Genomic DNA, 248814 nt, shown 5'->3' with positions numbered 1-248814 from the left:
GCCAAATTACTGCAAAAGGGATATTTCTGTTGCTCAGATATTGAACTGGTAGTTGTGGGAATCACTCCCTTGTATTTGCAGAGGGAATTCGCCGTTGTTGTTGCTGTTTGAATCAAATTTGAATCGACATACTTTTTGGATTCCTCCATCAGCTGAGCCACACGCCATCCAAATGACTGTGCCTGTGATGAATGCCTATGGATAACTAACCCATCCACTACAACTCTTACTGTACATGCAGCTGGATGCCTTCTCTAACATCTGTTTCAGCTCTGCTAGCACAAGAACATATCTTTACCCGCTCATTCCACAATACATGCATTCATTTTAGATTTACAGTGTATATACACACAGTCTACCTATGCAAACACTGGTGAAAGACAGGGTCATTCTAAAGAGCTCACTGATTTTGGGAAACAAGCCACGTTTGTGAAATTTCTTCCCTCTTAGTTCCACAAATCAACTGCAAATGGCATTATTGCAAAGTGGAAGCGTTTACATCACCTCATGTAAAATTACAGAGTGGGGTACTGAGGCACATAAATGGCTGTATTTTGGAAATAGGAACACTTTAAACATTCATTACTGCAAGTAAAAGTTGATGAATCTCAGCTAACGTCAGACCTCCAAGCCTCCTCTGACATTAACATCAGCACAACAGTTATTCTCCAGGAGCTTCACATTGTGGCTCAGCAGCTCCCGCAGGCTGCCCAGTACTTTGTCCATAGAGTTCAACTCCCTTATTTGTTAGTTTTTAATTCAGTGATTTTTTTCACTTCATTTATTCTCTCTTTTTTCTATTTATTGAGCTTCTTCTTCAATGCAGTTTTCACCTTTCTGAGCTGTATCTTCTGTAATTTTGCATCGACTTTATCGAGCCAAGTGTGTCTCATGTTTTGCTGCTATAACAGTAATTTCTCAGAGTACGTCTTCTTCTTCTAACTAAACAGCGAGCCAAAGCCAAACTAAACAGGGGGCAAAACAAAGCACAAATGTCTCACACAGTATACACACTGCAGGCTCCCGGCTGACAAACCTGTGATTAACACCACGTCTCCTGTCTCCTGTCTCCTGACTGCTTTCCTGAATTTTCTTGCTCTTAAACAAGGCTGTGAACTCTCATCGATGATCTCATTTTATTCTATATTAATAGATATATCATTTTAGATTTGAAATTATTATAAAATTGATGTGTCTGGTACATCAGTGGCAGTGGAGATGGGTCTCTTTGTCTGGCAAAACATCTCAATTTTACACCCCTGTTAAACTGTGAATGCAGAATTCCTTGCTGCATGTTGTGGATGTCTTTCCATTGATGCCTAATCATCCTTTAACTATTATAGAGGGTCCCCCAGGGTCCCGACAGCTGAGAGCAGCCACTTTCCCATGCGGTCAGGGATTAAAGGTCACTGTGCAGCTACCGCCACAGTTGCTGCAAGTTCTCGCACACGAGGCCCATCCTGTGTGTGTGTCTGTACGCACTACTGGTCTAAGATGGCTTAAAGGGAAGAAGATGGCCCACATCTCCATGTGTGAACCTAATGCAACCTGCTCAAGTGGATGTTTCAGTTTGAAAGTTTGTCTTATATGTGTGTGTGACTGGCAGCCACGGTAACCATGAACATGGCCTTGTGAAGATCCAAGAGGCACCCTGTTTCTTTAAACTGAATGGCTACATGTATACATATGGATGTGTGTGTGTGCATATATGCTCCTAACCACCAGTGCAGCTCTTTGAACTGTTGGCATTCGGAATTCAAAGCTTCCTCCTTTTCTTCCAGACAAAAATACCCCGACCTTCATTTGTTTTTCTTACCAGCCTTGTTTAGGTGCCCCATCTCCACTCCTGGGGCGGAAAAAAAAAATCATTTCAGACCTCAAAGTTCAAAAACACACGTCAAGCTCAGCCTTGACACGAACCACTTGAAGTCTTTTGACTTTTCCTTCCGTTCGTTTGGGGTGGATTTTTTGAAACATTGAGGTTGGGTAATAAGCACAGGTGCAGGTGATCTTTCGTTATTGGCTCTGTGCTTCCTGCCAGGTGGACGGCCGTATGCTAGCATTGTCTAAGATGAGCTTTAAGCTCAAGTGTATTTTCTTAAGCCTGTTTGGCACCCAGGAAAGCAGTGTGTGTGAAGCTTTTGATGTTGCTACTCCACCCAAAGGGCAAATCATCGAGCCTCTGCAGCACGCATCTCAGATCCATTGTAGCTGCATGTAGGATCTTGAAAGAGGTGGAAATTGTTTTCCTTGGAACTGTCAATTTGTTGAAACTCAAGTCAATGTTCTGATATAAATGTATGTAATGCCCCAGGCCGCTTTAGGGTCATTAAATGAAACTTGCTTCATTGCTCTCCGCCAGGGCGCTCTTTGATACAGTATGAAATAAAAAAAAGTTTTGGGCGTGCATGGTTAAATGGATGCTTTGTTACATTATCAAAAGCTGAAAGACAGATGGCTTTTGGCAGGTCACCTCACATCAAACGGGTGTGAAAAGGCACGATTGTTAAAGTGTTGGAAGGTAGACTCAGAGAGGCATTCAGTCTCTGCGTCAGTGTTAAACGGAGCTGTAATCCCACACAGTTTAACCCTGATCCAGATAGATTTAGTTAGCTAAAGCTGAGCAGTGGCGCAGGTGCCGACTGATAAGACCTGGGATTGATGGGACTGACTAGGAGTAGGAGTGACTCGAGAGAAAGTTGCATTATGTTATATCACTTTTGGCACTATTATGCTTGCTATTAATTTCCACCTTTTCAAGGCCAAAGTAAATTATGATTTCTCCACAGCGCCACATAATTTCTTTTTCCAGGATTCTTTTCTTGTTTTTTACATTTCAGACAGTTTCCTATTACCTGGTAACACACACATATACACAAAAACTCTTTGATAAGTGTAAACATGTGCATTTAATCATTTCCTAACTAATTTTGTAAACATGAAGGTGCATAAACACTTACTAAACAGCTTATAAATCTTGTATGCTCTCCATTATAATTAAATCATCATACAAATACTTACAGGTAGGTACACTAGAATAAAGGATAACAAGTCAGGCTTTTACCGTAAACATCCATCCTTTTCCGATAATCCAATTCAGGGCTGTGGAGGTGCAGAGCTATCCCAGCTGTCATGGGGTGAGATGCAGGGTACACCAGGTCGACAGAAAACAAAGAAATAATTATACTGTAAGTAATTTTAAGTACTTTATAATTTCCCGGTAATTTAGTGGAAATATATTTCCTCATTTCTTAGATGGTAAATGCGTTGTGCCTAAGTGAAACAGAACCCCAATGAAACTGAACAATAATGAATATTAAATAACAATATAAATATAGAGATGTAAAAATGCAAGCTTAAGTCACTCCATAATACAGCCTGACTCCTGAAAAGTACAGCGAACAGATGATGTAAGATGGGAAAACATAGATTTTCTGCAAAGTTACCAGATAATTACACACTACTTAAAATTACATACAGTATAATTTGTGTCTCCTTTTCCGTAAATACCCAGAAGTTAGACGAGGTTAAGCCGCTTCACTCCATCTACGAGTTAATGATATTTTAGTCACCTAAGAGTTGCTTTGGAAAGTTACTCGTGCACTAAGTAAGTCTTAATGTTGCCTCTTCACTTCATTAAAAACACTCTAAGTGTAATTCCTACTATAATATTTACTTTAATTAAAATCCAACCAGCCAAAGTGATTTGTAAACTACTTGTTCAGCAAATTATTCCATAATCAAGCACATTTCCTTTTCCCATATCAGCCCCGTTAATCACTTTTATCAAAACTAAATGTCCTGACAGAAACCTGAAGCAGGGTCTCTCTCGGATAGATTTAGTTCCTGCAGCGTGATCAACAACTTTGACATAATTCTAAGACATTAAATTTCCAGGGCTGTGTTATTAAATCACTGTGAAAAGTGATAGTGTGCTTTAAAGGGATAAAGTGGAATTAAAACCAGTCTTTTTTTGGGGGGGATTAAGAATTCATAAATAAAACAAGATTAAAGAACAAAATCTGAAAGACGCCAGATGATTTGGGCGATCTTATATTTAGGGATAAAACCCAACTGTGTGTCTATTAAGAAACTGAATACAACTCAGAAAACTGCAGAAGAAAGGAGAGGATAAAGGAGGAAGGAAAAGAGCAAAAAACTGAACAAAATTTGCAATTTGAGAACAATTGAAAGACAGAAGAGAGAAAAAAAAGCCTCCCGGGCATCTTTCCCATCCTTTTGAGAAAGTGTATTGTAGACAGTAATCCCATATTATGACAGTGACATAGTCCATCCCTCCCTCCTTCCCACAGGTTGGAGGGATGAGTCAGACAGTGAGGAAAAACAAAGCAGCAGGCAGGAACCTGCAAGGATTACGCACTCATCATGTGGAAACTAGACACTGCGACCAGAGCTACTGCAGCCTGCTCGCTGCCAACATCCACCGAACTACTGCCTGAGTGTGTGTGAAGACACACAGTCTGATTGGCAATCATGTGCATTTCGTCTCCCTTCTTAAATTTAAGTAACCAAACCTTTGTGTTAACAGGAACTTTGAGCACCTGTTCAGCACTCACACATGTTCCTGTTTGGGGAAAGGTTTGCTTTTAAAAGAAAACCTTTATCCCTTTACACGTCGATCTACTTGTTCAGGTTCACTTTTTGATCACCAGCTCAAAAGTCTGGTTCTCGATCGCATTGCAAGACTCCTCCCAGTGCGACTCATCATCAGACCCAAACCAACCAATCACATTTGTTGTGAAATGATGCAGAAAATACCAGCCAAGACTTTGAGTGCTGTTTTTGAATAAAGTCTAGGAAAAACAAACAAGCAAACAAAAAAAACACCCACTTTTTTTCCTCCTCCTCCTCTTTTGAGGTTTTTTCATGTGCGAGAATGTGGAAAAAATCACGTTTGTTGTTTTTCTAAGGCAGATTTTTACTTTTTTTTAAAAATCTGTTCACCATCCAGTGCATTCAAATTATGTTTTTTAAACATTATTTTATGTTAAACATGATTTGTGCACACTTCATCAAAGTCCAAGTGTTGGATTTGGGATTTTGGATCCCAGCAACACAGCGGAGAACAATACCAAAAACACCAACCTCCAATTTTCCTGCACCTCCCTGTGAGAGAACAAACCACCACACAAATCATCTCAGGTTTCCTTCTTTCTTAAATGCTGGAATATCTTCTGCTACTCGAAATAACTGAATAAACTATGAGACAGCAGCTCTGCAGGGTTTGTAGACCCACATGGCTTTTAAGGAGCGGGGCTTTCCGAGGTGGTTTGCAGAGTGGACACGCACACACACACACACGTTCCTCGCGGTGCTTTAGGGTCACGCTTGTCTTATGTAAAACACAGCTACCCACAGAGAGCGTCATGGCCTGAGGCCAAGTTGCTCTGATGGTCACATGTGCAGCGGTGGAGCGTACTGTTTTAGTGTGTGTGTGTGTGTTTTCAGAAGCTTTTCTAACAGCTGTGGTTGTGTGTTGTTTTGTGAGTCAGTGCATGTGCGTGTTTTGTTTTGGTGTAACGAGCTTGGCCAAGGAAAGAACCGTGGCGACAGTAATTAGACGGCGATGGTTTATCGAGGTTTCCACATCACCTCGGTCCCAAACTCTCCTGGTGTCTTCCTGGACTCCTCCACAGTTTGAGCTGTCTTTGCGGTCTGTGTGTGTCTGTGTGTGTGTTGGAGAGAGAGAGTACTCCTCTGTCCCCCTGTCTCCTCCTCTCAGCCAGTGAGTCTGGGACCCGAAGGAAAAGGCCAATTATAAAAAACCCCTCTCTCCATCTTTGTTCTGTGGGCATAAACCACTTCTTTGCTTTTTTGTTTTCATTCTTTCCCCTTCTTTGGCTTTCTGACATTCCTCATCCATTCCCACCGTCCCCGAAACCCCCACTCACGCTCACGCACACATGCAACCTCACTCTTTTGGCTCAGGCCAGCTTTTTTTTTTCTCTTTCTCTTTTTACTTTGCAAGCGACAGTTCCCAAAGTCTTAAAATAGCCTCCATGCTTCCTGGTCCTTCATCAGCACCATATCTTATCATATTTGAAAGAAAAGCTGGGTGGGACTGCTTGTCAGGCTGACTGTTGTTATGGTAACAGCTTTATCCCTGGGTTAATTTGATGCTGCCTTGATGTTGTTTCTGTTTGAAAACGCAGTATTGCTCCCATTTTTATCCACCCGCTCCTGCAAAGCTCACAGGGCAGTAAAAGTTATTTTTTTGTCACTTTATAAATTAAACTTGAAAAAATGACTCTTAATACGATACATTTATTTATGGCACGTGTTAGTTTTCAATGGAATAATAAAAACTATCAAAATATTTATCGATTTCTCAAAACCGTCTCCTTGTGCAGCTTTGGATCAGTTGGAGTGCTGTTTCTATTTTCAGATCAGACTGGAAGCACTTGTGAGTTTGCAGTTTCACCAAAAACCTCAAACTAGTCCAGACATCAACTCCTGTGTTAAACTCAAATGCCTTACATGTTAGGGATCATCACTGGTTCTGAGAGGTGTCCAAGCCCAAGGGAGGCAAAAGTATTTTTTTATTTTGGTGTTAGATGGTGGTACTTGCTATAAATTAGTCCCCCACATTAAGACTGTTGATGTGGATTTTTTATGGCCACACTAAAAAACAACCCTTGGTCTTTTGGCCTCTTCTTCCTTTTACCAGAAATTAAATTTGAGTTTGATGGTTGGATGTTTTGGTGCAATGGATCCAGTGTGCATAACAAACACACTAATCAAAGTGATCAGAGTAGGACTTTAGTTAAAATTGAGTTGAGTTTGAGTTTGAGTTTGAATTGAGTTTGAGTTAAAATAAGCACTAATAAGTACCGTCTGAGAGGAATGTCTAAGGCTTCAGTCAAAGATGATAAGAGTCCAGTTAGTGATGCTCTGGAAACCACCGATTGTTAGAGAAAAGCTTGCATTTTGCAACTGGTGGATGAGCAGTTGCATGAAAATTGCCAGCAACAAATATCTGTATTGAAAACTTGCATGGCATTGCTTTGGTTGCGAGCAGTTTGGTTGATCACCAGTAGTTTGCACAGAAGTTGCCAACTTGTCTGCAAACACCTGCTAACTACTTTCCGAGCTGTAGTGCGCCTGTGAGACGTGTGACGCAAACCGGAGACAAAGTTGCACTTTTTCCAGATCTGTTGGTTGCAGCTGCAAGGCTCAAGTAAAAGGCAAGAACTTTTACTTTGAGGTGAACATTCTCTGTTTCCAGTCTGCTCTGCACTTCACTGCAAACTTCACTACAGCTCAGAGAGTAAATGGTGAGTGTTAACAGAAAAGCTGTTGTCATCCATTCAAACTGTGGGTGGCCGTGACAGTCTGTGGCGACCAAATCAATCTCAAGCAAGTTTCTGATTCGGCATCCTCCGATTTCACCTAACAACAGTCAGCAACCTCCTGCAAACACTTGCCATCCGGTTGGGGAATACACACTTGTAACTGGTGGTTTTGAGGGACTTGCCTTTAAACACATTTAAATTGTGTAAGTTGTTATATTTTTATGAGGAAGTTCATGTTGGTGTGATTCCTCACCTCGTATGTGGACTTAAGACAGATATTTCTCCAGTGAACTAAATTAAATTGAGTTTAATGTTTACAATCTTTAACATGTAAAGTGTCGACAGTCGAGTGATCCTAATAGAGTTAAATGTGAGGCAAAAAAAGCAAATGCTCTTAGCGGTCTATTATGTGTCCCAACACACAATAAGTCTCTGGAAATACATGTTTTAAAAAGGGGGCAGCTGAGCTGAGACCCCAAAGAGAAAAGTAGTGAACTACTCTGATGTTGTCCTTCCAACTGCTCTCTCACCTTCTCAGACAGGCTTTCACATGCACACACACACACACACACACTCTTCTTACTGCGTGTCATGTGCGAGGACACACTTTCTCTCTCCCACACTCAGACTCACTGCTTGTGTCTCACTCTCACATAAACACACACACAGAAAGCTCAAATCGCTGCTCAGTGTCCAGCTCTGGGCGGTGTTCCCATCCCCATGGCCTTTCCCAGCACAGACAATGCTTTGTGTCCCACAAAGGAAGCTATCATCCAGGCTCTGGGGCCCTGCTTGGCCCTCAGCAACCCCCCCCCCCCCCCTCCAGACCCCAGAAAGGCCCCCGGAGCCGCCACACCACAACCTGCTGAGGTGCCAAGAGGAACATCTGTGTGACTCGGGTGAAGAGACCTTGCCGAAGTTCTCACACTGAGAGCGAGAGAGCTGCTTATATTCCAGTGTGTGCGAGTGTCTGTCTCAGTGTGCGTGTTTGCGTCAGCGTTCATGTGAGCACAAGTTCCTGGGTCCTGGGAGTATCCCAGTACAGATAATAAATGGTGTGAGAGAAAAGACAGAGTGTGTTGCCAGACCAGGCCAGTTCCAGTCAATGAACCACGTGTCCCAGCAGCCGGGCTGCCAACCATAGACTCCTTAATGGGGTCACACTAACAAGAACAGTTAGATGAAAGGGGAAGTGGAGGGAACATACATGAGAAGAGCAGGGAGATGGAGGAATGAATAGATGGATTCACAGGGGACGGTTTGTAAACGTGAAACTATGGATGAAGATGTGATTACAAAGAGAGGAAAATTGAAATGAACTTGCAAGTGTTCATCCGTCCATTCTCTTCCACTTAACCAATTCAGGGTTGAAGGAGGACTGGAACCTGTCCCAGCTACCATAGCGCAAGAGGTGGGATAAACCCTGGACAGGTCACCAGCCTGCTGTGTTGCAGGGCTGACACAGAGTGAAGACAACTATTCACTCTCACATTCAAACCAAGGGTCAATCAGAATCTCCAGTTATCCTAACCCCACTTAACTGCATGTCTTTGGAGGAAGCCCAAGTACCTGGACACGGGGAGATCATGCAAACTCCACGCAGCCTGTGTTCATAATTTTGAATTTTAACTTAAAGTAATCATATCACGTTTATTCTGCTGTTGTAAAAGTAATGCATCACATTTTCTACGATGAAGAAAATGCGAACTATGGCCTTCACTAACTAAACAATGTGTCATAAAGCAGAAAAAAATGAAAAACAGATTGGTTTACAGCGCTAATTCATCTCTATAGAAACTCGTGTGGCTCTTGGCCCATAGTCCTGCTCTTTGGTAATGATTTCTTTTTTGTCATCAGTCACTTTCAGATATTTACCAGGACTGGGTGGATGCTTCAGCTCCGTGTAACATTTCAAATTATTTTCCAATGCGGCTGACATACTGACTTGTTTTGTCACGCCTAGTGGGTACAATCTGCATTAAAATGTGGGGTGTTTTCCATCAGGCTCTACACTGATTTGCTCGTTAAACTTCGTCAAGTGGTCATGCAGACTGGGTTCAGCGGGGCTGCGTTGTCAGAACACAAACCCGTGCAGACAAGCACGCGCAGTGCACTGCATTCACGGCTCCTAGTCAAGGTTCACAGAGTTCAAACAATGTTCGAGTTTTATATGCAAACTCTATTTGTTTAGTATCCCATTTAATGAAAAGATCAAAGTTCAGATTAGACCTCTGTGATGAAAAGAGGGTGAGTTCATCTGCAACCATTATTATTTGTTGGCAAAGCTTTGTTTTGGAGAGGCCAGAAACAAACCAAGCAGACATCGGTGACAACAGACATGACCCCGATTAAGTAAACATGAACATGAACATGAAAGGCGGAAGTGTGGTGGAGACTTTGCAAAGATGAGGATCAACTGTGTTGTCAGCTAACCCAGAAGCTGAGCTAACCAGGCGGCTGCAACTCTGTAGGTAGAGCAGGTCTCCTAATAATTGGACATTTTGGTGGTTTAAACCCTCGTCTGCCTCCCCTGAGTTGAAGTATCCTTCAGGAAAATCCTGAACTCAAAGTTTTCCTCGATGGATCCATCAGTGTGAGTGATAGTTAAGGCACAAAGGAGTTTTTTGGATGCGAATTTGTCGTGTAAGGTAAATACTCACTGAAAGAGTCGGAAAAATCATCCTCAAAAAATGTACTGTGAAAAAAATCAAATTGACATCAAGCGATGATGAGCTGGTCCTGAAGAGAGAGCTTCATGGTTTGAGTCAAAACTGGATCACCACCACTTTCGTAAATATTTCAGGATGTCAGTGGGACAGTTTGAGCTCTTGCTGGCAGAGTTGGGGCTACATCTGAGAAGCCAGAGGAATAACTACAGCAAACTGATTGACCCGGAGCAGCGTCTATCAGTGTGTCTGAGTTAGAATAGTATTATTTTACTATTTCCATATCATTGTGTATTCGATACCAGTGAGCATTTTGAGCTACAAGCATGGTTGTTGCCAGGTGCAGTGATCTGATTGGTCAGATCTGTTTATTCACATCTGAAAAATCTGAAAAATCAAGCTTGATCTGAAATGACAAAGGCCACAAATGTATCCTTCTAAATTACGTGAGTGGTGTGAACATCTGCATTCAGAATAGATCAGTCTGGAAAAAACTTTAAATGCATAAAATATTTTCATCTTTAAAAGGCCTTTAAAGGTGCTTAAAGGGACAAAATAAAGCTGTGTGGGAATGAATGAAGTAGTAAATAGTGCTTTGTTTGCTCAGTTAGAGCACAGCAGGATTATATGAGCACCAGTCCATTTACTAAAGCTCAAAAACCTTCCATTACATATATGAGTTTAGAAATGCTGCGACACAAGTATGTGGTTACATTTATTTCCTAAGTCTGAAGAAACAGTTTCAGCTTATAAGAAATTTACCTGATTTCACTCCAAGTCCTGTAATCATATCTGCCCTTTGTTCTGTCATTAAAATCAATTTGGGACAGACGGACAGTCGAGTACAGCTGGGTCTCAGTATGGTCCACACCCTCGAACACCCAAACACATACGCTATCCAGCACAGGAAGTGACATCATGTACCACTGGCCAAAATACAGGAAGCATGACGAAAGCTTTTGAAGGACATGAGGGATACATCAGCTCTGTATAATCCACCAGCTGCTGCTGCAGATCCCACACCCATTAACACACACACACACACACACACACACACACACACACACACACACACACACACACACACACACACACACACACAGAGGAGTTACTGTCAAATCAGTGTGAGAACCCAGATGTGCTTTAAAAACAGTCCACTTTGTTAAAATAACATATTTTCTAAATTGAACATAATTTCTTTAGCAATGGTGATTCACGGCCAAATGTCTGTATGAGAACAAGATTTAGATCTGCAGTGTGGATGAGCGTGTGTGTGAGTGTGAGTGAGAGAGAACATGGTGCATATTCCATTATTCTTTTCATCTTCACTTTATTTATTGACAAATATGACAAATAATGAATTAAAGAGTAAACAAAACTTGTTTTGGTCTGAACCCATGAGTCCTGTCAGGGTCTTTCATTTGTAGATCTAAAGCTTCAAAATATTCAATATTTATCAGGTTTGGATGATTCATTTGTTCTTTGCACTTATTTCCCTTACTTTCTTTTTTTTATTGCCACATGGACCAAAATAAACAAGTTTGGTAATAATTTATTACTCAATCATACATGATTATGTAAGTATTATATGCATTTTGCAGGCCTACAGTTTAACTGAGGCATCGATTGTACAAAAGACCAATATGGCCAGCTTGACCTAAACCATTGGCTTGTGGACTAAAGTTTGAAAATTTTGAGATAAAAAGAAATTATTAATCCTTAGATTGTTGTTCATGCTTTGATTTCATCTTGCCTGGATTATTGTAAATCACTCTTTACCTGCCTCAGTAAAACCTACTCGGATCATGTGCAGCTTGTACAGAATGCTGCTGCTAGGCTCCTAACCAGATCCTCCAGATGCTCTCATGTCCCACCTCTGCTGATCTCACTGAACTGGTTTCCTATTCAATTCAGAATTCTGCTTTTCACCTCTAGGACTTTGCATGGCGAAGCACCTACCTACATCAGTGAACTTTCCCAGTGTCGTGGCTGCACAGAATACAAGACTTTGACTTAAGTGACTGGGATTTTTAGTTTAAGCGGCAAAAGCTCTTCGGTTTGCGTGTTGACAAAGACCATAATCATCCCCCGACCTTGGCCAAGTACTGCCACGGCCATGAGAAGGCATAATATTACTTTGGTTGTCAACAAAATCTCCAAAATCAAATTAAAAAGCGAAGCCGGTGACTATTTCACGTAAGCGTGATTGCTAATTCTCCAAAATTCTGCTTACCTGATGTTGCAAATTTGCTGCATGTAAACAGGGACAGGGTTGATTACGTGCAACTGCAAGTGATAATCAGGAATAACAATAGATGTATACACAGTACGAACATACGCATATTACTTGCACTACGGAACAGTTTGGGTTAAGTTCGGGTTAAGACCATGATTGTACTCAGGGTTTCCTGTTGTTATGCTTATGGCTCCATGCGGCCCACGTTTAACCCACGTTCCCACTGGATCAGGTTGCCACTGTATCACACACGCACACACACACATGCATGCACATTTACACTTTTCTTGCTTTTATCCCCGTTTGCACAACTCTTTTTTTTACGACTCCCCTCCCCTCATAAAGCCACACATGCTTTCGATATGTTTTGGCGTGAGTGCCTCTCTCTCTATCATCCTCTGACCCCTTTTAATTTTACTCCGAGTATGTCTTGCTTCCTTTTTTTTCCCTCTGTGTCTTTGTCTCTCCTCTCTGTCTCGCTCCCACACTCTCGACACACACAACAAACACACCACCACCCTTTTAACTTCTGGCCGCCTCATAATGTCGTGCCTCATAAGAAGCATGCATCAATAACCACAACAGTGCTCACGCACACCACACACACGCAAACAGACACAGAGCGGATCCCTCTGTCGCCCAAACAGCATGCTCGCAAATATTCATGAGAATCGCTAAAAAGCTACAAAGCAAATATGTGTGGTGAATGCCAGGCTTTGAATCTGGGGTCTGCAGTCATTTGCAGGGATGTCACAACTTTGATTTTCCTCATCCTGTCAAGTCATTTGAATTTGTTTTTTTCTGTCTTTTTCATTGTCTTTGTTTCTAACAGTAGTCTCTAATTAAAACCCACCAAATGCATACAATACCTCCTCAGCTGAAGCCGACCACCATCAAGGACTCGGGCTACAGTGTATCAGTGGAGATTTCCAGAGGCTAACGCCTGCAGTGACAAGCGCTGAGGGCTCTGGTTGCCAACAAAGCCTTTCCTGTGCCTGTGAACCTCCAGCTTCTGTCTATTTCCATCAGCAGGGATAACAAACACAGCGTCAAGCGCCTGATAAAAACATAAACACGGGGAATATTCCTGAGTCCGCCGTGTGTTTTCGCAGGGCATGTCCGAAATGCCATCAAGCCCTCGATAAATAACTAAAATAGCACAGTTCCTTCAATCTAAACATTTCGAGACTAAAAACCTACACTCTCGCACAGGAAGTGTTCATTTACTTAACAAATCTGTGTTTTTTGGGACAACACGCATCTGCGAACCAAAACACACTCAAGAAAACATACTGTTTGACACATTTTCGTATCCGCTGAGGAGAAGATTTGTACAAGTGACATATGTTTTCCAAAAATGCACCTTTCACCTTTAGGCTCTGGAGAGGTTTAGGTTCTCCAAAGTGGCTGCCCATTGCTTCCTGTTGAGACTATGGTCCTCCTTCCTGTTAACTATGAACAATTTCCTGGTGACAGAGCGGAGAGCCCACTGACTCTGTGCTGGCAATCACCGGACAGCTATCGATGTATTATTTTATTAGGAAACGTGGAGGTGACTCAACTGTTTTCTGTCCTCATTTGACTCAACTGACAGAGGCTGTCCAGAAAATGTGAACAGAAGGCAAAAACACTGCTTGGCGCCTTAATCTGGTCAAAGGACTGTTTTGCTTCCCTGGAGCTTGAGCCATAGCTTTTAATTTGTTAAGCTACTTACCGCTGACCTATGAATCATTCGAGAATAAAAAAGGCTCCTAACTCGAGGGATGAACCAGTGTTTTGTCTACACATAACAGAATTTGTTAGCATGTCACAAATACACATCATGTGTTTCAGTTTCTTTGGTTGAATCAACAAAAAATGTCAACTTAACTTGACACGCCTAAAAAGTTATTTCTGTACCAGGAAATTAAGTGTCACGGTTCTGGGTCATTCTGAACCAGCGTCTTCAGTTCTTTATATTTTGGTATGTTTCTATAGTGTTGATTATTATTCTAGATTAAGTGCAGCGTCTTCTGCCTCCTCGTAAGTTGTTTCTGGTTTCCTGTTTTACTTTAGAGGTTCATGTCTGGTGTCAGTGTGTGCGGTTTACTGTTCCCCTGTCTCGTCAGCTGCGATTTCTCCCAGGTGTGTTCCCCTCCTGTGCCTCATCCCTTGATTACTGCCGTGTGTATATTAGCCCTGTGTTACCTTTGTTCTCTGTCGCATCGTTAATGTCTACTCACCTTCATTCTGTACTCTGTTTTCCGCCTGTGTGTATCTGCCTGTTAGTTTGTATTTTCCCAGTTTAGTTGGTCCACTGTTTACCGACAACCTGCTAATAAAGCGGTTACTTTGAGTTCTACTTCGCCTCACGCTGAAACCTGCATTTTGGGTCCTTCTCTCCTTGCCTGCCGGTACGCGAACATAACAATATGATTCTGAAAGAGCCATTAGCTAAAAGCTCGGTGTATCTAGACACAACGTGCACGGTGTCCTCAAGAAATTGAGGCCATGTATGATGAGTATATTTGGGCAGATCTCCAGGTACTTGTTCCCCAATGCTAATCCCAGGCTCAATGGATGGTAGCAGCAGAACCACGGGGTGCTCCTCAAAGAAAAAACAGAATCGATGGTCAGAACTGAGCAAGGATGAATGCAGTGAAGACATAGAAAGCATTGAAGGAAATCTGCTCTGGAGTTCAGCAATCAGAGGCTGAAGATCCAAAGCGTTCAGCCAGGACAAGCCAAAGCCTGGACTCAAACTCCAGAGTGCCATCAAGGGCCAGTCTGATGGAGCTTGAGTGGATCTGGCAGGAAGGATGGGATAAACCTCCAAATCCAAGTGTGCAAAACTCATACTCAAGAAGACTCAAAGCTGTAATGGCTGCCAAAGGTTCCGCCTCACCGTCCTGAATATGGATCCGACAAGTTTCCTGAGAAAATTTGTGAACATTTTGCGAAGCATATTTTTACTTTGTCAATCAGGGTTATTGAGTCTAGTGAAAAACACAGTTTAAAATTAAATCTGGAGGTCTGGGGGCTTTCCAAATCCGCTGCGTGCGCATGTTCCATGTGGGTCTGTTGGTGTGCAAGTGTGTGATTGTGTGTGTAATCCCCTCCAGCCGTTTCCCCTACTTTCCTTTCGCTCAGTCACAGGCCTGGGAAGCAGTCGTGGGGGGGATCTCTCACAGCCGCTCAGTGTGCGCGCGTTTGTGTGGTGTGTGTGAGTGCGTTTAGCGGACAGCTGTGTGGACGGCCGGGAGCAGCCGTTACAGCAAGGACCCACACACACACACAGCCGTCTCATCACGACATCCAACTCTATCCCACCCTCTCCTCCCCTAATACTCTAATCACTGCTTCTTCTCTGTAAAGGGAGATGTCAGCTGGACCAAGGAGATCACTGTGTGTGTACATGTGTGCGTTTGTGTACACGTAACCAGGTCATTTGTTAGGTCGGGTAAAGAGGAAAAAAATGGTTCTCCTGTATGTAGAATGGTGCTGCAGACTTCAAGGGTTATTGTACGAGCGTGTGTGTGTGTGTGGTGGGGGTATGACCACCAGACGGCAAAGCGGTGACCTCTTTCCAAGTGTATGTGTGGGTGTGTTGGCTGAGACAGGGTCACATTACATGGTTGACTAAGTGTTCATGTACCATTTACCATCTTGTACATGTCAGCATGTGTGTGTGTGTGTTTGTGTGTGTGTGTACATTTATCTTGCATCTGTGTCGGCAGGGGTTCAACCATGAAACACCATGAGCTACGATGATAAAAAGCTAGCATACAGATACAGGGTCCAGTCAGCAAAGTTTAGACAACAATTTTAAAAAGTCACATTTATTCTCTTTCTCGATTCTTGTTTTGCATTTCTTCGGTCTGATTGTTTCTGAGTTGTAAGTCTTTTTTGGGCAGCACCAGTAGACAGTCAAACAGGTGGTGATAATACACTCAGGAGGAAGTAAAGTCAAACCTTTTACTTTAAACTTTAATTAAACAATTAAACTTTATTAAAACCAAAAGCTCAAAGCTGAAGAAAGAAGAGGCCTCTTGAAATTTCACAGACTTTTTTGTCACTGCCAGTGCCGCTGGCTGCTTACAGGTATAGTTGAGTTGTTAGGGGACTTCAGTCAAAATCAAATTAACACGTTCCCATTTTTAAAATAACTTTGGCAATAAACAGGATTCGGGACAGGAAAGCTTGGAGAAAAACATACAGTAAATGGCCTTTGGGCAGGACTCACCTGCTCACCTGTACAATCCAGTGAGTTAAACATAAAAGGAGGATTTTTCCACATTTGCTATGAAAATATCTCGAGTACCATCAACAGCTTGTCAGTGGAACAGGTGGCGATACAACCATGAGTGTATAGAAATATTGGCCAATCAAAAGCCCACATACAACAACACAGCACACTCTCTGACGTCAAAGAAGGAGATAAAGGTGCAGACGTTTGATGTTGCAACACAAACCCTCCGTTTTCCTCGTCCACACCTAAATACAGAATTTGAATTTTTCTCAATTTCTTCAATTTCTCCTCTTGAATCTTTGGACTTTTCCGAATGATCTGTTTTCAGTGATACAAAAACTGTTTATGTGTGGACAACAGGCCAAAACTCAGGAAAAAAACAACGCAGACAAAACAATAGCTGTGTACATGTGGACGGGCCCTCAAAGTGGCCTGGACAGCTTATGATTTTATAGCTACCCATCAATCCATCTTCGTAAACGTGTATTAAATTCAAGGAGCCCAGTGGGTTGCCTGTCCATCACAGGGCCAAAACAGAGAGACAGACAAACACACTCACACCCACATCCACAGCCACAGAGACGCAGGGAACACGCACACTCCACACACACAAAAAGAAAGCCTACAAAAACTAATAGATAATTTTACTTGTCACATTAACAGTTGATCCATTTTATTGGTAAATCTTAAGTAAACTGTTTTAGTTCTATAATAATATACAGTTCTTTCATAAATGCATAATTCTCAATATCCTGCTGCTATAATACTGATAGGCTAATTTGTACTTAACAGGCTTTATATCCCTCATTAAGATATCCTAGGATTAGAGAAGATATGCCTCATTTATGACAACGTTGTGTAATTATTTTCTCATGGCAAATGAAAAAAAAAGGAAGTTAAGCAGGACAAACACCCTGCTAAGGCTTGACTAAGTAGATCTTTTAAGGCTCGGGCAAGTTTTGCAGCCCCATACAGATTTTGGGGGTCAATTATTGCCTAAAAATGGTTGTGTTCATAGTAGTTGCAGAGCAGCTTTTATCTCCCTTTGACACCACATCTGTCTCAGCATTGCTACCCCGACTCTACATTTTGCACATTTCTTGTTGCAGTAATGTCCATTAACTGCTTGCTATTTCGCAGCACAGACGGGAAGCTTGGTGTGGGAGTCTTCGGGGTGGGGGACAGAGGGAAGAGCGCGACCCCAGTGTTAGTGTTGGTGCTGCCACAGGGACCCAATAAAAACAGAGCTGTCAGGAGTGCTCCTGACTGCTAGGCTCTGTGTCAACCCACAGACCAAATAAACAGCAATCAGCGTTGCGCTAACTGCTCTGTGACAAACACACACACGCACGCACACGCACACACTGCAAGCCGTACAGCTCGGTGAGCGAAGCCATGCTCAAACACAGCAACCACACGCATTGCACAGAAGGGCATGCTTATGTGCACACACACAAATCCACACGAGCACAAGCATGCACACGAATGCATACACACATCACTCACAAGGCCAAAAGCAAACAAGCCGGGGAAGTCTGTCTAATTAATGTTTTGAATCTGGCCTCTGAGTGATGTAATGACAACACGTAAGTCATGCAGTCATAGGCTCTCAGCACAGTGAGCGTGTGACTTCCCACAGAGCTGGATTTGACTTCCAGTGGGTACAACACACCCACAACATCTCACCTGCGACATTCATGATAATCTGCAGGTGGTTAAAGAAACATTAAAATTATGGTTTTAAGATTTTTGGTTTATATAATCCAGATTTTCTGTCAAGAAGAGACACTTATCTTTCATGTGGGTTGCACTACCTTACTGTCTGTGTGTGACTCTAGAGGTCAGTGAGAAATACTGCAATGCACTTTAGTATCACTGCTTTTGCCATTTTACATTAAGTAACTTCAGGTGCACAATGTGAAAATATAAAGAAATTATAGAAATACAATACAAACCTGTATGTCGGCACAGTGCACCCGTGCATAATACAGGTTATTTTTACTTTATAGGAAGACAAACAACCAGTGTTGGTTAAGTTACTTGAAAATAGTAAATAGTTACTAATTTCTGATTACTTCTCCAAGAAAGTAATCCTGTTAGTTTACAGATTACTTATTTTCAAAACTAACTAGTTACTTTATTACTTAGTTACTTTTTAAAAACATGATTTACAACCTGAATAAGTAATAAAGCAATAGACCAACAGGAGTGAGGCCGGTGGAGATTCGCTCGGTGCCGCAGCAGTCATGTCAGTGGGGGGATCCGTGGGTTTCTCTGTGAATTTCACATTCCTGTGGCAGCGTGCTCGGTGCTTGCTCAGATTTAAAGCGTAATTTTTCGCTGTAGAAAGACGTTTTCTTCCCACGCAGCGTGTACATCAGATGCTAATGTTCAGTCACTTTTTACGAATCAAACTCAAAGTAACGTTAGTACGTCCAAGCCTTAAACGCTGCACAGTCGTACTGCCACGTCATTGTAATGAGACACTCTCACAAACAAAATCAAGGTTTAGTAACGCAGAGTAACAGTAATCTAATTACTTTTTTCAATAGTAATCCCTTACTTTACTCATTACTTTAAAAAGTAATCGGATTACTTTAGTTAGTGCCCATCTCTGGTGTTAACACAGTGCTATAGTAGTCCCAGAAGTGGACATCCTGCCTCCAGATGATGAATGGATAGTAGCATGGTGGAAAAGGCGACAACAGTTTTGATTGTAAACGACTGTCTGATCAAAAGAGATGAAACACCACACCATCTCAAACAATTACCAGTTATACTCACCTTTCCTCACCTGGTTGAGGTCATCAAAGAACGAAAACAGTCCCTGAGTGAGTGGATCGATTTTTCTATTTATGATATGCATCATATTAGGCTCAGTGCAAGAAATGGCAATCTAATGTACTGTTTAAGTAATGTTAGGACTTACTGCAAAATAAGTCCTCTGTGGAGCCGGAGGGCGCTACTGCACTGGGCCCCGGTCTGATGGGCCTGGGCCCCCCTTCCCTGGCGGGTCGCGGAGGGTGGGAGTGCCTACTGGGGTCAGCGGGGGAGCTGGCCCCAGGGAGGGGTTACCTGCCCCTCCCTTCCTTCCCTCCCCATCTCCAGCTGCCTCCCTCTTCCCGCTCCTCCACAACCACCCACACATGCAGGGCCTTGGAGTGGGGGTATGTCACCAGGGTGCAGAGGAGGCTACCCCCCCCCCCCCCCCCCCTCTGTCCCCTTCTGGCTGCCTCTGCCTCAATTTTATCCCACAACTTAGACATTCACATTATTCACACTCTCATTACACATACATATAGGATCTTGGGGGTGGGCACAATCACGGAGTCCAAATTACCATCAGGGTGTATACCTCACCCCTGACGTCGTTGCCCACCTCTCAATTTTAAATACACTTAGTCATTGAGGGCTAGCAGGAGGGACTATGCGCTTACCTGCTGCTCCTTGGCAGGTAGCTCCATGCCCTCCTGGGTTTTAATTGCACCTTAGAACACATATGCATCAACACTACAATGAGCGGGTGGAGGGAGGTTTGGAGTCTTCTCCCACCCCCATTCTCTGCGGCCTGCTGGAGCGGGAGGGCTAGTAGGAGGAGTTGGCCGTCCGACTGCGGTCTGGGGTGTGGGGCCTCCCTGCTGCTGCGGAGTCGGGGTGGTCTGCCTCTCCCCACCGCAGGGAAAAGGGTAACACCACCTGGGTCTGGGTGCAATTCCCCCCTCCAGGGGCAAGGGTACCTAGACCCGGTTTGTAGAGTACGCTTGGGGAGTGTGATTGTGTGTACAGCGTCTCTTTATGTCTGTCTCCACGTTGGTTGAGTGTGGAGTGAGTGCATATGAGAGCATGAGGGTGGGAATGGATGTTTGTGTCTGTGTGTGCCTGTATGTCTGTGTCTATATGTCAGGTTGGGTATCAGACGCCACCTCTCTGGGGACACCTCAGGCCCTCCAAGGTTTGGAGGCCTATCTCCACCCACCACCACTTCCCCTGCCGGTGGCGGACTCCCTCAGGTGTCGGTGTGTTGGTGGTTCTTTGTGTCTGGGGGTGGGCGTCCGGGTACACACCGGCTCACTCCTTGGCGGCCGCTTGTCGGGGCCTGGGGCCTGGGGCTCGCTCGGGCCCCTTTGGAGGTGGGGTGCCCCCGGCCTCTCGGCCTGGGGCTCGGTCACTCAGGCACAGCTGGGGGCCGGCGGAGCTCACGGGCGCGTCACTGCAACTCCCCCTGACTTCTGCTCCGCGGCTGCTGGGCGAGCCCTCATCTGGGACTCTCCTCAGCTCTTACTGGGACAGTGGCGCGGCTGCCCCTCTGTTGGTCTTCCATGGTCTCTTGTGTTCTGGGGGCCTCTGGATGTCTGGAGTTTTGATCTCCTCCATACCCGCTTCACACCCTGGAGGACGGGGCTGTGGCCCCCCCACACTCCCTAGCAGATCATTACATGGAGAAACCTTTGGAATGCAAGCATGCTGATCCACACAGGTATGCACACATGGGTATTCACAGACGCGGACTAAAGCTTTCTTGGCTGCTACCTCAAAGCACACTGTGCGCTGTCTATCTTGCGTGCTGCACAATATCGTTTATTATTTAGTAAATATTGATATCTATGACTAGCTAGTTTATTGTGATGGTGCTTTGTTTTCTCTATTATTATGTTGCTCTTTGTTGTTTGCTGTCTCCTCTGTTTATTTTTTTTTGTTTGTTTGTTTTTTTTTTTCTCTCTCCATACAGGTGACCCAGGAGTTCTTTTTTTTTTCTCTCTCTCTCTTCCCCCCCCTTCTCACCGTCTCTTCTCCCCTTTGGTTTTCTTTCTTTCTCTCCCCCTCTTTCTCTCATTCATTCCCCCTGTCCTATTTATTAAAAAAAAAAAAAAAAAAAAATGACAAAGGATGAACTGAAGCTCTGCCATCACGTAATGTCGCATACTGCTGTTTCTGATGTCATTTAAAAAAAAAAAAAAAAAAAAAAAAAAGGACTTACTGCAAAATGTGCAAAAATAATAAGAAGCCAGTGAAAAGTGAGACACGGTTTGTTTAAATTGACTTCCTTTGTGTGTTTCCAGCTTTCCAATCTGAACAGATTCTGGCTCCAAATAAGCGCTCGGCCTCGTCGCATACCTCTCTGCCTCTTTGATTAATTTAAGAGCAACGTGAAGATCTGTTCGCTTGATATGAAACCCCGTAACCATCCTTCACAATCAGTTCTGTGAGACATTCATAGCACGTCTTCAAAGGTACGTTGTATTGTATTGTATTGTATTGTATCTTTATTTGTTTCAGACATATAAAACAAAAAACAATATATACACACTACATATATTTTCATTTACAGATACGAATATATATGTAGATATACACACACACACACGTATGTGTTCAGATAAACAAAAATATATAATGAAATAAAACAAAATCGTCTGACATAATGTAACAATGTTTGGTCTGAAAAGGAGTAGGAAGAAGTATGAACATACTTATTAATTCCTACCCCTGCTCAACATCTTATTGATCCCACATAATTCACCTAATTCCCATCATCACATACTCCACACGATACACGAGGAGAACCTATATAAACTTGGCTACCGTGACTGATATAATTTGGATATAATTTGATATTTTTATACATACAATGGGTGATCATCTTTATCGGTATCATATTCTTCCAAAATCAGTTTTCGAAGTATTTTCATGAACTTACTAATTCCTGAGCATTGCTGTAGATCTATAGTAAAACTATTCCACAGTTTTACCCCATAAATAGTGACACAAAAGGTTTTAACCTTTGACCGTGCTTTAAGAATCCTTAGATTCAATTTCCCCCTCAATTCATAGTCTCCTTCTCTGTCATAGAACATCCTCTGTATATTTCCTGGTAACATATTGTATCTGGCCTTGTACATAATTTTTGCAGTTTTATATTTTATAAGATCCATAAACTTCAGTATTTTTAATTTCAAAAACATGATGTTAGTATGGTCTCTAAATCCTGCTTTATTAATCATCCTGATTGCTTTTTTTTGAATTTTACATATTGGTTGAAGTGCAGTTTTATATGTGTTTCCCCAAATTTCCACACAGTATTCCAAATATGGCAATATAAGTGAACAATAAAGTACCCGGAGTGATTTGGAAGGCAAAAAATATTTAACTTTACTTAGTACGGAGATGCTTCTTGACAGTTTGGCTTGTATATGCTTTATGTGAGGTTTCCAGCAGATTTTGTTATCTATTATCACACCCAGAAATTTTGTATCCGAAACTTGCTCTATTTCAACATTGTTTACTAATAATTTTGCTCCTGCATCTTTTTTACAATTGCCGAATAACATAAATGTAGTTTTTTCCAAATTTAATGATAACTTATTTCTATCAAACCATGTTTTCAGTTTAATCATTTCTTGTGTGACAATTTCCAAAAGCTGCTGTAAGTTCTCTCCAGCACAAAAAATATTTGTATCATCTGCAAATAGAATAAACTGTAGTATATCTGATGCTCTGCATATATCATTGATATAGAGGATAAACAGCTTTGGTCCCAATACTGACCCCTGCGGAACTCCACAAACAATGTCCATACACTCTGACTGATATTCCCCAATTTTCACAAATTGCTGCCTGTCTCTCAAATAACTCTTTACCCATTCTAACACCACTCCTCTAATGCCGTAGTACTCCAGTTTATCAAGTAATATGTCATGATTAATTGTGTTGTGACCGGATTCTCAAAAAAATGCTTCTCCGTTTAAAGCAGACCTCAAGGAATTTCTGAATGGGGTGTGCCACATTTTAATGCAGCCCCCATGTACAGCAAAGGGATCAGACATCACAAGTCCCAACTAATAGATGTGATTGTTTCAAAATGTCTGCACAAAGCCTCTGAGAGTGGGCAGACAGACAAAAGAGCTCCCGAGATCCCTCTGTGATTGAATAAGCACAAGAAGGGATTGGTTTTGTAGCTGCCATAACAAGCCTGCAGATATGACTGAAGTGGTCGCATCTGAATAGGCCGAGCAGACAGACAGCGGAGGTTTGGCCTGAGAGAGAGCGCTATAAGAAGAATAGCAGATGCTGAAGATGAAAGAACCGCCAGGCCTTCACTGGAGGGGGTCTGTCTGAGACATATACACACTCGCACTCTGCATGAGTTTTGCTTTCTTCAGTGCAAACCCTTCTCCCTTGAAATGTGTTTAAAGTCTGTTTAAATTGAACGAGACGATGCGCTAGCATACATAAAAGCACGCGTAACGGATCTGCGCACCCACTCGAGTGCGGCAACAAATACGCCGATTCTCTGCATCATTAAATGCAGAAATACCATTTGATAAAACAATCTCACCACATAGCCCGTTTGTAGCTTTCAATCATAAAACTTTAAAGCAGTTTCAGAGAACCCGGTCAGAATTTCCACAGTTTTCCTTGCTCACATGTAACACACAGCAGGAACGAAACCTCACTGCCGGATAACTCTGTGAGGTTTAGCTGATGGGAGCTTGAGAGAACACGCAGGAGGCGGCACACATGGCAGCCACTTGCTAACGGTGAAAGTACTGGACCGTTATCATGCATGACTCTCACGTCTTACAGATGTGGGGAGCTGGGAGCTTAATGCCCAATGCTGTTTTCTTACATGCCCGTCTTTTATGTGATGTCTAGAAAAAAAGGTAAAAATCTGCAAGCTAATTTCTTTCCATGATGGTGTGAACAAATTTAAATTGCTTGAAAACATGTAAGTCCTTCTCATTCTCATCTCTTTTGGCTTACAAATGTGAGAATGAAAAATGAATGCTGCAAGCCTTCATTTAAAGTGTTACTTAAACATTTACCAACAATCAGCTCGTACCTACATAGCACCTTCCCTCTCAGGTGAGTAGGGATGGGTACCGGTGTCTGACATAAACGGTAGTAACCAGACCGAAAAGCAGCGCACATTTCGGTGCTTTATTTCGGTGCTTTTTTTTCCTGAGCTGTGATACACTTCTAGCCAATCATTTTACGTTTCCGAGGATAGTAGGCCAGGTACGTACGTTCTGTTAGAGCAGAGCTACAGATTAAAAATGCCCAAGGCGAAGCGGTCAAAAGTCTGGCTGTACTTCACAGCAAAATATGCAAACTCAGCAGCCTGCAACAAGTGCTTTAAGCTGATACTGTGATACTGTCAAAGGAGGTAACACCAAGAATCCGATTAAACAGCTGGCGACGCAAGGGGTATACGGAGTCATTCACAGGCCAGCCGAGCGATAAAATCACTCCAGCAAGTCCTGGGTGTGCCCCAGGGCCTCCTCCTGGTAGGTCTTGTTTCGGGCATGTCCCAGTCAGATGCCCGGAGCACCTCAACTAGCTCGTTTTAATGTAGAGTAGCAGTGACTCTACTCAGAGTCCCTCTTGAATGACTGAGCTCTTCATCGGTGGAGAGCCAGATTCTCCTGGGCTTGGAGCTGAAGTGAAATAAGATTTAATCACACCTACACCATCAAGTGTAATAGAAATGTGCCGATAATGCTAAACGCATGACAGGGCATACTTTACACATTCACCTAGCAAAAGATCCCTGGTTTAGGGATCTTTGGGGATGCGTCAGGAAAGGTGTCCGGCATAAAAAAGCATAAGGAGCCCCTTCATATATTTCTCTTTATTGCCAGTGATGGGTTGAGTCATCTCAGCTGAGTCTTTTCCCTACGCTCTCCCCTGCTGATGCTGAAAGGCAGGCAGGCAGCACTCCTTGGTCGCAGCACAACCGCCCAACCGCTGGGATCTACCATTTCCGTTGGCGTGCCTCCTGTCGCAGTCGCTCCCCTCCTACACACATAACACACAACCACAACACAAATAACTACACACCGCCGGCCCCCTCTGGAGAGATCAATTTCACAGGATCGCACAGCGAGCTCCGGTTCCCAGGCGCTGCTCACGCGGTCTGCAGACCCAGACGGTTTCTTCACACAGCCTGACTGCTGACCCTCCATCATTACGGGGGGTCAGAGGACCAGCAACCCCTCGCTGCAGCAGGAGAAGGCGGGGGGGCTCTGCTCCATTGCTCCATCCAAACACTGCCAACATACAGGAGGGGGCCCATTTAGTTCTCTCGCTTTCTCATCCCGGGGTCAAATGTCAAACGTTAAAACATGTTTCGACTGTTCGAGCTTGTTATCGAATTAGCGAGTAGAAATGAGTGATTAGAAGTCTGTGTGCATTAGGAGTGTGTGCGAGTGTGTGTGTGAAATGTGTGAAAGCCAGTGTTGTTCACCGCCTCACATTTCAACATACCTTCATGTCAGCCACATCAGGGGATGAGATCTTAGTCATATCCAGCCACAAACAATCAACTTCTCAGGCTACTCCCGACTTCTGTCACATGCTAGCAGCCTGTCCTTTCTCTGATCTCAGCTGTCATTCTTGTACGTATTCCTATAATATATATAGCTACCACAGTGTATGAAATGTCAAAACAGGTCAAGATTAACTGTCTGCCAAGGGCACAGGGCCCGTTTGAAAGTGTGACCGGGTCAAACTCAAAGCGAATAATCACCTCAGGCCGAGATGAAAGTTAAATAACTGCCTTTGTTCTCTTCGACTTTCTTTCTCACTGTCTCCTCTCACAGTGACCACCCACCAGGAGTTTCACTGATTCCAGACATGAGTCACACCCAACCCACTTCCCCCCCCCCAAGAAAAAAAACCCAGCCACTCCACTTCCCATTTTGTCTCCAGATTAAAGTCACACAGCGCCGATTGTGACCAGCAGGTACTTTTTGATTTGACTTGACAGGATGCAACAAATGGGAGTCAAATATACGGAGTTCTTCATCCCACCCACCTGTTGAATTTAGATATCAAATGTTCCAGACTGAGGATTAGAGCACCAGCTAGAACATCAGAGAGCTGCAGATGAAGGGGTGTGTTCAGGTTGTCTGTGTTTCCTGAGCAAAAAAACTTGATCCTTGTAACATATGTCCACTAGCTCCCGATCTGAGGCAGGTGCCTTCACATTCAAGCTCTCCGGGAACTCTTTCTAAAACAGAACAAACTCACTACTCGAGTCAAGTGAATATCCTACATGTTTTCTATTTCTTAGAAGAATTGTTGCTGTATTTGTACTTTTCCAACAATTGCACTAACAATAAGACCAATCCTCCTATCATGACTGTGGAGAAAGTTTCAACTTGGAATTTCGTGCTTCCATTTCCTCTTGTACATTTCCAGCTATTCCTTCTTCCGCCTTCATTTTTCAGATTCACTGGAAGAGAGGAACACCACCAGCAACTCGTTCTTGCTGTAAAAATGAGAGCAACACCACATACAAGTTTAAAAGCGTAGAGTACATAGACTTAATGCACAAATATCAATCACTTACTAGGAGGATAAGGAAACAAAAATACATGTTTAGAATCATCGGTGAAATCTCACTTTTACACTTTGTACTCCGCTTGCAGACATCAGTATATAATACCTGAACTTCGGCCTGTCTTGAATTCTTTGTTTGGCTGTAATAGGAACGATGATGGGCTGCGTGGGAAGTGTGGTGGGTTAGTGGATATGTGTATGTCACTGACTCTCCGGCTGCGTTGTCACTGCTATGCTCTTCATGTGAGTCCACCCCATGCTAATGTCTATGTATGTAAATGTTGGTGCATATTCACTAACATCAAGTATGTATTTTTTTACAGCTGAAAAAAGCCCCCAACCACTGCACTTAAGTGAGTATGAGTAGAAAGTTTTCCGGAAACAAACGCACCACAATATTTTAATATATTGTTGTTGTTGTTTTCTTAAAATACTTGGATAAAAATCACGGACTGCTTAAAGTCTAGAACCCATGAACAACATCAAATGCTGTGTTTCCCCCTTTGAGATGCTCTGCTAGACTTTTACTGAAGCCACCTTCAGCTTGTTTGGCTTCAGTTTTGTCCTCAGTAAATCTACTGGACTGAGATCAGGTGGCTGACATGACTTTTTGCAGACTTTGGCTGAATCTGAGCACAGAGTACAGTTCTGTACTCTTCAGAGTTCCTCCAGCAACTTCTATATCCAATACCATAACACTGCCTCCACCATGTTTGACAGATGATGTGGTTTGCTTCGCTTCCTGAGCTGCTTCTCCCCTTCGACATATTTTTCTCTTCCATCATTCTGGTACAAGTTCATCTTGGTTTCATCTGTCCAAATGTTTTCTTCATGCTCTTTTGGATGTTTGTAGACTTTGACAATGATACATCTACCTCCTTGAGTGTGTGCTTGACTTGGTGAGACGTTGCGAAGCTGTTTTCTCTCAAACATGGAAAAAGATTCTGTCATCTTCCACTTTAGTTGTCTTCTGTGGTCTTCGAGGCCTCTCGGTGTTGCTTAGCTGGCCTGTTCATTCATTCTTTTGAGGAATGAACCAGAATGTTAAGTTGGCCACTCCTAAAGCTTTTGCTATCATGCTGCTATTTTCAGCCTAATGATAGCCTCCCTCACTTGCATCGACATGACTTTGGACCTCAAACTGAGTATTCAGGGAAACAAAAAAACCAGATAAAAAAGTCAACTACCCAGCTGCTTTTGTTCAGTCAACCTGAACCCCATAATAATCATGTGATTTAAAATCTACTGAATCAAAGCTACAAAAAATTATATTTTAATGTCCAAAAACTCCTGGAACTAAGCGCATAAATAAGGTAATAATATAAATAAATGATGCTGCACAGCAATGCTCAATATGTTGCTCTACGAGTGGTGCTCTACATCTGAAACAAGTGTTTATTCAGATTGAGAGAAAATCAATCTTATGGACCTCAAGAACAATTTTTAAGAATTAGGAAATTTTCTGTTTTTCTCTCCTTCTGTGTGTTTCGGTTTCTGTGTGTGTGACAGAGAGAGTGTGGGAGGCCCTCCAACGCTTCCCATGGGGAAGCAAGACAGTGATGAGTGTCAGTGGGTCAACTTTGACACATCCTTCACTTCCTCAATCCGCACACACGCTGACTGATGTGTTGTGCGTTGCGGAAAGGGGAGAAGAATACGAGTCAAGAGGGGTGAACGAGAGGGCCCGTCAACAAAACTCACAGGGCAACTAACAATGATTGACACGCACAAACAATGCGACCACGTTCAAACCCCCACCCTCCTGAAAGACAATGCCAGGGTTTCACACACACTCACACAGCCCTCACCCCTGCCTTACAAACAGCCCACCCTCTTAAAGACACTCACATTCATTAACAATGTCTCTCTCGCTCTCACCCCCTGTCTCGCTAAGGGACAATAGTCGGGTGTCATACATGTCTGGAGCAGAATTAGCCGTTGCTTCCTCTCCCTGTCAGGAGAAACAAAGTTAGCCTTCCTCAGAGCTCCGCACAGCTCTATTTATAAACAATAACAAGGCTCACCCTCTGCAGGGCTTCACCAGAGAGCAGCTCCACGCATTGTTTCGAGCGGATGAACATCTGTCTGTGGCTAATGTGCAGACGCCGCAGATCCTCAGCTCTGAGTCAGTGAGGGGCACACCTTCAGAAACTTTATCACTTAGTTTTACCTAGAAGTCCTGCAGGTTAACGCGTTTAGAGCTCCACTTTTTTGGATGCTTGAGCTCCATTTAGAATTATGAACGTATAAAGTTTGCAGCTGTCATGTGTTGAGGGTTTCTCTGGCACACATAAAGTTTGGGTTTAAGGCTCCTGTAAGCCTTTCTTGTAGACAGCACAGACACCGAGGTGTTCTCATACTGCTCTCCAGGCTGCTTTGAGGATGTGTCACACGTCTACAGAAAGGCTTATTCTTCTTTTCCCAAAGTCCGGCCAAGTTCCATTCCTGATTTATTTCAATTTAATTTCCTTTATATAATTTTAAAGATAAATTATAGAGATGTGGGTAGCGACTGACTTTTCCCCCCCACAGTCTCAGATTCAGCATCCAATCTTGCTGTGCAGCACATGTGCAGCTGTGACACAACCTTACACCCCGCGGACCACAGCAGACCCTCGTGTACTTGCGAATGAGGAAAGAATAACACTGGCATTTAATTTGTAAGCAGGATTTTGTGACATCACAAATGGAAGTCAGTCATAGTCGACTACGCAGCTTACACAAACTTCTGATTCAGAACAGCACCGTGCATCCAGCAGTTTAACTTGTAAAGGAAATATTGTTTCTAAAATGAATTTGCTTTCAAAAATGTTTGTACGATGCAAAAAAATGATGTTTTTCAGACATTTTCTGAAATAATAAATCTTTTGCATTTTTGTTTTACTTTTTGTGTCTAATTTCATTTTTTGTCCAGCTCCATTCCTGACATTAGACTAGAATTATTTCATTCCCATTTTGAACAAAGGCCTCAGTCACATCGGTCTTTAGACATTTCAACAACCGTCTGGCAACCCTTTGCCACTGGGTAGAAAATATGTATTCACTGACAGTTTGGGAGATTGATTTTCAGAGCCCCAGTCAGGCAGACCTCAAGCCCAGCCAGTGAAATTGTGTATTTCACAAATGGGTTATAAGCGGTTGCTGGAAGTTGCTGGCAGTGATCTTGTGTGAAACTGGTATACGGTGCCACACCTAAAGCTTTGAGATTGATTTAGTTGCTAGCAGGTTGCTGGAGCAATCTGATAGCAACCAAAGCAATCACTGAGAGGCTTTTGGTGACGCACCTTCTGTGTGACTAATTTCACTGAGCCACAGCCAGTTCCCGTCCATAACTTGGTTAGGTAATGGCAGGAGGTCTCTAGGAGGAGCACGTTTAAAAAATAAACAGTGAAGTTCATTAGGTAGCAACAGTTTTATACAGAAATTCATTCTGATGACTCGAGCTGACTCCAAGGACGCAGCCTTAGTTGAGGGATTGCTTCCTCTCAGTAAAGTTACATTGTATGTGTATCTTTTAACATTTTTATTTATTTCATTTTAAGGCTTTAAATATGTTTACAGCACTTCCAGTGAATCAAGTCAAGACAACCAGTAATCCTGCGAGAACAATCGCTCCTCTGTTTCTTCTCAGGACCTTCCCACTTATGAAGCTTATTTTAGGGCTTTATAAACGCAGGGATGGGATGAGATAGAGAAGACGTAAAGATTAAATTATTAGCCACCAGCTGAGTGAGTCAGGATTTTATTTTTATTCTTTTTCCCAAAAGGAGAAGATGATGAGCAGCTTGAAATTAAATTAAGAAGTGATGATTTGTTGCGGCTTTATGATTTAAAGGAGATTCTTATTTTATATTTTCGTAAATTCCTCAAAACCTCATGAGATTTCTTTGTAATCTCAGTTTGTCCCTTTTCGAATAGCGCGACTGTTTCATACTCAACCTTGTTAATTAATTGTGTTTATGACTTTTGTGCGCATTAATATAATTGGTGGGAAACAGACCTCACCTTCACCGTTGCATCTGCTGGCAAAGTTCGAGCAGAACATCGGGAAGACTTTAGCACATTAACAGTTTTTCGTGACTTTGTTTTGTTAAGGAGTAACCGAGAGTTCCTGAATGCGAGTTCAGCATCGTTCATCAAAGTCAGTCTGTCAGCGCTGCAGTCCTGCTTGATTTACGCTCCCAGCCACATAAGCTCTGTTCAGGAAGTCACATCTAAATAAACCAATACAACTAAAAACCCGATGACATGTGGACCATTGTATAAATATCTACAGCCAAAGTAGCGTAATGCAGAAAATACAGGCGGCATGCAGCACCGAGCTGAATTTGTTGGTGAAATCTCCCTTTAAAACAACTTCAAAGCCCGAATGTGCACAAATACTTCAAACATTTCCTTCTGGTAAGACAGTCTAGACTCAATTTATGTCTGCACTGATTATATGTAATTGCAGCCCAAAAAAAGAGGGAAAAAAACCCTTGTGGCTTACTAATAAACTGGAATTCAAAACCCTTTATGATTGTACAGTAGAAGACAGCAGAGGACATGGAATCAAGAAGTTAATTTCTAAATCAGTGCTTTAACGTTTCACATTTTGAACTGAGCTCACACCACGTGCATCAATATTCGCCGTTTGAGAGGATTTGGCAGCTCTGCAGCATTTGCAGAGACCAAATGACTGTCTGAGGGAGAGGACATGCAAAGCGGGGCTATCATTGGAGAAAAGGAGACGGAGGAAAATATGTGAAAACAGGAAATTAGACATGAAATGAGAAAAGAAGCGAATACGAGACAGAAAGGGCATCGGAGGTGAGCCGTCACCGAGTCCTGGGCCTGAGTATAATTCGATTTGGTGGCCTGATCCGCGGCGGGAGAAGAGGAGGGCGGCTGTGGGGAAGGGGAGGGGAGGGGTGGATTTGATGATGTGGTGTTACGGGCCCTCACCTTCAAAGGGCGGCCTCTGAAAGGCCCTACTAATCACAACATGTGATGAGACCGGTAGAACAAAGACAGCCGGGCAGAAAATAACAGCGTGGGAACTCTGGGTGAACTTGAAATACAACAAGAGGGCTCACACCCCCCGCCTCCACCTCCTCCTCCCTCCACGCTCAATACACAAACACACACACACAGAGTCAGAAACTAATGTGGACGCACACCTGTGTTTATTGTGACAAAAGCTTCAGGTTGCATGCACTCGGAACGTGTGTGAACGCAACTCGCTCGCCCACTCCCAACACACACACTCACACAGGCACCAGCTCACCGCTGATCAGCTCAGCAAAAGGTTGTACCTTGTCTGTGTGTGTGTGTGTGTGTGTGTGCTGATATAAGCGTAGCCTTGTACAACAACAATAAGATGAAAACAGCCCTAAGTGCTTCCTCTCATTCATATAAACCAAACAAGGCAGGCCTTCTCTCTGAGATGACTATTACGCCTCGGGTTGCCTTCGGCTCCCACTGATAAGGATCTCCATATTACCCTGAGTGCGTGTGTGTGTGTGTCTGTGCGTGTGTGTGTGTGTCTGTGCAGGCATGCTCCTAATGACTGATTTTTCTGTTGCTCTTTATTAGCGTAAGATTAAAACGACAATCCCACAGCCCCTCGGAGAATGAGTGGAGGTGCACTACGATCTTATATATCACAATAAATGTTTAAAAAGTCTGATGAACTGAGGTTTTATGTTTCCTCATTACATCCTCACAGAGCACATTTCCTCGCTTTATTCATAGCCCTTCATTGTTGCTGCCTGGTGCAGATATTTTGCAGGATGCATTAAATGAAACTGCCTTCAGTGACAATTTTGGCTTCTCTTTTTTTTAACGCGAGCCGGGATAAAAATGTCAGTTTGCCACCAGTTTGTTCCCATAATTCCAGCTGTACCTCTGCAGTGACATCACACACAGGAGTCTTTGAGGATTATCTTATAAATGCAGTGAAACATAAACATTACATCATCGTGTTTAAAGTGAGCAAACTGGGCAGTGGGAGTGTGCTTTTTCATAATTTAGTATTATTATTCTTTTATTCTTTATTATTTAATTTTACGTCAGGTTGTTCTTTGTTTACTCTGTTAATTATAGGTGAGCTTTTATTAAATGTAATACAGCTTACTCAGAAATGATCAAAGGCACTGCAACTTTTTTTTTTAAACAAATAGCTCTTTTGTGATTCGCCTGTTTTGGTCGACAGATTTATTTTAAGTTTTTTGCTGAATGCAAAATAAACTTAGTTCTTTTCTGTTTCTCTGCTGTAACTCTTATATCACCAGACTTCGATGTCATAGCAGACTCATTTTGTAAAATACTGAGAAAAAATACTCATTAAATAAATTGAGCCCCATCTTTGATAACCATTATATTACTGGATCATTATCAGGCCTCAGAAACATTAATAGCTGAGGAGTTTAACACTATACCAGGCAGGTTAGACCTAATGTAAACTGAGGTGGTGTCATTTTATTAATGCCCTTTACAGACTATTAGAAAGAGGTGTTAAATGTGAACAACAATAAAACCGTGGAGTAAAATTTGGCTTTAATATGTTCCTCAAATGAAATGAAATAGAAGTGAAAAGCCACTGCAGCCTATGAGAGAGATGATTACTTATATACTGTTAATGATTCAGGCGTTTTTCATGTCTATCACTGTGCACTATTCTTTAAAACACCGCACTGTTGTTTAAATATGCCGCAGACCGGTCCCTGCAGGAGACCGTCGCCTGAGGGGCTCCAGCTCCATATGCATTACATGAGTGCTGCACGCATATACAAACACACAGCAGCAGCTCTTGTCAAATTATTTGGGGAGTGTGACCATTATAGGAGCCATCAGTCGTGCGCTGGTGATGATATGGAAACTCCAGGGAGAGCGGACAAACCGCTTTGATTGCATTACGGGCCTCTCGCTGACTGCTCTCACAAGCCCTTGAAGTGCCCACGGAGTCTTTACCGTGCATGAGGTCTCTCTGTGGGGTAAGATTAGACTTGGTGGCTTCCTCTGGTTGCGGCAGCGCTCCCTGTCTCTCCTCCCGGGCTGAGTTAGTATTGGATTACAGGTTCACACGCTCGCTCGCAGACCGCCCGTCGCCCCGACCAATTGCTCCATTCATTCCAGCGCTGGAGCCGGCCGTCGGCCTCTGATTGGTTATCAGCGCCGGTTAGGGAACTTTCCCACGGCCAGCGCGTGCTGACAGCCGGCCAGCCACTCCTCATCACCACCGGGGACACACACGGGGGAGGAGGGGGCGGACTCGCGGGAGCAGGGTGGTTGGGGGCGGGGGGTGGACAGTCATGGACCGAAAGTCCATTGGACCGATGTCAAAGTTTCTCCAAAGATCCTCCGTGTTTGGCAAGATCAGTCACTCTGAAATTGAGGGGGGGAAAAAATCCCAAATCACGTCGTGAAACCTGTTTTTCTTTAAAAACTCAGCTGTGATTTCAGAAAAAAGACGCCGAATGAAAAGAAAAAAGCATGAAAGTATTTAAGAAGGGGAACATAAAGTGGTAACAAAGGCTGTCTGTGGTCTTAAAGAAAAATATTATTAAATCGATTCAACAGGAACAACGTGTGTTAATGGACATCAGTGTAACAAACATATTAAATGTAAAGATTATAACTAAACTGCTGATTTCCATCTGTAGTCCCAGGGCAGGTCGGCCCAAATCTTCAATATTTAGCAGACTGAACTGTTCTGCGATATAAAATATATCCCAAACATGCACTATGAAAAACATCTGAATCTTTTTATGTTGTCAGTCACGTCTGTTTAATTTATAGCCTATATAGCACACTTAAATTTCTCGCCTTGCTTCTAGTGTGTTGTTCTAATGTTCTAATGTGTCTGGTTGTTTTGCGTTGTCCTGTGCTGTCAATGTTTTCCATCACTGTGTTTGATGGTTCAGCTTTACAGCTTTACTCTGCTATAGCTCTGTGCTATAGTTTATTCTTATTAGTGGTTTTTACCTGTGAACATAATCTCACACTTATATGACTCTGACGTTATAGTCTTAATTATTTTATTATTTTATTGTTGCGTTGCCTATGTCCTCTATCACTGTGTATGATGGTACAGTTCTCTTTGCTACAGCTGTGTGCTATTGACTGTTCCTATTAGTGGTTTTTACCTGTGAACATAATCCCACACCTATATGATTCTGATGTTTTAGTGTAAATCATTTTATTGTTTTATTGGTTCATGTAAAGCACTTTGGCATGCCCCGGGCTTTTAATGTGCTCTATAAATAAAGATTGTTGTTGTTGTTGTTAAACAACAGACGTTCACAGGCACATTTACATCACTAAACTTCAAAAATTAATTAAATAGATAAAATTTTTAAAATACATAAAAGGTTTAAAGTTTTGTTTATTGTGAAAAGTAAAAGTCGCAGTCATGGTCATTAAAATCTACTCATAATTTGCAAACGCTCATAAGTCATGACCCACCGCTCTTTTTTACATAAGCTTCCGTTACAGGTGAAAAGTATTGAAGGTTTTTCAGGGCATCGAAACAGCCTCAGAGTGGGAGATCTTAACTCTCCCCCAGCCCTCAAAGCGCACGAAGACGTGCTTGGGCTAACTGCTGTCTTTCAAACCCGAGACAGCTTTGTGATTGGCTGATTTGGCGCGGGTCACCGCCCCCGTTGCCCGACAGCACCGTTGAAATGACACCGTGGGAAAGCTGAGCGCTTCAAACAGAGGCGCTCCGGGCAAACCTGGGCAGAAGCGAGTTTGGCTCACAAAGCTGACGCACTGAAGGAACTACTGCGCACGAATCAAAATGAAGAGGAATCACGATTTTAGCTCCTCGGACAGCGAGCTGGATGAAACTATTGAAGTGGAGAAGGAGAGCGCAGATGAGAATGGGTAAGTCATTTGGCCCTGAAGTGTTTCCTTCCTCTGAAGTGGTTCAAGTTTGTGAATATCTCTGTAAAACTTTACTGTGCGGATATTGACCAAACCTCCCCGTTCCACCTTCTTTCAGGAATATGAGCTCCCCTCTCGGCTCCATGTCTCCCTCAACATCCACTCAGGTGCAGGCGAGGAAAAGGCGTCGAGGAGTAAGTGAATTTATCTTTCTTGACCTTGTTTGTCACCAAATGTCACATTTAGCAGGTCTCATCTCTAATCTTTAATGATCTTTTCTCAGATTATTGAGAAGCGACGCCGTGACAGAATCAATAACAGCCTCAGCGAGCTCCGCAGGCTGGTTCCCAGCGCCTACGAGAAACAAGTACGCGAAGTCTCCCAGCCTAATGAGCAGTTAACACTCAGGAAAGCTCACTGTTTACCTAAAATCTGTTGGATTGTTAAAATCTTATCTTTTCCATTTTCTTTCCTCCCTGAAGGGTTCAGCCAAGCTGGAGAAAGCAGAGATTTTGCAGATGACTGTTGATCATCTGAAGATGCTTCATGCTGCTGGAGGCAAAGGTACACTTATTAATTTTAAATATGTTTAAATGAGACACACATAGCTGGTCTGACCAGATCAGCAGTGGAAGTAGTCTCTTTTTGTGTGACTGATATGTCATTATCCCAAAAGCAAGGGCTCAATGGTTCATAACGGTTTCTTTTTTAAAGTTCAGAGGAGTTGGCGGTTATAGAATCTAATTTACTGTCTTCTTCAGGTTACTTTGACGCCCACGCCCTCGCGATGGACTACCGTGGTTTGGGTTTCAGGGAGTGCCTGGCTGAGACGGCTCGTTATCTGAGCATAATCGAAGGCTTGGACAGCGCAGACCCTCTGCGGATCCGTCTAGTCTCTCACCTCAACAACTACGCCAGTCAGCGTGAGGCTCACTCCGGCCTGAGTCACCTGGCGTGGGGTTCTGCTTTCGGATCCCCCGCTGCCCACCTCGCACACCCCCTCCTCCTCCAGCACCAACAGGGTGCACCGCTGGCGCCTCTACCCCGCAGCACCACCAGCAGCCCACAAACTCCTCTGTCATCCACCTCCAATTCATCGCCGTCCTCCTCCTCGCCGTCATCCTCCGCGCTGGTTGCAGAGACTCACATCCCGGGCAGGCGCAGCGGCAGCGTCACCCCACACTCCGATCAAGGTCCGATCAGGATTCCCTCCACCACTGCCGCTCCCACCACCGTCCTGCATCCTGCTCTGGTCCCCTCGTCGGCCTCCAAGCTCTCCCCTCCACTCCTCTCCTCTCTCTCGGCGTTCCCCTTCACCTTCAGCACCTTCCCCCTCATCTCACCCACTACTGCCATCAGCCCCCCGACCCAGAACTCCGGCGTGGCCAAACCCTACAGACCCTGGGGTATGGAGATAGGAGCTTTCTGACTAAAATGAAAACTCAATCTGCGTACAGACTCGACTCACTTCCCAGCTGAGCTGGACTCAAGGACTCAAATTCTTTATTTTCCTGCTAAGAAAGTGCTATTTTTTTCTATGATGGTGATGATGATGATGATGACATCCCACAGAGGATATACCTAGTTATAGTTCTTTTTTTTTTAATCATCTGTAATGGGTTTTTTTTGTTGTTGTTGTTCTTTGTATAGAAGAGAAGAAAAAATCAGTGACGAGGGAGACCGTGACTAAAAGGCAACAAGTGTGATTTACTATGTTGATTGATCTCTGTTCCTGCCCACCCCTTTTAGAAGTTTCACCCACTGTAGTCAGTCTATCAGGAATGGCTTTTCCAGATGGTCAAGCAGCCTGTCGAGTTCCTGGGTGAAAGGGGGGGGACACTTTCACCCTGGAACTCGGGTGTTGGTACCACAGTTACAGGGGATTGAGAGTCACCCCCTATTTACAACATTTTATGGGGTGGAATAACCAAAACCAGGTGCTCGTCTGACTGATAGTGGGAGCAGACGTCAGCTACCAGCTTGGTTAAAACAAAGCTAAATGTGATTTACCCACAGCCTCCAGTGTTCATGTAAAGCGTTGTTATTTAAACTCGCTTCCCTCAACTTAAACTTCCTCTCTACAGTAAATCCTGTCCTTAACAATCAACTGATTAACAGCTTTTTAACAGCTATAGCAAAGTTCCTGCTTCTTCCTAATGTAAAAGATGTTAGGCTGTTTTTTTTCTTCTTATCACCTAGTCTCAAAAGTTTTTTTGCATCAGCGTTTAGAGTCAGAAGTTACCAACAGGAAGCTCATCTCCGTCTGTAAGAACAGTTGTAGTAAATAAAAAGTAAATAACATCATTACATTTCCAAAGCCTGTAGACAGATTTCTAAATGCAATTGCTTTATTTCCAGGTGATGTTTTGGTGTCTCCTAACAAACCTCACTGTGACTGTGTGCATTTCATGGTTGTACAAAACACAAGCAAGCGCTGACAAATCAGATTTGCCTGCTTTTCAAAGGTCTTGCTGGTGGTAACGACAAGTTCCTTGCAATAAAAAAAGAGTTCTGATAAATCACCTGCGTATTTGTTCAAGTGTGCTGGGATTTTATTCATTGCGGTGTGAATGTGCTTTGGTGTGGTATGGTACGTGTGTTTGCTTGTTGATGCCTCCAGTTGTTTGTGTGTGTGTGTGTGTGCAGTACATGGCGACGCCTGGTATCAGATGAGGCTGCTTGTTTCTCTCAGCAGTCCTCTGTGTGTGCACAGGAAACCATTAACAAGGAGGGGATATCCTGGACAATAGCAGCCTGCCTGGCCCCATGTGCTCCGTGGGAACTAGAGGAGGGAAAAAGGAGGGAGGAAAGGTTGGAAGAGGATGAAGGAGGAAAGTAAGGAGGGATGGAGTATTGGGTAGCAGATGAAGAGAAAAGGGCGAAGAAAGCAATGGGAGGGGTGGCAGAGTCAAAGGAGAGAGGGAGCAGGAACCTGTGAGAAAGGAAGTGTGCATCAAAGGTTTTTGTCTCTTTGCCATCATTTCAGCTTGCACCAGCTGCACCTTCTGTTCTCAGCACAGTGGCCCAAATAGTCGGCCCGGTCGCCTGCGTAACTCTGACTCTTTTATTTCTTTGCTGTCGCCTCTCTCCGCTTCTGTCTAGTCATCCTCCTTTCATTTCCTGATGATGATGCAGAGCCAGGTAGTGATGTAAGCCTCTCTGTGCAGCCGAAAGGCAAGATCAGTGAAGTGGAGCGAAGACAGCTTGTCTTTTGTCGCCCTCAACTGGTCATAAGTGGTGCTTCAAGTCGTCGCGGGCAAAGGATGTTTTGTTAATCACAGCAAAATGGGAATATTTCACAAGGAAAAGGACTGAAAGAAGTTAAGGAAACCTATTATGCGTAATGAAATCTTATATTTTTTAGGTTAAAGCAATACAGCAAAAATGCACATTATTCTAATAGCATTAGAATGTTTTCTTGTTATATTAATCCACTGAAAAAGTACATTTTCAAAGTTTATTTTAAAAATGTTTTAGAGCAGATAATAGTACAAACAGATAAGAGTATAAACACTCTCTATAGATGTAATGGAAATGCACAGGCATTTATGCTGTACTTCTATGTCTCCATATAATCTTGATGAACGTTTTAAAAAGCTGGTCATGTATAATAAACAAGTTGGAACCATACAACTCAAATTAAAGCCTCGTAAACTGCCCTTCTACTTGTCATAGCAGGAAAAGCTAATGTGCAAATACGGCCTTCATTATTCTCACTTTCCTTTTATAACTGGGGCTGATGTCAGATTTTCACTTTATGCTTTTTTGTGATCAAATAACAACGTTAACTCAAAATCTGCAGACAGTTATTAAAAAAACAAAAGGCGCTCAATCAAATTCATCATTAGAGGCTGTGATTTTTTCTTTCTTCATGATTTTATGTGTAGTTAGGTACCATCTAATCTGTAATGTTTTATCTATGTTTATGACTTTGTGTCTCTTTTTCTTTGGTGTTTGTGTAAAACAGCTGACTGCAGCACTATGCCCATAACAAATGCCAGAGAAGTTACTTTAGTAGCCTTAAACTGGTTCAGGTATTGATCTCTCACCCCAACCAGTCGGGCAGATGGCCGCCCCTCCCTGAGTCTGGATCTGCCCAAGGTTTCTTCCTGTTAAAAGGGAGTTTTTCCTTCCCACTGTCGCCAAAGTGCTTGCTCATAGGGGTCATTTGATTGTTGGGTTTTTCTCTGTATGTATTATTGTAGGGTCTACCTTACAATATAAAGCTGTTCTCTGATTCGCTCACACTAATGCTAAGTTTTGCAGAACAAATAAATACATGATAAATGTTAAAATAATACATAGGTAGAGTCAGTAAAAATCAGTATTTTTTGTTACTTATTTATATCTAAATATTTAAAATAAAATCAACAATAATTTTAAAAAGTATATAAAACAAAACACAGCATTTTGATAACCTCATGGCATTTATTTCCTGCACAGCTGTATTCATTTTTCACTGATATCTTGTATTCACGATGAGAGAGTCAGACGACTTCTCCAGTCTCAGTGGGGTTAATGGTCTGCCTCGTGCTCCATGTACCACTCTTTCACAGTCTGAGCCCGATGAATCCTGACGCTGTCACCTTGCAATATCCTCACTGCATGAAGGAAGAAAAACTACACTGATGGAAGAATCTGGAGTGGACTAACTGAAGCAACCCAAGCTTATAAGCCTGCCCCACAGGCTTGTACTGGGGGCACTAAGCACGATGGGTGCACCACCTTATCCACCTCTCTTTTTACCCTCATACACTCATCAGGAACAGAATTCATCTGAGAACACGACCTTTTTCCTTCAACATCCAGTCCAATCTTCATTCTCCCTACCAAATTAAAGCATGTTTTTTTCCCAGCTTTCCTCAATGATAAGTGGTTTTCTTAAATCTAAAAGCTGTTTAATCCCAATCCCCTGAGTTCCCTTTGCACTTAGCATGTGGGTATCCGCTAACACACTTCTGTCCTTCCACATTTTCATAATGCATTGTACAGTTCTTTAGCAGTTTCAGCAGTCTCCTTAGTAGTTTTCTTTGCTTGATGCCGGTTAATATTTAGCACCTTCTGGTTTAAGAAATGAGAAACTAATTACTGCATCGGTTAGGGTTAAATAACCTGTTGGCAGCCGAAACAGGTTAATCATTGCAGTAATTATCCAGTGGAAGGCTCATACCTGTTTGCTTAGTTAAATCCAGGTGGTGATTGTTGTACAGTCCAAAGAGTTATTGAAGCTGAATAATTCACCTACAGACGTGTTTATCCACGCATTGTTCTGACCTGACATTTTGTTTCAGTTACATAAAGAAAATAGTCCACTGGAAACACAAGCGTGCAGGAAAGAAGTCAGTCTGAGAGCCGGTTTCATTCACTGAACCCCAAATCTTTATTAACCACTGCTTGCTCACAAAGATATATGTGGAGAGGGGGAAACACACAAATGGATAGAGGAGACAAAGAGAGAGAGTGAGAGAGGCAGGTAGGAGAGTCGCTGTCTGTGCTGAACTTCTGACTGTAATGGTGTTTATTTATATTTAACCGGATCAATATCATATGGCACAAGGGTTGGTTTATCTACCCGCCGTTTCTGAAATACACACACACTTGCACACACACACACTCACACACATTTATGGGTCAACTGTGCGTGCGTGACCAACAGGGTTCAACCTCAGGCTTCAACACCCTGGTAACAAACCATTCGGATACTTTATCACACTCATATACACCTTTACAGATGGAAATACTGTGAATTGCTGCTGCAGTGATACCTGTCTTTATGGCTTAGAAGTCTTTCTTGTGCTGACCTTACAGTGGCATTTAAAGTGTCTCGGAGTGAAGTGCGATGGTTCCCAGTAGGTGATGGCGATGTCGCGGACTACTCTAGCCTTTGTGAAATGGAGAAAACTGGGATTTATTTTGTTTTTTTCTCCAAATTAAGCTTCACAGTAGCAGGTTTTATTATTATTATTTTGTTTTTGCACTTCAGCATTCTCAGGATGCACTTTGTCCCCAGTGGTGTCGTACGTTACAGTAACATGTGATTTAAATGTGACTGGAAGCCTGTTTTCAGAGGAATATAAGAGGCCCGCCATTTGTCAGGGATGAGCTTTCCGGTGCCAGATGGACAGAAATTAGCACGCTCTGCCTGAGCTCTGTGGTTGCCTGTGTGGAGAGCATGTGAGTGAGTGCTTTTACAGTAGATATATATATATGTTGTATGTGGAGAGATGAAGAGTTTGCAGACGGAAGGAAGAAGGATGAGGATGGGCTCATTAAATGCTAAAGTGGCCTCCTGTGGTACAGTCACTACCCTACCTCACAGGAGTGGATGTGCAACGACAGCTTGCGGTCCTCACATGAACGCAAAACTGTCCCCCTTTGCCCTCTGTCAGCTTTCCTGCACTTGCTCCTCACTGATTGAATACTGGCATAAACCGGATGGATCTAATTTTGCCTCGCAGATCTGCTGGGTCAGATGAGTAAGCGGCCACTTGCAGGGGCGAAGGGAACTGAGCCAGGATGCGGGCCGTGTGAGGACGCAAGCAGTCACCGCCAACCATCAGCTAGCTGGCAAACTCACAACAAACACCTAAGCCTGTAATCACACAAGAGAAATCTAAAAGAGAAAACATTCTCAGGCTGAAATGAACAAAAAAAAGTAAACATGAAAATGAACAAATTATTACATCCATATATGCAAGGAGAAGAAACTTATATATAAAAATGGCACACTGCAATCAATACTTTTGCTGCTTGTATCGTACTGTATATAACAAAAAAAGGAAGTATTTACAAAAACCACTGTCACTTGTCAATTTGATTTTTTTTTTCTTTTCCTCTCATTTGAAACGGAGCGAAAACATTCTTTTTTTTGGGAAGAGTGGACAGGATACATTGATCTTTCTTTTGTTTTTAATCATTTTTGCATTTTTCCCACCCCCAACTCCATTTGAAGCTCCCGCTGTGTCGGGGTGGCACCTCAGGCTGTGGTGGTTTGTACTAGTGTAGGGGGGAGTATGGTGGTGGGGGTGGAGAGGTGGGGAAATGTGGGATACGGGTGGGGAAAGGAGCGGGGTGGGGCGTTCCTCAGGGCTGGGGAAGGCGGTGGAGGGTGTGGAGGTGGGACATGGAACCAGTTGGGGTTTCTCACGCTGTCAGTGCTTCTCTCAATTCCTTGTTCCTGCGCACCTCCTGTGCATGCTTCTCCTAGAAAAAACATAAACACACACATTGAGGATGTCACGTTTTTCTCTGCTGCCAGCCGTTTCCTGACATTTTTCCCCCTTGTTCACAGCAACAGTTTCCCTATGCTGACCCTTGGACTTCATTTCCCCTCTTGCTATATTTACCAGCCGTGACAGCACGGCTTGTATTGTTTTCCTCTTTCGAGTCCATGTATGTGTGTGCGAATGTGTGTTTGTGCAGTAAAATCTATTTCCAGACCTACTACCCAAAGGCAATTTTGAGTTTAAATGTCATTCTGTCTTTTGCTAATGATAACTTGATAAATGTGCAAGACTTTTCAAAATGATGGTGGAGAACACGAGTACTGAATAAGCAACTAACTCCCAACTGGTGGTGACTGTCCTTAGCTTGCTAAATAATATGGTTCCTATTTATTCTTGTCTTTATGAACATGAGAATATTATCCAGTACTTCAGCTCTAAAACACATTTGTCTTTACTGGTTTGTTTCATTGTCAGATTCATAACTGTAATAAAACATTGATGGTAATTATGTCACTGTGTGTAACGGCAGAGTCACTTTCAGTTTGTTCAGCTGTTTGTTTTGGACTCTTATAGCAAAGACAAATGTTATTAAGTTTTCATAGTGCGAATCAGAAAATAGCAGATACTACTTTGACTTAGTGATAGATTTATGAATACAAGCACAACACAAGGTAGCTTTTCTTTAAGATTTCTCAGCTTTTCTGAGGTCACACCGTCAATATTTTGTCTGGGGATTTTGTAGTTGGAGCAACACAACGAGAATGACCGTTTCTTATTCACACTGACATCAGTATGTATTATACACAATATGAAGTAACAACTAAAATATTTATTTGCCTGTTTGCAAAGTCTCACAGTGACATAATTTTTATTATTAGCCGGATAATAAGAAGAATAATTTTCAGATGGGACTCTCTCCGCTCCTCACCTTCTCCTGCAGGCGCTCCATCATGGCGGCCAGGTAAGCCATCCGGTTCTCCTCGATTTGCTCCATCTTCATCTGGAGCTTCTCTTCAGCCATGCGGCTGAAGTTGCTGTTTTCCTCCATGGCCTTCATCAGCACGTCGCGCTCGTGCTCTCGCTTCTCAGCCAAGGTCTGAAGCACATGCGCCTCCTGGCACTGGAGGAGGAAGAGGAGAAGGAGAAAGAAGAGAGAAGATGTCTTTCTAAATTTGTTCTTAAATGTGATTTACTGAAATCTGACCACTCATTGATTTATGTCTCTGAGAGTGAGTCAGAGATGGTGCAACAGATGCAGATGTTTAAACGATCTAGGAAAAGGTCTTTCCTCACCGGCTTAATTTTTTTAAAAACTATAATGAATTATTTACTATGTATTATAATTTATATTTCCTGACAGTATTGGGTAGTCGGAGTTAAAAAAAAATCAGTGATATTGATTGGTTGATTGATTTGGTGCTGGTTTGTTGGATTCGTCAGGTGCTGGACTCACTCTATTGACATTCGAATCAATGGGATGCAGGAATTAGCCGATGTCAGCCTCGATTTTTCATGACAGGCTTGAGGGTGCAGCAGCCAATGTGATGCACATTTATGTGAAATTAGATTTCAAGGGAAGCCAACCGATTATAACATCATAGCAGCAATATTTTGTAAGCTCGAAGATGATTTTGTGCTTTTGTTTGGCATTATTTTGTTTTCTTACACTTGATGTTTTTGTGTCTCTGTGGGGGGAAAATCCTTACCCGTCTTCGGTCCTCAGCTGCCTCCAGCTTCTTTTGGATATCCTCCAGGGAAATGTCCCTCTTTGGGGGACTGGTGATGCAGTGGGCCACTTCAGATACAGGGGAGGTCGGCTTCAGGATGACCTCAAAGGCCTGGCCTGAGGCGCGCTTGTTAATGGGCTTTATGTCCATATCTGCATGCGTGTGCAACAAAAACGAACAAAAGAAAGACAATTCTCACTTTTCTCTGCCTTTCTTTCTTCCTTCAGGTGCTTTTGGATAAAACAGGAGGCTTATATCCACCCTACCTTCATAGTCGCCCATGATATTTTTGCGGCTCTCGGGATACAGACAGGAGCAGATGAGCGAGAGAACTGAAATCTCCTTCATCTTCTCTTTGTAAGCTGCGGATACAAATGTGAAATATTACTTCTGCTTACTTTGCTGTCGTGCACACTTAGGGCCGCGCCTCTAACATGCACACAGGCAAAATATTAACCCAGTAACACAGAAAAAAGATGAAACATCTGTAACCTACTTCTACTTCCACGGGAGGTCTTTGATGTAAATATTAACATTTTTGGAGGGATAATTATTCATCAAGACGTCCAAAAGGAAATCTCATCAAAGGATGTCTGCTGCAGCTGAACTGCTCAGGGTTTTGCAGACATTTTGAGGCTTTTGTTTCCACTGAGGGGAGCATGACGGATGTGTCCTTACTTGACCTAATTTCCCCAACAGTCAAGATGCTTCCATCCCCACAGGATTCTCCACACATCATTAGCTATGCATTTATTTCGGCCTATTATTTATTAACGCCGGCAGACCAACGCCCTTGTGCTCCACAGCTTTTCTGTAGGTAATCAGCGATTAGTTGTATGGTTTTCAGGTAATTTTAGAAGCCAGATAATCTTTGGGTTTTTTATCTTCTTAGACTGTGGCTTATGGATAGAGGAGACTAACAGCTACTGGTTTAGCTTATCAGCATAGCACAGCAGTATGGCTGTCCATCCCATGGTCCATTTACAGTCCAAAAACTTAATAACATTGAAGTGAAGCTGGCAGCAATTCATAGTTGCTGTGTTTGGCAACCTACGCCCCTGCAGGGAGGAACAAATACTCCGAAGGGCAGACAGAAAATAAAAGTATGAAAAGAACAACCTTGTGTAACCTTGTTCTTTTTTCTTTTTTTTCATTCTTGTGTTTTTGGCACCTACTCCTTTGTAATTTGTGCTTTAAGTTCAGCAGCAGTCCCAGCAGAGAGAAGGCAAAAGTATCTGCAACACGCTGCAGGTTGTGAAATATTCTGCGTTTGCACATCTGTCAGGGTGCACTGCCTCATGGGGCAGATTTGCATGCCAACTGTCATTGTATGGCATAATCCATCATCCAGAGCACAAGGCCTTCAGGGCTGAAATGTGGCACATTGATTCATGATTTGCAGAAGGCCACAGTACCAACGTCTGAAATTAGATTTACTGGGAAAGAGCTTCTCTGTGGTGGGGTACAGTGTGATTAATACAAGCCGCTTCTTTTCTCTCATTCCCTTCTCACTCTCTCACTCTCACTCCCTGCGTCTCACTTTCTGCCCTGCAGACGGGCAGACGCCACCGTAATGTGATAAACTCTCAGATGTAGCTCTTGCTATTCTCCGATGGCCTTGTTAGCCCCTTCCCTGAGGAGGAAGAGGGAAAGAGTAAGAGCACAGCAGGAGGGAGGCTGATAAAAAAAACGAGAATTATTGGAAGAAAGGAGAGAGAGAGAATAGGAATGAAGATGAAAGAAACAGAAAAGAGTGCAATTTCTATGAGATGAAAGGAGAGAGAGAGTGAAAAGGGGTGAGAGGGGGAGAAAACACTCGAGTGGTGAGGTGTAGCCCTGCGATGGTGCCAACGCCTTTCTGACTTAAACTGAAATCACAGACGGAAGGATTATCAGCTCCCTCCACCGCTGACTGCCCTCAGGACAGCTAAATGGAAGGAGCCAAGTCAGGTGGATGCCACTTAAACTCATAATTACTGGACTGCACCATTTCTGCTGATGGGGGTGGGGGAGGGTGTCACTGGCTCATTACGGGGCTGTGTATATGTCAAGGCCCAGCAGCCATGTTCTCGTACGTACAACTCCACTTGACAGCTAAAGACTCAGACAGTTAACAATTCAGTGGAGCAGATAATTTGGGTTAATGGAGCAGATCAGTAGATATTCCTCTTTACTGGTTGCTGAGTCTGGGCGGGTCCTTTTTTTTCCTGTGGATCTACAGTTTCTGCAGTTCTGGCTGCAACTAATGATTTTTTCATAATCTGTTAATTCGATGGTGATTTTCTTGACAAATTGGTTAATCACTGAAGTCTCTGGTTAAGAGGAGCTTGTTAGGTATCTCATTTTAGCTGGAAAAAAGCAGCATATCACATAAAAAAGGAGACTTTATCTGTATTGATGGACGAGTGGATAAATTCGCCCATGATTGCAGCTCTATCCTGGTTATTAATAAAGGTGCAAAAACTTTTTTTTGCTTTTCTATGACTGTTAAATTAAATTGATTCTCTTAAGAAGAACCGCTTGCTGTGAACTGAAACAGCTCTCCATGTCTGAAACCCACATTCCCCCCCCCCCCCCCCTTTCATTTCCATAATCAAAAATATATGAGAGTCACTATTATGTAGAAACATTAAAGTGCTACTGTATTCCTCCTGAGAGAATTCCTTCTGTAAGCAGTGTAATAATATGGTCATTCCCAGAGGATCACAAACATTAAAATGGCTAGCTACGGCGTTCCAAACAAAGGTTTCTGGCAGAGCTTCAGGCGTGCTGAAGCGATATATGTCAGTTTAAGATGAGATGAAGTAATTTCAGACGGGGACATCAACACTTTACTGCTCCCACTCCAATCCATCAGGCTGGTTCCAACCAGTCAGAGCTGCTCCTCCCGTCCCACAACCACAGACACAGCCATCAAACTGCACTTCCTCTTCCAATCCATCAGCCGAAAGAGTGCAGATCATCAATATCCACACTACCTCCACCCCCGCAAGCATCCCTCTTCCCCAGCACCTTCTGCATCCCCAAGCCTCCGTCTCATCTGTCGCTGGTGCACTCTCCCTCTCACTCTCTTTCTCTATTTTTTCACCCACGCTCCCAGCATCTCCTCAGAGAGAGTGCGTTGCCACAAACCGCCACACCCCTATTTGGTATTTTTCCTGGAGCCTTTCCCCCCCCCCCCCTCAGCCACACTCTTCCTCCCTTCTTCTTCATGCAGTCTTAAAAAACACCATTACAAGAATTTATGGGATAGTCACGTTGAGTAAAAAGGCACACGGGGTGGAAAAACAAATGAAATGACACTCTTAGCAGCACTAGGAGCAAATTGGCTACAAAACTTGCCCTACAAAATATGACCCTGTGCATCAAATCTCCACTGCCCTCTTGGGTGCTGTAGAGTCACAGCAGTGCGAGTTTGGCGCTCCTGTTCGGCACATACCAGCCCTTTACAGTCAAATCGCCCATCAGCAATAAAATCACAAGGTTATTAAGAGCAAAATTAGCCATTACAGGAAATATTAGAGCAGCCGGACGATGAAGGGCAGGTAGGGAAAATTTCTAATAGCTATCAATATGTGAGCCTGCAGCTAACAGCCACAATTAATATCATCAGCTGAGCATCACAAGCAAAGAGGATCAAATCCCCCCAATTTTAGTATGTTTTAGCACTTTTGCTTGAAACATGACAGTCTGTGCTCAAATGCGCGAAAATATCAGTAAAAATGCTGACAACTGTTCCCTGGAAATGAAGGAAAGAGGTATGGACACGTGAACATACAGAAACCGAGTATATGAGTATACAAAGTGGGAGAAAATGTTGTCATTTGAAAGCTGATCATAGACATCTCGCTAAGCTGACAGTGTGATGGATGTCTACAAATCACTTGTAGGTAGATGCTGCTCCCCTAGGTGATGATGACAGGCTGTACGGCTGTGACGTAGTTATTTAGTGTGCTCTAATATCTGTAATATAAACCCAAACTAACTGCATACACCAAATACTATCATTAATCAACAAACTGCTTAAATCAAGGTGGTGAATATGCGGATACTGTGCCAGGAAATATTAAAAGGGAAAATTCGGTTTCTAATGCATGTTTAAAATAATGAGGTTGTGTCTATAAGATACTCTTGAGTCTGTAGAGAACAACCAGACTTGCCAAGGATGTTAAAATGTCTGAACTGTCTTTAACCCACATGTAAATTTTTATGACCACATCATGGATCACCACTGGACTGATGTCACCTCTTCCTCTTGGCCTATCTTAAAAAGCAACAGTCATCTGAACCAGTAATGGGAGTGTGCTGCATAGATCGATGGAGTGATTAATCAGGATGAACTGGAAAGGGCAGAGCGAGCGCATCCTCCTCCAAGGCCAGTGCCCTATTTCGCAATTTTAAAGAAAGTGACTCGGCTCTGCATCAAAATTTAATGGCTTCTCCTTTTAGCTGTGCTCCGCCTCCCCGTCAGGTTTTCGCAGAGCAGTTTTTAGCGTGATCTTGCAGGCAGGCAGACATGGAGACAGACAAACAAACCTGAGAGACATGTGAAGATGAGATTTGGGATGTGCCGTTATCTGAGCTGCTTTTGTTGTGTGCACAGATTTTATGGAGCTAGTTGAATAACCACACCTAATTGGATATGACAAGTGGACCTGATAGGGATCAGGAAGAGTGCTTAGAAGCCTTAAAGCACACAGGAGTGGTCCTGATCTATATTATACTGTCAAGAATTTAAGATAACCAACAAAATCACATGTTTCTGGTGGCATTTATCATCCCTTTCTGTCCTTACATATAGTTGTATAATTTTCAACGTGAAACAGCAGTTTGGTTCTGAAACATTAAGACTATTCTTGCGCTTCTGCACAACCTACATGAACTCAGCGACCCAATGAAAGCTGACTGGCATGATGGCGGAGTGTCTGCTCCATGCCCATCCCTTCCTGTCTGCCTGTCCACAGCTCAAATCACGGAGGAAAAAAGAGAAGGCGTAGGAGGACAAGGAGGAAGAGGAGAAGGGGGAGGAGGGGGGGAATAAATGTAACAGCCAGGGTTTAGTTGCTGGTTTCACTGAGTGCAGACACGAGGACCCTTACCGCTGTCCCTCAGCGTGCCCCTGCATCCATCAGCATGTCAACCATGCAGAAAACAAACACACCATCCCCTAGACTGACCACACACACACTGCTCTTTTTCTCCTCAAACACACACGCACACACGTTAGTGGTGGGCAGGGCTTCTTTTTTAGCAACCCTGCAGCTCCCATGCAGTGTTTATGGTCTGAAGAGGAGATGGGTTAAAAAGCCCAAATGAAACCGGGATGTTGAGATGCATTTACTGACACAAGGCCTTCCACCTGCCACAGCATGCATCCCATTTTATCCCCTCCCACCCCCCGAATATTTATGCCAAATGCCGTCATGTTTGCCTTCAAGCATCATTTGCAGCCCGATCATAAAACTCTTATCAAATATAATAGCTGTCAAATATAATTACTGTCAATAACCTTGCCAACAGGAATGATGTCTAATATTTCCGTCCCTTGTTGTAAATTCTTCCCTGGAATGCGAAGCAGTTCCTTTTCTTTCTTTCTTTCTTTTTTTCCTTCCCCCTCTCTATCTCTCTTTGATTCACGTCTTTGGCGGTAACCACAAAATTGGTTCAGCGGGCTTTAGACAGCGCAGCTACATAGGATGGCCCAGTTTTAATAATGAGATTTGTCACGGGGAAATATTTCACACCCTTGGAGAGCGGCTGGGTTGCTTTGAAGGGACCGTAGATGTTGGGTGGGGTCGCTGGCGCTGCATTATGCTGCACGGCTCTGAGTCAGGCAACAAGAGGCAGGTGCGGCAGGCAGGCATCGACAAGATGATGCTGTGCAGGCTGGGAAAACAGCCCGGCTTTTGCATTTATGGAGTATTTATGTATATGTTTTTTTTCTTTCAGCTGAATAAATAAATATGCGTCATTCACACGGCAAACTGAACCTCAAACTCCCCTCACTGATTGACACCGAACTGGATTTACAATTAGACAAAATCGATTAGACTTTTAAAGACCAAAATAATATTTAATAATAATAATGAATCTTCAAAATGCTGCATCGGATTTACAACTTCATCACATATTTAGTAGCGACTTGCGGAGGAGTCTGGCCGCTCCCTCCCAACAACCCTCAGCATCCTTTTGTGCCATGGGTGTCGCCACTGCCTCTCATCCTCCTCAAACTGCGAATCCGCTGTAATGTCACTAAAACACACACACGTAATAAAGTGCAAAACTCACCGATCGCGGTCTTAGCCATTTCTGTACGGTAGTGCCTGGGCGGGTTGACCGGAGGAGTGTGCGTCAGTTGCTGGATGCTATCTCGGGGTGAAGGGACTGCTGGTAAGGCACTGAGTCAGCAGAGACGGGGGCTGCCGGTGCGCCTGGTGGTCTGTGACGAGCTGCGTCAAGCAGCTGGCCAATAACGAAGGCATGAGCGGAAGTGCGCACCCCTCCGGAATAAAAGTAGCCATGAATCATTTTACTGAGGGACCAAAGAGTGGAAGCAAAAATAAATAATTACAAAATAATATTTAAAAAATAAAAATATAATATAACAATAAACTAACAAACAAACAAATAAATAATATTTGCACAGCAGCATTTATACAAGACTCAAGTCTCAAAATGTTTTAGTCTAACAAAGAATTTTTTTCTTGCTTCAAATTAAAACAGACAACGCAGAATTAATATCGGAATAAAATGCAATAAGAAATGCACTGAAAAATAAATGCTGGTGTCATGGCTCCAACTTATAAACGCGATGGCTTAAATAACCGGAATATGTACGGTTTTTTCTTTTTTAAGCACTATAAAATCTATAAACAAATTACATTAAATTTAGAACTGAAAACTGGTTTTCTCATTGCCAGCTAACATTTTATACAGCCAGACAATAATCATAAACTCTTAACAGGTGCATGTGAAGTATATGTAATATGCTAAGAGGAGAGAATATTTGTTTTTTGTTTTTTTTATTTGTTTGTTTGTTTTTTTAATTAAACTGTGAGGCTCCCCAACAATTTGCGTAAACGTCAAACATTATGGAAAAGCTAAATATATTCTAAATACGTGTGTTTTATTTTGAAATCAATTGCAGGGACTCCCAACATCTAATCCAGTTGACTTGGCGGTGCCTGTAATGAGCGCTTTACCATGTAATGCACTCTACCACAGTCTCCTCTCCTCCAGGCAAACTCTGACACACCTAATGTCCTCCTGCATAACAGAGCGCCAACCCTGCTGTGACAGCTGATAGTGAGGGAGTCTCCTCTTTTGTTTCTGATAAACGGTTAGAGGTGAAACAATTGTGCGTGTGTGTGTGTGTGTGTGTGTGTGTGTGTGTGTGTGTGTGTGTGTGTGTGTGTGTGTTTATATCTATATCTATATATCTATGGGTATATAAAGATGTAAAGCTAGCTATATGCAAAGGCAAAAGACCACCAAACTTGAATTATTAAAAGAATAGCCTCTAGGTGGCAGCAAATCTCAAGTCTGTAGGGTACGCGGAGAAAAGTTCCTGTCAAAACTGGCAATAACAATACATCAACTAATGACTCAAAAAAACATCATCCAATATCCAAGACAATGCACCTAATATGATATATAAAAGAAATACAGGCAAACAGAAAATGTAAGTCCATTGTTAGTTACTATTGAATTTTCATTCATTAATCTATTGTCTATATTTCCTCTTTGAATAATCATTTATTCATCATTTTGTTCATTTATTTTACTGTGTATAATGTATCTTATGTATTTATTTATTTTCTGATATATTGATATTCTGTCTGTGTCTGCAAATTGTGTCAACCCCAGGAACCATGATACAAGGTGTTTGCAGAAATAGAAGGCAGAGAACAGCAAAAGGACGAAAAAGATGAGAACATTAACACTATAGTAGCATTTCCAAAGAAAGCTATCAGAGATTGGTGGAATGCCTGACCTTATTTCCACTAGACAGGAAATTGCACTCCCTTTTCTCTTTTTCAATTTTATTTCCAAAAATTTGAGCACAAAGATAGAATTTCTTTAGAAGTTTTTTCCATACTATCCTAAAGTACAGGGTCCTTATCACAAAGCATGCGCTTGCATAGATAACAAAGTCGATATGTGCCCACTGTTTATTCATGTGTAGTGAGAGGTTCTGTAAAAAGCCAATGTTTAACTAGGCCCAACAATATACCAATGTTTGTAGCTTGTAATAAGGTGGCATGAATGGAATAAATGGCCTGTATTTATATAGCGCTTTACTAGTCCCTAAGGACCCCAAAGCGCTTTACATATCCAGTCATCCACCCATTCACAAACACATTCACACACTGGTGATGGCAAGCTACATTGTAGCCACAGCCACCCTGAGGCGCACTGACAGAGGCGAGGCTGCCGGACACTGGCGCCACCGGGCCCTCTGACCACCACCAGTAGGCAACGTGTGAAGTATCTTGCCCAAGGACACAACGACCGAGACTGTCCAAGCCGGGGCTCAAACCAGCAACCTTCCGATTACAAGGCGAACTCCCAACTCTTTAGCCACGATCGCCACTCACAATTTACAACTCAAACCATTTACTAGGCTAAAGTAAAATAACTTTAACCTAGTAAACGGTTTGAGCCTCTTCATCCTTTCTATTTGTTGTTTTATTATTTATGGGATTCTACTGATGTACAGTTACTACTTATTACATAAACCTGTTCAATAGTTCATTAATGCAAATATCTGATCAGCCAATCACATGGCTGTAAATCAGTACGGGTCGACCTACTGAAGTTTTAATTGACCAGCATAATTTGAAAGAAAGAAGATTTCAATTATTTTGGTCTCAAAAAGAGAAGATATCCAGTGAGCAGCAGTTGGGTGAAAAAGTCTCTCTGAAGAGCAGATGGGCTACAGCAGCAGAAGACCACACTTGGTGCCACTACTGTCAGTTGAGAACAGGAAACTGATGGTATAATTCCCATGGGCTCACCAAAACTGAACAGCAGAAGAGTGGAAGAATGTAAATAACATGAAATAAAGGGTGTCTGTCTCTGCGTTTGCCCTGTGTAAGACTTTCAACCTGTCAGGGTGTACCCTGCCACTCGCCCTGTGATAGTAGGGATAGGCTCAACAGTTCAGGCTCGTGCTGGTGGTGTAATGGTGTGGGGACAGGGGCGGATCTAGAGAAATTTTCTTAGGGTGGCATGGAAATGAAATGGGGTGGCGAAATAAAGCCATCCCATTATGGTTAAAATGATTCAAATGTAGTAAATATACACGTTTCATATAAATATTATATAAATATTGTATAACTTGACAGCACGGTGGCACGATGGTTAGCACTGTTGCCGCACAGCAAGAAGGTCCTGAGTTCAATTCCAACATCAGGCCGGGGTCTTTCTGTGTGGAGTTTGCATGTTCTCCCTGTGTTTGCGTGGGTTCCCTCCGGGTACTCCGGCTTCCTCCCACCGTCCAAAGACATGCAGCTTGTGGGGATAGGTTAATTGGATAATCCAAATTGTCACTAGGTGCAGATGAATGTGAGTGCGAATGGTTGTCTGTCCCTGTGTGTTGGCCCTGTGACAGACTGGCGACCTGTCCAGGGTGTACCCTGCCTCTCGCCCTATGACACCTGGGATAGGTGCCAGCACCCCCGCGACCCTGAAAAGGATAAGCGGAAGCGAATGGATGTATAACTTAATTATTCTCTGTAGCCCTCATAATTAAACATTTCAGTTACATAAAACATGTGCATTTTGATTTTATGCACTGTATAGCCTTTATAAGAAATAAACGAATATATTTATACAATCAAAATCCACAGAAAGCTATACCACATGGGGCAGTTCATTTACAGACACAAGTATAACTTAAGTTTCACTGTTTTTTGTTAGAAAAAAAATCAAATTGTTACATGCTTAAATTAACAATTTTCTGTGCTATGGGCTGAACCATTTGTTAATATTGGTGGTGGTGGTGGGGGGTAACATTATGCAATATATTCAGTTTTAGAATTTATATTCAGGGTTAACTGTAGCTAGGCTCAAAGTGTTAATGCTATCTTTTTTTAATAAACAACATTGTCATATTCAAAACCAAGATGGCAAGTGATCATTTTAGGGTGGCACATGCCACCCTTCTAGATCCGCCCCTGTGTGGGGAGTATTTTCCTGGCACACTTTGAGCCCTTTAAAATCAACTAAACGTTACATAAAAAACTACAGTCTATATGATTACTGGTCCATCTTTTATGACTACAGTGTACCCACCCACAGTCTCCAGATCTAAAGAAAAAAAAATCCATTTTCATTGCTTGACAGAGCTTCAACTGTCTTACTGTCTACTCTTCAAACAGATCAAATCATCGCTCACCCGAAATGCTAACAATAGGGTGAGAAGCGACACGCGATGAACTTTATTTCCTCTGTTATTTATTAAAGTATCTTATGCAATGTTCTCTGCTGTTCACAGAAAGGCTTCTGCTTTTGAACGTATAGGGTCACGTATGGTGGGAGGTTGGCTAGGAGGAGCCAGCTACAGATGTTGCTTGCCTAAAATGTGGAGCGGCACAAGTTGGTGACTGGAAATCCCAAGGACGGTCCTTGAGTCACCGCTCGCTTCAGCTAAAAGGTAAATTGCCTGACTTCACAGTAGAGGTTTCACTACCTTTGTAGATGTAGAGACTAGGTGGGCACGCGGACAGGAGTCGTTTCAGTCGAAGTTAACCGTCGCTACGTGTCTTTCACGCGCACACTAATGCTAGCATGTACATCTGCAGCATCATACGTGTTCGTCGTCATTAGCTCTGTTGGCACACGTGGAGCCGCCCGGCAACTAGTTTAATGCGGACTCTTCTTACATGGTGACTGAGTGTTTCGTTTACATAACAGTGTGAGCTGGAGATTTAAAGTAGGCGAGACAAGACGCGCTTTTCACCCCTCTCCTCTTTCACTGAGTGTGTGTCGGGCCGGGGCTAACAGAGCTATCATTCCTAATCATTGGTAACAAAAACCGTTGCCTTTGCGTGTTAACAGGGCGCGAGCGCGTTTTGCGGTTGATGTGGTATAATTTGGTGGCTGAAACTAAACAATTGCGTGTTGAACTTTCCCGCCTATGGCTAATATCGGAGATGAACCACTAATTAGTGACTACATTGCTTTTTGTGTGCCTTACAGAATGGTGGATGCCCCGTGCGGAAGCGCGCAGAGCTACACTGCTCGGAGTCGTAATGACACAAAAGGCAAAGAAGTCGGTCTAATCTTCTCTGCCGGCCTTTTTTAATAGCGGGAAGTTATCTGGATCATAGGCTAGAAGGGTTTACAATCACCACTACTTTTAAACTGAGTTGGGAGTACTAGTGGAAGTTGTACTTCCTTTAAAAGCTAGGTCTGAAATTTGCATTCGCCCTTTCTCACTTAACATGCGGAAAATGACGGAGTCGAGAGTGAAAGGAAATGTAAGTCGCTAGCAAGTTTGCGTCAGGATTCAATAAATGAATGCAGCGTAAAATCAGCGACAAAAACTCCTCCAACAGTTTAAACATGCGTTTAACGAGCCCGACGTGCCTCAAGTGCTATTATTAAAATCCGACGTGGTGTTCACTATGCACAGAGCAGATGCTGAGTATAAAACCTTTAACAATCAGCAAACTAAAAAAAAAATACATGCTGCACGGTCCACACAGCGTAAGCATTATTGCATAATAGCCAGTTCTGCGATACCGACAATAACTTGGGCAGCATCGTTATTTCCCAAACCTCTGTTAGAGTCCAACTCCACACTCACATTGCTACCTAACGTCAGACCTGCCTGACCACAAAACAGACTCTTGCAACATCCTGAGCATCATTTAGTAGATGTCTCAGAAAACGGACAACAGCTTTGGCCCTTATTTAGGCGGGTCTTCTGTGTCCACCCAGTTTCCTCTCAATGTGAACACATTCACTCACCTCCATTCCAATAGTTTCAGCAATCTGCTCCCAGGATTTGTGAATAAGAATGAATAATATTTGTGAGTCCTTATATTGATACTATGATTATTAACCCCTATATAGAGCCAGTTATTGTTATCATGTAGTTACATTTTCGGAGAGGCGCATGTTAAGTTATGCTGCATGTTATGTTGGTCGGTTTTTGTAGGGGCTTTGCTATAGCTACAACATAGATTCCCCCCTGAAGTATAAAGACTTAATAACAGAAAGAGGATCAGATTCTTGTTTTGAGTTCAGAGATGAGTGTGCAGTGGAGTGTTTTCTATGTTATCAGAATTATCTTAAAGTGTAAGTGGGGTAAATGTATTCACTTTGTACAGTTAAAAAACTAAAGTTGAGTAAGTGCAGCTTCACTTGAGTATGAAGGGAAAGAGATGGGAACACATAAAGAATGAACACTTTGCTATGTTAAACTTATTGGCGATATTTATGAGTTGCAGAAAGGTCTAGAATAGTGTTCAAAATGGATTTTAAACATGGCACAAGGCATTCATGCTGATGGTTTTATATTTCCTACTAGATGTCTAAGGAATGAACATTTCAGTAAAGCGATATCCAGACTTTAAAAGCAGTAAGGTGTCAGTGTCAGGCATTGTGTGTCTTTGCTGTTATGAGGCCTACGTAATCATTTTGTGCATTTTGATTCATACATTACACTCACAGTAACTCCATATGGAGGTTGACTTGTACATCAGGTTTCTTCTACACGGTCTTGTTCTTGACACTGATAGTTTAATCGAGTTACTATTCTGTTGTTCTTATGAACATGGGATAAATTCACAGAAAATGTTATTTTGGTGAGCATAACCATTTCCCCTAGAGATGGGTTTTGAGGCTATGGTATGGGGGGGGGAGCATCTGCATTACCTTAACGAACAGATGCTAGCATAATTTCATTGGACCAATAACGGGACACATGGCGCCAGACCTCCTCAGACCAGAAGGTCCAGTTGTGACATCCAAAAAAATTATTTTCTGAAAAGATGATTGCTCCTTACTTTCAGATGATTTCAGACTTATCATTTTAGGCAGTAATCAACTTTACTAATGAGCAATGCTCAACGTTGCTTGTTGGTTTCACCAAAAACACTGCATCCAATAGAGAAAAGCAATGAAATGTTTGTTATTAAATTGAGTAAATTTAAGATTAGGGCTGGGCCATATTATACCGTTCACGGTAATACCGGTATAATGTTAGGCAACGATAGGAAAATGAAATATCGCGATAGAATGGGAGTAAAACGCGCATGCGCAGTGCCTTTGTTTTCATACGCACATGGCCGATTGTTGAGTGAAACAGATGAACCAGAATTGGTTTGTAAAAATGGTGCAACTTCCGTGATGTGGAACTGGTTTGGTGTTTGTCCATCAGATACACAACAAAGCACATTTTTTTGCAGAACATGCAAGCGGCCGTCGTTATTGTCGTATTTGTCGGACTAAGATGCTCTTAAATCTGGGAGTAATCTGGGTCCTGAACTCCGTATTCTTCAGGTCAAACAACACTGCAGCATCACTTAGAGTTAAAAACTGTCTAAATTCTTTCATCTTTAATAAAACGATCAGCATTGCTGCTTTACCAGGTGTAACTATAAAGTTTAACTTCCAGGCATCCATGAAAACAAAAGTTATTACATTTAACGGAGTTAGAAGTTAGCAGGAAGCTAGCGGAAGTTAGCTCGCTAGTTTCGCTAGTTACCTAAGCATGATATTGCATGTTCTGACTGAGAGATTTCTGAAAAAAATCAAACGTACAGCTCTGCTATCACTTCCAACATAAATGAAGACAGGAAACTAAACAGCAGCGACGTTTGCAGGGTTACTGAAGTTGGGCTAGCTGGTATATAATGATGTGCTACGTGATCGCTAGCGACACAGCTACAGTGGGGAAAAAAAGTATTTAGTCAGCCACTGATTGTGCAAGTTCCCCCACTTAAAATGATGACAGAGGTCAGTAATTTGCACCAGAGGTACACTTCAACTGTGAGAGACAGAATGTGGAAAAAAAATCCATGAATTCACATGGTAGGATTTGTAAAGAATTTATCCGTAAATCAGGGTGGCAAATAAGTATTTGGTCACCTCAAACAAGGAAAATCTCTGGCTCTCACAGACCTGTAACGTCTTCTGTAAGAAGCTTTTCTGTCCCCCACTCGTTACCTGTATGAATGGCACCTGTTTGAACTCATCATCTGTATAAAAGACACCTGTCCACAGCCTCAAACAGTCAGACTCCAAACTCCGCCATGGCCAAGACCAAAGAGCTTTCGAAGGACACCAGGAAAAGTATTGTAGACCTGCACCAGACTGGGAAGAGTGAATCTACAATAGGCAAGCAGCTTGGTGTGAAAAAATCAACTGTGGGAGCAATCATCAGAAAATGGAAGACATACAAGACCACTGATAATCTCCCTCGATCTGGGGCTCCACGCAAGATCTCATCCCGTGGGGTCAAAATGATCATGAGAACGGTGAGCAAAGATCCCAGAACCACACGGGGGGACCTGGTGAATGACCTGCAGAGAGCTGGGACCAAAGTAACAAAGGTCACCATCAGTAACACACTACAACGGCAGGGAATCAAATCCCGCAGTGCCAGACGTGTTCCGCTGCTGAAGCCAGTGCATGTCCAGGCCCGTCTGAAGTTTGCCAGAGAGCACATGGATGATACAGCAGAGGATTGGGAGAATGTCATGTGGTCAGATGAAACCAAAGTAGAACTTTTTGGTATAAACTCAACTCGTCGTGTTTGGAGGAAGAAGAATACTGAGTTGCATCCCAAGAACACCATACCTACTGTGAAGCATGGGGGTGGAAACATCATGCTATGGGGCTGTTTTTCTGCCAAGGGGACAGGACGACTGATCCGTGTTAAGGACAGAATGAATGGGGCCATGTATCGTGAGATTTTGAGCCAAAACCTCCTTCCATCAGTGAGAACTTTGAAGATGAAACGAGGCTGGGTCTTCCAACATGACAATGATCCAAAACACACCGCCCGGGCAACAAAGGAGTGGCTCCGTAAGAAGCATTTGAAAGTCCTGGAGTGGCCTAGCCAGTCTCCAGACCTCAACCCCATAGAAAATCTGTGGCGGGAGTTGAAAGTCCGTGTTGCTCGGCGACAGCCCCAAAACATCACTGCTCTCGAGAAGATCTGCATGGAGGAATGGGCCAAAATACCAGCTACTGTGTGTACAAACCTGGTAAAGACCTATAGTAAACGTTTGACCTCTGTTATTGCCAACAAAGGTTATGTTACAAAGTATTGAGTTGTATTTTTGTTATTGACCAAATACTTATTTTCCACCCTGATTTACGAATAAATTCTTTACAAATCCTACAATGTGAATTCATGGATTTTTTTTCACATTCTGTCTCTCACAGTTGATGTGTACCTCTGGTGCAAATTACTGACCTCTGTCATCATTTTAGGTGGGGGAACATGCACAATCGGTGGCTGACTAAATACTTTTTTGCCCCACTGTATGTTAGCATAACATAAACAGTGAAGCTGGAGGACGAACACTAACACTTTTCCACTTATAAAAGTTAACATGAAGGTTCTTCATGGTTAGAGACAAATGCAATCGCATGGCAGGATGCTGTAAACGGACCAAACTTCAGTCAGGAGAACAACTGAGATAATCCATCCACAATACGAGGTTAGTCATTAATATACTGCAACAACATGGGAATAGAGCAGCTGCCAGAGAATTCAACATTAATGAATCAATGGTACAGAAGTGGAGGAAGCAAGAAGAATGAGTTTAATAAAGTTTGATTTATCTGACTGCTTTGTTTCGCTTAATGTGCCTTATAATCCCGTGCACCTTATGGTCCGAAAAATACGTACTGCACACTGCAGTTTAATGTTGCAAAGCACCTCTTTTTAACTTCAGTGGATATTATACATGGTTATGCTCAGGATATGTCAGCCCATTTCTACTGGAAATGCCTTTTGGTTAAACTTTCAGCAAGGAATTTGCATTTGCACTGTTACATTTTTATAAAGCTTTAATGTACATAAAAACCAGCTTCTTGTTTAAGTGAAAATAAATGGAAGGTTGTCTTTTTGCGCTAGTAATGTTGTGGAGTTGTATTTTGTCTCGCATCAATTATATCGTCGGTTATATCGTTACCGCAAATTTTCAAATATATATTGTGATAAATATTTTTGGCCATATCGCCCTGCTCTATTTAAGATGAACAAAAAAAGGGATATTCAGGAGATTTAGCTTTGTCAAATTATGTAAGGTTGCTGCTGTTATTATAGTTGACCCAAAGTGGTTTCAAGTTATGGTAGTATTAACATTTGAGGTTTCAAAAGATGGAAAATCTGCACATAGGAACACCCATCCATCCATAAAGTCCATCCAAAATCCTAGAACTCCCTCTCCCCAGTCATCTCCTTAAGCTTCACTGGGTGAACACAGAGGCGTTCCCAGGCCAAGCAAGAGATATAATCTATTCAGTGTGTCCTGTTTCTGCCCCAGGGCCTCCTTCTGATGGATCATGCCCAGAACACCTCACCCAGGAGGCATCCTTGTTAGATGTCCAAACCACCTCATCTGGCTCCTTTTGATGCGGAGGAGCAGTGGCTCTACTCTGAGCCTATCCCAGATGGCCGAATTCCTCACTCTATCTCTAAGGGAGAGGCCAGCTACCCATCAGAGAAACCTCATTTCCGCTGCTTATGTCTAGGATCCCTTTCTTTCAGTCACTACCCAAAGCCCATGAGTATAAGTAGAGACATAGCTCAACTGGTAAATCAAGAGCTTTGCTTTTACACTCAGCTCGCTCCTTACCTTGACAGATCGGTACAGTTTCCGCATCACTGCAGCCGCAGCACTATTCCGTCTGTTGATCTCCCTCTCCTCTCACTCGCGAACAAGACCACTAGATACTTAACCTCTTCAACTTTGTGGAGTAACTCGCCCCTGACGCGGAGTGGGCATTCCACACTTTTCCAGCTGAGGACCATGGCCTCAGACTTGGGGGTGCATATCTCATTCTAACCACTTCACACTCTCACTGGAACAGCAATAGCTGGCAATATAAACAAACAACAAGATTAAAATGGAAAAAAAAAAGTTCACAGTGGACTTGACAAAAACCATGAAATACCTCAGACATGATTTAAAAGGGGAATATAGACCTACAGAGCTGATTCAAAATCCAAGGAGTTGTCAACAATTACACAAATTTAATAAACACATTGCTTAAATTAATCTTTTTATCTACTTTTTTTTGACTGAAAGATTAAGGTAAAGTTGCACCAAAAGCTGATGGCTGAGAGTACAGCACGCTTCCAATCAGAATGTCATTTTAATTGGAAGGGCATCAAACGTCTGTCTTCTATATTAGACACATAAAAACATTGGGATGGTGATGATGTTGGGAGCCACAAAGATTTAATGTGCATTGTTTCTGTGGTTCAGTTTCGAAACACATCGAAACCTATTTTTTTTCAGTTGTTACACCATTGGATACCCTCAGTGAACATATTTAAAGTTTTCTTCCATGTTATATATCTACAGTGTAATATGAGTGTTGTTTCTTCCTGGGGATCCAACTCATGGAGCTCTTCATAGTGCTTTAATGTATTTGTGCATGTGCTTCCAAGAAAGATGTGTTTAGTTAGTAAAGGTGAAATTTGATTTGGCTCAGTGTTTCAGTCCAACGCTTGCTTTGAGTGCCTCTTCCCATGAACTGATCCAGGCTGAAGGAGGCGGGATGAGTAGTTTGCTTCACTTTTTAGTAACATAGCACCTGCTTATGAAGCACACGGTGTGCTACAGACAAAGCGGCAGGATTATGTAAGGTTAGATCTCTTTTTCTCTGTGAATACACACTGATGAGAGGAGAGAGTGAGCGAGGCACTGCTTTCCTGTATGGGAAGTTAGAATCTAAAATATGCAAATTAAGTTAAACTTTGCTCACATTCAGTGATGAATTATGAAGCCAGCGCTATCAGATGATATAAGAAAACAGATAATGGGTAAATGAGGTGCAATAAAAGTGGAACTTGCTCCATTTTGATTGCACCGTGTCGTCCGACCCTGCAGGTTAAAAACCAAAGTCGCGTGGGAATGAAAGGACCCGTGGCTGACAGCTGGTTATTCAAGATTTACTAGTTCGGGGAGCTGGATGCCTGTGAAATAAGCTGCTGTTGTTGTTTCCTTATTCATGGTTGATTTGAGGGTTGTTCCACTGGCAACAGCCCCAAAGGGATTTGTCTCCTCCTGGGATCAAACCAGGACTCTTTCACTTGTTAGACAAAGGTTTAAAACGATACACCATGGAGCCATTTGTTAAACAGTACTGACCAGAATGTGACTGACTGCTGAAGGCGAGCAAGCTAGATGTAATATTGCAACAGGGAAATATAAATCTTTAAGCCAGCGCATACAAGATGTAGTTATCACAGCCTGGCTGTTGGTTGGTTGTTTGTCCCTGATTTGGAAATGTTCTTGGATGCACTGACGAGCAGAGAGATAGGAATTATAAATGCAGCTAATCAAATATATGACATTCTTATTATCATTCTTATTATACAGAGTATTTCAAAAAGAATCATCCGATTTCAAAAGGCTAGAAGTTACATAGTTCTAGATGCGAGATTTTAAAATACATGGCTAAATATGAAGTTTTATAGCAACAGTTACAAAGTGCTCAGTAGGGCTGCACGATTAATCGTTAGAAAATCGCGATCTCGATTCATACTTATGTGCGATCTCATTTCCAAATGACAACGATTTAAAAAAAAAAAAAAAAGGCAACGACGATTGTACCGCATTTTGATCCGGGACGTAATCTGCATGAAAACAAGCGCTCACTCTTCCTGCTCAACAAATGACAAGGGCGGAGCCTTATACCACGTGATACAGAAGCTGTGCCGTGTGATGCTAAAATTAGCAGGGAAAAAACAACGGAGAGCACGTCAGGGATGATGAGAAAGTGACAAGAGAACATCCGTCCCGGTCAACCACCCAAACATCAATAACGGGAACCTTATACAGCGCTTCCCTATACCCGTCGAACTCCCACAGGCACAAAGAAATTACGGAGGCTATCACTTATCACCTGACCAAAGATATGGCTCCCATCAACACTGTGCAAAATGAGGGATTTAGGAAAATGATCAACACCCTAGACAAACGCTACACAGTGCCGTCCCGCAACTATTTTTCTATTGTTGCACTACCTGCTCTATACACGCAGCGCCGAGCAACGGTGGAGACGGAATTTCAAGCAGTACAACATTTTGCGGCAACAACAAAACGTGAGACATTTGTTGTTTTTATGTTTATTTATTGTTTTTATGTTCAGTCTCAACTGTTACGAAGTTGATGTGCAGTTAATAAGTGCAATAAATATTTATATACTGGAAAAGAAAATCGTGAGAGAATCGTGATCTCAATTCTAAGCCAAAAAACCGTGATTCTCATTTTATGCAACATCGTGCAGCCCTAGTGCTCAGTGTCCATATGTCAATTTGATAGTCATACTTGTCCTATACTTCTGCAAGCATGTCTGGACTCACTGCAGTCGTTGCTCTTGTCATGCTACCTTCCAGCAAGCACAGAAAAGTCATAAATTCCCTCTTTCTACAGTACACGTTTGAATTGAGTTAAAGCACTTTGAAATCTACTAAAAGTTGCTTGTTTCCTGGTGATTGTGTTGAATTTATTTTCACATTCTGCAATGGTGACTAAACGGTCGCCCACGCCCACAGGTTGGTTGGCAGTGTTTCAGACTCACCAAGTCTTTTGATCACAAGGTGATTGCACAGGTCACTTGCCAACTTGACCCCATTCATTTGCATACTGATATCAGGCTAGTAGTAGACTGACTCCCTCTGATGGAAACATTTCTAGCAGGTTTTCTTGACAGTGTTGGTCTTCTTGACCATCTCATTTCATTATGATAATATTGTATTGTTGGGTGTCAGGTGACTCCCAACGATATGACCAAAAATATTTATCACGATATACATTTGAAAATTTGCGATAACAATATAACTGACGATATAATTGACACTAGACAAAATACTTTACAACTCCACAACTTTATTAGTGCAAAAAACAAACAAACATCAATGTATTTTCACTTAAACAAGCAGCTGTTTTTTATGTGCATTAAAGTTATATAAAAAATTAAGTGCAAATGCAAATCCTTGCTGACAGTTTAACCAAAAGGCATTTCCAGTGGAAATTGGCCGACATATCCTCAGCATAACCATGTATAATATCCACAAAACTTAAAAAGAGGTTATACACACACAATACGGTAATATTATGATGAAGCACTGTACGTATCACTTCGTGAGGCTCCTGCCTACGATAACCGTAAAGCTCCGACAATCCATCAAGCAGTGCGGGTTCGTAGCTAAGCAAAGTCGTACTGAAACATTTGACAGATACGCCGCCATGTGCGTATGTAAACAAAGGCACTGCGCATGCGCGTTTTACCCACATTCTATCGCGATATTTCATTTTCTTATCGTTGCCCAACATTACACCGGTATTACTGTGAACGGTATGATATAGCCCAGCCCTACTCCCACCTCTAGTTAATGTGTAATATCTATGGGAAAGAGCAGTGTGGGAAACATTTCACTCACAGTGCTATTTGAACCCAAAGCACTTCATATATAAAGAAAGGCATTCATTTATGGAAGATAACAGAGATGTGTGTATGATGACATACTGAACTGGGATCACTTAACTCATATCTGCTCAGCAAAACTGTTTACTATTATAATAAATTCCCTTCTGTGAGACAGTGTGTGCTTGTTTCTTTTACAGATTGTCCGAGAGAAGCACCTCTTGGACTTCAATGAGTGTTAGAGACATGCAATAGCTCGAGCCATTCAGTGACACTCAACACCTCAATCCCTCCTTTCTCGTGTGATAGGCCCGCACCTCTTTGTTCAGTTTTTCTACCTCTTATTTGTTCTAGTCTTTGACTACTTTGTCATTCCCATCATTTCCTTGTCAATCTCATCTGAGCTGAGGCCAAAGGCTGTAAATTCCTCAAAATGGTTGCTGATGTAGACACGGCGTCTCAGGGTAGTGGCATGCGGCTGAAGCAGGAGATTTCCCTCCTTCATGGTGTCTGTCTCATTGTGGGAAACATGATCGGCTCGGGCATCTTTGTCTCGCCTAAGGTAGGTCTCTCCCTTTTTTGGGGGGTGGGTGGTTGAGTTTTTATTGTGGTTTAAACATTGCAGAGCAGTAAAATCTAAATGCTTTCTTTGTAAAATGCACCTTAATTACTAAAGAAATCTGAAATTGAAGGACTTCAGTTTTTGTTGATGACGTGTATTACAGCTGTCCAGTTTAGGGTTGAGCAGTCTTCTATATTTACATTAGATCTTAGATCACTAGGCACATTTGTTCAAATGACAGCTGGTTCACTGCCTTCTGTGTGTGTGTGTGTGTGTGTGTGTGTGTGTGTGTATTTAATATCTCCTCTCCTGTGTTACCCTGCAGGGAGTCCTTATGTACACTGGCTCATTTGGGATGTCCCTGGTCGTGTGGGCCATCGGAGGGGTATTCTCTGTGTTTGGAGCGTTATGCTATGCTGAGCTTGGTACCACCATCCGTAAATCTGGTGCCTCCTATGCCTATATCCTTGAAGCCTTTGGTGGTTTCTTGGCTTTTATTCGGTATGTTGTTTCAGCAGTGCACTGCTGAGCCCTTCTACTAACACAATAAACTACTCAGGCATGTGCTGTACTGGGATTAAATGGTAGACGGAAACAAAGGTTGACATTACTCAGTGTAAATAAACTAAACCTGCCTACTGTAAGCGTTACGTGAAGCGATAATTAAGATGAAAAAAATGTCTCTGTAGACTGTGGACATCCTTGATGATTGTAGAGCCGGCTTGTCAAGCTGTGATAGCCCTGACCTTCTCCAATTACCTGGTCCAGCCTTTCTACCCCACCTGTTTAGCCCCCTACGATGCCGTCCGTCTTATTGCTGCTGTCATCATATGTAAGCCTCTTTCGCTATTAATCACTCACATCATTTATTTTACCTGCTATTTATGTTTGCATGGATGTTGTAAAGGTGTAAGTGTGTTATGTAGTTTTAAGCTTGTATCCATGCAGTGTTGGTTTAAATCTTTTTGGACATAATTAGGGAGAGATTTCTTCAACCCCAGCAAAAATAGTGTGCTGATAAAGCAGGTGAAAAATTGCACATCACCACATCCCATCTGTTTCTGTACCTCTGTGCTAATTTCTGTAGACAGCTCAGTTAAAGAGCTGGCAATAGAGCATTGTAACACACAAAAATTAGTTTTGTTTGTTTGTTTGGTTTTTTTTATAAACCAAAGCAATGGAAAGTTCATATACAGTTGTTTACTGTATTAGATTGTACTGTTTTACATCACGCCCCTGTAAATTGCAGTGCATACAGTGAGAGTCTTAATTAGGAGGAAGTCTTAAATGCATCTTTGTCTCCTGTGCAAGCAGGAGGATCAGTTGCAGACAGTTGAATCTTTCACGCAAAACAGCTAAAATGGATTTCCACGTGTAAATTCAGGAGAAAGGTGTTTAAAATGGTCTATTGGCTGCAGCACTACTGGAACACGCATGCTGCATTTGGAATAACTTGCATGGCGCCCATATGAAATGTGTCATTTGAAATGGGCTTCTTATGCATGTGGTTTGACTTGAACATCGAGTGATAGAGCAGATGATGGGACAGGTGATGGAATTAATAGAAGCACGCTGTGAGATTCATTTTTTACAGGGGTGTTCCTCACAGGGTCTGAATGAACCCGGTGGTATTTGGGTGGTGCCGTGTCAGTTCTATATGAGGAGGAGTGACTTGTACCCTTTAGCTACATTCTCTAGCTGCAAGCTTTTCTAGAGCTGTAGTTTTCTACTACTTTTGTAGTTTTATACTGCTTCTTTCTTTCCATCAGGTGTGCTCACATTTGTGAACTGCATGAAAGTGAAGTGGGGTGCCATTCTTCAGGTCATCTCTACTTTTGCAAAGGTCATTGCTCTAATTGTCATCATCATTGCCGGACTGGTTAGGCTGGGACAAGGTAGGATCCCTGAATAGTCTCTATTTAGAAAACAACTATTAAGGCTACCAATTGGTCCTTAGACAACATATGTTCTAAAGCTCAAAACATGGTGCTTATATAATATTGATGATAACAATAATAGTAATTACAAATACAGCTGGATGAAATCTGTTAAAATACATTTATCAAAGTCATTTAAAAGTTAAACTGTGGGCATGGTTAGGGTGTTGTGTGGCTAAATGAACTGTTCCTCTCTCCCTTAAGTGAGAAAAGTAAAAAAAAAAAAAACACCATACAATTTGAATAATATATTTCTTTATTATGAAAATAAAAAAATGGGATATATTTATAATGTATACCTTGTGTTGTTGTAGGTTTTAACCAGAACTTTGAGGATTCTTTCAAAGACTCCAACCTGAATCCTGGTGATATGGCCCTGGCCCTTTATTCAGCACTCTACTCTTACTCTGGCTGGGATACGCTCAACTTCATTACAGAGGAGATCAAGGACCCAGAGAGGTACGCAATCTTGTATTTATAATGCTCGTTTTACAGTAATCATTAAAATCCTTTATTCCTGGTTGTGCTTTCGATTTGTATACATAAAGTGGTGTGAAAAAAGTGTTTGTGAAGTAAGTAAAGTTACATTTTATTTATATAGCACCTTTTAAGACCAAGATCACAAAGTGCTTCACACAGAAATACAAGGCATTTGAATTTCTGTGCACTCTTTTTTTGTATGTTTTTCACACATTTTAGATCATCAAATAAATTTAAATATTAGACAAAGATAACACAAGTAAACACAAAATGCAGTTTCTAAATGAAGGTGTTTATTATTAAGTGGGGAAAAAATCCAAACCTACATGGGCCTGTGTGAAGAAGTGATTGTCCCCTGAACCTAATAACAGCTTGGACCACCTTTAGCAGCAACAACTGCAAGCTAGGGCTGCGATGATTCGAGTAATTCGATTATAAAAAAATTCTCGACACAAATTCTTTGCTTCAGTGCTGTCGTCGTGGAAGTGGGAGCACTTCATCCACATTTGTGACTAAAATCACACCTGCAATGCAAACAAATTTAGGAGCAGCATGTGAATAAAAAAGCTGACAACATTGAGTCCACACAGCCCGCAAACATTGGTAACACAACAGCAGCAGTCATGTTGATGCTGGCACAGTTTAACGAGGAGCTGGAGTCTGTTTGCACACTGTGAAGAGCAAACGAAGCCATTAGCAAGACGTGAGCTCTGGTTAAGTGAAAGAAGATGTGTTTCTAGCAACCAAAACAGCAGCGCTGTTCCTGCAATCGCCAATAAAACCATTACTGGGAAAAAGTAATGACAAACTCTGACACTGTTTGCTTTACACAGTGGAGAATCTGCAGTAAGCCTCAAGAAGTTGTATTAAGATATACAGGTGAATTGTTAATTGTTAATCTGATACCATGTTTAAATTATACAGCAAGCTGTATAATTTAACTAAGAGCAGCCATCCTATTGATGCTTGAAGCAGGGGTGAATCTAAAGAGGGGCATGGGGTGTACTAGACCTCTCATGTTTCGGCTGTGTGCAGGCAGGAATTGGACCCAAACGCAAACTCACTAGTGTTGAGGTTTAAATTTATCATCTTAAATGTTTATATGCTGATTATATTGCTTTATATAAGAAACTAAACAGAATACAAGAAAGCCAAACTAAGACGCTAGACTATAGAATAAACTGGGGCAACAAAGAACTAAGAGCATAATACAAAAACTCAGAGACACAAGAAACTCAAAACACTGGGACACCGACCCAGGACCGTGACAAGACCAGATTAATTTCGAGGCTTTCATAACATTTTTCAGATTGAAAAGTTGCAATCAACAGTTCATTTTGAAAAAAACCTGTGTATATTTGTTATTGCTCAATAATAAGAGAAAAAATATTTCTTATCTAATTTCTTGATTGATTGATGGAATAACTGAGCGATTACTTGATTACTAAAATAATCGATAGCTGCAGTCCTAAATTAAGCGTTTGCGATAACTGGCAGTGAGTCTTTCACAGCGCTGTGGAGGAATTTTGGCCCACTCATCATTCTTTTGTGAAATCCCGGATGAGTCGTCAGCAGGAATATCTAAATGTCACAAAATTTGTTTTGGCTGTATCACGATACACATCGCGATATGTTTAAATAGCCTCCAAAAACAAAAAACACAGAAAGTCTCATTCCTTCACTCATCTGAAACTCCCACTGTCCTCATATCTTTCCCTATCTGGTAGTTTATAAACACACATGCTAAGGGCAGTGCGCCAGGTAGAAAATCTGGGAGGGGGTTATTAATGATGCATTCACAGTGTGTGGGAGAAAAACAAACTCACAGTGAATTGCATGCAGACAGCTTAATATTTCCATTGCAGTTCTTACTCGATGGTTGTGATAAAACCATTTTATCCGTCGTACGTGGAAACATCGAGCATATTTGCCCACCCCTACCGATTACTCCCAGTGGTGAAAGTTCTCCACTGTTCCAGGTTTTCTACATTTGTGTATAATGACTCTCAATGTGGTTCATTGGAGTCCCAAAGCGTTAGAAATGGCTTTGTAACCTTTCCAGACTGACGGATGTCAATGTTTGTTTGTCAGGCGTTTCTTTAGACCTAGCGTGCTGTGGCATAATTAGCCCTTGCCAGACAGGTTCTATTTAAGTGATTTCCTGATTCAACAGGTCTGCCAATAATCAGGCCTGAGTGTGTTTAGTGAAACTGAACTCAGCTTTCCAAAAAATGCAGTTAATCACAGTTAATTCATAATTTAACAAGATGGGCAATTACTTTTTCACACGAGACCAGAGAGGTTTGGATTGGATTGAACATTTGTCCCTTAATCAATGAAATCGTCATTTAAAAGCTGCATTTTGTATTTCATCAGGTTATCTTTGTCTAATATTAAACATCAAACATGTAAGTGTGACAAATATGCAAAACACTAGGAAATCTGGAAGGGGGCAAACACGTTTTCACACTGCTGTATTGCTAAGTAGTTTAAATCTAACAGTCTTAATGGATGCCACCTCCTATTTTTCCATTGCAGGAATCTCCCCTTGTCCATTGCCATTTCAATGCCCATCGTCACAGTGATCTATATCTTGACCAACATAGCTTACTATGTCGTCATGGACGCAGATACAGTGCTCAACAGTGAAGCTGTTGCTGTGGTGAGTCCAAAGCTCTGTACTAGAGTCACTTTGTGTACATATCTGCATACAAGCCCTATCACATACCAGTATTTACAGCCTCTGCTCACCCTCTTAGAGGTAGGAGGATGTGATCTGTCCCTCCTGTGTTTGACTGTCGTCTCTCTGAGTCCATCTAACAGCCACTGCCTCTCGCATCTGGCTTTGGTACTCCCTCTTGGTCATGCAAGACTGTAGGAGTCGAGATGACAGGAACCTCATTTAGCTAAAGAGGTTAGCGCGCCACACAGGAACAGGAGGAGAGCTCATGATGTGATTAGTGCAGGGAGAAGGAAGATTTGTACTTGTCAGTGGTATTTGCTAATCTCTTTTTTTTTATTTTAATGGTTTACTAATGTTCTGTCATTAAGCCAGGGGTTTTCTGCCCTGTTGTAATGAAACTGTGAGATGCAGCAAAATTTTTAGTCAGGTTTTGGAGATTAATGATGTCGAATCTCATTGTGCGCTGGTTGTACTTTGCAACTCAGCGCCACATTAAAACATGATGATGTTTGAACCTAAACTTGATTATATCACTAATATAATGCACCTCAGGCATGTTTGGGTTTTGAGTGGGTTAAAATGAGTGATGCCACATCGTTGTCGAGTCAAGCTTTTGGCAACAGCTCAGGTCACAATATGAACAAAGAAAATCCACTCAGAGGTTTTAAAGTGGCATCACAGTATAACATCTTTCTCAGTTCCTGCTGTTCTTCTCTTTCTAGCTGGTAACTTTTTCTTTCTCTCCTTTCTAACAAAGTGTCCTGTGAAACTGCTGTGATCTGTGTAGTTTTTTTTGTTGACAGTATTTGTACTCATTGATTATTTGTAACAGTGTGAGTTTTACACTTTCTTCCGCCCTTGAAAAGGAAACATCAGGGGTTCCCGCAAGCAGATTAGCCAGTTTGTTGGATTAGTTCTCGTGTCTTTTAATTAGTGGCACACATCTGCACTGATGAGTCACATTTTTACTAAAGTGAAAAGGAGTTACAAGCACTTTGGCTGCTTCCTCAGACATTTGCAGATGAGGTGCTGGGCTGGGCTCGTTGGCTGATTCCTCTTTCTGTGGCGATTTCCTGTTACGGAGGCCTCAACTCATCAATCATTGCAGCCTCGAGGTAAACTCCTAAATCTAGTGGCCTCCATTTCTGTTTTTCCCAAAATGTATGGGTTTTTTGTTTTGTTTTGTTTGTCCTATTGCCAACTAATCAATCAGCAGCACAGTGACTTTAGTTCTTATTGAAATGTCATTTTCTCTCGCAGGTTGTTTTTCGTTGGTTCCAGAGAAGGCCACCTACCTAATGTGCTTTGTATGATCCATATTAAACGTTTCACCCCGATTCCTGCCCTACTTTTCAATGCAAGTATCCCCAATATGTTTTTTTTATTTTAATGTAAATCTTTGTGGTTCTTCATCTTTGTCATGAATGTATTTCTCTTGAACGTAATATTTGTGTCTGTTTTTGGTCGTCTTCTCACAGGGTGGCATGTCTCTGTTGTACTTGACTGTGCCAGATGTTTTCCGGTTAATCAACTACTTCAGTTTCAACTACTGGTTATTCATCGGCCTGTCGATAGCCAGCCAGATCTACCTTCGCATCAAAGATCCTGATCGACACCGACCCGTTAAGGTACCAAAAATGATGCAATGTTCTTAATAACCAAAGTGAGCTTGAAATACAAACAGGTGTAAAATTTAGCTCAGATGTGTTAGTGCAGTCAGCTCAGAGATAAAAATGAAAATAGAAATAAAGCATTAGGCAGGATGATGAGTGTAGATTGTGTGTATGAACGTCTTGTTTCTGAATGTGAGCCAATGTTTTTTACCTTATAATCTTCGACTGCACCTTGGTGCAGCCACCCAACCACATCATCCAGCTCACAGCCCCCATCAGATTGTGAACAGACAAATAAACCAATGAGCACAAGATGTAAATGGATACATTAAAGATAGTGTGTAAAGTGTTGTTCATGGTCTGTGAAGTTTTTTTCGTTTACCCATCAACAGTGAGTGTATTGTACTGTTTACCCTCTTTTGTTTTGAGTTGCGACAATGTTTAAAGTCATGTCAGTCTGATCCTTTTGTTTTGTCCATTTCTCCTCCTCCCTCTCGGTAGCTGTCTTTGTTCTTCCCAATAGTCTACTGCCTGTGCAGCTTATTCCTGGTGGTGGTGCCGCTCTACAGCGACACTGTCAACTCTCTAGTGGGGATTGGTGTGGCACTTTCTGGGGTACCGATCTACTACATTTGTGTCCATCTGCCTCGCAGCTCCAGACCAGCCTTCCTTGGAAAAATGCTCAGTAAGAGAAACACTGCACTGCCTATCATAGAAGAGGTTTTGTTTGCTTTGAGGGAACTCTGAAACTCACATTTGATAGCCTTCTTATTAAAGCACTTGTCTATTACTGCTTTATCCTTTAACATTTGTGGTCTAGCTCTGAGAAAGATCAGCAAGAGCTCAGTGTCATATTTTCATAGGCTAGAACAAGCTAGCCAAGCTGTCAGTCTAGCTTTTTATTCCCTTTGAGGGGAAATGCATCCTTTATCTTCCTTGCAAATTCCCAATTGGTTTATAAAGGAAGAATTTCCCCAAGAAACTTAAATCTAGGTACAAAGGTAGAGGATTGAAGCTAGCACGTGGTAATATGACAACAGCTATAGTATAAAGCTCTGTGAATGAATGTGGCTGTGTTAGGTTATTACTCACAACTCTTTAAAGTAGCATACCAGTCTCATATTTCCTATAGCTACCATAGAAATGTATGGAATTGCTATGGCTCTCTGTAAAGGGATTGGAATTAGTGTTTCATAGTTCAGTTTAGCATAAAACCCACCTACACTAAAGGCTTCTATAGTACAACATTTATAAAACTCTTACTGTTTAGAAATGCTACTTTTTTATACTATTAACACTGGACTAGTTTAAACAAGTAACACTTAAGGCAAATTTTTCTAATTAGCAACCCTTGAGCAGCCATCTGATTTTTCTTTTTCTCTCTTCACACAGATGCGATATCTCTATACACCCAGAAACTGTGCATGTGTTGCGTGGCATCGCCAGATATTGATCTGGACAACATAGACCCGGGGAAGATCGAATGATCGATGGACAGACAAACTCAGAGTAAAGTACTGTACGGGGAGATAAAGGAGGATGAACGAACACAATATGAAGCAATCTGGGAGCGGCAGACAATCGGGGCTGAGATGAGATGATCGCTGGACCTATTAAAGACGGATGGAGACGGTGCAGAGATGAGCACACCACGCTACTCGATCTCCTCCTCCTCCTCTTCTTCTCTCACACATGTGCCATAAAGAAGGAAGGAGCAGGATTTTACTCAGACTGTTTATTATAGGCAAGAGCACAAATGCAGTGTATTATTACAATTATACTAAGTGTATATGTTAGCAGAAAATTTAGTCCAAAAATCTTGATTTTTGAACTTGAGACCTCAAAGAAGAGCAAACGGTTTTTGCACATACATTTTTCATTTTGAAGGAGACGATATATAAAATGGTTTAAAAAAAAAGAGTAATTAAGGAGCGGTCCTGCTGTATATTTATGATCACAAATCTGTCATGCTGCTTTCCATCCACCACAGCTGCATGTGGGAACTTTGACATCATCTTCAGGGCTCTTTTTAAGTTCAGGCGCCTCCTAGTGGTAGCTTAAAAAACTTCAGTTGATAAGTCATAAGACTTTCCAAAGTGTCATATAAGAGTCTGTCTCTGCTTCTGTGTGTTGTGTCTCATGTTTGTACTGTTACCTGTCACCTTGTTGCTTCATATACGTGCACACGATCCATTTAAAAGTAAAAAATCTCATGTTTTTTTTAGGTACACACCTCAGTTACACTTTAAAAAAAACCAAACATAAGGATTTCTATTGCAGATGAAATATTTAATATATTTTTTCACTTTTTAATGTATCGCCAAGATGGGCGGTTGTCACAGAGCAGATCAATTGTTGGACCATCATGCAGTAAAGTGAAAATTCACAGCTGTAGTGTGTTTATATGGTGTTTTGTGGTGTACTTTTTGTGTTCCTAGACTGTACGTGCCTTCAGTGAGGTGGGTCTAATGATGTGATATCGCCACATTTGTTCTTGAGCACAGTCGCCGACATGTCGCTGTAAAGTTTGCCAAATGTGTTTCAAGTCGTCATCTTTCATTAGTTTCTTCAAATTGAAGCTGCCTATCACAAAAACACAGGCAGTAGTTGTTGGTTAGCTAGAAATAATCAGTCTTTAGATTTAAAAAAATAAAAATAAAAAATCTGCTTAGCCTCTGGACATGATTAGGAGCTAACGGGAGCACACGGTTTGTTGCTTCACGTGCTAATTTGCTTTTCGGGGATCAGTAGTCATCGGTTAAAACAAACTAGTGGGCCGTTTAAACACAAAAACAGCTGTATATGTATATTTCAGTATACTGTAATACAATGAACCTATTATTCTCAGAAAATGCAAAATAAGAATGTTATAACATATTTGTTGTTTCATTGGGTACCAAATGTGTGTTTTCTGGGTGTTTGAAAGCTTTTGTGCTGAATGTGTCTTAAGAACCTGCTTTTTTTCCCACTGTTCTGATTTATTTTGCCAGACGAGCTTCTCCAGTGGGCTGGAAATGTGTTTGCTCACTCCGAGGCAGAAAGTGAGCTGTGTGTTTTATCTGAATAAAGTTAGGTACAGACTTCAGTGACTGGCTGTTCTTATCGTTTGCTTTGTTTGACCTGAACACACAAAGTCTCCTAGCACTCACTGCCACTTGAGGTCATCCTCTCATAACCCCCTACGTCTGTAGCTTTACCCTTTAGGTAAATGAGCAGCTTTGATAAAATCAAGGTTTTAAAAGTTTCCCAACTGATCAGTATGAAAATCCACATTTTTTTAATGGTATTTTAACTGGTCCTGGTGTAGAGGTCTACATGGCAGGGGACCATTAGCACCCTTGAACGTGGTGCTAATGGTCGTTGACCCACTGTTGGTCACGTGAGTCAACACGTAAACCAGTCTGAAAAAAGGCGTGGGTATTTACCATCATTGAGGGGTTGTCCCACCCCATCTGAAATAAGAAAACCAACTAACCACAAAATTAAAGTCCTGTCATTTCCTTTTGCTAGCTCAGAAGGCTCTTGAGAGTCATGTAGCTTTAAACCAGAAGTTCTTGTGTTAGATTGTGTTTTGCTGATCAGCTTTTGATAAAGTTTAGGCAGTTAATTTTCAGCAGAAAATCTGAGAAAGATTTAATTTGAAAGAAGTAGTATTACATATAGTATATGTTTTATATAGTAGATTCCAACCTAAATACTATATAATCAAATATTTAAAAATAAATATCTGTAAAATAACACCATCATTGATTATCATTATTTTAGTAGCTCAGGCTATTCTCCCTTTTTTAAATTTAACTGTGGGTTTTAGTGGAGCTCATCTGTGGAAGCATCATTGATATAATATAAATGTATAACAAACATCTGATTGGCTTGCTGTTGCAAACAGCAGGCTTGAACCTTTAGGTGGGCGGTCCTTAAAGGAATATAAGGATATCCTCTCCCGCTGAAATCGCAGAGAAGCATTGAGAGCAGCCTGAAGCCTGAGTATTTGGCTCACGGTGACACTTTGCCCATGTGTACATCAGCTGTAACACGGTAGACTCCCTACATAATAACTCACCTCCATATCTGCTTTGGGAAACAGGCTTGGATCGAGAGTGCTTTTGTGTGTTTCACAATTGCTGTGAGCGGGTGGGTTTAATTGTTATGTGTCATATGCTGCAGTTTGAAGACAGACTTAGCTTGTTGAGGCTGGGCTGATTGCAGGCCAACTACGTACAGGGTGGAGGGTCTGAGAGGACAACTGCTGTTCCCTGTTGAAGTTGTCAGCATGTGGAGTGTAGCTGATTTGTGGCATAACTGGCCTTGACCTTGGATTTAGTTTGCTTCTGTGTTCACAAATGGGATGCTACTGTTTTATTCCTTAACTGTTTGTAGCTCAAGAAGTTTCCTTCTGATCTCAGTAATTTTATTAAATAAATTATATTTTAAAATTTTATTGGTGTCACCTTTTGCCCACAGCTAAACTGTCATTCAGACCTAGAACCTGTTTTTATTAGAAAAGCACTAACAGCAATGAGGAAAAGCAGAATTGTTGGTCTTTCGCACTTGTTTTTGAATCTTTCTACGGACTGGAAACTGTTTCTTGGCATCTTTTCTGCTCTGTCTACCTTCCAGTCTCCTCAGGTGGCTGCTCAAGCCCCACCTCCTGTCCATCCAAACCACATCGCCTCCCTAGAGGCTCAGTGCAGAGGCATCACATTTCAACGGGGTGTGCGCTCTGTGCTTCAGATGCTGCCCGTCGATAGGTGCTCCTGGCTGGGGGGAAGAGGCCTGAGTGTTCCTCCCCAGAACCACGGGAATTGGGTTCCACTGACTCATGCATAAAAGATAAAGCAGTGGAGGGGAAATGTAGCCGAGCACCATGACGGCTACAGAAACTACTCTCTCTCCCGCTGAGTGGAGATCAGGCAGCAGCTGAAGTGAATTCTTGGTATTAAAAGCTCAAGGCTGCTAAGGTAGTACTCTGAACACCTGATGGTCTGGAGGGAGCATCTCACCTGGGAATGGGCAGAGGAACCAGGGTGCTGCTGTTTGATGGATGAGTGGCTGTTACACACTGGCACCAGTTTGGCATCATGGAACTGCCTCGACGTCTGAACTGGATGCGTAACCGAGCTTGGAGGCCTCATGGCTGCCGCAGGCACTTCAATCGTAAGTGCAACGTGTGTTTGGGCCAATCAGGGAATCAGTTTTAGTCTTGATTTCCATTGTTTATGTTGTCTTTGTATCCATGTCTTTTGTTCCTTTGTTTCTTCTTCTTCTTCTTCTTCTTTTTTACAAACATCTGCTTTCTGGACCTGCTTTGTAATTGTCTAAGTGCTGCTGTGAACCCGAGAAGCTCCCAGTGATGTCATCATGAGTTGTCAAGTGTAAGTTGTTGTGACTGTCACAGAGCTGCTGCTGTTCAGAGCATCATGAGGTGGACTGCAGACACATGTGTCTTGTGCGCCTAGTCATGCTTGATGATTTTAAACATGTCTACATGCTGCAAAGTTTTGTGTTTTTAAATTAGTCATGTGACTCAGTGAGCGGTTCTCAAACCTCTTCTGGCGTGCCCCGCGCTCATTTTCTAATCTGTCATTGAGGTGGGAAAAAAAGGTTAAGAGAAGTTTTAGTCAACTAAAAGTCAGCACCACAGCATCAGCAAATTATGTATATTTTAAATTTTCACACCATGGTTGCAGCAGCTCTCTGCCGCAACAACAACAAGCAGACTGCAGGTGTCAAATAAGATTAATGTTAAGCATCATGTGCTGAAAATGCACCAGGGTGAGAGAACATGCACTGAAGTGTATGAAGATTCATTCATATTAAAAGCATCTTCACTTGGCTGCAGGCTGAGATCGCTCCTGGTTTGTGTTGGTCTTATCTTAAAGGGCCAAACAACATCATTACACTTGTTATTCTTTGCTGATAGTTGATGCATTTGATGACAGATGGCTACGATTCACTTTCCCTCTAAAAATCTCATCAGAAGGAAAGCTTGTCTGACACAGTGAGCGACGGCTGTCTGCCAACGCTCTAGTCTGTTTGATCAGGCCTGATGGTGAATGTTTAATTGAAACAACATCTGTGTCGATTGTGTAAGATCAGATTGTAGGAATGAAAAGGATGCAATGCGACACCCGTGTGGCCAGGCTGAGCAGATTTGATGGCGTTTTATTCGGTTTGCATGTTGTTTGCAAAGCTGAACGTCTGCAGACTTTTCTGTGCCTTTGTAGAAAAAGTTGCTTGTTGTGCAATGGGTGTGTATAGTGTGACATGCATACATACCACTGAAATGGAGTGCATGCCCAGAGATGGCGATTGCACCTAAACTGGCTAATCATGCTCACTTCCAGCTACATTAATTTGATTCTTGGACTGTACTAAATAAGTAATTTATTTGAATTTCATGAGCGGGATCACTCTTTATACCCTCCTCTTCCAATTCTCTTGACTATATATGACCCCACATACTGTCTTTTTGTGCCCTCACTGTCCTTGCCTGTTTCAATGAATTCATCTCTCATTAGTACATGGGGATCTGTTCAGCCTGGAAGCCACCACCAGCACCCTCTGAGGCCCAAACCACAGCCTCAATTGATGCTTACTGCCATTATCTACTAGAAATGAACTCAAACCTCAATGAGGATGTGGTCCTAGCTAGTCAATAAGTATTTATGCAGCCCATCAGTTCCTTCTTTGTGGTGGGGCCAACCCCTGCAGGCAGTTTGAACAGCAGGTGGGTGGGGCCTCTGTGTGCATATTATGCATATCACGTGCTGACATCACATGGCGTATTGGAGTATTAAGAGCAGTCTGAAGCCTTAGCTTGAATCAGTGGTTGTGATGGAAAAGACTTTGAGATGATCATTGAGAGTTCATGTTGTATGGCATTTGTACATTTGTGTTTCATAAAGCCACCAAAACCAATCATATTTTCACAGTTGACTTCTTATAACAGGTTTTATCAGTCTTCTTAGGATTCGTTTTATCAGGAAAATATTCTATAGCTCCATCTTAACAAGGAGTGCTCAGGCAGGCAGCGGTCTGGGTGAGGTGGGGGAAGCAAAGGGAGACCAAAGAGACAGCAAACAGCATAAGAACAAACACTTGATGGAACCAGCGACCCTAGATCAGCAACATTCAGCTCTGCGTGTCAGAGGGGAAATTGAAAAGTTAAAAAATGAAAAGCACTGAACTGCTGCAGTGGATTATTATTATTAAAGATTTGCTCAAAATAAGCTGCCGAACTCGACTCTGCCCTTTCAGCCTTTTCCTGAAATGAAAAACCAAAGTCAGACTTATAAATATGAACAAAATCAACAAAGGTTTCCATCAAGGTCTCACCGTGGAGCTTGGAGTTGAGGAAGCATCGCCACATTTGTGGAGTTTGAAACTAAAGCAAACACGTGATTACATTTAGGTGTTACTGTTTGAGATAAACATGTATAGAAGTCAAAGTCAGCCTTAAAAATGATCATTACTACATTCAGGTTAGACAGAGCACCGATTCCTGCAGGTATTCACTCCCGTTTAACTTACTGAGAACACGTTAGTCGAGTTAAATGACATTCGGTATTTTCAGATGTCAAACAGGTAACGTCTCGCCTTTCTAACTGCTGAAGGAGCTGAAACTGAAATGTATCTCAAGTATTGAGCTGTAATTATGGGTCAGAATTTGCTTTGAAACCACACACTAAAAATCTTCTTTTCAAGTGGGACTTAAATTAGTTTTATCTTTTTTTCCTCCCGCATCTAAGGAAGCACTTGATCAGAACAACGACAGTCAGATCACTTTCTAAATATACTGCCTCTGTTTCTTGGAATAATCTACAGATGGAGCTGAAATTCTCAGACACTTTGAGTTTAAGTTAGTTGTAAAGAACAGCGATTGCTCTTAAAGTGGCACCAAACATGGCTTGAAACTGTTTTGTCTCTGATATTTTATTGCTTATAACCCATTGATAGTCGTGTTTGAGATTGTCTCCTGCTCCCAGGATTCAGCGACTCATGAAAGAGATTTTTAATCTGAATTAAACTTTTAGTTATAAGGCGGGGTGGTTTGTGATTATGTATACTGTTAAGATACTTGGAGCTTGCATTCCTTATATTTTGCTCTTAATCAGCTTTGCAGTTGTAACATATACTTTAAAAACAACCTGCATTGCATGAAGCGACCTAATGCAAAGAAACCTCAGCAAAATAATGTATTGAAAACTCATTCATGTCTTTTTTGTTTTTTAAATTTCTCTTTTAATGTGACTGCCTGCCAGCATCCCAGTTAAACCTGCACTTTAAAGATTATTTCTTACGAGAAGGCTGAGTGGATTTTGCACTGATTAGCTCAGAATTTGTTAACGAGAAGATCTAGAGCAGCGGCCTCGAATGCATGATGGCATTTTTACGCCTATGAGCCTTGAAATAGCTCCGTAAAGCAGAACAGAATTACTTCAAAGTATTGATAAAAATATACGACTTTCATCGGCCTTTTGACTGTGGCTCAGAAATTAAAATAGCAACAGAGGGAAAAGGGAAGTTTAAAAAAAAAAAGCTACAGCTAACAGGTCATAATGTTCGTACTGATAGTCGAAACGCAAATGTCGACTTCAACAGGCAGCTGGAAGAAATAATGTTCTCCCTGGAGGTTATTGTTCATGAAGCCTTTTTGTTATGTTCGTGCAGCTGAACCACAGTTATAATGAATATGCAGATCATGATAATGCAGCTTTTCACTCTGTCACATTAGAAGTTGTTGTTTTTTTAGTCTCCCACACCTCGGAATTGATGGTAGTTGATTGCATGTAATTGTAGATGGCGATTGTTTACACATTTCTTTTACACAAAATGTTCTGGTACCACTTCCTTTGTTTTTGAGGGGTAGTTGTTCACTGGAGACGGAGTAGTGGGTACTAATGTCGCTGTTCACTGGTGGCTTTAAGTACTTATGAACACTTGTGGGATGACAGTGAATCAGACCTAGTCAGGAGTAAGAAATCTATGGACTGGTGATTTATACATGCACAGGTTACTTCTTCAATTTCAATTCAATTCAGTTCAATTCAATTTTATTTATATAGCGCCAAATCACAACAAAAGTCGCCTCAAGGCGCTTCATATAAATCTATCTTTAAAGCTCGATTCCATATAATGCACAATAATCCCATCTGGACTTCTCCGTCTTTCTAACACAAAAAGATAACTTATCACTTGTCAGTGTGATTAAATAAATAAACCTCTTGCTCATAAAGGAAGCAGAATATTGGGGGTGGCTGTAGCTCAGGAGGTAGAGCAGGTCATTTACTGATTGGAAGGTTGGTGGTTTGATCCCTGCCTGCTTCTGTCTGTCAAAGTGTCCTTGGGCAAGACACCGAACCGATGCAGCCATCAGTGTCAGACAGAGCGCAGTCAGAAACCCTTGTGTAAACGCTGTATGAAGCGCCTTTTGTCCTCAGATATAGTAGAAAAGTGTTATACAAGAACCAGTTTATTGTTTTGTTTTGTTTTTTTCCCTTTCACTGAACTGTTTCTAGTACTGAGCAGTAGGGGGCCTCCACAGTTAGATAATACGCATGCTTCCCTTTAGCTCACCACAAACATACAGTAGGCCCATGCTGTATGTTCCTATCTTGAGCTTAGAAGGAAGTGAAGCAACAAAAAGGCTGCACCTCTTCTCCATTCAGCAGTGTGTTTCTATTGTCAAGGTTAAAATGCATTGTTCCCCTTTTCTGCCACTGCGCTGAGGTCAACAACGCATCAGCTGTTTGATTTTATGAGTATTGCAGAAGCTGGAAAAATTACTTTCCTCTGATGATGACACACACGCACATGCACACACACTGTGGCCAGTTTATCTGTCAGGCTGTAATTTGTTTTCCTCTAAATGGGCCTGAAGTCATGATGAAGATGATTAAAATAAACCACTTAAGCAGATTGTGTTATTCCGTGACCTGACTCATTCGTGCACTTTCCTCCTTCATTCTGTTGTTGCCACCTCCCCATTTTGCCCCTTTCTGCCCCTCACCTGTGCCCTGCTTGCATTTACTTTATTGCTTCCTTTCCTCCCATCCTCCCTCCTTTCACCATCCTCATGCCCTGCGACCTCCCTCCCTCTCTTCCAGTTTTCCCCCTTCCTCCCTCCAGATATTCAACCCCCACTCCTCACCACTCCCCGCTCTCTTCTCTCCAATCAGATACATAATGGTGCTCACTCTCTAAAAATCTTCCCACTCCATAGCAACGCGCCTCCTCACCACTGTAACTCTGCTGCTACTGATGCGGGAAGGCGGTGTGATGCAAACTACATCAGAGGGGATTACATATTGCCTCGGCTCATTTTTCCAGCTGTAGCTAGACGTGATTCTCTCTCTTTCACTGCTTGCTCATATTTTATCCCAGTCTTCCTCTTTTTCTCCTCCTGTCACGCTTGTTTTTTCCCCTCTTTCTTCTTTCTTTCCCTCTCATCCATACATTTCTCTGCACTCTGCGCTATCTTTGCAGGAAAATAATTATTTCTACAGGTTACCAGGGAGCGTGTAAATGGAGTCATGTTGGCCCTCTCTCTGTAATTTCACACAATAAAGTCAACAAGCTGGGCTGCTGCGTGGGCTGCTCGTGAACACAGAGAGAAAGAGTTTTAGAAAGAAAGAGAGAGTGAGGGACAGAGAACAAAGTAAAATGTGTTTCCTAAAGAAGAAAATGTACAGGCAACACAGGCGCTCACATGAAGATTGTGTCCTATGCAATATAGTTCAGTATTTTGAGTTCTTGATAATGACGCCTGTAAGCTTAGACATGCAATGAGGCTACTGTTAACATGCAAGTTTTTGTCATCTATAAATCTTTAAAAAAAAAAAAACAGTAAAATGCATAAACTGTACTTAAAGGATGGACATAGATTCCGGGTAGAAAAAGTGAGACTTGTATTCTTTCTATTAGCCAGCAGGGGGCACCTTAACTGACTGTCTACAGGAAAACAACCCTGAGCTTGTTTGCTGTGTTATCTCACAAAATTGTTGCTTATGAGTTCATAGGCTGAACTGCTACTTTCAGGCAGTACTGAACACCAGTTTTTGTTTGGCTAATGGTGATTGCTAGGCAAAATGATGACATCATAACCTCCATGGGCCTAAGATGTACCTTTGTGCCAAACTTGTTCCTTCTATTCATGATTGTCTGGGAAGAGTTTGCAGACAAAGAAACAAACACACAGATAGAGATTAGAGATTAGAGACACATTGTAGTAAGAATAATTCATCCACCTGGAGGCTGGAGATGAGAGCAAGCCCACATTGACTGAAAGGTGTCCTGACAAAGGCTGCTGGAGCTCATCTATGCTTGCTAGGCCTTATCTCTAACTACGTAGTGTCACTGAGCTGACATCTGTTCACTGTTTGTGCTGTTGGATATTCTCTGACTATTATCGTGGCTTGTTGTTTGATTCAGACCATCCAAGAAGGTTGTGCTTCAGTTCTACTGAGTGAAATTCTAGTTACTAAGTAACTGATTAAACCACTGAATTGTCAAAATGCTGCATTGAATGTATGACAGTCATGGCGACAATGTATCATCAAGAAGAATAAGCCCCCAGTTGCAAAGGCCTAGAGACCAGTTTCATCGATTTTATCCAGCAACAGCCAAAAAACCTCCTTGACTGCCAACCAGTCAGGGAATACATGAATATATATTTTATATCAGGTACAAAATAGGCAAACAACTATTGCAAACAACATGCGCGACATGAAGTCACACGAGACACGAGAAGCCTTGATTCTGGATCAACTCATCCCCAAGTGGCCATTCAAAGAACTGCAGATGGCTTTAACTTTGCGTCCTCCAGAAGTTGCCCCTTGGTATAAATACACCAACCTGTAAAAGTATTGAGTACAGCCACAGCTCAGGGTGAAGCTCAGCAAACACTCACTGCTGAGTGAGTAATATCAGCCAGTTCTCCAGGGCGTTGCACTCTGACCTCACTCTATAATGGAAAGAGCAAATCGATCAAATATCCTGTTGTTGCTGCTGCTGCTGTTATTATTTATTGTTCTTGTTGTCATTCAGAAGAAGTGAGAGAAAAGTTCACACTGACCTCGCCCTCTGCTTGTTGGACTCTTTTTGTTTCTGATGACTCACAAGGCATCATGTTTGGAAAAAATAGACAATGAAGCGACTTTATGGTTCAAAAATGTAATATCATGAATGTTCCGTTACAATAAAGAGATGTTGTCGTATCTTTCCACACATGCTTCGATTTTGATATTCAGGTGCGGCAAATAACCTTGTAGGAGTCACTTGCTGCATTAAAGAACTTCTTCTTTTCAGAGTTGATCAATGAGTAAACACACCACACACAGCAAACCGCCTCCTACCATATTATTATTTCTGCCTTTTCACTGAGACATGAATGAGAGGTTCTCACAGAAAAGCATCGGTCTGAGTAGTCAAACTATGAGCCAGCTGAAGCATCTCAAGGCCAAAAACAGGAAGAGCTGGCATCCTCGTGAGCTCACGGTTCCCACGTCACCGGGCTTGGACGGCGCTGACAGTTTCTTCTTTGTGCTTCTCGGTGGAACTGCCGGGTTTCATGGTGGTCAGGATGTGGTGCTATTGAGTGTCCATTCCCCTCAGAAGGATGCCAGACTAACATCATTGTGTGTGTGTTCTTGCTTGCAAGAGACCGAGATGCCAGCGTTACTTAAACGCATGCTGGCTTCAATAATGAGAAGCAACATTCAAATGCTGATGAACCGGAAAGGAGGCATCGGTGTGACTCTGTATTGCTGTGAGAGAGTCTCCTTCTTTCTTTTCCTTAAAAAAAAAAACAAATACAAAAAATGTGAAAAACCTAAAGTTATTGCAAATTAAAACTCATATGTGCAAACTGATATTTAATTTCCTTTTCTTTTTTTTATATGTCAGAAGGTCAAACAACCACTTCAGTTTGAAATAGTTCAGGCTTTGCAGGGTTAAATGTACTTACTGTGAATAACAAGGCTGGGTTATACTTTTGGAGTCCCAGCCTAGCTGTGATCTCAGTGCTTCAGTGCCAAGAACACAGTTTGTTCAGATTAGTTTTGTTTACTTATATTTTGATCAAGCTGTGCTCAGATTAGCTTTGGGAGTGTTGTTGCCGCATTCAGCGTTTTTTGTAGCCAGTGTGTGAAGAATTGTGTATTAATAATGATACCATATATATTTACAACCCTAACCTATGGACTAGCCCATGTGTGATGACTTTAGATCATCTGGAATCTGAATAATGTGACTTTTAAGCTAACTCCTAAATTCAAGCGCCTCTCTTCCGCTCCTTTACAGTGCCTACGGTGAACACCTGAAGATTACAATCACATGATACCATTGTATATCTGCTATATATAGGGCTTTGATCAGAGTACATCAGTCATAACATTACAACCACCCTCATAATCCTGTGTAAGTCTCATTTACTTCTAAGGCTGCTCTCATGTACTGATGCATCAGCGTCACAAGACCTTTGAAGCTGATCCATGGCATCAGACAGCAAGATGTTAACATGAGATCCTGAGCTTTCTTGGGTGATGTCATATGCACATTGCCTGCCATTCTGCAATATTGGATGTGATGCAATCATTTGTCTCAAGGGATAAATGTGTATTTGGTGGACATGTTAGCATGATGGCAATACCTCAATAAGGGTGCTTTTAGTTTAGAAATGGAGTCCACTAAACACTAATGTCAACAAACACACCAACACATAAAATAGAAGCTGATCTGGATGCACAAGGTATTAATACATGTGTATTCTTACTGGACTTCCAGCTGCTATCTCCAGGAGCTAGCCACTCATCAGCTTTATTAGATAAGCCAATCTTACCCAGTAAAAAGTCAGGTTTATCCACTGAAGTCCATCTGGCCTAACTGCAGTCAGACTGCTGGGCGCGGCATCCCCGAGTGCTTGCTCATAGGGGGTCATATTGCTGGGTTTTTCTCTGTACGTATTATTGTAGGGTCTAACTTACAATGTAAAGCACCTTGAGGCGACTGCTGTTGTGATTTGGCGCTGTATAAATAAAGTTGGTATACTGGGGCTGATGTGTTTGAAAATGGCTTTCCAGTGCAGTGCAGGCAAGTTACAGCTTCCTCGTTCTGTGACTGCAGTACTATTTTCCAAATTTATGGGGAAAAAATGGTTTTGTAGAATTTTTTCTTAAAAGTGTTCAGTGGCAGGTATCATTCTGGTGTCTGGATCAATGTCAAATGACAACCAGCATTATTAACAAATCATTCTACCTTCACTGTGTAATTCGTTTCCTTGGCTAAGTTTGATCCATTAATAACACATGAGAAGAATTGCAGGAAATATGTGAAATGTCTTTATATTTAACAGGTAAAAAAACAGTGCCAGGATCATATTGTTTTGTAAGTAGGCCATGCGCGGTTGCTGTTATTAGTCCACGATCATACTTCAGGGAGAAGGACAGATGTGAAGTCAAGGCAGATGTCATCATTCTGGAGTGACCTGATGCAAAGCTAGACTCTGGGAAAGCATGCTTTCATACACATATGCTCACACACACATGCAGAGATTTTTAGTCTGTTTTTAAAAGGCTTTCACGCGTGATGATGTGCTGTCATCACAGTTTCCAGCTCTGCCCCCGTTCCCCTGACCATCAGGGCAGAAAGGCTACAAGTGTAAAACTGTGACCGCTTCTGTCATCCTCTGATTTGGTATACACCCTGAGCCCACTTCCTAATTGTGACACTTTTTATTAGTGCTGTGGTTTGTGTTCATTCTGTACTCTGAGAAATGCAGCTGCAACAGGGAGCTAATGTTATTTTACACACTATTGCCCAACCTTCCTTCCACGTCCCCACCCTAGTTCTCAGAAATTGTGTTACCATATTTTCAACTTGTTTAATCTATAAATCTGTTTGGGGGGTTTTCACCACTGACTTTTAAAATGTTTTATATTTACTGCATTTGTACCTTTTAACCACAGGACTAACACAACCAAAGGCCTCAAAAAGTGGATCTTATTACCGTGGGTAGCACGACCCATTTCGTTTGTCAGTGTCTTCTGTTTTCTCCACTTTTCGATTTTGAAAGTTGACTTCTCCTTTTTGTAGTCAGCAGGTGATGGCTGAAATGTAAACTAGAGGACACAGTGATGTACTGGGAGGCGTGGGAGAGGAAATTGTGGTTTTCAGAACTGTTGCCACCCTGTTACCCCGCCCTGTGGTAACTTTTTTCATTTAGCTTCTGAATCTCCCCAACAGGAAAATGTTTAATGATCTGTTTGAAGCTCGGGCATATCGAGTGTCAGAAATGTGCTAACTGATGTGGACTGATGACTGTAACACGTAAAATAAAAAGGCGGGGCTATGTATACATGTGCTGGCTACATGATATCATGCTGCACTGTTTCACTGATCACTTTAAAAGGGATTGGGTTAGACTCCCTTTTACCACTGAATTGATCTGTCTGACTGTAATACAGTCACAGAGGTGTTGCCTGACGGTCTGTTAGACAATCCCAGAAGATTTGTGACATACTGGCAGGCTACACCAAATGGTCACTTTATTAGGTACACGTTGTTAGTAGTATGTTGGCCACCTTTCCCCCCCCAGAATTACCTTAATTCTTCATGGCACAGATTCAACATGAGGTTGGAAACATTCCTCAGAGATTTTGGTCCTTGTTAACATGATGACATCATGCAGTTGCTGCAGATTTCTTGGCTGCACATCCATGATGCGAATCTCCTGTTCCACCTCATCCCAATTGTGCTGTGTTGGATTGAGATCTGGAGACTGTGGAAGCCATTTCAGCACAGTGAACTCATTGTGATGTTCAGGAAACCAGTTTGAGATGATCTGAGCTTGTGACAGACATTGTCCAGCTAGAAGATGGGAACATTGTGGTAATAAAGGGATGGACCTGGTCAGCAACAATACTAGGATACACTATAGTGTTTAAGCAGTGGTCAGTTGGTGCTGAGGGGCCCAAAATGTGCCAAGAAAATATCCCCCACTCCATTACACCACCAGCAGCCTGAGCTGTTGAAGCAAGGCAGGATGGATCCGTGCTTTCATGTTGTTTACACCCAAATTTTGACCCTATGTCACAGGAAAAACTGAGACTCATCAGACAAGGTCTTCTGTTATCCAATTTTGATGAGTCTGTGTGAGCATTTGCACCTAGAGAACTGCCGCTTCCTGAATATGTTCTCTTTTTCAGACCACTCTCTGTACACCCTAGAAAACCCCACATAGATCAGCAGCATGAACGTGCACCGAGGACATCCGCGTAAATTAAGCACTCAGGGTCACAGACCAAATGCACAGACAGGGTCGAGGTCTGCTGATTCTTTTGCCTGAGCGCTTCAGCCGCCTGTTATCTCTTCCCTCCAGGTGTACCCGGGAGCAGCAGGCCACAGCATGAGTACCGCCATCTCTGCGGTGCCAGCCGGCACAGCCGGCGTGCAGCGGCTGTATTGCGGCCATTGTCTGATGCCCTCTTTGCACTCTGACAGGCACAGAAAGGCAAAGAGTGAATGAGAAAGAGAAGAGGATCCAATTGTGAAGCGGAAAGAATGACAAAATACAATAGCGGCAGGGAGAGACAGGGAGAGAGAGCACAAAAATAGAAAGTGGTGACAGCACAAAAGGAGTAGCAGGCTTCACACTGTTAAAAAGGCATTGCTTTGGATTATCCTCTGGCACAATGCATCGCAGAGTCAAGACATACAACTACATTACGATGAAAAGATATCGATATGCTTACAGTAGGTATCTACTAGTTGTTCTCTTGCAAAGTTACTTCTGTGTGTTTTCATTACCAGCCTCGGATGTTTTCTGCCATCTCACCGAGCTTTCCTGCACACTAAACCACGCAGCGCACTGACGCAATCACAGGCTGCAGGTTTGTCCCAGTGGAAGTCGGTTTATGTGGTTTCTCTTGAATAATGTGAGAGCGGATGATACTTGCAGGATTTCAAAACTCATTTGTTGTTTTAGAAGTTCATTCACTCACATGTTCTCCTGTTTGCAGGCTGATTCATGAAGGATGTAACTCAGCAGTCTGCACTGTTTACATTGTGTTTTATGCACGAGTCATTATATCCACTCTTAGATCCAAAATACGAGTTCTCCTTCTTGGATCTCTCAGATGATTACAACACTATGCCACTACCCTATGCTATAACATATAGATTTTCTCTATAGTTTGCATTCTTGTGGGTTTTAAAGATGTTTCAGGAAGCTGGAGCAGATGTTTTGGCCTGTGTACGTCTGCATGCATGAATATGTGCAGGCTTGGCGGCGGTTTGGTACATCATGGCCGTCTTCCCTTAGCCACATGAAGCCATAATGTGCAGGACACACACTAACTCACACACGTGCACCTCCAATGAGTCAGAAAGTGCCATGGCAAATTGGATTTGCCACGCAGTGCCCTCGTTATTGTTACCCGGGTAACCATTCACAGTCATCCCATTTTTTCATCTTTCTTATAGAGAGAGAGAAAAGGCCAAGGCCTGGCTAAAGAGAAAAGGAGAAGGAATGAGAGAGGTCTCCTTCCCCCCCCCTTGTGTCTTCTTTTTCTCCTCCGCTCCTCATCCTGTCTGGCTCATGCTCACATTAGTCTGTGGGAATGATCAAACGTTAGTTGGCCTGAGGACACTTTTCCACCGTCCTCCAAAAATGATGTGATATTTTTTGCCTTCACCTCATTCCCACCACCTCAGATGAATACCCATCTGTCAGGGTGCAGCAGAGGAAGTCAGGCTGACATCAAGAACTTTTTGGAGGAAAGTTTTCCCATAAGTCTCCTCGTTAAAATGATCAGTCCTGGAGCAGCACAAACTTTACTGCAAAATGCACTTTGTGTATGGCAGTTTGTGTAGTGTCAGCTTACTGTGGGTTGGGCGTATCTTCCTCTTTATTCACATTCTTAGTATTACTGCTTGTTTGTTTATTGCTTTAAGTCGTTATTGCATTATTGAAGAGCTTCTCAGTTAGTGTTATATCAGCAGTTGTTATGCACTGACACCAGATCACAGTTTGGAAATCTTTCACAAGAAAAGCCTGCAAGATGTTTTATTAGCAGCATGTTTGTTCCCTTTAAAATATAGTCTAAAAGAAGAGCTTTCTATAATTTATTTATCCCAATTAGAGCTGCTTAACATTTCTTTTAGAAAGTAATTTTTACACTAATAATAGCAATAATTTGCTAAATTACAGCAATTACAGCACAACTCACGGCCACATCAAGTGTGTTGGGAAAAAATCGTCAGAAGGGAACTTGTTGTGTAACAAGCATTGCTATTTTGCAAAATATCTGTCCTCAAAAATGCACAACGGAATAGATTGAGTCGACATCAAGTAACGATGAGCTGGTCCTGATGTCCCTGAAACAGGAAAAAGAAGAAACTGAGATTCTGGGTTCATCTAATTCTCACTAGCAGAAAGCAGCAGGGAGAATTTCATGGTTTGATCCAGGAGTTGAAGCTGGATCACGACTGCTATCGTACATATTTCAGGACGTCAGTGAGGCAGTTTGAGCTCTCGTTGGCAGAGTTGGGACCACATCTGAGGAGGAGGAAAATAAATCATTTCAGGGAGGCGATTGACCTGAGTCAGCATCTAACTGTGTGTCTGAGGTAAAATAGTATCATTTTACTATTTGTATGTCACTGTATATTCAATACCTGTGCACATTTTGAGCAACAAGCTGTCACATTGCCAAATACAGTGATCTGATTGGTCAGATCTGTTTATGGTCGTACGTGAGAGTGAAAAATATTTTTGACTCATTAAATTTTCACTCAGATTTAACACATCTAGTGAGAAAAGTAACTCACAGAAGTAACTTTTTATTTAGCTGGCATGTTGGTTACATGTCCAGGCTTTAACTCATTGCATTTCCTTCATTACATAACCAGCAACAGGCTCGTCAGTTTCCCTCAGAGCAACAGCTAGAAGCTAGCCAAAACTGCTTCAGAGACACAGTCATTCTTGTATTTAACTATTACTGGATTCATTCGACTTGTATGCAGCCGTGTGGAATGTGAGTAACAGTAACAGACCAGTAACAGCTTTCTTGAACAGCAAAACAAACACGTTAAGCTTCTCGCTACAGAAAAAGTTGTTTGCGTATGTGGTGTGCAGTGTTGGTCAAGTTACTTGAAAAAAGTAAGCAGTAACTAATTACTGATTACTTCCCCAAAAAAGTAAAATGGCCTGCATTTGTATAGCGCTTTACTCAGTCCCTAAGGACCCCAAAGCGCTTTACACTACATTCAGTCATTCACCCATTCACACGCACATTCACACACTGGCAATGGCAAGCTACATTGTAGCCACAGCTGCCCATTACTTTACTGATTACTTATTTTCAAAAGTAATTAATTACTTAGTTACTTAGTTACTTTTTCTAAACACAATTTACAACCTGAATAGGTGATAAATTGATAGATCTTTCAGCCCAATTCTACTTTTTCTGCATAATCCATCATACAAAATGTAATCAAATGGAAAAGTCTCTTTTTAAAACTTGTTTTATTAGTTTTAATCTTTTAACTTTATCCATCAAGCAAAAATTTAATTATATGCAACATTCGCTGACTGGAAGAAATTTGTTTAATATTTAAACCTATTTTCTGCACATTCCAGCACATAAAAATTTTTTTTTGTGTGTGTGTTTACACTCTTTCAAATAGATGCAAGTAAAACACAGCAGAAAATAAATAAAGTCAAAGACTAGCGGTCCTTTTGCTCTATTTTTAGGGTAGGCGGAGGTTTACCTTGGTGCAGGTGTGCTGCGGCGGTCAGTGGAAGAATCCGCGAGTTTCTCTGTGAGTTTCCCATTACATGGTAGCGCACTCGGTGCTTGCTTGGAAGTTTAGGGGTTTTTTTCGCTGTAAAAAGAAGTTTTCTTCCCACGCACAACGGACGCTAATGTTTTTGTCACTTTTTATGGAATCAAACTCAAAGTAAGGTCAGTACTTCCACGCTTTAAACGCTGCACGCTCATACTCTCTCCCGCACTCTATATTAGCCATTGTTGATCTGCACACAGCTGTTGTCACAAACATTGCACTCGTTTACTCACTGTCATGAGACATTCTCGCAAAAAAATCATGGTTTTAGTAACGCGGTATCGCAGCGTTCCTACGGGAAAGTAACAGTAATCTTATTACCATTTTTGCAATAGTAATCCCTTACTTTACTCGTTACTTGAAAAAAGTAATCGGATTACCCATCTCTGGTGGTGTATGCATCAATGGTCCTAACCAGGCTGAACAAAATACCAGAATCTCCAGAAGGAAAGTAAAACTGACCTAAATGCTAACTAAAGGTCTGCAATATAAAGGAAAAAATTTCAATAACAACACTGACTATTTTTGTGAGTATATATGTGTAAGGGGTAGGAATTAGTGCAGTGAATGTATAAGTGGACACTTTCTTTTTTTCTTGTTTTTAATTTAAAACATTAATGTTATCATCTTTGCCAGAGAAGCGTTTAAATGACTGAAACTGGTATAAAAAGACAAAAAAATGGGGTGCATCCATTAAATCTGTCAGTGCAAGCCTCTCAGTGGCCTTTTAAACTTGTGGCCACAGAGACCAGTCACAGCTTTTAATGCTAGCTCAGGGACAATAACAATATAGAAACACACACTCAGTGATGTGCTCTGTTGGAGTCTCCCCACCAGTCCATAAACGTTATTGGTGCAGTTTGTCTTTAATGCAAGAGCTCAGTTGTCAAGCGCCACAGAATTAGCATGGATGCTAAAGAGCTGCTGCTTTCATGCTAATAACTGATATTTTAAGCCGTGGTAACAGGCAACATACTGATGCATATTTTCAGGGCCAGCAGAGCGGCTGTGTAGGAGGCTGAAGCCGCCTATTCAGCCTCCTGGGATACTCATCATCTGGCTCGATTCAGATGCCAAAGAGCTCCATTGTTTGACCCCATTCAAACGGCACCATTGTACAGAGCCGGTCTGATTGTGCGACAGTTACAACTGTGTATGCGTGTTTTTGTGTTCACTTGTCTGTTTGTGTTTTGTTTTGGTGGTATTGTGTGTGTGTGTGTTCAGTTGTATCATATGTGTGTAAGAGTAATTTGTGCGTATGCGTGGTGTTGTGTATTTGCATTTCCTGAAGCAGGGGCTTTTTCTCTGGTGGTCAGAACAAATAGCCGGCCATTGAAATGCAGCAGGGCAAACGCTGACCCCATTTTCTGGCGCTGCAGGCCGGCAACAGTTCACGGTTACAGAAAGAGAGAGAAGAGAAGCTCCTATATTTTCCGACATCTGCATGTACCATTTTTGCATTGAATAAAGTGAGCCTCGGTTTAAGGGAAAAACAACAACAACAATGTTTTGCACATAATGATGACACAGTCAACAGCAGAACCAGCTCGTTATAGGAGTGCACAGATGGGAGTGGGATGAGTCTGCATAAGACAGTGGGCTTTGCTTTGCATGTGTCACTGTGTTTTCTGTTTACTTGCCTGCCTGACCAGTGACTCTAGCTCCCTGCGACACAGAGCAGCGAGTCAAAATGTCACTGCTGTTAGCCGTGAAGCAGCAGTCTGGTTGGCGAGCATTAATTATGATCCGTCACTTAGTCCGACACTCGAGTTTAACTTGCAGTGTGGTTCTTGTCGCGTTAATCAAAGAGAAAGATCTTTGCAGGGCTGCGTGATTACAAGACAGCATTCAGAAGAAGCCTTTCAGATTGCTCTCATGCACAGTTTTCATCAACATACAGTTACTTAAAATTCTTACTCTTCATTTTATTTGTTTACCGTTTCTCTGAGCATTGCACACTCTGACCTTAGGTGAATTTACAGGGAAGACTGTGGCACCTGAATGTTGCAGACCTACAAACTATGAAAACATCCACTTTTAAAGAGGTGCTGATATTTACTGGTGCTCAACCTGGATGCTTCCTTACGTCTTAATTCCTATGGAAGCAGCTGACTGCTCTGCATGGAAACGTGGACCCTCAATAAATATAAAGCAATAATTCTGAGTAAAATACAACTAAAATATATCAAATCAAAGGCTTATTTATTCAAATAATTAATTGTAAAGGAAAACATGTTTGGTATGAACTGAATGTATACTAAGTAAAATTCATTTGACATTTAATTTACATTGTATTTACTTAATACAATTACATGGGAAATTTAATGTAATTGAATTGGTTAAAATCAGAATTTGGGGCCAGATTTCTTTGTTTCTCTTTTTTGAATGACTTCATCTTTGGGTTTTGAGTTGCAGCGGCCAGTTTTAGCCATCTTCACAGATTCTGTGTTGCTTCAGATTGGCAGATAAGATTTGAACACATCTCTAACAAACACGACACACTCTGTTCCTCTTATCGACCTCACACAAACAGGAAATACTCTCATAAAGCGAGCCTTTCTCTCAACCCAAAGACGTTCTTAAAACAACTCTTTGGTCTCACATTCTTTGCGCGTCCTTTTGCGATGTGTCCGGATTGTCTGGACTTGCCCCAGTGAAAATGAGTTTATTCCCTCAAGCTTGGGCCTTGAAGGGAGCCAGCGGCTGGGGAGAGGAAGTCTGAAGGAAAAGTGATAATGAACTGACTTTAAGCCTACTTTCTATTTTGGTTTGAAATTGGTTTGTCTAAATGGGGTGAGTCAGAGAAACTGCTTTCTGGCAGATGTAGGCACAGAGTGAGAAAGAGGAAGAAAGTTCTGTCTGCCTGCTATTAAAAAAACAAACCGTTTCCATCTAAGAATAAATTAAAGGTCAAAAAGACACAAAGCGCTGCATGTTAACAGTAATTTAGGAGTGGACATGAAATGCTTGAAAGAGGCTGTTAAAGGGCCTCCTGGGGATGGACCAAAGCTTTTTAAAAAGCTGGAAAACTACTTCAGACTTATAAAGTGCGCTAGAGAGTTTGTCATTATGCAACACAACATGACAGGACTCCAAAAATATATCCAAGCCGTTCTACATGCTTTTGTTTTTCTCTAAAACAGCACAACACATGAGTTCAGTGCCAGTCTGTGCTGTTTAACCCCCTTTATTTCTATTTAGGTCAAGCTGCTAAACATTAGACTACCTGACAAGATTTCTTACAGTTTTAAACAGTTTTTGGGCTTTACTTTGTTAATCTCTTTAAATGATTTGTTTCTTGCATTCTTAATTACTGGATTTAAAGGTATTACATGCTGATACCTGCAGATAAAGACTGAGGATGTCCAGTTGAGGTCAGATGCTCATTTTGGGGTTTGGGGCTTTTAGTGATTTCTTCTGCTTATACCGGAAGTTTGTTGATGGTCACCATAAGCATTTATCTTATATTTCTACTGTATTTCTCATCTGCTGTTTTTACTATTTGTTTTTAATTGTTTTTTGTATTATAATTTATTTTGTTTCTTTAGTTCATATTTAGATTTTTTTTTTGTCCTGCAGGGAAACATGTTTCTAACCAATTAAACTTTGAAACTTGAAACTTTTCCACCCAATTATTTTTTTAAAGTCCATTGAAGACGTATGCTGTTTATTCATCTTATCCTGGAAAAACAACAGCTCAAGGAAAACATTAAAAGCCCAAAATTACCACTATATTCATACCTGTGATGAGTGGAGGTGAACGCACAGCTGTATGGTCAATAAGTACCACAGACTTGGAGAGGTGCTAGTATCACTGTAGACTCTAATTCTTGTTCCACCGGAGACATTTACAATGACCATTACATTTGTTTCTGTTCTCTGCGATTTATAGAAAGACCTTAAAACCTTGGCAGTCAGCAAGATTTATCAGATTGTCGTGTATTCAGGTGAAATGAAAAAAATATTCATTTATAAAGGACAAAGAGCTGGAGGCGACATCTCTTTATTCACACGTGCGAACGCCCTGTCTATAAATGCATGATTATATGGAACAGATGACAGAGACCAGGATTAATATCCAGTCCAAAGATAAATTAGTCACTTTTTAGATGCATCACTCAAGTCAAGCATTGCTTCTAAAGAGAAATCTTGTACTAAACAATTGTGTACTGTACTAAAAGTTGACTGAATACTTTAACACTGAGAATGAAAGAATCCGGAGGCTTTACGCTGTTTTAAAGCATATTTGTAAAGGCCACAAATCTCTGTTTGCGCTTCCTAAACACAGATTTCAAGTGTGTGACTCAGTGTAGTCTTGAGCAAAAGACTGAAATGTAAAAACTACTATTCTGCGAGAGGTTCTCCCACTCTGTCTGAATCGAAATCTGTCTCTTTCAGAGCAGGTGAGTGTGCTTATTTGCTGCATGAGCAGCTCTGTGGAGGCTTTCAGCAACAGCAGATGACAACAGACTTTACCGGCTCTGCCAAGGCCTCCTCACAGCGGGTCACAAAAAAGAAAAAGAAAAAAATAGAGGGAGAGATCAGTGTGGTCCCATGATTCCTAGTGAGCTGTGAAGGAATGACAAGCAGAGCCAGCTTCATGTCACACACACACACACACACACACACACACACACACACACACACAGGGTGTGTTTTCACACCCTCTTTGCATGTCCTTGCTGGCTTAAAATAAAGAATCTAATTATTCTGGTTAAATCACCAGGCGCTTGAGCTGACTCATTGTGGAGAGCCATAATGTGCATATGGACACACACGCACACACATGAAGAAACACATGTACACACTACTGATCCTCCCCGTGCTGTACGCTCGCACACATGCGCACAGTTACTCATACAAGTGCTCTCCAACCGGCACGCTCTCACTTCAGCCTTGCACAGGATGTTATGAAATCAGCACTGTTGCTGAAACTTGGTGAAGGTCGCTGGGAGTCCTCTCTCTCACCCACACACACACACTTCACCTGGCACTTACGCACTCGTTCTCGTGCGGAGAGCTGAAGCTCAGCTCAGTCCCTGTCCCCTCCTGCTTGTGCGAGGAGCCTGCCGGCGATCGGACTGTCGCCTGTAGCGAAGAGGCCGGGCCGGCGTCGATTCAATTTTTACAGCCCAGTCGCTCTCTCTCTCTGAGGCTGAAGGAAGACAAGAGGGAGAGAAGAAGAGAAAGAAGAGGAGGAATAGTGATGGCCGTGACCGACATTGCAGAGGACGACCTGGATGAGAGGATGCGCGAAGAAGCGGAGGACGTCTTCTACGAGGACGGTAGGATTGCCAAGAGTCAAATGTGAAGTGTTTTAAAGCGGGCGTGGGTTTGACAGGTGGGCTGCAGGGCCGAGACAGCTGCCCCAGCGCTGCGGCAAGGTCAGACTGGTTGGTTTGTGAGTTGTGGTTATGATCAGGGTTAAAGAAAGGGTAAAAATGATGGTTGAAGGGCGCCCCAGAGGGCTCTCCCTAGCTGTGTAGGTGGCGTTGTCAACGGCACGGTTGAGTAGCCTTTCCTAAACACAGAGATGGAAAATGAGTAACCTCGAGATAAATAGATTTGTCTCAGTGAAATGAAAAAATCACGGTCAGTGTAATATGCTTCAGCTGTGTCTCGAGTTTCCCTTCATCACAGGCGCTCTGTGCAGTTTTTTTTTAATCGATTTCAAACTTTTACCCTTTTTAGAAAGCCGAGAGGAGCAGTGCCCTCTGCAGCGTGTGGGGGCGTTCTTGTATAACAAGCAGATGTTTTTAACAAGCATTATTCTCCACAAGAAAATCTCTTGTTTGTTTTTGGGTGGGGTGGGGGTGTTTGCTATTTTAAAACAAAGTGTAATCATAACCTGAGGTGAGCTGGATGCTGGAAGAGTGATGAGCAACAGCAGAACTTTACTGATGATCATTCATGAGAAGGTGAGAAACGTGTCAGCTCGGGTAGTAACTGTTGGAAAAGTAATCTCCAGTATCAGGACTGAGACGACACAATACCAGATATTGATGCTTTATAGTTTCATGTGCATCTCATGACACTTTTTGTCTTTAATGTGCCCCCGTCTATTTAAAGGAACAGCTCGGTATTTTGCAAAAAGCTATTTTTCTGTTTTTCGCATGAAGAAAAATGTTAGTTTTTTAAAAACATATGCTTCATTCCCACAAATGCTGTGATGGTTCTGGTGCAGAATCCTGAACTAGTTTTCAGGCCCTGTAGCTCAGGAGATGGAGTGGGTGGTCCACTAAATGGGAGGAAACACCAACCTTCACATCCTGTAGTCTGAACACAGACGTAACCACGGGCAAGATTCTACACTCTGCTCCGATTCATCCATCAAAGCTTGACTGTGTGAGTTTTAGGTTGAAAGCACTTAGGCGGGAAAAAAATGGCTTGTGTGAATGTGACGGATTGAGGCGTGCAGGAAGAAAGTGTTTCGAGTGCTCAAATAGAGTTTGAAAAGCACTATAAGAACAAGTCCATTTATCATTTCCATCACAAAAAGGCTGGGTCCAGAGCAGGAACCAGTGATGTCAGCGGTTATGGGAAGCGGCTACTGCAAAAATTTAAATGATGCAGAACCTGCAGATTTTGTTGGCCATGAATGCAACTTCTGCTACGTAACATCAGGTTCTCAAACCTGTTGCAATGCAGGCTGGCCAAGGCAGAAGTGGCTCTGCAACATTATCTGCACCGACAGCGGGAAAAAACAGTGTACTTTTGACAGTCTTTACGCTAAGATAAGCTCATCAGACGATGGTGTTTCTTCAAATCTAGATCCTGGCAAGAAAACAAAACACATACTTCCCAAAAACTGTCCCTTTAATTCCAATGAAACTGTTTCCCTTCCTCGTTTTGATAAGCACATCCCTGCATCAGTGGCAAAATGGTCGATTACTCTCATTCACAGAGGCAAACGCCTCACATCAGAGCTTTACAAGTGCTCTCCCATGTTTTGTGTTTACACTGGCTTTTCTTAGCAGTTAAATTACACACTAACTGATTGGATTACACACACTAACACCAGCCCTTTGATACATTAATACATTTATCTTTAGGGTCCGCGCAGGCTTAAAAAGGCTCTTCTGCAGCTTGTCAGATGGCGAGTGGACGGGGCGGAGGAGGATATTCCGAGTTATTTCGTCATTTGGTGTGCGACGTATGTAAATGCCTCCATTGACCCACTTCTGACTGATACTCACCGATGGTAATGTGAAGTTCCCTTTGAACAGCGCTGCCAGGAGGTACACATGACTCTGTGCAACAAAGCAGCCAATCACAGCACACGGATTCATGTGCCGCTTGGCCAGCAGGCATGAGTGTGTTTATTCATAGACTCAGAGGAAGGTTGCACAATACGGATCACTAATATTTTCTGTTCTAATTAGCTCTTTGGATTAGCGATGGGCTTATTCTGTTGTTTTGTGTGTGTGTGTGTGTGTGTGTGTGTGTGTGTGTGTGTGTGTGTGTGTGTGTGTGTGTGTTTCATTTTTATTGGTGCCAAATGCAAATTTATTACAATTGTCCTATTTCCCTTCTCAGTCAAATCACAGTTAGTGAACCATTTGCATATCTTTCACATCTTTCCTATGCACACATCAGCGTTGTGTTGAATGCGCTCAGCGTAAAGTGTGTGACATTGTTCTGCAGGCTTGTAACGGCCCTCGACACCACAAGGGGTCAAACGGCGAATTCAGGGGGAAAGTAGGAGTTACACTTCTCAAAGCATGAGAAGGACCTTTTTCCTCCTGTAACGTTAAACCTTAATCCTAACCACAACGCAGGAAATAAGATTCGAAGAAGAAATCTGACAAAACGCTGGCAAAATTCTTCTTTCTTGGCTCCAGATATGAAGCCTGCTTTCATTCTGCTTCTGTCTAAAAATAAGTGTCCATTCATTTAGAAATAGCTGAGAATTACAAGCATGAAACTCATCACTGTCATCGCTTTGTAGAGTCTAATGAAAAGCATGGTGTGGTGTCTTAAACGCACAGATAAAAGCCAGATGAAGGAAGTAACAGACATCACAGCCCTCGCTACAACAGCTATAACAATACCCCAATGTGGCACTGAACTCAGAATTGCCGTTATAAAAAGGGAGTGTATGTGAAGTTTTGTTAGCTCTGCGCTTCACAGACGTTTCTGCCTCTGTGCTGAGCTGAATTATGACTAAAGGAGTGCTACTTTTAGCCTGGCAGCAGAAATGTCAGAGTGCCTGAACATAGCAGATACACAGCGACACACACGCACACACTCTCTCTCCTCCTTTTCCTGCCTCTCCTCCCCACTCACACACACTCTGTGACTCCAGTTCACGTCGTATGAATTAACAAAAAGCCTCGGTTAGCTTTGCTCACAGGAACAATGTGTTTCAAAGTACTCTGCCAAAAAGCAGCTGCTTTGTAGGGACGTGATAAGTGTGCTCACAGTGTGCAGATCAGCACATGTTGACCAGATTATACCCACTGTATTCATGAATGTTTGTCTTCTGTAAATCACTTTGTGATAGCTGTCTGTGAAAGATGCTACATAAAGTATGCAAAACTAAATTCTGTGTTTCTGAGTCGGAACACGTGAGAAAGTGTCACGTGGAGGTCTCTTGGCAGATGTTTACAGTGAGATTAAACCTTTGGACTAACTTCACATATATTATCATTGCCACCTATTTTATGTGTTACCCCCCTGTGTTTATTTGTGATACAGTGGCTGAAATGTGCAATCACAAAAATCAACATTAGGAGTTTTAGAGGCGTTTTTTTCACTTCTGTTTAATGTGTCGCAGTATTAGTAGAGAGAAATTTCTCAATCGCCCATTTAAAGAAAGCAGCTACTGCATGAACAGCTATCGCACATGCGTATTTATGTATAATGATTCAAACAGAGTCACGCTCATGAGTCCATGCATAATCACCTCTGCATGAACTCCCACCGGACCTGAGCGTTTCTGCTTAAAGCTCAAAGAAACTACAGTGAAACATCTTAAGTGGTTTTACACAGAGGCTAAGAAACAGTGGGTCCACTTTATACCCTTATCACCTTTTTCTATACATACATTCACACACACATGCGCAATCTACCTTTTTGAAGCCTCTCTGAAAAACAGAAAATTAGATTGCATCAGTAAAAGTGAACAGTAGCTTCTTTGAGACCAGAATAAACTCTTTAACTCCTTCTTTTCCTGTCATGTGAAGTCCAGAGAGTGATTATTGGTCTACTTCTGTGGCTGTGTGCAAAAACAAAGTAGAACAGAGCGGCACGTCTCAAACGGGAGCAGGCATAGCAGGACAGTAAAAATACAGTTGAGCGCTGGATCGATGGCGCCATGGATGGAGTAATGTGTTGGTGTTTGGTATTTAAATAAACCAGTGTTTGACTAACTGGGTCAGCTCAGAAAGCATGAAGAGAGGCTTTCAGTCACAAGTGAGGAGGGTTGTCGGTATCAGGGAGGCCTCAGAGCACCTTGAGTTAAAGTTTAGAGAACCACAAAGGAAGTAAGTCCTTCAAAATATCTAAATCTGTGAAAAAGTTCTTGCTCTCGTGCAGGAATGTTTTTGCATTGTTCCTGCTTCTTGCACAACAGGATTCATCCCTACCCTGACTGCAGACTGCTAATTACATGACAAAACCACTAATTGCTGACCTCACCAGCTATTGTTTGTTTGTTTGTTTTAATGCAGTGCAGTTTTTGAAAGCTGCCCGAAGCACAGTGGATTCTGCAGAATTTCACCGAGGTGAAAGGCAGGTGGAGCTTTGAGCGATAGCGTGAAGTGGCACTACCCCTGAAACCGTTTACGCCTTTGATGTAGTGTTTAAGCCTCCACTCTTTTAAGCCTTTGCCAGGGGGGCTTTTCTTTAAGGTTTGCAGCTAATCAACACCTGAGATTTTAAGGATGAACAAATAAATAGGAGCATGACTCGACACGCAGGCTTCTCTTAAAGGAACAATGTCTCAAGCCCCAGAATTGGGGACTCATTTCCATTGTACAGGAATTTCTCCTGCAACAGGAGGCAGCAGTGGAGGAACTGCATTTCTTTGGTAATAAGGACACAGGGAAAAGACAGCTGGACTGAGGTGAAAACACTTTTATCCACTGTAAAAGTTGAGGGTTGTGTGTTTTATGCAGCATTAGCTGAATGCACCTCATTGTAATGCGGTTAAGCAACAATATGAGAGTCAGAGGTTTATATATTACCACACAGCCACATGCTTAATTTCATTTCACAAAGTCATAATCAAATCACAGCTTCACATATGAGTACTGATGAGCTCTTATTATGTTATCATTCTGATGACATGAAATCTATCTCGCTTCCACGGTACAAGCTTTTATCTCTTTGCCCTGAGGGTGAGATGAGTGATGCACCCCCACAACACGAGCGCGCACACTTAACACGAGCCATTAGCATAACATACAGAGCTCCAGGAGAAGGCTGTAAGACTAGAAGCCTGGTCGGATTTCATAAATCCATTTTTCCCCTCTTAGCCTCTTGTCTGTACTTGCCTTGTGCAGCAGAGGAAACCAAATCCTTCCCCGCTGACATTGTGCCCGATGACAGTGGATCACGACCAATGAGTGGGGAGCAAAGAGGATATCGAGCCATGATAGCGCAGTGCCTAAAGCTGACTTCAGTTTTAGATAGTTAGCAAATTTTACGTCATTTAAACCAGCACTAGTGCATCAAGTGTTTTTATGATCTACCCCACTTTGTAGAAAGAATAAGATGCCGATAAAATACTGAGTGGTTCCAGGTGAGACTGAAGTGCTTGTGCGATGAGAGAGAACGAGACTGCAGAGAACAAGACCGAAAACTTCTGCAACATATAGTGCGCTGCACTTAGAGTCTGAGCTCTTTGTTGCATTGGAAATCCTTTAAGCCCATTTTAGATCTGAAAAACAGCTGTGCAGTCAAACCTGACTCAGTTAATGACTAGCTTTGTTTGTAAGAACTTGCTCAACTGCTTGTTAATGCAAATGTCTTATCAGCCGATCACATGGTGGCAGCTGAGTGCATTTAGGCATATAGGCATGTTCAAGAGGAGCTGCTAAAATTCAAACTGAGTATCAGACTGGGGCAGAAATTTAAATGCAAAACAGATGGCTGCATCTCCCTGAGCATCCTTTTCAAAGGGAGTTTTTCCTTCCCACTGTCACCAAGTGCGTGCTCCTATGAGGCTCATCTCATTCCTGGAGTTTTACCAATCATTTTTCTAGCGATTAGCATCAACCCTTAGCAACCACAAACCAACTGGTCAGGAAACACTCATGTTCCATCATGAAAGGCGGTTTTGGAGCTAACATTAGCTGCTCTCTTTAAATGCCCTCCTTTGCCCTGCTTGTGGCAGGTCTGAGTGAATCACTGCACCTTAGTGCTCTGGTTTAGCTGTACAAACTGAACACTTGATATGTAAGTAACATTTGTTCAGGCCTGTTTAGATAGATTTTTATCATTTGCCTCATGTAAGACAATAATACATATTTTTTAGGTCCAGTCTTTTCGGATGTTCTGATTTCCTCTATGGTTGTTGTTGTTGGCGCTCTTACGTTATGGCTTTGGCATTTACTATTTTGTTATGCTAGTTAAAGTCACCACTACCGTGGAAGTTGAGAATGATTTTGACTTAAAGCACTTTTTTCAAAATGTTTACACACAATATTATCATTTTATCACGGCACCATAATCGCGTAGTGCAAAATCTGATATCTGGGCTAAAGCTTGTCTTGCCAGAGCTTGTTTAAGGCAGTATTTCTGGAGAAATTACACAAGGAATCTCAGTATTTGCTATGATTGTTGCTTATATCGTCTGGCACTAAAATTATATTTGTTTTTGCTTCCCTTTTACTCTTCTTTATAGCATCAGAATCTGTGGCACTGGGGTCTAGCAGACAATACTGTCTTAATAATGAAAACCCTCATACCTGTGACTCACTTCACTGTTAAAGTGTGTAAGCTGCAATTGAAATTCACACCATGATTATATCAGACTTAGATGAAGAGTTTTCCCCGCAGCAAAAACAGAGAGTTCAGTCGGGCAGCACGGTGGTCAGACCAGGCAGTAATTTGGCCGATGTTTGTTGCTGTCTGTCAGCTTGAGCTGAACTTTTATGGGACATAAAGAGACACTCGACCCTCCCATGACTGCCAATCACAAACTGGTTTGTCAGGGATGCTATCAATGGAAATGCATATCTGTTATCAGAGCGAGTACGACAGGGGGAGCGGGCTGAGCTCGAGACTGATGTGAACTAACTCGCCCCGCCGTCAGACACACACATGCACTGAGCCATTCCTGTTTGAAAACTGCCTTGAAAATTCACACACTGGCAGTCCACCCACACACAAAACCTCCAGTGTGTGGCCACAGATGTCGTCTCTGTCCACGGGGATGCAACACGCTAACAGACTAACGTGACAGTCCTGCAGTTCATGCATCAGCGGCCGCTCTGTGTTGGGGAAAGCTCTGACCTGAGGGGACCTAGTGTAGCTGGCATATTACTGCTCCGCTCTACATCTCCCCTCTTCCTGCTTCTGACAGTTGGCTTCACTGACCTACTTTAGCCAGAAGCCTACAACTATTATTACTATTATTATTTTCTGCAGCTCTCACTGAATGAGAGGCGAGAGAAAAATTAAAAGAGCAGCAAAAACAAAGGGGACGTTTGATGGTGCAACATTCAGTAAGCCAGATGATGGAAGAGCAGAAATCTTTCTCTCTCTGCAGACATATCTCAGCCCTTTTGTTGCTCACTGATATTTGCACGTGGTTTATATGAAAGGCGGCAGTTTCACCTTTCGGTTTACAGTTCTCATGCGGTTACCATGGCAGTGTGTGCTGTGGTCAGCACTGGGCGTGCGAGATTTACACTTAGTGGTTTGGAACTACTCTCACAGTGAGGTAACTCTGTTTAGAGCATGGAGCGTAGCAGGCCACCCATGGCTCTTCACAGAGCAGATTAGCGCCTGTTATTTGGCACTGAGTCAGAGTGCATGTAATTTAAATGGACAAGGCACCAGTGAGGGTTAAGCACAAGCATAAATCCTGAGAAAATTACCTGGATCTTGCAGAGTTCTCTTTCCAGGTATGCCACCCATCAGGAAGAAGTAGTACAAGCTCACATCCACACCTAAGGCCCATTTAGACTCACTAGCTGACCTAACATGAACATCGGCTGGACTGTGGAGGTGGGGGGGGGATCAGGAGCACCTGCAGAAAACCCATGCAGCTGCAGGAAGCACCTGCAATCATCCAAAAAGGCTCCAGAGGACAAGGAGGTTTGAAACTAGAAACTTCTTGCTGTTAGGTGACAATGTTAACCGAAGTGGTATCATTCCACAGCAACATTTCACTATAAATAACAAATTCCAAACTAAAACAGTTCAAAATATATTTTAATGAAATGAATTCACCACTTACAGACGTGTTTTAAAACCAGTCAGTCACATTTCTTAACCATTTCTAAAGATGGTTATGTGGTAGTGTCTGCTAAAACCAGTAAGAAGCCTCGCTGCTGAATTCCTTTTCATTTGTGGAGCTTTTTAAATCTATACAGAGTCAGAAACATGCTCTATAACACACATCCACGCCTTGTCGGTTACTCTGACTGTGAGTTGGATGATATTGTTGACACACACATGCATGGGATGCCTCCAAGCCCCAGGGGGGCCAGGAGTCTACCTGCAACAGCCAAGCTGTCATTACAGACCAAAGCAGACAGGAGCCATGGAGCCATGCCTGTACACGGCCTGTAATTGATTCACCTCTGTACAGTACGTCTGACTCAGAGAGACGTACTGAATAATAGGCAGCTTTGTACAAACTTATAGCAGCTTTAAATAAACTTTATTCACAGTAGTGATAATACTTGTCAAAAATAAAGAACAAGATTGTGTTTTAAATAGATTTTATGATATATTTATGTGTGTGTAGAAGACATTGAAAATGAGGTATGGGTCCCTCTGATGGGATGCAACCAGTTGCCAAGCCACCCTTGGCCGAGCATATCCCCAGCATGTCGTACAGTGGAACAGATCCAGAAAGACGTGCACTACTGTGGCAGCGCAGAGCTGTGCACAAGAACTGCACAGGAACAGGTTGCAGCACCTCGTTTTGGTGCCTTTGTCCACTTGGATTTCCACCGAGATTCAGACCAGAGATAATTCTCTCATTCACATGCATGCCAGCATCCAGTGTGTCAATACCCTAATGATAGTCTATACACAGAGGGGTTTTTTTGTGCAGTAAACTGAACCAATTCTGAGGTTTATGAGTGTTGCTGATTGTTCCAATCAACCGGAACTGAAAACTAGCCACAGAACATGTTTGATGTACTGAGAAATGGATTTGAAACAAAGACTGAAACATATTTCACAACACAAAGCTTGAGTTTCCCTTTTATATAACTTGCAAAGAGCAGAAGCTTCAGTAATGTTGTGAGTTACACTCGTGGTTACCTATTAAATCTGTGCATTGTTTGGGCAGCAGTAAAAGCAGCTGCATATTTAGAGCACATAAATAAATAGCAAATAATAAAGCGTGGTTTTAATGAAAGTAGAGCTGCTGATGTCGTAATGGGTGTTGGATTCAGAGGAGAAAAATTCAACAATGATTCGACCTAAACGAGGCAAGTAATCTGAGCATAGGCGGCACTCAGCCTTTCAGTCACACACATATCATCATCAGCTGTGCCTGTACATCCTTTAGCCTTGACCTCCTGGCTCTTCAGTCATGTGGTCTTTTGAAATCATCGTGGCTTTAGCAGTCAAATGCCGTTAAGCAGAGATGAGGGAATATGGGAAAAGGATCAAGAAAAGAGTAAAATGTAAAATAAAAAAGTTTGAATGAAGTAGAATCTGAGCTACAGAGAGAGACAAGAGTTTCAATGCTGCGCTACAGGCCGAGCAGGAGACTGAAGGTGGTGAACAGCAGCAGCGGCGGAGGTTGGTATGGAAGGAAAGGAGCTGTGCTGCTGGGAGGTCAGTGGAAGTTCTTCCATTCATAGTTTGTGTATATGAAAGGGTGTGTAGGTTTATGTGAACAGGGTATGCACCCACGTACGCTTGGCAGCTATACCCACACAGAAACAAGGTTTTAAAGTCAAAGAAGTCAGGAGACGCTGGCAGCCACCATAACAAGTGTGGAACAAGTATGTTTTAAGTGCAGTTTAAATCAGGGAGGGACTGACAGAGCTGGAGCACACCAGAGAAGGAAGGAGAAAGGAAAAAGCACTTCTTTTTTTAAACCTTGATTGAGGGCGTTATGTAACTGTTCCAGCTCATTTGTTTGCTTGTCTGCCTGTTTGTTAGCAAGATGACTCATTAAGTTCTGGACAGGTGCGCACGAGCATTTTACCTGAGGTGTTTTGCTTGGCAGAACTTCGAAGGGACAAACTTTTTAGAGCAAGTTGATTCATTAGCAATATAGGATAATATATTAGACAAAAACTGATTCAGATCCAGATTTTCCTTGATTGTGTAACTCAATTTGCACATGTGGAGGAAATCTTTAGCCTTAGTTTAGGTATGCAGGCTTTTTTTAAAAACATATTGCTAGATGTGTGGTTTTGTTTGTATGTAACTGGTCTGCCTGGTCTATATGTTGTTCTCTTTGTGGTGTGCATGTACACGGAGGTAAATATAGCTGCTGGTCAGGGGCTGTTGATGACAGCCATAATTACAGGCTGGGCTGTCCAACAGCTGAGAGGAAGAGAGAGAGTGTGTGTGTGTTAGTGCTAATCGAGGAGCTCATGGAAACCAACTCTCTGGCTCTACTGGACCTGAGATTTAACAGCAAAATGCACAACACAAAGTACGAGCAAATAAAAATGTACTTGCTGAAAAGATGATTAAAAAATAGGGATGAACCGCTCGGCCACAGTTAGTGTGAAAGACGAAGGCTGAGTAATGATCGTGTTTGAGGTGAGTGGCTGCATTTATCTGGCAGGCTCAGGTGGGGAAAGTTCGCTGACAGCAGAACATATGGAGCTGCTAATGAGGAAGAGATGCCTTAGGGTGATAAAAACAATTCAGAAAGTTAGCATTATGTCGTTAAGCCAAATGGTGGCTTTATGGCTTCCCTTCAGACATAAACACTTTAAATCATCATCTGACTTTTAGCAAGAAATACAATAAGGACATTTCCTCCAAGTCGTTCCTCTAAACCTTTATCCGTCTTTCATTCATCCCTCCTCTCTGTCTGTATCTGTCATCATCGTTATGCAGCCTAATGGCCGGCGTATGCATTTCCCATCAAGTAGAAATTAAATCAAGAATGACTTTGACGATTTGAGTCACTTTGTCAGCTCACTTTACAGATTCACAGTCATCTCATTTCTTCTGTTTCCCTAAAGCTAAGTTACATTCATGTCATGTCGAAATCACGCTCCACAAAAGCTGTCCGTAAGGTCGATGGCTCAACAGGCTTTGATTTATGACTAAGCTAGCCTACTTTTGTCAGATTATGAGTTCTGTGGATTTCTCTGCCTTTTTATCGATGTTTTAACAAGGAACTAATACACTCGGTGAATCACAGCTGAGCAGTCTGTGATCACAAGTGAAAGGGTTCCCCTTCCCGCTGTAACTACTGCAGGACGCTGGTGAAATCAGCGATCCGTTCAGTTTAAAATTCTGCTCATAAAGATTGATTTGGGCATGTGTTACACTTTATTGCACACTTATCCAGGAAAGGATTAAAGGACAGCAAACCCAGCTTTCCCTCCAATGCACTGTACAGCTGGCCGATCAGCAGTCCTGAAGACGGAAAGATGTGTTTTAAAGGTGTTTCTAACAATGTTTAACCACCTTATGCATCTCTGTAGCCTCTTCTTGATTCTTTTAGACCTTGTGCCACTTATATCTGATCACAGCTTCTCACCCTAAAGAGCACCTTTGGCCTTTTTTTAAGAAAAGACAATTAATTTAACACAAAATTAAAGAAACTGACCAATTTCCAACCTGCATGAAAACCTCATGAACCCACCCTCTAAGATTAATCATATCGGTGAGTCTTTTTAAAAGTCCCTCTCTCTACTAAAAACCAAGCTGATGGATTAAAAGGGACAAGCCATTTTCTGCTCCCTTTGCTTCTTGGAAGGGTGAGCTGAATTGGATTTGTATGGACTCAGCGGAACAATGTATCCACTTATGGAGGGCAATTATGTTGGCAGGAGCACTTCACGACGAGTCGCTCTTCATAAGTCGTGCCACAGAAATGTATTTTCCCTCGGCCTCAAATAGCAGCACCTGCGCTTCATGCTGTTTGTAGCTTCTAAAGATGGAAGCGTTTGTCTTCTTCATGGTTCCCTCGCATGTAATTCGGTTAGTTTGCAGCTTGCTTTCCAAGGAAAAGACCTCCCAGCAAACCCCTATTGAGGCAAACAGGCTGACGAGGTGATTTGGAATAATCTGTTGGTGCTAAGATGTACATTCACGGGTAATTATATAATCAGTCGTACAACCTGACAATAAGAGAAATGAAACAGCGAGGCACTGGTGAAATGTTGCAGAATGAGGCATGAAATTATTTTAATTCCTTAAAGCTATGAAAGCTTCCTAAACATGATCCCACTGCTGTCCAGAGCGCACATGGAGATAATTCATAATCTAACTCAATACATTGTTCTATATTTTCTCTAATGTGAGTGTGCATGAACGCATCCCTATTAGTGAATGGTTTATGAAGTGCAGATCATATCCTGTAGCTGATAAACCTTTACAAACAGCATGTTTATGAAGGTCTTTCCTTTTAATTGCACATCACTAGCTTGGCACATATTTATTACACATATTTATATATAGAAATAATAAAAATGGTCATTTGGACTATTTATAGATCAAAATAAAAGAGAGACACTCCAAATAATTCCTCAGAGAGGGAAAAATGTTTCCTATTGGCTCCCAGTCTCCCCTTATTATCTGTGCCAAGTTTTTATTATCTACACTGTACACAGCAGATAAAACAGGGCAGCTTCACAGCATGCTGAGACATCAACCAATGCGCGTACAGTGCAGTAACCCTGTCTGATGTCTGTATGAGTGTTAGCTTGTAGATTATAGCCAATAAAAAGCACCAAAAGAAGTCTGCAAAATTGTGCAATAATATGATCTCAGCTGATATTGGCCACCTTTTGCAGGGTTATCAAGGTGAGATATTAAATAACAGAAGTATTCAGTCTTTGAAACTCACGATAATACAGCTCGTTCATTTTCGGAGATGGAGACAAAGGGAGAGACGCGTAAATGAATGCACGTACGGGCACCCCCACCGCCACACGATGGAGTTGGGGGTCATTCTTCAGCCGTGGTTAGGGTACAGAAAAGATCGACCCCGCCCTCCCCGTGACATCCTCCGCCTCTGATTGGCCGTCGCTGTTCAGGAGGAGCGCTGCAAACACAAACTGGAATGTGTGAGTGGGCTCAGTGTTTGCTCTGGTCGGAGCCGCGACGACTGTTCGTCGAGGTGGGGGGGGTGAAAAATAAAGCGACGATCATCCATCACTCAACCGGGCAGCTGGTCCGTCTCTCTGGGAATGAGATTTTCTGAACTGTCACTGAATCGGTGCTAAAACCCTCCGCGCAGAAAGCGAGAAATCACTTTTGTGTTTTTTATATATATATTTTTCTTACGCATGGATGGAGAGGCGCAGGTAGACGGTCGGAGACGCCGCTGAGGAGCCGCTGTCGTGAAGTTTTTCCAGAGGTGGGTTGAAGCATTGTTCGGTGCTACTTCACAGAGGGTTAAACCGGGAACAAAATAGGCTCGTGGTTTGGTGTGGTGCGCTCATTCAGGGGAACTCCTCTTTCCCCACTGTGGAGGAAGGCTGATTCCCCCGGGCACTGGGTTAGTGGATCAAGGCAACGCGTGAATTGATTTCACTGAGGATGGAGCTTAGTGGAGGATAAACGTACGGAAGCCTATAATAATTTCATTTTCAACCCCTTACATAAATCTCTTAGATCACATAATTAAACTTATAGAATAATAATTTGTTTTGGGGGCTTCACGCTTTTCTGAAAATAAACAACTTCAGGAAATTGAACTCCGACACTGTAAAACGGAGAGTATATTTAGCCTCGAACATGTGCGTGCGCGGCTCTTTGTGTCATGTGTCACTCTGTTCTTCTGACAGATGATCCGCTGTGATCAGTGTTGATTGGAAGCATGCAAACTAGGTTTAAAATTGTATTATCGCAGCATCCACACGTGTTGGGACTCAGTGCAAGTGAAATGCCAGAATCAGGCCAGTGATTTTTACAAATGCATCTCCGGGTTTGTTGGGGATGAGGCAGGGTCATAGGGCATCCATTGTCCACTGAAACCACCCACGGTGGATCTTCCAGCTGAACCAGAGCAGATAAATGGAACAGCAGCAGCGCTGAGGAGGAACTGTCTGTGAAGTGAGCCCTGACTGTTCTGTCAGAAGACATTGCCAGTAGTTAGCAGGTTTCTACCTGCCAGATTGCTGCTTCCTGGGCCCTCTAACCCAGAGGGATGCATGAATTTCCTCGAATTTTAAAAATCTAGCCCTGTTTAAAGGCTTTCCAACTGAGCTGACGTTATCTCTTCAGCTGCGTGTCCTCCAAGTTGATCAAAAGGTTCTTCAGGCAATCAGAAGTCTTCAGTTCAAAGCCATCTCCAGCACACATATAAATAACAACAAAACAACATGAAAATCGGCTGCCTATAAAACCACGCAAACGTCCATCCTGGCTGCTCATGCCGTTTCTGAGGAATAGGGCTTTCTTTTTTTTTCCAGGGCTAAATGCTCTTTCAGTGCAGTGCCAGGCTGACTTTGATATGGTTAAGTGGAAGTGCTTTGCTTCGCTGCCAGGCTGTTTGGGCCGTGGTTAAGCTGTTTGAAGGGGGCTGGAGACGAGGGGTAGGGTGTTTGTGCCAAGCTGAGATGGGCTGCGGGGATGCAGGACCAGCGTCTGTTCCCAGACTCTCACACATGCTCCCCCCCTCACCTTCTCTCCACTTTACCACAACCAGCTTTTCATTCCCCGCATCTGCTGCCTCAACCGTCCCTCCTTTTTCTCCCCCCTCTCTCTCTCCAGCTTTCACTTTCTGAGTCTCACACATGCAGGGGCAAGCACACCCACATGCACTCATTTCCTTCTCTTTCTCTCCAAAAGCCTCATTAAAGGAATTATGACTGTGTGGTTTGGAGGAAATTCAGAGGCTCTGTCATTTTGTTGGGTTTTCCCCTCAACTACCAAAACACAACACTGCAGCGTTGGTGTCAACTAAGTGGGACAGCTGCCAGTTTCACAGAGCCCAGAGATTTATTAGATGTCACTCTTCTTTAAATCTGACCAGAAGTTCAAAACCCAAAGATATTCAGTTCACTATCAGATAAAACAAGGAAGTATGTTTATGGTTTTGAAGCCGTTTCCAAAGAAAGTTTGGCATTGTTGCTTGGAAAAAAATCTAACCATCTCAAGTTAGTGTCGATCATCAACATTATTTTTTTATTGAGCAGCAGCCCTCTAACACCATTTCAAAAATCGAAACCAAGCCCAAACTCTTGGCAAAGTTTTTAATTTAATTGCTGTTAATTTTAGTAAACTGTAATTATCTTGTCAACTTATCAAACCATTCAAATAAGGTTTTGAAGTTTTGTTTGTAGTGCTGCAGAGAATATTTCTTTGTGATGGTTTTTTTGTATCGTTATGAAGATACTAAAGAAATATTAGTCATAAAAACCAATAAATCTGATAATAGGTTGTATTTCAAAACCAAAAGAGAGAGCTAGTTTACTACATAGACTGTATATAGATGATGTAACTAACATGACATCACCCATTTGTTTAGAAATACTGTTTTGAAGCTTCAAATTTGAAAATCTGGACGACTCAAACTTGTATTGGTTTGTTTGTTTGTTTGTTTTTATGAGTGTCTGTAAGTGAATGAGAGGCTAAACCTGGCAAGTTATCAGCAACCACTAGCTAGCTGGGCTAACAAAGTCTGCGTGTTACTTACTGTGATCTAAAATAAGAAGTTAGTTTCACTGAGACAACAGCAAACACAGGCTACCCTAAGCATCCACGTTCTGGATAATGCCAAACTTTAAGCTTTATGCAGTAAAAAATAGTCACCCCTGTACAGTTATTAACAAAGTGATCATTCAAGTGGTCATTTAAGGAACTACATGTTTCGGCACTTGTTCATTGGCTTCTTTTTCAGCTCTGGGATCACTTTCATACTTCAGGGCTAAAAGCAAATCTTCTTTAAATCAACGTATTGGTCACTATGCTGATTTTTCTACCATGGTGTGACCTCACTGACCGCCTCATGTAGATACTTCAACAGAAGCGCATTATGAAGGTTATGCAAATGCCAAAACAGGATAAGCATGACCTGGTAGTCCATTGTGAATACAGTATTTTAGTGCTTTTAAGTCTATCAGCGTCTCACACATGGCGCACTTGACCTTTTTCTTCCTAAGTAGACCCACTTGTACTTCTCAGGAATATTGCTTGTGTGTGTGTGTGTGTGTGTGTGTGTGCTTGTATTCACTGCATGCACCTACATATGTTTTTCCATCTGTGCGCATATATGTGGTTTTTTTGGGGGAAACGAAGGCCTTGCATTCTTACAGGAGGAGTGCCTCCTTGAAGTTTTCACAGCTGATAGTTATTTCTTAAGGACCGTAGGCTGCAGAAAGTTAAAGCTCTCCAAGTCCCAGTGGAAGGAAATGAATCCAATTGGAGTCTTTTGACGCTCCGAACGCTCTGAAGAAGTTTGATATTGACGACGACTTGAAGAATAAAGTCTCAAAACTCCTGCTGAGTTCATCCTGACTTCCATTTTTAACCTGCGTCTGGGAAGCTGCTGTGATACAAACCGTGACTTGCAAGAGGCAGATTTTTTTTTCCGGTCCTTTGATGAAATTTGAATGCTCCCTGTGGAGAAAATGTGTCATTCTGATCACTGGTATACTGTAGATGACAGTTGTTTTCAGAGCACATCCAGTCTAGTGTTATTTTAGTAACAGAGTCTCTTTGTAACTTTCCAAAGTTTAGCAGAAATGTCTGTTTGTGTAAAGAGCTTCATCACATGCTGAGCTAACTGAGATAAACCTCCATTTAGGATGTGGAGTGAGATAAAGCTGCCAGCTGTAAGTCAGAGGTTATCTCAGGATGATAGTCTTATTAGGCTGTTCCAACATGCCTGGCCCTACAATCACTGCCTCCTCAGAGGGGGTGTGTGGGAGGTTTTTCATGTTAGCTGGGAACTCTGGTGTCAAGAAGGTGGGTCATAAGCTGTTACACTGGGGTTAAGTGGTATGTGGAGGGAGTGGAGGGTTGACTGAGGCAGAGGGAAGGGATCAGCTGGAAGGAATGAGGAGTGGTGGAGGGTGATGGTATCCTCGGGGAAGGTGGGCGGGGTCAGATGAGATAAGAGAGGAACTTTAAGTTGGACAGGAAGAGTCACTACTGGAGGTCACTTTGATGGTGGTTACACCACGATTAGCAGATAGACTTTTTTTTGAAAAGTCGCTCAGTTATTGATGTCGTATCGCTTTACGTTTATATTTACAATTTCATTTTTGACTAATTATTTATTTTGCAGAACTTAAATACTCACCAGCCTCAGCTGGACGTCCTGCCAGATCAAACATCGTGAGGTAATGATGCCTAAAATGTCACTGACGTCTAGGTCACTCCCTGACAGCTTTGATGGGTGTCCATCCTGGGCTTTCTAGGAAGGGAGAGCTTGTTTAGAAGAATTTCATGTACCACAAGGTGGGATTGTATACTTTCACCTTAAAATGGACCTGCTATACTTTTTCTTTCTTCTGTCATATAAAAGGATGGGTGTCCTTAAGGTTTTGATGGTACTAGTGCCCGGTAGTGTTGGGCGGATCGATCCAAATATCGACTGTATTGATACCAAGTCGGTATCGGTATCAGATTGATACTAGCCTGGTGAGATCGATTTTTTACTTTAGGTTCCGCTCCTGTTTGCAATTCTGTGGTTTCGGCAAAGACTAAACAGCCAGGTCACCGGACTCGCCGCTCCTGTGTCAGCGCAGAGCAGCCACACCCCCCCCCCCCCCCCCCCCCTCTTGTGTTTAGATGTTGCCGTCACGTGACGTGACTTAGACGCACAAAGCAAACAAACAAGCAAGTTGCTCGCTCAGGTTCATCAGCACAGAGAAAATGCAACAGAAGAAAGAAGAAGAGTAGCGCCCTGTGGCTGTATTTTCAAGTCGAAAATGAGACAGCAGCAAAATGTGGGATTTGTAGAAAGCTTGTCAGGTAAACACTACCAATTTATATAAACATAAAAAAACATATAAAATTATTTATGGAAAAGTATTGGTATCGGCGATACTGGCCCATATTTACTTGGTATCGCACCGATACCAAAATATGCAGTATCGCACACCACTACTTATCAGTAGTAAGAAATTAAGAAATTCGTAATTTCTCCAATACCAAATGCCATAAATGGGGGTTAATACTTATACCCATTTAATTCCGCTTTTCGCAACCATAGATGACTTTAAGAAAATCTGATCACAGAGCCGCATTTGTTTGATTTAAAGCACAAGAGGATGATTGTTGGACACCGTGATGGTCTGGAAGCTCATAAAAAATATGGAATATAACATCAATATAGTAAAACCTTAATCTTGTGTAGCTTTTAGTCAACTGTATTAAAAGCAGACATGCTGCATTAACCTTTTTATATAAATAATACGATCAGCGTTCATTGGTTTGTGTCTGAGGGCCTGATGGGAGTTTGAGGTGGACACCACGGCCCCTCTGACAGTCTGCTTCATTACAGCGACTCAGTTTTTGCCTCCTGTGACCATTTTCAGTCAGTGTCACAGCAGCGTTTGTCTTTTCTTTCACTCTGCTTCACTCGTCCCTCTAAGAGAGACACTGAAACCAATGCTGGCTTATTAATGAGCGGAGCTACAATAAGATTAGCCTATAGAATTGCTACAGAGGACTGAGCTGCCTAAAGACACATCAGAGCTCTTTAGGCCAGTGTTGAGAACAGTGCAGCTTAAACACAATGACTGTGGATAATAGTGCAGAAGCGCCAACCTGTTATATCCCATTAAAGTCACAACATACACACAAACACACAGGCTTGTGTGTACTTTTCTTTGTATGTTTTTGTTTTTCTCCTGACCACACGAGTAAGAAGTGGTGATGTATGAAAAATGGAAAACCGGAACAATTATGTGCCGCTAATGGACCTAATAAGTGTCCAGCTCTGTGTGTGTGTGTGTGTATGTGGGGGGGCATCAATCAGGCTGAGTGCTTGCTCGGCATCCCTTTGGGTTTTCCATCTATATTATTGTGTTTTTCTATCAGTTTCCCTCCATCCCTCCTTTCTCTGGCACTTTCTCCACCCTCCTCCACCACATCTATTTACCCCCCTGTCCTTTCTGTGCCCTCCTGCGTAGATGCAGATGAGGAATTTATGGTAGGGTGTTTGAACCCATTCTCACCCCCTCCTCCTGTTGTTTCTGAGCAGATCAGCTTGGCGTGTGTCTGTCTGAGGTAATCCTCCCCCACATCTGCGTTACTGTTCTGTGAGGTGTGCACCACATGCTGCATGCTCTGCACGAGACGTCATGGGAGATCCATGATATCAGACACACTGGCACACACACACACACGCACACACCTCTGGCCGCAGCAGTTGGTAGTAGCAGCGTTATGATTGTCATAAGCGTTTTAGCGTCCTAAGCTGATAATCTGTCTGTTTTGGTGTTTGATGTGCTTCCTCTGCAGCAGTCCAGCAGCTGGATGACACTCTGTTGGTTCACGTCTGTGTGTGTGTCGTGATCTTTTCATGTCTGGGTCTTTGTTTTGACAGCATGACAACATGAGGCTAACAGATTGGTGGCACATCCGGTGCCAGCAGTCCTGACAGTTTTCTTCATAGTTACTGATAGAAAGTCGTGCATGAGCTGTCAGCGTTTCTGGCCTACCAGGGTGATGAATCTCTCAGCTGCACTTGTCTTCTCTGCCTCCTGCCTCCAGTCTTTGCTCGTTGGTGAGCTATCTCGCACCCTTTTTTTCCCGCATGCGTGTGATTACATCTTGTCACAGACATCTTTGCAACTTAAGGCATCCTGAAGTGGGCGTTTCCATTACTCAGCTGCTTGAGGGCGTCTGTGACACACAGCTGTGCGGTGACAGATGACTTAAGAAGGTGAAGAAGGGGTTGGAATGTGTAACTCCTTCGTCCTGAGGGGAATCGTTGTAAGGATGACTGAAACCTGCTACTCAAAATACGTTCAGTGTGGTAATGATGTTTTTTTGACATTACAACAGCTGAGAATGCAGTTATCTTTGAACTGATTGTTAAAAATCTATTCAGCATTTTAGGAGAACTGAACTGCACACATGGGGAGGATAGCTATGGTTTTAGGAAGAAAACCAGGCTGGAAGCTGAGGGAAATCAAGTTGGATTATGGGAATTGTGGGATCTGATAATCCCGTGGATGTAAGAAAATACTGGCATTACATACAATATCTTTCTCTGCAATATATATTAGGAGATTTTTTTAACTCTTGCTGCAATAGGACAGGAAAGACGTGCTGTAAATGGCCTCGGGGTGCATTCAAGCCCAAGGCCTCTGCATTAGCTTTATCCATGGCTTTATCACCCGCTCTACCCAGTGAGCTAAACCAGCGCTCCTGCTTTTAGTTTACTTAAAATCATGACTTGCTTTATAGATTTAAAAAATCAATCAGCCTTCAGAGTGTTTCATCTATGCTCATGATTCTTACAAGTCTTTCAGACTGCGATTGTTGCAACTCTAGCTCAGGAGGTTCAGCAGGTTGTCCTCCAGTCTGGTGACTGATCCTCGGCTCCTCCGCTCTGCATGTCTAAGTAGTGTAAAAGTTCTTTAAGTGGTCAGTGGCACCATTTACCATCAATTAGAGCTGGGCGATATATCGAGTTTTTAAAACATATCGATATATTTTTATACGAGATATAAGATGTGACAATATCCTTTATATCGATATAGTCTATGTTACGTTATAATTATAGTTGTGGAGCCGCAAGTTTGCCTCTCTTTCGTCCACTTTTGTCTCTACGCAACGTTACTCCGCCTCGCCTTCACTGAAGACAACTCCCCCTCCTCCCCCATCGCTTCACGTGCAGGCAGCGACAAGACGGACACGGCAAATCTCCGTTAACGAGTTACTGCGCATCGCCCCATGCGTGGGGCTGGACGGCGTCAACGAGCTAAACATGCTAACGAGCTAACCGCGCTAACGAGCTAACAGCGCTAACCCTAAAATCCTTTCATTTTCTCAAAAGTTGACAGCGCGCCTTATGTATGAATTCTGGTTGTGCTTGATGGCCGCGAACCGATTTTATGTGGTACACGGCGCTCAGCAATCTGTCACAAATGTTTGAGTACGACTTTGGTAAGCTACGGAGCTGCACCGCTTGATAGATTGTCGGCGCATTACGGCTACCGAGGAGCTTCGCGGAGTGATACGTACTGTGCATCAACGTAATATTACCGTACTGTGTGTGTATAAGGACCATAAATGGCACCTGTAAGAGACGTGGTTATGAAGCGGATTTCAAACTCCAGGCTGTCAGTCACACAGCAAAACTTGGGAACAGAGCAGCTGTGAAATCTGTCTTTGTTATTACGCTCAGCGTCTTTTAGTTTATATTTTGACTGCACAATTGTGAGCTCTTTGTTTAGCACAAAAACAACCTTGTTTTCTCTTATTTATGGAGCATGATTATTTAATGAATGCTCATAATTTAATTTTGAGTAATTTTTCATGTACATCTGTGCTGTATGTTAATAAAAGTGCCTGTGTGACATCTGGGACACAGCTTTGACTAAGAACTCTCTTTTTGTTCTTACTTTATGGCTTAAAAAAAAAAAATCGAGATATATATCTTATATCGCCATCCAGCTAAAAAATATCGAGATATGAATTTTGGGTCATATCGCCCAGCCCTACCATCAATAAATAATCAGCAGCTGAGAAAGGTCAGAGAGTTTTTCCTTCCCTCGTAAATGTTTTGCCTTCTAACTGCATTGGCTAAAGTGCTAATGTATCAAAGACATAAAATTCGGCGCTGTTGACCTTTAGCGCACGCACTCACCTCTCTCCTGCTCATCCTCTGCTTCAGGCTGCAGATAAAAGCTGCCGCACTATAATAAAAAAAAAGAAATCATAAAATAAATGTCAGTTATCCGTACAGGAGATCACAGCTGGACCAGATGTGGGCTTTGTGAAACATCTGTGCGTGGAGAGGCTTGGGTGTGAGCAGGTGAGCGAGTTCATGCGATGCCTGGTGCGATGGATGGTGATGCAGCGTCTCTGCTGCCTGTCTGTAGCATCTGCAGCACCATCCACGCGCTTCTCTGTGAGCGTCTGAGTCATCTTTTCGCTTTTGTTGTCATACAGCGACTCTCTGAGCTACACCCAGTACCAAAACTTTAACACGTCACACATCAGCACATAAACGGACCCATGTATTATAGCGTTCACTGGTTGTAAAAGCTGCCCTGCTCCTTACTGAATCTCCTTTATAAGCAGTGCAGAAATCTCCACGTTAACTTGAAGTATCCAACTGTGAAATAACACTTTAGAGGGAAAGGAAAGTTCTCCTCTTCAGTGTGTTTCTGCACCAGAGAAAGTTGCTTTCAGGGACATGATGTTCTTTTTCTGTCATTTTCCATTAGCCTTTTTTTTTTTTTTTTTTTAAATCCCGCACAGTGTGATTTTTCTCTTTCATTCAGCCGCTGAGTAAGTTTTTGTGTCGTTAACATTATAGTAATGGCTAACTCAAGGCAACAGGAGGAATGAATGGAACAGAAATCCACCATGACTTCTGTTTGTGAAATACACCCACAGATTTGAATGCATTGCTGGTAAGAGAGAGAGAGGGAGAGTATGGGCATATGGTTGTATTATGAAACAAATATAGCCAGAAAGCATGTGCTTTATGGATGTAGGTCATGTTTTGCTTGTTTTCTTAGAGAAAATGTGGTCAGATGTTGCATAAATTTCTTTTTTCTCCTAAGCAATATATCACTGTGTGCAGTTTTTTACCCTATTAAACATTAATAAGCGGTGATAACTCGGGTCAGCAGGCCTGATCTCGGCCCGTTGTTAGTAATAAGTCCAGAGAAATGTTGCACCTCACAGCTGACACAGTGGCAAACCCTGTCGCTGACTGGCTGATTCACACATGGCTGTGCGATACTCTTAGATCGTGTTACCACAGCAGCTGCCAGCGGTGAAAACATTGTTGTCTTTTCCCACTGAAAATAACAAATGGAGCTGAAATAAGCTGAATAATCCTGTTTTGTATGGTAACTGCATTCCAGCGCTGCGGCATAGGTGGCCACTTTCAGTCGGAGCCATCGCATGACGGACAAATCAAAGGACCAGAGGAAGCAGGGAACGGGTTCTCATGCTGACACACATTCAGAGCGCACTGATATGTTAATCAAGCGTACCTTTTTATTTACATGTAGAAGAAGACAACGTGGGGCTTAATCTTCTGCGCTGCTCCCCTTTTTTGATTTCGAGGAAAATGTTTTCGCTCTCTTGCTGTGCCGATAGATCAGTCGGCGTCATGAAGAACAAACACCTGGTTAAAACATATGTAGCCTTTTTTTTTCTTTGTCAGAGCGTAGGGTGATGTTGTTAAGACGCAGCGTTTCCTGTCCGTGCCATCTGTGTCATTTCTGACTAAGCATCACAGATGGGTGGGTTTATTAATACTCTGCAATCAAGTTAGGTGAGCTTGTATGAGCTCAGCAGCAAACGCACTGTGGCTGTGCTGTTGAGGTACTTCATTTTGTTGCAGCATTCAGTGATTTTTGACTGAATCTTCTAGATCATTAATCTGGATGCATTCACTGTTAAGGCTTACAGTGATTGCAGCACGACCCTCCTGCTGAAATGCCTGAATGTAACCTCAGGCCCCACACGCCTCAGTTAATCTGGTCAAATTCCACTTCATATCCTGCTCTTAATTTTTCCCGTGCGCCGTGAGGACCCTGATGACTTATAATTGGAGTGGAGTGACCAAATTCGCATCTTACTGATTTTTTTGGGCAGATTTTGGCGCACACACTGGTGTCTGAAGCGGCGCAGGTGTCTTTAAATGTTGTGAAAAGGTGGAGAGAAATGATCTTTGACTTTTCTGACAGATATAAATAAATCTATTAATAACTGATTAGTTCACACATCGATAAATCGGGAATAGATCGGGTCGATATGGACTTAAAATACCTGCCAGTGCTGTGTTTCCGTGGTGAGTTTGTGATAGAGCTGACATTGGCCTCCCCCCTCTCTCGCTCTAAAACTCTCTCTCTCTCACACACACACAGGCCACCACAGTACCGTCACGTCCCGTCTGCACTGCATCCAGTTCCCAGTCTTTCCCACAATAAAGCGTTTGACTGCATCAGATGACTGAGTCGACTCTCAGCTGATTCTTTTTATTATTTATAGGGTCCAGATCAGTTCAGTGATGACCTGGTAAAGCTTTTTTCTTTTTTTTCCCTTTTTTTTTTTAAGTAAATCCGTCACCAATTACTAATTAGGTCAGGATTTCAGGCAGAGAGACTATTTTTGGTCAGAAGAAGTGATACGAGTAAAGAGAAGTCAGTCTTTCTTATTGAGAAGGGAAGCATCAGTTTATCATCAGCCATGTTAGCACTGGCTGAAATTCTGTGTGTGTGTGTGTGTGTGTGTGTGTGTGTGTGTGTGTGTGTGTGTGTGTGTGTGTGTGTGTGTGTGTGTGTGTGTGTGTGTGTGTGTGTGTGTGTGTGACGCTGCAGATAAGATAACATCCACAATTATCAGTGATATCTGTTTTATAACATCAGGTTTACGTTGGCTAAATCTTTAAAAATAGTTTGATGAAGAATCGCTGCACTTTAACATTTTCCTTTAACAAAATAAGGAATAAACAGCAAGAAAAACATGTTGTTATCGTTCCAGCATCCGTAAAAACGGCTTATTTGTTGTTGTCCTGGTATAATTTTGATTTTAAAAGAATCAGTGCGAGCTATCTCCCTAATGGGAGCTCTTGTGGAAGCTTCCTGTTGAATAGTCTCACTGCTCGCTCCAAACAGAAATCGATTCCCTGAACAAACTGAGTTAGTCTGTGTTGCTTTACATGTGTGTTTGGGTGTCATGTTGAACATTTATGTTCTTTCTGGAATTTCCACCATTGTGGCCGTTCAAAGAGATAGCTGAGGGGGGAAAAAGAGCCCTGTGAGCACATGTGGAGACGACTCACCAGGTACCAGCATCACACACGAAGTTTTTGTTTCTTTTCTTTTCTCTGTGTGACGGATTCCTGGAATCACAGGCTGGTGACTCTGAAATGGTGTTTATGATCCTGCACATGATGGTCAGTCATAACAGCGTCAATCTCTCGTTTCAGGTTCAAAGCTTTTTACAAATTCCCATTTGTCCCACAGTCGTGTTATTTACTACACCTTCCTCCTTCTTTCTGGATGTGAGGGTTCGTATAACATGCTGGTAAGATTGGATTACACAAACTAGAGATTTATACCTGTCGTCTACAAGTTTAAATTTCTCTATTATCTCTATATATTTATCATCAGAAAATAAAATAATTGAATATATAAATATTCGTCTTAAGTAAACATTAACATAAAACTTTATAGGGGACCTAATATGTTAATTTCTAGGTAGCAGAATGAGTTCAGATGACTGAATATGAAAACCATATTTAATCCATATTTATTTTGCTGGCCATATATAAATTACCTCCTCTGCTCTTTTAATCAAAGTTTCTTCTGATTGGCTGCCCCTCTTTTACTTCTTAGTTTTATACATATTGGGCTTTAAATTATGTTTTTTTTTTTTTGTGTTCATTATGGTAACACCTGGTTTTGGACCCCTTTCACTTTAAGGACATGGACACTTTAACCAGCTTTCTTGTGATTGGCTGCACTTTGCAAACAAAAGGTCTCAGAAGCGAGTGGTCGGGGCTGCTCTGCTAAAACGGACATATTGGGGACTTGCCTCTATTTGACTGACACCTTGCAGGGCCAAGACAAGAAAAAAAGACTGTCTGAATCAGTGTGAATCCTGAGCTGTGGCTCACACTGATTGCGTGCACAAACACTGGTGGTCTTAACAAAATATATATGGCAGAAAGTAAAGAAAAGCATAAAATATCCTTCTTTTTAAATCTGTAATAACTGTTTTTAGCCACTTAAGGGCACTTGACTGAATGCATTTGCAGCACTTTCCCTTTAACATCACTTTCCCCTCTTCTATGGGAAATTTCTGGCTTTTATGTTGCTGAGTGCTCAACTGTGTTCACCAGTGAGTCTGTATGGAACTCTTTCTCCTGTTTCAGAGCAGACAGCAGTTTTGTGAGATCTTGATTAGCTAAAACATGAGACTGAGAGACTGAGCCGAAACTAAAACTTTAGATTTTGGAATCTAAACAGTGAGCTGGAGGATGTTGAAGTTCAGTGGAGTGGATTCTTACAACCAGACAGTAGTTTAACCCATTGTTTCTTGCTGGTGGGGAAAACTGAAGTGAGAGTCATGCTTAGTAAAAGTGTTTCATCGGCACCTCAAAAGATGACATTTTTCTACTCCACAATGTCATCTTAAAGCACTTTCCTCCCAGCTTTATAGTGAGCTTTGAGAAGCCTTTTCAGTAAAGATGAATAAAACCTTCCTCCTCGGGAGCAACGCACACTCTTTTGCAGCACTGTGGATAATAAGGCTCCCTGTTCCTGAAGTCATTTTTCCTTGTAAAAGTAGCTGTAAATGTGTAAATCCTGAATCGGGTTAAGAAGCAATATCGTGAGATTTGTGCTGTGTAGTAATGTAGATTCACATCTGCACGTGCACCCCGCTCAGGTTCGTAAACATGGCTGTTCTTGTGATTATGCATCGGTGTGTTAAGCACATTTGTCAGTGTCACATATTTTACCTGCAGGGAGTTTTGGATTTAAAACCTGTTCTTTCCGGGACATTCAGTGATAAATGTTCCCTTTCATCATGAAATTAATCTTAACTAACTAATACATGCATGGAATGTACCATATTACTTATAAAGACGTGTCCACGTAGGAAGCGAGCGGCAGCAACGCCGCTGAGATTCAGCGACTGTGAGCAGCGACAGAAGACGAGCATTTGAATTGACTGCCATTGATATGTGGCCTGATTGTAACCGATTGGTCCCTGGCAGATATTCCAGGCTCCGGTTGCCTAGGTAACCCTTGAGCGTAGTTACAAAGTTATTTATTAGATGCAGAAAAGTTTTAGTTTTGTGATAAAGGCTCGATTTAAAAAGATGGGGAGCACTGTTTTTAATCTGCAGTGTGTAGCATTTTGGGAAGTTAATGGCTCATGGTACAAACATGTTAGCTAGCAAGCACGGGTAGCAAGGTGAACTTAAAATCTGTTGTTTTTCATGTCTCATTTAATATAACAGTGATTTACAAATGACCAGTGACAGATGAAGAACTTGGACATCTTGGATCAAATCCTTAATAACTCCACCATTTGCTCAAAGAGTCTTTAAGGTGTAACATCAAGCCTTAATAATTAATCAATAATATCATGATGGGAAGGCGAAGCAAAACTTAAATGTGGTAAACTGTTTATTTGTTCCAGGCTGTAAACACCTCTGCACCTCTGAGATGGCTAAATGTTTCAGCAGCAAAGGTTACTGCTTCATGGATGATTCAGCTGGGCTGAAGGGACACACGTGTACAATTTTGTCACATTTTACTTCCATTTCAGTGATACATCAGGACAGAGACACAGAGAGTCCCAAATTATACAAGGAAAGATGCTGCAACAGCTTGAAATATGGATAAAATATGAACATTTCTTTGTTAAATCATCTCTAAAGATCAAGTTTTTTCTCAGAAGTTTGAGTCATTAAGTTGAAATTTTGAGATTCCTGACCTGAGAGTTTTACTCATTGATGGCAAAAAATGTTGGTGGAATTGATCTTCCGTATTGAAAAAGCTCATTCTTTCTGGAGAAAAATCTGATTGCTTTACTTCCCGTTTTGACTTCTTTCACTCACTGCAATGGAGAACATTGCAGTTTGTCTGGTGCACCCTCAGTACTGGAACAAGCACTCAAAATTAGCCAAAACACAGCTAACCCTGAACCTTTTTACCTGTTCTCGATGGGCTGACATGCTCTCGCATATGTGACACACCTGGTTTTTCATTGTGAACAGGAAAAGAAAATCATAGATGGAAACAACATGTTTATTTTTTGGCTCTGGGTTTGCAGCCTGCAGCAAGTTTAGCCCGGCTTGGAGCTAGACCAGCAGTTACCCTCCTCACTGAACCAGTTTATACAAACCTGGACTCATGGATAACTGCGCAGCTTTCAGGCACACGCTTGCAGCCTGCAGGCTGTGTTGGAACATGTTACTTCACTTCCAGTCATCGCCGATCGCTTCAGTTGGTTTTGTTTTATCACAAACTTGACTGTTTCAGCCGGACTGCTGCATCATCTTACATATTTCTGCCTTTCTGCATTGTTATCAGCACCTGCCTTTCTTGTTTTTCTAATATCTTTCTGTTTTTGTACGCACAATGAGATAAAAGAAAAGAAGGAAATAATGACAAGCAGCACAGTCACTTTTAATGATGTATTTATGTGTTGAATGACATTGAAAGCAGCATCTTTAAAAGCTCAGGATATACCAAAAAAAACAACAGCTTTTTTTCTCCAAATGCAGGTTTGGTGCTTTAAAAGCTTCGGCCCTGTAACACGAGGGGGTGTGTGTGTGTGTGTGTGTGTGTGTGTCCTACTTCTTGGCAGTTGGCTCATAACTGTTGTTTTACGTAACACACTTCATCCCATTTTGTCTGCTGTTGCCATGGTGAGGCTAATTTATACAGGCATTAAGAATTAGCCCTCTCTCATTAACATGCACTGTGGTTCTGATACTGGTTTTTGCACGTAAATACACACTCGTACACGCTCTCACACTCTGAGGGTTATTCAGAAGTTAAATGTTGATGTTTGTGAGTTTGGGTGAGACTGTTGTATAAGAGAGGACGGGGAACGGAGAACAGCGAGCACAGTGAGGGTGTGTTTTGTGCAGTTTACAGCAAACGAGCACAACGCGAGCAAGTGCTGTGATTATTATTCAGCAACGTTTTAGATGCACGGCAGAGTTTGTTTACATGTACGATTACACCAAATATTAGTTGGTTTTTTCTTGATGAATCGCTGCTTATTTTTGCAGTGCCATATTTTAACACCTTGTCTCCCTTTATTTATGGTTTTACCTGATTCATGCTCTTCATGGGGAGAGAAAAGTGCCCCCTCATGCTTCACCATTGACAGATTTGGCTGCACAGACTGAGGATGAGGGAGTCAGAGCAGAGTGAGATGAATATAAAGGGAGCAAAACAACAGAAAGAAGAATAAGAAAGTGAGTCACACTGTCAGTGAAGAAAAGACCATTCTGGGTGTGATGGATGCATGCAACCACACAACTGAGATACTTAGTTACCTGACCTCCGCTCCAGTCCTTCCTGGTTTGGCTGAAAGAGGAGGCTGAGGGTGGAGCTGGTTTAAATGCAGAAGCCAATAAAGTGGACTGGACCATCTATTGTGATCATGCAGGGGGAATGGGGTTCTTCTTGAATGATGGTTAGCTGTTATCTCTTTAGTTTTCACCTTTGGTGTATATAATGGTTTATTCATTTGCTATATAACTGGAGCTGTTTCTCATTTGGGCAGGTCAGTTTGTTGAGTTATGTTTTTGTTAAGTGACTTTTGAGTAGCGTTCTGTTAAGTTAACCTCTTTTATGGGCCCACTTGGTTCTTAAAAACTTTATTTTTTGTTATTTTGAATTTTTGTAATCATGTTGTCCATTTTGGGGGTATAATAAAACCCATTTTTTTGAAGATTACATTTGTGCCTGTGTGTTCCTGGCTGCTTGGATCATGACACTGGGTGAAATCACTTCAGATATCTGAGTCACTCGGGTGAAACCTCACAAACATGAATGAAGGGTGGGGGGGTTAAATGATTAAGAGGAACAGCTGCCTCACATGTTCCTGTGGAGGATGTTAGAAAACTGCTGATGCTGAAATGCAGAGGAAGGAAAGGATGAAATTGTGAAATGGTTGCGTTAAGTGTTCTTTTGTTGACTCTCGGTGGAAGACTACTACATCAAAGGCAAGGATGGATTTAAAGCCAAGTGTTTCGAAGCTAGCGCTCATTTTATTGAAAATTGATAGACTGTATATAAAAGAAGGCCTTAACCATTAGTTTCCAAAGTTCCATTTTGAAGCTTCATTGTTGCTTCCTTTCAGTGCTTTCTAATGAAATTCCGAATTCATTTTTTAAATTAATATGTATTAATTACATGCAAAGCACAACATGAACAGGCTAAAGTTTATACAGCAGAGCTGCTGAGACCTTATATCTTCAGCTGGCCTGTCCGATCATCTGATCAGGTGTTCCACGCTCTTATTTTGAAAGCAGAGGTGATCATGCTTTTGAGGTTGTATCATATGCATATATGAATCTTTTTAACCTCCTAAGACTCGAACTCTTTCATGGCATGCATTTTTAATTTCTCTTTGCTATTTGGGCTGATTGGGACCTGGTGAATGTAAAAACAAAGAATAACCTGATTTTTGTTTTTGACAAAAATAAGATTTTGATTTTAAATTTCGATAGAACAGTGGCAGCATAATGTCCTCGTAAGTGGATATCAGGCCCTTGTAGAGCAAAATGCAGTATTTTGGTCTAGACAACTGTGGACGCCAGGTCCTAGGAGGTTAATGTGTTTTTATCCAAACTGTGAAGCACTTTATAACTTTAAAAAGTGCTTGTGGTGGAATTAAGGCACGACGGGACCACAAATCCGTGTTATGAGCCATCTTTATTTAACATTTGCATCACACCACCACAACAAACCCCAACCCCTGAGTCCCTGTGTTTATAACTTGGCGGGCGTGATTAAGGATGCCGTGCAGATGCGTCCACCCTCCCTGCACGGGACCGCAGACCACGCCCCACCACAGTGCTAGACAAAGTTTTGAAAGTAGATAAGCGACATGGAGATCTGACTGAGAAACCAAGAGCTCTGAGTGCTAATGGTGGCATTTCCTCCTAATCATATCCTGCTTGAGCATCTGTTTTGTTCTATTAGTGACCATAAGTCATAAAATCAACATCATGCTGTGTTAAATAAGACTTTAAACGAGCTGTTAAGATCAGAAATTTGTCAGGAAAGTGTTTACTGAGGTTAAAGATAAAGAAAGCAGTAGGTTTGTCCTCGTATCCGTGTCTATGTGGTCTGGTGGTTTATAAACACCTATTAGTGAGCTGGAAAGGCACATGCTGGAAAATGACCATGCTAGCAATCATACTAGCAATCATGCTAGCTCAGCTGATGATGTCAACCACGTGACTCTTGCCAAAACATATCCCACTTTGCTTGAAGAAGCTCTTTTGTATTTGCAGTTGGCTCTCACTATTAGTTTTGAGGCTCTCTCGACCCTCATTAACTCAGTAGGGCTGTCTCTCTCCCTCACACAGAATCACTCAGTGATGGTGCTAATACGCTAATGTACGTGAACATTGCAGAGCTAACAGCAACTGCTCTCTCCAGCCACCTCTCCTTTGCTAATTGCATATTTGTAATTTGTCCAGTCTTGCCAAGGCGCAGCTAAGAGTACTGATTAATGTGATGCTTACAAGACCCTCCAAAAAAAAAAACCCACAGTCACACAAACACACTCATGAGGGTGTTTAAGGCTGCGATGAAAGACCATTGAATGGCCTGACTGGCAGCTGTATTCAGCATGGGTAACGCCTGGCACCAAACCAGGACGCACTGCAAGTGGGTATTGTTGTTCTCGCTCTGAAAGGCTCTTTAGACGAGATGAGCGGTGACACTAAGAGGTGCGGAGGAAAGGTTTTCATGATTCAGTGGTTGAACTCAGCCCTTTATGTGTGTGTGTGTGTGTGTGTGTGTGTGTGTGTGTGAGAGAGAGAAACATCTATTTAAATGTTGTGGTTTTTTAAGGAGCTTGCTAATACTTTTGAAAAGTTTAGAAAATCCCAAAGCTTGGACTATAGTGTGAACATTTATCACACTACTCACACCAGCTGTCCCCTACAAGAGAGTAAAAGCTTGATAGATTTCCTATTGCTTTGACTAATTAGCCTTTAAACCATTATTAGAGAGGAATTTAAACTGGAATATATTTAATTAGCTTAAGCTTTAACTAAAGAGTTGGATCTCTTTTGTCTTCAGAGGTGCTTTTTTCTTAATGGCATAGATCCAATAACATTCTGGAGACATTCCTCAGAGATTTCCATATTGACATGAGAGCATCACACAGCTGCTGCACATTTGTCAGCTGCACATCCATGATGTGAATCTCCCGTTCCAGCACATCTCAAAGATCTCTGGAGCCCATTCACACTGAGACTTCAATAGAAACCAGTGTGGATGATCTGAGCTTTGAGTACACTCTGGTCATAAAGGGATGGACAAGGTCATCAAGAGTTCTCAGGTTGGCTGTGGTATTTAAATGATGCTCGGTTGGTACTAATGTGCCGAAAAAGTGCCAAGAAAATATCCACACACATTAACCACCACCAGCAACCTGAACTTGTTGATACAAGGCTGGGTAGAGCCACGTTCTCAAGTTGTTTACTCCAAATTTTGACCCTATCCTGCTAATGTTACCGTAGAAATCAAGACAAATCAGACCAGGGAACGTTTTTCAAATCTTCTATTCTCCAGTTCTGGTGAGTTGTAGCCTCGGTTTCGTGTTCATAGCTGACATGGGTGGCATCAAGTGTGGCCTTCTGCTGCTGTAGCCCATGAGCTTTGAGGTTCAACACATTGTACATTCAGAGATGCTGTTCTGGGTACCTTGATTGCAACGATTGTTATTTGAGTTATTGTTACCTGCCTGTCAGCTCAAACCTGTCTGGGTATTCTCCTCTGAACTCTGACATCACGAAGGTATTTTCAACCAGATAATTCTCTATAAATCCCAGAGATGGTTTTGTGGGACAATCACAGCATATCAGGAGTTTGTGAAGTATTCAGACCAACCATGCAATGTTCCACATCACTTAAATCACCTTTTTTTTCCCCCCCATTCTGATGCTCAGTTTGAACTTCAGCGGGTGATTTTGACCGTGTCTCCATGACTGGACTGAATTGATGCCAATTTCTTTGCCAATTAGATACTTGTATTAATGAGCAATTGAACCACTGTACCTAATGACGTGGCCAATGAGTGTATATACAGTTTCCAATCATAACATATTAAAAAGAGTCAGTTTGTCAAATTCAAGAAACTGTAAATGGCTGATCAAATAATGGTGTTGATCAGCAAATCGATTATTTGGCTCATCATCTCATCATGTAACAAACCGCTGATCTTCATTCAGCCTGTTTGTAGCAGCTGGAGAAACTCACAGTCTAGATATAGGTGCAGATAATTTGCTTGATAATTAAAAGTGAGGTATTTACTTTGTTTCTGAGTTCTGAGAGCACGCAGAGACAAGGTGATTACCTTTTATAAAGCACCACATTTATCCAGCAATGTGTGGGCGAGTCCCTGAAAATGAATGTAGGACAAACACTCTTTGAGTTTCATACAGCCTCTGCCTGACAGGCAGTGCCAGAGTTTTAGTGTGCACGCCGTTGTGAAGCTGTTCTGTGTTTGAATCGTGTGAGTACTCTTATTTTACAGCAGTTTTCTCTGATGGCAGGGAGAAGTACTCCGAGTTATTCCCTTGCGTCCTCACCGTAGGCTGTGTGTACATCAGGATACTCGGGGGATAATCTGGTACCATTGTGTATGGAGTTTAGTGAGCACATCTTCTCGTTCTCCATCTTTGTTTGTCTAAATACAGTAGATCTTTCTGAAAGTGCTGTAAACAGTGTCCGGCCTGTTCTGTTATTATCCAGAGAGCATTAGGTAACTGGATGTACCATCATTTCCCTCCCACTGCTCCTCTTTTAGGAGAGTGAGTCAGAAAGTCCGCGAGACATGTACAGAAAGGCAGAAAAGTGTGTTTGTTGAACATCCAGACACCAAAATGGACCAAAAAGCTTCAGAGAATTACAGCAAATTGCAGCTCTCGTGTAACGTCTCTTCCTTTGCTGTGTTTTGGCTAGTAATGGTGATTACCGCCTCTCAGGAGAATCATATCCCGATAATGTGACCACATCACATTATCTAACAAATCTGCTTTCCAATTGTATATTTTAGACCAGAAGCATTACTCTGGGTTTTGTTTTGCACATATCAGTGCGAGTAACAGTAATGAAGTGCAGGTAAGTGGTTCTAATATCACAGATTTTTAGTACTCTTAGCTACATCAAAGTTGAGGTGTGGAGTGTCCTTGTGTCGTGACCATAGACTGTATATATAAGATGGATGTGCTGCCAGCTTCCAAGTCTGAAAAGCGATGCTGCATTCTTTTAACGGCCAGCAGGGGGCAAGTCATCTGGTTTGAAAAAAAAAAAGACTTCAAGTTGTAAAGAAGTCTATGGGGAAAAATGTCTTTTCTCGGCTCAGTCACTGAATAAAACATTTTATAAATTATGGTCGACGGTATCGTTACAGTCAGAAAGGAGGACTATCCAGGTTTTGTTTACTGGCTAATGAGTTGTAATTGACACGTCATTATTTAAGCGCTCGCTTGTCACTTCAGGGTTCAAAACACCAAAATGACAACATCGAGTCTTCACACTGAGACTTCGCTGACCATCTTTAACACCATTTGTGCTCTTGAGAGAAATAAAACTCTTTTGGATCTGTTTTTTTTTTTTCATTGATACAGATGAAAGTGTATGTGGATTCATTCTTGTTCATTTACATATGTAGCAGCAAATAGAGAGGTGAAGATCCAGTGTCGCTTAAGGCAGAGAGAGCAACACTCGTTTTTAGTAAATGTCTTCAGTGAGGCAATGCTGTTGTTCTATGTTGCAAGAAAAGTGCCACAAATAGTTGGGTAACAAATGAAAACCGAGAACCGAAGACTGCAACGCCCTCTTTGTTCTCCGCGCAGCTATACAGTGGTGGTGCAATACGAGCGAAGGGGGTATCTGATGTTCAGACATAGTTTCGACACCAAGACCTGAGTCATGCTCGAAATGATAGTGCAGGGCGGAAGTATAGAGTCAGTTTATCACTGCTGTACTTATTCTTTAAAAGTTTCTGGAGGGTTCTCAGGCTCAAACTTCAAAGCAGTGAGCAAAAAAAAAAGTCTGCAGATCATTGGTTGGAGGAGAACTGCAAAGGCGTGCAATAGGAGTAGCAAGTTTTACATTACGCAGTAATTTGATCGGCTGGTAATGTAAAAATATTGATTTATACACCTTTTAGTACAATTGTGAAAATGGCTTTAGCCACTTTTAAAATATAAAAATAAACATAAAATATTGGGTCTTCTGTCTGTAAAGATATATATTTTAAATATATTTTATATTTTCTAACTAATCCTGACAAAACTAGGATTGTAACGCCTGTCTATGCAATGGTCCGAATCGCCTATTTACTCGGTCACAGCCACCAGGGTCTTCTGTGTTCTAGGCAGCTAGCTGCTATTAATAGTCGCAGCCGTATCAGTCTCGCTACATTATTGTTGCTTCTCTGCAAAACAAGGATCTAGTCTTTCCTCAGACCGCGTGCTGGTTCTTTGTGTGGTCCTCAGTCCAAAGGAGCTGATATCAGGTTGCTAGTTTGGCCGCCTGTAGTACCACAGACAGAGGCTTAATGTGTGTGCTGCCCTGCTCCACCACCCCACACAGACGTCCTCTGGAGAAATAAAGATGGATCCAGTAGGACAAAAGTGGGGTATGATTACAAGCAGCAGCACAAATCCAGAGTTTTCTTTCATTTGGCAAAGTTGTTTTAACTCGTACGCCTGGGGGATGGTTTGTGTCGCTTGTGAGAGGAGGGGAAGCAGACGCAGAGGAGAGCTGAATACTGAGACAAGCTCCTCTGCTTGTTAGTAAAGTTTAATTTGATGTGACAAATGTGTCTCTCTGTTCTTCTCCTTCAGGCATTTCTGTATTAGGCTAGAAGCAATACAGATTAACAAGACAGATCGAGCCTCCTCTGACTCACACAAAGTTTACAGTTATCATGTTATTGTCACCAACGTTGAGATGTTGTTTGTTACTCGGGCATGTTCCAGGTTGCCGTTTGTCTTGTGATGTTGCAGAGGGAGTTGACATTAAAGCAAGGAAAAGCAGCGTGTGCAGGAAAGTTCAGGAAAGCGTTGTAGTATGTGAAGATATGTTTGCACACCTGTGGAGATGGCGGGGTATTGCTCGAGTAACACGGTGCTTTCATCTCAGTATATGAATAGAATTTAACAAGCATGTCCTGGTATTTAAAGGACCTGATTTCAGTCTCTTCTCTCATCCTATCACGGTGTCTTTCTGCAACATCTATAACCTTTTCCAGCTGTTCTGACCCATGCTGACCTCTGACGCACCAAAACAAAAGATTTCACTCTATAAAGACTTTCCTCTATTTTCCTTTCTTTTGCTTTTTCGTGAGGTATGAGGAAGCTTTCCTTGGTTAATTCTTTGAACTTTTTCTAAACTGCGCTTTGAGGTTAAATGTCAGCCTGCTGCCACCGAAGCACAGCGATCTGGACAAATTCTCACACTGCCGTTTGAAACTGTGATCCAGTTATCTCAGTGGAATCCTCCTTTGGGCGCTTGATCTCTGCTACATCATTATCTGACAGCTAAATTTGGCTGTTTCGCCATCTATTTTCAGCTTGCTCCCCAAGTGCCCACGTGAATCATGTTGCACTCCACATCTCCGGCTTAAGGAGAGGCTAAAAGCTGACAGACTGCTGCTGGTAAATATAGGCACAGTGATTTTAAAAAAGGAAGAAAAAGCCTTAACTACAGAAGTGGAAGACAAGACACGCCAAACACTGGGCTGTCTGTGGAATTAATCAGTCAAATGTGGTGATTAGAAGGCAAAAATGGCCCATTGAAGCAGATGTGTGGCGTATGTAGTGACTTCTGCGTGACGTTAAACAGCTGTCAGTCTGATGAATTGCTTATTGTCACATAGTTGATTTGAAGTGACAGACGTCATGATTTGTGACACACACCTGAGGAATAACAGTAACAGTTGAGGTATGTGACAAATAAGTCAGAGGAGTTGAGGCATGTTAGCACAGGCTCCGAGTGCTAAGCATCACCAAGTGTGCCTTCTTTGTGCTCGCGGCACTCCAGGTAACCTCACTGTTGACGATGTTTCATGCATTACTGACCCCGATCCTAAATCCTGCACATGTTGTGCCTTTTCTGCAGGAGTGTCGTCACGAGTCCCGGAGATCATGGCGACCGGAACCCACTCCCCCGGCGGGCCAAATGGCATAATCCGGAGCCAGTCGTTTGCGGGTTTCAGCACACTACAGGAACGGCGCTCACGGTAAGCGGAACTCTGCTAAGCTGTTCAGCAATGATCAGCTGGAGTTACTTATTTCTAAAACTGTAATCTGGGTCACACGGTGAATAAAAGACTGGTTTGAAAATGACACATCATGGTGCTACTTCTTTACTTCTATGTCAGCATTTAATAAATAGGTTATAAACAGTACAAAAGTAAGTACCTCAATACTTCTAAAGCAGGGGTCCCCAACTCCAGGCCTCGAGGGCCAGTGTCCTGCAGTTTTTAGATGTGTCCTCGATCCAACACAGCTGATTCAAATGGCTAAATTACCTCAACATGTCTTGAAGTTCTGCAGAGGCCTGGTAATGAATTAATCATTTGATTCTGGTGTGTAGACCCAGGGTGAGATCAAAAACCTGCAGGACACCGGCCCTCGAGGCCTGGAGTTGGAGACCCCTGTTCTAAAGCATCACCTGGATGTTGTTGTTAGATGTTCTAGTAAAGGAAAGTTTGAGTTTTACTGTTTATAAATTACAATAAAACAAAATAAATGAATGAAAAGATTAAGACAAACTTTACTGAGCTAAAGGATTACACATGCAGATGGCACCATTCAAGAGTCTGTGATGCCGGCATCATCGACGGAGAGGGGATAACAAGGGGAATTTGACAAGTGGAAACAGAAATGGTGAAAGGGAGATTAGACCCACAAAAACAAAACTCTCTATACAGTCTCCATACTAGTGTCTATACACGGAGAAGACGTGTACATCTGTTCGCATCCATGTACGAATCATATTAGTTATCTCTTCTAAAAGACAAAACAAAAGAGCTCATTCAACAAAAGGAATTCAATGACTCAGGGATATGGGGCCAGTCTTCATGGTGATCCACGAGCCAAAGCAAGTCTTGAGACCTGTGAAAGAAGCGAATTCTTAAGCAGTGATCGTCACTCTGTCACATGATGTATTCTCGTTCATAGCCCGGGGTTGGTTTCGAAAAGTTAGAGATGGATAAAGTTCTCGAGAGATAAGAGTTTCTTCTGTGTGCTTTCCTGTTTGACTCATCTATGACGGCGCTCTCCATCATCATCACAAGACAAAGCCTGCTCACAGTCTCAGATATACCATATCTCTTATAATCTTACACTTCTGATTGTCGGTGTCTGGGCTTCTTCAGCAGTCCTGGTCCTGCAGAGAGAAGTGGCTCCTTTCTCTCTGCTCAGACAGTGAATGGAGTAATTGGTTCTAATGAGTCGCTGTGTGGGCGACTGACAGCGACAGACAAGTTATCATCCTGATAATGAGCGAGGTGGAAAGCTGCACAGATATAGCTCCTGAAGCCGCTGGAGTGTGCCAGCATCTCTGCGCGCTCCTCTGTTACTGTAATTGAGAAGGGACTTTCCATGTGTGTGTCCATGCGTGAGTTTTGTGTGCACTTCTGCGCGTTTGCATGATGGAGAATTTGCACTTTGTGCGCGCACAAGGATAAATTCATCATTATGCATGATTTCCTGTATGGAAGTGTTGACATGTATGCTTCTGTATATGTCCCTGCCAAGAAACCCTACTGCACCAGAGCTCGCATGACCCCACGGCTATGCAGCGCTCTCGTTCGGTGTTGCCCTACATTTGTGGCAGCTATAAGCTTCACTTGTGCCGCTGCTGGCACACAGCAAAACGCGGCACGTTCCAGCTCGTCTAGTGCTGGAATTGGTTGTCGCTGCGTCCCTGGAATGACTCTCAGATCATTTCATTAAGACTGGGAAAATGTCATTTGTCAGCTAAATCCGTAATGGTTTTAAAAGCTGAGATGTGCATGCGTGGGAGAGATGAGTGTGACCTAAAATGGATTAATGTGAGGAGAAAGAGACTCGTGAGGTGGTTCTGCCACTTAGAAAACTCTGCCCCCTTTTTTTCAGCCGCAGATATGAGGCTTAGAAATGGTAAAGTCTTACCCATGAAGACTAACTGAAAACACATTCAGCTTATCAGTTTGTTCCCAAAAGCTTGTTTCAAATCGAACGGAGGCAGTTGAGGTGGTTCGGGCATCTGGGATTCCTCCTGGATGCCACTGTGAGTGAGGTGTTCTGGTCTAATCCAAGACCCAGGAGACCCCTGAGAGATTACATGTCATACAGCTGATTTGGGAACACCTTGGTGTCACCCTTGGAAAATCTGGATGATGTAACCATGGAAAGGGAGATCTGGGCATCTTTGCTTTGACTCCTGACCTCAATACTTGGACTTGGATAAGCGACAGATGGATGTGTGGATGGGAGAAACCTTCCTTGGTTGCTGGAAAAATCTTTCTTAAAGGCTTCAACCTGAATGCATACAGAGGGTTGTACCTACAACCTGTCGTATACGGTTATGTCCCCTATGGCAAAGGTCAGTCAATGAAAAACCATACAGACTTTTCAGCCAATCAGGGCTAAGCTCTCTATCTCTAATATAATAACATCTGCCCCAGCACTCCTTTCACTCTGCTTGGTTGCAGTGAATTATCACGAAACACAAAAGGCTACCATTTGTGGCACAGTCAGTCATTTGTATATTCATCTGTTATCCCTAATATAATAACAACTTGCAGTTAAGCACAATAATTACTGAGAAATAATACTAATGGGCCTCTTCTTCATCATCAGTTTAAATGAGCGAAGAAGCTTCACATGAAGCTTCGTCTGTGTGGTTTCTCTGGCTGATGGAGGGCAGCTGCCTGTGAAGCTTTTACTGGTGATTATTTGTCTAGTTATTTATTGTTATTAGTGGATCTAAAATGCTCACGCTCAAAGCATCGCGCTTTAACATGAAAGTCAGCAAAACATCCACACAACTTGGGTTGCTGATTATTTTTACGTACGGTGGCCCTGAGAGGTCAAATGCAAAGCAACTTAAGAAAAGCAGCAAATACAAAAATGCCGCAGAAGCACACAAAACATGTTGGAAGGGTTTCTGGGGACATGATAAAATGATAGACGGCGTGTGGAAGTGACAGAAACAAAAACATGCGACCGATCTGTGTTTTTAGGGAGAAACAGACGCAGGCAATGTGTGTTTAAGTCACATGATTAAATAAAACTGTAGACACACGTCTGCTGTTAGCCGTTTGCCGTTTGTCACTTCCTGCAGCTGGGCTGTCACGTTATTGTCCGTTTGGCCTCTCGGGGGCCACCGTGGATGGGACATGAAAACTTTTTCGAAATTCGCATTCAAAGACGTCACACGAACACTTCTGACATCTCTGATATATCAGTTAGCTTCAAGTCCACAAAATGCAGACATTTATAGCTTTAAACCAGGCCTTCTCCATTAGATTCGGTGCATCCAAAGTAGGAATGTTTTGAAAATGCCTCCCTTTTCAAAGATGGTCTTTTACTGCTGGATTAATCCTTGTTTGTAAGTTCACTCCAGCAGAGGATAAACGGCAGCTAGGAGTCGGGGAAGCACATGTTTGCATGTGATTGCACGCCCGCGTTAAATGCTCAGAATGTATGATTGTATTTGTGTCTGAATGTCTGAATAATATGTAGGCTAAATGCGTCGGTCACATCTAAATGTGTATGCGTGCGTGTATGTACGAGTTATTTTGGTGTGAGCAGAGTCAACAAGGTCAATGCATCTGACAGATGAGATGAACTCACGCTGTAACTGGCCCAAGGACGTGTTCAGGATGGTGTAAATAATCTAGAAATATAACTCCTTGCTTTTATTGGCAGCTGGTGGCCTGTTACGACCCGTCTAGGGCCAGGCCATAACATGAGCGAGGCACTCGCTTCCCCCCCAAGACCCAAGCAGTCACACGAAACAAATCCGTTAGATGTGAGGTGATTTATTAACAATGTGAATAAAGAGAACCAAAACAGGAGTGTCAACACTTCAGGGTGAGCCAAGGCCAAAACAATAAACAAAACAAACCTACACAAATCCCGCACCCCTGACCTTACCAAAACAAAGTCAAAAATAAAGACAGAGTCTGACCTCCTTAACTAACTCAAAACAGGAGAAAACGGGTGATCAAAAGAAACGGCAGCTCACCCCTACCCACTCCACTTCCATAACTTTCAAGCGTATACTGCAGCCAGCGGCTACCACAGGACTACTGCTGGGTGATGAGGAGAAACGCGAGGACCTCTCCAGCTGTAGCACTCCAGCCTCCTTTTAATGGGCGGGTCCTCCAGCTGGATCCAATCACGCCGGGGCAGTATATCCACGCACCAATCGGAACAGGGCCCTGGCACAGCTAAATTAACATAGAAAAAACACAACACCTGCACAAACAAACACATGGACATACAAGTTCGTAACACCCCCTTCCATAAGAATTAAACAATCCTCCTATTGTTTAATTCCTGAACTACAAAATTGCTCTCGACAGGGCGTCCGCGATGACATTTTCCGTCCCTTTCTTATGCTTGATCTGCAGGTTGAAGTCTTGCAAAAGAAGGGACCAACGCATAAGTCTCTGATTTGAGTTTTGCATCTGGGAGAGAAAAACCAATGGGTTATGGTCAGTGAACACTTGAACAGGGATAGAGCTGGATCCGATATACACCTCGAAATGCTGTAGGGCTAACAACAAGGCAAGGGCTTCCTTTTCAATAGTACTGTAGTTCATCTGATGTTTGTTGAATTTTTTTGAGAAGTAACAAATTGGGCGATCCACGCCGCAATGGTCTTCCTACATAAGGACAGCTCCTGCACCAGCCGCACTAGCGTCAACCTCGAGCTTGAAAGGGGACATGAAATTTGGTGCCGTAAGAACAGGGGAACTGCACAGTAATGCTTTCGCAGACTCGAAAGCAGTCTGACAAACAGGCGTCCACACAAAAGGCTTCACCGGACTGATCAAATCGGTGAGAGGAACGACAACAGTGGCAAAGTTCTTACAAAAACCTCTGTAATAACCACACATTCCTAGAAATCGGCGCAGCGCCCTTCTCATTTGTGGGACTGGAAACTCAACGATCGCCTGTATTTTCGCGGTCACCGGCAGTATCTGTCCCTGACCCACCTGTTTTCCCAGATATGTGATGGTGGCTCTGCCAAATTCACATTTGGCTAGGTTTAGTGTAAGCGAGGCTTTCTGAAAACGGCTGAAAACGAGGGAGAGTGTTTGTAAGTGGTCAGACCAGGTGGATGAGTAAATGACAACATCATCCGAGTAGGCATCGCAGTTATTCACGCCCGCCAGTACTTTGGCCATAAGGCGCTGGAAAGTAGCGGGTGCATTACGCAACCCAAACGGCATAACCGTGTACTGGAGAAAATGATCTGGCGTGACAAAAGCAGATATTTCAGAGGCTCTGGGAGTTAAAGGTACTTGCCAGTAACCTTTTAACAGATCAAGTTTGGTTACAAAAGATGCCGATCCCACTCTATCAATACAATCCTCCATTCTAGGAAGAGGAAATGAATCAGGTTTGGTAACAGCGTTAACTTTCCTGTAATCATTACAAAACCGAGGAGTGTTGTCAGGTTTTGGTACTAGCACACACGGTGAACTCCATGCGCTGGCGCTCGGAAAGGCTAAACCGTGTTCTAAGAGATAGTCAACTTCCTTCTGCATTATCGCTCTTTTCACTGGGTTCACTCGATAAGCATGCTGCTTAATCGGTTTATGTCCTTCCACGTCAATGTCGTGGCACAGGACAGCAGTTTGACGAGGATTGTCAGAAAAGAGTGATAAATTATCCTCTATCAGATCAGTGATGTCAGCCCGAGTGGGCTCAGATAGGTGGGCTAAATATGTGTCTAAATCATTTAGGATCTCCGAATTTTTCAACCGGCCGCTACCCAGCGCTTCACTTTTCTGGAGTAGCCCGTCATCAGAGGGTTCATAAGGAGAAACAACACTAGCGGCGCACACTGGAGACGGCGCACCTGAAGGACTCCTCGAGTGATACGATTTTAACATATTAATATGACAAACCCTAGACTTTCTCCGGTGGTCTGGGGTCTGGATCACATAATTGTTGTCACTGAGTTTCTGTTCCACCACATATGGGCCAGCGAACTGAGCTAATAAACTGGACCCTACCACAGGCAGCAACACCAACACTTTCTCTCCCGGCTGAAAACTTCTACGAACAGCCTTTTTATCATAACGAGCTTTCATTTTTGCCTGCGTATGTGACAGATTTTCTCGAGCTAACTGACATGCAAGGTGAAGCTTTTCCCGAAGTCCGCTAACATAATCCAGAACATTATGCTGGGTTTCAGACGTTTCTGACAACCACTTCTCCTTCAGAAGGCGGAGGGGACCGCGGACCACGTGTCCAAACACCAGATCCATCGGACTGAATCCCAAGGATTCCTGAGTGGTTTCTCTGACGGCAAACAACAATAACGGCAGACCCTCATCCCATTCTCTATCAGACTCTGCGCAGAACTTGCACAGCATAGCTTTGAGGGTTTGATGGAATCTCTCCAGAGCACCTTGACTTTCTGGGTGGTATGGACTGGATTTTACATGTTTTATGTGCAACTCCTCCACAACCTGTGCAAACACTTTTGAGGTGAAATTCGTTCCTTGGTCTGTTTGAACAACCTTTGGAAGCCCGAAAGTAGAGAAAAACTTAAGTAGTGCTTTTATCACCGGTTTTTCTTTCAGCGTGCGTAGTGGAATTGCCTCCGGGAACCTTGTTGCTGAACACATTATTGTAAGTATGTATTGGTGTCCGGATTTAGTTTTTGGCAGGGGACCCACACAATCCAATATTACTTTTTCAAACGGCTCACCTATTACTGGAATAGGATGTAACGGAGCAGGTGGGATGGGTCTGTTAGGTTTCCCCGCCATCTGACATGTGCTACAGGTACGGCAATATGCCACCACATCAGCTTTCAACCCTGGCCAAAAGAAGTTGCGCAACACCCGATGATAAGTTTTGTTCACCCCAAGATGTCCAGCCATGCTGGCATCATGCGCTAAGCTAAGCACCTGCCCTCGATGTGGCTTCGGCACCACCACCTGCGTAGCACCAGGCAAACCACACCGGTCAGGGGACCACCTCCTCATAAGAACTCCATCTTGCACAAAATAAGAAGTGGGAGATTCACTTCCTGCACTCTTAGCTGCAGATAGAAAACAGGGAGCCAGTGATGAGTCATTCTGCTGAGCGGTTGTCAATGCATCCCTATTCAATTTCTCATCCAGCTCTGGCATCAGTTTTGTCACATCATTTCCGCTTCCTATTCTGCCACTCTCACGGCTGGGAGATTTTCTTTCGTCTAGCGTCGCCATAAACGTGTCAGCAACATCCACAACATCATCAAATTTGCGCGATTGCGCACGAGTAATAGCACAAACAGGAAACACACTTGATAAAGGGGTGGCAGCAACAGTAACAGAAGGCACAGGCGTTTCCACCACTTCAGGCGGTGGAAAAACTGTCCCACCAGCCAAGTCATTTCCCAGAATAAATGAAACCCCTTTAATAGGCAACTGGGAACTCACCGCAACTTTAACATGCCCCGTTTTCACGGGCGAATGCAAATGCACCTTGTGTAGCGGCGCCCGAAGAACGCTCATCTTAATTCCCCAAACCAACACATCTGAATCACAAGCAGTTTTATCTGACAATGGCAGTACACTATCCAACATAAACAACTGATGCGCACCTGTGTCCCGAAGAATAGTAACAGGCACTTTATCCCTCTCTTCTCCCGTCACAGAAACAAAGCCTTTCGTGATAAATGGTTCAAAACATGGCTCTATTTCCACATCCGCATGGTGCAAATCACGGGTGAGAGTGGAATGCGATTTAGGCAAAGGGACAACTTTGATGAGACCTACGCCCGCTGGATTTTTAGAGCCTTTGCGCTGCTCTTTCCTCCGGAGCGCAGGACAGACAGCGATCAGATGTCCGGGTTCGCGACAATAAAAACAGTCGCGATTAACACCATCCTCCTGTCTATCTTTCAGTCCTATCTTTGGTGACTTTATTTTCCTTTCCTGTCCCACCCTGATATTCTGTGAGACAGCGGCCGAAAATATAGTTTTGTGGGTGAGAGTAAACTCATCAGCCATCACTGCTGCTTTAGCAAGTGAGGTCACCTTTTGCTCATTCAGATAAATGACTACTTGGTCCGGCAAACATTTTTTGAATTCCTCTAACAAAAGAAGCTCTTTCAGCCCCTTGAGATCCTTTACTTTACTGGCCTGCAACCATCGTTCAAACAAGTGACTCTTTTCACGGGCAAACTCCACAAATGTCTGATTGGCGGTTTTTTCACACTTCCTAAATCTTTGACGGTAGGCTTCTGGGACGAGCTCATATGCCTGCAACACAGTCTTCTTCATGATGTCATAATCCAGGCTATCTTCAATTGATAAACTGGTACACACCTCCTGGGCTTTGCCAACCAGTTTGCATTGCAACAGCAGCGGCCAAAATTCCTTCGGCCAGCTTAACGCGGCCGCTATACGCTCAAAAGCGTTAAAATAGGAATCCACTTCGGCCTCACGAAACGGGGGAACCAGTTTAACGTGCCTAGTGATGTCAAAACCTGTTGGGACAGCGGTGGACGTACTAGGATGACTAGAGGCAGATGTGGAGGGCTTTCGCTCCAGCTCCAAAGCTCTGACACGGAGGTGCATTGCTTGTACCTCAAGCTCTTTAGCACGGGTTTCCACCTCCCTTATACGGAGGGTCAAACGGAGATCCTCCGTAGACCGCCCCGCCAGGGGTTCCCCGGCCGTACCAGACCCAGCGGCTTCAATCTTTGCCCCAGCAGCATCAGAGTCCGCCTCGGCTGCATCAGAGTCCGCCTCGGCTGGTAGCACGTTAACAGGCCCTTTGGCATCCGGCCCCGGCTCAGCCTCCGGAGCCACCTTCACACCCCCGCCATCAGGCTGCTCTACAGCTGCCTTCGGGGCAGGAAGGATGCCTCGCTCCACCAGCTCTGCACACAAAGCGTCCCTAACCTCCGCTTTGCGGGCACCATAGGACACTTGAATATCATAACAACTAGCAATAATAAGCAAATCCGCTTTCCTGCACTTCACTATTTTATCCCATGAAGGCGAAGTAACAAAATCATCCAAAGAAAACTCCATAATTCCACACACCTACCACCCCCACACCCAAGAAAACTGCCAACAGACCAAACACACGCGAAAACCCACAGAAAATGGCAGAGGACGAGCCCCCAATTCATGTTACGACCCGTCTAGGGCCAGGCCATAACATGAGCGAGGCACTCGCTTCCCCCCCAAGACCCAAGCAGTCACACGAAACAAATCCGTTAGATGTGAGGTGATTTATTGAATGTGAATAAAGAGAACCAAAACGGGAGTGTCAACACTTCAGGGTGAGCCAAGGCCAAAACAATAAACAAAACAAACCTACACAAATCCCGCACCCCTGACCTTACCAAAACAAAGTCAAAAATAAAGACAGAGTCTGACCTCCTTAACTAACTCAAAACAGGAGAAAACGGGTGATCAAAAGAAACGGCAGCTCACCCCTACCCACTCCACTTCCATAACTTTCAAGCGTATACTGCAGCCAGCGGCTACCACAGGACTACTGCTGGGTGATGAGGAGAAACGCGAGGACCTCTCCAGCTGTAGCACTCCAGCCTCCTTTTAATGAGCGGGTCCTCCAGCTGGATCCAATCACGCCGGGGCAGTATATCCACGCACCAATCGGAACAGGGCCCTGGCACAGCTAAATTAACATAGAAAAAACACAACACCTGCACAAACAAACACATGGACATACAAGTTCGTAACTGGCCCAAGGACGTGTTCATTTTGGTGTGAGCAGAGTCAACAAGGTCAATGCATCTGACAGATGAGATGAACTCATGCTGTAACTGGCCCAAGGATGTGTTCAGGATGGTGTAAATAATCTAGAAATATAACTCCTTGCTTTTATTGGCAGCTGGTGGCCTGACACTTGAAGTGCTGCAGAGATCCTGTGATAAATATTAGATAAATATAATATGGAAGGTGGCGCCTTTGGGCCTGTGTGATGAGATTTAGGAAATTCTTGTGAGGCACAATCAGCAAATGGTAACTTATCCCGTGTTTGTGCGTTTGTCTGTGTGTGTGCAGATGTAACTCATTCATGGGGAACTCTGCAGTGCAGAAGAAGCCTCAGTCCAAGCCTAAGAAGCCCCACCTGTCAGGCCACAAGGGAGGCAGCAGCTCCAGAGAGCCGCAGCCCAAGAGACTGGAGGAGGTTTACACAGCACTCAAACAAGGCCTGGAGTGAGTAACTCATCCACTTGTTCTATGCACACAATTAAGTAGTTAATATGAAGCAAATTCACTTACAGTACACACTATGAAGTCTTCCAGAGTACCTTGAAACCTTGAAATGCTCCATTCTTTTTCGACTTGGAAATATAAAAAGAAAAAAAAAGCCTCTAGACTAGATACTTGACACAAATTCTGAAACACAAGAAGCCTTTCTATGTGTAATGCCAGACCTTTTAAAGTTAGTAGATATATAGAAGCCATATAGCAGATAGTCAGTAAGTACAATAAGCACTGTGTTGTTCTTGACTACAGATTGATTAAACAGATAGTATTACAGAAGTGCTGCTTACATTTCCCACACAGTGCATGTGCCACTCTTTCTGGCCTTAAAAAAATGTTGATGGTTGTGTTTTTATAATGGATGGAGTCTGGTCTTGTCATGAACTGTATATAAAGAATGTTTATGCAGTGAGTTTTCCTGGTATAGAGGCTTACTGAGTAATTACCAGAAGCTTTAGTTTGTGCATTTACAGCCTGTTTGAGCTTGTTGACGTTTGCCTCTGAATGCATTAACTCTGTGGATGTTTATGTTCCACATGTATTCTTTGGTGTCATTAAGTGAATTTGTAGCGGTGAACGTAACGTTAGTGAGCGTCTGAACTTCTGCAGTCGTGTTTTAATTTAATTCATTGTATTATGCAAAGACTGAAGTGTTTCTCTGTTTCCCCTGTGAAGTGAATATCTGGAGGTTCATCAGACGGAGCTGGACAAACTCACAGGTCTGATGAAGGACATGAAGAGAAACTCCCGCCTGGTGAGAAGTTACTCTGCATTAACTTACATCGTTCCTCGTAATGTTTACAGCCTGTGAGACTCACAGCTTAAGCCGAAAATGCTTTATAAAGAAAATGAAAAATTCACATATATTACATCAATTTTTAAACTAATGAATAATAATAATAATAATAATGGATTGGATTTATATAGCGCTTTTCAAGGCACCCAAAGCGCTTTACAATGCCACTATTCATTCACTCTCACATTCACACACTGGTGGAGGCAAGCTACAGTTGTAGCCACAGCTGCCCTGGGGCAGACTGACAGAAGCGAGGCTGCCATGTCGCGCCATCGGCCCCTCTGGCCAACACCAGTAGGCGATAGGGTAAAGTGTCTTGCCCAAGGACACAACGACCAGGACAGAGAGCCCGGGGATCGAACCGGCGACCTTCCAGTTACAGATACAGTGGGGCAAAAAAGTATTTAGTCAGCCACCGATTGTGCAAGTTCCCCCACTTAAAATGATGACAGAGGTCAGTAATTTGCACCAGAGGTACACTTCAACTGTGAGAGACAGAATGTGAAAAAAAAATCCATGAATCCACATGGTAGGATTTGTAAAGAATTTATTCGTAAATCAGGGTGGAAAATAAGTATTTGGTCACCTCAAACAAGGAAAATCTCTGGCTCTCACAGACCTGTAACATCTTCTGTAAGAAGCTTTTCTGTCCCCCACTCGTTACCTGTATGAATGGCACCTGTTTGAACTCATCATCTGTATAAAAGACACCTGTCCACAGCCTCAAACAGTCAGACTCCAAACTCCGCCATGGCCAAGACCAAAGAGCTTTCGAAGGACACCAGGAAAAGTATTGTAGACCTGCACCAGACTGGGAAGAGTGAATCTACAATAGGCAAGCAGCTTGGTGTGAAAAAATCAACTGTGGGAGCAATCATCAGAAAATGGAAGACATACAAGACCACTGATAATCTCCCTCGATCTGGGGCTCCACGCAAGATCTCATCCCGTGGGGTCAAAATGATCATGAGAACGTTGAGCAAAGATCCCAGAACCACACGGGGGGACCTGGTGAATGACCTGCAGAGAGCTGGGACCAAAGTAACAAAGGTCACCATCAGTAACACACTACAACGGCAGGGAATCAAATCCCGCAGTGCCAGACGTGTTCCGCTGCTGAAGCCAGTGCATGTCCAGGCCCGTCTGAAGTTTGCCAGAGAGCACATGGATGATACAGCAGAGGATTGGGAGAATGTCATGTGGTCAGATGAAACCAAAGTAGAACTTTTTGGTATAAACTCAACTCGTCGTGTTTGGAGGAAGAAGAATACTGAGTTGCATCCCAAGAACACCATACCTACTGTGAAGCATGGGGGTGGAAACATCATGCTATGGGGCTGTTTTTCTGCCAAGGGGACAGGACGACTGATCCGTGTTAAGGACAGAATGAATGGGGCCATGTATCGTGAGATTTTGAGCCAAAACCTCCTTCCATCAGTGAGAACTTTGAAGATGAAACGAGGCTGGGTCTTCCAACATGACAATGATCCAAAACACACCGCCCGGGCAACAAAGGAGTGGCTCCGTAAGAAGCATTTGAAAGTCCTGGAGTGGCCTAGCCAGTCTCCAGACCTCAACCCCATAGAAAATCTGTGGCGGGAGTTGAAAGTCCGTGTTGCTCGGCGACAGCCCCAAAACATCACTGCTCTCGAGAAGATCTGCATGGAGGAATGGGCCAAAATACCAGCTACCGTGTGTGCAAACCTGGTAAAGACCTATAGTAAACGTTTGACCTCTGTTAATGCCAACAAAGGTTATGTTACAAAGTATTGAGTTGTATTTTTGTTATTGACCAAATACTTATTTTCCACCCTGATTTACGAATAAATTCTTTACAAATCCTACCATGTGGATTCATGGATTTTTTTTTCACATTCTGTCTCTCACAGTTGAAGTGTACCTCTGGTGCAAATTACTGACCTCTGTCATCATTTTAGGTGGGGGAACTTGCACAATCGGTGGCTGACTAAATACTTTTTTGCCCCACTGTACGCTTCCCAACCCCCTGAGCCACGGTCACCCTGAACGCACACATGGAAATATTTTTCATTGTTTATGCCATCGTGGCTGCCTGATGTGTGCACACAGGAAAAACAGTTTCTTCCTGATGGCAGATAAATGTGATCTTGGATAAGCTGCCCTACCTTTTAGTAACTCTGTAATTTCACGTGTGTGTCTGCGTGTGTTTTCTCTCCAGGGAGTGCTGTATGATCTTGACAAGGTAAGATGATGGGAGGGGAGGGGCTACTGTAACACACGCTCAAGTTTGGAGTTTATCGTGTGAATCTTATAATAACATATTTGTACAGAACATTGTATTTTCTGCACATTTTGCTGTATAATATGTAAGTATTACCTTGTTATAATCTGTGGTGCAAACAAAAAACAGATGAAGCCAAATTCTGACCTGTAAATTTTTGCGCTGTCTTTCTACAGCAAATCAAAACTATCGAGAGGTACATGAGACGTCTGGAGTTTCATATTAGCAAGGTAAGGCTGTTCGGATTTCTTTACAGCCATATTTATTGTTTTGTCAGTCTCTAAACCAAAGAAAGTATTTGAGGCGATCTATATGGGAGTCTTCGGTTGGACTTTTTAATGTAAGTCCGTGGGGCATTTGATTAAGAGCTTATTTTAAGTCTGAAACCGGTATTTAAGGCCTCATCCCATCCAAGCATTCACCCAGGAAACAGAGTGCTGATGCATATTTTTACCTGTTTCTAAGTAAATGTTTGATAGTTTTAAATGCATCTATTTTATTGGTTTGAAACCGTATCGGTGCGGTATTAACTGTAGCACTCAGCGAGTTGGCTGTTCAAAGGTAACACCTACCTACCATCACATGAAAAGCTCAGAAAAATGACATCTTGCGTTGTTTTGTTTTGTTTTGTTTTTTGAGCTGTGCAAAGACTAAAGTGTGAAAGTAGCTGTTGATCATGACAGAAAGCCAGCTACCTGCACAGCACTAGCATAAACACAGAAATCAGAAACTATTAAGGGCCCATTTTTACTATGGATTTACACACAAGAGAGAGTTTGATACATGTTTAGATGTTGATTCTAGGTGGAAATTGTTATCTATGGACAAAGTTTGGTTGTCATGGTCGCAGACAGTTTGCGTGCACTTGGTAAATCTAGTAAAAAAAAAAGTGATGCAAACTGGAAACGGAGAATGTTTGCCTTCAGAATGAAAGCTGTGCTTCACCACTACAGCTAAAATGTTTCAAAGTTTTACTTTGAAGGCTATTGTTGTCACATTTTTCCTGTTTTCAGCACCACTCGGAAAGTAGTTTGTTTGCATGCAAGTTCAATGCAAACTATGAGTGACCACAGCAATCTGCTGTCAACCAAAGCAATTGCAAAGAGATTTTTGGTGCAACACTATGTCGAGGTTTCTCATGCACACATTGCTCAAGAGCAGCCTGCCATATTGGGTGCTTTGGTTGCTAGCTACAGTTGCCTGTAGTTTGCCTTATGACCAAGGATTGCATAATGGTCGCAGACCAGTTTCTAGGGCTTGGTAAATGGTGCCTTTTTCAATACTTCCTGTATTGTCACAGTGAGCGTGATGTTAATGACACACAGTTAGTGGTGTTGCATCTACAAAATCTCAGCAGCTCTTTGTGACCAATTTCACCCAGCAACCTCCAGCAACGACTCGCCAACCGATTAGAGAATACACCGCTTTTTATCAACCTTTGGCTCCCAGGATGTGACTGATATTTCTCAGGCCTTTGTGACTGAAGCGTAACTCTTAACAAAAACAGACAGACAGACACATTTCTTAAAATGTTTGTTGTTCTCACAACTTTTCTTTCCACCGGTTTCACGTTGAGTTTATTGAGTGAAGCTGCAGTTTTAGGCGTAACTTCACCTGCTTTTTTGCTGCCAGGCATTAGCTTAGCATTCCTGCTCTTCTAATCTGTTTATATATTAGGGAAGTTTCCAGCTGTTTCCATGGTTGAGGTAAAAACATCCTTTCTGAGGTTGCCAGGTAGGGATTTTTGGCCCCCTGCATCCTCTTTGTAGTCACCTCACAGGTTGCCATTTGGGGACATTAATCCCCTACAAGGTTTTGACTTTTCTTCCACATCGCCTTTTGTAGAGCTTTAATGGTCTTCCTCGCTGTGCGTCAAATCAGATGTGACAGCAGGCAATCAGAGCACACACGCCCAAACAACAGCGCAGCTCCAAAGGTAACCATGGTTACCCGGAGACAGAGCCTTTGAAGTCCCGATGAGCTCGATGGGGCCGTCTGTTGGGTGGCGTTAACCCTTTATGTTCACATGCATCTCGACTACAAAACCCACCTTCAGAACATTTGTCCCAAAAGCATACACAGGTAAACAACAACACAGCAGCGTGACTGCGATTCTGCGGGGATGAAGGCGACAGGGAATCTGGGTCAGGGCAGTTTGCAGCGAGGAGCGATTGACACGGCCCTCAAAGATGGGGGGAAAAAATGAGAGGGAACTCAGGAAGTGTATCTGCAGCTTGCTCCACTTTGACTTTGATAAGAGAGATAAAAGAAGTCGGCGCTTGTTCTGTCTTGTGACGGATGATGTTAAGCAAACACGTACTGCTTAGCGTTATTCTTAAGCTCTTCTGTTCATTCAGGCTTCATGCAAAAATAGATTTGAATGAAAGGGTAAATATTTGAAATAGCAGTGAAGTGTCTGATTTATCGTGCCATGTAAAAAAACTCAAAAGCTGAAGCGTAACTAAAATTAAGCCTAATACTCAATCAGTTTTTATTTATACTCACTATCTGACTTTGTGTAGCTTATCAGAGATAAAATAGTTTAAAGAAAAGACTCAAACTTGTGACTTGACAAATGGTTTGTCTTTATTTTTAAATTAATCAGATGCTAGTTTCTCTTCTAATTAAAAGTAATACAGTTGGTATTAAAGGGCCCAAAGTGTCCAGAGAAAACATCCTCTTGATCCATGTGATTGGCTGATTAGATACTTGCATCAACAAGCAGCTGACCAGGTGTTTCTAATGGAGTGGCCGGTGAGTTTGGAAAAGAAAAATCATTTTCAGCCCAAACTTTCTTTAATCATCACTCACTTTCACAGAGGTGCATGTGAGAGCACAAATATCTGGTTCACTGGGCGCCATGTGTGCTGCTACCCACTGTACCCAGACTAACAGACATGTCTGCAGGGGACTGTCACCTGCTGTGTGCTACATGTGTTCAAGGGCATCTTTGGCCAATGTCCCGACCTGATTTTTCCTGACACTGGGCAGAATGTGTGAAAATATAATGTAGAAACAACTTCAGCATCACACAGACTGACTTAAACTACGCATCAGTAACCATAAGTAGCTGTAGTGGTAAGGACATAAAGTCTAAGGGACGTGTGACTTGTATGATTGCATTAGAAGGCTTATAACACGCTGGTTATGGTCCAAACAAATCGACAGTATGTAGGACAGGGCAAACAGGAAGTATGCATTTTTTATCAGGCAGCTGATGCTGATTAGTTTTTGTTTTTTTTCTATTTTTTTGCACCAAAAGGGACAGATGAGGACTTCAGAACTAAAAGCAACATATAGGATGGGGAACAATAAACTCATCTGGACTACTCCGCATGTCTTAAACACATGTACGTGATTGGTCAGTGCATGTGTAAACAAAACATTGTTCAGCAAAGACACTGCGAGTGGAAAAAAAGCGAAAGAAATGGCGTTTCAGCAGCTGAGCTACAGTAAGCGTGAACATGTTTGTCAGTGTTTTTGCTCAGGCTCAGGCGTGTCTCTTTGTGTAGGACAGCTGCCGTGAGGGATGACTTAACAATCATCCATCAGCAAGTTGTTAGTTTGTGAGTCACATCAGCTCTGCTCTTTTGTTCCTGCGCTGCCTGCAGATGTCTGAGTAGTAATTGGCACACATGGAGGAAGCAGGTGGCACGATACAACCCGTATGATGTCCTGCATGGGACAGAGACTATATATATCTGTGTGTGGGGGTGGGGGGTGTTTGGGGGAGTGGGTGTTGACCGCTGGTATCAGCAGGGCATCATTAAATAGACTGAAGGTGAGACGATCGTCTGCCAGACGTCTCCTCTTCCCCTGAGAGAGCGCGTGTGTGTTAAACACGTGCCAAATTCAATCCAGAATGAGTGTGCATGCTTTACATGTGATTATTTGTAATATAGGGCATTTTCTGCTTTCCCCACTTCCCTTGAATGCTAATCTTGCCACTGGCACGCGCGCACACACACACCCACAGCTCCCCAGAGAGCTTCATGTGTGTTTGAAGCTGTTTGGTGTGGCCCGCCTGTTTTAATCTGCTTATAATCACTGGTCCCCCGGCACAAAGTGTGTGCACGTGCGCGAGGCGCCATCTATGATCCAGAATAATGGCCATATCTTAAGAGGATTGCTGCCATATCTGAAAGATTCACTGCTAATATCTAAAACCCCACGTTTTTAAATCATACGCACTGATGATAGTGAGATAATCCTTTAAAACGTTCAGCGATTCTTAATCACAGCTGCCTTTCAAACTACCAAGAAAATGTTATTAGGAGTGTTTTAGGAAGGGATGCATTCAAAATGGTTTCAAAATGCAAAAATTTTTTTATTTTACACCAAATACATAAATATGCAATATCGTGCTCACTCTGAGCATAACTGATTCCCCAGTAATTCCAATAATCCCTCGGTCTCTGAGCCGTGCAGGTTATTTGTCATCGCAGCGAGCTGCAATTAGCACAGTCCAATAGAGGACTTAATTTAGAATACATTTCCATTTAATGTCTCTGTAGAGAGGTGATTTAAAAAGGTTCAGATGGTCTTTACGGGCGGCCTGTTAAACAGTACTCTTCCTGTGATTAAAGAAGTGCTTTAAATGTTCATATTTTATATTTTTATTTTAATTAATGTTAAAATTACTGTTATTAGCATTGGTGTAACATTTCCAAAAGATTATTTTTATTCCTGAGAAATCTGCAGATTGTTTTTCTTTGTTGATCCACAGTGGGGAAAAAATGGATTTTTACTATTTAGGGAAGCTTCCATTAAAAGAAAATTGATGTAGTGTTTTGTTTTGATTTTTTTTTTTTTTACAATTTTTTGTATATTTTCTGCCTTTGTCAAAATTACAACCATGTAATGTTTCAGATGTATTCTTTTTTTTAATTTATTTTTTATTTTAGTTATTTATTTTACGGTTCTTGAATGATACATAACCGATGGAGACAAAGGGCAGAAAGGCGGGGAGATCTCCACAGGAGCTGCTATCAGGATGTATAACACATGTCCGTCTGTCTGTGTGTATGCGCGTCCAAAAGAGCATCAGCGCTTCTGCCGGGTGCAGTCCTCTCCTTCCTCCTGTGCTGAGGTTACTCTTGTTTCTTTGTGTTTTGCCTTTCATGTTTCTTTGGTTTTTTTCCTCTGGGCTGAAATGTGCCCAAGGCTCAGCAATATGCTGACGGCCACCCTCTGGAGTGGAGGAGCCTGGCTGACCTTCAAAAGGACGTTTCCTCGAAGGCAGCAAAGGGCTTTTTTGTAATTGGGGACAAAAATTGGCACCATTAAGCTGATAATATGATACAGCCGCTGATTGCCTCTAAAGAATGATGGCTTTTCATTAGGCAATGAATACCTCGTTGTAGTCGTGTCTTTATTTATGTGAGGTGTAAAAAGTTTCCTTGGATCATGCACAAAAACACGTTTTGTGTTTTTCCCCTTCAACGTAAACAAAACCCGTTATTTTCTCCGAGTGCTGAGAATAACAGTTGAGGTTTGAAATTGTTTTCCAGCTGGCTCAGCTCAGCTGCTGCCGCCCCGCCACATACATCACATACCACAGACAGACAGACAGACAGACGGGCTGGGTCCCGGTTGAGGGTGGGGGGTGGTGAAGGCTTAGTTGGTATAAGGTGGAGTGGGTGGGTTTGTGCGTATGTGTGTGTCAAAAAGAGTTACACACTCTAATATCCATCCCACCGCAAACCACTTTCACTCTTTTTTATTAGAAGCACTCCTTTGCCCACCCACCGCTTGCAAAAACTCGCTCTCCATGCACATGTCAGCACGTCGGCGCGTGCAAAAAGTCTGCACTCACAAACAGGCTGGCAGCGTTCGGCTGATGCACAAAAGATACACAAACAAACAGTTAGATAAGCTGTTGGGACGACAGGAGCCAGAATAGCCCATTTTCTCCTGCTTCTCCCTAATGACTGCCATAAAGAGCGCGAGGCATCAATATTTCAGCGCTCTCGTCAGGCGGCCGGAGATATTTCCCTTTGATGAGGCTCACCAGAGGTGTTTTGTTTTTTGCTCGCCTGCCGCTTCATCACATGTGAATTTTAGTTCAAAATAAGCCAAAAGATTCAAAGGGCAGGACGCTAAAAATCTGGACCGCTGCTAAATGTTGTTGTTGGTACAATGGCTCTGAGTGAGTCAACCGCATCCTCAAAAAGTGCTGGGATTACAGCTCAGTGTTGTTTCATAATGACTCGTGTCTGTTTTTGGAGCCTTTTAAATGTTTGAATTTTAATGAAGTATGTGAAAAATTTAGGAAATACAAATATTGATGAGGAGAACTTGATTTTTATAGAGTAGGGTTGGTTAAGGAGCACTTGTGTTTGGAAATGTGAAACAATTAAAAACGTTTGAAACAGCGTTATTATAAAGAATTATAATGACTTCATTACCAAAGCTTTGCTCATAATAAAATCATCTAAATCTGCTGTGCCTGTGGCTTCACGGCGGAGTGAATCTGTTGAGCTGAGCTTTTTGCTTCAGCATCATCGTGATTTGATTTCAGCTGAAACGCTGACATTTTAGCTCACACTGAGACAGCAGGATGTTGATGGAGTCGTTCCCTCTCCCTGCGGGTTTGGGTTAGGTCAGGCTAGTGCTGCAAACTGCAGTCGGGCAGACAAATGAGCTCTAAACCCCGTCTGCTGCTGCCTCGCCGTGGGAGTGTCCCACTGGGCTCGCAGACTGGGACAGTGCAGGCGTCGGGTTAGAGTTACACAGATATACAGCAGCTGCATGTGCCAGCTTACTTCAGGACATTTTTATCCATTCTTAGTTTATCCATTTGTCTCTCCTGTCGGTCTTGATGACTGTCTTTCTGTCTGTGTGTGCAATGTCAGCCTTTTTACTGTGTTTACTTCTGCAGGCCTTTTCTGTTTTGGACTTCCTGTACAGTCTTATTGACCATGTGACCAGATGTGTATCTGAAATAAAGTGTAAAGCAAAAGTTAATCATGTCTGTGCTTATTTCTGCTCTCATTGCACAAGCCTGAAGCTGTGCCATCCGTGAATGAAACCCAGTGGGAAGCAAACACAGAAAAATTCACATGGCAGTTGGAAGTTTTTGGGAATTTGCTCCTTGCCCGGGGATGTTTTCATGTATATGGAAGTTTATAACTTTATTTCATAACTGCACAAGTTTCTGTCTCGTGTGTGTTACCCCGCCTACAAATTCGTGAGGGCCGATTAAAGATGGAGGGGACTCTGTGTGTGTGTGTGTGTGTGTGTGTGTGTGTGTGTGTGTGCAGGTGGATGAGCTATACGAGGCCTTCTGCATCCAGAGCCGTCTCAGAGAGGGTGCCATCCGGATGAAGCAGGCCTTTTCGTCCTCGCCCTCCACCAAAGGCACCAAAGAGAGTATCGCGGAGGTTAATCGTCGGTACAAGGAATACACCGAGGTACTCAGAGCTGTCAGCTGCAGACTCTTAGTCCTGTAAAGCGAATGGAGCTGTAAAAAGTAACTGTAATTGTAGGGTTACAATAATTATTATGACATTTAAACAGAGATATTTGCAGATTATATATAAACGCAGAACAGGGCGCATTAAACGTAGTCACGTCTGACAGCACCCACTCTAAGTATATGATACAGATTACTGCTTACAGGGATTTGTAAACACTAACCTGCAAAGCCAGATACTTACCTTTAAATCCCAATAACAAGCGCACCTGTCGCCACCTGTGCCGAGGGCTTAGACCCGCCCTCCCGTCTCCTCTGTAGTTTGGTGTTGACCGGCTTTGTCAGAGCCTGCAGAGATAACTTGATTACTGTTGTTGTTCTCGTTTTTGTGAGGGCCGTTTGTGTGATGAGTCTTATCTCTCTCGTTCCGTCCTCCAGAACATGAGCGCATTTGAGAGCGAACTGGAGAACCTGCTCGGGGAGTTTCATATCAAAATGAAAGGTGGGACGTGAATGATTTACATGAGAAGTTAATGCAAGTTTAGTCATTTACACACTGGGATTATTTAGAATCCAGATGTTTTGGTGATGATTTTATATTCATTGGAGCAAAAATCCTAAGATTTCTCACTCATGGACCAAGTTAGAAACCCTGAATCCCTGAAAAGTCATGACAAAAATATGCTTGACAGTTAAAAGCAGCTTGTCTCATTGTGCAATAATTCATTCTGAATAAGAAAGTGAGCTAACGTTGCTTAACTCATTGTAAACCCCCCCCCCAAAAAATGATGGGGGTTTTTTTTCTCTCCTCTTTGTGCATAATATAAATATCTGTCACTTCTATCTGACAGGTTTGGCAGGATTTGCTCGACTCTGTCCTGGAGACCAATATGAGGCAAGTTTATTTTCTTTGCCCTAACTGCTGACTCTTGGGTCTACTTTTAACAGGATTGAGACAGATAGACACAAGTGACTCTTTCAGCTGGAAACCGCTGTAATGATATTTATGTAGCAACAGCTTTGGCCATCTTTCAGTGAAACACCACTGTACACTCCACCCAGCTCCAAAGTTAGCACTTAGCTGGTTGGTTTAGTGAGACAAACAGTGAGCAGTTTAAAAAAAATTAGCTTATTAGTTCAGCCATTATAAAGTTATGTGGTTACATTTTTTTTTTTTGCTCCTTCCTTTAGATCTTCATGCGTTACGGTCGCCAGCGGTGGAAGCTGAAGGGGAGGATTGAAGTAAACTCCAGGCAAAGCTGGGATGGAGACGAGATGGTCTTCATGCCCCTCATTACTGACCTTATTAACATCAAGGTCTGTACAAACCCAGATAGCCTCGTGTCTAACACGTTGCCCTGTGGCACTGAAATGAGAAACATAAGCTTGTGCCCATCAGGTGACGGAGCTGAAGGGTTTGGCCACACACATGCTGGTGGGCAGCGTCATCTGTGAGACCAAGGAGCTATTCACTGCCGTGCCTCAGGTGGTGGCTGTGGACGTCAACGACCTCGGGACCATCAAACTCAACCTGGAAGTCACATGGTAGTAAGTAGAAGCTCGCTGAATCTAACCGGTGTTGCACGAATTAGGGTACATAATGAGTTGGCAGCTGCCAGATGGTATCACTGCTGGGTAGCAGGATTGTTCAGAGGTAGTCCAGAACTATTTTAGTCTTGTTGCTGGACCGGCCATATGTTTGGAGCATCTACAACGGTTGTTAGTGTCACAGCATTAAAGTCGGGGTCTGCATGCCTTGTGGGGTCCTGCCATCTGCTGGTGAAACATCATAGTAACACCCACTTCATACTTTGTTTTTACACAACCGAGATGCCTTGCTGTGCACACCTGTGGTCAGAGGTCTCCAAACACAGCTCCAGTGCCAGCACCAAATGTTTCAGTACTGATTTTCAAAAAGGAGCACCTCATCAATGATGTTTTTACCAGCCCATGTTGAAAACCCATCATGAAATATTGTTGTTTACACTGCAACAGACCACCTCAGGAAGTGGCTTGAGTGACTGCATCACAGTGAATCTTTGTGGTTGTTTACACCACATTTTTAGGGCTGCCCATTTGTAGGTTTTTGAAACCAAATGTAAGCAGTGTCATTAAGAGCTTTGTCTTTTTTTATCCTCCTCTCCAGCCCCTTCGACGTGGAGGACCTGACTCTGTCGTCTGGCAATGTGAGCAAAGCTGCAGCTCTCCAGAGACGAGTGTCCGTCTACAGCCAGGGCACACCGGAGACCCCCACCTTCCAGGACACCTCCTTTTTTGTGAGTCAAGCAAGTTGTTAGCATATTCTGTGATCCATAACACACTAACCCATGCACTGTCTGCACCGTGATGTAAATCATGCCCCATGTTATTTTTTCCAGTTGATGCTTAAGCCGTGCAGGCACCACCCTTAAACTAACCCTCGCCCGTTTCCCTCCTTTTCTTTGTATATTCCCATTATACCCACACTCTGCCCCCATCTTGTATATCCTACATTTCACCCACCTGCCCTCAAATACCCAACACCCTGTCTTATTTCCCTGCCTTTACTGTGTAAAGAAGTGGCAGCCCTACCCCGTGGAGCGCCAGCGCTTCTCCTTCCTGCACATGCTCCGAGACACCCTGCTAGAGAAGCTAAGGCGCAGTCGTTCGTTTGGTGACCTGGCCTCACTGCGGCCAAGGCCCAAATCCAGTCTGGAGGTTTATGTGAGTGTGTTGTGGCCCCTGTGACCCTCCTAACCCGACTCTGTGTGCCCTCTTACCCCCACTGACATGATGGGGATGTAGTTCTCTGCTCTTGTGGACACACTTGGGTTCACCTTGTCCCTTTGTTTAAGGACTACAGAACGCCATGTGTGGCTCTTTGCACGTCTGTTTGCATGTTCGTTAAGCTGTTCCTATGTTTTCTGTTTATATTTACCTCACTGTTCGATTCAATTTGGGTTCAGATCTGATCACAAGTATAGTATCAGTATAGTGTGCCGTCGCTTTTTCTATCTTGGAAAACAAGAGGAGCTTTCTTCTGCACTTTTCTGTCCTTCATTCACTGATTTCAGCCAGATCTCAGTCCTTTATCTTGTTTGCAGCACAGATTTATTCTCCTGTCTCTATTTTCAGTCCACACTGCCCGACGATGTCTTCGAGAACGGCGGCTGCGGTGTGGCTGAGTGCAAGCGTCTGTCCTTCACCTTCTCTGATACGTCTGGTTCTACGCCCAGCCCCAGCCCTGCCCTGAGCTCCTACTCCCCGGGCCAGTCCAACCCTGAGATTACTGTAACTCCTCCGGAAACAGAACCATTACCTACGCAAATCTTCCCAACTAGGGAGGACTCCATCGCAGAGGAGCATTTAGTGGAGGAAGAGGAGGAGGAAGAGTATGAGGAGGATGGGGAGACGGGCAGTAGAGGAAGCAGGGGCAGCAGGAACAGTGCCAGCATTGCCAGCGATGAAGCCGAAGCGGCCGAAGACTCTGAGTGGGAGCGCACAGAGTCTCAGCGTAATTCTAGCTCCAACTGTGGTTCAGCTGCCCCGTCCTTGTGTTCAGATGGACAGCTGTCCGCAGTGGCTCCCGAGGATGTCTTCCTGGATCACGCCGATGAGCTGAAACCTGTGGAACTGGACACAGAGGAGGCGGGCAGCCTGACGAAGCAGCTCGTGAAGAGGCTGACTTCCTCAGAAATGATGCCGCCCAGTGGGAGCGCTGCTGAGGGTGAGGGAAGTCTGAGCTGGGCAGGAGAGGGAAGCAGGGCTTTCCTGGAGAGCAGCCTGGAGGAGGCCATCCACAGCCTGCTGACCAGATTAGAGTCGCTGACTCATCGCTGCAGAGAGCTGCAGGACCTGGAGCAGGAAGTGATGCGTCTGGAAGACCTACTGAAGGTAAACTCCATCTCATTAACATCTACAGAACCTCTTGTGCACTAATATTTTCAGAGAAACTGCCATCCTAGGGTTCATTTAAACTTTATTGTCTTGTTTTTATACTCTTTGGATGCCCATCATCCTGTCTTTTCCCCCCAGTGCCGTCTCCCGGGTCACAGGAGTCGATCCTCTAGCCTCAGTCTGACTGTGGAGAGTGCCCTGGAGAGCTTTGACTTCCTCAACACCTCTGACTTTGACGACGATGATACCGGAGACGATAACGCCGTCATCAGCATTCCCCCACAGAGGTCTCCGATCTTTGATGCAGATGGAGAGAGGATCGGGTGAGTGTAATATTTTGCATTGGCTAAAACATTACAGTTTCATTTATTTATATATACACGTGCAGGTTTTTTTAAGGTCCCATACCAAAACTTTTGTGAGAACTTTGAAGTGCTTGGCAGCAAATGAAGAGTTTAATTCTTAGGATTCTTAGGATGACTGGACTCTTTAAAAACAAACTCACTACACGTACAGTCGGTGTGTTACCGCTGCCCCTCGGTGGTGACTCTTGTATGTTGCTGCTCAGGGCTCAGCATCCAGAAGCCAGAGGACACCTGAGCGAAGCCCTGACAGAGGACACCGGGGTGGGCAACAGTGTGGCAGGAAGCCCCCTCCCACTTACCACTGGAAATGAGAATCTGGACGTGGCTATTGTCATCCACCTTCAGTACTGCATTCACCTCATACAGGTAGAGCTCCTTCTGATAGTTGATATCATAATTACCATTCATCCTGCTTAAGTAAAACACCAGCTACCTTCTGGAAATTTTAGCATCTGACATGTTTTCATTTTTTCTTGGTAACATGGCAGATGTTGACCAGTGGGGTCAGTGTCTGGCAGCGTCGCAGTGTCCTCCTTAAATTGTCAGGACAGACCCAGCTGCTAGAGGAGTTAGCAGAGATCAGCGTGGACAAACTGGGAGCAATAACATCTGCTGCTGATGGTGGGTATCTAAACACGTAGACCAGATTTCCTCCATTTTTCCTTTCTTTTCTCATGCTTCACCCCTCCAAGGTTGGCTCTGTAGTTTTTGCATAATCTGGAAACTTATCCCAAACAGCAACATACATCTTATACTTTAAAGCAGAAAAACAAATCGTTACGGTGCATGAAGGAGGTTTGAGGGTTTGTGGTCTGACCTCGTGCTCTGCCCTGTTTTCCTCAGTCCTCCCGGGCCTCGTGGAGCGCCCCCAGCTGATGACTCTGTGGTCAGAGTGCAGCGGCTCTGAGGGACTTTTCCACACCACGCTGGACAGAGTGTTCAAACACATGAATCAGCGCTACACGGCGGTGCTGCAGGAGAACCGCCCACACGGCGCCGATACAGGTTCGCTCGTCCCTTCTTTGTTTCTGCAAACAGACCACGGGTTATACTTAAAATTTCATCTTCAGTCAGGGCTTCAACTGACTCACGTATTCAGGGTGTAAACAGGTTTTAATGTGCTCCTGAGGGGGAAACGAGACATCTGCATTTAACTGAGAATATAATGCAGCTGATGAAAATGGATAGAAACAAACTGCTTTATGTTATGAGGTAAACTGTGACTGCAGGCTGTGTGAACACAGCATTGTGATTTTGTTTTCTTTGGTTTTTGTTGTATAGCTGAAACTAAATAATGTTATGCCGTTATCTTGGAACAATGCACCGATCTCTTCTCTCCTCTCCAGCGATTAGCATGGTAGTGGGTGAGATGGTGGACAGGAGCGACTTGCTGGCGGCACAGAGTGCTCCCGCTGCTGCGCTCTCTCAGGACGTCCTGACTGTGTTTCAGTTCTACAGCTACATCTTACAACATGAAGTCCAGGACATGGAGACGCACCTGCTGCACCTGGCCAGAGAGGGTGCGCAAAAGCTGTGATGCTTACATCATGACACGAATTCCTCTGTTGTTGGCTGCGTCCTGTAATAATCGAATTATTTTCTTAACCTAAGTCGCAAAATTAGGATATTTTGTGCTACGTGGCATATACGGCCACCTGTGCAAGTCCAAGATTTCTCCAAGTTAATCCAAATATTAGAGCTAACATTTTGATGCTTTATCCACAACTTGGGGAAGAGCAGCGTTTCATGATTTATGAGATGAATCATCAGCAATTTGCAAATTCTGAGCTAAATCACTGTGACCTTTGCTTTCCACAATAATTAGTTAACACAGAAAAACGCAGCTTTCAGCTTTTCGTGTGTTTTGAAGCTGTGTGTTTTTTTTCCTTTTGTTTTTTTTAATGTAATGTAAATGTGCCAGTCTCTAAAGCACTCTGGGTCAGTTTCTGTTGTTTAAATGTGCTATAGGCTATAAATAAAATTGACGTGACTGCCAACAGTATTGATGCTATCATGCTAGTATCAATCCAATAGTAATACCAGCGTTTGCATCGATGTATCTGGATCGATCACCTCACCTCTAATCAGGATTTAGTAGAAAGGAAGTTTGTGTGTAGGTGAGGCCTGTGAGTGTTACAGCTGGCCCTATCCTTGGTTTAATCTGCGTGTGTCTGCGTTGGCTTCCTCCTCAGAGGTGTTTGCAGAGGTCCTGTGCAGCGGAGACTATCCTCGCTGTCTCGCAGAACTGGAGGAGGTGCCTTTGTCATCTCTCTGGCCTGGAAGCAGAACCCTAAGGGCCCTGGCATCCCTCCTCACTGCAGAGGACCCTCAGGTCAACAAGGCAGCCGCCGACTACCTCTCTTCTGGAGCGTCAAACAAGCACTTCAGGACCAGGGTGAGTAATGCTCAAGAGAAAACGGTAGGCGCACCATTTCTGCTTTTTGAGCCACATTTTTAATGGTTGTTTGTGTGTCTGCAGGCAGTGGAGTGCTACACCCAGGCACTGTCGGAGGCTGGAGTGCAGAGTCAGAGGGCAGCCTGCTCAGCTCTCAGCTGTCTGGAGGTCAGTAGTTGTTTACTAAACTGTGCAAACAGCAGTTTTATGCAATAAAGAGAAACATGTCCTTTGGATTTTTACATTTTTATCTTGTTTGTGTGCGCAGGCAGTCGAGAGCATCAGAGCAGTGGTAGCGCTGTGCGATTCAGCCGACGAAGAGCTGCGTCACGTGGCCATAGAAACCCTGCTCACGTTCGGTGCGTAACAAATCCACTGCATTTTATACACAACTGCCATGAGGTCATTTACACACTATAGTGCTATTAAGATGTGTTTAATTGCAGTGTTGACGGTAAATTCCAAGAAAAACACGTTTTCTCTTGCTTGTTTTCTGGGGCAGATGTTTGAGCTTCAACACTTTCTCTGCAGACGCTTTAAAATCTTACATTGAAGGCAACTTTTCTCAAACGCCGAGGGTTTTAACTCAGCATGCAGATTCTTATATTTTCTTTTGTCAATTTGTTACGTCCTTCCGTTGCCTTCTTTCTGCCATAATCTTGATTGTGGGGATACGAATACTGCCATCTGAGAAGTAGGTGGTCATTACTAACAGAAGCTACTTTTAGCTGCTCCTTCACCACAAGAGATCGCCTCAGCAGGCAACGCTGCACGTTTGGTTTGGCAAAGCCCTTCCTGACGCAAATTCAAACCAGCGACCTTTCATTTGCCAAGTGATTTATTCTCACTAATATTTTTAGAAGATTCTGTTGCTCCTTCTGGGCTTCGTCCAAAGTTTCATTCTTAACCCTTGTCAACCAGTTTTACCCGATTCCCAGCAAAATATGCAGGCATCTTGCTGGAGACACCAGTAAGTTCAGCGCCGAGTTTGATGCCATTTCAGTGAACATTGTGTGAAACAGTCTTTGTGAAAGTTAGACAATCTGTGACAGTCCCACACACACTTAGTGAATGTATCTGTAAAGCTGTCCTCTCTGCAAAACATTCACTTTTTAACTAACTGCGCATGAGGCGTTTGTGTACCATCAGTAAATTGTAGCTTTTCCCCGTTCTCCCCTTCAGTAGTTATGTGAAAGGTGACTATGGACACATTATTTCTAATAATCTCTTTTTGCTGCTTGCAGGTGAGGAGGGGCGCCTGGCGTACGAGCAGCTGGACACTGTGCCGGGGGAGATGATCCGTCTGGGCACACGGCGAGGAAACACCGTCACCACTGCCTTCTGAGCCATCACTGAAAAGATAAAAGGACTGCACCCGGACCTCCGAGGACAGCACTTGCCTCCTTAGCTCAACCCACACAGCACACCTCACAGGGCCGTTAACGACTAATCTGTTCATCGATCTGCTTTCTAGCAACAACAAACGTTTTCACTTAAACTGCAGTTAATCACTGTTACTCACTGCCTCCTGAAAGGAAGTAACACCAAACAAGTTGTCTTAACCACAAGGACACACAACCTAGACCCCTCCTGACGCACGCTTACACTCCTCCTCCTCACCCTGCTGTCTGAGCCAGGCACACACCGGTCACGTTAAGTTGAATTGAAAAGCACAAATTTTGACTGGACACAAAGCGGCTGAGAGCTGCTCCAAAGACTGTGGAAATCAAGCACCGGGTCTTCACCCTCCTGTCAAAAAGGCTTCCGAGAACACCCGTCTCACGCACTCTCTGAATAATCTCAAATTTTACAGATTTATTGTACCACGCAATATACTATGATCTTTGTATAATCACTGTTAACATGCGTTCACCTAGATTAGAAGTGCTTTCTGACGCTTTCGGAAGACCTGCACTGTTGTAAGGCGTGTAAATACGGCTTAGTTTACACGTGATACACGTGGTTGTGTTCAAGACGTAATTTTCAGGGATCCTCGTGTGGTTGAAAGACCTGTGTGTTTTTTGGCAGGGAGGAACATTTAATAAGATGAGGTCACAGCGGTCCAGGGGAGACGGGGGTTTAGCACAGTGCCCAGTGTTCACTCACGCAGCAGTTTGCGTCTGAGATTTCTCCTACTTGCAGTTTAACAAGTGCAATTTTTTCTGTACATATGTGATTTTTTTTTTTTTCCTTTTTTTTTTGCACCTGGCTGACACGTGAAGCCCATTTGATATCGTCAGCTTTTGACCTTTTGAGCCTCGTTGTGGCTGAGCTGGCACATTACACAAATACTCTTTGTAAATGTATGTTTTGTTTGTTTTTCCTACAAGGTCAGGAGCCAGTCGAGGGCAATAAACTAGGCAGAGGACCTCATGAGAATGCACTTTCTTGGCAGTTGTGCAGAGAGGATCAGTTGAGGCAGCACGCGAGCTGATAGCAGGATAAGACATTAAGCTTTTGGCCTTTTCTGCCACACTTTGGGTCTGCTCCATGCGAACGGTTTAATGGGAACACTGACCCAGGGGAGGCATCTATCTCCAGCTTTTCTCATTGTAACTGTACTACTGAGTCTGGTGCTGCTGCACAGTGACAAAACTTAGAAGCTCACATGTCATATTTATTATTTACTCCTTGTTATTCTAATATTCTGTCAAGTTATTTTGTATTAGAGCAGACCACATTGTTATGTAAATGATTGTATATTTATGCTCTACTTTCAGGTCTGGTATTTGAATTAATGTCTTTTGTTTAAAAAGGCCTCTGTGTTTTTACCATACGACTCGTGTTTGATTATAATTGGAGTTTATTTTCAATTTAATTATATTAGATTGTTATTTTGGAGAATATTTATAATTACTATTAGCAAATCTTGATTTTGTTTTCCCTAAAAGGTCCCCAAACTAACGGGGCATTTATATGATAGAGATGTTACTTTATTAAGTAGATTTACTATAACCAAAGGAAAAATCTTGGGATTTTAAAACGGTCTTTTAATAAGAGCTCATCCAGGAGAATGTATTTTCAATACAGCGTGTACATTTGGACCAGAACCCTCAGACTTATCTTTGGAAGCACAAAAAGGAAAAAAAGGCAAACCCGTAATATGAGGATCTCGTTACATCTGGTTGTAACTGCACAATCCAAAAGCCATATTAAAAAGCAAGCGGTTAGTATTTTTATGAAAGGTATTCTTTTTGTAATATAATCTGTAAATGCGTGAAGTTGATACTAAAAGTTGTTTCTTTTTTACTTTCATGCAGCCTTTTGCAAAACGTGGTCCAAATTTAAATTCCTTTTCGAGATGTGAACAGCATTACAGTATTTTGGTCCAGTAACTCACTCTGTGTCTAATTTTCTCTCTTCACAAACTCGCTGTTGACCTGTTTAACAAGTTAATTGGTGGACTGTTCAGTTCTTTAGCACCGTATATAATACAAGGTGGCGAAATGTGCACGTTTAATTTAGGTTTTAATAATAACTGCTGAAACTGAACTTCATCCATCTTCTTGGTCAATAGCTTCAGTACTGATTCATGTGGTTGCACACTGCTCTTCTCCGTCGTGGTTCCTCTGCTCATCAAGAAGTTGCAATAAAGTTTATTTTTGCATAATTAAAAACTGGATTTCTCTTTCCCCACACGGAGTCCATCCATTCTCTTCTGCTTATCCTTGTCAGGGTCGTGAGGGGGCTGGAGCCCATTCAGTCTTAAATAGAATGTTTTGTTTTTTTAAGTCCTACTGCCGTTTTAAATTAATACTAATTAGTGTATGCAAATCCATACGTAATCGGACTGTTACAACTACACAGCAGCTAGATTTTATACGGAAAAGTGGGCATACAAGCTTAACACACCCAAAAAAAAAAAAAAGTTTTAGTTGAGTGTAGATTTGACCATTTTATGCTGTTAAGACATGACACCCCATATGGAAAAGATATATAAATCTTATATAAAGTTTGTATCTGTCTTGTGTGAAACTTGTATGAAAAGCATGAGTGAAAACATAAGATCCCTTGAAAAATTATATAATGAAACTTGTATGTTTTGGATACTTACTAAAACAATATATGAAAGTAATGAGAACGTGGCCACTTTCATGAGTAATCACATAAGTTTACCATTTCTTTTCCATATGGGACAGCCTAAGCCAGCGATGTCAAACTCATTTTACATTGTGAGCCACATACAGCATATTCTGATCCTAAATGGGCCGGAGCACCAGTGCAAGTCAGTTTTTCCTTCCATAGCACAGTAACAAAGACATCTCTAGTTGAGGTCAGTTGTGTGTCACTTTGCTGTAGTATGACAGGCTATCGAGGAGGTCTTTATCAGTGAGAAAAGCTGCAACGCTTCTCAAAATACAGATAAAAGAATCAAGATTTATCCCAACACCACCAAGTGGACCGACTGGAGTCTTCACCCCCCCAGTCCCTAGCATACCCATTTATAATTTTCTCATTTCTGTAGCAACTTCACCCTTTAGGTTCAGCAAGAACTACAAGCTTCAATAAGTGTCAAGATTTAAAATATAAAGTTTATTTACACCAACTTCAAAATTTTACAGTGAGGCAACATTTCAGGGCCATGCTCTTTGCCACATCTGGCAGTAAATAACTGACCAACAGTGCACATTTAACTTATAACAGGGAAAAACAGGTGTTCAAGTAAAATTTGTAAATACTGTCGCTCAACAGGAGCCACAAGACAAATCAAGTGCCAAAAGAAGCACGTTGGACAAGCATTTTAGTTTCACCTGGCCAAGGTAAACTTCTTTTAGACTAATGGTTGTGGACACCCTGACATGGAAGTCTTTCAGGTTCCAGCAGCTTAGTTCACATCTGTACTTTTCTTACTATGACACATCAAGGGGTCTTCTGTTAAAGGAAACCTTCACTGGCTTAGTTTCTTAAGACCCTTAAACTTGAGCAATGATGAAAAATATATTTTAAAAAAAATAATTGCAGGCTGAATTTAGAGTACATACACATCTTTAAAGCTCATCTCCTTCAAACGAAGTACTCGTTGCAGTCAAAGCTTACTCAGTCATGCAGTATTAGTTCTGGAGTCCTGAGGGTCCTGGTTCTTCATCATCCGATAGCTCTTCTGCAGAGCCGTAACTGTAGTCTGGATCGTTTTCACTCTGATCTGCCAAGTCGTCGCCTTCATGTTCAGCCTCATCTTCATCAAAGGCAATCCCTCTGAGCTCATCCAGATTGTCAGGAGATTTCCCAGTCAGTCTCTAAAAAGAGAGTACACCAAGTTTAATTTACCAACAGACCCATCTGTGCAGTCCTGTCCAGTTTATCCATGCAGCTCTCCACCTGGTTAAGTACTCTGCTCAGGGAATTTGGGTTTAGCTCAAAAGGCTGAAATTTTTACCACCAAGTTACTACTTTGTGCCCACTGATTAAACAGAATGAGTCCAAAATTGTAATTGCAATGCTGCAGCAAGTAGCCAGATTTGTAAAACTTGATCAGACGCATATAGTGTTAAGATTTAATTATGCAAAGCATCTCTAGACAGGATGGGCAGTTTATTTTCCCCGAGTGGAAAAAAGAAGACACTGAAACGGTTGCGACTGCACCAATAAACTGAACTCCAATCTGTTTAAAGTTTGTTTAGCCATACATTTTAAGCTTCCTGGTGCATCCCTCCAGTTCCACTTTCTCAAAACTGTCCACAGTAATGTTGGTACACAACTGATAAGATTAACATATAGTTTTTCGCCACAACTCAATGTGCAGTCAAATTTTAATACTTACCTCAATCATGTCAGCCATGTACTGGACATGTTGAGCGAGCTCCTGCAGCTCTTCATTTTCACTCTGAAGCTTCGTTAGCTGCTCATCTCTGGCCTCTATGCTTTTGTGGAGCTGAAACAACAAATGCAAACACAAAGTTAAGACAACCTCCTACACATGGAAGGTCTAAACCAGAAAACTGCTTCACGTTAATACACTGTACAGGCAATCTAGCCAAACAATTTAGGAGTTACAGGAATCGTGAAGTAGTGAATGCAGAAAAATGCCAGCATCAGCACCTTTTATATAGAGGAGAATTCAGTGAGCTTCAGAGCTACTCAAGTGCCAGCTGGTCAGTAGCCAAAGGTCAAGTGTGTCAGTGGGAGCGTGGGAACAGCTCAGTTTGCAGCTAAACATTAGCAGAATCTCAGTGATTAACTCACCTTCTCATTCTCCTGTAGAACATTGTACAGTGCTTTCCGTCGCTCCTCTGCTACCTCTTTCCAGTAGGTGGAAGGTGGAGTTTCTACAACAGCAGCAGAGGGTTTAGATCAGAGTTTGAGATAAAGTGAAAATTTGTGACCATCTAGCGCACCGTGCTGCCTTCTCTACCTTTGACCATGAGCTCATATGCTTCTTTGGACATGCCATCTATTAACCCATCAGCTGCTTCTGTTTGAGTGGATTTGACTTCCATCTTGACCCTCTTTGATCCTCTGATTTGCTCAGCTGTCCAATTCTTCCGCTTTGGACCAACCTTTCCGGCCTAAAAAACAAATCATTTCCAAAATTTAGGCTTGAAAGATGCAATTTTCATGAGTGATTCAACATCTACAAGTCTTAATCTTATGCAAGCCAATTTGGACAGCTACTACAAACCTTAGCTGACCTCCCCAGGTCTGAGTTAACCTGACGAACTTGCAGGGTTTGCCTGGCAGGTCCCATAGTCTTTTGAGAAGGTGTGAGAAGGCTCTGAAAGGCATCCAACACAAGTAACCGTTACTGTATATCTGATTAGATTACAACATGCTAACAAAACAGAAGGTAGACTCCCCCTCCCCCTGATTAGCCTTTAGAAACTAAAGATTGAGTCACATGGGAAAGTAGCAGAACCCATGTTCTCATTCTCAAAGCTTCTATTCAGCAAGGATTAGCATCACTTCACAAGCTTTACTTTAGTTACACTGTCACCAGGAGAAAGGGCATAAGTGAGGTGCCACAACAGCAATGCCATGTGCAACAGACCTACAGGTGTGCAAAGCGCGGGTAGGGCACAAATTCTTAACAGCCGTGGGAAAGTCTCTCCAATGATCGTTACAGAGCAGCCAGAAAACATAATTTGTTAATGTTTGGCCACAGCTTCACAAGACTGCTGGGGTGTTTTGTATAATGGGTGATTAAGTTGTGAGTGGGCCTTTTCCTTAAGGAACAGCAAAGTAGAAACCAAAACAAATGTAATTTTGTTTAAGTGTAAGCAATAAGACACCGAGCTGCTCAGCAATATGACGAATTTAAATACCACTTTACAGGAAATACCACATTTAAGTGCCTTTCCACACAACCCAACCCTGAAGTGTCCTTTAGGACTGACCTTCAAGCCACTTACAGTAGATGGCTTTGTTCTGTTGAGACTACATGTCCAGAGACTGCTGCAGCTGGATTATACATGTTAATATAAAAGAATTAAGACAACAATAAATGGAAGAGGCAATCTTGGCCTTCTATATTTACATGGAAGTTTTTGGTTTTGGAGTTTAAATAAAAATACTGACCCTCACCCGAAAAAAATAAGAATTTCATGAGAAGCTCTCTAAAATGATACCAGTCACCCAAGAAAGGTAGTATAGGAGATATTTGAGCACTACTAGGGAAATAATTACCACCAATGTTTACACTTGAAAGACAAAATGACGAAACAACTTAAAAGTCTTTGTACTTACCTTTATGTTCTCATTGGACTTCTGGTGGCTCTGCTTTACTTTTCCACTGACGTTCATTTTTTTTCTCGAAACCTGAGCCAGGACAAGTAGTAGACAAAGAACTTGATTTTTAATTAGCAAAAATTATATTTTAAAAAAAAATTAAACCTCTAGCTGTCTAGCTTACCATTGACTAGTGATTCTACCCACTTAGAAACGCTACTCTATAAGGAAAGGATCATATGGTCTAAGTTTCCCCACTTTTAAAATAAGCCATGGTAAGAAGGCCTCGAGTCAGCTGGATCTTAAGGAAAACCAATCAGCCACGTTTAAAGAAGGCAAATTAGCCGACGTGAACTATACTTAATGTGATATAACTGTAGATAAAAAAAAAAATTAATTAATTAAAACCATTACCAGAACTTACCCTGCCTGCTTTTTCTTAACCTCGGTTTCCCGTTCGCTCGACTCTTCTCCGATACTCCCGCGCCAGAGGCTTAAATACGCCCACTCCGTCACGTGAGCAAGAGGCCAGTGAGGCGCATGCTCACAAAGAATTATTTTTTTTGCACCGTTGTTTTTTTCCCCTCGTGCGGTCACATGTCAAGGCACGTCATATCTTTGTAGTTGACTGTGCAGCCATTTTGGGGGAGGTTGTAGACCGTCTAGCTTGTATGTGCCATTATTAGCTACCTAAAAAAAACACGCAAACAAAGAAACCAAACGGAAAAAACGTTGGACGACACGTCGTTAAATATGGGCCCGCCGGGAGACAGAAAACTCCACATGTCGACTGAAAGAACGGAGGACTTGAGCTGGATTGTCGATTTATCTTGACATGGCATGCGGCAGGGCGAGCCGGAGGTTGTGACGACTGAAGAAAAGGAGAGAAAGAAAACAAGCGCAGCAAACACCTCGAAACTTCAGACGTGGAAAGCGGGGGGTTGATTTTTTTTGTTTAGCTAACAATTATTTCGCCATTCAACTGCTGTCGTTGATTGGCTATAATTGATTCCCCTGGGCTGATTCTGTTTTTTTTGTCGATGAAGTAGTTAACAAGGCACGACTGAAGCGCATTACATTTAGCGAAAATGGTGTAAACGGTTAGTGAGTGAAGCCCGCTGGTTTCTTAGCCTCAAACAGCACTGGCAGTCACATTGAGCCGAGGAGGTGGGGGAAATGTAAACGCGTTTAAAGATGACTGTACGCTAAGCTAGGTGATCACACATAGGCCTCAATTAAGCCAATCAGTCAGATGATAAGATGTAGCTATATCGCTGGCTCACTACTAGTTAGTGTCGGAAGTGAATGCCTAGATTAGCCTGCTAGCTCACCTTAGCTAGTGTGCTAAAAATACGCCCACATCATGACTATCGGCAGTGGCAGCAACGACACAGGCTCTGGGCCAAATGAGTGGCAGTAAAAGTCACGGAAATGTCAAGTTACTTTCGCAGTAGTCTTCGATGTTACCCGGTGCCAATATCTCCTGGCATCTGTGTTTACCTGCCATCTTCGTCTGTATCCCCAGTCCGTCTATAACACGCACATAACAGTGTCTGCACGGAAGCAAAAAGACAGCCATGGATGAGGGACTTTGAAATGACCCAAACGATAGAATATTTGTCTGCTTGCTGTAGTCCACAATCTCAATTGCAGAAAACTAGCGATATGGGTTTTTGCAGCAGCGCTTTCTGCTGATTTCAGTACCATCTATAGGAGGGAAAAGTTGAGTCATTTGAGTTGCTGTTTTAATTTAAATCTTTGTTGTAATCCCTCCATGGCAGGTTGAAAAACGAAGCTCACGGTTCTTGAAAGTCATGTCTTAAAACATGGATTTCTGATCAAGCATAAAGGAGATGTAGTCTTAGCTTGTCGACCATTCCCCCCCTCCTCAACACTGCCCTTTTTTTAACAAAACAATCGAAATGACTTAGTTTTGTTTAAGATTTTTATGACCTTTTAAGTTCGTAGTTGGTATACTGAGGATTTAGCCTAGAGTTTTGATGCGTTGTTTCTGCAAAGGGTAGCCAGCTCCATCCTTTATCAAACAGAAAGTAGAGAGTTTAGCCAAAATATACTGCAGAAGAGGAGAAGACACTACCATCGAATTCCAACCATGGGGGACCCAACTTCACGCAGAAATCAAACACGAAATCGACTTCGAGCTCAACTTCGGAAGAAAAGGGAATCTTTGGCTGATCAGTTTGACTTCAAGATTTATATAGCCTTCGTTTTCAAAGAAAAGGTTTGCCAGCACTACAGATCCACTCATGTTTGTTCCTCATTGTACAACCAAAGCAATGCCTTAAAATATCCCCCCTCCAATTTTTTTTCATTACAGAAGAAGAAGTCAGCACTTTTTGAGGTAGCCGAAGTTGTGCCAGTGATGACCAACAACTATGAAGAAAATATCCTACGAGGTGTGCGCGATTCCAGCTACTCTCTCGAGAGTTCAATAGAGCTCCTGCAAAAAGACGTTGTGCAACTACACGCGCCCCGATACCAGTCAATGCGAAGGGTGAGACACAATACCATTTGAAAGGGGGAGTGTATGGAAAAGTAAACATTTTGTGTCATGTTAGCTGTCTGTGTTTTTACAGGATGTGATAGGCTGCACTCAGGAAATGGATTTTATCCTATGGCCACGCAACGATATTGAGAAGATCGTCTGTCTGCTGTTCTCCAGATGGAAGGGGGCCGATGATGAACCCTTTAGGCCTGTTCAGGTCAGTCCTTATCACCTTAGGTTTGGTCAGAACTATAGAAAGTTAAAAATATCATCTTTGTGTACACTCTATTTTTTTTAAATCATCTTCACAGTGTAGCAATTTTAAATAGTAAAAAAAAAGCATCTTATCAGCAAATTCAATTTTGCAGCCAGTTTCCCAGATATGTATGAAGTTCAGTCCTCAACTAACACGAAACACTGCGAGTTTGTAGCCTGAGACTAGGCTTAATCTGTGTCTGGGAAACTGAGACTTTACATAACAAAACTTTGTCCTTAGTTCTTAAGTCTGTCTTATTTACAGGCCAAGTTTGAATTTCATCATGGAGACTACGAGAAGCAGTGCATGCATGCTTTGGGTCGTAAAGACAAGGCTGGAATGGTCATGAACAACCCAACTCAGTCTGTATTTCTCTTCATGGATAGACAGCACTTACAGGTATGTCGCATCGCTGAAAATAAAATGTAATTCTCCTAAAAAGAGGAGGAAAAAACCCTGAAATGGTCTTGTTAACACACTTTATCACAAATGTTGTCCACATTCTTTCAGACTCCTAAAACCAAGGCCACAGTTTTCAAGTTGTGCAGCCTCTGCCTGTACTTGCCCCAGGACCAGCTGACCTGCTGGGGTGTGGGAGACATCGAGGATCACCTCCGCCCTTATATGCCTGATTAAGGCTTCTTGCTCCACCCAGCCACACGGAGGGGGAATGAAAAAGAAAAAAAAAAAGCCTTTTTCCCTTCCTCTTGCCTAAGCCTTCAGAAGCAAATTGATGTACTCATCTCCATCCTTTTTTCCCTTTAAGATGTGAACTTATGCTTGGATCTCCTTTTTTGTTTCTACTCGTTCTACCTTCCCTGACCTGAATCTGATTGAGTTCCCATCCTTCATTTTTTTTCTGCCTCATGCTCCCAGTGTGCCCCCACCCCTCTTCTCCCTACCATTTTTGGATTTATCCCTCACCTTTTTTTCCACTTCCTCCTCATTCCCTGCTTCTCACTCACCTATTTTTGTTCATTTGAACCTGCACGAACATTGATTTTGAGTGGTTGGTTGTTCTCTTGGAGCTGCACTGTCAACAGCACCGGTCATTGAAGGAACTCTTTATGTTGCATCAGAACAGGAACAAACAATACACAGGTCATCATGGTGGTTCTCACATGGACGCGTTTTATATCCTTGTTGTCATAAGAAATGATTGTTAAAGTTTGTAATGTCACGCAGGTGTCTAGAACAACTTTACGCAGTCTTGTGACCGAGGACAGGTGTGGAGAGGTGTTTAAACACCCGTGTAAGCAAAGAGATAATGAGATGAACAGTATCTGTCAAATCATATGGTGTAGGTATCGCTTCTTTTAAACAGCCTTAGTTATTTTGCTGGACTTTCAAAGATGGTTTGGTGTCATTTGCTTTCCTCTGAAACATGCTAGGCAAGCCTTCACTAAAACCTTGAGTGACTTGAAAGGTATTATACACACAAAGTTGGTTAGACGTTGAGGGTCATGTTCACTGTTCAAGCACTATTCCATTGAGCTACTGAAATGATGTTTTTATGTTTGTTTTATTGGGGATGTGGGTTGGTGAGTAACTGAAATGGCGACATTTATTGTTTAACATACCTAACAAAAGTTGCTGAAAGCTAATTCTCTTATTTTTATTTGACCTACTAAAAGTTAGATGATTTGCCACCATGCTCATCAAATTAAATTGGGTTTTGCAGGCTTGCTTGTCAAAGAATATTACGCACATATAATTTTGCTCCTTGTTGATTCAGTGTGTTCACTTTAAAAGGATGTAAGGCGTGTAACTTCTGGAGTTTTTTTTCTCTGTTGGTTCTCAAATCAATACTGCTGAGCATATCCCAATACAGTGCAAATTCTGAAAGCATCACTCTTTGTCCATTTTCTTTTATTGCATGCGCACAAATCATTGATACAGTCTTTCAATGAAGAGGGGCTCTGATCATACAATAACCACTGGTGTCAATTTAAGTTATTGGCAAATATTTAACAGCAGGAAATAAGCATCAAGTAACCACCAGCTCGTAGCCCAAGCGTTGTGACACCCACCACTGAAGTACTGATTACAAACTTATTTACAGACAGAGAGAAGCTGTTTACATCGTCACTCTTGCTTTGACACTACAGACAGATACAGAGTGGAGAAGCTTCAGCTGCGGCCAAGATGTTTGGTGTGTCTTCCTTGTGCGATGATCTTCCCTGTAACCTTGTTGGTGAGGTCCACTGTGGCAAACGCCAGACTCCGTCCCTGTTTCAGAACCTGAGCGGTGATGAGAACATCTTCTCCCATCTTGGCAGCGTTCATGTACCTATGACACAGTGACAGCTTTTGTAGTTTATCGGGGAAATTATCAGCCAGATTAGGAAAGCCTGCAGGAGGTTAAATTTAATCCTGTGAGGTGTAACTTAACCCTCAGTGCGCTAAGCTGAGTATGTTATTTCTGACTTTCAACATTTATCCTTTAGTCTTGGCAATAAGTGAATAAAGCTACTTTCGGCTGCTCCCTGCCCTGCATTAACACATCGGATGAAACCCCAAAGGGATTTGTCTCCTGGGATCAAGCCAGGGACCATTTTCTTACTGGGCAATTCTGTAAACCAAAGCAAATAAAAATTCTAATCAACAAGGGGGGAAAAAAACTACCGGTGTATATATATTTTAAAGTACTTTTCTCTCAAATGTGGGGTCATGACTCATCACTCTTCATGACTTTGACCTCACAGAGAGGCCGAACACTACAGTTTAAGTGGTATTAAATATCCTCATTTCTGAGTGCAAAGCTCTTCCTATTCTGGCTGCTCCCTTCAGGAGTTGCCATCTTTCTCCATGTCATCCTATCCCTAGCATCACACCAACCCTCTGCATCATCCCCTTTATGCTTGTTCCTCTTCTGCAGTTCTAAGCTAGATGCTGAAATACAGTGACCACAGCTTATTAAGAAAAAACACAGTTCTGAATGTCACCTTAACCCCCTGAGTATAGTGCTATAAATGATACGCAGGTAATTTTTTTTTTTCCTTTTTCATGTTGTGTGCGATAAGCCCAGCTGATGGATACACCAGTAGGACTGTCTTGTATGTGTTACTATTCCTTTAATTTAGGTTCAAATTGGTTTGCTGTTTGAAGGTGCACAGCGATGAGAAATAAAAACTTAATGTGTTAAACATAAAGGAACAAGCCTGTTATATTTGTGTGAAAATGCTAAAACCATCTCAGCCTCTCCAAACCACTCAACCTGACCTGTCCCTAGCCCTGGTCACTCCACAAACTGGTGTCTATCCTGAGCACAGATAAATGGAATAAAGATAGTAAAGTAATTTTGGACTAAGTGTTCACATTTACCCATTTATGAGGAAAACAAAAATAGTATAATGTACAAAAGGTGACAGATAAAAGTAAAAATATTTAGTTTTTGCATGAAAATAACCCTACACGAGCACAAGTCTGGTTGGTGGCTGGGTCCGTGTTGTAGGACCCTGTGAAGGTTCATTTTACATATTTCAATTGAACCTTGAACCCTGCTTGCTACTTTTTACAGGCAGATCTGCCTTATGCCAGAGTTTTGAGGGGTAGAACCTGTTCCCAGAAAGGCTTACAATAGTTATGGACTCACGTTATATTCATATCCACGCTGACCCCCGGTGCCCCCCTCTCACTGTGCATGATAGCTATGGTGGAGACGATATCAACCAGTGTGGCTGTTAGCCCGCCGTGCAGCGTCCCTCCCCGGTTTGTGTGCTCTTCTTCTACCCGCATCTCACACACCACTTTACCGGGGCTGGCAGACAAAATGTCCACCTGAAGAAAACACAGAGTTGTTTTTATGTCAGCGCAACAATACAGACACGATCCGGCTTTTTTCTGCGCTTAAACCAAAAACGAATTGGCACAAACTGTCCATATTTACCTTGCTAAGTACCCTGTCGAAGCCTGGGCTATCCACCATAGCTCTCATTACATGTTTTAAGGAATTTAAAGTAAGCGAAGCCATTGTTAACGACAAGGTGTGTGTATTTAACACCTTTTCATGCAGCCAATGTCAAACTTCTGTTTATCTTACACCGCCGGAAACTGTGGCGTGCCGCAAAACGGTCCGGGTGAAACTTTAACTGGCCAGCCACAGTAAAGAAGGTAAACAGCGCCGCGTGCGTATAAAATTTTAATGCTAATAGTTTTTTTCCAAGCCTTCTTTTAGTTAAATATTTTTTATAATAAAAAGTATATTTTAATGGTATGGAGTCTTATGAAATGGTATATCAACCCTAAAAAGTCTTATTTAAAGCTTCAATTTATCCGAATTAGAAACTGTTTAGCAAGTTCACCCGGACGCATTTCATGGGTACACCTTAGAGAACTTGCAGAGAGCAAAGATGGGCTAATGTTTGGTTTTAATTCTTTATTTCAGATGTACTTGTGCAAAACTGGTGTCTAATAAAGATGGCTTCTACCTCGGAGTCGGACACACCGTCAGTTTCTAACTTGGAGGAAAAAAGAAGCCGCCTCTGTGACGAGTTTGCAGCCATAGCGGGAACTGAAAGCGCCGTGGCTCAGTGCTACCTGGCTGAGAATGACTGGGAGATGGAGGTACATACACCAGCTGAGTGTAACTCTGGTGTTGTAGCCGGAGTCCAAATGGGCACTTTTAATTGCACTCAGCACAGCTGCGGGTTATTTTACTGATTAAATGAGAGCCTGTAGCTAAAAACATTACATTGATGCTGATGCTGGAATACGGATGTATATACAGCCAAGTCCTGATATTTTTTTTATTTTTTAGTCCTGTGATAAGCAGCACATTCCTGTCTCTTTTCCTTCAGAGAGCCTTGAACTCATTCTTTGAGGCAGACATGGAGAGAGTGTTTGATGTTGAGGAGCTTCCAGAGAAAGACACCACCCCCAAAGCTAAGAGGCAGAAGGTTGAAGATGCCCCTGCTGCAAACTGGTGAGTCTGCTGTCTTTTCTGTGTATGGTGACGTTTACTTATGACTCTGTTCATTTTAGCCAAACTGTCTGTGGAAACATTTGCAGCATAGATTTGACTGCAGACAGTCCTGCTACCACACGGAAACCTTCAGAAGAAGATGATGGTAAACTGTCCATGATCACCTGGAACGTGGACGGACTTGATACGGACAACATTGCAGAGCGTGCCAGAGGCCTGTGTTCATATTTAGTCTTGTAAGCATGTGCTACAGTTGTTGCACAGTTTTAGGCATCATTTGGAGGAAATTTTACATTTTGCTCAAAGTTCTATATATTTGATAGTTAATGTAAGTAAAGTAATTGTTTTTACTTTAATTGTTTTATTTTTTTTGTTTCATAGATACACTCCTGACGTGGTGTTCCTGCAGGAGCTCATTCCCCCGTATGTCCAGTACTTGAAGAAACGGGCTGTCAGCTACCTGATGATTGAAGGTACAGTATGTTAGATACAGTTAGGCAAAGAACTCATGTGAACGATAAAATGGTCATTAATGGCTGAATGCAGTTGAACTGCTTTGGTTTCCCTCAGTGTCGCATTAGCAGAGCCATTAGAGACATTTGTAGATATTAGTGACATCTGTGTTCTTCTTTCACTGCGTTTATAAATTCTGACTGTTGTACTAATATGGGGATTATACTTCTGCGGGAACTGTGACAGGAAGCTCATTTTAAGCCCACGAGGTAACCGTCTGCATAACCTAACGTGGACCTCCAGAGAAATGTAACTGCACATCGGGTCAACACTGACTTGATTGGCATGGAAGGTTGCAGAGTAGGAGTAAAAGGGGTGTCTCATGGTAATTTTAGGGCTTTTATTGACTTGTACAGTTAAGATATTTTAGTCTTCAGCACCACTTATTAAAACATTCAAGTCAGAGTGTATATGTTTATTTGAGTCTGTAAGCATACTTTTGACTCTGTGTGGATTAGAGAAAATCTCAAATGAATTCAGACTTTCAATTTTTTTTCACTCATTGAAGATGTAAGCTTTACAATCATTGCACACTGGAAATAGGACAGTTCAAAGTAGTCATTAAAAGCGCCCATATTACCACGACATTGATACATACAATGACTAAATGTAAACTGACCACAACCGTTAAGTATCTCTGTACACATACAGTTTGCACATGATATTGATACTTGTGTATCAGCATACCTTGACTAAAGATTTGATGTGAAGGGGAACCAAAGCTTAAAAGTCTCCATCTTCCTCTTGACTTGTGTTGACCAGGTGGTGAGGAAGGTTACTTCACAGGGATGTTGCTGAAAAAGTCACGAGTCAAATTTGTGGAGCGTGAGATAGTAGCTTATCCCACCACTCAGATGATGAGGAACCTGCTTGTTGCTCAGGTGTGTGCAAAATCATCTCTGATATTTTCTTCATGTGCATAAGTTCTGCGGAACGGGATACTTAGGACCATTTTCCTTTCCAAAAATCAGGTGATCGTCAACAGCCAGAAGCTGTGCCTGATGACATCCCACTTTGAGAGCTGTAAGGGATATGCTGCAGAGCGGATGAAACAGCTGCATGTGGTGATGCAGAGGATGTCAGAGGCACCTGATGATGTCACCGTTGTGTTTGGGGGAGACACAAACCTGAGGGATGCGGAGGTCAGACGCTGCTCCTTCCACTCACATACAGCCAGTAAACTTGTAACAAGTAATCACAGTAACTCTTTTCTCTGGACCCATCTCAGGTGACCAAGGTGGGCCTGCCTGCAACTGTCTGTGATGTGTGGGAGCGACTGGGCAAACAGGAGCACTGCCGCTACACATGGGATACTAAAGCCAACAACAACAAAACTGTTCCGTATGTCAGTCGCTGCCGCTTTGACAGAATCTACTTCCGCTCGGCTACCAAGGATGGAGTCCCTCGTCTGGCCCCTGATCACATGGCCTTGGTGGGGCTGGAGAAGCTGGACTGTGGCCGCTACACTAGTGATCACTGGGGAATCTACTGCACCTTCACAGCTGAATAGAACTACACAAAACAACCAAAACCATGACAGTTAAGCATTTTATTTTAGATCAGCCGCTCTTTAAATGACAGTAATGCTATGCAGGAAGATGTTCTTATTGCCGGTAAACGATTCACCTTAATTTAATCAGTTTTATACTCTAATGTGTGTCTGCTTAAGTGTTTTATGTGGTTAAAATGACAAATTAAAAAATGAAAAGTACCAATAAATTACAATGTCTTTGTTTTATTATACACTTGCACTGATTGGGGGGGAGAGTCCATTAACAGAAGTCTGACAGCTCTTCAGCTTTTAACCTTGTTACATGATCTTCCTCAGTGGATGGAGTTGGGACTGAAAAACACCACACACAGCATGAGGAAACCCTACTGTGATGTCACTCTGTATGTAATACACACATCAGGCCACTAGAGGGCAGTACACAGTTGAGTAGCAACTGTTCAAACACTGACTTACAGGACTGAGAGTAGTGTTATGGGAAGTCCTAACTTTTAAGCACTACATGCATATGACTGAAGCTGTTGAGCCACTGTTTCAACAGCTAGATGCAGTACTATCCATCCACTCTCTTCTGTGTATCCAATTCAGGGGCTGGAGCCTGTTCCAGCTGTTCTAGGGCAGTGATTTTGTGTTTATTATGTAAGTCTTTACTTACTTACTTACCTCCAGCCCAAGAACACGGAATACGGGGGCTCCCCAAGGATGTGTGTTGAGCTCCCTTCTCTTCACTCTGCTGACCCACGACGAGATCTACTACAGGGGTGAAGTTAACCATCTGCCAGAGTGGTACAGCAACAACAACCTGTCCCTGAATGTGGAGAAGACCAACAGTGACTCTACTTCCTCTGCAAACTGAGAAGCACAAGAGATTCAACCCCCATTATGAGCACCTTTTACAGAGGCACAGTTGAGAGTATCCTCACCAGCTGCATCACTGTGTGGTATGACTCCTGCATTGGGTTCTGCAGGAAAAAATGACAACGGGTAGTGAGAGCAGCCGAGAGCATTGTGGGGACCTCTCTTGCCTCCCTCCCCAGGAGATCTACTGCACCTGCCTCATCTGGAAGGTCGTCTCCATTACAGGTGACTCCACTCATCCCTTCAACAGCGTCTTCAGTTTGCTGCCATCAGGAAGGATACTGAAGAGCCTCCGGGGCAGAACCAGCAGACTGAGAGACAGCTTCGTCCATCGGGCTGTCAGGATGCTGACCATCTCTGGATCGAGAAGGGGGGCCCAAGGGTACATCTTTCGCCATCCTACAATGCTGTGATTGTAGCCATTCCCCACTTTCTGTGAATGGTACTCATGGCCATTGATCAATAGGCTTTGATTAGTTGTCATTGATCAATGGTCATAAGAATTTGCATACTAACAATCATGGAATTAACCCCCCGGCACATTGTTCATTCAGTGGCGCTAGTTTCCTTCACTATGCAAATGTACTGTTTATATGGTTGGGGAAACCTACAGTCAGCTGAGACTGAAGAAGTCACTTGGATGAGTGACGAAACGTTTCTCCAACTGAAAATGTCCAGATGAACAGAATCAACCTTTTGGGATTTACTTACCTGGATGATTAAGCACGCATCAAGACGTTATTTTATTAAACATTTTAAAATGTTAGCAGCACAAACAAACATTTTTGCAGCACAAACCAGCACAAACGTTTGACATCCATTTTGTTTGATTCCATTAATATGGGGGGGCTGGTTGACCTCTAGAAATTTTTGTTAATATCTTTAAAATAATAACGGCACAAACAAAAATTTCTGCAGCACAAACCAGCACAAACGTAGCACAAACGTTTGATACCACTTTTGTTGGATTTGGGTAATGTGGGGGGGGCTGGTTGACCTTTTGACCTTTACATTTTCATTAATATCTTTAAAACAGAAGCAGCACAAACGAAAATTTTAGCAGCACAAACCAGCACAAACGTAGCACAGTTGATTGACACCCATTTTGTTTGATTTAATTAATGTGGGGGGGCTGGTTGACCTCTGATGACCTCTAGAAATTGTTATTAATATCTTTAAAATGATAGCAGCACAAACGAAAATCTTTGCAGCACAAACCAGCACAAACGTAGCACAAACGTTTGATACCACTTTTGTTGGATTTGGGTAATGTGGGGGGGCTGGTTGACCTTTACATTTTCATTAATATCTTTAAAACAGAAGCAGCACAAACGCTAATTTTACCTGCACAAACCAGCACAAACGTAGCACTAAAAAAGTAGACCATTTTGGCCCGTTTTGGAGCAGTCTGGGGGGATGGTGACCTTTGAATGACCTATAAAATAAAGTTTAATATCTCGGAAACCGTAGCAGCACAAACGCTAATTTTACCTGCACAAATCTGCACAAACGTAGCACTAACCGCTCCGCCTATTTGCCTTTACGTTTCAAGTGGGTGGGGGGTCAGCTTCACTCTGCTCGTCAAGCGAGGTGTACTGGCAGTCGCGTGACACACACAGATCGAACACATATTTCTGTGTTGCAGGTATGGAGATGTTCTTATGTTTTGGAGATGCAGTCTTTCATTTATTGTTCTCATAAGTTGTTTTGATGTTTTTTCAGTGACATATTATTTATTTTGTGCTTTTTGTTTTTGAGAGCTTAAGTTAATGTTTTAAAACAATTTGTTGTATTTGATTCGTTATATTAATGTAGTATTAATGAAGCTGCAGGCACAGCTCCTTTCAGCATGGCCGGAGGAGAGGTGTACTGGCAGTCGCATGACACACACAGATCGAACACATATTTCTGTGTTGCAGAACACAACGCAGAACAACAGGCGTAACACATGAACGGGTTACACTTACATTTACATATCGTGATACTTTCTGAACCTCTGTTGTTGCTTTCATTGCTTTGTCTGCTCACTGGCCTTTCTCTGTACGTATGTTTATTTAAGGTTGGTATAAAAAATATTAAACCTTGATAGAATGGGTGGAGCTAGAACATGTAAACATACTTTACCAAGGACACGAAAAAAGTTATATACACATACTGGGAAACTGCCTGGGTATGTTTTATGACTTAAACAGTGCATAATCTTCCTGTCACCTTTATTTCAGAGAGAGAACTAACTTGTTGAAGCAGACATGGAGAGTGACTCTAAAACACACAGTGGTGATGATACTACTCCAGATGACTGGTAAGTCTGCTGTCAGCTCTTCTATGTATGGTTAAGTTTACATATGACTTTTTGTATTTTAGCTGACTGACTCTGTGAAAAACTTCCAGGATGGATTTGGCTGTAGACAGTCCAGATGGAAGTCCTGCTGCCAGTCCTGCTGCTACACAGAAACCCTCAGAAGAAGAGGATTTTAAACTGTCCCTGATCACCTGGAATGTGGACGGGCTTGATTTGGAAAAACGTCCAGAGCGTTCCAGAGGCCTGGTTAAATATTTAAACTTGTAAGTACCTGTTACACTTTTCACACTTTTAGGCATTGTTTGGAGAAAATGCAACATTTTCCTAAAAGCTGCACATATGTGACATTTAATATTATTAAAGTAAATCTCTGTAAATACAGACACAACCCTGATGTGGTGTTCCTGCAGGAGCTCGTTCCCCCTTATGTCCAGTTCTTGAAGGAACAGCTCGTCAACTACCTGATGATTGAAGGTACAGTATGTCAGATAGATACAGGTAGGAAAGGCACAGGTATGAATGATCAAATGGTGATTAATGGCTGAATGCAGCTGAGCTGCTTTGCTTTGACTTCATGTAACACATGAAGAGAGCTGTTAAGGACTTTAGTCAATATTAGTAACATCTGTGTTCTTCCTTCACTGTTTTTATAAAACCTGACTATAAAACTTTGTACTGAGACTACATGCTTATTACTGTTGTGGGACAGCTGTGTGGCAAACGGTTCGTGCACCCAAATTAAGGACTTGCCAGACAAACTAAACTCAAAGCAGAGCTTTATTAGCTGGCAAAAGGCAACCTTTACAAAAGATAAGGCAGAGTAAAACTTGAACAAACTCTAAGGGCTTAAGTGCACATGAGGTAATCAAGGAGATAGGACACACCAGGGAACAAGGGTGAACAAAATCTGACTAACGAGACAGACTGAACAACACACACAAGACAAAAAATCCAGGAAGTAACACAAACACTGAGACACAGATAAGATCAACCAGGGAACAGAACTAGAAACATGGAAGAAGAGCTAGGAACTAATACTCAAAGAATAAACAAATCATTGACTAAAGATTTGATTTGAAGGGGAACCAAAGCTTAAAAGTCTCCATCTTTCTCTTCCTTTTGTGTTGATCAGGTGGTCGGAACGGTTGCTTCACAGGGATGTTGCTGAAAAAGTCACGAGTCAAACTTGTGGAGAGCGAGATGGTAGCTTATCCCACCACTAAGATGAGGAGGAACCTGCTGGTCGCTCAGGTGTGTGCAAAATCATCTCTGATATTTTTTTTCATCTCCATAAGTGATGCTCAGGAACATTTTCGTTTCCAAAGCTCAGGTGATCGTCAACGGTCAGAAGCTGTGCCTGATGACATCCCACTTTGAGAGCTGTAAGGAAAATACTGCAGAGCGTCTGAAACAGCTGCATGTGGTGAAGCGGAGGTTGAAACACGCACCTGATGATGTCACCGTTGTGTTTGGGGGAGACACAAACCTGAGGGATGCGGAGGTCAGACGCTGCTCCTTCCACTCAGATACAGCCAGTAAACTTATAACAAGTAATCACAGTAATTCTTTTCTCTGGACCCGTCTCAGGTGACCAAGGTGGGCCTGCCTGCAACTGTCTGTGATGTGTGGGAGCGACTGGGCAAGCAGGAGCACTGCCGCTACACGTGGGACACCTCTGCCAACAACAACAAAACTTTTCCCTTTGTCGCTCGCTGCCGCTTTGATAGAATCTACTTCCGCCCGGCCATCAGACGTGGAATCCCACGTCTGGCCCCTGATCACATGGCCTTGGTGGGGCTGGAGAAGCTGGACTGTGGACGCTACACTAGTGATCACTGGGGAATCTACTGCACCTTCTCAGCTGAATAGAACTACACAAAACAACCAAAAACATGACAGTTAAGCATTTTATTTTAGATCAGCCTCTCTTTAAATTACTGTAATGCTATGCAGGAAGATGTTCCTCACTTTATTTTAATCAGTTTTATCCTCTAATGTGTGTCTGCTTACGTGTTTTATGTGGTTAAAATGACAAATTAAAATATGAAAAGTACCAATGAATTATAATGTCTTTGTTTTGATGTACACTTACATTGATGGATGAAAAGTCCAAACAGAAGTCTGACAGCTCCTCAGCTTTTAACCTTATTACATGATCTTCCTCGGTGGATGGAGTTGGGACTGAAAAACACCACACACAGCATGAGAAACCCTACTGTGAAGTCACTCTGTGTGTAATACAAACATTAGACCACTAGAGAGCAGTACACAGTTTAATCGCAACTGTTCAAACACTGACAAACACAAGAAGCAGTGTTATGGGAAGTCGTAATGGTGAGTAGTGATGTGCGATACTACTGATTTCCTTTCCGATCCGATACCAAGTAAAATTCAGGGTGGTATCGGCGATACTGATCCGATACCGATACTCTGTACAAAAACGTAATGTTTCATTGCATTTCATAATACAATATATAATTGTATTATGTAATTGTAATAATAACATAACCATATTGCTTCATAATGATTAGAGGACAGACAACTTGTTTTTATTGTTTAATAATGCAGAATAATCATATAGAAATAAAAAAAACTGACGTGCGCTATTTGAGCATGTTGCCTGCCTGCAGCACTAAAGGACTCTGCGAGAGACGTCTGTCTCGCCCTAGCAGCACCTGTCCCTGTCCTCCTCTTCTGTTCACCTCAACATAAGCTTATCATATTCTGTGATGTGATTTACTCCGAGGTGTTTGACGAGGTCAGTGGTGTTGCCACAACAACGTGTCCACACAGGACTCTGTTTGCGCTCAGCCATTGTTGTGAGTGTGCGCCAGGGGCTGCGACACATTTATACAGCCGTATTCCGCATATGACTATGAAAGGCGTAAGAGGAAGTAGTTCCTTCCAAATTAGACGATCCGAATTGTATAGTTTCTTTCCACTGCGTTCATTTTAATGGAAAAACTACAAATTTACCCCAGAGTACTAAAATATCGATATTATAATATGAGAATCGATTCTAGAACATAAATTGCTGGTATCGGAAGAATCGATATTTCAGTATCGATCCGCACACCACTAATGGTGAGTCCAAGTTTTAACCACTACACACACAGTTATGCCTGAAGCTGTTGATCCGCTGTTTTAACAGCTACATGCAATATAGGGCAGATCGCGGGGTGCACCTTAGACGTGGTAAAAAGTAATTTTGTGTTTATGTGTAATGTCTTTACTTACATTTATGTTTTCATGAGCAGGATTTACAAAGAGGTCATACATTTTTTTTTTTTTTTTTTAAAGCACGTTATGTGAGAATCTTCATGACCTCGGTATTCTACCTACGTTATTACCAATCCAGCGCTTTTTGGCCGCTTAATAATGTTGTTTTTGGTCAAGATGATATCATTCACGAGGGATACATTTGACATATAATTCACAAATTATAGACCAACAAGTCATTTACTGCAGTTTAAATGCCGGTGTTTTAGGTTAACTGGTTATATTTGTTGACATTCCTCTGCGTGTTCCAGATGTTGCATCCGTAGATTTGTCATTTTCACTGAATGGTTGTCTCTGTCGGCCAGTGTGCTGTTTAGTCAGGCGGTTTGCTCCTAACTGAACTGTGAGTATCACTAATTTACGTGGGTGTGTTTCCTGAATCAGCTGACCGAGCGAACAGGATACATCCAGGTAAACTCGAAACTGTCGAGCTGATCCGTGGCATAGTGGAGAAACTGTCGACTTGTGATTTGCACAGAGGTATGATACTATGCTGAAGAATTTAATTTCTTTTAGTTATTATTGTTATTTAAATCGTTTCAAATATGAAGAGGGTTAAAGAAGAAGAAGAACTAAAGAATTAATGAAACAACATGATTCAAGTGTAGGTTTAGTCTGCCTGCCTTAAAATCCACACGTACAGAATAGGAATTAGGCATTAGGGGGTTTGTAAATATGGATAGAGATTTCAAATAGTTTAGTAATTATTTTTATATTATTTTCTGTATGTTTATTAAAGGTTATGCAAAATTGATAGAATGGGTGGAGCTAGAACATGTCAACATACTTTCAACCACATTTGTGTTGCAACCATACACACAAAGACACAAATAAACATACTGAGAAACTGCCTGGGTGTATTTGCAGCGAAGCTATTTTTTTTTAAGTTATAATAAATGAATAGAAAGCTTAACCTGTTGTGACCTTTCTTTTAGAGATCCTTGAGCTAACTTGTTGAAGCAGACATGGAGAGCGACTCTGAAACACACAGTAGTGAAGATACTACTCCTGATGACTGGTAAGTCTGCTGTCTGTTCTCCTACATGTGGTGAAGTTTGTTTATGACTCTTGTATTTTTCATTGACTGCTTCTATGAAAAATTTGCAGGATGGAATTGGCTGATGACAGTCCTGCTGCCAGTCCTGCTGCCAGTCATGATGACAGTCCTGCTGCCAGTCCTGCTGCCAGTCATGGTGACAGTCATGGTGACAGTCATGGTGACAGTCATGGTGACAGTCATGGTGACAGTCCAGCCAACAGTCCTGCTGTCACACAGGAACCCTCAGAAAAAGAGGATTTTAAACTGTCCCTGATCACCTGGAATGTGGACGGGCTTGATGTGGAAAACCTTCCAGAGCGTGCCAGAGGCCTGGTTAAATATTTAAACTTGTAAGCACGTGTTACATTTTTCACACTTTAAGGCATCGTTTGGGAGAAATTGTTGCTGGAGATGCAACATTTTCCTAAAAGCTGCATATATGTGACAGTTAATATGATTAAAGTAATTTTTTGTAAATGCAGATACAAACCTGATGTGGTGTTCCTGCAGGAGCTCATTGACCCTTATGTCCACTTCTTGAAGAAACGGTTTGTCAGTTACCTGATGATTGAAGGTACAGTATGTCAGATACAGGTAGGAAAAGTCCATGTATGAATGATCAAATGGTGATTAATGGCTGAAGGTAGTTGAACTGCTTTGGTTTCACGTAGTGTCACACATGAGGAGAGCTGTTAGGGACTTTAGTTAATATTAGTAACATCTGTATTCTTCCTTCACTGTTTTTATAAAACCTGACTGTTGTACCAACACTACCAGATTGGCTGATCAGATTTTTGGAAGCAGGATTTTGTAATCAAATTATCACAGAACTCACTATGAGCAGGGGGCTGGTCCAGATGGGAGAAAGAGTGTTTAACAAAATACCTGATTTGTAAGTATCGAAATAAATGAGCAGAGGGAAGCATACATTTTGATTGCAGCTGAGCAAATGAAGCAAAACAAATGTCGATGTAGAGGTCCTTAATAGTGTGAAGAACTCATTCTGACCATCTGAACAGCAGGAACAGCTAAAACATTATTCCAGAAAACCCACGTTCTGGCGTTGTAAACCCATAAATAGTGCCTGAAATCTGGGAGGCCTAATCCACCCTCAGAGGTGGGTTTCTGCAAGTGTGCCTTCACAACTCTATGGGATTTATTTGCTCATAAGAAAGACAATGATAGAGTCAATAGTTTGATAAAAAAAAAAAAAAGTAAGAAAGATGGGAATGTTTTGGAAGAGATGAATACATTTAGGAAGAACAACTATTTTAATTATATTAAAACATCTAAGTAAAGAAAGTGGGAGAAGTGTCCAATTATCTATCTTAGCTTTAATACTATCAACCAGGTCCTGAAAGTTCAATTTAAATAGTAGCCAGAAAGTTGCCCAAATTTATTGATGAGGCAAGCAGGGGAGGCAAAGAGAGCCTGGCATCTGACAGTGTCAGGGCCACATCATCTGCAAGTAAAGTAATGATGGACTTGACTGGACCACTGGATATACCTACAATGTCAGAGTTGTTCCTAACTGTAATGACTAGAGGCTCCATAGGCAAGGCAAGTTTATTTATATAGCACAATTCAACAACAAGGTGATTCAAAGTGCTTTACATAGCTAAAGCAAAGCGCACAGGGGACAAACATCAACCCTGCCTAGTCCCTCAGTGAAGTAGAAACAGATGTGACTTTATTCTGAAGGTCTTTGTGGATGATTCGGCGTCACACAACCCAGACACCAGTGAAAATAAAGCAGGATGTGCAGTGGTCACAGAACATCTTAGCATTAGGCTCATTATCATATCACTAAACAGAATATGGAACTAGACCACAGCATTAACATGAAAACACACTAACTTCATCTCGTTGGAACAAGAGTGAGGGGTGAAAGAGCGCCCTCCTCCAACGTGAGCGTGCCAAGCTTCAACTCAGTGACGTGCAGAGTGAGACTCTGAGTCACCTGGGAGGGATCAGCAATGAAACGTAGATAACACCTGAATAGACAATCAGGCTGGTTTTGCCTGAAAGGTTCAGTATGTTTTTCAGTTGTGGTGGTTATTGATGAGACTTCTCTAATAATTTTACTGATACATCCACATGACTCTCCAAACGTCACAAACACAGGAAAGCTGTATATGAATTGCTGTGTTTCAAACTCTTCTCTAGTCCTGATTTTATTAAAAGTAAATACAGTAATTAAAGTATGCAAATTTCACAGATACTCGACTAACAAATTACTCGTACTCATTCTGTATGGCAGCTAGACTGCTTCCTGACACGTAAGAAAGCTGTGCATTAGATCCTCATTATGCTAGTAAATATAACAACAGCTGTACATTCCTTTGTCATATTTACTGAATTCTGAACATCATCTGAAACCCTAAACTAGACTTTTGTGGTCATTCCACTTCATTAAGGGGTTTCACTGGGCCTCAAACATGCTTTGAGCACCCAAAGGATGAACTTTTTCTTTCGGAGCTAAATGTGACCGACCGCTTTGTTTTCCCCAGTGGCACCAGTGATGTAGGCACAATAATTGCTAATTGTAAATAGCACTGGGATGTTTTAAACTGTTATCACAGTGTTATTGATGCTGTTATGTCAAACCGATTACCTTACAACAGTAAAAATCACAAAGCACTGCATAGATAGAAAAATGCTGATCTGTCGCTCTGCTGCAAAATCCAGATCAAAAGTATTTGATGTACGTTGGCTGTGCGGAAACACATGGCAGCTTCTGGTTTTACCTCAGACTATGAAGGGCATTGGTCTCAAAGTTAGATCATGGTTTGTTGTATTCATTTATCCACCGGTTCAGTCACAGGCACTATCCCCTCATAGTACAGTTCCAAGGACATCTTTGAGGCTGACTCTAAAGTGTTTACGTGCCACGTCATAGGTGGCCCTGGACAGGTCACTGATAAGGATAAAGCACACAACCAAATTCACACCATGGCAACCTTTCTTAGAACATTTGTTAGACACCGACGATAAAGACAGATGGATAAATTACATTTATTATGTTCAGTAAAGGGTTGCTGATTCCACTGTGGACCTAAAGCCACATGAAATCAAATGGATGTAAGAAGAAGTCGCATGACAGGGAAAAAAAGAACGGCACGAAAGCAGGGTGTGTGTGATGTTTGGTGATGAATGTTGTACCTTCATCCCAAACAATATTGCTGCTAATGGATATTTTAATGGATTTAATAATACAGTTTGATAAACATGTCTCACACCAAATGGCTTCCTTATCTCAACAACACTCTCTCATAAATGAACAAATTAATTTAACTAAAGTTTTAAAGCTGTCTTTTTGCAGTTGAACAACCAATGCTGTTTCATATTTCCATGTGTAATCTGATAGCTTTTCCTTTGTATTATTACTGCTATGTTTGCACAAAAATTTAACACTCCAAGAGCAACTGAAAATAAACAGAAGGGTGGAGACTCAGACTAAGAAGAGCGGGTAGGTGGTGAGAATCCAGAGAAAGGTATGCTTAAACGGCATTTTTAAGAGATATGTATTTTTTGATAAAGCTTCTGTTTAACATTAATTGCAATGTATGACAATAAAAGAGTTGATACACTCCTCATTAAGGACATGGAAGTAGAGATATCAGGCGCTTTATGGGCCAATGGGTTGAAGAGGATTAAAGAATGCTCTGTTAATGCCAGATTACAACTTATATGGTTCAAAGTCCTTCATCGTTTGCATTTCTATAAAACAAAGCCAGGCAGTATTTGTCTATTATCTATTTCCTCATTGCGTGATAGATGCAAAGCAGTCGAAGGAACCCTTGGCCCTTGAAATGTTATAAATGCTGTCGTGTATTCTATGAAAACAGTTTTGTCAGTGAGAATTACATACTTATCTTTTGTTAAATACTCAGTTTCCTGTACCTCTGTACTATTTTTTCTCAAACTGCTCATCAGTTCCCTCTGACCCATGTGCTGTTACATGCAGCGCGTTTGTTTCTATGTAATCAGATGTGTGTGTGTGTGTCATGGTACAAATTTCACATGTTTGTCAGAAACAGGAAAATCAACAGTCTGTTGGAGTCACTGCACTCATTTAATCATCTGCACGATGGAAGATAAATCCCCTTTCCCTGAAATAATGGCAGTCATCTAGTTTACATGTCAAACCTAAACCCACCAAGTTGACAGGACAGCATGACAACAATAGAAATGCAAGTTTAAAAGATTATTTTTAAAAGACTATTATAAAAGATCATTTCCTTTATTTAATTAATCTCACGTGTTGTTTAATCATTAGAAAGCATCTTATAATTTTAACATATTATAACTAAATTTGTTGACTGATCACTAATTGGAGGCACCGGTCTATTAAAAAATCAACCTGTTGTCCTGCAAGGTCTCGGTCAGCAGTAAGTGTCTGTTAAGTTTTCCAATTTTAACAGTAATGGGAGATATGGCATGTTTATGAGTATAAGCTGGTCTGCATTACACGCGCGTGTGTGTGTTGTTTGTTAGTAAGCGGGTTAATGCATTTGCTGTTAGGATGTGTGTACCTTTTGTTGTGATGCTCAGGACCCTTTCTTAACCTCCACTCTGAGTCAGTCTGCCTTAGTTTTTCCTGGTTTTCCGTAACCCAATCTTCATGTGTGCCCACACTAAAAACAGCCTTCATTGTTCCTCTATGTTCTCTTCTCCCTCCTTCTCACGGCCGCTGCCTGCGTCTCCCACATCCTGCAGCACATCATGGTTATAATGCGCACATTATCAGCAGTTCAGTGGGCAGTTCTTCTTCAGCTTTGTCTTATTTTTCAGTTATTCTGTCAGTCCGGGATCTTCTCCTGTGTGAGGAAACCCCTCCCTACCTTACAGTTGTTACCAGGGATGTTTTATTTTCATGCTGATGTCAGCTTTAACTGACACAATGAAGTCAGTTTTTCTTTCTTGTTGACTAGACCACCCTGTTATCATACACCCAAGAACAAGCAGCCTGTCTGCTCTGTGTTGTGCTCTGTAAGTGTTTAGCAATTTGCCTTCAACACTCAACTCTGTTAACTCCTCTTAGTTAACCCTTCACACCGTGAGATCGAACATTTGACCAGAAACAATTTGACTTGCCCATGTGGAGCAGGGGCTTCTTTCTTGGTCAGCACACTCTCAATCGGGTTCACTATGGACAGAGATGCTGGTGTTCCAGCAGTTTCCAGTTCATGCAGGTTTGAACTCCTAAACATTCTAACTAATTTCCTCTCCTACAATTTTGATTGTGACACATTCAAATAACTTGAACGGATGAGATAGAAATGGCTCTAACTCATGTAAATGTGCAATTCCCTTTTCAAATCCCCAGCCCATGATCACTGGTATAAATGAGAACCTACCTGTCAGTGGACTTGTATTAAAATAGTTTTTGTTTTGTCTTCCTCTTGTGTTGACCAGGTGCTGAGGAAGGTTACTTCACAGGGATGTTGCTGAAAAAGTCACGAGTCACATTTGTGGAGAGTGAGATAGTACCTTATCGCACCACTAAGATGAGGAGGAACCTGCTTGTCGCTCAGGTGTGTGCAAAATCATCTCTGATATTTTCTTTGTGTGCATAAGTTCTGCTGAACGTGACGCTCAGAAACATTTTTTTTTGCAAAAATCAGGTGATCGTCGATGGCCAGAAGCTGTGCCTGATGACATCCCACTTTGAGAGCTGTAAGGCCAATGCTAAAGAGCGTATGAATCAGCTGCATGTGGTGAAGTGGAGGTTTAAACATGCACCTGATGATGTCACCGTTGTGTTTGGGGGAGACACAAACCTGAGGGATGCGGAGGTCAGACGCTGCTCCTTCCACTCACATACAGCCAGTAAACTTATAACAAGTAATCACAGTAACTCTTTTCTCTGGACCCGTCTCAGGTGACCAAGGTGGGCCTGCCTGCAACTGTCTGTGATGTGTGGGAGCGACTGGGCAAGCAGGAGCACTGCCGCTACACGTGGGACACCTCTGCCAACAACAACAAGAAAGCTTCCTACCCTGTTCGCTTCCGCTTTGATAGAATCTACCTCCGCCCAGCCGTCAGACGTGGAGTCCCACGTCTGGCCCCTGATCACATGGCCTTGGTGGGGCTGGAGAAGCTGGACTGTGGACGCTATACTAGTGATCACTGGGGAATCTACTGCACCTTCTCAGCTGAATAGAACTACACAAAGCAACCAAAAACATGACAGTTAAGCATTTTATTTTAGATCAGCCGCTCTTTAAATGACTGTAACACTATGCAGGAAGATGTTCCTCACCTTATTTTAATCGGTTTTATACTCTAATGTGTGTCTGCTTAAGTGTTTTATGTGGTTAAAATGACAAATTAAAATATGAAAAGCACCAATAAATTTTATTGATATGCCCTTACATTGATGGATGAAAAGTCCATTAACAGAAGTCTGACAGCTCTTCAGCTTTTAACCTTGTTACATGATCTTCCTCAGTGGATGGAGTTGGGACTGAAAAACACCACACACAGCATGAGAAACCCTACTGTGATGTCACTCTGTATGTAATACAAGCATCAGGCCACTAGAGGGCAGTACACAGTTGAATAGCAACTGTGTCAACACTGACTTACAGGACTGAAAGTAGTGTTATGAGAAGTCTTAATGGTGAGTCCAACTTGTAACAGCAGCACACGTATGCCTGAAGCTGTTGATCCACGGTTTTAACAGCTACATGCAGTAGCATCCATCCACTCTCTTCTGTTTATCTAATTCAGGGACTGGAGCCTGTCCCGGCTGTTATAGGGCAAGAGGCAGGGTACACCTTAGACGTGGTAAAAAGTGATTTTGCCACATGTGTTTTTGTTTTATGTGACATTAAAAGAAATAAAATTTGGCATATTTTATTAAGGACCGAAAGCCCCCACCCCGGTTAATATTTCTATTTGTTGTAATAAAGTTTGTAATTAATAAATGTAGTTATTTCAAACCCAAATCCGTTTGGAAAAAGTCAGCTTTGTTTGCTTTTCTCTGTTAATTATTCTTTATCTGTATGTACACTGATTAAAGTTTGGGTAAAAACATTGTACAACCTTTATAGAATGGGTGGAGCCAGAACTTCGACCTTAATTTGATTATCACGAGTTTAAGTGGGCGTGTTTCCTAAATCAGCAGTAGTCGTTAATCAGCTGACGGGTGAACAGGTTGTGTGAAGGTAAATTTGAGAATCTTGTTACGTTTCGGTGTGTCAGTGTTTTGTTTTTGCATGACTTATGTATTTCCTGCTTTACTTTGAAAGTCTGTGTTATCTTAGTGTGTTCAGTTTACATTTTCCCTGTCTCGTCAGTTCTAATTTGCCCCAGCTGTGTTTCCCTCCTGTGGTCCATTTCCTGATTGCTCCCTCTATGTATTTAAACCCTGTGTTTCAGTGTGTCATGGTCGCGATCTCCCCCGTGTTGTAAATAGTTTGGTGTTTTGTTGTAAATAAATAGTCTGTTGTAAATAGTTGTGAATGGGTTTGTTAATACTTTCGTCATGGGATATTTTCGTTTTGGGATTTTGGTGGAGAGCCTTCGTGGTTTTATTTTCCTTATCTTTGTTTTTCTACGTTGCACCCCGGTTGCCTAGGCCGGGGTGTAACAATCTGCCGAGCTGGTCTGTGGCGTACTGGAGACAGTGGTTTATTTTACAGAAACACAGAGGTACGATACCAGCCTGAATACTTTTGTTTTTTTTAAAATTATTATTGTTATTTAAATAATGTCAATATGAAGAGGTTACACACATATTACAGACTGAAAGTCATTTTGATCAGTAAGACTGGAACAGAGCTTAAAATTTTTTTAAAAAGTTCCATCAATTGATGGCAGGAAGAGAAGTCAAAAAACTTGTTTAAATTAACAAATTTATAAACAGAACTCTGTCATTCAGGCACAGAGAAACTAATGAGTTATAATTAAGCAGGCTATTCATGTTTAAAGTTGCATAAGACAGTTTTTAGTTTTTATTCTTTCAGCTGTAGTTTGGAGGGTATTTAATGGCCTGAGAGCACATACAGAATGGGGATTAGGCATTAAGGGGTTTGTAAATATAGATGGAGATTGAAAATAGTTTAGTAAAGTGTTTTACACATGTATACAATTATTTATGTATTTATTTTTGTGCGAACACACTTTGAATTGTCTTACGGTGTATTCCTAATAGTATCTAAGCACATGTGGTCTTAGTGTGGTGCTGGTGTTGTTGGGGCTGAGTTGTGTTGGAATCTGTCTGTGGAGGGTGATGGCCAGAAGTGTTTGTCTTGTTGTCTGGTGGAAAAATAAATGTCTTTCACTTTCAAAATGCCTCCTACCTGGGCCCGTCCACACCCAGCTCACACCCAGCAACCACCAAAGCTCAAGCTGCCATCAACTACAACCTGTGGGAACGCCAGCGTCACCGTCTCACTGCTCCAAAATCAATGTCTTCAAGCTCGGCTGAAGTTTGTAGCTGCTCACATAGACAAGCCAAATCCTTATAATTTCAATTAAATTCTGTTTTATTTATACAGTAGAAAATCACAACAACAATCACCTTAAGGCGCTTTATATTGTAAGGTAGACCTTACTATAATACATTCAGACAAAAACCTAACAATCATATGACCACCTATCAGCAAGCACTTTGGCAACTCCCTTTTAACAGGAAGAAACATCCAGCAGAAGCAGGCTCAGGGAGGGGCAGCCATTTGCCGTGACCGGTTGGGGTGAGGGGAGGAAGACAGGACAAAAGACATGCTGTGGAAGAGAGACAGAGATTAATAACAAGTACGATTCAAAGCAGGGAGGTCTATTAACATATAGCGAGTGAGAAAGGTGACTAAAGAAGAAATACTCATTGCATCATGGGAATGTTGCAGCATAACTAAGGGATGATTAATAGTCACCTGATCCAACCCTAACTATGTGCTTTAGCAATCTGGAGGAAGGTTTTATAGTCAAATGAGTCAAAGACTGAGCTTGTTGGACACAATGACAAGAGGCGTATTTGGAGGAGTACAGGTGAGGCTTTCATCTGCTGTCAAGCATAATGGTCGTAGCACCATGCTCTGCTGTGTTTTGTTGCCAGTGCATAAAGTGGATGGCATAATAAAGGAGGACTACCTCCAAATACTTCAACTTCACCTCAAATCAACAGCTAGAGGCTTGAAACTTTGACACAGCTGGGTGTTCCAACAGGACAATGACCCCAAACCCATCAAAACTGGTTTTGAATGCATAAAGCAGTCTAACATGGAGCATCTGGACTGGCCTCCCCAAAGCCCCGACCTTAAACCTATTAAAAACTTTTGGTCTATACTTAAAAGCTGAATCTGAGCCACAAAACCAACCAATTTAAATTAACTTTGTTTCCAAGAAGTGTGGTCAAATATCCAGCCAGATTTATGTCAGAAGCTGATCTCTACCAAAAGAGTCTGGCTGAGACTCGCCATCACCAGTGTGTGAATGTGTGTGTGAATGGGTGAATGACTGAATGTAGTGTAAAGCGCTTTGGGGTCCTTAGGGACTAAGTAAAGCGCTATACAAATACATGCCACTTACCATTTAATCAAATATTATATGGGTTATATGTCATCATTGAAGACGCTGATTTCTGTAATAAACGTTTTCAATTTAAAATATGTTATTAAAGCCCAATCTTTTTGGAAAAATTCAGCTCTCATAACTTTGATTTAATTACACACTTTTGAAATCTGTGGTGGTGTTGTATCAAACCTTTTATTTCTTAGTTTTTGCTTTTTTGCTTGCTTGCATTTATATAGTGTGGTACTTACTGAACCTCTGTTGTTGCTTTGTTTGCTTTTCTCTGTTCACTGGCCTTTCTCTGTTTGGGGAAGGAATTATGCAACGCAGAATGGGTTGGGATAGATACAATGGGAGGAGCTAAAACATGTCAACATACTTTGAACCTTAATTGTTTGCAACCATGGACACAAAAAGTCAAATAAACATACTGAGAAACTGCCTGGGTGCATTTCCAGCAAAGCCATGTTTGTAAAGTTATAGTAAATTATTAGAAAGCATAACCTTCCTGGGACTTTTCCTTCAGAGATCCTTGAGCTAACTTGTTGAAGCAGACATGGAGAGCGACTCTGAAACACACAGTGGTGAAGATACTACTCCAGATGACTGGTAAGTCTGCTGTCTGTTCTCCTATGTATGGTGAAGGTTACCTATGACTCTTTGTATTTTAGCTGACTGACTGTGAAAAACTTCCAGGATGGATATGGTTGTAGACAGTCCTGCTGCCAGTCCTGCTGCTACACAGAAACCCTCAGAAGAAGAGGATTTTAAACTGTCCCTGATCACCTGGAATGTGGACGGGCTTGATTTGGAAAAACGTCCAGAGCGTTCCAGAGGCCTGGTTAAATATTTAAACTTGTAAGTACCTGTTACACTTTTCACACTTTTAGGCATTGTTTGGAGAAAATGCAACATTTTCCTAAAAGCTGCACATATGTGACATTTAATATTATTAAAGTAAATCTCTGTAAATACAGACACAACCCTGATGTGGTGTTCCTGCAGGAGCTCGTTCCCCCTTATGTCCAGTTCTTGAAGGAACAGCTCGTCAACTACCTGATGATTGAAGGTACAGTATGTCAGATAGATACAGGTAGGAAAGGCACAGGTATGAATGATCAAATGGTGATTAATGGCTGAATGCAGCTGAGCTGCTTTGCTTTGACTTCATGTAACACATGAAGAGAGCTGTTAAGGACTTTAGTCAATATTAGTAACATCTGTGTTCTTCCTTCACTGTTTTTGAACAAACTCTAAGGGCTTAAGTGCACATGAGGTAATCAAGGAGATAGGACACACCAGGGAACAAGGGTGAACAAAATCTGACTAACGAGACAGACTGAACAACACACACAAGACAAAAAATCCAGGAAGTAACACAAACACTGAGACACAGACTAAGGCGCATGAACTAAAAACTGAGACTGGGAATAAAAAGACATGGAAACACAAAACAGACTGGAGAGGCAAAAGGACAAAACACACAGAGAAAAACATGCGAACAGGACTACAGACATATTAACTAGACAAGACAGGGAACATATGCAGACACAGAGACACAACAGGGAAGGCAGGGATCACTAAGGGAACTAAGATCAACCAGGGAACAGAACTAGAAACATGGATAACAAAACTCAGAAGAGCTAGGAACCAGAGGTGGGACCAAGTCATTGTTTTGCAAGTCTCAAGTAAGTCTCAAGTCTTTATCCTCAAGTCTCAAGTCAAGTCTCAAGTAATGTCAGGCAAGTCAGAGTCGAGTCTCAAGTCACTGGTGTAAAAGTCCGAGTCAAGTCACAAGTCTGAAACTTTGAATTTCAAGTCCTTTCGAGTCTTTAAAAAAAAAAAAACGAAAAAAAGCATGTTGCAGTTATATGCTAAATGTAAATATTAGACCATGTAATTTTTTAATCTGTGTTTTTCTCAACACATGACAAAATAGTGAACTTAGAAAATATACACAAATTGTGAAATTGCACCTCTTTAAAATGCAGCTCAATTAAACCTAGCTCCAAGAATAATTTTCACCGACAGTTCTGAGATAAGCTGCATGTTATTCTTGGATGCGGTTGTAGGACCGGCTTTGAAATCGCATGACAAAAATATCATACATAAATAAATGATTTTTTTTTTAAAATATCATTTAAAAAAAAAACTGCATCACCAACGTAGCCTTGAAAACATTTGCTAGTTAGATGACGTCAGCTATCTCATCTTAGCATATTTATATGCATATTTATAATCATACGCTTCTTGGAGTGAGTGCACACACTCATGAAGTTTAGTAACTTCCGGTCACTGCAACAAGTCCAGGTACAGTTTACCGACGGATGGGTGCAGGACCTTGAAATGCACCGTGTAGAACGAAAGACCATCGTACGTATCATAAGTTTACCAGTCTCACAAATTGTTGTCATAAATACACATTCCTTAACCGTTTATTAATAGGACCTTTGAGCTCAACGGTAATTAATTAGTAGTGGAAATAATTTCTGGTAGCATCACAGAAATGTAGCAGTGACAATAATATTGTATGCTGTAATCGTACTGGGCAATTAGTGATACAAAAAACCTGTTTTATCCTGTGAATAAAAGTATATGTTTTTGTCAATGTACCATAATAACAGAAGCGAAACACAATATTGTGTCAGGACAATTCACTATTTATGCACAATAAATAAAGGAGCATAGCGCGACAATTTCTGTTCAGCGCCAGACTTGCTTGTAACCTATATCACCAATTATGTTATGAAAATGACGTATTAACTACAACAGCAGACTGACCTTCGTGTAAATGCTTGGAGCAGACTAACCTGTGAGCTGGAGTGTTCTGGGACGTTATATTTGATCTTTGAATGGCTGCAATCCAGACCATCCGTCGCGTCTTTGTCACTTCGGAAACATGGCTCGAACAATTTCTCTTCCACGACGTAATCCGATAACAACCGATCTCTTTGCCCGTCGGCTTCCCGTGGCTGTCATGCGACCGGCTATTGCAGTTAATAATACAACGGCTTCTTGACATTTTTGTGTTTCTTTTTATCGCTGTATAACTGATTTTAATTGAAAGCCTGCGTGCGCTAGTACCGCTTGCCACGAGTTCCCAGAATCCTTTGCGGTTCTACCCGTGAATGACGTCACATTTTCAATCTCTATATAATATGCATGTTAAATTTTATATTTGGGGTAAAATATCAAGTCTTTTCAAGTAAACCGGTTCAAGTCCAATTCAAGTCCCAAGTCATTGGTGTAAAAGTCCAAGTCAAGTCACAAGTCTTAGAACATTTTTTCAAGTCAAGTCTAAAGTCATAAAATTAATGACTCGAGTCTGACTCGAGTCCAAGTCATGTGACTCGAGTCCACACCTCTGCTAGGAACTAATACTCAAGGAATAAACAAATCATTGACTAAAGATTTGATTTGAAGGGGAACCAAAGCTTAAAAGTCTCCATCTTTCTCTTCCTTTTGTGTTGATCAGGTGGTCGGAATGGTTGCTTCACAGGGATGTTGCTGAAAAAGTCACGAGTCAAACTTGTGGAGAGCGAGATGGTAGCTTATCCCACCACTAAGATGAGGAGGAACCTGCTGGTCGCTCAGGTGTGTGCAAAATCATCTCTGATATTTTTTTTCATCTCCATAAGTGATGCTCAGGAACATTTTCGTTTCCAAAACTCAGGTGATCGTCAACGGTCAGAAGCTGTGCCTGATGACATCCCACTTTGAGAGCTGTAAGGAAAATACTGCAGAGCGTCTGAAACAGCTGCATGTGGTGAAGCGGAGGTTGAAACACGCACCTGATGATGTCACCGTTGTGTTTGGGGGAGACACAAACCTGAGGGATGCGGAGGTCAGACGCTGCTCCTTCCACTCAGATACAGCCAGTAAACTTGTAACAAGAAATCACAGTAACTCTTTTCTCTGGACCCGTCTCAGGTGACCAAGGTGGGCCTGCCTGCAACTGTCTGTGATGTGTGGGAGCGACTGGGCAAGCAGGAGCACTGCCGCTACACGTGGGACACCTCTGCCAACAACAACAAAACGTTTCCCTTTGTCGCTCGCTGCCGCTTTGACAGAATCTACCTCCGCCCGGCCATCAAACGTGGAATCCCACGTCTGGCCCCTGATCACATGGCCTTGGTGGGGCTGGAGAAGCTGGACTGTGGACGCTACACTAGTGATCACTGGGGAATCTACTGCACCTTCTCAGCTGAATAGAACTACACAAAACAACCAAAACCATGACAGTTAAGCATTTTATTTTAGATCAGCTGCTCTTTAAATTACTGTAACACTATGCAGGAAGATGTTCTTATTGCCTGTAAATGATTCACCTTAATTTAATCAGTTTTATCCTCTAATGTGTGTCTGCTTAAGTGTTTTATGTGGTTAAAATGACAAATTAAAATATGAAAAGTACTAATGAATTATAATGTCTTTGTTTTGATGTACACTTACATTGATGGATGAAAAGTCCAAACAGAAGTCTGACAGCTCTTCAGCTTTTAACCTTGTTACATGATCTTCCTCAGTGGATGGAGTTGGGACTGAAAAACACCACACACAGCATGAGAAACCCTACTGTGATGTTACTCTGTGTGTAATACACGCATCAGGCCACCAGAGAGCAGTACACAGTTGAATAGCAACTGTTCAAACACTGACTTACAGGACTGAAAGCATTGTTATGGGAAGCCGTAATGGTGAGTCCAGTTTTAACCACTACACACATATGATGGGGGTAGGGGGACTCTCTCTCTTGTTCACCACACTCCAGGATACGACGACAAGGAGAAACCTCAACCTGCATGCAAGGAGGGCAAGGGTCACTGGGAGAAGCCACAAGGAAACTCTTGAGAAGTCAACTAAGTAAAGAGCCAGGGTTTCACTAACCAAGTAGTTCAACATTCCAGCAATGAGAGAATGTCCATCCATGCCTTAAGTAGGAGCCGTGATTGCTCATCTTCCACAAGTGGGAAACCAGTTTTTCAACCTTGCTCTGGTTCACTCCCACATTCCTGCACACTGCCTTCCACTAAGTCTGCACAAACAACTCTCAATTAATGTGAATATCTAACTTTTCTACTTGTTTTATACTTGAGCAATGCAATTAACCATTAAAGGGATCTAAAACTGGTTACAGTCCCCATACCCCATACCATATATATCACATATTAGCTGTAAATAAAAAGTAATTTACAGCAGATTAAAAGTGAACAGTCACCTTTTGGTCTACACCTCTGTTTCAGGTTAACTCATTATATTTGTTAAAATATTCCACTCTGCGAGTTCCAGATGTTGCATCTGCAGATTCGTCATTTTCACTGAATGGTCGTCTCTGTTGGCCAGTGTGCTGTTTAGTCAGGCTGTTTGCTCCTGACTAAACTGTGACTATCACCAGTTTAAATGGGCGTGTTTCCTAAATCAGCTGACGGAGCGAACGTATGGAAGTAAATCTTTCATCTGTAAATCTTACAGTAAAATCTGTTGAGCTGATAGTGGAGAAACTATCCACTCGTGCTTTATTTTATAAAGCTGTCATTCAGGCAGCTGAATCTAACCATTAGATTCAGGCACAGAGAATCTAATGAAATAATAATCAAGCAGTCTATTCATGTTTAGATTTGCATAACACAGTTTTAGTTTTTTATTCTTTCAGCTGTAGTACGGATACTATTTAATGGCCTGAGAGCAAGCAAACAATTAATGCAACAACATGATTCAAATGTAGGCTTAGTCTACCTGCAATTAAATTGGTTGGTTTTGTGGCTCATATTCAGCTTTTAAGTATAGACCAAAAGTTTTTAATAGGGTTGATGTCGGGGCTTTGGGGAGGCCAGTCCAGATGCTCCATGTTAGACTGCTTTATGCATTCAAAACCAGTTTTGATGCGTTTGGGGTCATTGTCCTGTTGGAACACCCAGCTGTGTCAAAGTTTCAAGCCTCTAGCTGTTGATTTGAGGTGAAGTTGAAGTATTTGGAGGTAGTCCTCCTTTAATATTCCATCCACTTTATGCACTGGCAACAAAACACAGCAGAGCACGATGCTACCACCACCATGCTTGACAGTGCACAGACACTTCTGCGTTCAGTAGTACTTTATTTCCAACTGTGCTTTTCCCCCTGCTGTTTCTGGCATCTGCCCTGGATGCTGCCACTCCGTCATTCCCATTGTATGTATGTGTGTGTGTGTGTCCCGCTCCTTCTCACTGCAAAACATGAGAATGGGTTTTCTCATCAACACAGTTCTGCACACCTGCTCCTTCCCGCCTTCACGCCGCCCCGTGAGCTCACTGTGTCAGCCCTCCTCTGCAGCAGAGGAAATCAGCCACGACCATCTGCGTCCCCGGCCTGTCCCCAGCCAGATACCAGCAGGTTATCCCAGCATTGGGATCCTTCATGCGGTGAAGCCACTGTAGCGGGGCGTGGTCTGAACAGAGAGTGACTGGGTGCCCCAGGAGGTAGTAACGAAGGGAGTCGACCGCCCACCGGATTGCCAGGCACGTCTTCTCCACAGTGCTGTAGCGGGTCTCCCGCACCCTGAGCTTGCAGCTGACGAGGAGGATGGGACAGTCGGCTCCCCCTACCTGCTGGAACAAAACGGCCCCCAGCCCTCTGTTCGAGGCGTCTGTCCGCGAAATAAACGGGAGGGAGAAGTTAAGTATGAACAACAGTGGGGATCCGTCTTTACCTGCACAAACAATGCCTGGCACTGCTCCATCCACTGGACCAGATCTGGGGCACCTTTTCGGGTGAGATTTGTTGAGGGACTAGTAAGGTCCGTCCAACTGCATACTTCTTCGGGTTGGCCGTGAGCCCCGACTGCCTCAGGGACTTCAGGAGCGCTGCAACCCGCTGCACATGCTCCGCCCAGGCATCGCTGTAGATGATCACGTCATCTAAATAGGTGGCGGCATACGCAGCTTGCGGCCCTAGCACCCGGTCCATAAGGTGGCCATTTTTTCCTTAGACCCCGCAGACAAGGGAATCTGCCAGTAGCCCTTGGTCAAATCCAGCGACATGAAAAAACGAGCAGTGCCTAACCGGTCCAGGAGTGACCCGAGGCATCAAACCATGACACCTCATTCACCTTGCAGTAGTCCACACAGAACCGTATAGACTCATCTTTCTTCACCACAAGAACTACGGGGCTACACCAAGCACTGTGCAACTCTTCTATTACTCCCAGCCTCAGCATATCGTTCAATTCCCGCTGAACAATTTGTCGCTTATGCTCCGTGAAAGCACCGTCATGCCGGGCTGCATCTCAATATCTTCCGGCACTGGCACGTCTGGCTGCCGCTGCTCACCGATTTATTCTCATTTTTATTTGTTCTAAAGTTATTGACAACAACTTGAACCAAGTTGTAATCCTGTTGTTCTCCCTGTCTCTGCCCCACCCTTTCACTCATTTGAATATATACAGCTCCTTGGATCTACTCCCACCATTATATGTACTGTGTACCGGCCACCTAAGCCAAATAAGGATTTTTTTTAATGACTTTGCTGCTCTTCTTACTCATTTCTCGGTACTTTCCCCAAATTTGATAATTTTTGGTGACTTCAATATCCACATGGACAATGATAAAATCCCTCTTTCCAGAGATTTTATTTCTTGTCTGGAAAGTTTGGAGCTTCTACAATACATAAAATTTTCTACTCATTCTAAAGGTCATATCTTGGATTTGGTCTGCTGTTCTGGCGTTACCCCCACTCACTGTAAAGCCCATTTGTTTCCCCAATCTGATCATAAGTTTATTTCTTTTACTGTAAATACAAAAGCCTACAAAACCTGTACACCCCGTGACATCACATTTAGGAAAATTAGTAATATTAACCCTGCAGATCTTTCATCTGCCATTTATGACTTTCCATTTATTCACAGCTCCTCATCCCCAGATGAACTTGTTTCTCACTATAATGTCGACCTCCATAACCTTCTTAACATATTTGCTCCACTTAAACACCGAACTGTCTCATTTTCCTGTTCAGCACCACGGTTTACTCTTAACCTGCGCCATCTCAAAGCTAAAGGACGCCAACTGGAACGTCTGTTTAAGAAAACTGGATTTACCATACACAAAGAAATTACAAAACCTCCAGACTCATTCCCCTCTCATATGGACTCTGCTGACTTTTGTAACTCTCTTCTATCTTTTTTCACTCATAAAATCACTGATATTCACCAACAACTTAACTTTGTAGGAGCTTCTAACTGTGAAGTAGACTTTCTGTTTTCCTCACTGTCTTCCTCTCAGTCATTTTCAAGTTTTATTCCATAGCTGTTGTATCAAATCTTATTAAAAAATCTAAATCATCCACTTGTCAGCTCGACCCTCTTCCCTCTGTGTTAGTTAAAGCTTGTCTTCCCTAATTGGCTCCTCTCATAACTAGTATTATCCACTCTTGCCTTAACACTGGAATTTATCCTCCATCCCTAAAAACTGCTTCCGTCATTCCAATTCTCAAAAAGGCTGGTGCAGATCCCAATAATTTTGATCTCCGCCCTATATCAAACCTCCCCTTTATTTTGAAAATCCTTAAGAAAGTTGTTGCCTCCCAGCTTCACTCATACCTCAATGACCATAATCTCTACAAACAATTTCAGTCTGGTTTCCGCCCCAATCATAGTACAGAAACTGCTTTGTTAAGGATTACTAATGATCTTCTGTTGGCAGCTGATTCTGGTCTTTTAACCATTCTCATCCTTCTCGATCTTAGTGCAGCATTTCACACAATTTCTCATATCCTCCTGAGCAGATTAGCATCCATTGGCATTAGTCACACTCCCCTTGCCTGGTTCACCTCATATCTCTCAGACCGCACTCAGTTTATCCAACTTAAATCACACTCTTCACGTCTCTATCCTGTTTCTGTTGGTGTCCCCCAGGGTTCAGTATTAGGGCCTCTTTTATTCATTATCTACATGCTCCCTCTTGGCCAAATATTCCGAAAATATTATATTAATTTTCATTGTTATGCTGATGACACCCAGCTTTACATTTCCTCCAAACCCAATTCATCCCTTCCACCTACCTTCCTCTCTAACTATCTTATGGAGATCAGATCTTGGTTCTTCTCCAATTTTCTCAAACTTAACAGTTTTACTCATTGGCACAGCCTCTACCTTAACCAAATCTCACAGTTTCTCCATTAATATTGAAAATTCCCCCACCCTTCTTTCCCTGCAGGTAAAGAGTTTGGGTGTCATACTTGACAGTACTCTCCCATCTCAGTCTCACATTAATTACATAACCCGGTCTGCATACTTTTACTTACGCAACATTAACCGACTTCGTCCCTTCCTTACTCCCCATGCTGCTGCCATCCTTGTCCATAGTCTTATTACTTCCCAGATCGATTATTGCAACTCCCTCCTATTTGGTCTTTCCAATAAGTCCCTCCATAAACTTCAACTTCTTCAGAATTCTGCAGCTCGGGTCATAACTCGTACTCCCTTAAGAGACCATATTACCCCAATTCTTCAACAGCTTCACTGGTTGCCCACAGAAGCCACGATAAACTTCAAAATCTTAATTCTCATGTTTATCTCTGTGATCTGATTTCATATCACCACTGTTTCCTGCTCTCTCAGATCTTCATCTGCCACTCATCTTGTTGTTCCTTCTGCTCGCCTTATCACTATGGGGCACAGAGTTCCTTCAGCCTTAAGAAATATAGATTCCCTTCCCTTATTTCAGTCACAACAAACTCAAACTCAGAAACTACTTGTTTAAACTGGCTTACTCACTTTAATACAGATTTTACTTGCTGTCAAATCGTGTGTTTGATTTTTTAAATTATTATTATTTGTTGTTTGTGGTTATATTTTGCTGTTTTTTTTAAATATTTTAATGGATTAGAATCTATTTTAATCTACTGCTTTATTGATGTCTTTTTCTCTTTGTAAGGTGGCCTTGGGTTTTAGAAAGGCGCCTTCAAATAAAATGTATTATTATTAATATTATTGTTAATATGGTGCTCTATGAGAGACATAAGGCGGCAGGGGGGAGAATACATCAGCAAAGCGCTGTTGCAATGCAGCAACATCCGCTCTCTGGGTCTGTGTGAGATGGTCATTACAATGGAGGGAGGTGGGAATGGTGGAATTTGGCACCTCCGGCCCCAACTCATCTCTCTCCTTAACCAGGCTCACCAGAGCAGCGGTTTCAGCCTCTCTCCAGGCTTTAACACTAGATTTACTAAACCTGCGCAAATTTGCGTGACTTCCCTCAACCCAACACCTACTAGAATTACTGGCTTTTTTATTTTCTGGTGCAAGTCCCGAGGTGTTATTCACCCCTGCTGAGATTTTCACAGGTCGTCAGCTCGTTTCTCCTCCAGCTTTTGTTGTGCAAACCACCCTTGAGGCCTGGCACATTTGCATTTGTTCACTCAGAGTTGCTCAGATCCAAGGCAGGCCAAACCTCTGTGTTACAATCTTCACAAATGTCTGCCGTATCTATACAAAATATCCCACACATTGACTGACCTGTAAATATGAAAGACACACATTCACACCTTCCTTGACTCTCAGCACAGATCTTCCATTGTTCCACTGTGACTGTGTATGTGTAGGAGTGGCATTGCATTACCACAGCACAGTGCTGTGCATAAAAGCAGACCGACCCAGGCGGGAGAATCATTTCTTGTTCGCATTTCTGAGAACGCACATCAGGATGGCCTCCATATCACTGCCACGCAGGAAGAACCTCTCCGCGCAACAGGCTTTGGCCTTGCTTCAGGAAATGGACGAAGCAGATTCTGATGTAGGAAAGGTTTCATTTGTTTAGCAGGTGTTGAAATCTCCCAATTCTTTGAATCTTTGGGCTGAAGGAAGGACAATACTCGGTGTATCAATGCTCAATCAACAATCATTTATTTCCATACAATTCAACAGTCAGAGCATTACAACGTCCGGACGGGAGAGATGCTACCAGAGGGTCAGGCACATGTCTCTAAATGGTGACGGGTTGCTCAGCTTTTTATAGTCTCTAGTGGCCCCCAGCTAGTCGTAAAAGCCAAAACATCACATTTTTTCTCTGTTACAGCGCCTAAGTTATGACCTCGGCAGTTGTTTCTCTGCTTTCTGTAAGGTGGGGGTGTGGAATGTGGTCTATCTATCTCCCCTGTCTTTAGACACAGAGTCTCCTGCTTACAACCTTCTCTTCATGATTCAACAATTAAGCATGTCAAGAAAACAGTGTAACACATTCCCAGCAGATCAAGGATACAGAGTGATGCACATTTATCTAATGAACTAATATGTGAATATGTTCTGTTAACTCAAAAGTATAATGAGAACTAAACTACATACAGCTCACACACTCTATATTAAAGGGTATAATGTGATCTACAGCAGTATTCTAATTCAACTACTTTGATTACATATATAAGGTAACATATAATAACAGAATAATCTAATAATTCCCCCTTTTGATCTCTGAAAGAGATCACTTACAACATGCACTCCAGGGTCGCAAGGTCCAAGTTTTCTTGATCCTGAGGCCCTCTGTCCCCCTTTAACGGGTGGACCATATGTGGGATGACCTCTGTGTTCACGCAGTTCAGATGCAAGCAAAGTTAGATTTACAACCATAACAGCAGTTACAGATGACTCTCCCATCACTCCCCAATTCTCCCACAGCTTTATTTTGGTGCTCCAGTTTTCCACTCCCATTTTAATGCCACCTTATACCTTTCAAATGTACTTAGACTAGAACCTCTGTCTAAGGAGCTTTTAACCTTTATTTTTATTGCTGCAGCTACCAGTGTCTTCCAGTTGGGTGATTCTCAGCTTCTTTCTTCGACCTCCGGGGTTAGACCACCCTTTAGTCATTGCACAGTTCTGGGGATTATTCTGCCCCGATTTCAAACAAGGATCTGTGTGTTTTGGGTTCACCGGCGTGTCCCCCTTTTTGCCAAGAGCCTCTCGAACCTCGTTGGTCTGGTGTTCCTGGTTTTCGCCAACCCCTTCATGGTTATTGCTGTGTTTGTGGGATCCATCTTCTCCAGGAGCCCAAACGTCATGACACTTGACCCCAGTTGCTGTCTCGGCTGTCCCTACATCTGTCTCTGCTGTGAAGGGTCCTCACATCTCCGTGTCCCCGTCTGGTGTCTGTTCCTTTCTCTGCAAGAGACAGAAAACCAAAACACCTCTCTCCCTAGCCTTGATAATCTAATATTGTTATCCATTGTTGTTCTAATGATTCAAATTTGGTTTAAAATATTATGTTCAGGACCTATTCTAATCATAATCTATGTGTGTGTAAAAGAAATCAAAAATTAGTGAACCCTTTCTAAGTCTAACACATTATAAGCTTAAGTTTTACCATAGCTAAATTATTAAACACAGAAATAACGTCATAAGATGTTCATAAAACCATTGTTTGATGCTCGGACTCAACTTCCCCCTTTTTGACACACTCCCATGTGTCAATTCATTGGAGCTAGACAATTAAAAGAGAAGGTTAGTGACATCATATCTGGTAACTGGTCCATCCAGAGCTGTAACATTTTGAAATGTACATACAACAAGCCAAACCACACCTTGGTCACACCAACCCTTTTCTGCCCCGAAGATGTCCAATGCCATCCTAGTATGGACTGTCAAAAGTGGCTTTAACGCTGACTATCCTGACAATCCATTTTATAACGTTTCCTGGTCAGATTTGCCAATCTCTGCACCAGGGTTTTAAACTTTTCGCCATTTCCATTAGTTGTTATTTTTATTTAGTTTCGACTCCAGATTTTCAATTTTTACCAGTTGTAATTAGTTTTTACCAATTCTTTGCTAGTTTAGTGTAGTTTTTATTTTCTGAAAATCCTTAGTTTCAATTTAGTTTTATTTGTGTTTTGCAAAAATTAAGTGTAACAAAATCCCAGTTCCATCATATCAGTCATGCTCTTCTGGTTATCCTTGGGTGTTGAGACTAATAACTATTAACTCTTGCCGCACCGTGTGGTCCTAATTTTGGTTGGAGTGAATTGATAACCTTTTGAAGGCGATTGTTTCACACCTTTATTTAGATGTCCCAGTCCTGTTGTCTCGGGATACATCACGCTGCCTTATCTGGGGTTAGCTGTTTTCTGGGGATGCGGGTTGAGTGGGTGAGCTCTTCAAGGAGGGGGAGTGTGCTCCCCCTGATGAGGTCTTCTAGGTAAGCTAGGTTAACCTTCTTGTGTGGGCTTTTCAAGTGCACTTTAAGGTTAGTGGGACTTTTAGTTTTATAAATGTCCCTCATGACCCCCTGATGACCCAGTATTTCATTTTTGCACACTGTAGTACACATTTTAGTTTTTGCTTGTAGCTCGCATACTCTACTTGCCACTCCTCTAATTCCTGATGTTTCTTAGAGAGGGCAACAGTACCTTTAAAATTATATCACATGTGTGGGGGTGTGGCCTTGCCAATTGTTTTGCCCACCTTTTCAAAATGGCTGGCGTGCCCACAAGCACATTTCATGGAAAAAGAAAGGTAATCTTGATATTTACATTTAAAATGTTTTGTTAAACTCAGATTTTTATTTTATTCTTTTTGCAAGTACCCCTCCTCGGTGGCGAGAAACTGTTGGTGTGGTCAAGTGGGTGCTCTAGAAACAAACGCTCAGGACAGAACAGTTATCAGTCATGTACTTCCTACAAATTTTGCATATGTTTTATTCCATATTGATCCTCTGAGTGTAATGGTACATTTTAATTTGAATTTATCCAAACTAAACACAATATTTTCTTTATTTACTTTGCTCTTGTTCTTTTGCAGTACCACATCCTATCAAATGTCCCTGTCGATTATATTCTACATTTAATAACTTACTATTTCAAGTGAGAACCTAAATCATGTGGACCAATGTTTATTATTGCATATCTCTATTCTGAATGTGGCCAGTCATTCATAGGTATTGTTCAATTTTGGCGATTTTCCTCTATAAAATTTAATTGACTTTTTACAGTGGCCTGCTATGGTTAATAGTAACATATTCCAGTCATGAGTGGTATAAAAAGTCTTCTCCACTGTAGCATTTGGCATTCCCAATAATATAACATGATACCTTACTCAAAACACAGCTAATATAGCACAGTTTTCTTAATGCAAACATCGGTAACTCAAAATCAGCAACCACAGTGTTAAGTCTGTAGTTCATACTTATGTGAAGCTAGAGTCTCCTCCTCCAGTCTCTCTTATCCTCCTGCTCCTGAAAAAACAAAACAAAACAAAGCGAAGCATCCACCCTTCTCTTGTCGGCTGGGTGAATTGTTTATTGGCATTTACTAATCCTAAAGTGGGTGCAGTCATTGTCTCAGTATCAAGTCAGTCAAAGCTTTTAGTCGTCAGTCCATTCACATGCATACCTCCATACACATTCATACCAGATGTTGCTGATAATGGAGTCTCACGCGCAACCTATTCGAGCATCCATCACCAGCAAGATGACGTCATCATTTTAAAGGAAAACAATTCCTTGTTGTTTTTTGGGCCGGATTGACTCGGTGCAATCCTTTTAGATCAGTGTTCCCTATAAGTGAATTTCTCCCAAGCCAATTACAATCATGGAGAAGCACACTTTGCAACTGTTTACAGTAATAATATTTTATAGCGCTTTAAATTTCAATCTTTCAGGCCTTGTTTAAAGAGCTGATTGTTAAATCATGAACTCACAAAATATCAACATATCACCACCGGTGGATCACACCTCTCAGATGTTTTTTCTCCAGTGCACTGTAACAAAAACGAAAACAGACATAACCAACAAAATACTACTAAAATAACACAAATTAGGGCCCGTTGCAGACATGTCCAAGCATAAAACTATCCCTCTCTCGCTTACGAGAAAGAACACAAGCCAAAGCTTACTGATAAAATCAAGCTAGCGCTAAACAAAACCAAACAATCAACCAGAAATTCACAGGAACATTTTGCTTCCTGCCGGGACAATATTGTGTGGGAATGAGAACCTCAGGTGCCGTAACACCTTTTGTTCCTCCTTGAATTAAAACTCAATCCCAGAAAATGCCGTACTCCAACCTAAACTTACACTATTAATTCATCATTTTCACTCTGTGCCACTGTTCCTCATCAGGGCTGTGTGAAGCACAGCAAAGAATTCAGTCAAGGCCTTGAGCCATAAACAGACATCACGCACAGACATTGTTTTCATAACCAAACCGTTTTAGAGCTTATTCCTAAAATCTACATAAATGCCTTCTAGGTGACATATAACACATTCTAAGTAATCAATGGCCCCTCATAAAAATTATGCATTGGGATGTTTGTGTGCAGCATTTTGCATATCAGCATAAGCAAAGCATTCTTCATTGCATCAGCGTGTGTATATGTGTGTGTGTGTCATTTCTCACTCACTCAACGAGTGCACGTGTTCATGTGTGTATTTCACTTCATTCTGAATCTGTGTGTTTGGAGACGTGTGTGTGTGTGTGTGTGTGTGTGTGTGTGTGTGTGTGTGTGTGTGTGTGGGTGTGTGTGTGTGTGTGTTTGTTTCTCTTCATTCTGAGTCAGTGCATGTAGATGTGTGTGTTTGTGTTCATCACTTTCCTGTTCTGGTGTTCTGGGTAAACCACGGCCTGAAGCATGCCCTGGGGTCCTGCCCCCCTCCTTTTTCAGTTTGTTTGCGACCATTGCTGCTGCTGCTGCCCAAAGTTCTGTCCGTCCTGGTTCTGACCCCAATTGGGGCAGTCCTTTCTCCAGTGTCGATGTTCACCGCAGGTGAAACCTGCATCTTCTTCTGTGTTTTTGTCCATTCTGAGGTGCCTTCTGTCCTCAGTTACTCCTCTTGTCTCGGTCACGCCCTTTTTGCCGCCCGATCATCCGTGTTGGTCCATCACTGTCCTGCACAGTGTGAATGCAAAGTTATCAAGGTCAGCATTCTTTCGCTCGGCCTTACTTTTCATTCGGGCTTGGCGGGCGTCTCGTCACAGCTCTGTCAGCTGACGCAGTCTGGGAATTTTCCCCCGTGTAGTGAAACGGGCCTTAGGTTTAGTGCTCTCCGTTTCGGCTGCCTGAGATCACATTCCTGCAGGTCTGTTGACATTCTCAGGTCGTTGTTGTGGGTCCAGCTGTTGCAGCATTTGGTCAGTGTCACGTATGGGGGAGAGCAGGAGTCCAGTCAGCCTCGGCTTTCAGGGCCGGCAAAGCAGCCTGTAATTAAATATGTATAGAAAAAACAAAAACAAAACAAAAACAAACAAAAAACAAAAACAAAAACAAACGAACAGGAAAATGATGTTGTGTTGGCTGTGTTATTCAGAGGGGAGACAATGGGGCCAGGCCCTGTGTCAGCCTTCTCTCCCCCTTTTTTTTGTTTTTTGTCTCCCGATATAATCAACTCCTAACCCACCAAGTTGACAGGACAACACCGGTATATGTTAAAATTCTTAAGATCATGGTTAAAAGCCCAAAAAAGGAACTTTCTTTCATTCAGTAATCACTTTTATTAATCAATCAACAGAAAACATGTCACAATTTGAATCTTTTAACCACTAAATTTGTTGTGTCTTGCCTGGTTGGTTAGACCAGTGTTCCTTTTTTTTTTTTTAGTTAAATTGTTGTCCTGCAACCCAGAGGGTTTCTTTGTCAGTAATGTATAAACTTCATCATTTAAGTATGTTAATTTTTCTTTAACCTTGCTGGAAAATCTTCACGTGTTCATGAGTGTAAGCTGTTTCTTCATTGCGTGTATGTGCATTTGTATAAAAGCAGGTTAATTTTATCTTTTCTCAAACTAGGCGTTACCTTAAAAGGAGCCTTTCTCTCAGATTTCTCTGCTTGTGTGTGTTTTTGTTTCACCTTTTTGTTGTGATGCTCCGGACGCCTTCCCAACCTCCACAAGTCCGTTGGCCCCAATTTTATGTGCTAAAACGTCTCTTAATTTCTCCTCTAATTCTCTCCTCGCTGCTGTCTTTTTCACAGCTGCTGATTCGTGCTGGGTGTGGTTCCCATTACCTATAATTTTGCTTCGGCCGCTGTGCTTGTGGGGGCAGTTGGTCCAGGTCCGCAGCTTCCTGTATTAACACACTAAGAGATTTATTTTAATTTCATTTTCATCACTTTTAAACCGATAAGCAGGCAACCCGCCTACCTTGACAGCGTAAACTGTACGCCAGTCTCCCAACACATTCCTCTCTCTACTCCTCCATAATTCTCCACTGCACACCTCTTACTATCTCTCCTTTTTATTTTTATTACACCACAGAGTAATACACCCAATTATGCCCGTCTATCTCCATGTGGCTCCAAATTCCCTCTTTATTTTAATTTCACACTCGTCAGGGGACAGGCACACAACAATTTCAACCACTGAAACGAGGAATTCAACCTTTTTATATTTCTTTACTAATCTAGACTCAACGTTTGTTCGCAAAATGTGTCTTGTTCTAGTCCGGAAATAAATGTGAACCCGTGATTACACGGCCGTTCCAGTGTTATTTCCGTAGCTATGCGGGGGCCCTCACCTCCCCAAGTCACCACCTCGGCACCCGGACGACGCCGGTCCTGGCCACGCGTCCACGGACAGGAGGGTCGCCACTCCTAGGGCAAAGTTCCACAGGTACACTAGGCATCAACCTTTGATCCTAAAATGTGTATTTGCTCTAATGTCCTCCTAATCAAACACATCAACCGTCACTGTCACTGTGTTCAGACTTCACACACACAAAAAGCACACTCAGCGCGCGCCTCACCCACAGCCAGAGCGTGCCTTACACACACAGCGCGTTTCACCATCAGTGAGACACACAGAGAGCGCTCCTCATCAGCAGAAATTTGCACAGAAACCTCTGAGCTCAACTATTAGATCTTCTGAAGCACACTGCACCATAGACCAAAATACCCCTTTCTCTGCGCTTATGACCGCCACAACGGGGCAAAGTCGCATCATAAAAGTGATGCTTGCATCCCCGAAGTTATACCCGACATCATAAACCAGGTTTTGCTCTATGTACTTCTTGGCAAGTAAAATTTTACTTTGTTTTATGACCGCAGCCCTTAAAAAAAAAAACTCGACTGACGCCACAAACCACCGTCAAGCCTCTGTTCAATGTACTAAAATTAGCACCAACCACTACTGCACTTCACGGCCGCACCACCGGAACACGGCCGTATCATAAACCAAACCTACGGACGTGTTTCGCTCTCGCGTTGCCAGCGTTCAACCGCACCGTGAAGCCAGCATCTGCTTTTCCTTAAATCAACTTCTATTTCATAGCCGGCAAGAGCCAGGACGTAACCGACACCATAAACAAACTTCAAACCTCGACTTCAATGTACTGAACTAATGGCCGCGTCTTCAGAATAAATTCTAATTTATTATTGCTACAGAAGCCAGTATTAGACAAAATTAAATGTGGAAGGTAAAGTGGCTGCAACTAGTCCAACGTAGTATGTTATTAGTATCTCGGTAGAAGCAGATTACTGCAACTAGTCCAACGTAGTATGTTATTAGTATCTCGGTAGAAGCAGTTTATTTAACACACTGGAATTCAGCCTCAACTTATGTTGTTAGTATCTTGCGCCAAAAACCAGACACCGACAAATTTACTGTGAAAATACATGTGACTCAGCGAACAGATTAATTTGGAAAGCCCAATATGCACATTTGGTATTTATAATACAACAGGCTGTGCTTACCTTTTTATTTTTGGACCGGTCCTCTGTTCACCTCGCCTCACGATCTCACCAAAGGTCAAATCTGCACCTCCTCAGCACACCAAAGATCCGGGTCACACGGCACCAAGTTGTTGAATTCTCCCAATTCTTTGAATCTTTGGGCTGAAGGAAGGACAATACTCGGTGTATCAATGCTCAATCAACAATCATTTATTTCCATACAATTCAACAGTCAGAGCATTACAACGTCCGGACGGGAGAGATGCTACCAGAGGGTCAGGCACATGTCTCTAAATGGTGACGGGTTGCTCAGCTTTTTATAGTCTCTAGTGGCCCCCAGCTAGTCGTAAAAGCCAAAACATCACATTTTTTCTCTGTTACAGCGCCTAAGTTATGACCTCGGCAGTTGTTTCTCTGCTTTCTGTAAGGTGGGGGTGTGGAATGTGGTCTATCTATCTCCCCTGTCTTTAGACACAGAGTCTCCTGCTTACAACCTTCTCTTCATGATTCAACAATTAAGCATGTCAAGAAAACAGTGTAACACATTCCCAGCAGATCAAGGATACAGAGTGATGCACATTTATCTAATGAACTAATATGTGAATATGTTCTGTTAACTCAAAAGTATAATGAGAACTAAACTACATACAGCTCACACACTCTATATTAAAGGGTATAATGTGATCTACAGCAGTATTCTAATTCAACTACTTTGATTACATATATAAGGTAACATATAATAACAGAATAATCTAATACAGGCCACTGATACCTCCTCAGAAGAATCTGAAAAGGAGACGGAACAAGAACCCAACATGCCTCCACGGAAGAGGCCCCATGATACTGGGAAGCCCAGCCAGAGCCAGACGGCAAAAGACGGCACCGTGTGGGTTGAAGAGGACATTGGAATGCCCAGTGCAGTAGCAAATCGGTCGTGCTTCACTGCACAAGCTGGACCCACAAAGTCTGCTAAGGTTTGTCACTGCCATATTACATATGATATTTATATAAACCCATTTAGAGTGAGGTCCATGTAAATTTACCATTCTCTATTTGTTTATCTTCTGACAACGTAAGATTACAAGTGTGCTCCAAAGCTTCCTTTGCCTGTTAGACGTGTGAATGCTGCAGACCATCAGGGAGTGTACGGTCCATCAAGCCCACAGAACAGAGCTGGACTGGAATTTGTCAGTTCATGAACTGATGGCATTCATTTCAATCCTGTTTGTAAGAGCAATCATGTGTCCTGTTGGTGCCATTGTGGATTGCTGGTCATAAAGATTTCTGGTGCCAGTAATCAAAGAGACAATGCCCCGAGATAGATTAATTTCAATTATGCAACACCTTCGATTTGATGACAAGGACACGCAGGCAGAACAGGTGAAAACAGATAAATTTGCGGCGATCTCCGACATCTGGACACGCTTCAACAAGAACTGTGCTAAGAGTTTCACTCCAGGAGAACACATGACCATAGATGAACAGCTGTTCCCTACCAAGGTTCGTTGTCCATTCACACAGTATATCGCAACCAAGCCAGACAAATTTGGGATCAAGTTCTCAATGGCCGTGGACTTGGACATCAAATATGTCTGCAGTGCGTCTCCTTACTTGGGAAAAGACCCCAGTCGTCAGAAGGGAGAGAGGCTGGCAGAGAACGTGGTCATGAAACTGATGGAGCCGTTTTTGGATGATGGGAGAAACGTCACAACAGACAATTTCTTTACTTCACTGTCACTGTCGCACAGACTGCTGCAGCGCAAAACGCCGTTATGGGGCACGGTGAATAAAGTCTGGCGTGAACTTCCTCAACTTGTGTGGATGTATTCCGTAAGAGCAGCAACACGCAGGTGGTCAGTAGCGGTTTTCTACAATATGCTGGACCTGGCGGCGGGGAATGCCTACATTTTGTACAAGGCATGTACAGGGTGGACAGGCAAAAGAAGATTGTTTCTGAGTCTTCTAGCTCAGGAACTTCATTGCCGATTCATGTACTGGACTATAACGGACTATAAACGACCAGCTTCTTCAATGATGAATGGCGATGCTTCACTGGCTGATGAGCTGAACACGTTTTATGCTCGCTTCGACGCCGCAGCAATTAAAACAACAAACGGCTGCGCGCGCTCGGAGTGCACCAGTGAAGAAAATGCATTCGTCATCACAGAGCATGCCGTGAGGAACACCTTCAGGAGGGTGAACACCAGGAAGGCAGCAGGACCAGATGCAATCCCTGGCCGGGTCCTTAGAGCCTGCGCTGATCAACTAGCACCGGTGTTCACGGAGATCTTCAACCTCTCCCTGGCCCAAGCTGTGGTTCCCACGTGCTTCAAACAGTCCATTATTGTCCCTGTTCCAAAGAAACAACAGCCCGCTTGCCACAATGACTACCGTCCAGTAGCACTGACTTCAACTGTGATGAAGTGTTTTGAAAGACTGATGAGAGATCACATCACTTCTTCACTTCCTCCCACCATCGACTCACTTCAGTTTGCTTACCGGACTAATCGTTCCACAGACGATGCCATATCTCACCTGCTCCACACATCCCTGAGTCACCTGGACACTGGCAGAGGGAATTATGTTAGGATGCTGTTCGTGGACTACAGTTCAGCATTCAACACAATAATTCCCTCTAAGCTTTTCACCAAGTTGACGGATCTAGGACTCAGCTCATCACTGTGTCAGTGGATCCTCAACTTCCTCACAGACAGACCCCAATCAGTGAGGGTAGGAAAACAAGTCTCCCCCTCCATCTCACTCAGCACTGGAGTGCCTCAGGGCTGTGTTTTAAGCCCCCTGCTGTACTCACTGTACACTTATGACTGTGTAGCCACATCAGACACCACCTCCATTGTCAAGTTTGCTGACGACACTGCTGTTGTGGGCCTGATCTCCGACAACATCGAGGCGGCCTACCTGGAGGAGATTAGGAACCTGGAGACCTGGTGCCAGGAGAATAACCTCCTCCTAAACGTCAGCAAGACTAAGGAGCTGATCGTGGACTTCACTACAAAGCAGGCGAGGAATTACAAACCCCTCATCATCAGTGGCACGCCAGTGGAGAGAGTGGACAGTTTCCGATACCTGGCTGTCCACATCACTCAGGACCTGTCATGGTCCTGTCACATCAACACCCTGGTTAAGAAAGCCCGTCAGCATCTCTTCTTCCTCAGAAGACTTAGAGACTTCCATCTGCCACTGAAGGTGCTCAAGAACTTCTACTCCAGCACCATCGAGAGCGTCCTGACGTCAAACATCTGCACCTGGTTTGGGAACAGCACCAAGCAGGACAGACGAGATCTGCAAAGGGTGGTGCGCTCGGCAGAACGCATCATTCATTCAGAGCTCCCTGACCTGCTGTCCATCTACACCAAGCGGTGCAAGTCCAAAGCTAGGAAGATTATGATGGACCTCTCCCATCCCAACAATGGACTCTTCTCACTGTTGAGGTCTGGGAAGCGCTTCCGCTCCCTTAAGGCCAAAACAGAGAGAATGAAGAGGAGCTTCTTCCCCCAGGCTATTCGGGGCCTGAACCAGGTGTAGGACTGGACTCTCCCAAACACGTCACTATAAGACTGGACTCTCACACACGTCACCACGCGCACCACCACACATTTCCTATAATCCTATAATTCCTATAATTTATAATCCTTATCTTTATAATCTCTTCTGCTATTTGCACATTCTTTACTGTAAATTCCTAAGTTAATTTGTAAATTTTTGTAGTAAATTGTAAATATTGTAAAACTTTTCTTCTGTCATTTAATGGTCGGGCATTGTACAGCTACAAGCATTTCACCCCCATGTCATACTGTGTATGGTTGTGTGTGTGTGACAAATAAAATTTGAATTTGAATTTGAAATTTGAATTTGAATGTAGCACAAGGAAATATTAGCTCAGATGCAGGCTGCTGAAGCTGCTGCAGCTGCTGTGCCAGGGAATGTAAAGACAACGCAGTGCCAGTGGAATTTACGCAAATTTGCGCAGGGCTAGTAAATCTAGTAGTAGGGACTCGCACCAGGGAAAAAAAGGCTCAGTAATTCTAGTGTTAAGGTGTGAAACAGCTGTGTACTGCCTTTTGTTCCTGGAGAAGGTATTTAACTGAGAGCCATGCTAGGCTCAGGGAGACTCTGCTGACCGTCTGTCCCGCAGTCATGCAGGGACTTCATCAAGCTTGGTTGTCTGTTCTTTGTGTGTTTGATTAAAGAATGTTAGCTACCGCTCACCGCTCGTCAGGCTTTATTTAAATGGAAAACTTCCACAACAAAATGGCGTTGTCGACATGATAGTCCATGTGGTCGCTGAACAACGGTTTCATGGAGGGGCTGATCACCCCTGAGGGAAAAGGTACCTTTGTCCTACCAGCTGTTGAAGCGAAGGAAATGGAAGAGTCACAGAACCGTGTGTTTCAGTCACCACCGAGACCATCAACTTTGAGGGGACTCCTGCAGATGGGTGAGTTGTAGCTAACTTTGTATACAGTCATGAGGAGTTTTTTGTCTGGCCAAGCCGTGAAGTGCTTGCTGCTCCGGAGTTTGAGTCTCCGGGAGGAAAATCCTGGGGTTCGAGTCCCCAGGCTTGTGTTCGGTTCCGGTGTTGTGCAAAGAAAAGCAATCGTCTGCCAGAAAGTAATTGCAAAAACACCGGTCCATCACAGGGAACGGTGGTTCGAGTCCACTGTTGATAACGTCTGCACAATACAGTGTGCGGAGTGACGGTATTTTAGCACTTTTCTGCCGAGAAGGGAAGAAGGCCATTGCAGGGGACGCTCTGAATGTAAATATGGGATCTAGATCCAGTAGCGGCGGATGTTTCACCCAGCGGCCAGAGATAAAACTCAATATTTGACTGTATGGTAAGAAATGTGAGTGCAAGTATGTTGTGAGATGAAAGAGAATGGTTGTGTGGGAAAAGTTGATGTGTGTGTAAAAACAGTGAAAAATGGGGTTAAAAATCTTGAAAATTGGGAACAAAAACAGGAAAAGAAAAAAAAGAGAGGAGTGTAGAAATGTGTGTAAAAGTTGCTTCCAACTAGCGGGAGAAGGTGGTACACCAGCTCCCCTAGGGTGGACACACACACATAAAATTAGCAGAATTGTCGATGAAAATAAGCAATAAAATAGGAAGAGGGTTTGGTGTTCTTCAACGTAGGGCAACTATAATCTCTCTGGGTTTTTAAGAAAGGGGAGTTCAGAACCAGAGAGGGGAGATGTGTTGTTTTAAGGAGGTTAAGGTGGTAAATCTGCAGCGCTCCTCCCCTGTCCGACCGGGCGACCTCATAGTCAATGTCCCCCACCTGCCATGTGACCACAGGGGCCCCTTGCCACTTGGCGAGCAGTTTAGAGCTGGAGGAAGGGAGTAATACAAGCACTTCGTCTCCCGGTGAAAATTGCCTGAGCCTAGCCGCTCTGTTGTACAGGGTTTGCTGACGTTGCTGGGCCTGGAGCAAATTCTCCCATGATAGCCTCCCAAACCTGTCCAACTTTGCTTTCAAGTCCAGCACGTATTGAATTTCATTCTTTGCGGGGCTCGACCCTTCCTCCCAGTTTTCCTTAATCAGGTCGAGTACCCCCCGCGGCTGCCTGCTGTACAGTACCTCAAAGGGAAAAAAACCCTGGGAAGCCTGGGGCACCTCCGGCACTGCACAAACAAAGAAAGAGGAGTGTCCACTGTGAGCGACCATCTTTGAACAGAGGCGGTGGTTTACGACACCAACTGTCTGCCATCTATAATCCAGTTTTGAGATCCCTTCCCAGACGCCTTAACGCCCACTCACATCCTGGGCCATCTGACCTCAGGAATTCGCATGATAAGGTGGGGCCAGGTTTCACAATGAACTCACCCGAAACTCTGGCTGATTGGGACCCACGCCCAGTTTCCCACCTTGGCTCAGGCGATTAGAGGATCATCAGGGGGTCCTTTTGTCCCTCTGTGGGGGGTCACTCCCACTAGGTTTATATCTGGGACTCTCCACCATTTGACCTTAGAACTGAAGAAGCTTCTCAGATGAGAGGTGAAACATCTTCAAGTAACTTAAAGAAGTCCAGACGCTTTTCTTTGCAAGCTCCTTTGACATAAGAAAGGTTTCTCTCATTAACACAGTTCTGCACACCTGCTCCTTCCCGCCTCCACGCCGCCCCGCGAGCTCATTGCGTCACCCCTCCTCTGCCAAAGACCACGCCCCCGCCACATACCTTGATAGAATGGGTGGAGCAAGAACTTGTCAACATACTATGAACCATATTTGTTTGCAACCATGGACACAAGTACACAAATAAACATACTGAGAAACTGCCTGGGTGTATTTGCAGCCAAGCCCTTTTTCAGTTATAGTAAATGAATAGAAAGCAAAACCTTCTTGTCACTTTTCTTTCAGAGAGCCTTGAACTAGTTTGTTGAAGCTGACATGGAGAGCGACTCTGAAACACACAGTGGTGAAGATACTACTCCAGATGACTGGTAAGTCTGCTGTCTGTTCTCCTACATATGGTAAAGTTCACCTATGATTCTTTGTGTTTGAGCTGACTGACTGTGTGAAAAATTTGCAGGATGGAATTGGCTGATGACAGTCCTGATGGAAGTCCTGCTTACATTCCGGCCGACACTCCAGGTGCCAGTCCAGCCAACAGTCCTGCTGCCACACAGAAACCCTCAGAAAAAGAGGATTTTAAACTGTCCCTAATCACCTGGAACGTGGACGGGATTAATGGGGAAAAACGTCCAGAGCGTGCCAGAGGCCTGGTTAAATATTTAAACTTGTAAGCACATACTACACTTTTAGGCATCATTTACGGGAAATGTTGCTAAAGGCTGCATATATGTGAGAGTTAATATTATAAAAGATAATGTTTGTAAATGCAGATACAAACCTGATGTGGTGTTCCTGCAGGAGCTCATTCCCCCTTATGTCCAGTTCTTGAAGAAACGGTTTGCGAGCTACCTGATGATTGAAGGTACAGTATGTCAGATACAGGTAGGAAAAGTCCATGTATGAATGATCAAATGGTGATTAATGGCTGAATGCAGTTGAACTGCTTTGGCTTCACGTAGTGTCACACATGAGGAGAGCTGTTAGGGACTTTAGTTAATATTATTAACATCTGTGTTGTCAAAGGAGCTTGCAAAGAAAACATCTGTGTTCTTCCTTCACTGTTTTTTTAAACCTGACTGTTGTACCAACACTACAAGATTATTACACAGGCCATGGATACACTTTGGAGAAGCTCAGCTGTTTGAGCCTGTTTTGGTTTTCCTGGTTTTCTCTCACATCCAGCACATACTGTATGTAATTCAATTCAATTTCATTTATACGGCTCCGAATATCAACAACAGTCGCCTCAAGGCGCTTTATATTGTAAGGTAGTTTCTTGTTTTCTCTCACATCCAACATACTGTATGTATTGTTACTATGATTCTGCATTTTCAAAGAATAAATTTGAAATTGGAGAAGCTAGGTAAATCCTGGGTGTCAACGCTCAGGCTATAAACACTTGAATTTCGTGTCTTTTGTCTAGAAGTAGTAACTCTAGTAAGTCAGACGTCAGGCTGCTTGAAGGGGGAGGAGCCATAACAGCTTGTTTCAGACAGTTTTGAGTAATGAATCATTCAAAGCTGTCCTAGTAGAGATATAAAACAAACACATGGAGCTGGAGATGAGTGGAATAAATCCCACTATAAGCCCACTATCATAGCAGCAGTGTATTCACTGTGATATTGTGTGCTTTCAGTTATTATGTGCAATCTAGCCCATGATCACCTGACAAAGGATTTCCTTTGAAGGTCTTTGCCTTTAAAAGTCTCCAACTTCCTCCTGACTTGTGTTGACCAGGTGCTGAGGAAGGTTACTTCACAGGGATGTTGCTGAAAAAGTCACGAGTCACATTTGTGGAGAGTGAGATAGTACCTTATCGTACAACTCAGATGAGGAGGAACCTGCTTGTTGCTCAGGTGTGTGCAAAATCATCTCTGATATTTTCTTTAGATGCATAAGCTCAGCTGAATGTGACGCTCAGGAACATTTTCCTTTGCAAAAATCAGGTGATCGTCGACGGCCAGAAGCTGTGCCTGATGACATCTCACTTTGAGAGCTTTAAGGCATGTTCTAAAGAGCGTATGAATCAGCTGCATGTGGTGAAGTGGAGGTTTAAACATGCACCTGATGATGTCACTGTTGTGTTTGGGGGAGACACAAACCTGAGGGATGCGGAGGTCAGACGCTGCTCCTTCCACTCACATACAGCCAGTAAACTTGTAACAAGTAATCACAGTAACTCTTTTCTCTGGACCCGTCTTAGGTACCCAAGGTGGGCCTGCCTGCAACTGTCTGTGATGTGTGGGAGCGACTGGGCAAGCAGGAGCACTGCCGCTACACGTGGGACACCACTACTAACACCAATCAGAATATTTCTACACCTGCTCGCTTCCGCTTTGACAGAATCTACCTCCGCCCGGCTATCAAACATGCAGTCCCTCGTCTGGCCCCTGATCACATGGCCTTGGTGGGGCTGGAGAAGCTGGACTGTGGACGCTACACTAGTGATCACTGGGGAATCTACTGCACCTTCACAGCTGAATAGAACTACACAAAACAACCAAAACCATGACAGTTAAGCATTTTATTTTAGATCAGCCGCTCTTTAAATCACTGTAACACTATGCAGGAAGATGTTCTTATTGCCTGTAAATGATTTATCTTAATTTAATCAGTTCAGTTTAATTTATTCCTCTAATGTGTGTCTGCTTAAGTGTTTTATGTGGTTAAAATGACAAATTAAAATATGAAAACCACCAATAAATTATGTCTGCTTTGTTTTGATATACATTTGCATTGACCGATAACAAGATCCATTAGCAGAAGTCTGACAGCTCTTCAGCTTTTAATGTTGTTACATGATCTTCCTCAGTGGATGGAGTTTAGACTGAAAAACACCACACACAGCATGAGAAACCCTACTGTAATGTCACTCTGTATGTAACACAAGCATCAGGCCACTAGAGGGCAGTACACAGTTGGATAGCAACTGTTCAAGCAGTGAGTTTTTTTATACACTTACGACTGAAGCTCTTGATTAGCAAGACTAGGAAAACGGCCCATGTTTTAGAGGAAGGTGAACTGCTCACATCAGGAAACATCAGACAATCTGCAGTTAACTTAATCTTCCAGATCATTTTCAGGAAGAGCAGACACGGATATAAAAATGGGTTGACCTGATCTGTTCATGTGGGGAGTTGTCATGAAATGCAGGACGATAGGACAGACAGACTTGACAAAGCAATAAAACAAAACAAAACAAAACATATATTGCCTTTATTGTTGCTAATGCAAATCCAGAATATAAAATACCAATGTCCACAAACACAAAGAAGAAATCAGGAGGGAAGACTCTAGGGTTTAAACACAGCCAAACTGAGGTTACATACACAGACAGAAGGCAAGTGGAAACATCAGGGTAACAAGACATAAAGACTATACCAAAAGCCCTCAAAGCACAAAAGATCAGTGACCACCAGAAAAAAACACAGGAGTTAGTGTAACAGGGACTCACAGAGACAAAGATTGGACAAAGAGAAGGTACAAGGGATGAAATGTGTGTCATTAAAAACACCCTGAAAAAACATTAAAACTGCAAATTTTCTAAATTTACTGAAGTCTCCTTTAATGGTGTAATCCCAGTATGAGGATGAGATCGTGATATTTAATTCAACGCGTAAGCTGACTTTTTTACATCCATCTGTAAGACATTTTAACACAGTATGTGTACTTGTTTTTTCACTCACTTTGCTTTAGCAATGTTTAAACCTGCCTCTGCATCCTTGCGAGTTTCTGTTGTCGTTGATTGATCTTGCTCAGTGCCATGATAAAATTGTACCAACGTTTTTTTAATAATTAAACCGTGTCTGCAGCAAATGAGGGCAAAGGTTGTGCTAAACATGACATATTGCTGTCTATTGGTAATTCTTATCAATAACCCACCATAACATAGCAACAGTAGGCAAAAAACCAAAGATGAACAAATTAAATAAGAATTAGTAAAAAAAAAACCAAAAAATTATAGCATTTATAATTAAAATTGTAATAACATCTGCTTGTTTTTACCTTTTTCCTGTATAAAATAATGTTAAATATCTGATTTGAAAAAGGTGTCTTAAGATGTTATCCTATCTAATGAGTTCCTCCCTCGAGCCAGATGTAATCTGTCTCCTCGCACAGCCTGTGTGGACGCACCCCCCTCACTTCTCCCTGTAATACAGCCTCTGAGTGCATTTCTCATGTTTGTTTGGTGAGCAGTCAGCACAGTTTTTAGATCACTGCCACACACAGCGAGGAAAAGCTGACCTCAGGAGAGGACACAGATGTGACTTTTCCCTGGGAGCAGCCATCATCAGAAAAGGCCTCCCACCCTCATTTGTCCCCTGGTCCCTGATTAACAAGGACACATGGACCAAATACATCCAGCTCTGCTGAGTTCATCTGAAGCCTGAAACACAAATACCTCAAGACTCAACATCCTCTTCTATTGAAGCATTATGCAGATTATATTGGTTTTGGGGTTTCATGTGATCCAAATCTCCTTATCCAACTATTTTTTGTGCAAGTATTTGGGAATTGGTTTGAAACCTAAAATGATGAAAACGTTTCATATTGCTGACCATTTTAATTCCCAAGCAACACTTCATTAGGAACACCTTGTTAGTTCTGGGTTGGACGCCCTTTTCCTTTCACAACTGCTTTAATTCTTAATGGCACACAGTATGATACAGTTGCCACAGATGGTATGAATCTACTGCTCGCCCTCATCACAAAGGTGCTCTGTTGGATTGGGCTCTAATGACTGTGGGGGCCTTTTGGTTACATTGTCAGCATTGTCTACCAGGATGGATCCATACTTGAAGGTTGTTCTGCACCAAATTGTGACCCTATTGTCTGAATGTTGCAGTACAGCTCAAGACTCATCGATCAGGTGAATATTTCCAGTTGTTAATCGTCCAGTTTTAGTGAGCATATGTGAATTATAGATTCCGTTTTTTGCTTCTGCCATCTGGTGTGGTCTTCTGCTGCAGTAGCTCATCTGCTTCAAGGTTCAATATGTTGTATGTTTAAAGATGCTCTTCTGCATACCTTGATTGTAACAAGTGGTTCTTTGAGTTACTTACTTTACAGTCACCTCTGATCTCTGGCATCAACAAGGCATTTTCAGCCTTCTTTCAGCTGCTCACTGGATATTTACTCCTTTTTAGGCCATTCTCTGTGAAACCTATTGTTACACACAGCACTTTGGTCTGTGGGACTTGCAATACAAGTAATCTTTATGTGTTTCTATTCATAAACTTAGACCCAACATTCATAATAACATAACAACAATAGAAACGTCAATAGAAACAAATCAAACATTATGCTAAAGACGAGTGGGACCATCAGACCTTGTACCAACATACCGTTTAAATGCCACATGATGGCTGTAGCTATGAAGAACACATCCAGCTTTTGCAGCAAAACACATGCTACAATCCAACAAAACTACATTTAACACATAATAACAGCATGCCTCTCCATAATAAAAGAGTGCGGGGGCTGAACTGACTTGTCACCCACAGAAAACATTTGGAGCATTATGAAATGACGAATGTACAACAACTGGTGCATAGTCCTGTTAAACAGCTGAAATCCTATTTTAAAGCAAACATTTGGATTCCAACATTACAGCAACTGGTCCACAAACAGCAACGATCACGTCCAAACATTTTCTGAAACATCTTTGTGGTGGCTGCAGTTACAGTCACAAACAGTGGGATTATCAACTAAACATCAGTGCTACAATAGAGACTTACACATAACATTATACTATACTTATATTTTTCTTTCTTTAAATATATGGCTTAACTTACAGTGGAATGAAGAATCGGTTTTGGTTTAGAATTAATTTTCTTTACTGTATTCTGAAATAAGTGCACTCATTTTAGTTTACACTGTTCTGTGTATGAGTTGATCTTTCTTTGTCTTTTGAGTTATCTCAGTAGCAGCTGCTCCCAGTCTTTTGGTTGATGAGCTAAAAAGGGAGGAAAGGGGCGGAGCAAGTGTGAAGGGGGGGGGGGGGGGAGTTGTGTGTTCTACCCCCTTTTGTGTCTTTGTGGGCTGATCAACCACTATTTAAGTTTCTCCTTGGTCTTGTTTAAGTAGTTCAGTTTTTTTGAGTCAGTAGTATTGTTTGTTGACAGCTTTCTGTTACTTTGTTACAGAGTTCTATTACTTTGATCTCTTTTATGGGCCTACGATTAGGGGTTTGGGGGGTTTAAAAAAAACTTTTTTAGGGACTTTAACCTGTGCCTGATGTTCCTTCACTGCTTGGTCCATTATAATATTCCTAACATTAAATTCAAATCAAGCATTTGAGGAAGATATAAGAGCTTGTTTCTAACATTATTAAAGGATATGATCTTTTTTTTTTACTCCTGTGAAATGGTTTTTCTATAAAGTATCAAAATTGATTATTAGACCTGTTCTGGACCAGCAGAAGCACTACTGGGTTAAGTTAATATGATTTAAGCAGCTATTAGGTGAACAGTCTACCCAAAGCTAAATGCAGAAAAGAAGAGCACTGTCAGCTTTTCTATTCTGCAACTACAATGTGCACGGTGCATGAGAGTAGTGCGGTGTCACACTTGAGTACAGAGAAGAAGATCAGCATAAGGTCATCTACTGTACAGATGGAGGCAACAGCTGTCAGCGCCAAGAAAGTGGTCACATGATCTATCCCTCTGCCTCAAGGAGGATCCTTCTGCCAGAGGCCTATCATTTCCCTCCTCCACAAATCCATAAACATCCGCACCATAAGTTTCCCTCTGAAAGCCTGCATGGACGAATTCCAAGATCATCTCACCCACTCTTGTATTTCCTTCCTTGTTGTCGAACACCAACAGCCTCTCAGTATTTTTGGAGCTTTCCCTCCGAAGCGCAGGCCTCGTAGTGAACGAGGCCTTTAATTTGAGGCCCGTCAAATTCAATGTTGTTAGTTTTGTGCAGACGTGTTCGTGCGCTGGCGGAGAGGCTCTGGGATGGGGTTTGTCCTTCGAGGTGGGGTTACATGATGATGGGTCTGACACGGATCTGACCCGAGCCTGGAAAAAACTGCGTGAAGAGCAGCAGACGGACGTGCGCTGCAGCTCCTGATAACAGATGGAGCAATAAAAAGCACGACCTGTCAGACGTGTTGCTGTTTGATTGATAGAGTTTGGCTCAGCTTGTATTCGCTTTTTATATTTTTGTTGAGCTGGGGATGTGAGCAGAAGGCTCTGGGCTGCTTTTCAACTGTATGAAGGTGGTTACATGGGCACAGCACTGTTTGCAAGCACAATCTAACTGAAGCACAAACACCCACCTCTGTGCACATGTGCACACAGAGAGAGGTAGTAGATTGTCACAGGCAAGGCAAGGACACGTCTAAGTGGTACTCCAATCTATATCACCACCGCCACCACCACATCCATCACGACTTCACTTCAAAATTGCTGTGACAAACTGCCCCAGAAGCCAGTATTATGCCTGGCCGTACAGTTCTGCTTCTGCTGCTGCTGCTGCATATTTGAGCACTGACGGTTTTTTAGGGGATTGCAAGATAAGGGGAAATCTTCTGAGTAAGAACATTTCCAAGACTCTCAAAGGGTTAGGAGATGAAGCTGGGTCATATTTGGAGAGTCGTGCTCGGATTTAGGATGGAAAAGGCATTTTACTAAGAAAAAAAAAGTGTGGTAGCTCAACAAAGACGGGGACAAGTTTAAAAATGAATCAGCAGCAGAAGCTTTCTGACACATTTCTGTTAAAACACCTGCCATGTAGTCAAGAGTTTTCCACTCAAACCAGTTCCCTTAAAGTGAAAACAAATAAGGACAGTTATTTACTCAGTGTTACATAACACATCCTGACCTGTAACCCATAAAAACAGACAAGGATATCATATATTTCATATATTTCCCATCATGAAACTCTGTGTTGTGTTTTTATCAAACTGCATTTGTAAGTTTGTAAGTTTTTATCACCTGAATGATAGAATAAAATATTTTTTGCCCACTACACTAAAATGAGTTTAAAATCAAACAAACAGCATCCAGTTGAAGTGCAGATGTTCACGGAGTTTAACATAACTACAGAATCAACTATTTAGGAATAAATGCCCTTTTTAAACAGTCCCCCATTTTCAGAGGCTGAGAAGTAACTGAACCAGCTAACAATGTATGAAAAGCGATGATTGTCTTCAATACTTGGGTAAAAATCCCGTCAGGCAGTCACCGATAGAAGTGCAGAACACATGGACCTGACCACGTGCTGCGTTTCCTCAAGATGCTCTGCAAGACCTTTACTTGTTTGTGGGTCTCCTTGGCTTCAGTTTTGTGTTCAGTAATGGAATAACATGCTCTGTTGGAGTGATATCAGGTGACTGACTTGGCTATTGATAAATATCACATTTCTTTGTCTTGAGACTCTTGGGTTGCTTTCGCAGAAAGATTTGGATTGATGTGTACAAATAATTTAGCTGAGACCTGTGTGATATTTGTTTTTGAGTATAACCATTACCAAGGCATCTCTTAATTGCAGGCCTTCACACTGATCTGGCCACTTTCGCAAGTCTGTTCTTGACTTGTGTAGCAGCTGTGAAGTTGTTTTCCTTAAAACATGGAAATAATTGTGTGATCACCCACTTTAATTAACTTTCTGTGGTCTTTCAGGTGTTTTGCTGTTGTCGAGCTGGCCAGTGCATTCATTATTTTTTCAGACTAATGATGACACTTGCACCAAAATCACTTTGGACCTCATTCCAGTGAAAAGCAGCAAAACGCAACTTAAACACTTTGCATGAACAGATCTTTTACCTGTACTGCTTATCAATATGTGCCTAGTTACTTTAGAGCCTCTACAAATGGAGGACTATGCATCAAAATTGCTTTAAGTCCTAAAATTAATTTCATTTTTTTTTTTTAAATCCCTTGAATTAAAACTGAAACTTGGCACTTAAAACACTGGCTGACATGAAATCCACTGTGGAAAAAAAATATTTTGTCCAAATATTTGTGTCTCTACGTAATTATGAACTTCACCTTGGAGGATTAAAAGAGGTCATCTTGCAAGAAAACACAGAAGAAACCTCAACTTAAAATAAATAAATTCAGGTGTTTTAGTTGTGAGGTTTCATGGAAAAAAAAAAAAAGAAGCAGAAGGTTATAACAAACTGTCTAGTTTTATTTTCTCTTTCATAAATAACACTGAACAAGCATTGTACAGTGATAAATAACATTTATACACTGTAAAATTCTCTGTATTACAAAATACAGTATATGTGTAATGCACTTGATACAGATGGGGAAGTATTACATTTCATAGCACCACACATGACCTCACGGCCCTTTAGGTTAATGATCCCTCACTCGGTATAACACCTGCATCCCAAACCCAGGTCTTATATGGGTGTCTATGAAACATACTTCCCTTAGGAATCAGTTGTTGCATAACTATATCTAAAGTTAAGTAGAGCCCACGTAGGAAGAACCAAAGCCTTTAAGTGTAAAACTAAATTTTTGCACAATCTGAGTTCCCAGGTGAGACGCTTAAACGTAATGACGTGTCCCCACGGTGGCCAATCGAGCTTCATTTATATGTTTGATTTTTGCATTAAACATGACAAAAACAAAATTTAACACACAGACAAAAAAACCCCAAACAAACCAAAAAACAAACAAAAAAAAACCACTTCCGAGTAGAACAACTTCATTAATCATGCTACGTTTCAGGAGAGTCTCTGTTAGGGGACATCTAAGACTTTAAAACAAACCACATTTCCGTGCTTTTAAAACATGACTAAGTGTTAAGTGATTTTTTTTTTCACAAGCTATCAGTTGTAAGACACGTTCCCCTCTCTCCCTCTATACGTAAACGGTCAATTCAAGTAAGAAGCTGTAAAAGTGTTTCAATCTGACGATAAAGATGTTCGTGTGATCTGTGTGCAAGCAGTCAGTCATTTCAGGGACTCTCCCAATACCAAACAAGCTGTTCTGATCACAGATACCAGCGTGTCTCGTGACGTCTCTTTCAAATCATAGGCAACTCAGAGATGTCTGTCAAAGAGGCAGCGGGAGGTAAAAGGCAGGCTCAACACTGAAATACAAACCTGGGAAAGGTGATACTCTGGAATATAGATCAAATAACTTAAATGCAGCTTTTTGTTCACGTTATAACCCGACTAAGCGATTCCCCTCACTTGGCTAAAGAGCTTACTGGTACATACTGGTATGGGCTTTTTTGCTTTAAACTGTCAAAATTATTGCTAAATTCAAACCGGAAGGGGCCCTTTAAACCAACATTTAGTGTGAAAGTAACTCTACAGCTTGCCAGTCGACTGACAGCATGGAATGTGTTCGGGTGAAGACAGTTTCTGGCGTTAAGAAGAACAAAAAGGTACAAAAATTAAAATTAAAAACAAAACAAAAAGTTGCACCAGCATCACAAAGCAGGCTTTTTGTGAACAACTACAGGAACATTAAGATGTGTAATTTTTTTTAATCTTTTAAATAGGAGCCCTTAATATTCCTCTATCAGACTTGGTCTGAGGAGCAGCATCACAATAAATGTAAAAAATAAAAAGTAGTATCACATTCATCCCTTGGTGTCAGTGTTGTGTTTGATTGTCAGCTTCTATGACACATCCAGTTTTCCTTTTGACCAACCAAACCCATTTGTAGTTCATCTGTATGAAAATAATGTTTGTCTGTAGTGGACTGTGCAAACAAACCTACAGCATGAGAAGTTACCAGGTCATGTCCATCACCACCAACAAGTAAAAAGTCTTAAGTTGCACTCAGCCTCACCTCAGGCGAGGCCGGGGTCATAACGTCTCATAAGCTTCCTCAATTCACGGCACATTAAAAAAATAAAAGCTTCTTTATCTCATCGAGCTCACATCTCTGTAATCTAAGTAAGATAAACCCCAAATAACACACAGACTTGGGTTTGTGTTATGTCGTATGCATGACAGCATTTCTTATTAGTTTGGTTTCAGCACTGAAATGTGACATTCTTGCAGTTTCGTTCTTAGATGTATTGCACTGATTTATCAAATCAACCATTTTAAAGAAAAGAGAAAAAAAAAACAAAACTATAATTCTCCAGAAAAAGAAAAATCTCACAGCAAAAACAAAAACAAAAGTAAAACGAACATTAACGAAAAATCAAAATGGATCACCAACGATGCGGGAATCGCTCGCAGGGTGTGCGGCTCTGAGTTAAACATATTGGATTATAAAGTTCCCGGCTCTCCTCTCAAACCTGCAGGAGGTGCTCAAACTGAAAGCCTACGCGCACTGGGAGTGTTCCCGCCTTCTCCATAGTCCAAAAATAAGACACTTAAAAAAAGGGAACCATAATTAAAATGCCAAATAATTCAAAAATATTAATAATGCCCTTTATTACTCATACTGCAAATAAGCAAAATCAATCACCTGAAATAAAATAGAAACAGGTATACTTAAAGGTGCATAGGCTGGTGTTCTTTTGACACTGAAATCAAAAGTAAAATCGGTTCCTTTGAAAGGACCTGCACATTCAGAAAAAAAAGCAGGCATTTCATTTCCTGCCATGTACTTTAAAACTCGCTCACTGTGCTACCCGCCATATTTTTGCCCACCCACATGGCAAAAGTGAAACAGTCACGTTAGATCATGTAGAAAACAAACTTTGCATTTTAACCCAAACTATTATTTTGTTAGTGCTTTTGGTGCCAAACCGCAGTAAAAGAAAGCAAACATCTTAAGTGTAAAGGTAATAAAACAGAGTCTGAAAGCTCTGCTCCTGCCCAGCATTCAAACTACAGTCTCAATAAGTGTATGATTAACTCATGCCACTGCCACCATCTCCCGCCTCCCAGTGTGGACTTTGTAAGTTGAAGTTCTACATGAGCACAAAAAAAAGGATTAAATATCGTGACTATTTCGCAGGTTGCCATGAGATCGTCACATTTCCGCAGACATCTCATGTAACAAATGTGAAAAAGTACCATTAACAGAAAACAAATAAACTACCATTATGACGTACCACGTTCATCAGCACCATTATCAGGCGCGTGGTCCCGCACTTCCACACCGACTACAGGCGTACACTGATGCCGGGACGATCGCTGCAGTACGCCGCCGGCGTGTTTGGGACACCAGCTGAACTGTGCTGGTTCCCTCAAGGATACGTGCGTTACAATTGAGTGACCAGGTCGTGGCTGCTACAGCCACGTGCGGCGATTCGAGATCACACGATGTTGATGCAGTTTCCGCTTCCAGCTGTCACCCTCTTGCTGCAGTAGGTGAAGCTGCTGTGATTGGTGGAGGAGCCGTTCATGTGCGACGACTTCAGCTCCATCTGGCAGGCGGCGATGGCTGCGTTGAGCTCTACCTGAGCCCGATGCACGACGTAGAACATCAGGCCGATGCTGATGATGATCTGTAGAGCGGAGCAGAGCAAGAAGCTTTGTGTTAACTAACGATTGTGGTAATGAGCGTTCTGTTTGTGTAATGATGACGATAATAAAGTAAAGCACTACATTTACAGGCACATCGTTTTGTCTCCTAAAAGCAAAAAGGGATGAAGGCAAATTTTAGCTACATTCTAACATTTAGAAATGAAAACTGTAACAATTAAGTTAGTAGTTATAAACCAGAACAAATATCGATGGAACTTTAGTTCAAAAACTAAAGACATTGCTGCGTTCTTCTGTATTTAAAGACATTTCACCTTCTAGACAACTCACATACCTATGAAAACTAAATCTCGAAGCCAGCTGGAGTTTGGCATTTAGTCACTTTGGAGTATGAGTTTTTCAGAACAAGCCCAAACAAATAATATGACTTCAGAAGCAAAAACTCAGTAGCCTCTGAAACACTGCGTTAATTATACTGAAGGACAACCACCAATATCTTTATTATATAAATCACACGTAATTAGTTATTTAAAGGTTGGTTTTAACTCCAATTCATTCATTTTCTCCAGTTCACTTTAAGGTAGCAGGGAAGAGGAGCCTATCTGTACTGCTATTGAGCGAGAGCCATCTATCACAGGGCAAATCCAGAAAATCCGACTGTCCATTCCTCATGCTGGTGTCAGGGAAGCTGGGCTACATCGGCACCTCCCATAGTTTCCCATCATGACTGGCTTCCATGTGAATATGGCCAGCTGTCAATGAGATAACATGAAACACTAATACCTTGTTCTACTCACCAGACACTGGACTCCTGACCTTTATTAACTCTCCCTGAGCACCTGTGAGAATTACATAAAACTAAACAGGTGTTGGTGATGCTGTAAAACTGAAATGAACTTGAGGTGAGCTGAGCTGACTTTTCTGGCACAAACAAGAGCAATGCCTGGAATAATACTTCACAGAAAAGTAATAGAAAGTTCTTCTTAGAAGCAAGGACGAGATCTGTCACCTGTTGCTTGTGTGTGTAGGTCATATTTATTTTCTCTGTTACTATTGTAACTCTAAAGAAAAGTGTTCAACCTGCATTTCGCATGGTCAGACTGGCGTACACGCAGGCTTGGTCGGTGGAGAGCACATTCTTCTTGTTGTGGGTTTGATGTTTTAGTAGATTACGTGGTTTTGTTGTGTTTTCTGACTCACAAAAACCTACAACAAGGAGTGCTCCAAAGCAAAGACCTGCCTAAAAGGGCTGAATAACATCCAAGCAGGGCATCTGGTGGAGATACAGAAGAGATAAAAGTCAGGGAATACCAAAGCTACCCCTTAATCTATTTAAAGCGCCTAATATAAGTGAACAGGATGTAGTTAAAGTGTATTTTGTACTTTAAAAATACTCTATCCTAAATAAAAATCTTAAATGAGATGTTTTAAAAGGAAATGTGATCCAATGTGGATAACATCCTTCATAAGGGAACTTTTTTGCACCTGATACTGAACGTTCTATTAAATTAAAATGAAATTAAAAATCTTCAGGTCTCAGGAGGTTTAAAAAAAAAAAAAAAAAAAAAAAAAAAAAAAAAAAATCCATCCATAGTTGTCCATTTGGGACAAATTCACCAGAGAGAAACTTTTGAGTGGGAAACTGGTTCATTGCTCATTGACCACATTGCTCGTCAGTTCGCTGTTGAACATTGATGTTTTTTTCTTGGCATAAAGTGTCTCATCGCCTGAGAGAATTTGGACTGAAAGCTCATTGACAGATCATTAACAGAAAGGCTAAACTGAAACCTGCTGAAGGACATATAGTGCATGAATAGAGGAAGATGTCAGTGAAGATTGGAAAGAAGGTCATAGTCTAAAAAATGTTTTCTATAGCAGGAATTCCTTCCTTACTGTAAAGCAAAAAGGTAAACAACCGCATCAGACATTCATTCATGTATCACTGTTTCCTTCTTTAAAAAAACAAAACAAAAACAAACCAAACCACTGTTGAATTGCAAAACCGGTTTCATAAGTTCTGAGAATCTGATAACAGTGAAATACAAACAGCTCAGTCCTTCGCAAACAAGAATCTCTAGAAAATCCCTGAAGGTAAATTAATGAAAATAACTAAAGTTAAACTGTGGAAGAGTGGAACAAGCTCAAACCAGAACAATGAGAGAAACCATTACCATCCCACAGACCTGCTGAAGTCATTTCAAGAAAAGAACATCTTACACTTCCTGTATGTAAGCTTGTTTTCGTCACAGTAGTTACCGTTCTCCATTTTAAAGCATTTTCCACAATACATTTACACACATTTTTATTTTATTTTATATCCACAGCTATTATTATTCCGTCAATAATCACCAATATTTAAGAATAAATATTCAGTATGGTCACAAATAGGGGTGTGCTGATAACGAGCTCCGCTGGGCTTTTGTTCTTTAAACGTCAGCACAACGTTGAGCAAAATGGGAAAGCAACATATCATTTCAAATCTCGGATATTTGAAAATTGTTACCTTCGTACTCAATATATTATCACCTTCAGCTCACCTGCAGGCTGAAAACGAAGTAGCCGCTGACGCTTTGCTCAGCGATGACATCCTCCATAGTACGAAGTGTGGTGCCCAGGTAGGAGTTTAGAAGCTGTGTGGGCAACAGGCCCACAGAGGAGGCCACCAGGTAGTTTGGCAAGGACACATCTGTGATCTGTGAAAGGAGAGCAGTGATTAAAAAACCCCAAAAAACAAAATAGGTTTCAAACATTAATAAAATAACAGTAAAACACACGAGAAAAAGATCAGATTTAATCATATTTAAACATCTATAACTAAAAGACTGTTTCAGTTTTTCGTCTTCCAGTTATTTCAACAATGTTGAACTCTGTCAGTCTGTGAAAGTCAAACTTGTCTGACTTGTCTGATTTTGTTGTGCCCTGAACTTTGTGTAGTTTCCAAAACCTGTTGAAATATGCATCATGCAAAAACAGCTCGTGGCGTTTGGCACCAGGAGAGCAGTCTGGTCCCCACGGGCTGCCTTCCACGAATCAGGCTTGTTCTAGCGCGTTCCAGAGATGCTCAATCAGACTGGGATCTGATAAAGCTGGAGGGTGAGTATGGTCTTTGAGCTACTCCTGGGCGGTTTCTGTGCATAGGCTGGGTGCTCTGCTACAGGAGACGGCTGCAGTTGGGTAGTGTCGCTGCCTTCGGGGTTTGTTCCGGTTAGTGGTACACGAGTAAATGTAACATCCGCATGAACGCCAGGACCAGAGTCTCTGCAGAGCACTGCCAGTGGTGTCAATGATGTGGCTTAGTGTTGTGCTCACAGGCTACATCACAACTGAGTCCCTTCACCTCAGTTACTAGAAAAACTACTCAAAGGCAGGATGCTGTCTTTAAAAAAAAAAAAAAAAAAAAAGAAGAAAGAAAGAAAGAAAAAAATGTTGCTACAGACCCCTTCTTCTTCTATTTTTTTTTTTTTTAAATCTAAAAGCTGTTAAATAAATTTTGGTGCAAGTATCCTGAACTTTGATATGTCGGTATCTCCAAACAACCACCTTAATATAAATATACCGGTAAATATAAATAACTGCTGGCTCGCTGTCACCCTTGATCTCTTGATTAAGTGATGACATAAGCCTCTGTGCACCCGTGCTGGCTGTGGGAGGATGTGACCTTGGCACCGTGTGCTCAGTGACTACGCTGCAGCTGATAGCAGTGTGTCAGGGGTTTTGGTATGTTGCTGCAAGACTGTCTGTGCCAAAATGTTATCAGGGCTTGAAAACATTTGCGCTCGATGCGGCCAAAGTGTCTCTTTGCTGGGATAAAATCCTCTCCCGTTATCACACTAGACACTGATAAGAACTTAGGTTACACTTCACAAAACACTGACATTATCGAATCGTGGTTAATCAAGCTAACATTGTAGTCCATGCTGTTTTTTCGCCAGGCACTTTTCCCTCTGCACGGTCATGTGACAGGCTTTTTCTCCTCGCAAGATTAGCCTTGATGTGTCCACGCCACGTGCCAACACAATCAAAACGCCTTCAGCTGATTTCTGAGACATCTGTGAGAGCTATAGAAGAAAATGAATGCAGTCTCTGAAGCACAGGGCCTCTGAAGTCCCACCCAGGCATCGGGCACACACAGCTGTCTTGTATGCGACCAGGGAAGGGCCAGTCTGTGGTATTTTTAAGACTGTGCAGAGAATTCCCACTGAACCTCCTACTTGCTTCTGCAAGCCTGTATCACGATAATCTGCAAATTCAAGTGAAAAAAAAATATCGCCCCATCTTATGACTGGCCTGATTTATTTAGAGCAGCAGCAATGCAGGCCTGACTTTGTGCTTGTAAACAAAACACTAGGTGCTTTGACTACGCAGTAAAATTAGGATTGCAACTGTGATGCCGTTTCTCTTTTTTATTCATACTAATGGAGTGTGAAGAACACTTAAAACATGCCTGCTTGTACCGAAGGTCCATAAATCACACACAAAGACTTCCCAGATTGCTTCATCAGCTCATTATGACGAGTGTTGGAGCCAGGATAGCGAGCAGGTATAAAAGTGCAATAAAATAGATGTGCGGAGATGAAAGCACGCACCTGAAGCTCAACGGATTCACAAGCATTTTTCCTGAGCTGTCCTATTGTTTTGCTAACTGCTGCAGTCTCTGTGTCGTTTTAGGTTACCCGTGATAATGTAGCACCACCAACTTCAGCAGAAAGAAGTGAGGGGCACAGTGAAATGTAGCCTCACCGCAGAAAGTGCTTACCAAGGGCAGGGCAGACAAGACATAACTCTACTGTGAGCCGTTACGGGCCTATGCTTAGAATTGGCTCGTTTCTCTTTTTATTGTGGAGAATAAGATCGTACAGATACAACAGCAGCTCGGCTTTACAATGAACCTCCAGATGAGATTAAGTATCCAGCAAGAGCCTGAGTTGGGGTTGAAAGTGAAAATGTTGCAGGGAAAACAGGTGGTGAGACTGAAAAGCTCCACTCTGACAGTCATTTCTCCAACAGAAACCAAAGAATTTCACATGGAAGCAACTGCGACACGCATCGCTGGGTGATGTGATGAATATATCAGTTCTCCATCCTGGTCATTTAACAGCAAATGCTATCACTTCTCCACCACCTTCTTTACGGTACTTAGAAGGAAACAGCCACCTCACTGTGTTAATCAGGTCTCTTCTTATTAAAACATCATGCTTTTCTTAATAAACCAAATACATATATATCAGACACTACTACCAAATAGACTACTCAGAGATGCTGAAGTCTGTGTCTGGAAGGTGCATGTCAGTCTACAGCATAGGCAATGCAGTCCTGTAAATCAAGCATTAGCATCTGAGGACAAAGGCCAATTTTCTCCTCAGATGCAGCCAGCAGATATCTGAGGCTTCCTGCTCCATCTGTTCGATTACAACCTTATTTTGATTCTTATACCGGATGCCCCTCCTGACACGGAGATTTGTCTCTCCCCCTTATCTCAAACCAGCAGTATTTTGCATGTTAGGCAAATGCATTAACAAATGCAGGTAAATTCAAAAGCACCAATCCATTGCAGGCGATAGTTTATTGCAAAAATAAAATCATTCTTTTGCCTCCTGTCCTTGTCAGGTACCGGTAACCATGCTTGTGACTGATGAGTACAAATTCAGATCCCAAAGTTGGCCCGGGCCTCCACATTCTGCATATGTATATGTAGATACCCGTTTAGAAAGATTAGGAGTCCACTAACTCCAGTACACTGTGGTTGGTAAATTCTTTGCTATGCTAAGTGTGTCTGCTTGCCACTTGGTGCCAAGCAGCTAGCATACAGTGTGCTTTAACAGCACTTTTCATAAAACAGCTGCATGGCGCTATGTGAGCAGTCAGAACAAGTTGCATACGAGACAGGTGCAGATACAGGAGGAAACCGCTGATAAAAGTGTGGAAATAATGATTAATGGACTACTTTCAATGCGGTCTTTGTGATTTCTTTCAAGTTATCATTTGACACCATATTATTCATTATCGAAGAAAGACGCAGATGATAGACATAATGATATCTCAATAAAACAGGTGAGAGTTTTTCCAAGCTTTTCGGAGCAACATCCACCAAGAACTCAACAAGCTGCTTGTAAATCTAAAATATGTCAAAAGAAACAAAAAACTCCTTAAAAAGCCTGACAATGAGTCAAGCACAGACACATTTTCCAAAGACAAACAGCTGTCATAAGCTGGAACAAACCAGCAGAAAAGTAACAAATGCAAACTGGCATCCAAAAAAATATGACCTACATCTGTAGCATTTGTTGTTTAGCCATTTTAGAATTGCAGCCTTTTTTTGTTTGCTTTGACCATGTATGTAATAACCCAGAGCAAGCTGAAGATCACCATCGTACATGACTGTCAGTGAGCTCACCTTGTACTTTGACTCTCATGAGCTGACTGAGGGTACTAACAGCGCCAGTCACAGAGTCAGCAGCTGAGCAACAGAGTGTTAAAATCTGTCCCTTTGACTTTGACACCTCATTTTCACTTCTGCAGCGTGGAGCAGCAAGTTCAATGTTGCAACTATTGTCATAGCGTCTCCAGTTATCCTCCCATGAAGCACAGACAAGTCCCAACTAGGGCTGCCACAAACGATTATTTTGATAGTCGACTAGTTACCGATTATTTTTGCGATTAGTCGACTAATCAGATCATCATCCATTGGACGTACAGCGTACAGCTTATTGCACCAGCAGCATCTGGTCTTATATAACTATCATTAGCTTACAGCTTGAAGTGTTTGTGCTAACTAAAAATAAAGACAAGATGGTAGTTTATTAATTTTTAATGAAATTTGCAGATTGTTTCGGTGAAGTTTAATAAACTCCTTGCTTTCTAAAATATAACAGGACACCGGAGTATATTCTCCAGCGTCTCACACTTCTGATAATCAGCTGTCTGCTTGACAGTTTTAGCTGTGCAAAAACTATAACTTTAATCTCAGCCAAACCGATTTACTCAGGAACAAATAAAATACTAAAGAAAGCCAAACAATAACATTTTTAAGTTATCTAAGTGACTTATATATATGTTTAACCTGACTAGCAAAAGACGGCGGTGGGTTTGAAAACGATTTGCCGGGAGTCCGGTGTTCTCACGGCTCTAGTTAGCCTTGCCCCCGCCTAGCTCCCGCCTAGCTAACGAGCTAGTGGGTAACAGACGTCTCCGAAAACGTCGGAGCGCTTTTGAAAATATGTGGTGTCTTGATAAACTGAGCAGATATTTGAGGTTTACACAGCTACATTCTCGCCTGAAAATATGTTAAACGTTTATTTTGTGACCCAGAAAGAATAATAAGAGTAAAGTTAAAACTAACTAGCTGCCGCCATTGTTGACAACTGCGCTGGGCTGCGCTATGAATTCTGGGACACAGCTTCTTCTTCTTCGGGGTTTAACGGCAGCTGGCATCCTTGTACATGCAGTGCTGCCATCTTCTGTTTCAGTCCGTTATTACACTCTTAAATCCTACTACTCATTCCTGCGTCCTTTGTGATCTTACAAAGCTTCAAACGATGCGTCGACTATTAAATTAGTCATCGACGATTTTAATAGTCGACATAATCGTGACTAGTCGACTAATCGTGGCAGCCCTAGTCCCAACTATGAAGTATACAGCAAGGGGGAAAAATGAAGCTACTGAAGTCAGTCAGGCAAAAGAAAGCCATCTGCTAGGCTTAAGCTATGTCATACTCAAAGTCCATGATCAGGTAAACTGCTGACTTAGTGTAGAAATAAAGACTAATAATGCCCATATTCAGAATTACAGATTCTCATACTTGATGACACTGTATGTCTGGGAATTATCACCAACACAGTCTGAAAAACCTTCATTTTAAAACACATTGTGAGCATATTTTAAACGAACATCCTAACAACTAAAAAAAACCAAAACAGGCTCGCATTTGGTGCCATTATCAAAGGAATCACTGTCCAAACAGATCACCACAGACTCTAAACCCTTATCTACGTCAGCTCCCTGCCTAACCTTGATATCCATACATCTGACTTTGAGATGCTTCTCAAATAGCAGCCTATCAGTCAGCGTACAACAGCAGCACAAATGCTTATTGCGTCCCGTGATTCTTGTACCCACAAGGCTTCTCATTATTAACATGCTCTCATCTCACCATTATCAAATTACCGTCTGAAGTTGTAAGGGTCATTTTGAACAGTAACTGTAGATATGTTAATGCAATATTGATATGTTAAACCAAAGTCTAGTGTTCATGTAATGCAGTGCAATAAATAACTTCAACATGTTGCTCTCACACGCTACAGGGTAGATTAAGATTTCATACCCCTTTACAGGACTTCTCTCTATGTTCAGTAATAAACATCACACTGGGGACACATTTAGATAGTTATTCAGATCAACCAGTATAGCGGTCGAACACCTCAATATTTGCATGAGGGTTATAAAGCAGATTTTTTAAGTCAGTGTGGTGACATTAAACTGTGAGAAATCATAATCAACGCAAAGCACTCAACTCTATAAAGTTGACAAATGTCTAACCAAATCAGTCACCCCGGAAAACCCCACTGGTTTAGCACCATACAACCTCTGTCCTTGTGAAACACACTTACATCATCAGATTTTTCCCCTCCTTGGGCCTGTGCATCAACTCCTTCTTGCTGTAAGCGATTAATGTCTTTCAAGCCCAACAATTTGCATTCAATTTTGCATGTTTGTGCTTCTGCGTTTTCCAGTATTTAAGGGGGATTTCTCATCAGACAATACTTTTAGCATGTTTACCGTTAATCAAGCTCTTTGAGCATGTTAGATGCAGTGGATTAAATGTAGTTTTTGTTTTGAGATATAAATATATATATTTTTTGTGTGTGGAAAGGATGTCCTGGCTAAATTTTATTATAACTAGCAGTAGGGCTGGGCCATATTATACCGTTCACGGTAATACCGGTATAATGTTAGGCTACGATAGGAAAATGAAATATCGCGATAGAATATGAGTAAAACGCGCATGCGCAGTGCCTTTGTTTTCATACGCACATGGCCGATTGTTGAGTGAAACAGATGAACCAGAATTGGTTTGTAAAAATGGTGCAACTTCAGTGATGTGGAACTGGTTTGGTGTTTGTCCGTCAGATACACGACAAAGCATATTTTTTTTGCAGAACATGCAAGCGGCCGTCGGACTAAGATGCCCTTAAATCTGGGAGTAATCTGGGTCCTAAACTCCGTATTCTTCAGGTCAAACGAACACTGCAGCATCACTAAGAGTTAAAAACTGTCTAAATTCTTTCATCTTTAATAAAACGATCAGCATTGCTGCTTTACCAGGTGTAACTATGAAGTTTAACTTCCAGGCATCCATGAAAACAAAATGTATTACATTTAACGGAGTTAGAAGCTAGCAGGAAGCTAGCGGAAGTTAGCTCGCTAGTTTCGCTAGTTACCTAAGCATGATATTGCATGTTCTGACTGAGAGATTTCTGAAAAAAAATCAAACGTACAGCTCTGCTATCACTTCCAACATAAATGAAGACAGGAAACTAAACAGCAGTGACGTTTGTAGGGTTACTGTAGTTGGGCTAGCTGGTATATAATTATGTGCTACGTGATCGCTAGCGACACAGCTATGTTAGCATAACATAAACAGTGAAGCTGGAGGACAAACACTAACACTTTCCCACTTATAAAAGTTAACGTTAAGGTTCCTCATGGTTAGAGACAAATGCAATCGCATGGCAGGATGCTGTAAAAGGACCAATCTTCAGTCAGGAGAACAACTGAGATAATCCATCCACAATACGAGGTTAGTCATTAATATACTGCAACAACATGGGAATAGAGCAGCTGCCAGAGAATTCAACATTAATGAATCAATGGTACAGAAGTGGAGGAAGCAAGAAGAATGAGTTTAATAAAGTTTGATTTATCTGACTGCTTTGTTTCGCTTAATGTGCCTTATAATCCCGTGCACCTTACGGTCCGAAAAATACGTACTGCACACTGCAGTTTAATGTTGCAAAGCACCTCTTTTTAACTTCAGTGGATATTATACATGGTTATGCTCAGGATATGTCAGCCCATTTCTACTGGAAATGCCTTTTGGTTAAACTTTCAGCAAGGAATTTGCATTTGCACTGTTACATTTTTATAAAGCTTTAATGTACATAAAAACCAGCTTCTTGTTTAAGTGAAAATAAATGATAGGTTGTCTTTTTGCACTAGTAATGTTGTGGAGTTGTATTTTGTCTCGCATCAATTATATCGTCAGTTATATCGTTATCGCAAATTTTCAAATATATATCGTGATAAATATTTTTGGCCATATCACCCTGCTCTAACTAGCAGGAATAAATCCTCTCAGTGGCAATTTTACGAGTATTATAAATTACATTACTGCCTACACAAGGAGTGTGATCCTTAACCTCCTAAGACCCGAACTCTTCCACGGCACGCATTTTTGATTTCTCTTTGATATTTGGGCATATTGGGGCTGATGAATGTAAAAATCAAAGAATGACCTTTTTTTTTAATCTGATTTTTGTTTCTAAGAAAAATGAGAGCCACATATGAGGATATTCATTTAAAATTTTGATAGAACAGGAGCAGTAAAATGTCCTCGTAAGTGGACATCAGGCCCTTGTAGAGCAAAATTGAGTATTTTGGTCTAAACAACCCAAAATGTGATGTCCACATATGTGGACTACAGGTCCTAGGATGTTAAATGTATCTAGAAAGACAACTGTGGATATACTGGGTAAGTGAACTTATGTTTTTTGCATGGCTTCAACTTGTAATACCTTGTTTTATTTATTTATTTATTTTAAATAGTCCTATTGTTTTCATATCAAGTGACCCATCCTGATATTCTATAAAACAGAGGATGATCACTTAAGCCTTTTACCTTTTTGGATGTATCAATGAGTTGAGTGAGGAAGATAATGAAGGGGTATAAACTATTCATGCAATGTATGAAGGTCTCGGGCCTCGGTTAAATGTAGGAGAGCAGTTGAAAGCAATATCACAACACTGACCTGACATGAGTCATCTCAAAAAAACAAAAAAGGTGGCACCTTAAACTAAATTGTGTTTATGTCACCAGATGTTCAAGAGGGAAAAAAAAACAAACAAAAACAAAAAATTGCTCCTAAATATAAAACCTGAAATATGGCTACTGACCACTGGGAGCCACATCCTAGGAGCACTCCGTTTATCTGCAGGAAGAATGAGTTTCCATTCTCTGTGGACCGGCTTCCTATTTTCATTTCCACATTTAGACTCCGGTCTGCCTTGAATATTGAAGTAACAGGCCAACTACTCTTTTCAGTGTCCTAAACTGAAATGAAACTGGCAGTTCCTGACTTGTATCTAGATAGTTCTGATTTCCCCTGAGATTCAGCTGGCCTAGAAATAAGAAAAATGCATCCCCTCTAAAACACACACAAAAAGACCACAGAATTAACTGTCAGGACTCTGTTTGATTTGTTCAGCGATCATCTGGCACAGTAATGAATTCTTCCCAGAGCCGAACAAGTGCTGTGACACATCTACTGCAATTTGTGAGTTTACACGATGACCTAAAAAAACCTGGAAACATACTCACCGAGAAAACTGCATTTTGGAGTCCAAAAGGTATGGGGGTGAGTCTTGCTAAGGCCACAATTTTGAGTCCACTTCCTCCTTCCACCACGCGTATGACGGCACTGAGCTGTTCGTTGTTTCCAACTTTGTTCAGCACCCAGTCAGTCAACAGTCGTTTGCACACCACGTGTGCCACAAAGGTCCCTATTAGAACCCCCACCATAACTAGTCCCATGCCCAGCACAAAGCCGTAGAGGTAGCCAGCAGCCACGTTAAGAACAATATATCCCCATCCACATGGAAAGGACACGATAATCAAACCAACTATAAAGAGCATGGCTCCAACAAAGCTGTCCAAACTCTCCACCCAGAGCAGGAGGTCCTTGAGGTATTGGCGTACCAGAGCCACCGAGGAGAAGCACACAGCAGTGAGGATGCACGCCAGCAGGGCGCTTTTAAAACAGAAGGTGGTGATACAACACGGGTGTCTGAACTCTGCACCACCGGTGAAGGTCGTCCCCCCTGCGTCAACGCTGGCCTCGGGAACACCATCCGACTTCCCCAAGCCAGTCCCCCTCTCATCAAAAGCGTTGCATATTAGGATGTCGATTTTGTCACACTCGTCCGTGGAGGTCTTCTGCAGCCAGCGGTTCAGCTGGATCTGCGTCTTGCCCACTGCGTGCTTTACAAGCTTGGTGAAAAGCTGCACGGTCGTAGCCCCTGACATTGACATGTCGGTCCTCAAACAGCCTCTGGGGACCAGCAGTGGAGCTCAGATTGACCTGGAAGCAGCTGTTATGTTACAGGCTCCTAGAAAGCGTCTAAACACAGTCAAAGTCCATCTCAACAGAGACAAGTAATCACAAACTTCGCAGACGATGGCTTCAGCATAAGTAGTAGTCCATTGCTCTGGTGCTGTTACTGCACTGGCATAGTAAGGCATACAGGTAACCTTTTGCCATTACATTAACTGCCCAACTTAACCCGTGTTAGCGGTTTATCTCGGGTACACCAGCTGTGTAGCGTGCCAGCGCAGTGACTTGATGTTGTCAGTTTTGTAGTCGCTGTCTAAAGCACTCGCCATCTTCAGAGTTGTTATCACTTCGCTCAGGACAAGGTTGAGTCAGTGGCCGGAGGGACACGACAAAGATGGGTCTGCATGACAAGGGGAGAGCCTGTGCTATCCACATCAACTTTCAGGACTCCCCCAGCATTCACATCCAGTTTTAGCGATAACTCACCAGCACAAATCACTGCGTGGCTAACTTACTCTCCGCCGTTAGCTAACTAGCTCTCTGCGAGGATAAAGTCCAACAGTGCAATCTCGAGACTAAAACCACCGCCACCGGCCTTTCAGAGCCGCCTCTCCCGGACACCAGAGCGACAAACAGGACTCACAAGCCGGATGTGAAAGCCCAGTTTGCTCTTTGTCTCCAGGCTAGCTGCTGTTGCTGTTTCACTCGTCGTCCTCTCTCCTGAGTGGATGCTGTCGATGTCGAAGCTATTCATACAGACCACTGTTTGTGTCCCAGAATGCCAAGTAACCTCAGCCCACGTGACCCACCGTTTAACTGTTTCAACCAATCAGAAAGCTCTCGATGTCACCGCGAGATTTTTTTTTAAATAAGTTGTTTTTGAGCGATTGCTTGAATGATTTTGTTTCTGTCAGCCAAGCTTAACGCGATCCCTGTAACGTTTCTTTTACTTCAATCATTCGGAGTCTCTCTGTGTTTTTAAGGCAAGATATACGTAACAGATATCACCGTGAAATGTCCCCGTGTTGTTACTCCTTACCGTCAGTGTGGCCGGGACGTAGCTACGTGGAAAGCTCTCCTTTCTAAAAATAAACAGGAGCAAACACACAGTGATTTCATTAGAAAATTACAAATTACGCAACAAGAGGAAAATAAACATAGGAATTAAAAGTCGTTTAAAGATGGCCTGGATTTCATTTTGAACACACGTCATTTTGATGGTTTATGAAATTTAAATAAATGTAACTGATAAACAACTGAAGCAAATTAAAACACACAAACACATACACACACACGCATGAGATTCATATAAATTCATGAGAGCAATTTATTGTTGTTGTAGTTACATGCTTTCTGACACTTATTTTAGTGTGTGTGTGTGTGTGTGTGTGTGTGTGTGTGTGTGTGTGTGTGTGTGTGTCAATGTGCAGAACAGATATTACCTATACCAGGGATGTCAAACTCATTTAATATCGTGGCCTTCAGTGGGCCAGACCAGTGTAACGTCCCTTTCTGTCAGTGTAAATGCATGTAACTGCACATTTAATCCCCGAGAAGCGTTAATATAGGGGGGAAGTGCAATTTCAACAGTATTTCTCAGTTTTTCTACATTATTAATGTAGAAAATGACAGAAAGGTTTTTGGTACCTCATTGCCTACATAAACATTCCAGTACTGATATCATTATTAGTAGTATAAGTAAGTAGGCACTAAAAACAGGAACTTTTATGTCCTTTAATTATCTATTACTTTACTTTGGTATAGTGTGAATGGCAATAGGAGAGGTTTTTATGAACTTGTGAAAAGCTTATCAAAATACAGATTAAAGTTTAAATCTATGCATTCCTTCACACTTTCTACAACCTTTCAGTGGGCCAGATTGGAGTCTTTGCCAGGCCAATTCTGGACCCTGGGCTTTATGTTTGACACCCCTGATCTACACATATGTTTGCTCATTGGCATATAATCCTACAAAAAAGGTTCTCAATTCAGTTTTATTCTACTATAAAAATTATATGTTTCCTCTTGATCACCTAAAATAACATGCTCTTAAATTCAGCTGGCAAAAGTATAGATTGTCTCCAATCAGTCTTCGTTCACAACAAGATGAATTAAGCTTAATTTTCTTACCATGTTCATTCAAAATAGCTTTCAAAGAAGGAATCAAAAATAAATATCCATCATGCAATGAGGTGATGAAGAAGCAGACCTAAATGCAGTACATGTACCACAAATCTGTAACTGAACAATAGTACTGCAGTAAATATAGTTAGCATAAAAATACACTGCAGATTATTTTTATGGACATAATTTCACATTTATAAAAATCTGGTTCATAATTTCAGGCGGCACACTACTGTGAAATGTGGCAGAGTAAGAGCACTTTCACTTATTCTCCTGTATTTCTGAGAGCATGCAGTATAATATTATAGCCTGAGGGGAATCACCCTGCTTGGTGTGCTCAGCATAAATTCATAACGAGGGGAGTGAAGCAGACAATAAGTTCATTGGTGCATCTAACACCGCTTTCTCGGCTGTGGAGCTGTAAGCCTTGAGGTGGTAGTCCTTTAAAAACAGACTAACCCCTCCTATCTGAGCATTGTCTCACATAAACCCTGGACTATTAATTAAATTATATGTTTTTTCTTTTTTTTTTTCATCAATGTAATTTTTGGTTTTGTTGATCTGTATTTTTGTGCTATCACAGCACCCCACTAGATGGAAGTGTTACACAGTTTTACAGCCATTTCAACCCAATACAAGTTTAGCATGAGCGATACATGTGGCAGATTATAACATACATATCCTTGTTATAGTTCAATATTCCTCTTCTTCTTCTTTTGCTAATGCAAAGCTACAATAGAAAGCATTCTTAATGAGTTGTTGTTTTTTAATTTGTTTGTTTTTTAGTTGTATACATTTT

General features: G+C 42.3%; 12 protein-coding genes and 4 long non-coding RNA genes across 34 annotated transcripts; 8 read left to right on the top strand and 8 right to left on the bottom strand.

Moving 5' to 3' along the window:
* Window positions 1-25429: 25429 nt before the first annotated feature.
* Window positions 25430-34003, bottom strand: LOC309699185. The gene is made up of 3 exons (XR_014274267.1): window positions 33736-34003; window positions 25708-26713; window positions 25430-25490 (listed from the first exon to the last, which is right to left on the bottom strand). It is a non-coding gene; the product is annotated as an uncharacterized lncRNA (long non-coding RNA).
* Window positions 34004-35384: 1381 nt separating this feature from the next.
* Window positions 35385-38168, top strand: hey1 (hes-related family bHLH transcription factor with YRPW motif 1). The gene is made up of 5 exons (XM_082522704.1): window positions 35385-35649; window positions 35768-35843; window positions 35933-36016; window positions 36132-36213; window positions 36411-38168. The coding sequence occupies exons 1-5, from the start codon at window positions 35564-35566 to the stop codon at window positions 37076-37078; spliced, it is 996 nt and encodes a 331-aa protein (XP_082378830.1). The 5' UTR covers window positions 35385-35563; the 3' UTR covers window positions 37079-38168.
* A 2837-nt stretch (window positions 38169-41005) lies between these two features.
* On the bottom strand, window positions 41006-51101 carry stmn2b (stathmin 2b). The gene is made up of 5 exons (XM_082522374.1): window positions 50891-51101; window positions 44869-44964; window positions 44582-44754; window positions 43804-43995; window positions 41006-42852 (listed from the first exon to the last, which is right to left on the bottom strand). The coding sequence occupies exons 1-5, from the start codon at window positions 50907-50909 to the stop codon at window positions 42793-42795; spliced, it is 540 nt and encodes a 179-aa protein (XP_082378500.1). The 5' UTR covers window positions 50910-51101; the 3' UTR covers window positions 41006-42792.
* A 3800-nt stretch (window positions 51102-54901) lies between these two features.
* On the top strand, window positions 54902-75587 carry LOC309699371 (Y+L amino acid transporter 2). Of its 2 annotated transcripts, none has more exons than XM_082522373.1 (13): window positions 54902-55020; window positions 55127-55259; window positions 65428-65789; window positions 66115-66290; window positions 66479-66621; window positions 67559-67684; window positions 68041-68185; window positions 70745-70868; window positions 71901-72004; window positions 72150-72246; window positions 72368-72517; window positions 73004-73187; window positions 73895-75587. In XM_082522373.1, exons 3-13 carry the CDS (start codon window positions 65661-65663, stop codon window positions 73987-73989), a joined length of 1473 nt encoding a protein of 490 aa, XP_082378499.1. In that variant the 5' UTR covers window positions 54902-55020; window positions 55127-55259; window positions 65428-65660; the 3' UTR covers window positions 73990-75587. The 2 variants fall into 2 exon arrangements, with proteins under 2 accessions (XP_082378499.1, XP_082378498.1); XM_082522372.1 differs by having other exon boundaries at window positions 55101-55259.
* Window positions 75588-90851: 15264 nt separating this feature from the next.
* ripor2 (RHO family interacting cell polarization regulator 2) lies at window positions 90852-165744 on the top strand. Of its 8 annotated transcripts, XM_082522072.1 has the most exons (24): window positions 90852-91129; window positions 92256-92323; window positions 134671-134791; window positions 144815-144970; window positions 145697-145775; window positions 148015-148038; window positions 148254-148307; window positions 155340-155489; window positions 155930-155993; window positions 156343-156386; window positions 156683-156808; window positions 156891-157039; window positions 157638-157767; window positions 158048-158194; window positions 158606-159364; window positions 159506-159690; window positions 159936-160098; window positions 160221-160353; window positions 160576-160737; window positions 161079-161252; window positions 161925-162127; window positions 162212-162295; window positions 162396-162486; window positions 163372-165744. In XM_082522072.1, the coding sequence occupies exons 3-24, from the start codon at window positions 134697-134699 to the stop codon at window positions 163470-163472; spliced, it is 3273 nt and encodes a 1090-aa protein (XP_082378198.1). In that variant the 5' UTR covers window positions 90852-91129; window positions 92256-92323; window positions 134671-134696; the 3' UTR covers window positions 163473-165744. The 8 variants fall into 8 exon arrangements, with proteins under 8 accessions (XP_082378198.1, XP_082378200.1, XP_082378199.1 ...); XM_082522074.1 differs by lacking the exon at window positions 92256-92323; XM_082522073.1 differs by lacking the exons at window positions 90852-91129; window positions 92256-92323 and adding an exon at window positions 92358-92466.
* LOC309698038 lies at window positions 113106-118554 on the bottom strand. The gene is made up of 3 exons (XR_014273987.1): window positions 117295-118554; window positions 114927-115040; window positions 113106-114241 (listed from the first exon to the last, which is right to left on the bottom strand). It is a non-coding gene; the product is annotated as an uncharacterized lncRNA (long non-coding RNA).
* Window positions 165745-166639: 895 nt separating the features above from the next.
* On the bottom strand, window positions 166640-170315 carry gmnn (geminin DNA replication inhibitor). Its single transcript, XM_082521692.1, has 7 exons — window positions 170214-170315; window positions 169808-169879; window positions 168747-168839; window positions 168480-168633; window positions 168311-168393; window positions 167889-167999; window positions 166640-167364 (listed from the first exon to the last, which is right to left on the bottom strand). Exons 2-7 carry the CDS (start codon window positions 169862-169864, stop codon window positions 167179-167181), a joined length of 684 nt encoding a protein of 227 aa, XP_082377818.1. The 5' UTR covers window positions 169865-169879; window positions 170214-170315; the 3' UTR covers window positions 166640-167178.
* An 88-nt stretch (window positions 170316-170403) lies between these two features.
* On the top strand, window positions 170404-174402 carry cUnh6orf62 (chromosome Un C6orf62 homolog). Of its 2 annotated transcripts, XM_082521690.1 has the most exons (5): window positions 170410-172031; window positions 172128-172304; window positions 172387-172512; window positions 172816-172950; window positions 173062-174402. In XM_082521690.1, exons 1-5 carry the CDS (start codon window positions 171903-171905, stop codon window positions 173185-173187), a joined length of 693 nt encoding a protein of 230 aa, XP_082377816.1. In that variant the 5' UTR covers window positions 170410-171902; the 3' UTR covers window positions 173188-174402. The 2 variants fall into 2 exon arrangements, with proteins under 2 accessions (XP_082377815.1, XP_082377816.1); XM_082521689.1 differs by having other exon boundaries at window positions 170404-172304.
* A 1-nt stretch (window position 174403) lies between these two features.
* On the bottom strand, window positions 174404-176550 carry acot13 (acyl-CoA thioesterase 13). The gene is made up of 3 exons (XM_082521693.1): window positions 176441-176550; window positions 176147-176331; window positions 174404-174841 (listed from the first exon to the last, which is right to left on the bottom strand). The coding sequence occupies exons 1-3, from the start codon at window positions 176522-176524 to the stop codon at window positions 174682-174684; spliced, it is 429 nt and encodes a 142-aa protein (XP_082377819.1). The 5' UTR covers window positions 176525-176550; the 3' UTR covers window positions 174404-174681.
* Window positions 176551-176580: 30 nt separating this feature from the next.
* Window positions 176581-179701, top strand: LOC309698922 (tyrosyl-DNA phosphodiesterase 2-like). Of its 3 annotated transcripts, none has more exons than XM_082521676.1 (8): window positions 176581-176664; window positions 176939-177117; window positions 177351-177475; window positions 177562-177711; window positions 177857-177948; window positions 178751-178869; window positions 178960-179130; window positions 179217-179701. In XM_082521676.1, exons 2-8 carry the CDS (start codon window positions 176971-176973, stop codon window positions 179496-179498), a joined length of 1086 nt encoding a protein of 361 aa, XP_082377802.1. In that variant the 5' UTR covers window positions 176581-176664; window positions 176939-176970; the 3' UTR covers window positions 179499-179701. The 3 variants fall into 3 exon arrangements, with proteins under 3 accessions (XP_082377802.1, XP_082377803.1, XP_082377804.1); XM_082521677.1 differs by having other exon boundaries at window positions 176604-176678; XM_082521678.1 differs by lacking the exon at window positions 176581-176664 and adding an exon at window positions 176682-176784.
* Window positions 179702-180105: 404 nt separating this feature from the next.
* Window positions 180106-193142, top strand: LOC309698220 (uncharacterized protein; the record flags this gene model as incomplete). Its single annotated transcript, XM_082520519.1, has 14 exons — window positions 180106-182001; window positions 182579-182658; window positions 182748-182921; window positions 183041-183132; window positions 183791-183909; window positions 183989-184159; window positions 184246-184525; window positions 186322-186417; window positions 186886-186955; window positions 187045-187326; window positions 187459-187550; window positions 192395-192513; window positions 192604-192774; window positions 192861-193142. The coding sequence occupies exons 2-14, from the start codon at window positions 182606-182608 to the stop codon at window positions 193140-193142; spliced, it is 2001 nt and encodes a 666-aa protein (XP_082376645.1). The 5' UTR covers window positions 180106-182001; window positions 182579-182605.
* A 966-nt stretch (window positions 193143-194108) lies between these two features.
* Window positions 194109-200908, top strand: LOC309698927 (tyrosyl-DNA phosphodiesterase 2-like). Of its 2 annotated transcripts, XM_082521687.1 has the most exons (8): window positions 194109-194164; window positions 194580-194635; window positions 197022-197104; window positions 197192-197353; window positions 197473-197564; window positions 199971-200089; window positions 200169-200339; window positions 200426-200908. In XM_082521687.1, exons 3-8 carry the CDS (start codon window positions 197052-197054, stop codon window positions 200705-200707), a joined length of 879 nt encoding a protein of 292 aa, XP_082377813.1. In that variant the 5' UTR covers window positions 194109-194164; window positions 194580-194635; window positions 197022-197051; the 3' UTR covers window positions 200708-200908. The 2 variants fall into 2 exon arrangements, with proteins under 2 accessions (XP_082377813.1, XP_082377814.1); XM_082521688.1 differs by lacking the exons at window positions 194109-194164; window positions 194580-194635 and having other exon boundaries at window positions 194950-197104.
* Window positions 197473-219528, bottom strand: LOC309698934. Of its 3 annotated transcripts, XR_014274219.1 has the most exons (5): window positions 219467-219528; window positions 201383-201530; window positions 201159-201293; window positions 200948-201036; window positions 197473-197551 (listed from the first exon to the last, which is right to left on the bottom strand). It is a non-coding gene; the product is annotated as an uncharacterized lncRNA (long non-coding RNA). The 3 variants fall into 3 exon arrangements; XR_014274218.1 differs by having other exon boundaries at window positions 200948-201293; XR_014274220.1 differs by lacking the exon at window positions 219467-219528 and adding an exon at window positions 201714-201907 and having other exon boundaries at window positions 200948-201293.
* LOC309698933 lies at window positions 207346-215880 on the bottom strand. 2 transcript variants are annotated; one of them, XR_014274217.1, is made up of 4 exons: window positions 215133-215880; window positions 210842-212645; window positions 210636-210684; window positions 207346-208938 (listed from the first exon to the last, which is right to left on the bottom strand). It is a non-coding gene; the product is annotated as an uncharacterized lncRNA (long non-coding RNA). The 2 variants fall into 2 exon arrangements; XR_014274216.1 differs by having other exon boundaries at window positions 207346-210684.
* On the top strand, window positions 219360-223894 carry LOC309698926 (tyrosyl-DNA phosphodiesterase 2-like). 3 transcript variants are annotated; one of them, XM_082521684.1, is made up of 7 exons: window positions 219360-219570; window positions 221492-221574; window positions 221664-221873; window positions 221977-222068; window positions 222944-223062; window positions 223153-223323; window positions 223410-223894. In XM_082521684.1, the coding sequence occupies exons 2-7, from the start codon at window positions 221522-221524 to the stop codon at window positions 223689-223691; spliced, it is 927 nt and encodes a 308-aa protein (XP_082377810.1). In that variant the 5' UTR covers window positions 219360-219570; window positions 221492-221521; the 3' UTR covers window positions 223692-223894. The 3 variants fall into 3 exon arrangements, with proteins under 3 accessions (XP_082377810.1, XP_082377811.1, XP_082377812.1); XM_082521685.1 differs by lacking the exon at window positions 219360-219570 and adding an exon at window positions 219577-219970; XM_082521686.1 differs by lacking the exon at window positions 219360-219570 and adding an exon at window positions 219577-219979.
* A 6432-nt stretch (window positions 223895-230326) lies between these two features.
* tmem64 (transmembrane protein 64) lies at window positions 230327-246676 on the bottom strand. Of its 2 annotated transcripts, XR_014274353.1 has the most exons (4): window positions 245159-246676; window positions 236102-236257; window positions 234362-234837; window positions 233504-233587 (listed from the first exon to the last, which is right to left on the bottom strand). XR_014274353.1 is itself a non-coding variant. In XM_082522469.1 (3 exons), the coding sequence occupies exons 1-3, from the start codon at window positions 245867-245869 to the stop codon at window positions 233396-233398; spliced, it is 1059 nt and encodes a 352-aa protein (XP_082378595.1). In that variant the 5' UTR covers window positions 245870-246676; the 3' UTR covers window positions 230327-233395. The 2 variants fall into 2 exon arrangements, 1 of the variants encoding a protein (XP_082378595.1); XM_082522469.1 differs by lacking the exon at window positions 234362-234837 and having other exon boundaries at window positions 230327-233587.
* Between the last annotated feature and the right edge of the window lie 2138 nt (window positions 246677-248814).

Source organism: Aulonocara stuartgranti, assembly GCF_965226115.1.
Source record: "Aulonocara stuartgranti genome assembly, chromosome: 22".
Taxonomy (NCBI): domain Eukaryota; kingdom Metazoa; phylum Chordata; class Actinopteri; order Cichliformes; family Cichlidae; genus Aulonocara; species Aulonocara stuartgranti.
The sequence above is the reverse complement of the archived record's forward strand: the minus strand, read 5'-3'. Positions and strand labels throughout refer to the sequence as shown.

What these genes read in the sequence shown, in the direction of transcription:
- LOC309699371 (XM_082522373.1), top strand. Translation starts at nt 65,661, where the DNA reads ATGGTTGCTGATGTAGACACGGCGTCTCAGGGTAGTGGCATGCGGCTG. An exon ending in GCATCTTTGTCTCGCCTAAG is followed by an intron (nt 65,790 to 66,114) that starts GTAGGTCTCTCC and finishes GTTACCCTGCAG; the next exon opens with GGAGTCCTTATGTACACTGG. An exon ending in TTCCTGCCCTACTTTTCAAT is followed by an intron (nt 72,247 to 72,367) that starts GCAAGTATCCCC and finishes GTCTTCTCACAG; the next exon opens with GGTGGCATGTCTCTGTTGTA.
- stmn2b (XM_082522374.1), bottom strand. An exon ending in TATCATGGGCGACTATGAAG is followed by an intron (nt 44,755 to 44,868) that starts GTAGGGTGGATA and finishes ACACGCATGCAG; the next exon opens with ATATGGACATAAAGCCCATT. An exon ending in CAGCTGAGGACCGAAGACGG is followed by an intron (nt 43,996 to 44,581) that starts GTAAGGATTTTC and finishes TTCCTCCTCCAG; the next exon opens with TGCCAGGAGGCGCATGTGCT.
- LOC309698927 (XM_082521687.1), top strand. Translation starts at nt 197,052, where the DNA reads ATGGAGAGCGACTCTGAAACACACAGTGGTGAAGATACTACTCCAGAT. An exon ending in CAACTACCTGATGATTGAAG is followed by an intron (nt 197,565 to 199,970) that starts GTACAGTATGTC and finishes TGTGTTGATCAG; the next exon opens with GTGGTCGGAATGGTTGCTTC. An exon ending in CAAACCTGAGGGATGCGGAG is followed by an intron (nt 200,340 to 200,425) that starts GTCAGACGCTGC and finishes GACCCGTCTCAG; the next exon opens with GTGACCAAGGTGGGCCTGCC.
- ripor2 (XM_082522069.1), top strand. Translation starts at nt 107,221, where the DNA reads ATGCTGCGCTACAGGCCGAGCAGGAGACTGAAGGTGGTGAACAGCAGC. An exon ending in GCACTCAAACAAGGCCTGGA is followed by an intron (nt 144,971 to 145,696) that starts GTGAGTAACTCA and finishes TCCCCTGTGAAG; the next exon opens with TGAATATCTGGAGGTTCATC. An exon ending in ACAAGCACTTCAGGACCAGG is followed by an intron (nt 162,128 to 162,211) that starts GTGAGTAATGCT and finishes GTGTGTCTGCAG; the next exon opens with GCAGTGGAGTGCTACACCCA.
- gmnn (XM_082521692.1), bottom strand. Translation starts at nt 169,864, where the DNA reads ATGAACGTCAGTGGAAAAGTAAAGCAGAGCCACCAGAAGTCCAATGAG. An exon ending in ATATGAGCTCATGGTCAAAG is followed by an intron (nt 168,394 to 168,479) that starts GTAGAGAAGGCA and finishes CTGCTGTTGTAG; the next exon opens with AAACTCCACCTTCCACCTAC. An exon ending in TTCTACAGGAGAATGAGAAG is followed by an intron (nt 168,000 to 168,310) that starts GTGAGTTAATCA and finishes TTGTTGTTTCAG; the next exon opens with CTCCACAAAAGCATAGAGGC.
- acot13 (XM_082521693.1), bottom strand. Translation starts at nt 176,524, where the DNA reads ATGGCTTCGCTTACTTTAAATTCCTTAAAACATGTAATGAGAGCTATG. An exon ending in TCGACAGGGTACTTAGCAAG is followed by an intron (nt 176,332 to 176,440) that starts GTAAATATGGAC and finishes TGTTTTCTTCAG; the next exon opens with GTGGACATTTTGTCTGCCAG. An exon ending in AGCGTGGATATGAATATAAC is followed by an intron (nt 174,842 to 176,146) that starts GTGAGTCCATAA and finishes ACTGTGTCATAG; the next exon opens with GTACATGAACGCTGCCAAGA.
- hey1 (XM_082522704.1), top strand. Translation starts at nt 35,564, where the DNA reads ATGAAGAGGAATCACGATTTTAGCTCCTCGGACAGCGAGCTGGATGAA. An exon ending in GAGAGCGCAGATGAGAATGG is followed by an intron (nt 35,650 to 35,767) that starts GTAAGTCATTTG and finishes ACCTTCTTTCAG; the next exon opens with GAATATGAGCTCCCCTCTCG. An exon ending in CGAGGAAAAGGCGTCGAGGA is followed by an intron (nt 35,844 to 35,932) that starts GTAAGTGAATTT and finishes ATCTTTTCTCAG; the next exon opens with ATTATTGAGAAGCGACGCCG.
- cUnh6orf62 (XM_082521689.1), top strand. Translation starts at nt 171,903, where the DNA reads ATGGGGGACCCAACTTCACGCAGAAATCAAACACGAAATCGACTTCGA. An exon ending in GATACCAGTCAATGCGAAGG is followed by an intron (nt 172,305 to 172,386) that starts GTGAGACACAAT and finishes GTGTTTTTACAG; the next exon opens with GATGTGATAGGCTGCACTCA. An exon ending in TGGATAGACAGCACTTACAG is followed by an intron (nt 172,951 to 173,061) that starts GTATGTCGCATC and finishes ACATTCTTTCAG; the next exon opens with ACTCCTAAAACCAAGGCCAC.
- tmem64 (XM_082522469.1), bottom strand. Translation starts at nt 245,869, where the DNA reads ATGTCAATGTCAGGGGCTACGACCGTGCAGCTTTTCACCAAGCTTGTA. An exon ending in TCCAAAATGCAGTTTTCTCG is followed by an intron (nt 236,258 to 245,158) that starts GTGAGTATGTTT and finishes CTCCTTTCACAG; the next exon opens with ATCACAGATGTGTCCTTGCC. An exon ending in ACTTCGTTTTCAGCCTGCAG is followed by an intron (nt 233,588 to 236,101) that starts GTGAGCTGAAGG and finishes TCCGCTCTACAG; the next exon opens with ATCATCATCAGCATCGGCCT.
- LOC309698922 (XM_082521676.1), top strand. Translation starts at nt 176,971, where the DNA reads ATGGCTTCTACCTCGGAGTCGGACACACCGTCAGTTTCTAACTTGGAG. An exon ending in AGAATGACTGGGAGATGGAG is followed by an intron (nt 177,118 to 177,350) that starts GTACATACACCA and finishes CTTTTCCTTCAG; the next exon opens with AGAGCCTTGAACTCATTCTT. An exon ending in GGAACCTGCTTGTTGCTCAG is followed by an intron (nt 178,870 to 178,959) that starts GTGTGTGCAAAA and finishes TCCAAAAATCAG; the next exon opens with GTGATCGTCAACAGCCAGAA.
- LOC309698926 (XM_082521684.1), top strand. Translation starts at nt 221,522, where the DNA reads ATGGAGAGCGACTCTGAAACACACAGTGGTGAAGATACTACTCCAGAT. An exon ending in GATACTACTCCAGATGACTG is followed by an intron (nt 221,575 to 221,663) that starts GTAAGTCTGCTG and finishes AAAAATTTGCAG; the next exon opens with GATGGAATTGGCTGATGACA. An exon ending in GAGCTACCTGATGATTGAAG is followed by an intron (nt 222,069 to 222,943) that starts GTACAGTATGTC and finishes TGTGTTGACCAG; the next exon opens with GTGCTGAGGAAGGTTACTTC.